The sequence below is a fragment of the Vulpes vulpes genome, chromosome 11 (assembly GCF_048418805.1).
Source record: "Vulpes vulpes isolate BD-2025 chromosome 11, VulVul3, whole genome shotgun sequence".
In the NCBI taxonomy this organism is placed as follows: Eukaryota; Metazoa; Chordata; class Mammalia; order Carnivora; family Canidae; genus Vulpes; species Vulpes vulpes.
Window position 1 is genome coordinate 59418926 of NC_132790.1, and position 285885 is coordinate 59704810.

General features: G+C 45.8%; 6 protein-coding genes, 1 long non-coding RNA gene and 2 pseudogenes across 20 annotated transcripts; 3 read left to right on the forward strand and 6 right to left on the reverse strand.

The window, feature by feature from the left end:
- Positions 1-40646: 40646 nt before the first annotated feature.
- WDR48 (WD repeat domain 48) lies at positions 40647-89943 on the forward strand. 2 transcript variants are annotated; one of them, XM_026000984.2, is made up of 19 exons: positions 40647-41170; positions 55948-56088; positions 58277-58355; positions 59628-59710; positions 59826-59955; positions 61870-61958; positions 62344-62445; positions 67386-67610; positions 69575-69649; positions 71157-71259; positions 72368-72465; positions 76506-76613; positions 77141-77237; positions 79337-79432; positions 81670-81775; positions 82714-82801; positions 85181-85257; positions 87108-87300; positions 87933-89943. In XM_026000984.2, the coding sequence occupies exons 1-19, from the start codon at positions 41123-41125 to the stop codon at positions 88026-88028; spliced, it is 2034 nt and encodes a 677-aa protein (XP_025856769.1). In that variant the 5' UTR covers positions 40647-41122; the 3' UTR covers positions 88029-89943. The 2 variants fall into 2 exon arrangements, with proteins under 2 accessions (XP_025856769.1, XP_072582602.1); XM_072726501.1 differs by lacking the exon at positions 40647-41170 and adding an exon at positions 55352-55598.
- LOC112921676 (U6 spliceosomal RNA) lies at positions 85442-85540 on the forward strand (annotated as a pseudogene).
- On the reverse strand, positions 89944-100267 carry GORASP1 (golgi reassembly stacking protein 1). 2 transcript variants are annotated; one of them, XM_072726506.1, is made up of 9 exons: positions 100138-100267; positions 96561-96641; positions 95803-96006; positions 94513-94599; positions 94242-94372; positions 93801-93993; positions 92880-93027; positions 92251-92400; positions 89944-92002 (listed from the first exon to the last, which is right to left on the reverse strand). In XM_072726506.1, the coding sequence occupies exons 1-9, from the start codon at positions 100198-100200 to the stop codon at positions 91749-91751; spliced, it is 1311 nt and encodes a 436-aa protein (XP_072582607.1). In that variant the 5' UTR covers positions 100201-100267; the 3' UTR covers positions 89944-91748. The 2 variants fall into 2 exon arrangements, with proteins under 2 accessions (XP_072582607.1, XP_025856771.2); XM_026000986.2 differs by lacking the exon at positions 100138-100267 and adding an exon at positions 98801-99222.
- Positions 100268-100321: 54 nt separating this feature from the next.
- TTC21A (tetratricopeptide repeat domain 21A) lies at positions 100322-132194 on the forward strand. 2 transcript variants are annotated; one of them, XM_072726499.1, is made up of 29 exons: positions 100322-100514; positions 101766-101895; positions 102708-102818; positions 103402-103568; positions 104914-105036; positions 107053-107210; positions 110031-110115; positions 111423-111521; positions 112510-112702; positions 115689-115786; positions 115954-116154; positions 116865-116994; positions 118684-118841; positions 119071-119286; positions 123541-123779; positions 124549-124621; positions 124743-124853; positions 125241-125379; positions 125564-125667; positions 127101-127289; positions 128184-128294; positions 129013-129094; positions 129971-130121; positions 130345-130506; positions 130614-130806; positions 130902-131123; positions 131567-131687; positions 131806-131873; positions 132002-132194. In XM_072726499.1, exons 1-29 carry the CDS (start codon positions 100491-100493, stop codon positions 132077-132079), a joined length of 3936 nt encoding a protein of 1311 aa, XP_072582600.1. In that variant the 5' UTR covers positions 100322-100490; the 3' UTR covers positions 132080-132194. The 2 variants fall into 2 exon arrangements, with proteins under 2 accessions (XP_072582600.1, XP_072582601.1); XM_072726500.1 differs by having other exon boundaries at positions 130626-130806.
- Positions 132195-135373: 3179 nt separating this feature from the next.
- CSRNP1 (cysteine and serine rich nuclear protein 1) lies at positions 135374-148491 on the reverse strand. Of its 4 annotated transcripts, none has more exons than XM_026000981.2 (5): positions 148357-148491; positions 140821-141074; positions 138470-138729; positions 137643-137957; positions 135374-137557 (listed from the first exon to the last, which is right to left on the reverse strand). In XM_026000981.2, exons 2-5 carry the CDS (start codon positions 141065-141067, stop codon positions 136577-136579), a joined length of 1803 nt encoding a protein of 600 aa, XP_025856766.2. In that variant the 5' UTR covers positions 141068-141074; positions 148357-148491; the 3' UTR covers positions 135374-136576. The 4 variants fall into 4 exon arrangements, with proteins under 4 accessions (XP_025856766.2, XP_072582604.1, XP_072582605.1 ...); XM_072726503.1 differs by having other exon boundaries at positions 148296-148412; XM_072726504.1 differs by having other exon boundaries at positions 148258-148380.
- A 9233-nt stretch (positions 148492-157724) lies between these two features.
- LOC112921639 (uncharacterized) lies at positions 157725-163933 on the reverse strand. The gene is made up of 3 exons (XR_003235280.2): positions 163810-163933; positions 160405-160538; positions 157725-159431 (listed from the first exon to the last, which is right to left on the reverse strand). It is a non-coding gene; the product is annotated as an uncharacterized lncRNA (long non-coding RNA).
- A 5600-nt stretch (positions 163934-169533) lies between these two features.
- On the reverse strand, positions 169534-179318 carry XIRP1 (xin actin binding repeat containing 1). 6 transcript variants are annotated; one of them, XM_072726511.1, is made up of 3 exons: positions 179118-179318; positions 172354-175693; positions 169534-171950 (listed from the first exon to the last, which is right to left on the reverse strand). In XM_072726511.1, exons 2-3 carry the CDS (start codon positions 175690-175692, stop codon positions 171942-171944), a joined length of 3348 nt encoding a protein of 1115 aa, XP_072582612.1. In that variant the 5' UTR covers position 175693; positions 179118-179318; the 3' UTR covers positions 169534-171941. The 6 variants fall into 6 exon arrangements, with proteins under 6 accessions (XP_072582612.1, XP_072582611.1, XP_072582613.1 ...); XM_072726510.1 differs by having other exon boundaries at positions 172354-175696; positions 179118-179294; XM_072726512.1 differs by having other exon boundaries at positions 172354-175734; positions 179118-179268.
- An 18630-nt stretch (positions 179319-197948) lies between these two features.
- LOC112921526 (syntaxin-6 pseudogene) lies at positions 197949-201276 on the reverse strand (annotated as a pseudogene).
- A 49390-nt stretch (positions 201277-250666) lies between these two features.
- Positions 250667-267923, reverse strand: CX3CR1 (C-X3-C motif chemokine receptor 1). 3 transcript variants are annotated; one of them, XM_026000977.2, is made up of 2 exons: positions 267444-267923; positions 250667-253605 (listed from the first exon to the last, which is right to left on the reverse strand). In XM_026000977.2, exons 1-2 carry the CDS (start codon positions 267528-267530, stop codon positions 252526-252528), a joined length of 1167 nt encoding a protein of 388 aa, XP_025856762.2. In that variant the 5' UTR covers positions 267531-267923; the 3' UTR covers positions 250667-252525. The 3 variants fall into 3 exon arrangements, with proteins under 3 accessions (XP_025856762.2, XP_025856763.2, XP_072582614.1); XM_026000978.2 differs by lacking the exon at positions 267444-267923 and adding an exon at positions 266566-266657; XM_072726513.1 differs by lacking the exon at positions 267444-267923 and adding an exon at positions 266317-266645.
- Between the last annotated feature and the right edge of the window lie 17962 nt (positions 267924-285885).

Here is a 285885-nt window from a genome sequence, read left to right on the forward strand (position 1 = left end):
TGTCAAGAAAGGCCCTTCTAAGGAGGTAAAATCTCTGCTGAGCCTTCAATAAAGTATGCAAACAAGGTGAGCAAAGGATTGAGAAGGAGCATTCTAGGAAGTCAACAGTAAATGCAAAGACCTTGAGGGGGGAGTATCATCAAGGAGCAGCAAGGAAGTGAGCAAGAGAGTGGAAGGAAGTAAGGGCAGAGAGCTAGGCAGGACTTGGATCCTGAAGTGTCCCTAGGCTGCAGTGAGGCATTTGGATTTTATGATGTGGCAAAAGCCACTGGAGGGCTTGAACAGAGTGACATATTCTGATTAAAAAGAAAAAAATCTTTCTGGTTGGGTGTTGAGAACTTTCTGTGGAAGACAAATATAGAAACAGAAAGACCAGTAAGGATGCTTTCAGGCATCCATGAAGATGTGACCATGGCTTGGGTACAAATCAGGGTAGTAGAGATGAAGAAGAATGAATGGATTTGTGATATAGTTTTAAGGAAAAGTGCCTTAAAAAAACTTGTTGACTGAGGGCTCCTGGTGGCTCAGTCTAAGTGTACAACTCTTGGTTTCTGCTTAGATCATGATCTCAGGGTCATGAGATGGACCTCCACTTTGGGCTCCACACTAGGCATGGCACATGCTTAAGATTCTCTCTCTCTCCCTCTCTTTTTGCCACTCTGCACTTGTTCTCTCTCTCTCTCTCTCTCTCTCTCTCTCTTTTTCTCTCTCTCTCTTTAAAAAGAGGGGAAAAAAACTTGATGTTGGGTGTGAGGGGAAGAGAAGAATCAAGGTTTCTCTTACATTTTGAACTGAACGGACTCCACAGTTGCCATTGCTGGGATGGTGAAAACCATGGGAGAAAGAGACTTATCATTGTTTTAGCCATCTACTGCTACATAACAAATGACCCAAAATTTAGTGGCATAAATAAACTATCATTATCTCACTCTTTCTGTGGGTCAAGAATCCAGGAGTGACCAGCTGGGTGCTTCTGACTCATGCTCTCTCATGAGGCTACAGTCAAGCTGTTGGCTGGGGCCACATCACCTGAAGTCTTAGTTGGGCCTGGTGGATGTGCTTTGCAGGTGGCTCATTCACTGGCCAGCAGGTTGTGCTGGCCATTGGTAGGAAACTTCCATTACTCACTACCTGGAACTTTTCACAATCTATTTGAGTGTCCTTACAACAGGGCAGCTGCCTTACTCCAGGCAAGTGAGGTTAAGATCTCTTATTACCTAACCTCAGTAGTCATACTCTGTTATTCCCACAATACCCTGTTGGTTACACAGATCAGTCCTATTCAGTGTGAGAGGGTCATGATCCCAGGAGGCAAGACTCACAAGGGCTGTCTTTGTGGCTGGTTCCCACACTTTCCACACAGATGCCAGAACACAGTGTAGACAGAGCCAGTCAGGGTGTCAGAGGAGCCTGGCTGGAAGAAGGGATCTGGATAATGGGCAGGGTTGGAGCAGAATGGTTTAGATTCTAGAGATATAAATGAGTTAAAGGGAGTGATTCCAGATGTGTGGGATGGGCTTCAAAGGGGCCAGATGTTCTCCATTAAAGGGGGAGCTGGGCTGGAGAGACGCAAAGCCCTATTTGCCAAAAACTTTGTGGATTCCTGTTTGGGGTTCAGAATGTCTGGAGGGGCCCCCAAGAGTTAATGAATCATGGTAAGGGGAGGTGACCATATCTGTTGAAGGAAGAGAAAACCTGGATCTGAAGATATAAAAGAAATCAACCAAGGCAACTAGTCGGTTTTGAGGTGCAAGCATCCCCCCTACACACACACACACACACACACACACACACCCTTCTCTTGTTTTATAAGAGTCATTGTGACCTTATAGGGCTAGCCAAAAGCACAGACATACCTAGGACCCATATTCCTAGTTAATACCTTCTGTCACAGGTGACAGAATCTCTCCCAGTGCCTGAAACTTCTCAAGGACTCCCCAAGGAGTGTGGGTTGAGTATTGAGGAAAGTATTAATCTCACCAAGACCCTCTGAGACCCAAGAGTTAGCTACTATGGGCAAGCTGCACAGGAAGGAGAAAAGTATCCACCCCTGTGACCTGAAGGGCTATAACTTGAGTCCTGATATGGTCAACCTATGAAAACCTATCAAACTCACTCTGGGAACTGACACTTCCATGAATGTTAACTGATCAGATTTACTGAAATCTTACTTTAAAAATGCAAAGACTAGGATCTGTAAAGACCCAGGTCTGCTGTCTCAGGGAGGCCAGGTGTTCTCTTGTTCCAGGCCTGGACTTACGGAAGAGTTCTCTTAACAAAGGACCATGCCTCATGCCCATCTGGCTTCACCAGTGGCAGGACATTTCCCTACCTGTCTCCATCTCGAGCCTCCATCCACAGAAGTGCATACCTTGACTTTGCTATCCTCCTAAAGGATTTGAGCACAAATTCTGCAGCTAAGCCTCAGGATTAAGCCTGAAGGCAATAGTCAAACTGCCCTGCCTGCAGGACCAGGTACATAATTTGCAGTTCCCAGTGCAAATGGAACTGTGAGGCTCCTTGTTCATAAATTATTAAGAATATCAAAATGGTGACAGCAGAGCATTAAATCAAGTGCAAGTCTTTTCTAAGTGCAAGGCTCTGTGCAGCTGTACAAGGTTGTACACACACCAAACAAGCTCTGCCAGTTACTTCCCCTAAGTCCCACAGCTTTGATGCTTGCCATTGACGTTCATCCAGCCAGTTTCTCTATGTGCCCCTTCCAGCCCTAGGCTGAGCCACACAGGACCCTGAAAGAGAAATACTCTTTGAAGGAAACTCTATTTATTGTCCATCTCTTACTGTCTGAGCCACAGCAATTTCATCTTTCCATATCTCTGACCAGGTAAATATCCTGTGGTCTCCATCATCAAAGTTTCTGGACTATCACAACCCTCCTTCTTACAATGCTCCTCCTGTCTTGCAGCAGTGGTAGCCCAGACGCCCACAGCTGCCTTCTTGGATCACCTTCCAGTTTCTTCCTGTCTCGAGTAATTTCACACAAGCTTTTTACCTGTATCCAGGTGCACTCCATTTCTCCACCATTGCTCTCAAGGCATTCTCCCCATTTTTCCACTGTTACCAAGCTTCTGCCCAACAAACAAATTCTGCCCACAGTTTGAGAATATTCCATTCCTTTCCAATAATCCTGTTCAGAATTTTTTAGGACAGCTACATTTTAAAGACATTTTATAAGTGACAAAATATATCTGAAAGTTTATTTATTTTATAATAAATAATTTTATAAATGAGAAAACAGAAATTTGGGTGGGTTAGGGTAATTTGTCCAAGGTCACACAGCTAGTTAGTGGCAAAGCCAAGGTATGATTTCAGCACCTGCTAACTCCAAATACAATTTCTAAATTAGTTAGGCATTCGTGGGGTCATAAAAAATAAAGGAATAAGGACATAAAGGAACAAGACAATATGGTGGTTTTTAAAAACGATGGTTGCATGTTCTTTGGCTCTATTGAGAAATGGGAGTCTGTGTCCCTTCCTTTGAGTCTGGGCAGGCTTGTGACTGCTTTGATCAATAGAATGGAGTAGAAGTGATGCTAGATCAAAAATGGTCTGCCTGGTTCTCCTGAGATGCTTCCTCTGGGGAAAGCCAGCCCCCATATAAGAGCGCCAAATATCTTGAGACTGCCATACTACAGGGGCTATATTTGGTGTGGTGCTTTAATCAACAGCCCTAGCTGAGCTCCCAGGTAACAGCCAACATCAACTTCCAGCCATGTGATGAGCAACCCTGAACATCCAGCCCATTGGACCTTCAGAAGATTTTAATCCCAGCTGTCAAGTGACCCCCACCGATAAGTCTTCCCAGTTAGTGCCACAGACATAATGGAGTAGACACACTCCACACAACATCCTCATTGTTGCCCTGCCTGAATTCCCAAGCCACACAACCTATGAATATAATAAAATGGTTGTTGGAAGACCATCAGCTTTGGGGTGACTTGTTATGCAGCAGTAACTAGAACAAACATGGGTAAGCCATGCATCTGTCCACTAATGTTTAAGTTATAAATTTTAAGACTTCTAATAGCTTTCTAGAATTCCCTTAACAAGCAACAAAAAGGCGCCTCTTGTGGAGGACATGCTTAGAGAAAGCAGGGATTCCTCCCTTTTCATTCATACTCCTCACTACAGCCAGATCTGCTTTCTAGAAAGCAGACAAACTAGGGAAATCAAGTCAAGTGCCATATTAACCTCTCTGGACCTCAGTTCCTCCTCTATCAAATGAGAGATGGAGCATGATTTTCATTTGGTGGATCTTGCAGGGGGTCCAGGAAAGTAAGGGCATAAACCTGCTCTAACTCATCAGTACACTCTAAGGATAATCATAGAGGCCACCTACCAACTGTTTCCTGCCCTGCCCACTCCACAGGCCCCCTCCTTGATGCCTGGGAGATACAGCCTGACTCAGTGGAAACAACATTCCCAGCCCAAGCCATTAGCTCGAGAGCCTCACGCAGCTGCCATCCTTCCCCTCTAGTTTGCACCTTTCCAATAAAAGCATTGCCTCTTTTGATTACAGGAGAAATCTCCACTCTAATTGACTTCCAGGCATTAAAGTTTTACTGAAATGATCTCAGAAGCTCCCTGGAGACCAGAGAAGTGCCGAGCACTGCCGCCCTTAGGGCCCTGGTGCTAGGGAAGAGTTTCTAAAACTGTTTGCTCTAAATTTTGGCAGGGTACCTTCTGGGGAATATAAAGAGCAGCTCAAAACAAGAGAAGCACTCAATTTCCCTCTCACCCCAGGCTCTGGAGAAGAGGGACAGGTGGGCCAGGCTCCTTGTTGCAGTTAGTTCAATAATCTCTACAATAGACAGCAGAGGAAGGACACAGACATGGAGGCCCTGATACCTGCGTTCCCACCCTAACTCTGTTCATTCAGTGCCTCTACAGAGACACAAAAAAGAGGTGTGGTGCCTGCCTTGACAGGTCAGCAGTACATGTGCACATATGACAGATGGTAAGACAGTATGAGGCAATATAATTGGGTGCCAAATTAGGTGGCATTATTATAATTAAAAGAGGTAGGGGATCCCTGGGTGGCGCAGCGGTTTGGCGCCTGCCTTTGGCCCAGGGCGCGATCCTGGAGACCTGGGATTGAATCCCACATCAGGCTCCCGGTGCATGGAGCCTGCTTCTCCCTCTGCCTGTGTCTCTGCTCTCTCTCTCTCTCTCTCTGTGTCCCTCATTAATAAATAAATAAAATCTTAAAAAAAAAAAAAAAGAGGTAACCTGGAGGAGGGCAGAGAAGCAGGGATTAGGGATAATTGAGGAAGATTTCCTAGTAGAGAGGAAGTAAGTGCTAGACTTTTGAGAACAATAATAATAGTAAACACTTATATACTGCTTGCTTTTTGCCAAATCCTACCCCAAGCCCTTTATACACTTTATCATATTTATTCCTCATAATAACCCTTTGAGATAGACTCTGCTTTTAACCTTTTACAGATTAGAAAATCATAGAATGAAACAGTTGAGTAACAGCTAGAATCAGAGGTGGCAAATGGTAGAGTAGATATGGAGCCAGAAAGTCTGACTCAGGATCTGTGTTCTTTACTAGAACACTGTGCTGCCTTTCAAAGTACCTAATGCACCAGGTGAGGGGAAAAGGAAAGGAGGAGACTCTACAAGTGCAGAGGTGCAGAGGTGGGACTGCACTCTTTGTTCAATGACCAATGGTACTTTTTCTCTGACTCTTAGGGAGTAAAGGAATGATGTATATGACTGTATATGCTTAGCAAATATCTGGAATGATACACACACAAAAGTACCATCAGTGATTACCTCTTATAAATGGGAATGAAAAAACAACAACAAAAGAAATGGAAATGGAAGGGAGTGGAGTAAAGGGAAAGGAGCTCTTTTTATTTTATACTCTACAAATGTGAGAAAATTTTGCCTTGAATCACTTTTACGATTCAATATTGTTTGGTAAAAAATAAGCAAAGGAAAGACTCTCCTCTCCCTGACCCACCATTCCCTTAAGGGATGCAGCTTTCAAGAGGGCAAAGCAGACCAAATCAGAGCCAGTGCTTGGGCTACAAAGTATGCAAGGAAGATGAGCCTCTGCATCCTGTCCTCTGTCCAGAGTAAGCTGGGGACCCACCATCCTGCCAATCAGAAGGCCTTCAGTTCCAGAATGCTGGGCTCACCCCCACCCTCTCTTCTCTAAGAGTCCCTCACCTTTCTACTCACCACCACATGTTTGCAAAGATCACAAAGAGAGCCCCAGACTCATGTTTGGCAATTTTTTAAATTAATTGAGAACTTACAAAAACAGAAATTCCACACAAACATCTGGACTTCTTACTTCTTTTGATCCAACCAGAAGACGTTCTTATCGGGCAACTTGAAGCAGAGCTGAGGTTCTTGGCCCTTTCAACAGCCACACATGTTCAGTTTGCCTCTGTCTTCACCACTCCCTATATTATCATATTAAGGCCAAATGCCATTGATATTGCAGCTATAACTTGTTTTTCTTATAACTGGCCTGCTTCCTCAGCTACATCACCTGCCGGGTCCTGGTAAGCAGCTGAATTTTCAGTTTGTGGTTTAGATTGCAAATAGTTTCCAGTTGTTTCACAAATCTGTTCTCCCCAAGATCCTAGAGCACAGGAACAAAGTTCAACACATCCTTTGCATTCCGCACATCCTCTATCAGTGAAACTTTTCATTGAAGGCCTGATGAATTGATCCATCAAGGTTAATTACAGAGTAAAAATCTGGATTTCAATCTATCTGGGATTGGCTATGGCCAAATCATCCATGCAACTCAATGTTCAATCCTCCTCAAGAAAGCTGTGTGCTTTTATGCCTCAAAACATTAAAAGACAATACACAGCTCTCCCCTAGGCCTATAGTTTTACTAAAATATAACTGCTGACTCCTGTTATCTTCCTACATCCCTTTGGTTGATCTTTTTCCCATCGATAGTCTACTTCCCATTACCTCTCTCTCGTGCTCATGCATAAATGACTCATGTATCAACAAAAAGAGGAATCCCCTTACCTTCTATTTGACTCATTTTAAATAGTAAAAATGCCTTACAGTTATTATGTTCTGCTAATATTCTTTCACACCTTTACTCTCACTTAACTCTTACAGCAACCCCATCAGAGTTGCAGGGACACTATTTAAGAGATTAGGAAACCAATGCACAGACAGGTTAAGTGACTTGCCAAGCATCACACTGCCCAGATGGGATATGACTATAATCTGGTGCTTTTTCTTGATTTTCAAGGATAGGTAGAGTTGGTTGATTCTCAGTTAATGCTACACTTGGCCCATTCAGCCCTAAAGAATGAGTTGCAATGAAAAGAGGAAAGGAAAATTTGATTCTCCCAATGTACTTCTCTGTCACAGGTCAGCTATGACTGTTTGGGGATCTATCTGGACTTCTCTGGGGTACCCATAAGAGTAGAAGGGCCTCAAGAGGGGCCATACACCTCAGACCTGGGGCACTCCTGAGAGTCTTACTCATTGAAGAACGTAAGATCAAGGTTACACGAATCAGCAAAAAGAAAGCTCTACCAAAAATGAATCTCCAGTGCCACTCAGAGACACTGAACCAAAGCCAGGTCACCCATATTTAGGTGTCTCAAAATTATACTGTCTTAGTCATCGCAGGCTGCTATAGCAAATATCATAACTGGATAGCTTAAACAACAAATATTTCTCACAGTTCTGGAGGCTAGGAAGCCCAAGATTAAGGTGCTGACAAATTCAGTGACTAGTGAGAGCCCATTTTCTGGCTTACAGATGGCCTCCTTATTGCTATCCTCACATGATGAAGAGAGAGAGAGAGAGAGAGTGGAACATGAGCTCTGGTCTCATAAGAGCACTAATCCCATCATGAGGGTCCCACCTCATGACTTCACCTAAATCTAATTACCTCCCAAAGTCCCCACCTCCTAATATCATCATATTGAGGGTTAGGGCTTCAATATACTAAAGGGAGGGAGGGAGTGGGGATGTTAACATTCAGTCCATAAAACTGACCCTGGCTTATTTTCCTCCCTCTCAAGTTATTAGTTTCCAATCAAATACACTTATACTAAATAACTAAATAAGAGAGGGATTAAATTTGGTACAAAAATGGGCAGCCCCAGTGGCTTAGCGGTTTAGCGCCATCTTTGGCCCAGGGCGGATCCTGGAGTCCCGGGATTGAGTCCCACGTCGGGCTCCCTGCGTGGAGCCTGCTTATCCCTCTGTCTGTGTCTCTGCCTCTCTCTGCGTGTGTGTGTGTCTCTCATGAATAAATAAATAAAATCTTTAAAAATATATTGCTACAAAAAATAGATTATGCATTGATCATAAAACCAGGCCAAAAGAAGCTTTTAGTCACTGAATGAGATTTCATAAAATTACAGGGAAACATTAAAAATCCAGAAGAAATAGAGGTCTGAAAAAAATCTATACAAAGAAAGAAAAGTCCGAGTTAAATACCTCTCAGAACACCAGTAATTAAACTAATAGATTTAATAGGTAATGTCTGAGATGAAATATATTTGAAAAGTCAGAATGTCTCTCGGGATCACAAGCAGCAAAAGCAGAGTCCACTGCAGCCTCATTGTTAACATATGTAGCAGAAAGTAGGTAGATAAAGGGGCTGGTCCACAGAGAAAATATAGTCAAAAAGCATTGTCCAAAGTGGGGAGTGCCTACAGATGGGATATTTCAATTGGCTTGAGAAGTCTGTCCTTTTTGAGGATGGGTGCATCTTGCTGTCAAGCTCCATGACATCAGTCATCGATTATCCAATTAGCTCCTTTTGCGGAAATCCCAGGCTTCATGTTTAGGTGGCTTCCATGAAACATTTCCCTAAAGGGACTCTAGGAAAGTGCCATAAAGACCTAGTTCTCTAAACAGTTTTGTTGTTCATTGTAAAACAATAAATCAGCATCAGCCTGGTATGAACTTTGAACCTGACACATGTGTCAGAAGAGAATTCCCCTGAATCCTGATTGTAGGATCAGAATCCTATAATTGTAGGATTATATCTGCTCACCTATTGGTATCTACATTCATATTCACTGCCTTCTCTTCTGTAGCAAATTGCAAAAATGGCCACAAATTCTTCCCCTCCCTGAAACCATGTCATTGCAATGTAATAATGCAGCTTCTTCTATCAGGAAGTAGAATCTATTTTTGTAACTTTTGAATCTGGACTTGGCCAAATGACTGTGTTAGCTAGAAGAACATTAGTCAATGTGATGCAAATAGAGGCTCGAGAAATATTTGCACATTGGAGCTTGCCTTCTTTTGCTGAACTTGGAAATCTGAGACTACCATATGAACAAATACAAGTGAGCCTTCCAGCACAGTGGTGGCCATGTGGAAAACCGACGCACCACGGTTGACAGCCAACTGCCAGATGTATGAGCAGCACATGAGTGCCAAATGATCCAAATCACCCAACTTCTAGCCAACCCACCATTTGATACATAGCAAGCCCAGGTAAGATTAGTCAAGCCAGCCCAGACAAAAAGAACACCCCACTGATTTGCTAATCCACTAAGGTTTGGAGTAGTTTATTATACCACAAAGTGTATTAACCAATACACTCCCTATTACTTTAGAAGGACTCTCTGTGATTCTCCTAAAGCCAGCCCCTTTACTTGTACATCTGTTTCATCCCCTGTTTAGAGACATATTTTCATCATTTCTCCTTTCTCTTTTTTGCATCAAAAATGTTTCCCATTTAAAGGAATCATTCCTACCAGCTTACAAACATGCTGATATTTCCCCCATACTAAAAAATAACTCAAAACCTCTCTTGACTCCATTTCCCCTAGCAGTTTCTGCCCCAATTCCCTACTTCCTTTTGCTCAAAACCTCCTCAAAATGGTTATCTATTCTTGCTTCTCCAGTCCTTTTCTTCCTGTCCTCTCTGAATCCTATTCTAATCAGGCTTTTGCTTCTATCCTGCAACAAAAAAACTTCACATTTCAAGGTCACCACTGAAGCCCAAGTGATTAAACCCAATGACTAGTTTTCAGCCATTTAGCAACATATGACACAGTTGGCCATTCTCTCCTTTTATATATACTTTCTTGCCTTGGTTTCCAGGCCACTGTTTTCCCCTGATTCTCCTCTGGCAGCTCCTTCTCAGTCTTCAGTTTGGGATCTTCCTATCCTCTGCAACACCTTTACATGTTTGTGCCCTGGGAATCCATCCTGAGCCCCTTTTCTTCTTTACTACCCTGGTGACCTCATCTATCATTGTGGCTTTAACTATCATCTATCTATTGTAAGCAATAGATTATATTTCCAGTTTATATCTCCAGCCTATACCACCCTCCTAATCTCTAAACTTGTTTTCAACTGCCTATTTAATATTTCCACTGGGATGGCCAGTAGACATGTCAAATTCAACATATCCAAAGCTAAACTGCTAAAATTTTCTCATGCCTGAACCACAGTCTTCCCTGGAAGCTGATAAAAACTCAATCCTTCCAGTAGCTAAGAAATTTAGAATCATCTTTTGTTTCTCTCACATCACATATCCAATGTATCAGGATAAATGTTGGGTCTACCTTCAAAGCCAGCCAGTTCTGAACACTTTCTTTGCCTCTATGTTGGTTTAAGTGATGATCAGTTCCTGCTTTGGTTATTACAAGGGCCTCCTAACTGACCTCCCCACTTTCACCCTTGTCACGCAATCTAAAAAGGAAATACACTAAATATATATAAATTAGGGATGGGGGGAAAATTTTTCATAAAATCTCTTTCTGAAAAGGAGGGATTCTTTGCTCTAACAACCTCCTACTATAACAGGGGGATTCTCTGTTTTTAAAATATGGACTCTCCCTCCCATAGAATTGATTTACTTGATAAATATTTTATTTCCAGATATCACTTTTTAAGAAATGTGGCTTCAGCACTAAAGGAAGGAAGAACAGCCAATTATATCAGCAGCTGAATTTTTCACAAAGTCCAGAGAAAAGCTTCTGTGAGCCAGATCATAATCTTCATGAGTCAAGTCTGAAACAAGTGGACGCAGCTATCGCAGGGAAACCTCACTCCTCTTAGGGGAAGGAGCTGGGCCAGTGATCTGGAACCAGGTCTGCAATTTCCGCTAACCAAACATACAGCACATCTAAAATACTCTCATGCCTAGTGGGCCTTCCAGGCTCTTGCAGGGCAAAATTAAGAAGTTCCTCAGGAAACAATGTTTTTGAGGATAATTGGTCATGGATGGCAAAAGGCCACTGTAAGTGAATTCACTTAAATGGAACAGCATTTTACAGCAAATAGTAGGAGTGAGAGAAAGTGTAAATTAGAGGTTTGTTTCAAAAGGAACCAAAAATTATGATAGTAAATTTATTTTATATTTAACCACATTTTGATTACAACTGCAACTATGGACTAATTCTTGGAACAGAAGAATGAATTAAGACTTGTTTGGAAAAAAAAAAGACTTGTTTGGGACATAATTTTTTCTGAGAAAAGAAATTATAAGATAGCAAAATATGATATCCATCACTTCTCATTTGATCTTCACAGCAAGGGTTTAAAGAAAGTAAATTCTGCAAAATATTCAGTGGCTTTGTCACTTTTCTCCAGAATTACTCCAAACTTTCAAATTTCTATTCATCCCATTCTGAAGCCTCCATTATGCCATCATCACTGTTGATTTTCTCTTTTTTAATTTAACCAGATAAATTTTGCCAGACCCTCATTTCTTGGAGGCTTTATAGTAATTACTGAACCAGTCCTCCACCAACACTTCCATTATCTTAGTGAAATCCTACGTCTTTTGCAAGACTGGCAATTTTACTTTGCAGTTGTTTGACATAGTAATCATCTGAATGGTGTCAGATATGAAAACAGCTGACATTAATGTTGGGTGGGAGTAGATGTCAGAGTTAAGCCAGAGGGAGATGTGAAGGGTACTGGCTTTATAAGGATTTGTTAGTGAACATTTCATGTTGGGAGGACTTTGCTTCCCAATGTATAATTATGGGTACTCCAATAATAAACACTCTGATGATGCAGTTCCTTTGCACTCAAAACCAAGAATCTGTACTGCAGTTTCTAGGTGAAAAGACTCCACAGGGAGAAATGTGAGGAGTCCACCACGGGTAAAGGTGGTCAGTTAGAACCTAAGTGATGCTGGCTGAGAGTCTGCCTAAGGTCTCTCCAGGCTCTGGCTTTCAGACCTTGTATATTTAAGACCTATGGCTGTAGTAAACTCCTACAGCTAAAACCGTGGGGGAAAAAGACACAAATATCTGCTTTGTGAACACTGCCACCTATTGAAAGTAAGCTTCATTTCCAATTTTACTGTTGTAGACTCTACAAAGGACTCTAGGGGGCAATGCATTGCAGTCTATGCCTTACATAGATTAGTTTAGGTCTGGCAAGGCTTAAAACCCCTTCTATCTGCTGAGAGATTCTGGGTTTGTGTCTGGCTTGGTCTGGACTGGGTTGAGTCTGGCTATACAAGTCTTCAAGGCTTGCATAGTAATAGGGAAATTCACTCTTAGAATATGGCTCATTCTTTCATATCTGACTTTGCACATGTTCTTTACACCAGTGGCTCACTCAGCAAACTGTTCTCCTTCAATATCAAATTCAAATGTCCCCTCTGCAAAGACTTCTCAACTCTTCAAAAGTTGTTCTCCCTTTCCTCTGTTCTTCAAATAAGTTTTACTTAATTCTGTTACAACACTTCCACATGGAACCTGATTAAATAACCCATCTCCTCCTCTAGACTCAAGTTTTTGAGTATAGCTGTCATGATTTAATTTTATTAGCATGCATTCTGTTATCTAGCACATTGAAGACATTCACTTAACATTTATTAAATGAATGAATTTATACTGTGATCATGCCAAACAGTTCAAGGTTACATCAGCCTCCTGAACTCAGTATTTTTAAATGAGGTAAAATTTATACAACATAAAATTCAATATTTAAGTCATTTTAAAGTGTACAATCAATGGCTCTTAGTATATTCATAATGTTGCACACTAGGTATAGCCATCCTACTGGGTATGAAGTGGCTTCATACTGTGATTTTGATTTCCATTTCTTTGACTAATGTTAAAGCATTTTTTCATGTCCTTGTTGGCTATTTGTATGTTGAGGCTCAGAATATATCACCCTAAATTTTGTCATTTGGCATATTGATTATTTTGAAATTAAACTTGAGAAACAGACAATGTAAGACAGACACTCTGGCCTGCTTTTGTCCCTCTGAAAGCAGGAGATAAATCTCCCATATGATAGGTACCCTCTCTGGACCAGGAGGGTAGGAAGCATTATCACTAGAGACAGGGAATTTAGGATCAAAAAGGATGTATAAACAAACCTTGTTTTTTTCTCACCATTTTACTACCCTTGGTCCAAACCTCTTTACTAGTCAATTCTTCAGGGATCCCTGGGTGGCGCAGCAGTTTGGCGCCTGCCTTTGGCCCAGGGCGCCATCCTGGAGACCCGGGATTGAATCCCATGTCAGGCTCCCGGTGCATGGAGCCTGCTTCTCCCTCTGCCTGTGTCTCTGCCTCTCTCTCTCTCTCTCTGTGACTATCATAAATAAATAAAAAAAAATTAAAAAAAAATACTAGTCAATTCTTCAGACATATATTGTTTCTTTGTCTAAAAGGTATAAATGCTTCCTATTTTGGTCACTTCTTTGAGTCTCATATCTTTGTGGGGCTCTTTTATATACATACTAATTAAATTTGTTTTCCCCTGATAATCTTTTTTATTATAAAGGGATCTCATCCAAGAACCTAGAAATGTACAAGGAAAACTATTTTTCCTCCCCTACATGTATAGCTTCTTAGAGGAAATGTGTATTGGGTCATTTGTCCCATCATTGTTCAGATGTAAGAATCCTTTCCATGTTCTGGATATGAGGTCCTTATTAGATCCTACAACTGGTAAATATTTTCCCCATTCTGTGAGTTGCCTTTTTACTTACTTGATAGTATCCTTTGATGCACAAAAGTTTTAATTTGATGAAGTCCAATTTATCTAGTTTTTCCTTTTGTTGTTTGTGTTTTCAGTGTCATATTTAAGAAACATTATCTTACCCAAGGTCATGAAGAGTTATACCTATACTAGTTTCTAAGAGTTTTACAGTTTCAGTCCTTACATTTAGGTCCTTGATCCATTTTGAGTTAATTTTTATATATGGTGTGAGGTAGGGGGTCCAACTTCATTCTTTGGTATGTGACTATCCAGTTGTCTCAGTACCATTTCTTGAAAGGATGCTTTCCTTCCCCCAATGCTCTACCACTACATAACTAACCAAGAATTGCCAGGCATCCAGGAAGAACTTTTAACATGAAAGATGGAGACTAGCAAAATTACAGATAAAAGCAAACTGGAGGAAACAGAGATTCTCAAAGGGTAAGAAAACAGAAAAAAAATGTCATCAGTATCCTCGGAATACTAGGGAAAGATGTTGCAGGCATGGAACAAGATAAAGGCACTATTTTATTTTATTTCCAAGTTCTTATTTAAATTCCAATTAATATGCAGTGTAATATTAATTTCAGGTGTACAATCTAGTGTTCAACACTTCCATACAATATCCATTGCTCATCACAAGTGCCCTCCTTAATATCATTACCTATTTAACCCACTCCCCATACCCACCTCAACTCTGTTAACCAACAGACCAGGAGGACCATTGTTAAGAGCTAGAGTTAAGAATCTGTCTCTTGGTTTGCCTCTCTCTCTTTCTTTCCCCCTATGCTCATGTGTTTTGTTTCTTAAATTCTACATATGAGTGAAACCATCTGGTATTTCTGTTTCTTTGACCAACTTATTTCATTAAGCATAATATTCTCTAGCTCCATCCATGTCATTGCAAATGGCAAGATTTCATTCTTTTTGATGGCTGAGTCCCCTTGTATGTATATACCACATCTTCTTTATCCATTCATCAGCCAACAGACATTTGGGCTCTTTCCATAATTTAGTTATTGTAGACAATGCTGTTATAAGCCCTGGGATACATGAATCCCTTTGAATTAGTATTTTTGTATAAAGGTACTATTTTTAAATTTTTTTAAGATTTTATTTATTTATTCGAGAGAGAGAGAATAAGAGAGAGCACAAACAAAGGGCAGGGAGACAGTGAAGCAGACTCTTCACCAAGCAGGGAATCCAATGTAGGGCTCCATCCTAGGACCCTGGGATCATGACCCAAGTGAAAACAGACACTTAACTGACTAAGCCACCCCAGCACCCCAACGCATTATTTTAAAAAGGAATATTCAGAGGACTGTAATGCTATTACAAGAAATTATTTAAAATACAATGAAAGAATTGGAAAATAAAATTGAGAAAATCTCATAAAAGTAGAGCAAAAATAAATCAGACATAGAAAAAAAGGGACTAGGCATTAGAGGACAAGCCAAGAAAGCCCAACATTTGAATAATAGTTTCAGAAAGAGAAAGAAAATAGACAAAAGATTTTTAAAATATCATCAAAGCAGAAATTCAAGGAAATTTCACTGGATGGAAAGTAAAAGGGAAATTGTTTTTCCCTACTTAAAACACTTCTGTCACCAAATGTGTAGATTCCACCCCCCCCCCCTCCCCCCGGCCGCCAAGCAATTCTGACACTAAATACTTAAAGAGTTAGTGTAGACCCCATGAGCTAAGGACTCAATCCCACAAGACTTCCCCCCACTTTAGACACCAATCACAAATCATAGACTTCAGGTTATCTATCCTCCTGTCTGATTTGGTTACAAATTGTAGGTTCCTACAACTCTCTTCTCAGGTTTAATAGTTTGTTATAATGGTTCACAGAACTCAGGGAAACACTTTACTCAATATCCCAACGTATTATAAAGCATACAAATATACAGCCAGATGAAGAAGTACATAGGGCAAAGTCCATAAGGATCCCAAGCACAGGAGCTACTGTCCCCAAGGAGTTTGAGAGGCAACACCCTCTCAGCTTCACCAACCAAGAAGCTCTCCAAACCCTTCATTTAGGGTTTTTATGAAGGTCTCATTATGTAGACATGATTAATTAAATAATTGGCCGATGGAGATTAACTCAATTCCTAGCCCTTCATTCCCTCCCCTCACTCATGACATCCTCTGGAAACCAGCCCCAACCTTCAAGAGTCACTTTGTTAACATAAACTCGGGTATAGTTGAAAGAGGGTTGTTATAAATAGATTCCCCTCTCATTCCTACCATTCAAGAAATTCCAAGAGTTTTAGAAGCACTGTGCCAGGAATCAGGGATGAAGACAAAATATATAATCCTTATTATACCATAAATACATTTCCAAATTGAAAGGACCCAGGAAATGCCAGACCAGTGGGCTTACACCAAGATAAATCACTGTGAAATTTCAGAACATTTGGAAACAAAGATAAAATACTAAAACTTCCCTGAGTATAAAATACCAGGATCAGGAATCATAATGGCTTTTGATTTATCAATAGCAAAATAGGAAGCTAAAAGACTATGGATACTCAAAATAATGATGGAAAAATAATTTCCAAGTTATTATAAATTCAGCCAAATTCTCAATGAAGTATGAAGGTAGAATATTTTTTGATATGCAAGGTCTAGGAAAACGTGTTTCCCATGCATCATTTCAAGGAAAGCTAATACAGGATATACTCCACCAAAACAAGAAAGAGGAAACCTTGGGGTATATGAAACAAAGGCTTGGTTTCCTTTGGAGAGAAATGAAGGTAGGTCCCAGGATAACTGCTGAGCACTAGATATAGAGGGAAACCAGGACATATTGGAGTAGTCAGAAGGATCCAGAAACAATTTCATTTTAAAAGATTAAATTGTTAGAACACTTGTTGCATCTGAATATATTTAGACCAATAATCCTCAAAGTGAGGTCCAATAACCCTCGGGGGTCCTCAAGACACTGTCAGGGAATTTGCAGGGTCAAAATATTTTCACATGAGCATACAGTGAAATTTTCAAGTGGCTACTTAACGTACAACATACATAAAACAAATTGAATGCATAAGTAGAAATGACAAGATAGTTGTCTGCTAATAAATTCAACATTAAAGAGACTTGAAAATATGTAAAATAGTACCACCCTTCTTATTAAATTTATTTTGTTTTGGAAAATGTAGCTATGTTTCATAAAAAATATTATTTATGTTTATATGATCATATGTAGATAGATTTATTAATGCCTTTGAATCTAAATATATTTTTTCAGTTTTGATTTCTAATATGGTACATGTCAGTGGATATGACCTACATAAACAAAAACTTTTGGGATCCTCCATAATATTATAAATGAAAAGAGGTCCTGAAACCAAAAAGTTTGAGGACTGCTAATTTACACAACTAGCGTAGTGTTTGAATTGCATTAACATTATGTAGACCTAAGCAAACAAACCATAAACTCCAGAGAAAAGAAGAAATCACACAGAAAAGAAAGGTATCCATAACATCCATAGCATACTGCATGGCTCAGCTGAGAAAAGGATTTACATGTAAACTGATATTGTCTAATCAAAAGTATGACATAACTATGTTAGGGACTGGGAGTAGAACCAGGGAGCTAAAAGGAAGATAGACAAAAGAGAGCTAAATCTTGTATCTCCCACAGTAGAAAGTCAATAGATAATAACACAGTAAATTGGGGATTTTATACTTCTTTTGAGAAGGGGAAGATTATGTTATGTTGTCTTTCAACTGGAGATGGTAACATGAGAGAATCACAAGAGTGGGAATGCCAAGGTGGAGTAGGAATGATTTGAAGACAAATCACTGTTTTAGAATGACTAATATTTATAGGAAACAGTGAGGGTAGAGTCAAGAGGATGGTTTGTGGTTCTGGCTCTGCCACTGACTTACCTAACCAAGTCACTTGGTCTCAATTTCCTGTTAAATTAGAGGGCTACACTTGACAGTCACTAAGACTATAATTAAGTCTAAAAATTATTGTTATGTTCTACCAATAATTTTCTGAACAGCAAATGCAGGTAAGATTGATCTAGACAAGGAAACTGTTTTATCTTTGACATAGAAATAAAAACATTTTGGAAAAGAAAATAATATATGATTTGAGCTTCGAGATTTATAAATTAAATAATCCATAATTCTATTCTTTGAATAAAATTAGCGTTCTGGATACAGTTTCACTACATGCAAATGCCATGAGGTTTTTATCTAGGCTTCTTCTCTGCTTCATAAATTCTATTTAAGATGCTGTTTTCTCTTCCTGATTTTTATGTGACAAGAAAAAAGGAATTATGCTTTAGTAATAAGTGATGATACTCATCTCTCACTTTTTCTTATATTCATTTCTATGGTTTCTACTGCAATTATGTTTCTTTACAGAGGATGGCTAAAAATGTACCTGCCACAAGAGCTTGTAAATGCAAGGTAAATGCTTGATTAGCTGCAATTAGGGGCTCATGAAAATAAATACCAGGTGACAGTTTGCACTAGTCATCAAAGAGTATTAACAGAGTTGAGAGGGGCATTTTTTCCCCTTTTAAAAATAACCAAATGAAGAAAAGTCACCAATGATATTACCACCTAAAGAAAACCACCTTTAATAGATTGTATCATTAATAATGCCTTCCAGAGGCACCTGGGTGGCTCAGTCAGTCAAGTGTTTGACTCTTGATTTCAGCACAGATCATGATCTCAGGGTTGTAAGATCAATTGAGCCCATGCCAGGCTCCACAGTCAGCATGGAATCTGCCTGGGATTGACTTTCTCCTTCTCTCTCTGCCCCTCCCCCTGCTCGCACACTCTAAAATAAATAAATAAATAAATAAATAAATAAATAAATAAATAAATAAAATCTTTTAAAAAAATAGTGTCTTCCAATCCTTTTTCTCAGCAGATCTAGTATACAGAGTGGTCCAGAAACAGTTTTCAAAGATGTTTTAAAAGCATACACACACTGTCACATACAGAAAAGTTTGTACATGCCCGTAGCTCATCTGTGGAGGAGATATGGTCCCTGCCAGCAATGATGCCCAGAACAGGGAGGAAGAAGAAACTCCCTGGCTTCCTCCTTTCTTTTCTTTCCTGGTTCCTAGTAGTGACAAACCCAGCCAGAAGCCACTGGACATGAGGGTCTGGAAAGTGCAGTAAGCACTGGGCAAGCCCCCATTAATCAGAAAAGGGACAGGGTGAGACATAAACAAGAACCACATCAGCACAGTCCACCCCTTTTGCTACTCACCGTTCATTCCCATCTACCCATACTTAACTCTCTAATACAACTTCATGTTTTTACCTAGCAAAACTGCAGTGTAAGTCTAGTGTAATTAAGCTTTTAACTGCTGAGGTATCTATTTCAAAAGACATCCATCTTGAATAAACATTTTGCCTGTTGTATGGCACAGCTACTAGCAAAACAACCAGATAAGGAATCAAGTCACCACTACCCATGAAGTTTCACCTTTCAGAAAGCCCTTGGTAACCTAGACAATTGACCATTGAATTACTCCACTTCTCCTTTCCCACATTCTAATTCCCACTCTTAAGCTTTAAATTAGCCAATGAGGAGTGAACCCAAGAGACCCCATGTACCCCACCCTTGGACCCTGATAAAGGCAGAACCCTAGGTCCTTTCTCTCTCTCTCTCCTTCTCCCTTTACCTTCTCTTTCCCTTTACCCTTGACCTCACTATATGGCCCTCTAGGACTTGTGAGTAATAAATCCTGTTTCTCAAAGTTCTCTGAGAGTTTCTTGCTAAAATTCATCCTGAAATCATAATAAAAATCACAAGAGCTAATCCAGCCACAACACTGGCTCTGGTGGGGAAACGTTTGTGGGAGCTTGCTAAAAGTAATACAGGTCTGGACAAGTGCCTCAGGCATTCCTAGCCAATATTATCAGTATGAATAGGCTGGAATCAACACAACATAATGCCAGGCAAGAGATGTATCCTACAAATGAAGATGCTCTCACCCTCTCCTCAGCAAAAGGAAACACAATTCCATCTACCACGTGGCCCATATCAAGTCTACGATCTCCAAAGGACATTCAGCACAATGGGTCTGAGTGTGACTTTTTAAACCTGGTTGCCATTTAATTAAATTATAGCGTTAAGCACCTCCAAAACTCTTTATGCAAACTGACAGGGAAAGGAAGGAGGTGTTGAAATCACTCACAAAAATATACATGATAAGCAGCCTTAGTTTCCAATTTCATAAATGATCACAAGGCCATAACTGATATTTCTCCCTCTACCTATTTCATGTTACCCTTGACTTCATTCAGAATATTGGCTGCTTGGAATTTTTTACCTAGTGAGGGGACCCCAACCTTCATTCTTAATGGGCTTTAGTCCCTAATCATCCCGCTTTTTGGGGTTGCTATTATCCCCTTCCCCCACACTGACCTTTCCTATTGACATGAAAGTATGAAGAAGCATCTCAATGAGGGGCTTCTGGGTGGCTCAGTTGGTTAAGTGTCCAACTCTTGATCTCAGCTCAGGTCCCTTTTTTTTTTTTTTTTTTTTGAGATTTTACTTATTTATTCATGAGAGACACAGAGATAGAGGTAGAGACATAGGCAGAGGGAAAAGCCGGCTCCCTCTGGGGAGCCTGATGTGGAACTCCAGGATCACAACCTGAGCTAAAGGCAGATGCTCAACCACTGAGCCACCCAGGTGCCCCTCAGCTCAGGTCTTGATCTCATGGTTGTGAGTTCAAGCCCTGCATTGAACTCCATACTGGCTTCTTTTAAAGCCAACTTTAAAAAGAAGAAGAAGAACCATCCCAATGAATCCCAATTCCAGACATAGTCTTATCTGTCTCCACTGTGTAGAAATGCCTTCACATCAATAGACCCATTATTGTGTATGCTAGTGGAAATGTTATACTCTTGGGAATTAAGAGTTTTACATGAGAAAAGCTAAAATTACAGAAATGAGAAGCCAAACTCTTGCTAGTGTGTTATTAGTTGTGAGAAGCTCCTTCCAACCAGTGTGCTCTAGCCATGAAAGAAGATGGAACATGAATTAACAGTTAGTTAAAAAAAAAAACAGTTAGTTCAATTCATAATCTATAAAACAACACTCCAATTTGGTAAGATGCTGCCTCCCAGCTGGTACTATAACTGAGTCTTCAGCAAACCATTCTAATATTATGTAAAACCAGCTGCTTCTGGATTTTGGGACACATGATAAGACTAGTTGAATCTCTTCCTACACATACTTATGGTAAAATGAGTTCCTTGGTTAGAAGCAATGTTATGTGGGAATCCTCGATGGTAAATAGGAATGCCATATATCCATGGACAAGGGTGCTGGCAGAACCTAATGGAGAGAAATAATCCATATTCAGAAAACAATTAATGAGGACAAATTACTTTCTACTTAATAATGGAAAGGCTCCAAAGTAACTGACCTACCACCAAGTGGGGCTGGCAGTACCCTCAAGGGAATGATGCCATATGAAGGGCTCAGCACTGCTGTTGGCATATTGTATGCTCACCAGTAGCAATAGCCAGATCAGTTCTAGTGTGAAAAGGTTCATGCTGTTAAACTGAGGTATGGCCTGCATTCTTGATGTCATGGCTACTTTATTCATGAACTCCTGAGTGAACAAAAGTATGGTTCAAAAAAGAGAACTGACTGGGACACCTGGGTGGCTCAGCAGTTGAGCATCTGCCTTCAGCTCAGGGCATTATCCTGGGGTTCCAGGATCAAGTCCTATATCGGACTCCCTGCATGGAGCCTGCTTCTCCCTCTGCCTATGTCTCTGCCTAACTCTCTTTGTGTCTCTCATGGATAAATATATTAAAATCTTAAAAAAAGAGAGAAAGAAAAAAAGAGAGAGAGAGAGAGAACTAACTTCTATTGACAGAATAGTTCTCTATTCACTTCATTGTTGTGAGGCTCCCCTGATATGGATGCCTTTTGGTTGGTATTTACACTGGGTACAAATATCTTTATTCTCTCTTCCTCTTCCAAATCGAGTTTCCCAGAATAGAGCCTGAGACAGAGGTTCATACATATGTGATTTATTTTTCAAGCACTTTTCGGAGAATCTGATAAGGGAATGAAGGAAGCAGAATAGGGAAGGGAAAAGAGATAAGCAAGAATGTGGTTTCAGGCGAAGTCTAGCATCATTCTGATCCCACAGGAGTTCTGGAGGGTAAATTGTACCACAGAATGTGTGCCTTCTTGAGCAAAAAGCCTTTGCATCTCCATCTTTGTCAGTCATTGACTATGGGCTGCCAGAACAGAGAAGCAGCATAATTTCCAGGCACCTCTGGATAAGATAACCTCAGTTGTTCAAGGATAATCTTCATGAGAAAGCTGCAAGTATGAGGCACTGCCTGAGCATCCACTCAGCTCAAAGATGTGCATACAAATTAAACATTAAAAGGATCCCATTGCAGGGTGCCTGGCTGGCCAGTGGGTAAATTTCAAGGTTGTAAGGTCTAACCCTACATTGGGCATGGAGCCTACTTTAGAAAGAAAAAAGTACTCCCTTCTAGTGGTCTTTATTCCCTGTATAAATTCAGATTTCTATCTGGCATCATTTTCCTCCTGCCTGAAGGGCATCCTTTAATATTTCCTGTTGTGTGTGATGTAGTAATGATTAATTCTTTCAGCCTTGGTTAAGTCTATCTTTCACCTTATTTCATTTTCATTTTTGGAAGATATTTTTATTGGGTATAGAATTCTAGTTTGACAGCTTTTTTTCTTTTAGTACTTTTTTTTAAAGATTTTATTTATTTATTCATGCAAGAGAGAGAGAGAGAGGCAGAGAAACAGGCAGAGGGAGAAGCAGTCTCCATGCAGGGAGCCTGATGTGGGACACAATCCCAGGATCAGGCCCCAGGCTGAAGACAGCGCTAAACCGCTGAGCCACCTGGGCTGCCCAAGCACTTTAAAGATATTGTTCTGTTATCTTCTCATTTGCATTGTTTCCAACAAGAACTCTGAAGTCATTCTTACCCTTGTTCCTCCATACATAGCATGCCTTTTTTCTCTGTTTTTAAGATTCTCTCTTTTTTATTTATATATATTTTTAATTGAAGTTCGATTTGCCTACATACAGTATAACACCCAGTGCTCATCCCATCAAGTACCCTCCTCAGTGCCTGTCACACAGTCACCCCATCCCCCCACCCACCTCCCCTCCACTTCCCTTTGTTCATTTCCCAGAGTTAGGAGTCTCTCATGTTTTGTCAGCCTCTCTAGTTTTGCCCACTCATTTTCCCTCCTTTCCCCTAAAATCCCTTTCACTATCTCTTATATTCCCCATATGAGTGAAACCATATAATGATTATCCTTCTTCAATTGACTTATTTCACTCAGCATAATACCCTCCCGTTCTATCCACATTGAAGCAAATAGCGGGTATTTGTCATTTTTAATGGCTGAGTAATATTACATTGTATATATACACCAGATCTTCTTAATCCATTCATCTTTCAATGGACACTGATACCCCTTCCACAGTTTGGCTACTGTGGACATTGCTGCTATAAACATTGGGGTGCAGGTGTCCTGCCTTTTCACTGAATCTGTATCTTTGGGGTAAATCCCCAACAGTGCAATTGTTGGGTTGTAGGGCAGTTCTATTTTTAACTCTTTGAGGAACCTCCACACAGTTTTCCAGAGTGGCTGTACCAGTTCACATTCCCACCAACAGTGCAAAAGGGTTCCCCTTTCTCCACAGCCTCTCCAACATTTGTTGTTTCCTGTCTTGTTAATTTTCACCATTCTCACTGGTGTGAGGTGGTATCTCATTGTGGTTTGGATTTGTATTTCCCTGATGGCAAGTTATGCAGAGCATTTTCTCATGTGCTTGTTGGCCATGTGTAGGTCTTCTTTGTTGAAATTTCTGTTCATGTCTTTTGCCCATTTCATGATTGGATTGTTTGTTTCTTGGCTGTTGAGTTTAACAAGTTCTTTGTAAATCGTGGATACTAGCCCTTTATCTGATATGTCATTTCCAAATATCTTCTCCCATTCTGTAGGTTGTCTTTTAGTTTTGTTGACTGTTTCTTTTGCTGTGCAGAAGCTTTTTGTCTTGATTAAATCCCAATAGTTCATTTTTGCTTTTTTTCCCTTGCCTTCATAGATGTATCTTGCAAGTATCTTGCAGAAGTTCATTCTTCTGCATGTGGCTGTCCAATTTTTCCAGCACCACTTATTAAAGAGATTGTCCTTTTTCCAGTGGTTATTTTTTCCTGCTTTGTTGAATATTAGTTGACCATATTGTTGAGGGCCCATTTCTAAGTTCTCTATTCTGTTCCATTGATCTATGTGTCTGTTTTTGTGCCAGTACCACACTGTCTTGATGATCACACCTTTGTAGTGCAACTTGACACCTGGCATTGTGATGCTCCCGGCTTTGGTTTTCCTTTTCAGTATTCCCCTGGCTATTCGGGGTCTTTTCCGATTCCACACAAATCTTAAGATTACTTGTTCCAACTCTTTGAAGAAACTCCAACTCTCTCTGTTTTTTTTTTTTTAAGAAATAGTTCTTTTTTTTTTAATTTTTTTTATTTATGATAGTCACAGAGAGAGAGAGAGAGGCAGAGACACAGGCAGAGGGAGAAGCAGGCTCCATGCACCGGGAGCCCGACGTGGGATTCGATCCCGGGTCTCCAGGATCGCGCCCTGGGCCAAAGGCAGGCGCCAAACCGCTGCGCCACCCAGGGATCCCTCTCTGGTATTTTGATAGGGATTGCACTGAATATGTAAATTGCCCAGGGTAGCATTGACATTTTCACAATATTAATTCTTCCAATCCATGAGCATGGAATGTTTTCCCAACTCTTTGTGTCTTCCTCAATTTCTTTCAGAAGTGTTCTGTAGTTTTTAGGGTATAGATCCTTTACCTCTTTGGTTAGGTTTATTCCCAGGTATCTTATGTTTTTGGGTGCAATTGTAAATGGGATTGACTCCTTAATTTCTTTTTCTTCAGTCTCATTGTTAGTGTATAGAAATGCCACTGATTTCTGTGCATTGATTTTGTATCCTGCCACACTGCCGAATTGCTGTATGAGTTTTAGCAATCTTGGGGTAGAGTCTTTTGGGTTTTCTATGTACAAAGATTCTTTCTTCATCACTAATTTTAAACAATTTGATTATGATCGGTCTTTATTTTTTTTCTTAGTATTTCTTATGCTCAAGTATCTGTGAAGTTTCATATATATATATATATGAAATATATATGTATATATATGTATGTATATAAAAGGGAGATTTATAGTTTCTATCAAGTTTGGGAATTTTTCAGTTATTATTTATTTAAATGTTTTTTTTTCTGTCTTTCCCTCTTTCTCTCTGGAGATTCCAACTATACTTTTAGGCCGCCTGAAGTTGTTTTATAGTTCACTTTTTAATTTTCATCTCTGAAAGCTCTATTTGGGTGTTTTTTTACCCATCTTCCATGTCTCTACTTAACTTTTTGAACATATGTATATGATTATAACTTTTTTTTAAAGTAGACTCCATGCTCAATGTGGAGCCTATCACAGGGCTTGAATTTACAACCCTGAGATCAAGATCTGAGCTGAGATCAGGAGTCAGACACTTAACTACTGAGCCAAAAGGCTCCCCTATGGTTATAACTTTTAATATCCTTGTCTACTAATTCTTATATCTATGTCCATTCTGTGTGATTTCAACTGAATAATTTGTCTCCCCATTATGACTTATATTTCCTATTTCTTTGCATTGCCTGGCAGCTATTTATCAGATAACAGATATGGTAAAATTTACTTGTTAGGAATGGACATTTTGTCTTCCAATAAACATTCCTGAGCTTCATTTTGGGACACTATTAAGTTACTTGAAAAGGATTTGATCCTTTTGGGTCCTGTCTCTGATGATTTGTTAGGTGGGACTACGACAATGCTCATTCTAGGGCTAATTATTTCCCATTACAGAGGTAAGACTCTTCTGTGTACCTTTTCCAGTGCCCGTGAATCTTGAGTTTTCCCAGTCTGGCTGTGGAAACAGGAACTATTCTTGGCTCTGTGTGAGCACTGTGCATTGTTACCTCCCATACTTTGGTACTGCTTTCCCTGTCCTCAGGTTGTTTCTTTTTTTTTTTTTTTTTCTTTAAGATTTTATTTGTTTATTTGAGAAAGAGAGCATGAGTGGGGGAGGGGAGCAGAAGCAGATCCCACTGAGCAGGGACCCCAACATGGATCCCAGGATCCTGAGATCATGATCTGAGCTTAAGGCAGTCGCTTAACCAACTGAGGTACTCAGGTGCCCCACTCAGTTTGTTTGCTTAAGGTGTTCACTGATCAGTATTCTGCTGAATACTTGAGAGCGCTCTACAGGTCTCTGGGTTTCTCTCCATGTGCAGTTCTCTCCTCTTTGGTTGCTCATCCTAAGAATTCCAGCTTTCTTGTTCTCCTCCAGACTCTCAGCTCCTCCTCAACTCAAGGAATCTGCTGGGCATTCCCTGGGTTCTCCTGCCTGCACCAAAACTTGGAAGCTCTCTCAAGGTGGAGCTCACCTCATTTTCTGTCAGAGATCACTAATCCTTTGTTGCCTGATATTGAGTGTCTTGTAAATCCCTGCTTTATATGTTTTGTCTGGTTTTGGTTGTCCAGGGGGGAGGGTACATCTAATTCCTGTTACTCTATCTTGAGCTGAATTGGAAGTTCTATTGTTATTTTTATTAGTTCCTTACTTACACTATCCAATGTTGATTTTCTCTTTGTCTAACCTTTTGGGCAGAGTATTTAATTCATATAATGTCACTCTTACTTGTAATGATATTCCTTTTCATCACAGCTTTAACCAGAACTCATAAATTTGGCCATACAGGGTTTTTCTTATTAGTGCTTTCATTTTCTCTATAGAGAATTTTTTTAAATCCCCAAATGAGGGACACCTGGGTGGCTCAGTAGCTGAGCACCTGCCTTGGGCTCAGGTCGTATTCCTGGGTCCCCAGATCTCCCCAGATTGAGTCTCACGTTGAGCCCCCCACAGGAAGCCTGCCTCTCCCTCTACCTATGTCTCTGCTTCTCTCCCTGTGTCTCTCACGAATGAATAAATAAAATCTTTTTTAAAAAATCGCCAAATGATGGGAGTATTTATTGTTGGATATTTATACATTGTTATTATTAATTTGTAGTTTTATGATTTTTATGAATCACAACCACATTATGATTAGAGGCTATGGGGAAGGGCTATGGGGAAGCATACCCCATAGTGTTAGCAGCTGAATTCTTGAGTCAGAAAGCTGAAATTTAAATCCCTGCTCTGTTTTTCCTGGCTATATGACCTTGGGCAGACTATCCAACCTAAGGCTCAATTCATTTGTAAAATTGAGATGATAATCAAAACCTATCTCAGGTGGTTGTCCTGAAAGTTAAGATAAGATAATACATGTAAATCCTTTAGCACATCATAAGTATTCAACAAATATTAGTTAAAATTTCTATTTGGGGTAACTTACAGGGAATTTTTGTGGTCAACTTTTACTGTTCAATTGGCACTTGCAAGAAGTGAAAAAGGGTATTCTCTGTAGGTGTAAAGTTCAATACAGTAGCACATGCTCTTGATCCCAGTTCCATAACCCCTTGGCTCCCTCTGAGTTTGCCAGTTGCTGCAAGAGACAATGTGTTGACAATCCCCTCAAAAACCTATACACCTCTGCATCTCCACTTGAAAATGCCCAGCAAAGTTTGGGACTTAAAACCCTCAGAGGTGATTCTCAATCAGTGAAGAACAGGAGAAAGTAGATAAATATCCCAGGTTTGCTGTCCTTGGAGAGGTCATATCTAAGATACATTCTACATGTTCCTCAAAGAATATCCCAGAGGAACTGAGCTTCAGTTACCCACAGGTAAAACCTGCTTGTTATGCATCCTGGATAGGGTTTTCCTCCTTCCTGGCTCACTATCCCCACTGTTTTTCTTGTGCTTCCTGAGATTACCTCCTAAATAAACCATCTGCACAAGACCTCACCTCAGAATCTGTTTTCTGGAGTAACACAGACTAACACAGATATATATGTATTATATTATCCTACTAATTGTAAGGTTTACATCCGCAAGGCAGTAGTTCTCAAATCTGATTTCATATTATAATCAACTGAAGATAAATACATCAAAATTTCTAGGAATTGTCAAATAAAAAACAAATCCAGATTTAGTAAGGAGAGACTATTGGAGAGAACTAATGTAAAGGGAGTGGGAAGGACTGCTGCTGCAAGGAGAAGCTCTGACCATGAGATCTCAACAGTTAGACAAAAAGAGCTTTTCTTTCTTTATTTATTTTTGTATATTTTTTATTGGCGTTTGATTTGCCAACACATAGAATAACACTCAGTGCTCATCCTGTCCAGTGCCCCCCCTCAATGTCCATCACCCAGTCACCGCATTCCCCTGCTCACCTCCCTTTCCACCACTCCTTGTTCGTTTCCCAGAGTTAGGAGTTTCTCATGTTCTGTCACCCTCTCTGATATTTCCCACTCATTTTCTTTTCTTTAATAGGGAAGAGGAAACAAGACTAGAAGGAACTCAGTGAAGAGAAGTGGCTTGAAAGTGTGACCTAATGGGAGAGTAGATCTGAGAATGTTTTTCTCTGAGGATGCTGCAGGAATTCTCTGCTTTTAGTGCCCACAATTCTTGGTCACACCATTTGAAAGAATGAAGAATAAAGCAAAGTTTGCTAAGCAAACTTTTATTTAATTAATTTATTTATTTGAGTGAGAGAGAGAGAGAGAGCACAAGTTTTATAAAGCTCCTGGAGAGGGAGGGGACCCAAGAGGGTTGCCCCTGGAGTTTCTAAGTTTAGGGACTTTTATGAGCTTCTTTGTGGAACCATCTATCTTAAGCAATCAGGGTGTACTAAGTCATGCCAATCAGGGCTTTGGTCACATATCTGTCTACCTATTAGGCTAATGTCAACATGCTGATGGTCTTTTTTTGCTGACATCTGGGGACTTAGGTCTTAACTGCCCTTTCCCGTGATAGTGACAAATGCTTTGTGGTTAATTGCCTTATTTTAGGATGTTTTGCAGAAGTCATATCTCCAAAGGCTGCAAAACAGAATGTGAGTGTGCTCCCGTCTAATCTGTAAACAGGACGTTAGTGCTGTTTCATTTTATTTGTTCTGACTCCATATTTTCTTGTTGGGTACTTTGGTCCTGACTTCCTAACTGTCTAACTAACTCCTAACAAGGAGAGGTTGTTAAGGAGGAGTCATGCACTGGTTCAGGCTAGGGGTGGACCAAAGCTCAGGGACTTGGGAAGAGAGAATCTCAACCAAAGTTTGATTAACCAGCATTTTGTTCTGACTGGTCAATGGGAAGAAGCAGCTCAGCTAATCATTTATGAAGCCATGGATGGGGACTTAGAGAGTCTGTGCCTAGGCCTGTCATAGGTAAGGAAGGGGGCATATGTGAGTCTTACCTAAGTCATATGGGAAAAGATGGTTCTTTGCAGTAATTCTTTTCCAGAATACAAAAGAGGTTCTGTGTGTGTGAGTGTGTGTGTGCGTGTGCTTCTGAACTGTCACTGTTTTCCAGGAGTGCAGGGCTCAAGTAGAACTCAACATTGTTATGATGGAGCCTAGACAACGTAGTTTCTAAAAGTACCCACCCTCCAGATCATGTACAGACTACAATAAAAGACTTGAGAGACATATCAACTACAAAATGTGTGGACCTCAAACGAAACTGTTGTTTTTTTTTTTTTTTAATGACATTTATAAAACCATGAGAGATTTTAACACTGAATCTCTGAATAAGTTAAAGAATTGGTGTTTATTTTTCAGGTGTGGCAATGATATTATGCTTATGAATTTTTAATTAAAAAAAGTGTAATGGTAATGTGGTTATGTTTTTAAAAGATTCCTTATATTTTATTTTATTTTTTAAAGATTTTATTTATTTATTTGAGAGAGAGAGAGAGTACAAGCAGGGAGGGCAGCAGGCAGAGGGAGAAGCAGGCTCCCAGCTGAGCAGAGAGCCTCACATGGGCCTGGATCCCAGGACTCCAGGATCATGACTCAAGTCAAAGGCAGATGCCTAACCTACTGAACTGCCTGGGTATCCCATGATTCCTTATATTTTAGGGATACCCACTGGACAAAATGTTTATATATTAAAGGATATGATTTCTGGGATTGCTCCAATATAGTATGGAAAGGGGGAAAGTGGATGGAGAATTAGCTGGCCATGACTTGGTAAAACTTAAAGGTGAGTGCTGGGTCCTCTGGGTACATTAGGCCAGTCTATACTTTTGCATAGTTTTGAAATTTTTTAAAAAACCTTTTCTACAGAAGCTCTCTGATTGTTCTTAATATGCAATCCACATTGAAAACCGCTTTTCATAGCTTTAATTATTTTTTGTCTGCTCAACGATCAAAACCTGAAATAAGTTTGTTAAGGGGTCCCCTCCCCTGACTAATTACATTTCTATCCATTTCTCCTTGTATTTCCTGCAATGCTTGATTTATAGATGCCATTGCTTTATTGTTTGTTACACAGAGGTTTACGAAAGATTGCCTTAGAAAAATAATACATGCTCATGGCAAAAGTAAAGAAAAAAATCAAGCAATATATAAAGGAGTACAGTGAAAAATAGATTTCCTTCACCTCAAATTCCCAACTTCCAATCCCACCCCTGAGTGTTGGCCACAATTACCAATTTCTTCTGTCTCTGTTGAGGAACAGTCAATGTGTATGTGTATATATACATGTGCACATACTTGAAATGTCCTTTTTTAAATATAATTAGGACCCCAGGGTTTTATACTCCGTTAAACTCCTTGCATTTATCACTTAAGTCAGTTAAATCTTGTACAGAAAATAGCTACAGTAGAAACTGTGCACCTCGGCCTGCAGCCTAACTGATTCTGTTTCTGAGAGCTATTTTACAACTCTGTAAATTACAGATAACAATGCAAAGTATATTCCTGTCTATCGATATGCAAATCAATTCCGGCAGGTGCAAGGACAAGCTCCCCCCCCCCCCCCCCCCCCGTGGAAAAACCAGTTTTGCCCCCATTTTGCTCATTCATTTCAACATTCCCTTACTTCACACGAATTTGACTTCTCCTTTGAGCCAGTAATGACATCTGCCTAGTTCCTTCATTATCAGCAAAATAAAATCTGCAGCATGCTTTCATTTTATATCTGCACGAGAGCCATGATTTTACTTTTATTATTATTATTATTATCCTTTAACAGTGGTTAGCCAATTGGTTGAACACATAACTCATGGGATATGAGGAAAACTCAGCTTTATTTTTATCTCTCATTGCCCTGTATCTGTAATTGTCTGGATATATCAGTAACTCATTTAATTGTTCCAGTCATTTGCTTCAACAAGGCTTCGATAAATACACTTTAACTTGTGTTTTTAAGTCCAATATAATTACACTTGTAGGATGACTTTCTAGAAGGACTAAATCACTGTCCAAAGAAATTATACCAATTTATCCTCTCACTAAGAGTGTATAAAATGATGATTTTTCATATTCTCTGAACACAGCACATTTTCAAACCTTTAAATCTTCTCCAGTCTGGTAGGTGTAAAATGGAATCTTACTTTAATCTGTATTTCTTTCATTATGAATTGGATTGGCATATTTTCATACAACCGTAAGCCATCAATTCTCTTTCTCTGTAAGTTACCAATTTATGTCCTTTGCCCATTTTTTTCTATTGTTCTGATATTGTTCATATTAACTTGTAAGCTCTCTTTGGATATTAAGGAAATCGGCCCTTTGTCATGGGTATTAAAAACATCTTTTCCCACAGTACGGGGGGAGCAACTGTGAAGAGTTGGGGCCAGGCAAGAACAGCACAACTCAGTGAGTTCAGAATGAGGTACCTGCTTCTAGAAAGGCTGCATCTCTCACATCTCCTGCCCTCCAGATGTGACTGAGTCCTCACCTTCTCATTCACAGTCCCTCAGCAATAAAGATCTAATTGAAGTGCAAGAAAAAGGGTGTATTGAAAAGTCACCATGGAAACTGCCCCTCCCACAGCATTTACCATTCAAAGGCTTCTACAGGCATTCATGTACAACAAATTAGCAAAGAAAGATTTCCAGACTCACAACCCTAAATTTGAATGCAGTTTGAAGGTGCTTAGAGGCATGAAGAATGCCTGTGGTTTGGTAAACAGGGAAATTACTAGGAAAGGAATTGTCCTTAGTTCCAGCTTCTGTGGAGGATAATTTGTTAAGATGTCAGGCTGTATTTTGGTTTTGCTGCAATTTTCCTTCCTCCCCTACCTTCTACTGATGGTTGTCAGTCCACAGTGCCTAGTGGGCCTTATGCCTAAAGACTACCTCTGGTCTTGCCTTTAGTGGAAGTCCGGGCTAACTGAAAAGGTTAAACTAGGTGGGAAAGGGTGTGCAGAGGAAAAATACATTCTCTTTGGAGGGCAGATAAGTCAACAAAATCAGGAGGAGAGGTTCCACCAAGAGTGACGACCTATGGCCACTGCTGAAAGCAGCCAGGGTGGTGACTGTAAGGGGAGCAAAATTTGACACTTCAAAATGTGTCTCTTTGGCAAGTGGATTATTTTAGGCTGATTAATTACTTTTAAGAAACCAAACGCTCAGGAAGAAGCTTTGACCTTCCCCTTGACTGCCTATAAGAATTTAGACAGAGGACCTGCTTGCTTCAGGAAGGGAGTAATCACCATAAACTACAGTATAATATGAACTAGGGGTGTAGACAGGGAGCAAGGTAGCAAAGTCTGTTTGTGTAAATTCCTCTTTATGTCCCTTTGTGTCTGGATGGCCCAGCAGACATCTGCTTACCAAACCTTTATCTTTTTCATCTTCCTGTGAATTATCTTCCTTCCTCTTGAAGTCCCAGATCCCTACCCCCTTCTCCTTAGCTCTGGATAAGCCTCAATTGCCTGGCTGCCTGGGGGGTCTCATATTCTTATGGAGTCTACTATGTATGTACCTAAATTTAATTTTTTCCTGTTAATCTGCCTCATGTCCATTGAACTCTTAGGCCAGCCAAAAGAACTGCGAAGGGTAAAGGAAAATTTTTCCTCCTAACAGTGACAGAACCTAATCAATGATGGCTGGCGACCTTAGGGAGGCAGGGACTGAGGCACTGGGATTTCTTTTTTTTTTTTTTTTTTTTTTAAATCAGTCCACTGATATCCAGTGGAGATGGTAGGATAAACAGCTTGCAACTTATTAACTTTCAACATCATCTTATACTTTTTCTTGCTTTTTTTTTTTTTTTTTTTTTTTTTTATGATAGTCACAGAGAGAGAGAGAGGCAGAGACACAGGCAGAGGGAGAAGCGGGCCCCATGCACCGGGAGCCCGACGTGGGATTCGATCCCGGGTCTCCAGGATCGCGCCCTGGGCCAAAGGCAGGCGCCAAACCGCTGCGCCACCCAGGGATCCCGGCACTGGGATTTCTAACTGAAACAAAAAATCCCAGTCCCAGTACAGGAAAACATCAAGGGCCTGGTCACTTTCAAAGGACACTATGCATCTCAGCCATAACCACTGTGGCCTGGGACTATTTGGTGTCTTCTGATATCTATGGGTGACTTACAGTGGATCAGGGTGGCTAGGAAGGTACAGGCAATGACTGAGGTAGACTCTGCCATCATTTTGGCTGGAAGCTCAAAATTATATTTAATATAATTTTAATAATCTCATATGATATGTTTACATATTAGCATTTGTAGAGTAAGATTCATACTCAATGTACTTTTTAGGACTAGCATTTTGGGAAGCTTCAGCCAGTCAGCTACTGCACAAAAGGCCCACCACCAAAAAAAAAGTACATTTGTGATGTAGCTTTAATTTTTTCCTTCCACTTAGTAAATGCTTATAAATGCATAACTTTTGCTATATTTTCTTTTATTTTCACAATCAATTATGGCTTTTTATGGGAGCAAATAGACTTCCTGAAAAGACATTTTGATTATGACATTTTAGCAGTAGGAAATCCATTTTGAGGTTTGATTTTGTCATCATAGAGCCAATGAGGTCCAAAGTCAGGGATAGTCTGAATGGTCCTCTACTGCCCTCCAGAGGGAAGCTGGATAGAGGTGGAAACATCTCTGGAATCAAAGAGACTGGTGTATATTTCTAACATTGGCATGTAAAAAATATAGACCCAAAGAAATAAAAAAAAAAACCAACGGCTGTTTTTCTCCCAGTGTGTTCAGAAATAAGTGAACCGTTGAATGATGAGTCATTTAGTACCACGCCTTCCAAGGCCACATTTAAACCCGAGGAGTTACTGACAAGACATAAAATAGCTCACAACTTTTGACATAAACATCTTAAGCATTCTGAGTCTCTATATTTACTTATATACAATTGATTTACTTATACATACTTATGTAGCTATGATGTTGTAGCCTATTATATATCAAACATCCTTCTTAATAGAGAATCATTAAAGAGTTATAGGAAAATGTATGTGGCTTATCAATTTCTTCATGTTTCTGATTGATATCATGGCAGATTTACATTAACAAGTTTATTTTTAGCACATCTATGTGAGGCTTAAAATTGGATACTTTTAAAAAAATTTTTAAGGAATTTTTTTTTATTATTATTGAGATGTCTGGGTATCTCAGCGGTTGAGCACCTGCCTTTGGCCCAGGGCCTGATCCCAGAGTCCCATGATCGAGGCCCACATCAGGCTCCCTGCATGGAGCCTGCTTCTCTCTCTCTGCCTATGTCTCTGCCTCTCTCTCTCTCTCTATGTCTCTCATGAATAAATAAATAAAATCTTTTTTTAAAAAAAGGATTTTTAAAAATTTATTTGAGAGAGTGCAAGCTAGAGAGCACAAGCAGGGGAGGTGGCAGAGAGAGAGGGAGAAGCTGGCACCCTGCTTAGCATGGAGTATGTAGAGCTCAATCCCAAGACCCTGAGATCGTGACCTGAGCCAAAGACAGTTGCTCAACTGACTGAGCCACCCAGGGGCTTTTAAAATTCATCTTTCAAATATCCAAATTAATGTGTAAAGTACTAGCAGATGGTAGTAGTTGCAAACCAAGACTCTATAGGGTTTCATGTTTGTAAATGAATTTTCAAAACGTATTAATTCCTCTTAAACAATTAATACAAAAAACATGACAGCATTTGCGTCTCCCCCTGGTGATGGCAAATCTGGGGTATGGTACAAAGACATACCTGGTTACCTTTACTTTGTTCAATAATTGGACTGATCATAGAGCCAGAAAAAAATGGATTTAAGCATGAGGACCAGCTGTAAAAAGGCCTCATCATTTCACAGATCTTTTTCCAGGCTTTTGAGAACAAGAGAGGAGGCAAGAACAAAAGATATGAAATTTCAAGTTGGTTTGAAAACTTTAAAAAATGAAAGAGCCTACATTACATAAAATTTCTGAGACAATCTACCCTAGGAAAATATAGCACTTTGGCAATGTTTCCTGAGCAAGGTGATGATTAAAAATGATACATAAAATATATTGAATATTTCTTACACCAGGTATGTATGGTATATACATAAGATTATCTCACCTTCATAAAAACCACATGAGATAGGTACCCTTGTTACTCCATTGTACAAATAAAGAAACTGCATATGAATAACTGACAGGATCAACCTCAAGAGAAAGATTAAAAAGGAACATATCTGGTTTAATTGGAAGTAGAAGCCTTCTAGAACCCTAATTTACTTTTTAAATTTATTGCATTTTTATTTAATATGTGTGCGGATTTTTTTTTTTCCAGGATTCTAAAGTTCTTATGTTATCTAGGACCTTAGGCAGAGGTCTCAAAATCTGAGAACAATATAATAGGGGTCAAGCCTTCTTACATTTTGAATAAAAATGCCAATCTGCCCATGCAGGAAGTACTAAGATTGGTGAAGGAGTTCTGTCAGGATAAGCCTCCTTGCAGTTACATCAGAGAAGACAAAAAATGAAATAGTGACGCAGAGGCTAGGGTAAAAATATATTTGCAATTATGAAGATGCTGTGACATATTCCCTTCTTAAGGAGGAGGGAGGGTGTATCAGTTGTCTATTACTGCATAACAAATTATCCCACCAGGAAGGTACCTAAAACAATAAATACTATCTCACACAGTTTCTGTAGATCAGGAATTTGGGAGCAGTTTAGCTGAACATGCTGGCTCAGATTTCTCATAGAGCTGCAGTTCAAGATGTCATCTGATCAAGCTGAGGTCACATGCCTACACTCTTGCTGTAAGAAGGCTAGAAAAAGTGAGTAACCGTCTTTCTCACTTTCTGTAAGCAGTGCTCATCACCACCGAGATACACGGTGGGTGTATCCCCAAACACATTAAGAGAACTTAAATGGTGGAGAGCAAAAAATAAAACCACAAAAGTGTCTAACTCAAAGTCATCCCTTTGGCTGCCCAACACTGATACAACCACTGCTTTCAATGCTTACACTTCCAAAAAAGTTCCTACTTAAAATATTGCAAATATCCTTCATATAGTCAAAGATACACTCATTCTATCACCCTCCAAGAAAGTTACCACATCCATCTGTCCATTTCTAAGTCCAGAACCTTTAGTTGATATCCAGTCCTTTGCAATTTGTAGGCTAAATAATGAACTTTACCAACAATAGCACACCCTACATACAATAGTGAAATAGAGGGCAAGAAAATAAAAATTAAGACACATAAAAATGTACACGATACTCTTCAAGAAAGGAAGCACAAGATACCAGCTCTCATTTCCTCCCCTGACCATGAGGACTTCACCACCCTTCATGACTTCTTTCTCCACCAGCCATTCTGTGTTCCTTTTACCTTCAGCCAGTAACTTCATTGCTAAGGAATCTGTGTATCTGATAGAACTATGTGTTTAAAGGTATAAAGCGCAAACCTCTTTCTGCTTGATGATAGGGTGAATCACTCCAGCCAATACCATAACTTTGTACTTCTTTTCCTCTCTTAGTCTCTCCAAGTGACACAAGACACACAAAATGGTTAGATGCCAGTCTCACCCCCAAATCAATGGAACCGTTTCTCAACCTTTATTAGAAGAATTCCTTTCTTTTCTTTCTTTTTTTAAAGATTTTATTTATTCATGAGAGACAGACAGAGAAGAGAGAGAGAGGCAGGGACACAGGCAGAGGGAGAAGCAGGCTCCACGCGGGGAGCCTGACGTGGGATTCGATCCTGGGTCTCCAGGATCACGCTGGAGCTGGGCTGAAGGCAGTGCTAAACCTCTGAGCCACTGGGGCTGCTCCTAGAAGAATTCCTTTCTTTGGTAACAAACTTCTAAACCAACAAAACCCAGAATCTCAGAGACTGGCAGTTTAAAAAAAAAAAGTCCTTTAATATCCCTTTGTTCCTAAATCCATTAATTTTGCATATGGAAGCCTGATAGTTTTAAAACATATCCACAAACTCTTTAACACTTCTCCCATTAAGAAAAGGAGTCTCCTTTGATATAACCAGCCTTAATGACTAAGTCCTAATGAACTGAATGTGGTTTTGAACTGACACTACAGGATTTCCATTGTTGGTTTAGAAAGGCATTATAGTTTCCATCCTGATTTCTCTGGGGATGTTTTGCCCTTGGAATCCAGCTACTATGTTGTGAGGAACCAAATAGCACTGTGGAAAGGCTACAAGTAGGTGTTCAGCATCAGTCCCCAGACATATAAAAGAGTGAAACTGTAGATGATTTTAGCCCCCAACTTTTTGGCTGTCCTAGCTGGCATCAAGTGGAAAGTGGAACAGAGATAAACCATCCTGAGTCCTGCACAAGTTATGGATTTGTAAGCAAAGTAAATATTGTAGTTGTTTTAAATCACTAAGTTTTGAGGTAGTTATACAGCAATAGACAGCAAAGACATGAAAGAAAAGTCCCAAATATTGGACACTAGTTCAAAGCCAATGCTGCAAGAAGGGTTATATCCCAGAAGGCATCATAACTAAGTCTTCAATAAGACATATGCTTCTTGGTGATAAACAGTACAATTAGACCAATGAATTCTATGGGCAATAGCCCATTGCATTACTTCTTTCATTACAGATGAGTTCTTGGTCAGAAGCTATATGGTGTCAGACACAATGACTGTGTATAAAACAGTCAATAAATCCCCAGCACAGCAAGCAGGGAAGCAAATCTAAATCTAGAGTAAACATATTTCAGAGAGGACAAATAATTATTCTCTCTGAATAGTTGGGTGGGAACCAAAGGAATTGACTTGCCTCCATGTGATTGGCTGGTTCTCCTGGAGCAGGGGGTATCTCACCAATTCAGAATTGGTCATTATTGCTGGCAACCTCAACACTCAACAGTGGTTTAGTGATCATAGGCATAGTTCCAATCCTGCTATCAATTCCATTTCATTCATAATTCCACTGAGCAAGCACTGAGCCTGGAAAAGGAGGCTCAGTTTCCTCTCAGAGCAGTTCATTTCATCCATAGGATTTATAAGATTCATTCTGCTAGGTCCATCAGCATATTCCCTTCCAAATATTCCTTGTCATCAGTTTTCCAATCTTGCTCTTTCCAATGTCCTTGACCACCTGGCCAAACAATTAGCCTTGCAACATGAATTATTACCCAAGGCCAACTCTCCTTTCAGGCAAAGTGAACTTCAAGACACACAAGGCTACACATTAAAAGGACTTCATGACTTCAGTGTTCTTCAGGTCCAAAGTGGGACCCAAACAACCTCACAATCTATTTCTGGCAGGTACCACCATATTGTGCAGAGCAACAAACCTGAACAATAATGCCTGGCTCATCATGGGCACTCAATAGTCATTTGTTGAATCATTCTTTTACAATGCAAATCAAAACTGGAATTTAAATAAACATTAGGAAGAAAAAAATGCTATCATTCCCCTCCCCCTCCTGTTTAAATTCCTTCCCTCTCCTGTTTAATTTCCTTCACCAGTGTGGCTCAGTGGTTGAGTGCCCGCCTTTGGATCAGGTCTTGATCCCCGAGTCCTGGGATTGAGTCCCACATCAGGCTCCCCATGGGGAGCCTGCTTCTCCCTCTGCCTCTGTCTCTGCCTCTCTCTACATGTCTCTCATGAATAAATAAATAAAGATCTTTTAAAAAAAAATTCCTTCAACAGCTTCCTATTGCTCTAACAGACCCTGCTGGGTGTGGCCTCTGCCTCTTCCTTCCCCTTGTTCTCTGAACTCTAAGCATTGGTCTTTAATTCTTGGAATGTTCCATGCTCCCTCCTGCCACAAGACCTTTGCCCAGACTGTTCCCTCTCCTTGCCAAATTAACTCCATCCTCAGATCTGGACTCAAGGATTCTTTCCTGTCTTATAACCATTTTTCTTCACTGTACTTAATTCCATATTCACTTATGGGTTTAATTAATTCCTGTCTTACTCTGGGACTCTAAGTACTATGATTATGTGCACTCACCACTGGATCCCCAGCACCTAATATATTGCCTGGCACTTAATAGATGCTAAATAGTATTTTATTGAATGAATACATGAATAAATGAATGAATGTGTCTGTAAGAAAATGTAGTATACGTAATTTATCTACAAGTTATCACTGCCAATTTTGCTTAAAGCTTTCTGCTATCAGTTCCTACTCCTCTAATTTACAATTCTTTATTAATTTAAAAAGGCATTTGTCTGGCTCTATACTAGCACAATACAGTGGAAATATGTGAGCTACATATATATCTTCAAATACACCATCAACCACATTATAAAAAGTTAAAAGAAATATCTTACTATTTTATTTGACCAGTATTTCCAAGACATCATTTCAAAGTGAGATTAGTATAAAAATTATTAATATTTTTACATTCTTTTCTTTATCCTTTCTTTGAAATTTGGTATTTTAATTTCATCATATCTGTTTGAACTCGCTATATATATATATATATATATATATATATTAAGATTTTGTTTATTCATTGGAGACACAGAGAGAGAGGCAGAGACACATGCAGAAGGAGAAGCAGGCTCCTCACCTGGAGCCTGATGAGGGACTCCATCCTGGGACCTGGGATCATGCCCTGAGCTAAAGGCAGATGCTCAACCCCTGAGCTACCCAGGTGCCTGTATTTCTTTCTTTTTAAAAATATTTTGTTTATTTGAAAGAGAATGAGAGGGAACACAAGCAGGGGGAGTGGCAGAGGCAGGCTCCCCACTGAGCAGGGAGCCTGATGTGGGACTCCATCCCAGGATCCTGGGATCATGACCTGAGCCCAAGGCAGAGGCTCAACTGACTGAGCCACCCAGGTGCCTCAGACCCAGATATATTCCAAGTGCTCAGTAGCCACAGGTGCCTAGTTGATGCTGTACATGACAGTGCAGTTCTATAGAATTCACTTTCACAAGGAGTCTGACCGTCCTTGGCACCTATAATTAGTGCCAGGAAAGCATCCTGAAGTCGAATTTTCATCCAGATCTAACTGTTCCAGTATAAGAGGTGATTTAAACCAGGTATTAGCCCCCAACTCCTCCAGGATTCATTAACTTAGAAACTTGTCTCTAGAAACAATTTTAATGTTCATCTCCCGATCACATCCTTTTATCTCGTATTTAAATAGAAACTTTGCATCTTCTGCAGGTATTGGGCCACCTTCTTTGCAAACCCTTCTATTTCTCCTTTAAAGCCAATTTATCAATTTCTCCGTTTTTAGGAATTTCATGGCAAATCTGTATGTTCCCTGGGCTGCCCAGGAAAGTTGGGGCGGGGTTGAGGGGTGTCTAAGTCTCCCACGTGCAGCATCCAGTTTTTGTGTGCGTGTGTTTTTTTTTTTAATATTTTATTTATTTATTCATGAGAAAGAGACAGGCAGAGGGAGAAGCAGGCTCCATGCAGGGAGCCCGACGTGGGACTGGATCCCCGGCCTCCAGGATCGCGCCCTGGGCGGAACGAAGGCAGGCGCTAAACCGCTGGGCCGCGCAGGGACCCCCGGCATCCTGCTTGGACCTCTGGAGGAGGCACCCCAGAGAGCAGCACGACCCATGGTTTAAGACCACAGAGCTGAAGTCGAACTGCTCCTTCGGTTTCGAAAGCGGCTGTCTCTCCGCCAGCCCTATACACCGCAACGGCTTTTAGGTGCTTCTCCCTCACCAGAGAGCCACCGGCCAGAGCCACAAACAGCATTAACTACCCGAGAGCGAGCAGCTCGACCTCGGTTTCACCACCTGCCCTTGCCTAAAGGGGAAGGGGAGGGACATCCGCCCGGTGGGAGACGCTTCCGGAAGTGACGTAGGAGTGTCAACATGCAAGATGGCGGCCCATCACCGGCAGAACACGGCAGGGCGGAGGAAAGTGCAGGTATGGGAGTCCCGCTCCTCGATCCCCCGGACGCGGCCTGCCGCCCGGCGCCCACCTCCAGCTAACAGATGCCTCGAGCCGGGGTCGGCTAGGGTAGCGGCGCGGGGCCAGCGGGACGGGGCGCGGCCGGCGGCGAGGGGTGGGGCCGCGGCGCTAACGGCTTGAGGAAGGGGCGGGGGGCGCCTGGCTGGGCCCTCCGGGGCCCTGTCCCGGGACCCTAGGGTGAGCGGTTCCGAGGTCGGGCTTGACCGACCCTAGCTCTCTCGCAGGCTTGAGTTTGCGGGATCTGGGTGGACTCGTTTCCCGCCCACCTGCCTCCTCCTTCCCTTGCTTTTCTCCCTGTCCGCGTCTGAGCGGAGGCCTGCGGACACTTCCCTGGCGGGCCGGCGCGACGCCTGTGCGGGGGCGTGGCGGGGCAGCGGGGCGCAGAGGGCCCTGCGGGGTTTCTGCGGAGGATGCGGCACGTGGGAGCCCTCCGCTTCCCCCCCCCCCCGCCCAAGCTTTGTCCCTTTGAGATGGAAGCGACGTGGGAGTGTGCTGGTATTAGTGGGGAAATTATTTTTATTAATTTTTTTCATCTTCTTTGTGCATCCTCGATTCTTTCTTTTCAGTTTCTAAAGACTTATTATCCAAGGGTAAAGAGTTATCTAACCCTTCTGTGTGTTCTTTCTTTATGCCTTCGTGAATCCACCTTTATTTGGGATACCATCAAGAGTTAGTGCTGCCTATTATTTTCAGCGGTGCAAGGAGTAAAAGCCCTATTACAGCTGTTTGCCTGCAAGTATATTGTATATAGGAGTCAGTGACTGTGCATCTGTTCATTAAGCGTTTACTGAGCACTTAGTTTAGTCACGAAGGTATGCAAAAAATTGTGACAGTATAGGAATAAAGATCTCTTTATGAAACACAGCATTATATGTAGTTCTACAGGTGGAAATAGTTTGTTGAGTAGGTAAACAGGACAAAGTGATGCTTCAGTCAGGTAACCCCAGCAATGGCTGTAGGCCACTGTCTTCTGGGCAGTTCACTCACTTGTTTTATTGATATCATTGATCACTACAATGTCCCAGGCATTCACTAGGTATCTCTGAATTGAGTGAAATTAATAAGAATCTAAAATAGCTTACTCTGTTAGGTGATTTTTAAGTACATCAGTAACAGAATCCCAGCATCCAAGCCAGTGGGTGAGAATATGTGCTGTGCACTAAAATGTAAATCAAAATTGTCTTAATTGTATTCTAGACACTAGAATGGTACACTCCTTGGGTAGTAAGGAGAGTTAATCAGGCATTCAGTTTCTTGCATTTAAATTTAAAAGGCCATATAAAAGTATAAGATGAGGAAATGTAAATTCACCACAGTGTGTATGGAAAAATTGAGTTTTTTAATAGCTGAATGTGAGCCATTCATTACATGTTGAATGAGGGAAATAATTCCATTCTTTCCTGGTCAGAGTACAAAACTAGTTTGGGGTTCAGCACTTAGTACGTTGTTCTTGATAGGTCTAACAATCAGATTGGTGAAGTAACAATTTCCTATGAAGAGTGTCAAAAGAACTAAGATTAGCCTCTGAAGAGATTCAGTAAATCAGGCAGCCCCATTGGCGCAGCCGTTTAGCGCCGCCTGCGGCTCAGGGTGTGATCCTGGAGTCCCGGGATCGAGTCCCACATCAGGCTCCCTGCATGGAGCCTGCTTCTCCCTCTGCCTGTGTCTCTGCCTCTGTGTGTGTGTGTGTGTGTGTGTGTGTGTGTGTGTGTGTCTTATGAATAAATAAATAAAATCTTAAAAAAAAAAAAAAAAGATTCAGTAAATCTTGTTAGCTGCTTTCAGAATTTGTCCCCAAGGTATAGGACCAACCTGAGAAGCTACGGAGATTGATTGTATCTCAGTGTGAGAGAGAACTTAAAAAAAAAAAAATATATATATATATATATATATAATTAGACTTCAGTTTGCCAACATACAGCATAACACCCAGTGCTCATCACCCAGTTACCCCAAGCTCCCACCCACTTCCCCTTCCACTGCCCCTTGTTCATTTCCCAGAGTTAGGTGTCTCATGTTTTGTCACCCTCACTGATAGTTTCACTCATTTTCTCTCCTTTCCCTTTATTCCCTTTCACTAATTTTTACATTCCCCAAATGAATGAGAACTTTTGTTTGTATCTCAGTGTGAAAGAGAACTTTTGTTATGGAAGTGTTTTTCAAACTAATGCACAAGTTAGTGCAAAAAACTCCACAAACAATACAAAGGTAAATAATAATTGTCCTCTACTCTTCAAAGATTGCTACTGTAGATGATGTGATATATAATCCTAGACCAGTTTTTTGTTTTGTTTTGTTTTGTTTTTTGTTTTTTGTTTTACTCTGAGCACTGTTGGCATGTTGGGCTGCATGATTCTTTAGGGGGGTGGGGAGAGTCTTATGCATTATAAGTTGTTTTTCATCATCCTGGCTTCTGTCTACTAGATATTAGCATATCCCCAGTGTTGACCAAAAATAACTAGATACTTCTCAAATGTTTGCTAGGGGGTAAAATTGCCCTTGGTTGAAAACCAATGTTCTATACCTTTTGTGCATGTGTACCAACTTACGTGATTTTTTTTTCTTTTTTACGCTACACAAAGTCATAGTATATATTGTTCAGTATCTTGCTGTTTGTCAAAATTTTAAATACACATTCCCATTGACCAAACAATTCCTCATCTAAAAAATTGTTTTAGAGAAGTGCGTATGAGGGGCCCCTGGGTGGCTCAGTCGGTTAAATGTCTGCCTTCGGCTCAGAGGCTCAGAGGCTCTGGTCTTGTGATTCCAGGGGAGGGTCCTGGGATCGGTTGCGCTATGTGTCATGCTCCTGTCATTGCACTCCCTGCTTAGTGGAAAGTCTCCCTGTGCCTGTCCCTCAGCTTGTGTGTCTGTCTCTCCCTCTCTCTTACGTGCATGCACACCCTCTCTATTAAATAAAATTTAAAATTTTTAAAGTGCATATGCGTATATCTTTCTCTAGTTCAGGAGTGTTTATTTTAGGATTTCTGTCACTGTGAAAAAAAAAAAATCTCAATGTCCATCAATAGTCACTTGGCAGATAAATTAAGTACACTTATGTAGTGGATTAATTTGCAGTTGTTAAAAAGATAAGCTTGATCTGTATTATTAAAAAGGAAAGGTGTCCAGAAGTCAAAAAACAAGTCAACATAACATAGTCCCATTTTCACAAAGGAAATAATGTGTCTTTAAAAAGTCTGGAAGGCTATTTATTAGCAGTGATTATTTCTATGTATTAGATTATGTGATTATGGGTAAGGCAAAAAATGGGATATATTTTATTTTAAAATATATGTAAACTTTTATATTTTTGAGCTTTTTACAACATTCTTTGTTTTTATAAATAAAATCTTAACATTTTGGAAAAACTATATATATGGCTACATAAATATATTTTGCCTGTTGGCAATCAGTGTCTTGTACCAAAAGGCAGTAGCCCTGAGCCTCATTATTTAAATTGTAGGCCAAAAAGAACCCTTGAGACTTATAATATTTATAAATAACCAGTGGAGAGGGGTCCAGATATACTGCTTATTAATTATAGACATAATGAAGAATGAACACATGTCCTACCGTCTAAGCAGCCTGGAAGTGAGTATGAAGGGAAGGAGTGGATTTATGATTGGCAGAAATATGATGAGACATTCAAATGTGTGAATTCAGATATGTGCTATAGATTTTTTTTCCTGATAATCAAGGTGTCAAAACAAATCATTTCACTCTTTGGTGATCCCTTACTGTTATGGTTTTCCAGCAACCAAAGTCTGTTGGCTGGCTCATTCTCTTTCTCTCTTTCCCTTTCTCTCCTTCCTCCTTCTCTGTCCTTCTCCCTTTCTCTCTTTCCATCTTTCCTTCAACAACGGCCTCTTCCCTCACTTGCTACAGAATTCTGGGTATGAGGTTGTCACTGCTATTCTGGTATAGGAGCAACAACCATGCCCTAGTACCCACTGATGTTTCAATCATACACATACTAGGCCTTCTGTAATGAGATTCTTTTCCTTGGAAATGACCCCAAATCCAACTTACCAGGCTCACATAATAAAAAGCATGGCATTGGCTCAGGTAAATGAAAAGTCAAAGAGGTTGTGCTGGTTTCATGCAAATCCTGAACCAGCAGGTTTACTGTGACTCTAATCCAAGAAGTGTTATAAAGTCAGCTTTACTATTGGGCTGCTTATGAGTTATCTTCTATTCCCAAACTCCCAGCTCTAGGCTTTCCCTCTGTCTGTCCCATTCCAGTCTTCATGTCCTTTCATGCAGTATTCAAGGCTACAGTCTCATAAGTAGCTCTTGTACATTTTCTTCTAGGATTTGCTTGCGTTGAGGAAAATATTGGGAGCAGAAATGGGGGATGGAGAGGTAACCAGCAAAAGTCTCTTCTATCAGTACTTACCTTCTTTCTTTGCCAAATATTTAGTTATTCCTATTCAGAGTTCAGTATGGGTCCTTATTTCTGATTTAGAATCCCAGTTCTGGGTTGGTAGTTTAATCTTTGAGACTTTTTTTTAAAGGAAGTAGAATGATGCCAAATCCTGGCTTCTCAAATTAGCTGTATGTCCAAAATGAGTTACTTTTTATGTAGGATGGGTAGTAAAAAATTTATACCAATGTGATGGCATCCGTTGGAACAGAGGTTAGTAAACTGCCTCTAAGGAGTCACATGGTAAGTATTTTAGGCTTTGCAGGCCACGATACTTTGTCATAACCACTCAATTCTGTGATTACAACGTGAAAGCAGCCATACACCATACCTAAATGAATAGGTGTGGCTGTGTTCCAATAAAACTTTGTTTACAAAAATAGGCTTTGGCCTGGATTAGGACCATGGGTGGTTTTTTTTACTAACCCCACCCCACCCCAGACTAGGAGTAGTCACACTAGAAGATGTTCTGTTTTTATCTGCAAGATTGTTTTTTAGAATACTTCTTAAAATCAGCACTCTTGTGGGACACCTGGGTGGCTCAGTGGCAGAGCATCTACCTTTAGCTCAGGCCATAATCCTGGGGTCTTGGGATCGAGTCCTGCATCGGGATCCCTACAGGGAGCCTGCTTCTCCCTCTGCCTCTCTCTCTGTGTCTCTCATGAATAAATAAATAAAATATTTTTAAAAAACCACTCTTGAAATTAGGTACAAGTAGAAAGTAATGGTTCATAAGATTGAACAGGGAAAACTGATGTGAGAATTACTAATATTTGGCCAATTTGTCTTGGCCACATTTAGCCTGATTTAGCCTGATAGCTGGAAATAGGCTTACACAGAAGAGCTATATGATTCCACTTCCACTTAAAGAATGTTATAGAACAGACAAAACTAATCTATGGTGAAAAAAGTCAGATCTAGATTGCCTAGGAATGGGGTGTAGAGGTTGGGATGCAGAGGAGGGAACTTTCTAGGGTAGTAATAATGTTCTTTGTGTCTTGGTAGAGGTATATATGTACTTTAAGATTTCTACATTTCATTGTATGTAAATTTTACCTTAAAGGAGCCATAGTAAATAATAAACTAGATAATGATATACATGTTGAAGTACTTAGGGGGAAGTGGTATTGATGATGTGCAAGTTACTTTGAAAGGCATTGAAAATAACAGATCAAATGGTTGGATGGGTATGGGATAAAGCGAATATCAACTGTGTCAATTGTAGAATAGATGTGGATATATGGACATTTGGTGTGTAATTCTTTCAGCTTTTGTATGTGTTCAAAATTTTCATAGTATAATGTTGGCGGAAAATAAGCTTTAAAGGTTTAAAAAAAATGGTTAGTGATAAGCAGTAGAAGAAGAGAGAAGTGAAATTTTACTTGTGGTGGTCAGAGAAGGCCATGCTGAGAAGCTGACTTTAGAGTAAGGATCTGAAGGAAATGAGATTGCCATCTGGAAGAGCATTCCAGTGAGAATATCAGATGCAAAAGTCCTGATTGGGAATGTATCTGCCTTATTTGTGGAACGCTAATGATGCATCGTGATTGGTGTGGAGTGTGGGAAGAGGAACGGGAGATGAAATCAGAGAGGTAACTGTAGGCCAGATCTTTTAGAGCACTACAGGTCATAGGAAAGGCTTTGGCTTTTGCTGTTGAGTGAGATGGGAAGCAGTTGGTGAATTTGGAGCAGAGGAATATATATGATATATATATATGTTTTAATAGGACCAGCCTGGCTGCTGTATTTAGAACAGACTGAAGGTGAGGGAGGGTAGAGCCAGGGGGACCAGTAGCTATTTAAGAAATCCAGATGCTGTGGGATAGTGCTGCACACAGGGTGGTGAGAAGTAGTTACATTTTGGAAGACTAGACTTACTGACAGGATATGAGATGAAACAAACTGAAATAACAATGGGCACCAAGGTTTTTGACCTAAGAGACTTAGAAGAATGGAGTTGCCATTAACAGTCCTCAGTGAGGGAGACTACAGGAAAAGCTAGTTTGGAGAGGACTGTCAGGAGTTTGGTTTGGGCAATGCACAATTAAGATGCCTGTTAGACATCCTAGTGGAGGTGAGTCAGCATGCACTGGGGAAGAGGGGAGGGCCTGGGGAAAAAGCCGAGTGCCTCCATTGTGAGTCTGAAAGGCTTCGAAGTATCCTTTCTTTTTGTAAAGAGATCGTGAATTTTGTACTTATTCCACGATATATCCATCATGGATATATTTGTTTTCATATAAAAAAGTGTTACTGTTAGGTAGAATTACACACACACCCCCAAAGGAAATGCCCATGTCCTAATCCCTGGAATTTGTGAATATGTTATATTGCATGATAAAAAGGACTTGCAGATATAATTAAGGTTATAGACCTTAAAGAAAGGATTATCCTGGATTATCGCAGTAGGCCCAATTTCATCCTGTGAACCCTTAAAAAACAGAATGTTCTCCTAGTGGATGCAAAAGTCAGATTTGAGGCACTAGAGGGACCCCTCTAAGGGGGGGCACAGAGATAGTATGAGAAGAACTGCAGGCAGCCTCTGGGAGTAAGGATGGACCCCTGGCTGATAGCTGGCAAGGAAACAGGACCTTCAGGCCTACAACTTGAATGAGTTTGGAGGTCAACTCTCCTAGAGCTTCTGGGAAGGAACTCAGACCCGTCAACACTTGTGAGCAGAGGACCCACCCAAACTCATCCTGGACTTATGACCTTCAGAACTGTGAAATAATAAATGAGAGTTGTTTAAAGCCACTAAGTTTGTGGTAATTTATTATGTCGGCAACAGAAAATTAATCTGATTATCATGAAATTAAAATAATCAAGGATAGTTTTTCTTCTGATTGCTTATGCCCTCTGGCACATTACCAGTAACTCTAGGGGTATTTTAGCTTGTAATACAGAGACAGATCACATAGAGATCATGGATCATCCCTACTATCTGATTTCTTTATTTTGGGTCCCAGATGGAGAAATTAATCAAACAGTGCTTACTAAGCCAGCTACAAATACTTAAGAATGTAACCTGACTGTATACTTGCTGTTGGGGCACCCCCGTATTCCTGTCAGTCCCTTTATGTGTCTCTTCCAAAATGCATAGCTCCTACTGAAGGTCTGGCTTCCTGCACCTTGCAGAGTTCTTAAAGGTGCCCTCTGCTCTTTCCTTCCCCCTACCTTTCTAAGGCAAGTCAAAAGGGTCCTGTAGGAGTCTTCATCTTCTCTGCCTTTGCCTGTACTCTTGACTGTCTAAATGAGGTTTTTCTAGGATTTTGCTCACTCATTCATTATTTCTATCTTCAGCACTTTGTTTTTCTTTCACTTACTTCCATTTCTTCTGCCTGCAAAGCTTACCTGTATATTGGAAGGGAAAAGCAAACTTCACTTAACTTGCTATGACTTCTCTTATATTCTTTTTCCACTAGAATGAAAGCTCCAGGGGCATTTGGGTGGCTTAGTTGGTTAAGCGTCTGCCTTCAGCTCAAGTAATGATCTTGGGGTCTTGGATCGAGCCCTGTGTTGGGCTCTGTGGTTAGCAGGGGAGTCTGCTTCTCCTTCTCCCTCTGCACCTACTCATGTGCTCTCTTCCTCACTCTCTCTCAAATAAATTAATAAAATCTAAAAAAGAAAAAAAATTGGCTGTAGATAAAAGAAAAATAGGATGCGGTTCTTTCAACAAATATTGGGGAAGCACCCACAGGCTCAATTTTAAACACTGAGGAGTTTGTGCTTGAGCACAAAAGTCCTCCTAGAGCTTTCATTCTTTTTTCTTTTCTTTTCTCTTGCTTTCTTTTTCTTTTTCGCAGCAAGGAGGAAGAGCAGAGGGAAAGGCAGACTCCCCTTTGAGCAGGGAGCCTGACACACCCCCTTTTTTTTTCTTTAACAAGTTTTTAGGGGCACCTGGGTGGCTCAGTTGGTTAAGCATCCAACTCTTTTTTTTTTTTTATAAATTTTTTATTGGCGTTCAATTTGCCAACATATAGAATAACACCCAGTGCTTATCCCGTCAAGTGCCCACTTCAGTGCCCATCACCCAGTCACCCCCACCCCCCGCCCACCTCCCCTTCCACCACCCCTAGTTCGTTTCCCAGAGTTAGGAGTCTTTCGTGTTCTGTCTCCCTTTCTGATATTTCCCACTCATTTTTTCTCCTTTCCCCTTTATTCCCTTTCACTATTGTTTATATATTCCCCAAATGAATGAGACCATATAATGTTTGTCCTTCTCCAATGGACTTATTTCACTCAGCATAATACCCTACAGGTCCATTCACGTGGAAGCAAATGGTGGGTATTTGTCGTTTCTAATGGCTGAGTAATATTCCATTGTATACATAAACCACATCTTCTTTATCCATTCATCTTTCGATGGACACCGAGTAAGCATCCAACTCTCGATTTCAGCTCAGGTCACAATCTCAGGGTCATGAGATCAAGTCTCTCATTCGGCTCCATGTTTGGCATGGAACCTGCTTGGGATTCTTTCTCTTTCTTCCTCTCCCTTTGCTCTCCCCGTCCCTTGTGTGCACTCTCTCTCTCTCAAATAAATAATAAATTTTGTTAAAGATTTTATTTATCTATTTGAAAGCGAGAACATGAGCAAGGGAAGGGCAGAGGGAGAGGGAGAAGCAGACTCCCCACTGAGCGGGGATCCCAACGTGGGGCTCAATCCCAGGATTATGACCTGAGCCAAAAGCAGACATCTAACAGACTGAGCCACCCAGGCATTCCAAACAATAAGTTTTTAATGTGACATGTCTTAGAACGTATCAGCATATACAGTTCATCTTCATTCTTTTCTTTTCTTTTTTTTTCCTTTTTTTTTCTTTTTTTTTTTTCATCTTCATTCTTTAATGACCACCTAGAATGGATAATTTAGTCATTTCCTTTTTGAAGATACCGTTACTATTTTGTCCATATCATGCTAAAATTTACTAAAAAAAATTAATAGTTAAAAAAATAGTAAAGGTCTTACAAAAGTAAACAAAACAATAAAGATCCGTAATATAGAATACATAAAAGGTGAAAGATCAGTTTCACATCTGACTGATGGGGCTTTAAAAAGGAGCAGAGAAACAGAGGTCATTATTAATGACTTGATGCAAGAAAGTTTTCCAGAGCTGAAGTGCCACAAGCTTCTAGATCGAAAGGGCTTTCTTATGCATAGCAAAGTTAATGATAAATGGACCAATAAATAAATAAAGCAGCAAGAAATAGAGAAGATTCTAAAGATTTGGGAGTGAGGAGGAGGGTGGGCATGTGGCAGTACAGGAAAGAAGGAAAATGAGATTAGAATGGAATGAAAACAGCATTAAATTCAGTGACAACACTGGGTGCTGGATTAGAAGTCAAAGCAATGCCTTTAGAAGCGGAGGGGTTTTTCCTACGTGGACTTCTTCACTCAGCCAAATCAAGTGTAAAAGTAAAGACTTTTTTAGGCTTGCGAGGCCTAAGTCACCTCCTGTGTACCTTTTCCTGTGTTAGTTTCTTAAGGTCCTGGGAATGTGCTTCAGCAAAACTGAGGAGTGAACACACAAAGGAGAGGTTGGAAATCAGGAAACAATAGCTATAACCCAGCCCAGAAAAGCAGTAAAGGGAAGCATCAAAGGTGATAACTGTGGTAGCAGACAGAGAGGGCAGCCCGCCTGGACCAGAGTGAAAAGATGTCTGTTTCTGAGGAAAGACTTCTGGGCAAATGAGGTAGTCCGGGGTCTTGGTAGAATATCTCATGTGGTGCTGCAATTAAGGGGAGTTAAAGTAGAGGAAAGCATTGAAGAAGGAAAGAAAGGGAGAATACCAGGGAAAACAAAAAGCTCTCTAAGAAAAGAAATGTAGAGACACATGGGTGGCTCAGTGGTTGAGTGCCTGCCTTTCTTTGGTCCAGGGCATGATCCTAGCGTCCAGAGATTGAGTCCCACACGGGGCTCCCTGCATGGAACCTGCTTCTCCCTCTGCCTGTGTCTCTGCCTCTCTATCTCTGAGTCTCTCATGAATAAATAAAATCTTAAAAAAAATTTTTTTTTAAAGACAGGAAATGTATTCATAATATAGTTCTTGTCAGTTGACAGCAATTGCAATGTCAAACAGTGTAGTGCTGGTGATTTATTGACCCCAAAATTGTGATACATCTGTATCAGAAGAGTAGAGGGAGGAGTTAGTCCAGAGCTAGATCCCAGTCTACCATAGCCCGAGTAAATAGATACTGTCTAAAATGTATAAACCAGAAGGTTGTAGGATAAGCACAATATTTTGAGAAATGCAGTAACTCTTCAGAAACAACCAGGAGCTAAAATTAGTTACCCCTAGGAATTAAGACTGGGTACGGGGAGTCTTACCCAGACAATAGGGAGATAGTTTTTCATTAGAGTGCCTGCCTTTGGCCCAGGGCATGATCCTTTCAGTACTACAGTATTTGATCTTCTGAATACAGGCAAGAATTACTTAGAAATTAAATTATAAATTCAAAAAACTAACATGTATCCATTGTAAAACATCCATACCATATAAAAAAGGCACAAGTGAGTGACAGTCACCATAATTCCATCACTATGGAATAACTACTGGTAGTTTTATAGACGTATATACTTCCAAACATGTATTATTTTAAAACATACATTTAATGTTCTGCAACATTTTTACAATAACTATTATACACTACTCTATTGGACCATACATATTTCTCTTAAAAAAAAACACACATCATGGCTTTCTTCCCGTATTGGTCAGTCTAGATCTACATCAACGTTTTTAAAGATTAAATAGCATTCTCATTTATAAGATGTGTGCCAAAATTCACAACTAGAATACTTCTAATTCTTTACCATTTTTAATCATAGATCTGTAGTAGATACCCTTGAAGAGGTAGGCGTGAATTTGTTTTGCTAAGAATTACTTTCCACCTGGGATGAGGACCTGACAATCGTGTTGTTATTCTCTGATCTTTCCCATTGGACCAATCAGATAATCTCCCAGAAATTTGAACATTAAGATTTCTACGTGCAACATAGTTTCCACTTAGAAAGGTACTGAGAGAAGTAGACAAGGGGCCTTAGAGTCCCAGAGAAAAAGAGATTGAGAGAGATTGAAATTGACATTGAAGCCTTCTTGGCTCCTGCTGGCTCTCCAGTGTCTGATTCATGCAGCAATATTTATTAAGTGTCTTTTCCATGCCAGACACTATAATGAGGTACAGTGGTAGAAGGAACAAGGCAGACAAGTTCCTTACTCTCTTGAAGCTTTTATTCTAAGGGAAAAGATATAGCAAAAAAAGAGAAATACAGAGTGTGGTAAGAACCATGGAAGAAATAAATAGGGTAAGTAATGGTGGAAGGAGATCGGAGGATGCCTTTCAGAAGAGGTGACTTCTCTGCTAAGACCTAAAGGGGCAAGATGAGCCAGACAAGGTAAAAGCCAGGGGGAGGTATTCCTGTGGGGATCATAGAGGTGGGGGATGTTCTTGGCACAAGGAACAGTAAATTCAGAAGCCCTGAATAGGTAGGAAAAAACTTGATGTATTTGAGGAACAGAACTGAGTTTGGGGTGATCCTCATGAAAGAAGCTGGGGGGGGGGGGCGGTTAGTTTGAGGTGAGTGTAAAGATGCAGGGTAGATCCAAAGCACGTGAGGAATTTGGGCTTTAATGAAGTGAAAAACATTTAGAAGGCTTCAGAGAATTGCCACGAAAATATTTTTTAAATGTCTCTTATGAGTCATGACCATCTTTCCTGCCCTTGGGTTCTGATAGATATCCTTATATCTTTATGTTGAATTCTCTCTCTCTCTCTTTTTTTAATTTAAGCTGGTTTCAATATAAATATCTCCCATAGTTACCCATACCCAAAAGACTAGGCCAAAAACAACAGTCTTGTCTTTGTGCATGGAACCCTGGGCCTTTTCATGTTTTTATATATGTGTTTGTTAGCCATTTTCTTTTCTTCATAAAAAATTTCCTCTTTGTGATCTTTATTCCTCTGTTAGGCTTTGACTTTTTCTTACTGTTTTGTAAGGACTCTGCATGTTCTCAAGAGTAAATTTTTATCTTTCATATTTATTTCACTATTTTCCCAGTTAGATATTTACCTTTTAACCTTGTTCATCTTATTTTTTGACATTCAGATTTTTTTCCCTGAATAACAGCTTTATTGAGATAAAATTTACATGAGTTCACCCATTTAAAGTATATGATTCAGTGCTTTTTAGTAAACACAGTGTTGTACATTGACCACAGTTTCGGAACCTTTTGTTACTCTGGGAGGAAGCATCACACCCATTGGTATTCACCCCCATTTTCCTCTCTTCCTAGCCCCTGGCAACTGATTTACTTTCTCTCTCTGTAGATTTACCTTTTCTGGACTCTTCATGTTAATAGATTCATAAAATAGGTGGCCTTTTTTAACTGGTCTCTTTAACTTACCATCATGTTCTTAAGGTTCTGTCAATGTTGAAGCCTGTGCCAGTACTTCACTGCCTTTCATAGCTGAATAATATTCCATTGCACAGATATACCGTATCTTATTTATCTCTTCATCAGTTGGTGGGCATTTGAGTTGTTTTCACTTTTTGGCTGTTGTGAATAATGCCGCTGTGAGCAGTTGTGTACATTTGGAAGATTTTGAGTTGTGTTTGCCCAGAGCAGCATTGGTCTTTTTCTTTGAAAAGATTACCCTGTTTCTTGTCACATTAGTGGAAACCTCTCTATGTAGAGGTTATACATATTTGCTTGTCTTTTTTAAAAAGTATTTTTATGATTGAATTGTTAAATTCCAATCTTTATTTCATATGCAAATTCATTTTGGTTTAAGATTTGGAGAAAGGATATAATTTTTCCCAGTAGAATCACTAGATGCTCCTAGATAATTTATTAAAGAGGTTATCGTGGGATCCCTGGGTGGCACAGCGGTTTGGCGCCTGCCTTTGGCCCAGGGCACGATCCTGGAGACCCGGGATCAAATCCCATGTCGGGCTCCTGGTGCATGGAGCCTGCTTCTCCCTCTGCCTATGTCTCTGCCTCTCCCTCTGTGTGACTATCATAAATAAATAAAAATTTTTTAAAAATTAAAAAAAAAAGAAAATTAAAAAAAAAGAGTTTATCGTGCCCCCATTGATTTGAAACACTACATTTGTATCAAAATTAAAACTTTGTAATAGGAAAATATGTTCCCAAATCTTGTTTTATTCTATTGATCCTTTTTCTATGTTCCTGTTGTGGTATTCCATTGTAATTCTAGTAGCTTCACCTTTTAAGATCTTTAAAGAAAATCCTTTCATTTTTAAAAATGATTAGGTATTCATCCAGAGATACTGTACTCTGTATTTTTCAACTTCTAGAAAGAAATCTGATAGGATTCTACCAAAGTTGGGTTAAATTCACAAATTTAAGGAGACAATTATTAATTTTGAATCTTCCTCTGCTACAGTATGGCATGTCTCCTTTATTCAGGTGGTTCTTTTATGTACCTTGGTTATGTATCTTCCTTGTAAAATGTGCTTCTAGGTATTTATTCTTGTTCCTATTGTGAGTCCCAAACCCTCCCACCCCCATCAGTTTTTTAACTAGATATTTAATTGGATTAGAAACGTTTTGCTTTTGGCTGCCTTTTTCTTATTTGTAATTGCTTTTGGTTAATTCTCTAGGGTTTTCACATGGAGCACACAGGCTGGGGAGCACTCTGAAGGAAATGTTGAGCATATTATAGGAGCACAAAACTTCATTTTGTTTGACAGGTCAAATGAGGCCTTTTTGAGGAAGCATCATCTAAATACATGTAGAGATTTGCCACAAGTGGGAGGAAGAGCTTCTGCACAGAGGGGCCAGCACCTATGATGATCTGGAGGCACAGTATGCAAAAATCTCTAGCAAGTGTGCAAAGATCAGTGGCAAAAGTGAGGAAGGCACTTGAGGCCAGTCAAGGAGTTCAGATCAAATCATGAATCTGAGAGAGTAAACAGCTGAAAAGGCTTTTGAGCAGAGGTGAGACACATTCCAATTTACATTTTTAAAAGATTCCCCAGCTGCTTTGTGGAAAATAGGTTCAAGACGGATAAGAGTAGGGAGGAGTCTGGTTAGGAAGCAGTTGCAATAAGTTAGCTTTATACCTGCTTATCCTGGCCTAGGCTATCCCATTAATGTCATTCTTCTCCATTTCTCAGCATTTCAGTCTCTACGGAATAAACTAACATTTTTGTTTGTTTTTGTTGAAAAACTTGAAAAACAAGTTTTATATTGGAAAACATGGGATTTTGAAGTTCAGATGGGCTACTAGGTAAGCTATTGCATGTCTTACAACTTCATAAAAAGCAAATCTGGACCTATTTATCAGGTTTCCTATGTTATTCGAGATGAAGTGGAGAAGTACAATCGAAATGGAGTCAATGCCCTGCAACTGGATCCAGCACTGAACAGACTTTTCACGGCCGGTCGAGACTCAATCATAAGAATATGGAGTGTCAATCAGCACAAGGTAAGGCAGGAATTGAGTTTTACATTTTAAATCTATACTCAGTAAATTTTAGTCTAATATGGCACCTTTCACAGTTTCAGGTTTAATCTCTGAGCAGTGAATTATTTTACACTGTAACCAGAATCCTGTAAGCCTCTGAGAAAAACACCCCTGGGAGGGTATTCAAAACCACTTTAGCTAAACTCCATAAACTGGGTGTTTGATAAGCACTCTCTGCTACAAAGGAACAAAGAGATTTGTCTGGTAGGAGGATTACTTTCAGCAATTTATTTTTCTGTCTTAAGTATGTTCCCCAAAAGGTTCTTGGCAACCCTTTTTAGTGCTTTAAAAAAAAAAAAGATTGAATATGCTTTTTTACATTTGTAATTAATCTGGAACAAACATTTGATTTCTTTATTTAAAAGTGATTAGGGTGCCCAAAAAATCCATAGGGCCTTATTAGATAATATAAGGTTGATACAAAAAATATAAAGACAACATGCTCACTTCTTCAGGAGATTCAAAGTCTGTTTTTTTAAACAGAGAAAGGACTTAAATCTGTGTAAAAATAAATCCTCAATCAAATGGAAAGGAAGCCTTTTTGTATTTTGTTCGGATGCCTGTATCTTGAATGACATAGGAAGGAAGATTCAGGAAAGGAGAAAGCATTTATTGCGCTCCTAGCTATATACCAGACACTCTTAGCACTTTCCTATCCAATGTGGTTTTAATTCTCACAACAACTCTTCAAGCCAGCTGTTATGATTCACTTTCATAGATGGGAAGACAGACTCAGAGAAACCCATGGTTAAATAGCTGGCAAGTGACAGAGAATTATATCCCAGTCTCACTTCAGAACGCTGGTGTTTGACCTTGTAGTTTTAAAAGTCTGTGTCTCTCTAGCAAGCTCTGCAAGTCTGACGTCCTGTCTGAAAAAGAGCCACTACTCTACACAGTTGCTGGATAATGTTTCTTCAAATGGGCTTTGGTTCCAGGGGACTTTAAATTTTTTAACCAATGGAAATAATGGTGGCCCAGTATCAAAAACATGGGAACTAAGAATACTATGGCTTTGAAATACTTTTTGGATCTCACATTTGAATCGCATTATCACCTTTCTGGGAATTGACAGTATTTCAAATAAATTAAGGAAATTGCTCACAAGAACTTAAGCCTGAAAGAATCTAGAAAGCTACCTATCCTGCCCTTAGACATCTTTTTTCAGTCTTCATTTCATGACAAGACTGAGTAGCATCATTTCTCACGTAACTTATAGAGAGCTGTTCTCTTCACCCTTGAAGAGTCTTGAACTTGCCTGTGTTAGGTGTAGGATGTAACTAAATGCTCTTCTTTAAAAGGCCTCTCCTGGTAATTAAGCCAAGAGAGGAATGGAAGAATCTCAAGTTACTGAATTGATAAGGTGGCATGGGTTGTGCCTCTTTAACCTTGAGCTTCCAGTTCTTCCCTGAAGGACTATCGATATTATGAGGAAAGCATTTAATTCAAAAGGTAATAGACCTTAGGAAGTTAAGAGCAAAAATGTTCATCTCCCTCTGCAGTCAGGCTCAGCTCCTCACTACTGTCATCAGCAAAGTCTTCATTTCTGGGCCTGCTGTCTGCTGTGAGCCTTCACCATCACCCTGATCCAAATCCCTCCAGCCTGCAGATCTGCTCACATCCTGTCCTTCCTAAGAAATTCCTGCCTGCAGCACACTGTGTCATATGCAGTACCTTGCCCATATCTTGTTGCCTTCACTAACTTAAGAAATAAAAATTAAGCATTTGTCCTAGAAACCTAGGCTTTCATCAGTAATAAAACTCCTGAAACAAAATGTCTGTTCACGTCTGTTATATGGAAGCAACAAATGTTTGATGAAATTCTACTCTGGGGGCGCCTGGGTGGGTCAGTTGGTCAAGCATCAGACTTTTGATTTGGGCTCAGGTCCTAATCTCAGGGTTGTGAGCTCAGGCCCCACGTTAAGCTCTGTTCTGTGTGTGGAGCCTCTGTTCTGTGTGTGGAGCCTGTTTAAGATTCTCTCCCTCTGCCCCTCCCCACCCACTCATTGTGCACGTGATCATGTGTACACTTTCTCTCTCTCTCTCAGATACGTTGTCACATTAATTGAAGAATGTAAACATATCTATAATTTGTAATATATTCCATCCTGTAATGTAAACTAATAACATTCTTACAATTTTTCAATTTTAGCAAGATCCATATATAGCATCTATGGAACACCATACTGATTGGGTAAACGACATTGTACTTTGTTGTAATGGGAAAACATGTAAGTACCTCTTTGTATTATTGAGCATCTGGAAGTTTTTCATTCAATTTGATAAGCTTTTCATTTTTTATGTACTTTTTTTATTGAGTCTGACATACATACAGAAAAGCACACACACCTTGAGAACACAGATCAGTAAACTTTTATAAAGTAAACACTCATATCTAGATACAGATTACCAGAAGCCCTCTTGGATTATCCTTTCAGTCACTCCCTCAAGCACCAAGATAACTCTTTCCTAAACACTATAGATTAGTTTTGCCTGCATTCAAACTATATATAAATAGATTCATAACAATATGTATTCTTTTAGCCTTATTAATGTCAGATAAGTTGCTCCTTCAACTGGAGCATTAAAAAAAGTTTGCCCTGCCTACTTAAAAAAATATTTGAGGGGTACCTGGGTGGCTCAGTTGGTTAGGCATCTGCCTTCATCTCGGGTCATGATCTCAGGGTCCTGGAATGGAGCCTGCATTGGGCTCCCTGCTCAGCAGAGAGTCTGTTTTCCCCTCTGCCCTTCCCCCTACTTGTCCTCTCTCTCAAATAAATAAAAATAAAAGCTTAAAAATAAATAAATGAAAAAATGTTTGAGGCAAAATACAATAGGTTCTAGGAAGAGCATTTAAATATGTATGTGTGAATATCAGGAAGGGAGACAGAACATAAAGACTCCTAACTCGGGGAAACGAACTAGGGGTGGTGGAAGGGGAGGAGGGCGGGTGTTGGAGGGGAATGGGTGACGGGCACTGAGGTGGACACTTGATGGGATGAGCACTGGGTGTTTTTCTGTATGTTGGTAAATTGAACGCCAATAAAAATTAATTAAAAAAATAAATAAATATATATATATGTGTGTGTGTATGTCTGTGTGTGAACATTAATAGATACTTGAATTGGGGCACAGCCTGGGTGGCTCAGCGGTTTAGCGCCCCCTTCAGCCCAGGGCCTGATCCTGGAGACCCGGGATGGAGTCCCACATCGGGCTCCCTACATGAAGCCTGCTTCTCCCTCTGCCTGTGTCTCTGCCTCTCTCTCTCTCTCTCTCTCTCTCTCTCTCATTAATAATAAATAAATAAAAATAAAATCTAAAAAATATATATACTTGAATAAACGTTAAGAATTTTATAAATAAACAAAAAAAGGAATTTTATAAATATTCCAACATATGTGTGTCTATGAACATTAGTTTGAAAGTATGTTGCATTGTTCTAAGTCTTTAAGATGGTAAAAAGTCTTACTACTCGGGGTTTGTTTATTCTTTGCCTCTTCTAGTAATATCTGCTTCTTCTGACACAACAGTGAAAGTGTGGAATGCACATAAGGGATTTTGCATGTCAACACTAAGGACACATAAGGTAAAACAACAAACGTAATTTTCCGTGTCTCTAGTGTAATACCGAGATCTCGCTACTTTATGTTGCTCATTTTCTTACTGATCTAGTAGATCATTGTATGTATGTTCTGTTACAGGATTATGTCAAGGCCTTAGCATATGCCAAGGATAAAGAACTGGTAGCTTCGGCTGGATTGGACAGACAAATATTCCTTTGGGATGTGAATACTTTAACAGCATTGACTGCCTCAAATAACACTGTCACAAGTAAGGTGTTCGAAAAAAATTTTTTTAAAGTGATTCAAGTTGACATAAATAAAGAATGGCTTATGAAACATCTTTGATAGGTTTATATCAAGACAGTGATTCATATTTTGAGAGTGCTTCTACCTGCAGCGTTCTAGCCCCCAAGAGTGTGGTTGAACAACAAGGAGCTAGTTCCTCACAGCAGTCTAAAAATGGTAACTTCTCCAGGTGTAACCTGGTTATTTTTGTACATGTGCATGTCTTAGCTCCTGGCTAAAGTGTAAGTTCCTACAGGGCAGAGGAATCGGTCTCTTATCACCATTTTGTACCTCCCACAGCATTGCCTGGCCCCTGGCCCAAAGCTATAATCTCAGCAGACACTGTTGATAAAGGTGCTGATTAATTGACAAAGTAGGCAGTCTCTGACTCTTAAAAGTGTTACTATGTCTTATGAGCCCTTGAGTTGACGGCCAGGATGGAACATACCCAAAGGAAAGAAAGAAAAGGCCTCCAATACCAGTTTTATGGGACCCTTTCAGACCCACTCTAAACAATCCATCCAATTTCAAAAGAGTTCAGAGAGGTTGGGTTCCTCCAGAGGCAATCCAGAGACATTCACAGCAGGGTAAGACCACAGGTGTCTCATCAACTAAGAGATCTTAGATTACCAGGTCAGACCCAAACAAGTCTAGATTTGAAACTCAGCCTCACAGTTGGCTTAACCTACTAGGGTCCTCTAGGCCTCAGTAGCAGAAGGGAATCTTAGGAGCACATTTTTGGCTAAACCTGGCCTAGGAAGTCTGTGTTCAAGATCTGAACTATCTAGATCCCTACATATAGGTCCAATTTGTCATGACTGTGGAATTCTCACAATGACAAAGCTAAAACAGTCAATATAACCTAGGATATGCCAGGAAGGGCGCATTAGGACACTGGTGTTTATAATTTCTTGAATATTGTTCTTCCTTTTTCCTCAGGAAGTATACAAAGCTCTGAACACTACTCTCTCCTTGTTCTTGATATTTCACTGTGTATTATTGTAGTGATTCAGCAGCTGGTCCCTGCTGGGGGCTGTCATGACACATCACTTAGTTCTCTCTAGATGTAGTATCTGCCTCAAAGAGACACTAACAAGAGGGAACAAAGCAAAAGAAGTCAGAATTGTCCCAAGGCTTAGGGTTACAGATTCTACAACAGATCTATCTTGCTTAGAATTGTTTAGAGAGATTATCACCACAGGTTGATAGCTAACTTTTATTGAGTACTTCCTATAGTTGTTTTCTAAATATATGTATTAACTCCTTTACTCATAACTTCTCAGTATTTTTGTTTCTATTCTTTATTGAAAATTAGGATCATACTGTATAGACAATTTCATATGCAACTTTTTTCACCACAGTGAAACTAAGCTCTGAATCAAAGAGCATGAACATGATTCTTGCTACCTATTGCCTAATGTCCTTCCAAGAATTGTACCAAATAAGTTGTAATTATCCCACAATGTATGAGAGTACCATTGTACTGTTTTTTGAGAATTATTACCTCATTGAAAATCTGATTGGTAGGTGAAAATAATTTTGTTTTGTTTTGATTTGTGTTTTCTTGAAAATGATGAATTTGGATATATTTTTTGTATTTATTGGCATACGTATATCTTTAAAAGTACATTATTTATGTGGATAGTTTTTAAAGGATAGTGCAATTCAATTTAGCAAATATTTATTGAGCACTTGTGTATGCTCAAATCTAGATAAGATGTAAATTTTGATAACGGTGTTGTTGAGAATGACCTCCATCATAGCTAGATTTCTTTTCCTTAGAGCACTCACAAAGATAAGATTTTCTAAACCAAATAATTAAACTTACAATTTTTGCTGACTCTCTGCCAAACAGCTGATGATTTTGTTAACATTTAGCTTCGTTTATCCTTAATAGCTTCTTCTTTAAGTGGGAACAAAGATTCTATTTATAGCCTGGCAATGAATCAACTGGGAACAATCATTGTATCAGGGTCTACTGAGAAGGTAAGGGGGAGCCTAACGGGTATATTTTAACACTGAAACACAAAGATACCAAAATAATTTGATCTGAGTAATTACTAAATATACAAACTGGTTTTGCCTGGAGGGTGCTAAGGGAAAAGTTTTATTTGAAGAAAGAAGAATATAACTATATAATTTCTGTCATGTGTGGTGATGAGGGCGGGGTAGCTGGGTGGGGGAGGCCTCTTTGTGTTTTGACATTTAAAAGGCTTCCTCCTACTTAAAAAGATTGGGGGCCTCAGACAGTGTCATTCGCAGAACAATATTTCCTTCTCAGACTGTAATGGTTGTCATTTGACTTCTCAATCATTTATTGAAATTTGTTCGTGTATATACTGTTTGTGTAATATTTTGTTAAAATGCACAGGTTTTAAGGGTATGGGATCCAAGAACATGTGCAAAACTAATGAAGCTGAAAGGACACACAGACAATGTCAAAGCACTGCTGTTGAACAGAGATGGTACACAGGTACGCACTTGCAGTGTGGACGTTTACCTAATGATCTTGTCCAAAATTCGATCCACCAGAAACTTCCCCACTTTGTTGCCTAGGTTGATTTAAACCCAAAGCCACATATATTATAGATTGTGGTCTACTCTTAAATCCTTAAAATACTCCATTGTATATAATAGTTATCCACCTTTTAAAATTACTCTGTTTGCATCACTTTTATTTTTTTTCTTTTCTTTTTTTCCATTTGTTTTTAATGAAGTTCGATTTGCCAACATATAGTATAACACCCAGGGCTCATCCCATCACGTGCCCTCCTCAGTGCCCATCATCAGTTACCCCAATCCCCCACCTACCTCCCCTTGCGCAACCCTTTGAGCATCACTTTTATTTATTTATTTATTTATTTATTTTTAAAGATTATTTATTTATTTATTCATTAGAATACACAGAGAGGAGCGAGAGAGAGGCAGAGACACAGGCAGAGGGAGAAGCAGGCTCGATGCAGGGAGCCCGACGCGGGACTCGATCCCGGGTCCCAGGATCACGCCCTGGGCCGAAGGCGGCACTAAACCGCTGAGCCATCCGGGCTGCCCCTGAGCATCACTTTTAAATAAAGGTCAAACAGAAAATGCCCTCAGAATAATTCTAATGCCAACGCATATATGCAGTTTTGATGTGTATAGAATAAAAATAATTTAACATTTTACTTTGTGTAAAGCAGAAGGATGTTTTGGTATTGAAGTCTTTCTACTAGTGAATGTATTAAGGGGAAATTTCCTGATGATGAGTCTGTCTGACTTTGGTGCAAATCCTGTCATTTGACTATGTAGATACAGTCTGTAAGTTGAGTCATCTAACAAAATATTTAAGAGTCAGCATTTCAAAGAAAAATATTTCAGTAATGTTAAAACGTGTACTGGTACTCTGGTACTTTGTTGGTATATAATTCAATTTGTTCTGTAGCGGTAGGAAAATGATCTTGTGTCAATATAGATAATAGAAACAAAAACCGAGGACCATTTTCCCCTATGGCCTACCTCTATATCCATGCTTCCTCCAGCCATGTTTTGTTATGGGCAAGGGAGAAGCCCAGAGCTAACTGGAACTGACTGTGAGCAGGTTGGGAAAGAGAATAGGGAAGTGATGTGATGAGAGGTGCCATCACTACCGTGGAAATTACATCATAGAAACTGTCTCACACGGGAATTAAAGAAACCTTTGTCTCCAGAGGTGAGAGGAAGGTTTGGAAAACCAGCCAAAACTAGGAAATCATCTTCAGAACCAGGCAAAGAGAGGCTTGAAGATGCCAGTAGAGGTCTTTGGAAATGCGGAAGGATCTTGATGTTAATGTACTGTGTGGCCTTGAGAAGAGGACTTCTTGTTACTAGTCAGTCCTTAGTTTGCTCATCTGCAAAGTAGGGACCATAATATTTAGTTTGTATAGTTGGTAAGAAGATTAGAAGTAGTAAGTATATTCTTGTCTGAGGCTGTGGCATTTTCTATGCTCTTGAGATCCTTTCCAGCACCATTTTCATGGGAGTCTAAGAAGTCCAGTTCAGTCACCTCCTCACTGTTTGGCGGTGTGGCTGCTGGGCTACACTTGAAATGGCCGCCCCTGCCTGTTCCATGGACTTTGTTCAGGATTTGACTGTGTCATATGGTCTTCATGGGACTGCTCTAAAATAGAGAACTGTGGACAAGATGATTTTCAGAAGGAGGCTATGGGCTTGGCAAACTTTCTAAAACTCCTCTTGTTTCTAGACTCCTTGCCTTGTTTCCTATATATATATAGTCATGATGTGCTTTTACAAAACTAAGATAATCTAAATAGCATGTATGGTTACAGATGTACTTCATATGAAGTCAGCTCCACTTACTGTAAGCAGACCCCTTGAAAGGCTATTCTTGGGCTGTAGAGCACATAATTAGGCAGGTAGCATCCTCCTCTGGTTCCTCCTCCATCCATTATCCTTATTGGCAGCTAGAGGCTAACTGTAAATTTAACCACCAATACACAGCATACTTGCATTAGGGAATTGAACAACAAAACAGCAATAATAACTACTTGGTTTGGGTCAAAGGAAGAAAAAAGAAACCTTTACATACTGATTCTCAAAATCTTGTAGCATATGAGAGAAATAATTAATAGTTGCTGGACCAGAGTATGTACTGTATCCCTCAGAGTTGCCCTGCAAGCTTCTAATAATGTCGGATTTCTGATGACATTGGAAGTCAGGGACTTGTGATAAGATATGTATAATAGACCAGTGAATCCCATGGACATCTCCTTCCTTTGTTGTATTGTTATTTAGCAAATCTTACTGTTTGAGATCTGTTGCCACTGCAGTTGTTTTGATTGGTGCCAACATTTCCGGGACAAGCCATATGACATTTCGTCCTTTGTACTTGCTCAGGCAATTGCTTGAGGAACTGGGATAATCTGTTGTTTTGGTTGAGCCAGTGACATCCTTGTGTGTCCCTCACAGGGTTTTCCTGTAACTGAAGTCCTGCTGAACCTAGCTTAAAGTCTAGGGGTATAGGGCACCTGGGTGGCTCGGCCAGTTAAGCGTCTGCCTTCAGCTCAGGTCATGATCTCAGGGTCCTAGGATTAAGCCCTTCATCAAGCTCTCTGCTCAGCAGGAAGCCTACTTCTCTCTCTCCCTCTTCCTGCCGTTTCCCCTGCTTAGGCGTGTGCACACACTCTCTCTCTGTCAAATAAATAAAATCTTTATTAAAAAAAAATAGTCTAGGGGTCTTTAAGCATCGGGTTACTCCTTGCCCCAACTTACCTTGCCCTCTTGGCTCCTGTGTATTGGCAGTCACAATTGTGTATAAGTGACCATCCCAGAAACATTTATGTTGGTCATAGCAGCCAAGCCTCAATACACTGTCCCCTCTCATTTCTTTTATTTTTTTTTAAGATGTTATTTTATTATTTATTCATGAGAGACACACAGAGAGAGAGAGAGAGAGAGAGAGAGAGAGAGGCAGAGACACAGGCAGAGGGAGAAGCAGGCTCCATGCAGGGAGCCCGACATGGGACTCGATCCCAGGTTTCCAGGATCAGGCCCTGGGCTGAAGGCAGCGCTAAACCCTGAGCCACCCGGGCTGCCCTCCCCTCTCATTTCTATTGGCAAAAGCACAACAACCTGATCAGGACTGTAGACTCTGTGCCCTGAGTCTTGTGTAGCAGAACCATTCAGGGCCTTCTGTGCTAGTTCTAAGAATTACCTCCTAATGATAGCGTCTTCACATTTATCCAGTGGAAGGGTGGAGGTAGTGGGAAATGTTTGATGATTACTCTAGGTCCTACAGGGTAGTAGGCACTAGATTTCCTATTAAATAGGTACATCCTTCAACTGTACTACCAAATGCTGCAAAGAAGTTTACCAGCATTGTACTTTAAAAGTAATTATTGTCTACTTCAGGGCCTGCTTTTTAGCAGATTTAGAATACAATTATGATCAGAGATTATTTTGTTCAGTATCAGAGTTGATACAGCTCTGTGTCCTCTTATCTGCTTTCAGCTTATGCTTTTGGGTTTGGGACTTCCCTGCTGCAACTTGCCCAAGCTATGAGGACTTCCATCCCATCACCTTAGCTTTCCTTATCCTAAATTTGTCAGACCTTACTCCTGTAGATTCATGGCCTAGAATCTGAGGGATCAAGGATATGCTAACAGCTTTGCCACCTCAGAGTAGCAGCTCTTCCTGGAAGTGGGAGCCCCTCCTTGCCCTCTCTCCATCAGATTGCAGGGGTCCTTCCACAGACATGTTGGAGGGCTGCTTGTAACTTACTGCTTGTAACTTACTCCAGGCAGTTCTTTGTTGCTTAGGCTCTTGGTTGCCTTGTAAACCAGTTAGAAGAGGGTAATAAAACACTGATGCTCCTGGCAACTTACAGGGGGTGTCTCCTAGTGGTTGTTCGTTTAATTAAACACGTCCAGAGTTCTAAAGGCCCCTTCCAGTCACACGTCATACCAGTAAATCTTAATATTCTTGAAGACCTCATCTATTGAAACACTTCGCAAATCTCCAAGCCCACAACTAACTTCTCTTCTTTGAAGCGCTTTGCCTACTTAATTTCATACACCAGCAGTTACTTCTTCTTGAGGCCATTTTTTCCCCAGAGAAGTAAGTTTTTATTCTCTTCTGCAAGTCACCACGGTAACTGGCAGTGAACACCAGGCATGCTGAGTGTGAATGTGGGGTGGCTGATTTAGCCTCTTTCTCTTGGACTCATAGTGTGCTCAGCCCTAATTTGAGTGCCAGCAACTTCTGTGTAGTTGTGTCAGCTCCTGAGCCTTTAGAAAGTGTCAGAATCACTAATGTTAACTCTAAATGCTGATGGTCCACATTTTATATTAATAGATGTTGAACTTGAGGCTCAGATGGGAAGTATCCAAGGTCACAAATAGGGAGTGGTAAGCCTGGGACTAGATGTTCCTGCTGCCTCCTCTATTTGTAGAATCTCAGGGACCTGGGAGGCCATCAGGAATCCATTGCCATGCGGAGGGGATGAGACACAGGTATGACCCAGGCCTTTAAAAGGCTTGTGGCCTATTGCAAAGCTTGTTGACCTTAGCATACCAGAATGACCTGGAGAGCCTATCACAACACGGATTGCTGGGGCCCACCAGAATTTCTGCCTCCTTAGGTTGAGAATCTGCATTTTTACAAGTTCCCAGGGGAAGCTGATTCTACATGTGGCCAGGTGGAGAGGACAAAGGCAGTTTTGCTCAGACGTTTCCCCTGCTTGAGCATACACTGTTGCCTTTGGTCATTTCAGCCTGTAGTGCATGCTTTTCAGAAGTCTTTATCTGAGGTAGAAATGCAGGTTGTTAGAGGTGTGTGTTTGACAGTGTAGAGTCAGGAGAGGCACCAAGGGCAGAGCACAGCAAAGCAGGAACTTTCTGGCCAGAACTTTCTCTCACTTTAACTTTTCTCTGCTTTCAGTGCCTTTCCGGCAGTTCTGATGGGACAATTCGCCTTTGGTCCCTTGGCCAGCAGAGATGTATAGCAACATACCGAGTCCATGATGAAGGTGTCTGGGCTCTGCAAGTCAATGACGCCTTCACGCATGTGTATTCTGGAGGCAGGGACAGGAAGATTTATTGTACAGACCTTAGAAACCCTGACATTCGGGTACTAATTTGTGAAGAAAAAGCACCAGTTCTCAAGGTATGTCCTGTATTTGTTTTGTGGTTAAAACTGTTATGTGTACCAGCCAAATCCAGCAAAATCTGTATTAAAACAGGAATCAGTTGTGGAGTTATAAATAAAAGAACATATTTAGATTTTTATTAGTCACCTGTAGAAGAAATTGTGACTTCTTGGGTACCTCAGAGACCAGTAGCTGTCCCACTAGCAAATCCTAGTGCGATTGCCCCACATTGCTCCTGAACTCACCTGGCTTTCCTAACCTGTCTTTTATGAAGGAATATGATAAGTTCAGGTATCTGTAAGCAGACAACACTCAACTTGAGTTGAGCAGAGCAAAGCACGAGTGTATCCACTGCTTCAAGAGGGAGGATGTGGAAGAGTGATTCAAAGAAGAGAGAACCAAGCTAGCTCATACTCCAAAGGGTTCCTATCTCAGAGTAGTCCCAATTGCTAAATCAGCATCTACTGTGTAGGGTGAAAGGGTACTTGAAAAGCCGTCCATACTGACACCTGCTGAAAGTGAACCCTGGACTGCAAATTGGCATATTGTCATATGACAAGATGTTCGGCCTCCCTGATAATCACAAAATTACACATTCAAACCATAGTGAAAAGAATTTCGAGATTTAAAATGAAGGCATGAAGATAGCACTACATCCTTCTCACAAAAATCATTCAAAAACAAGGAAAGCATGAAATAAAACTGCAAATACCCGAAAAATTAAGTGACATCTGAAACCCAAACCACAGTAGAAGAGGAAGAGCTGAAAAAAAAAGAATAGAAGTCAAATGAAACAGTTGAGGGGATGCTTGTGGCATGCGAGCACACACATCCTGTCTGAGTACAGCTCTTTTTTTTCCTTTTATTTTTTTTTCTTTTTTTCCTTTTAAAGATTTTATTTATTTTCGAGAGAAAGCAAATGAGACAGAGGTAGAGCATGAGCAGGGGGAGGGGCAGAGAGAGAGGGAGAAGCAGACTCCCCGCTGAGCAGAGAAGCTCGATCTTGGGACCCTAAAACCGTGACCTGAGCCCAAGGCAGACACTTAACTGACTGAGCCACCCAGGTGCCCCTGAATACAGCTCTTTAAAATAGGTGGCACATCGCAGAGGACAAAACCAATAGTCCTAGGGGAGTGAGGGATTTAAGGCTGAAATCAGAGCCTGTGTGCAGGAAGCAGGCTGCAAGGAGCAGACAGCAGGGAGGAGAAACACTGCAGTGTGAGTCCTGTAGCTTCCAGAATCTCTTGGCTATGGAGGAAAAGGTTCAAAAAAACTTAGTGGTGACATAACTGTGCATTACAAGAAATGTCACTTTGAACTGAAGAGGATTCCTACTTGCTAGGAGTCCAGCCTGTCCCATGACTCCAGCCTTCAGTTTCCTGGCACAGGAAGAATAGTGGATAACTGACCGTAGAGTGATTTCCTGTGCGTGCTGTATAAATGGGTATGGATATGTATTCCTATACGTGTACTATTTTAAAACTACAGAAGGCACATAGTAAACTGTTCACAGGTGTACTGTTCTTAGGTGAGGGAGGTGAATTATGTGGATACTTTGCACTTTTTGCTATGTTAGAATTTTTTTTATTACAAATATTTTCAAAGAGAAAAAGACATTTCCTTGTTATTAAAAAAGAACATAAAAACAAAAGAGTAACAAGAACAAAATTATGGTAAGTCATCCTTTTGACTGTACTCATTTAGATTCCCTAACTAATTAATTTAAAATCACACTGGAAACTTTCAGCCACTGTTTTTGGTGCGAAGTCACCCCTATTACACTTTTATAAGGCCGTGCTTCCTTTAGCAAAGAGAGTCCCTCATTATCCTATGCAACCCTAGCCTTTAGCACATACTCTAGTACAGTCAGCACACAAACACTGAATGAAGATATTGTTGTCTAATAATAATATATAGCTAGTCCTGGCAGCTCAGGAGAGTCAGCATTCCACAAAGCAGTGTTTTTGTGCTTTGTTTTCAGATGGAGCTTGATAGATCAGCTGATCCCCCTCCTGCAATTTGGGTTGCCACGACTAAGTCTACAGTAAATAAATGGGTAAGCAAACCACCGTGTCCCTGGCAAAGGTTTGTAAACATGTAGTTTGTTATCACAGACCTGCCACATACCAGTAGCAAATGTCAGGATGAACCTGACACTCAGCATGCTTTTGAACGGTGTCAAAAATCTGAAAGCCTATGTGAATGAACATAAGGATTGTACTAAAATTAAGATAGTAGTCAGGAGCCAAGATAGACATTTGGTGTCTTTAGAATAAGCAGTGTTGTATGATAATACCAATAAATACTGGCAAAATGTCTGACCTCACAAAACTGCATTTGAAAACAAGTAGCCCAGGTACAGGTTTCTCCTGCTATTGGAAAGTTCACTTTATGCCACTTCACTTCTGCAGAGGACCTATATTACCATTTTCTCTAACCAAAAGAAATCAGAAGAGAATTTTTGCCTTTATGAACTGGTGATTGCTTCTTTGTCTTTACACCATCTCAGCTTTCGAAAGGCTTCATATGAACACTTTACTTTTGTTTTTGTTTTTAAGATTTATTTATTTATTCTTTTCATGAGAAACACAGAGAGAGGCAGAGACACAGGCAGAGGGAGCAAAAGCAGGCTCCATGCAGGGATCCCAATGTGGGACTTGATCCCAGGCCTCTGGGATCATATCCTGAGCCGAAGGCAGACGCTCAACCACTGAGTCACCCAGGCGTCCCAACACTTTACTTTTGGATAGCAGGGAATACTTGTACCAACATGACTGGTACACTTGTTAAGATTCTGTTTTGTTTTGTTTTTTAAGATTTTATTTATTCATGAGAGACACAGAGAGAGAGAGAGAGAGAGAGAGAGAGGGGGGCAGAGAGAGGCAGAGACACAGGTGGAGGGAGAAGCAGGCTCCCTGCAGGGAGCCCGATGTGGGACTCCATCCCGGGACTCCAGGATCATGCCCTGAGCTGAAGGCAGACGCTTAACCGCTGAGCCACCCAGGCGTCCCAGGGTTCTGTTTTCCAAGTGTTAAAAGAAAGTAGAAAATTGTGCTTTTAGATTCATTTCCTTTCTCCTCATAGCATGAAGAACAGGGACAGAAATAGAGGGTAAGCAGAGAGAAGTCATCAAAAGTGCTATTAATTCTTAAATGTTAATTAAGGAAGATTGAAGTTTTGTTGCTTGCCAGACTATATGTGGATAACAAAAGGGAGAGTGTTTCCATTTGTTTCTATTTATACACCAAATGGGCTTTATTGGTACTTGTAAAAAACATTTTAAGTCTTGTCTAAATTTCATTTTGCCAATTTGAGATCAACATAGCTTTACCTGGAAGAGTGCCTACTTTTCCCTCCAAAAAGACAGTAATAATATTCCCCTCTTAACACTTGTTTTGTTTTTTAAAATCATGGTAGACAATTGTACTTTATGACTGAATATTTTGTGGTTGATGTTATTATTTTGGTTTTTCTCATTTGTTGTTTTTCTTGCTGCTTTAAACAGATCAGCAGGGATCTGTTTAAAGCACAAAATGATTAAAAAATTAATTTTGTTCCTTTAGACCTTGAAGGGAATTCATAATTTTAGAGCCTCTGGAGATTATGACAATGACTGTACAAATCCTATAACACCACTTTGTACGCAGCCTGACCAGGTTATTAAAGGTGAGTAAGGAAGGTAGAAGGTATTATACCTCTTACCAAGGCTAATTATAGTTACTAAGGGATTGTCAAAAATAAAGGAGATGACTTTCCTTTAAATGTAATTCTGATGTCAACAGAAGACAAGTATATTGGTTTATTTCTAATAGAAGAAAAGTATTTTTAAAATGCGATTTAGTCAAACACTATATGGTCTCATTCATTTGGGGAATATAAAAATTAGTGAAAGGGAATTAGGGAAAGGAGAGAAAATGAGTGAAAATATCAGTGAGAGTGACAAAACATGAGAGACACCTAACTCTGGTAAATGAACAAGGGGTAGTGGAAGGGGAGGTGGGGGGGGTTGGGGTGACTGGGTGATGGACACTGAGGGGGACACTTGGCGGGATGAGCACTGGGTGTTATGCTATATGTTGGCAAATTGAACTCCAATAAAAAAATTTTTTTTTAAAAATGTGATTTAGTAACTTTAAAAAGTGGACTTTCTTTGTCCAGCATCAGATTAGTCATGGTCTTGGTTGAGCCAAGAACCACTTTGTAAAATATAGAGAGAGTTGAATGTTGTCTTTTGGCACAAGGCAGAGAAAGTCATATCTGGTCCCTGACCAGACCTTCCACTTCCAGCTAGAGCACTGCTGGAAGTAGCAATTCTTAATTGAATGCTCGAGTGTAGAGTAGAATACTGACCAGTGCATTCATCTGCAGCTCCATCCATGTCCATGCTGTTACCTTTAGAATCAAATGTCCATGCAGGAGGCAAAAGTTAGAGATGGAACTGATTCAGAGATTTCCTGTCATCATTTGAACTTTTCCCAATGGGTAAAACTGTTCATCCTTAACAATTTTCCACTAGCAGGCCTTCGAAGGAGGGAGTTTTTTCATCTATAATCTGTTTTTTAAACCAGACAGTTTTTCTTTGGTTGGCCTTAAACTGCCTTAGATATAATTATATGTACATATATTACTACGTGTGTATCTTTTGACTCACCTTCATTCTGGTGGGTGAAAGGATTTCTGTTGTCACATGCCAGTTAGTAGTTACTGCCATATGGTGAATTTAAATAGAGAATAGTTTTGCTAATTTTGTGTTGTTGGTTTTTTTTTCCTTTAGGGGGTGCGAGTATTATTCAGTGCCACATTCTTAATGATAAGAGACATATATTAACCAAAGATACCAATAATAATGTGGCATATTGGGATGTATTGAAGGTGAGTATCTTTTTGTATTAAATATAAGTTATTGGATCATGTATCCCATTTATTTTTTATTATAAAATACATATGAAATAACCAGAGTAATAAGTATGTAAATTAAGATCTGATTGCATTAATACTTTAATTTCGGGGTGGATTTTTTTTTTTTTTTACAAATATTAGATAAGGCCATAGTTTATCTTTTTAAATACCTAAAATTTGGAACCATTTCCTCTGTGTTAAATGCTGCCTTACCTTACAGTAAATATATCACCGTTCCTCATCCTTGACACTATTGATATTCTGAGCCAAATAAGTCTTTGTTGAGGGGGACAGGGTAGATTGGGATCTGTCTTGTGCATTATAGGATGTTAAGCATCATCCCTAGCCTCTACTCACTAGGTACCAGTAACCGTCTTCCCTTCCACCCCCAAGTTAAGTTTTGATAACCAAAAATCTCTCTAGACATTGCCAGATGTTTAGCGGAAGGAAGGAAGAAGGAGGATACAAAATTACCCTGATTGAGAACCCCTAGATTACACAAAATAAGTTTAGCCGTTGCTCAGGATTTATAGACATCACTGTAAGCATCAGTTACAACTCTGGGTCATGTTAAGATGGTTCCCTGGGGGATAGTTAGATGTATTAAACCATTCAGCCACATTCTAAATAGCACTAAAGAATTTATAGGCAAATCAAAAGGTTTGCTTTTCTTGGTGGTGGTGGTGGTATATTTGTTCAACACATATTTCCTGGACTGAATGAATATCATGTACAGAGAACTGTGTTGAGAGTCATAGATGACAGAATGTCTGTACTGTGATCCCCTCTGGGAGGGACAAAGGTTAGGGGAATGGGAACACCTTACAGATAAAAACAGATGGATTACAAGGGTAGTTTTTGGACAAGGGCAGTTACTTACAGCTAGAGAAATCAAGTGAGCTTCGTGGTGGAGAAATCATTTAAGAAGGGTCTTATAGAACTCCAGCAGATGACTATTAGTAGGGCATTTTAAGGAAGAGGGTGTGAGTGACAGACACAGGAGGGAAGATAATGCTCATTCAGTGACTTTGAGCTTTGTGTAATTGGAGACTAGAGTGAATGTAGGGGGACACTGGGTGCAAGGGTGAAAGGTGCCATTCAAGTCATTTCCCAGAGAGTCTTGAATTCAGGCCACACAGTTGGGCTTCTTTGCTATTCCCTAAAGAATCTTAATCTTAGATCTTATTGGAGCAGGAAAAGTCCCATGCCCAGAGTGACAGTGGTCTGTGTGAGGGGAAGAAGCTGGAAGGCCATGTCTTCAGCATAATGACTTAAGGATCTAAAGGAAGAGGCAGATGTTGGATACATTATAAGAAAGAATTGAAAAGCTCTGGTGTTTTGGTTACACTCCTGGTTAGAAGAAATGTCTATATCTAAAGAATAAGACCAACAGCTTCTTTCTGAGAAGAAGAGACTGTCTCTGAATAGAAACCTTGGCCTAGAGGCACCTGGGTAGCTCAGTTGGTTGAGCTATTGAGTGTCTGCCTTCTGCTAGGGTCATAATCCTGGGGTTGAGTCCCATGTCGGGTTCTTCTTGGCTGGAAGCCTGCTTATTCCTCTGCGTGCCACTCCCTCTACTCCTGCTGGGGTGCATGTTCTCTCTCTCTCTCTCTCTCTCTCTCAAATAAATAAAATCTTTAAAGAAACGAAAAAAGGCCACCTGGATGGCTCAGCGGTTGAGCGTCTGCCTTTGGTTCAGGGCGTGATCCCTGTCCTGGAATCGAGTCCCACATCGGGCTCCCTGTGAGGAGCCTGCTTTGCTTCTCCCTCTGTCTGTGTCTCTGCCTCTCTTTCTGTCTCTCTCATGAATAAATAAAATCTTAAAAAAAGTAAATAAAAGAAAAGAAACGAAAAAAGAAACTTTGACCTGAATAACACTTTCCCTCTCAGTGGGGCAGGTGTACAAGAAGTCATATAATGAAGCAGTTGCCTGGTGAGCATGGTTGGCAGAACAAGAGGCTTTATTAGTTGAGTGGAAAATTAAATTACAGCAGACTCCAAAAGTCCAGTTGGTTTTTATTATGATAGAGATACACTTCTCATGGGACTAAAGACTCATGTTTGTTTCAGAGAGGGGTCCTGTGGAGACTGGGAGGAACCAGAGCAGCCCTGAGGACCTTGTCAGCAGGAACTTTGCTACTCCACCACTGCGTAGCCCTAGTTCTGCCCTATGTCTGGGCTTCATGCTGCCCAGCACCTGATGCTCTCCAGAACATAACAATCTAATTGGGCCAGGCTACTCTTTCAGGGTGGGCTGAATGGCTTGGGGGTCTGATATCCTCTCTTGGGCGAATTAGCCAAAGCCTTGGTAGAGTCCTGCTGTCTGAATGGGAGGCAGCTCTTAGATGGGGCACTGACATGGTCTGTTCCATAATTGACTTTTTTGTGTCCCTAACAGCTTTTAGTACCTAGACACTAGACCCTGGAGTGTCAAGATCAAGTGATTGGGCATAATGGACATGACATTAAACAGAAGTAGGGAGTCAGGAGTATTTAGGAGCATAGGCTCAGAGTAAGATAGAGTTACATTCTGATCTTGGCTCTGCTAGCGACTAGCCAAGTGATCTCCAGAACATGCTGAACCTCTCTAAGCCCCTGTCTTTATTCCTAAAATGTGGGTGGCACCTATTGGTAAGGTTAAGGAGACATTCGAGAAGTATTTATCATAGTGGCTGACATATAATAGTTAAGAGACTGTTATACTAATGCAGGTGAGAGATCAAGTATTCATCTGGACTAGGATGGAGAAAAAACCAGAATGATGAGAAAGATATTTAGGCCTATGGTTAAGAGGGAGCTTGAATAAAAGGAAGTATAAAAGAAAGCAGCAGAGTGAGTCCCAGGTTCCTGGGTCAGATAGTTTGATAAGTGATGGCAGGGGGCGGGGGGGGTGGTGGATGTAAGAGGAAAAATGGGTAGTTTGGAGAAGGGGACATGCTGAGAAAGACAATGAGTTTGAGTTTATGTAAATGTCTAGGTAGGTATGATGTCATGCACCAGTAAATGAGATGGGCTGGAGAGACTGGCTCCACAGTCAGCAGCTCATTGATTATAACTGAAGTGATGGGAGCATCAGAGTTTGCAAGGGATACATCTATACTCAAGAGAGAAGAAACCAGCCATCACCCTTTTAGGAACTGTTAGAAAAGAGGTGGATAATAAAAAGGGGTTGGAAAACCAAGAGCCAATGGTGGCTCAAGACCTAAGCAAGCATTTCCAGAAAGGGCTTGTAACCACAAGTTGGCACTGGCCTGCAGAGGAGAGTTCACGTCTGATTTGGAATGTAACGTACCTGGGGTTTAACCAGTAGGGAGGATAGTGTTCAGGACAGTCTTAAGGGAGTCCTAAGAGAAAAAGCCAGATAGAGTAGTGATTGGGAGGTAGGGAAGCAGTCTTTGAATGAAACTTGACTCTCAGGAGGTGGGCAGGAAGAGGCAGTAGTGAGAAAGGATATAGGGATGGGAGGATGAAGCAAAGGTCTTGTTTTGGTGTTTGGGTATTTTTGAGGTGGGAGGAATTGGAGTGTGTTCCACTACTCATGGGGAGAAGCCAGGAGAGACATGAGAGGGTAGATGGTGGCACCAGGTCCCCAAGAAGTGAGGGGGTCCAGAGCAGAACAATGAGGGGCACTTTTTTCCTTCTCCAGGAAGAGTGGTAACACAGAGTTCAGGGGATTTTGTCAAGGCTTCTCCTGTTGAGGAGTCCTGGGCTGAGGCAAAGTGAGGGAATTGGCAAGGCCAAAGATTTGCTGCGATGTTGTGGGGAACTGACTTTGGAAACCCCAGAGACCCCAGGTAGCAAGCAGCAGTGTTGCAGTTGGAGATTGTATGTTTATGGTAGAAATATTAGCAAGGATTTGAGAGGCCTAAGTGGATGTCAGTGTCATCCAAGATGTTTTTAGACTCCATTTTATTTAGACACAGATGTGAAAATGTAAAATTTTGAATACCTGAGTCAGAATCAGTTCACCACTTGTTATTGATAATTATCATACTTTCTTTATTACTGTATAGGCTTGTAAAGTTGAAGATTTGGGCAAAGTGGATTTTGAAGATGAAATTAAGAAAAGATTTAAGATGGTATATGTGCCAAATTGGTTCTCAGTAGACTTAAAAACAGGGGTAAGTTAGCACCTGATATTTATACAATTTGGAATAGTTGAAAGATTCTAATACAGTTCAAAATTAAGTATTACTAGTTATAGAGTCCTATGTTTTTAATTGTGAAAGCAGTACATTTTTCATCTTAATACTTGTAAAATGAATTTTAAAATGCATTTTGGGGGCACCTGGGTGGCTCAGTGGTTGAGCATCTCTTTGGCTCAGGTCATGATCCCAGGGTCCCGGGATTGAGTCCCATATCAGGTTCCCCACAGGGAGTCTACTTTTCTCTCTGCCTATGTCTCTGCCTTTCTCTTTGTATCTTTCATGAATGAATGAATGAATGAATGAATGAATGAATGAATGAATTTTTTTAAATGCCTTTTGGTATCCCAGTAAATTAAATTGTAGTTGCAGTGAATCATTTTGGGTCTGAATCTGCAGCTTAGCACTTTAATGAAATAGTACAGATAAATAGGGCCTTAAAGACTTATTTGGAGAATGTATTGAAATTAAGGAACGCCACTAACAGTTTTTTCTTTTGACAGATGTTGACTATTACTTTGGATGAGAGTGATTGTTTTGCTGCTTGGGTTTCTGCAAAAGATGCTGGCTTCAGCAGCCCTGATGGGTCAGATCCAAAATGTGAGTTTATGTGTCTTCTCTTCCCTTCCTCCTTCCAAAAATGAAGGATCGAGTCCCACATTGGCCCCCCTGCATGGGGCCTGCTTCTCCTCCCTCTGTCTGTGTCTTTGCCTCTCTCTCTGTGTGTCTCTCATGAATAAATAAAATCTTTAAAAAAAACAAAAATGGGGGGGGGGGGTCTTGATTTTTCTCACAATCTGTGGTTTAGCTTTAATAAACACACAATACACTTTCTGCCCTTAAGCCTTTCTGGAAATCTGTTAGGAAAACTGAAGCTAAGAAACAGTTCTGTTTTATTTTTTTTAAAGGAGATATAATTGACATAACATTATGTTAGTTTCACATGTACAACATGATTTAATATTTGTATATACTGCAAAATGATTAACTGCAAAAGTCCAGTTAATATTCGTCACCACGGTACATAGTTACACAGTTTTTTCCCTTGTGATGAGAACTTTTAAGATCTACTCTCTTAGCAACTTTCAAATATGCAGTACGGTATTATTAACTATAGTCACCATGCTGTACATTATATCATATTTGTTTAATGGAAGTTACTTATTTGTTATAACTGGAAGTTTGTACCTTTTGACTCCCTCCATTTCCCTATCCCTTGCCTCTGGCAATCAGCAATCTGTTCTCTGTATCTTTGAATTTGGTTTTTGGGTTTTGGTTTTGGTTTAAGATTCTATGTATAAGTGAGATCATACAGTATTTATCTTTCTCTGTCTCACTTCTTCCACACAGCCCTCAAGGTCTACCTAAGTTATCACAGATGGCAGGATTTTGTTCTTTTTTATAGGTGAATAGGATTCCATTGTACATACATATATTTTTTCTTTATCCATTCATCCATTGATAAATATTGATTGTTTCCATATCTTGGCTATCGTAAATACAGCTTCAGTGAACATGGGGGTGCATATATCTTTTCAAGTTAGTGTTTTCATTTTCTTTGGGTAAGTACCCAGAAGTAGAATTGCTAGATAATATAGCAGTTCTGTTTTTAATTTTTTGAGGAGCCTGCATACTTCGTTTCCACAATGGTTATGCCTGTTTACATTCCCACCAATAGTGCACAAAGGTTCCCTTTTCTCCACATTTTCATGAACACTTGTTATTTTTTGTCTTTTTTGATAATAGCCATTCTAACATGTGTGAAGTGATAGCTTGTGGTTTTGATTTGCATTTCCCTGATAACTAGTGATGGTGAGCATTTTTTCATGTACTTTTTGGCCATCTATATCTTATTTGGAAGAATATCTATTCAGATCTTCTGCCCTTTTTTTTTTTCTGAAGATTTTATTTTTTAATAGTATACTCAACGGGGCTCAAACTAACAATCTCAAAATCAGAAGTTGCACATTCCTTTGAGCCAGCCGGGTGCCCTTTCTGCCTATTTTTTATTTTATTTTATTTTATTTATTTTTTCTGCCTATTTTTTAATTGGATTGCTTGTATTTTTCCTGTTGAGCTGTATGAAGTTCTTATATATTTTGGATATTAACCCCTTATTGCCTTTTCATTTTATTGATGTTTCCTTTGCTGTGCAGAAGCTTTTTAGTTTGATGTAGTCCTACTAACTTACTTTGCTTTTGTTGTTTTTGCTTTTGGTGTCAGATACAAACAATCATCACCAAACTCAGGAAGCTTGCTGCCAATGTTTTCTTCTAGGAGTTTTACGGTTTCAGGTCTGACATTCAAGTCGTTAATCAGTTTTGAGTTAATTTTTGTGTATTGTGAGAAGAAACTCCTATAGTTTTAGGGGCTCTATATGGAAATAGTTCCTTAAAGAATGTAATTCCTGTTTTTGTTTGTTCATTTTTAAATAATAGCTATATCTAAACAACCAGATAGAATATGTTTGTTCCATATTATCACTGCTTTAGACCTTCTAAGATTAAAAAAATTCTGAGATACATTTTAATAGACGTGGCAAAATCTTTCAAGTCTTGCTTTTGAACATCGTTGGCACTGGGTTAAGAATTTAATATCAGGACATGTGGAAACATAACTTTTATTCCTTTCTCTCTGTTTTTAGGCTAAGACTAATAACTCTTTTCCATGTCTTTTCATTTTAATTAACTCTTTTGCAGTGAACTTAGGAGGACTTTTACTCCAGGCACTCCTAGAATATTGGCCTAGAACACATGTGAATCCAATCGATGAAGAAGAAAATGAAGTAAACCATGGTTCGTATTTATATATCAGGATGATTGCTTTAAAATTACTTAGAAGTTTAAGATACTTGGGAGTGTTTATTGTTTCAAGATCATTTAAGAAACATTTAAGAAGCATTCGCTAAGTCATGACATAATAAATAGTTGTGTGTATGCTCAGTTTATCACCCTCCTTCCCACATATCAAAGAACATCCAGTCTGTACTGAGATTCCAAGAGCATTTTCAATCAGTGAAGCTGTTCAAGAGGGATTAAAAAAAAAAAAAAACCTACATACTCAAATGACCTTTGCCCTTAAAAGCAAGCAGCTTAGCAGCCTTCTTCCAAAGATATTTTTAAGAGTAGCTGTGGCCCTGCTAGACTTATCTCCAGAGCTAGCTAATGACCTACAGTGAAAGCCATTTCTGTCCTTACCTAGTTATAGTTCATGTTGGCCTAAAAAATAGACACTACCAAGTCTGAAGATTTACGTGATTTTGGCTCTAAACATTTCAAAAAGTCTAATTCCAACTCAGAAGTGTCAGGATAAGTGAATAGGTATGTGTAAGAATTAATGTCACTGAGGACAGTGAAAAGCTGTGTGTGCCACAGGCAGTGACAGTAACTTTCTCTGGGCAGCAGAGAACATGTTGTGAATTTGTAAGTTTGGTTCAGTTTGATTGAAGAAAGGGGAAAAAACTTAAAAATTTCACAGCTCATATGTTACCTACAGATGGTTGAAGAGTCCTTGAGTCCCACCTACTAAGGGCTTACTCTGCTGAATATTCTCTGAATTCTCTGAAGATTCTGCTGAAGATTGCCCAGTTCTGGTGGTCAACAGTGATGAGGACCTCTGGCCAGAGACTTCGTTCTGGCTGACTGATTCATCTGTAATGATTTTTGGAGTTTAAATCTCTTGTACAAGGATGGCATGCTTCTCTGCAAGCCATTCTTCTGAGTCCCTGTCAGAGAGGCCACTGACCCCCAGCTATGGTGGCTTTTCTTTTATGTCACCTGGCCCACTCCCCTCCCCATCAGAATTGTACAGTAGACTCTGAGCCAGAGAAACTCAATGGAAAGGTCTTTCCATAGAGGCTTGAAAAGGCTAAGTTTTGGTATGGGCTCTGCCATTTATCAGCTGTGTAGCTGTGGGCATGTCATTTCCAGTTCTTGGCTCATCCTTCTCTGTCTGCATCATGACAGACAGGATGCCCTCAGAGACCCAAGTAGACGATAAAGGTCAAAAACCAGTAGTATAGTCAGCATCCCCTGGCATCCAGGCTTTGGTTGTTGGAGTAAGGGAAAAGTTACAGGAAATTCCAGATTATCCTTAAAATCAAACTGCCATAGTAAAGACAGAACAGGACCCACCCACCTCCTAGCCAGATGGCTGTGTGGTAATCTGCTGTACCAGCACCATAATCATGGACTGTCGAGAGTTGTGTATATTCTACTCACTGGGCAGCTCGGGTGCTCAGAGGCCTGTGGTGTTATACGCGGGGTCAATAGAAATACATGGGTATGGACTATATCCATTAGGGAATAACATTCCGGTAGGGCTGGGAGCTCCTCAGAGAAGCAGATAGAATATTATGAGGTCAGAGTGAAGTGTTGGTTGTTGCTACAAGAGAGGGTCTGAAAGTGCTATAGGGTCAGAGAGTGAGATTGCTTCCATATTCACTAGGGATGCCTATGAACAAGGTGGCACTGGAGTGGGACTCAACCGTACTTGGTCAAAAGATTATAAAGAAAGAGTGAAATGAAATCTGCAGAGAATAATAAAAAAGAGATTTTCAGTTCATTGAGGATTTTATTTTTCACCAGTACCTCTGCCATTAGTTATGGCTTCATTAAGCGTAAACTTTTTTCTGGCCCAAGAAAATTTTTCTGAGCTTGGTGTTCACACACACACACACACACACACACACACACATTTATAAACATTCATAAACAGGCTGTCCTAGACTTTGCTATGGCTGAAGTAGATGGTTCTCTTTTTGTTTCAAATCTCAAATATTAATCTCTTCTATTAAACTGCTCTAAAATTATGCAGTCATTTCCCATAAAGTACACCACAAGTTGCTTTACTTCTTATTCTGTGTAGAAATTTAACTTTGATTTGTTTTTTTACCATTATTTGACTGGCTGATTTATCAGACTTTTAAGTTTTAAAAAGTTTGCAGTATTCGAAGCCTGTGGAAACAAAATATCTAGAATCCGTGTTTTTAGCACTAGTTCTAAATACTGACACAATCTGCATCTTTTCCTAGTAAATGGGGAGCAGGAGAACCGGGTACAGAAGGGAAATGGATATTTTCAAGTGCCCCCCCATACCCCGGTGATCTTTGGTGAAGCTGGAGGACGCACGCTGTTCAGGTATGGATAAAGAAGGCTAGAGACCCTGCCTAAGAAATCATCCCATTTGCTGAGAAATACTGATCCAAACATGGTAACTTGCTCTAGGGATGTGAGGGATTTGGAAGCTTTTCCATCTCCATGAGATATTTATGTGTCTGGTGCTATTAGACCACATTCTAATTGAGAGCTGAGCCTCTCGTGTTAAAATTAGGTCGATACTTTGCTTTAAGGCAGCTTCTCTGGTGGTTTCTACAGGAAGCTGTCACTTTCTCTCACTTAGCCAATGTAACTGCTAGGGTCAAGGAATCACCAGAAGTCCCTGCTCCTAGAACAACATCAGAGTAGATAACTTCCCTCAGGCTGGGCCATATATGCTCAACGGAACCTAAGGTGCCCAACCTTAGGTGTGAGGCCATCCTTTGTGAGGCCCTGCCAGGAAGCTGGCCTAGAGCTTCAGCTAGGTTGCCAGCAAGGCCCTGGTGGAATCACAGGGGAGAGCTCACTAGAGGCTTCTGTAGAGCCAGAAAAAAAAAAAAAAAAAAAAAATTGCTTGTCTTGCCCTTAAGCTCAGAATTCTCTTCCTTTATGGTGGTTTCCTGAGAGTGTGATGACTAAAACTGACCCCTATGATGTGTGGAGGCCAGTACCATGCACTGTAGCCCTGGCAGGGGATGTTTCTTTAATGCTTTGCCTACAGTCAGTGTTCCTGTCGTCACCTGAGGACTCAGAGAAGCAGCTCTAGTATATATGTGGCCTCAGAATGTGGGGGCCTGAGTGTTAGACCCTGCTCCCCCTCTTAGGCAGTGAGTCATTCTGCCTGGGTGCACTTTATTTTCTCAGCTGTCAAGTGGGGGTTATCCCAAATGAACTCTAGGGCCCCTCCCTGTAATGTTTGCTGACAGTGGTTTGTCATTTGTGCTTCTTGTGTCACTGACTACCTGACGGGTTATGTTTAGGCTGCTCTGCCGAGACTCCGGGGGTGAGACTGAGTCGATGCTTCTTAATGAGACGGTGCCACAATGGGTAATTGACATCACTGTGGATGTAAGTGTCCTCCACTGCTGCTCTGCCCTTTTGTTCTGTCCAAATCACGAAGGAAATTAAGAGCAGCTTTAGACTGTACAGTCTTACTTAGTAAAAACTAGGCTGCCAAGTGGAGTCCTCCTCTGCTTCCCTGCCATCCCAAGGTTGCAGAAGTAGTACTGGTAATTAGTTATGAATCTGTTTATATCTTTGTTGGATTTAGTTAAACACGTAACATGTGCTTATTAAAGAAAATAATAAATGAATAAAGTGAAACTCCCATCACTTTCCCAGTCATTCCTCTCTTCCACTCATTCCTGTCCTTCTCCCTGGCGGGGATAACTAGTCCTAGTTCAGGGCATAATCTTCAGGGCTTTTTTCTGTGTGTTCATAAGCAGATATTATTAGGGTTTGTGTGCATATACCTATGTGTGTATACATACACAGTTCATTATTTTGCACAAGATCTATTCTACATACTGTTCTGCAACTTGGTTTAGTTTTGTTTTTCATTTAAAAATATATCTTGGACATCTTTTTATGTCTGTACATATGGGTCATTCCTCTTTAATGACTACATAGTATGTCTTTGTATAAATGTACCATAATTTATTTAATTGGTCTCCTATTGATGTACATTAAGGTTGTTTCCAATGTTTTCTATTACAAACAATGCTTCAGTGAACATCCTTGTACATGTATATTCGTGTGCTTTTTAGGATAAATTCCTAGAAGTGGAATTGCTGGATCAAAGGGTATGCATGTTGTAAATTTTGATAGATACTACCAAGTTGCTTCCAACAAAAGCTATAGCAGCATTTCCTCTCACCAACACTGTATGAGTGCCCATTTCTTCTACACTCTCACTGATGCTAAGTACTTTGAAACTTTACTAAAAGATGACAAAAATCTTATTTTAATGTGGGGTGTTGTTTTTTCATGTGTAGTGAGGTTAAGCATCTTTTCACATTGGCCATTTGTATTTCTTCTATGAGTTGCCTTGTATTCTGTTCTTCACTCATTTTTCTTTTGGGTAATTTATGTTTCTTACTGATTTGTAGGATTTTATCATATTGAATATTAACCCTTTAACTATTATCTGTGTCTCTCAATTGAAGTTTTACTTGGTTCATGGCTGGTGTCTTTTTCCAAGCAAAAAGTTTGAATTTTTATGTAATCAGGATGTTTTATGGCTCTGAGTTTCATGTCTTACTTGGGTATTTCCTGATCCAAAGTATCAAAAATGTATTCTTCTCTAGTACATCTGTGATCATTGTGTATGTCTAGATCTGTAATCTATTAGAATTTATTCTGTTTGGTGTGAAGTAGGATGCTGACTTTTCCAAATAGATAGCCAACGTGCCAAAACAAGTTTTTGGAATAATCTGTCCTTTTCCTACTAATTTGAAATGCTGTCTTTATCATACACTAAATTTCTATATACACATGGGTCTGTTTCTAGACTGTCTTATGTGCTGTTGACCTGTTTTATATATTTCTAAAGCCATATGAAAGAGATTTAATCTCTAGAACTTTGAGAAAATTTGTTTTCTGTCCCTGATAGACCTCCAAGAACTTAAAGCCAGTGTGACACCTGATGGATATTCTGTGCTCCTCTCTCTAAGTCCGAGTTCCCCATAAAACCACTACTTCCTTTGAGTGTGAAAGTCACCTGGGATGCATTGCTGACTTTAGGCCTGTGGCTTATTCCTGAGAGGAGACATCCAGACAGGTTATGACATGGAGACTCGGAAGGAACTAATACCCAGAGAAAAGATGACCAGTTAATTTTATCCTTCATCTAAGGATGTGGTTTACTTCATGGTAGACATCTTCTTGGTGGTTGGCTGAAGTTTCCACTCTTGCTTAAAACCTCAGACCTGATGGCAGAGGGGAAATAAAGTAGGAGGACCTGAGTGGCCTTTTCGACTGGATGATGGGCCTCACCAGCATAGAGTATATGGTTTTGCTCAAAGGTGAATGTTGCAGGTTTTTCTCAAGACACTGAACTTTTTTGTTTGGGCCCTTAGGTATCAGCTTCAATGTTTTAATGTAGAATTGAGATTTTTATTTCTACAGCTTTAAGAGTTAGAATAAAATTTGTTTTCCTTTCATATCTTGAACTGTTATTTGAGAAGAGCCATCCTGCAGCTTCATATTGCCACTGGCATATCATTTGTCTCACATATCTTTTATTACAAAACTACACATGATACTTTTCTGATATATTTCATTACAGCTGACTTGGATAATTTGATAGCTTACTATAAATCTCCTAGAAAGTCAGTTTTAATTGTAAAATAACTATTAACTTGCAAATCATGTTTTTCTATTGACATCATTTTCCTTCATCAGCTAATAGCAATGATCATACCTTTCTTTTTACTTTTAATATTTCAGAAAAATATGCCCAAATTCAACAAAATTCCTTTCTACCTCCAACCTCATGCATCTTCAGGAGCAAAAACTCTAAAAAAGTAAGTAGTTGTTGTGTCATGTGATGCCTTGATCTGATTATTACCAGAGCTTTCTTATTCTTTATGATTGCTTCTATAGTAAAAGAGATTAAAAGCTAGTTTTGTAATATTGAAAGTACCATTTACCAGGGACCTCCTGTGGTAGGACACAGATGTTCAAAAAAGTTAAGACTGTTTCTTTCTCCTGCTCACTTCGGCAGCACATATACTAAAATTGGAACAATACAGAGAAGATTAGCATGGCCCCTGTGCAAGGATGACATGACATTAGTTTCTGTCTCTTGCTACAGCATACTTTAGGACACAATCTGTGTATAAGAACTGCTTCTATGGATACTTAGGGAATGGTGATATTAGAGGAAAGAAATGAATTGTGGGCTAGAGCTTTCCAGAAAGGCTTCTTTAAAGACCTGGAATTTGAGCTGGCCATGTAGGGATGAATGGAATTTCCAGAGAGAGGTATTCCAGGTCCAGGAAATGGTTTGATTGGGGATGTGGAAGTGGTAGCATGCACAAGATCCTGAAAATGTGCAAGGACTGGTGCTATAGCAGAGGTTGCAAGGGTTGCCAGAAGTGGAAAAGGAAATTCGAGGGGTCCTAGATATATTTTCGAGCAAGTCAAATCACCCTCTGTTAGGGAAATTTCCAAACATACAAAAAAGAGATGAGCATGAACCCTCCCACCCATCATCCTATCAAACAGCTCCACAGAGTTATCGACACATGGCTTAACCCATGCTTCATCTCTACCTCTACCTCGCCTCCCTCCCACCCACCTACATACACACAGATACACACACCCTGGATTATTTTAAAGCAAGTCCTAGATAGTACTTCAACTAGATTAATAACTGAAGTTTAAAATGGCTTTCAGAGTTTGAACCTGAGCTACTTAGGTTGGCCTTTTTTTTTTTTTTTTTTTTTTAAGATTTTATTTATTTATTCATGAGAGACAGAGAGAGAGAGAGAGAGGCAGAGACACAAGCAAAGGGAGAAGCAGGCTCCATGCAGGGAGCTTTACATGGGACTCGATACTGGGTCTCCAGGATCACACCTGGCACTATGGGGCTGGGCTGAAGGCAGCGCTAAACCACTGAGCCACCTGGGCTGCCTGGGTTGGCCATTTATAACTGACGTCAGTGATGCAGAAGTAGGTTTGGGGGTGAGGAAGTTGATGAATCTAGTTTGGGACACGTCAATAGAGTTTGAGGTGCCTGTGGGATGTCCATCTGGAGATACCCAGCCAGCTATTGAGCTTGTGGCCTAGAGTTCAGGCAGGAGGTCTTGGTTGTAGTGCTGAGAGCTGCAGGAAAAATGCGCACCGAGGGCATTGGAACCTGATAAACACTGAGGGCTGCCTTCCCTCCCAGGAACATTTAGTTTGCCCATGCTGTAGGAACGTCTTTAAGGGAATAAAACCCAGGAGGCTGTTTTTGATGTGTATGTAAATTTTAAGAACATGTATTTAATCTCACACATAATCTGTGTCTTAGGGAAATCCTGGAAATGTGCTGGCAATTCTAAGACTAGATTAAGGCAATGACTAAAAACATTTCTTGGTTTATGTTTCTGTGCTTTAATCTTTATCAAATGTGAACACCAGGGGGCACCTGGGTGGCTCAGTGCGTGATCCTGGGGTCCTGGGATCAAGTCCTGCTTTGGGCTACCCTGGGGAGCCTGCTTCTCCCTCTGCCTATGTCTCTGCCTCTCTCTCTGGGTCTCTCATGAATAAATAAAATCTTAAAAAAAAGAAAAAAGAAAAACAAACCACACAAATATGAACACCAAAGAATATGTAAGAGACAATATCCAGTGATTTCCTGATGGCACAGTCTGCCCTTGCTTTTTAGAGATAGACTCTCTGCTAGTGACATGCTCCAAGTCCGGAAAGTAATGGAACATGTTTATGAAAAAATCATCAACTTGGATAACGAGTCGCAAACCACCAGCTCTTCTAATAATGAAAAACCAGGCGAACAGGAAAAAGAAGAAGATATTGCTGTGTTGGCAGAAGAGAAAATTGAACTTTTGTGCCAGGACCAGGTAAATGCACTTGAGGACCATAGCCCCATAGTGCCAGTGCTTAGAAAGTTACATGTGGTGTGATTATGGTTCCCACATCTATTACCTGTAGGGGTGCTTCTGCTTTTGGGGAGGGCTCTAAGGAATACTGGGTCTCTCCCACCTATTGGTGAGGCCCCTTCTGGAGGGACTCCGCAGCCCACCCTAAAGTTTCTATTTACCCCAGGGAGATTCTTGGGAAAAGGACATGGATATTTAAATACACACACAGATGGTGGATATACTGGTGGCTTTTCTTTTACCCTGATAAGAAAAAGACACATGATCGCCTTGATTGCAGAGCAGTATCTGCTGTGTGGAAGTGGAGGTGGATGGAGCAGTGGGGGAGCAGTTTTAAATAAAGGTGCACTTAAGGCATTTCCTCAGAGGAATGGCTGAGGTTGGGATTTCTGGCCTAGCTGCACAAGTCACATGTCTCTCAGCACCCGGGTTCATGTCTGCCTGCATGGGAGCTGTGTTGGCAAGAGCAGGCACCAGGTGTGGGCAAGGGGAGGACAAGTTGGATCACCAGTGTCCCTGATTTCACAGTAAAGGTCTTGGATATTACAAAGTAGAGGCTTTGACATTTTTATTCTTTATCTTTTGCTGTTCAGGTTTTGGATCCAAACATGGACCTCCGAACAGTGAAGCACTTCATATGGAAGAGTGGTGGCGACCTCACCCTCCATTACCGACAGAAATCCACGTGAAGTGTGGGCGAGTGCTCCTGGGTATTCGTTTATTGACCTTCCTCTGTGGCCCCAAGAGTAGTCCTAGGAAGCCCACCGAGCCCCAATGGGAGCAAGACTTCTAATGGCTGATTTGGTATGGACCGAGATTCTCTTTCAGTTGAAGTGACTAATTGAGATGTAAAATAGAAACCAGTCTCCATGTGTAGATTAAGCTGTCCCCAGGGAGGCAGAGAGTGCGAGCAGAAGACCCCCCCCCCCCAAGGCGGACATGTCTTGTGAGATGTACAGAGAACAGACGACAGGCCAACACAGACTGGGTTTCTTCCTTTTCTTTCAAAGGACCTTATCTTTGTTAGCACTTGTTAGAGACACATAGGTAGAGCCACATCTGTCACTGTGTTTCAACTTCAAACCCACACGCTCTGGAGCTTTTCTAAAAGAGTACATTCCATTCATGCAGCACCTATGAAGGCTTTTTCCAAGTCGGTCATGAAAAACAGACAAGTTGTTCTCACATTTAAGACAGTTGTTTTTAATAGGAATATGCTGTTGTACAATTCAAAACCCAGCCCATTTCGTAATAAATTATCCTTGTTGGGCTTGTTTTAATATTGCATCTCAGATGCATTCTTTTAGGAAAACGTGTAGAAATTCTGGGAGCCGGACTGTAGCACTTGGACCGCCAGATGGGAGTATGCCCAGCAGCGCCCAGGGATGCTGCACCCCCCAGTGCTCCCAGCTGTGTGGCCACCACAGGCAGGTGCAGTGCTTTCCCTGCTCCACTCTGTCCCGGTTTGTGTATGGGCCGAGCCAGGGGACACCACAGGCTTTTGCTCTGGGTGAGCAGTGGGACACCATCAAAACTCAAGACCATGAGGACATGCAAGCTTCATTTAAATGCTACCTAAAATGTACGGTGTCCGAGAACAAGCATATCCTAGTGGGTTAATTTGATATTCACATCCAGAAATATACATACTTCTTTCTCCAGAGTTTTATATGCAGGTTTTTGCCGTGGTACCTGTATCCAGAGTTCTTTTCATTGTTCTTTGTAACAATCTAAAGCTTTCATAGAATCATTTGAGTCTTGTACAGAATATAACTTATTGGGGATAAACACTTCAACTTTTGGCAGAAAAAAAATACTTTGGGTTCTCCCCAAGGTCATTTGTATTCAGAACAGAACAGTGGTCCAGCCCCGTAAAACCACGTAAGACAAGCCTCCTGTATGAAGCCAGAAGCACAAGTGCCTTCAGAGGGCAGTTTATTCCAGTCCATTTGCCTCTCCAGCTTAGTGTGTGTGGTCCGTCTCCACACAGCAGGGACTGGGGAAGGGGGTGGGAGGAAGGTGTTGTCTTTTCTACATCTTCACAGGTTCAGCTGGAGGCAGCTGATGGGCCTGGGTCCAGACTTACTGAGATATTCTTACCCGCACAACCATAGAGACAGGGTTCCCTCACTGCTGGTCAGCCTCCTTTGGAAAGTGGACTGGTCACTTTGAAGAAGTGAGCAAAGACACGCCACGTTTCCAATGAGTCTTTCTCCCTTACACAGAGAGTAGCCGGCTTCTTTTTTATCAATTCTTTCTATCTGTTGAATACAACAGTGTGCCTTTGGTGCACATTTTTTAGCAATAGTTATGAATCAATGGTAAAACAAACCCCCAACTCACTTATCAGCCCTCCACTGGGTTTGCAGGAGGGGCCCTTGGGCTAACAGAATGGGTTTTGCTGGGCCATTTCGTCCCGTTTGCCAAGCCATGAGGGGCATCTATGCTCCCTTCCTGTCACAGATCTGACCCTCAGCATGCTTTTACTTTTTTTTTTTCCTTCCAGTCAAACCAGTAAGTTTCCAGAGAATTTGAGTCTGCAATGCCAAAAGGGTAAAAATCTGTATTTCACAGTTGTATAAAATAAAGGCTTTAGTTACAATATTTCAGTGTAGTACACATTTATTTCTTAATCACTTGTCATTTTCCTTCATAGCAGGTTACAGAGAAACTTCTGGTTCCATGTTTATTCTGGCAATAATTAGTCAGTACCCATTGTATCCCCCTGTGTAGGGTAGGGAGTGTGTAAAAGGAGGGAAGGAAGAGCCAGCATCCTAGGGCGAGGGGGACCTTGGGCCAGGCTGCCAGGCTGCAGTTCACGAAGCTGGCCTCAGGCTAGTCCTGTGGAGGTTCTCTTCTACTTCCTGGATTCCTCCAGGCAGATACTGGGCTCCCAGACAATTCAAGAAACAAGCTCCAGCCCTGGTTTCAGACACAGTGGCTCCCTGTTCTGCAGGCGTATCAGCTGTTCTGGTAGGCTCAACAAGGGCTGTCTTTAAAAGCAGTGGCAGTGCTAGAAATCTTTAGTGTTTGCTTATTGGGAGCCCTCCCTGCATATACTTGGTCTGTGCCCCCCAGAGCAGACAGTCCTTGTCCTATGGGCCTAACAACTCTGAATGCCCTGTTAAGTGCACACGTTACAGATCAAGCAGCAGAGGCGGAACTTTTAACTGGGTAGCAACTAGAAGACCAGGCCAGAGGCAGCTTTCATGGCAACCAGCATGTGGGAAGGTGAGGGGAGGCGGAGCCGTTCCTGCATGGAGCCCTCCTCTTCCTTCATAAACCAGGTAGGGCCGAAGACCTGGCCTGGTCTCAGCCTCTCGGGGCACCTGTGGTGGAGGGAACAGCCTCCTCCCATACTGTGGGAAAGACTAGAATGGCTTCTAGTCCCAGGCCCTTCATTCCCCCTTTGGGTGGGAACTATGTATAAAGAGATCCAGTCAGGACCAGCTTTGAGAGTCTACTCAGGATGGTGAATTTAAATTTGCCATTTTTATTCACCACTGGGACTGACCAGATGCCCTTTATGTTTAGAAGAGATGGCTGTCTTAAGTTTGGGAGCCAACAGAAGTCACCACTAGGGATATGGGGTCCTGTGGGGTGTAGGCCCTGGGGAAGAACATTGTAGTCCAAGAACAAGTGAGTCTTTGCTGAAGAGCCTACATTTCCAGCCCGTCTCTCCAGAGATGTGGACAAGCTTACTGCTTCTCTCCAGCTGGGATGGTGCAGGTCAGCCTGAGCCAACTGTGGAGTGTAGCACAGAGATGAGAGCACATGACAGGACAGTCACGGGGGTTTCAGGGGTCCCCAGGGCAGGGGGTTGCCTTCCAGCACACACACAGCTAGCTGAGCTGTACGACGTTCAAGGCAAGCCCTACGAAATGTCAGGCAAACACTCCAACCTACTCCCTGCTCCTCCGCTCCATGTGCACACCTGACCCTGTGTGGACCCTGCTGTCTCCAGGGCGGCCAGAGTGACCACAGCAGGAGCACTGGACTTCAAGCTATGCGGCCAAAAGATGCCCTTCCTCCAGGCCTACGCCGCCTCCTACCCCCTGAAGCTCTCTGCACCACCCAAGCAGCAGAATCCTTTCCTCTCCTACCCCAGCTCCTGCAAAACTTCATCTGGGCACTGCTCCCAGCCCCCCACTGCCCCAAGATTCCCCAAAGCCAGGACCATCAGGCAGAATTAATGCTGGGAGGTCATTCTTGGACACCAGGAGGGTCTAGGTGGACACACAAGCCCTCCCCTACAGAAGTCCCTGCACATCCGGGGAGCCACTGCCTAGGAAGCTGTACGTGCTGGGCCGGGATCAGGGAGGGACTGGGCTGCATAGTGTAGCCTAAGCTGCTAACCCACATCTAGGCCTCATGAGATGCCATCAGGGGCCTCAACACAGCCTACGGTGTTATTCGGGGGTGGAGAGCTGGTCCTGGCTGGCTGCCCCCTTAGCCTCTGCCCCGAAATCTGGACTCTCTGTGCTTGCCGGCTCCTCCTCAGCCTGTGCTTCGAGCAGCTCAGCAGACAGCCCATCTTCCGGTGAGGCTGCAAAGGTGAGGCTGTCAGGAAGGGTTAGCTGAGGTAGGTGGTCTGGCTGGGCCTGGATGCCTGGGCTGTCCGGGAAGGAGACCTCAAACTCTGATCCAGACCATGTGGCCTCACCTGAAACATACAGGGGGTTGCTGAGGAGGCCTGCAGAACCCCAGGCCACCCTGGCCTGAGGCAACCACCACTAACCCCCCACTGCCACCCCAGGTCCTGATGGGGAACGGGAGCTCTAGTGTCCGGATACTTTGACATGGCTGTATTTCACCGAAATACCAGCCTCCCACCCGGCTGAGAAATTCAGGGCAGCCTTGCCAATAATCCAGGGTCTTCCTGGAAAGCTTCTACAGGTGAGGGCCACTCACCACCACGCTCGTGAGAACCACTGCTGGAGACGTCCTCAGGCCCGGAGGCTGAGAGAGCTGTGGAGGTCAGCTCTGTGGAAGAGGGCAGACTGGGCCAGACACTGGCATTGCTGCTGTCCAAGAGAGAGATACCCGACACGTCCAGGAAGCCTAGGGGAAGGGTGCACGTCTTCACCAGCACAAAACCCTCACTGCTGGAAGGCCGGTACCCTGGGCTCACTGAGCCCCGTTCCTGGGACACCTGGCCTGGCCTCAAACTGTAATCTCAGCCTGTGGGGATGCCTCCGCCAACCCCAAAGAGGTCCCCACTGCCTGCTGCTGAGGAAAGAAAGGTGTCTGGGGTTGGGCCTCATGGCAATAACACAGTGGCAGAGGGCCCATACCCTGTTCTGTTCCCACTATGCTGCATCACCTCAGGCAGGCCACTTCTCTTCTGTGGACTCCAGTCCTCAGATCTGCACAGTGGACTGGCTCCTCTGTAGCCATCTGGGCCATACAAGCTAGGAGGGGTCAGCAGGGCTGAGGAAGGTGTTGGGACTGCCACTGAAGCCTTCCCCTAAACCCAGGGCCCACCTCAGCACCAGCATGGCAGGCTCCTCAGCCTCCTCTCCAGAGCCCACTCTCACTACCTGGGTCCATGACGCGCTGCACTGGAGGTGGAGGCTGAAGAGTCTCCATGGGACATGGAAGTCCCCCAAGGTCTGGAGCGCCGAGGCTGGGACTCCCAGGCTCAGAAAGCTGTCCCTCCATGGAGGAGCCGGGCGCCTGCAGCAGGGCCTAGGGGGCCCGGGGAGAAGGAGGGAACAGTGCAGGGGCAGCCGGGACAGAGTCCGACCTAACCCCTGGCCCACGCTTGCCATGGAAGTACCGCGCTGCCCGAAGGAGCACACAGCCTTGGTGGTCTGCCCCTTCCCCTCCAGGGAATCATGGGCCCCTCCAGCAGTACTGACAAGGAGGGAGAACGCTTCCTGCTCTGCTGAGGAGCCCCAGGGGCCCCCTTGGCTGGGCCCCTCCAATGACCCAGAAGAGATGGCCTTCCCCAAACTCCAGCATGCCTGGGGAGCAATCGTCGCATGCCTCCTAGTCCAGACCCCAGGCCAGTGTGTCATGGCACTCAGGTGACTTTTTCAATAGGCAGGAAGGCAGGTCTGGCATTCCCCTATAGAGCTGGCCCACCAGCCCAGCAGGGGCTCTAGATGCCCAGCCTCTGGCCCAGTGTTACCACAGACTCACCGAGGCACAGTACAAGGCTCTGCCCACCCACGCCTCAGTTTCCTACTCATGAAAGGAAAATGACAACTAGTGCCTTGTCATCACCCTCACCTCCATGCCCAAGTGGCAGGGGAACTAAAGTGGGCTTCACTGTCCTGGGGCGGGGGGGTGGGCAACCACCTACTTCCATTGGGTCCCAGAAACAAGAAAGGCCTCCCAAGGGCGCTGCAAATGGGCCCCTGGTGACAGCGACCTCGAGTCCTCTCCCCAGGTGGCAGGCCCCTTTGCCCATATGCAGTTCCCCCTCTTCTCCCCACTGGCAGATGCTGCCCACATACCTCCATGTAGTCACCCTGCCCGGAGCCTCTTTCTGGGCCAGGAGGGGCAGGAGAGTCCTGGGGTGTGGGTCTGGCTGGTGGGATATCAGGTGGCAGGACATCAGGTGGCGGGGTACCAGGTGGCTTCTTGTGGTGGCTGGAAGGCTGGGTTGGGATCCGGTGCAGATAACCGTAGCCGATACCACACCCCAGACTGCCAAATTCCAGAAACATTCAATCCAGGGGGTTGTCCCACAGCCCTTCCGAGGCCTGCCAACCCCACCCAGTACTGGAAGTGAGGGGAGGAAAGGGTGCCTCCTGGACCAGTGGTCAACCTCAGGATCCCTGGACCCAGAGCCCAGCCTCCACCCCCACCGTGGGACTCTGGGGGTCCATGTCCAGTGGCCAGGTCCAGCCAGAGTCCCGGGCCCCCACCCTGCAGCCCTCCGACTGAGGAAGTACCTGCCCTCTCCACCCCAGGCTGCGTTGGGAGTTACAGTCACCTCCCGGCAGGAGTCAGACTCGGAGTTGTAAACCATCAGCTTCAAGGGCTTCCCCTCGTGGGACTCGATGAGTGTAAAGAAGTCCTCGGACTACAACAAAGCCAGCGCCTGAGTCCCGCTCCCAGCACTGGAATTGGATGCCTCAACACAACGAGGCCCTCCTCAAGGACAGCAACCATCTCCACACCCTACCCAGGGGGCCTGGGGAGGGCAAATCAAAGGTTGCTCACCTCCTGGAGGATCTGATCTGAGCCAACCACATAGTCTGTGTAGGGGCGCAGGCCAGCCAGTGAGGCAGGTGAAGAGGGTTCCACGTCCTGCAGAAAGAATCACCAACTACCTATCTTGCTCCTCCAGGTGGGGAGGCAAGGGTGGGTGGCGGGGAGGATGGAGGAGGCTGCCTCTCCAGGTATTGAGTAGGGAGGGCGCTTGTCATCTGTCTCCAGGCCAGGACCTCCTACTCTGCTCCTTCACCTCCAGACCTCCCCCAGGTGCAGGGCCTGCCCAGCAGAGGGCAGCACCACGGCACTGCTCACATCCCTGAGCTCTGGAATCTGACGGGTTAGACGTCTAGCTGGAGTCCTGGACTCCACCAACCTCTACCTGGCTAGGGACAAATACTTAACCCCGTAGTGTCTGTTTCACGATTAGAAGTAGGATATGCAGTACTTCCTCATAGGGTTGCCGAGATTACAAATAGAACATAGGTGAAGAATGAAAATCACACGGTGGCCCACAGTAAGCGCCCAACTGCAGTGCCGTTACTGCTGCAGGTATGTGGCTGAAGACCCCTGCGTAGGGGCTGGACGTGGGGGCAACGAGCAGAACTGGGTACTAGGAACGCTTCCTCCTTTGGGAAACTACCAATCCCAAACTCCCTGAGAAACGTCAAGGGATTTGAATCATCACCCCCACTGCACTCATGGACAAACTGAGGTAGGCTGAGAGGTTGAGAAGTCTCCTATGAGAAGTCAGTGAGCAAGAGAGGCTAGAAATCAGGTCAGTCCATTCCCGGCTCAGAGCACCCTCCTTCCACCAAGCTTTGGGACCAAGCATTCAAGATTGTGGGCACCATCAATTAATGTACATCTCGTGTGTGTGTGTGTGAACAGACACTAATGGCAACACTTGTGCAACTCAGTCACTTGAGATTCATGAAGACCCAGCCCCCAGGCACTAGCCCAAGGCCCAGAAGGGCTCTCAGGGGACCCACCGGAAAAGACTCAATACTGGTCTACTATAGAGTATTCCAGAAAAGACACAATTTCTAAAGACTAGCAGCAGCAGCCTTCTGGCAGTACAAGCACCCCTCCAGCAGATGCTATCCTACCTCCCAAAACAAGAAACCAAGGTTTAGAGGGTGAGAAGATGCCCAAAGTCACCTGGCTAACAAGCAGGGTACACGGTTCAGGTGATGATGGGCGGCCTTCAGGACCTCCCAGTTCCTCCCACACCCTACTCTTACCCCCTGCCTCCTGCCTCCCCCCTGCTCAGGCACCACCTCCCCAGCGCCCACTCACCAGCACATGCCACACGTGCTCGCTTGCCCTGCGGAAGCTGCAGAAGCGCACGCTGGCTCCCAGCAGGCCCTGGCCACCCCACATGTTGCTGGGTACCACCTCCACCTCGCGCAGCTTCATGGTCTTCATATTGAACACCTCCAGCTTCACGGGCTTCTCCACATTGGCCTTCAGCAGAGCCTTCAGTGTGTCATTCTCCTTGTTCTGTGGGGGCAGCGGGGCTGACTCCAAGGCTCCCCACCCACACCCCGGGTTGGGGCCCCTCAGGCAAGTCTGGGTCTGAGAGACGAGCCAGGGCCTCAGTGGCCGGCTGTCCCAGCAGGGTCTGGTGTGGGCATGGGCCAGGGTAGGGGTCTGGGCCTGTGGCCACTGCAACCCCTACCATCCCTAAGCCCCACTAACCCCGCCTCCCTCAGCCCCCTGGAAATATGACAAAGAGCCTCCTTGGTCCAGAGCACTGTGGGGCTGCCCCTCACTGAAATGCCCCTTGGCCACCTTGATACCTCTCATGCCCTGAGAGGCAGGCCCCTTAAACCTGGTGGCTGGCTCCAAGAGTCCCCTCACTGCCCAGATACCTCAGAAAGGTCAGGAGCAGGGCAGGGCCCCAATCAGGCTGAGCACAGGCCTAAGAGAGATGAGCTAGGCCTCCCTCCAGAAGGAGAGGGACGGAGGAGCAGGGTGGGCCTGCTGTGGGACAGGAGACACAGACAGACACACACACACACAAGCAAGGCAGACATAGCATGGGGGAGCCTCACCAGCCTCGAGTGCCCGATGGTGACGATGAAATCAAAGTAGGGCTCCAGGCCCGCTTGCTGGGCTGGCGAGTTCTCCTGCACCTGTCTCACAGAGGAGGCCACAGTCACTGCACCAACCTCATGACACCCCGAGAGACCCCCAGCCCCCGATTCCAAAGACCAGCCATCACCACTTCCCGTGTCCCAGCAAGGACGCGGGCACTATACTGACTGCCCTAGGCAGGTCACACGTGGCCACTGTCAAGGTAATTCCATCCTCTCTTGCTACCTTCCTGGGCACAGACATTCCTCTGTAGGAAACGGCTCTTGTCTGATCATGCTTCCTGAGCTGCCTCAGAGGAGGAGAGCCCAGGGCAGCCCCGGGGGCTTCTAGTAGGCCACACAGGCACAGGGGAGCATAGGCCTGTGGGGAGAAGCTCGGGGCGTGGGGAAGCCAGAAGGTTTACCAGAAAGGGTTAGATGTGGGCAGGAAGGGAGGGCCCCAGAACAGAAGGAACCAGGGCTGCGCTCAGAAAGACAGAGAGGGTAGGCAGTCTGTGGCCAGATCCCAAGGGGCCCCAGAGCCTGTGGTAACAGATCCAAGCTCAGCCGGGCGGGCGTGGGAGCTGAGGAGTGTGGCTAAGGGCAGCAGCCCTACCGGCAGGGACGAGCCTGAGCAGGGAGCCTGTGACAGGGAGCCTCACAGGGAGCAGGGCCGAATCCCTGCCTCACAGCCTGGTGTCCACTCCCAGCCCGAGTGCCTCCTGCCCAAATCCAGGAACTCCCTGCCATCTCCAAAAACACAGCAACCAGGCCTCCCAGCTGGGGTGGAAATCCATCTCAAAGGCCCCATTTACAGAGCCTCACTCAAACAATGCAGTCTTTATCCCCAGCCAGACCCTGCGGTGGGCCCCACACCCTCAGGCCTTTGGCTGTGAGCACTTGATATCCTGCGGGTCAGGCCTCAGCCCAGAGGACACAGGGCTCACGTGGCCTCAGGTTCTGGATGCTTCCACATTAGGAAGGCCCTGCGGCTTCTGCCGCCCACCACCCACCTGCCTGTAGTCTTGGGAGTCCCCAAGCCGAAGGAGAGCTCCCCTGCTCAGAGCCCCGGGACCAAGGCAGACTCGCCCCTGGAATTAGGACTCCCTTCTGGCCATGTCACCGCCAACTGAGCCCCTGCTTGCCACCCCCGGAAGCTGCCGTGGCTTCCAATGACAGTGAGCCCAGAAACTGACTTCAGCCCAACTGGCCTGCGACAGGGGAGCTCTGAGCCCTGCCACATCCCTTCAGGGGACAGCTGGAACAAGGTGTTTTCTTGAAAGCCATAGGACAGTTACTCAGGGACAGCCTGCTCAGTACCACTTCCATATCACTAGGCCTCCCTCTGGGAGGGTCCCTGCTCCTGAGGCCGATGCCACCCAGCCAGCGGTCAGCTGCCCTCTGTCATTATGGAGGCCCAGAGGCTCAGGCCTCCAATCCCCCAGCCCTCTCCCCACCCTCTGCCATGACCTGTCCTCTCTGGCTGTACCCCAGTGCCCTTGCCCTGGGCCTTGCCATCACCCACTATGGCTCTAGCACAGAAATAACCTATGTGGCTGCCACCGCCCCCCACTGCCTCCCCCAACAAGTGCTGCCCACTGTCCAGCTCTCTCCTGGGGGCTCCCATCACCCCTACTCCCACAGCCCCACAATGCCTGCTGCTTTCATAACACTTTCCGCTGTGCTCCCCCATCAGGGAAGCTAATGTAATTAAAGTGACAACAGCTGACACTTGCTGAGGATTGGCTCGGTGCCAGGGGACTGCGCCACCTGCCCTACCCTGCATTTAACCCTTGTACTAATACTTAGGAGGAGGAGTACTCCATTAGTCAGAAATCTGACCTCAGGAAGTCCAACCCAGAGCCTGGTCTGTTCCGCTGCCCTGTAACGACCATCTCCTGGGGAACCTCCACGCCTCTAATCTCGGGGAGGGCAGGGACCTCTGCAGTGCCTGGTGCACAGTGAGAACGCCAGTATTTACAGAGGCAGCACACGTGTTCTTCAGTGTTTAAAAAAAAATGCGGGGGGGGGGGGGGGGTGTCTCTGGGTGGCTCAGCGGTTGAGCGCCTGCCTTTGGCCCAGGGCGTGATGCTGGAGACCCGGGATCCAGTCCCACGTCCGGCTCCCTGCGTGGAGCCTGCGTCTCCTGTGTCTGCCTGTGTCTCTGTGTCTCTCATGAATAAATAGATAAAATCTCAAAAAAAAAAAAAAATGGGTACCTGGGTGGCTCAGCAGTTGAGCATCTGCCTTCGGCTCAGGTTGTGATCCCGGGGTCCTGGGATCGAGTCCCACACCGGGCTCCCCACAGAGAACCTGCTTCTCCCTCTGCCTATGTCTCTGCCCCTCTTGGTGTCTCTCATGAATAAATAAATAAAAGCCTTAAAAGATTTTAGTAGGTAATGTCAACTTCCACGAAAATGTCCCGAGGGCCCCACACAGTCTGGCCTGTGCCCCTTGCGGGCCACCCGTGACTGCACAGCCGCCTCCTCTCCGGCTCTTCCTCCACCAGCAGCGCCACCCGCCTCCGCGCCCGCCTCCGCTGGGAAGGCTCTGCCCCACGGTGCCGGCGCGGCCCCCTCCTTTCCCGGAGGGGTCCGGGGCCACCACAGCGGCCGCCCGGCAGCGCGCCCCGCCCCGCCCCGCCCCGCCCCCCGCGCCGTCTTCCGCGCGTCCCGCCTCTCCCGGCCCGAGCACCGCGAGCGCCTCGAGCACCACGCGTCCCGCGCACGGCTCCGTCTCGGGCGCCCACAGCGCCTGCGCCTGCGCCTGCGCCTGCCAGGGCGGCGCTCGCAAGCCCCTGCCGCCGTGGAGGAGGGACCTGCGACCCTGGCCTCTCGCCAGGCCCCCGAGTCCTCCGCTTTCCGTCATCCTGCGGGAGCCCCTCCCGACTGCGCGCGCCGCGCGCCCCGCGCCCCGCGCCCGCCCTTTCTGCCGGAGCTCCCCGGGCGCCCCCCCGAGAGCGCCCCGCCCTCGGCCCCGAGGCCGGCCTGGTCCTTCCCCGCAGCGCTCCCGTCCCGCGGCGGGAACGGAGCTCGACAGCCCTCAGCAGCGCGGCGCCCGCCCCACCGCCGGCCGCACCCTCGGCGCCGCGCGGCGCAGGACCCCCGCTCCGGCCCGCGCACTTCGGCCGGTCGCCCCGTGCCCCCGCGGCACCCTCCGGCTCCGCCCCCCGGCCGGGGCGCACGGCTCCTCGGGCCCCACCGCGGCGGGGCTGGGTCTCGGCCTCGCACGCTGTCCCCCGGACCCCGCAAGGAGGCGAGCGCACGGACGGCCCAAGTGCAGCCGGAGTCCGGGCCGGCCGCGGGCGCTCCTCGCCGCCAGTGCCAGCCCGGGGGCGGCCCGACCGGACCCGAAGCGCTCGGGCTTCCCGCGTGGCTGCCACTCGGGGCCGGGCCGGCCGGGGCGGGGGCGGGGGCGGCAGGGAGCCGCGGCGCACGGACGAGGCCGAGACCCCGCCGCCGCCGCCGCCGCCCCCGCCCCGGAGCCGGCGGTCAGGCCAACCCTCGGGGCAGCGCGGGCGCCCGCCAGGGTCGCCGGCGCCGCGGGGCTGACTCACCCCGTGCAGGTGGAAGCCCTCGGCGCCGCCCGGGGACTGCTCGGCGCTGGCGCCCAGGCCCATGGCGGCGGCGCCCGGGTCCCGTACGGCTGCGCCCTCCCTCCCCGCGGCCGGACCCGGCGCCACCAGCGCGCACTCGCCCTCTCGGCGCTCGACTGCCAGCGCCTTGTCACGTGGGCGCCCGCCTCGCGCTCCGCCGACTCTGACGCTCCTAGCAACCGGCCCGGCCCTCCGTGTCCAAGGACGCGCGCCTCCAACTTCCGGCCGGGAGAGGCGTGCCCAGGACCCCGACTCGGGAATCCAGCTTCGCGCCGCCGCAGCCGACCCCGCCTCGGAGCCGCGGGCGCCCGGAGATGAGCAACGATGACTCCCTTATGGTGCGTGGCCCGAGCGTGGCCCGGCGGCTCCCTCCGGGCCTCCCCGCCCCGAGACCCCGCGCCCCGCGCCTCTCCTGGGACCTCTTCGACCGCTCCTGCTGTCCCCTTTACCCGCCTTCCGCTGTCCCGGGCCGGCCGCTAATGAAGGGCCTGGCCCCCTCTGGCCTCTCGGTTCCTGGCGAGCGAATCTTTCTCCTCTCGTGTTCTTCGTGCACCCTGAGCTCCAGTTCTGCGTCCGCACCTAGTCCCGTCCTCGAGCTCCCCTAAACCAACGTATCCAAAACCCATCTCTGTCATTTTGCCGTCATCTCCCCTTCCCCTGCCTCTGCCTCTGCCTCTTCCGAGTCCCCCACCTCGATAGACCACACCACTGTTTGATCCTACAGCCTTCACTCTTCCCCGTTCCCATCTCGGGTCCTGTCTATCAGCGGGAAATGTCCCCTGACAGCACCCGCTGCGTTGCATCTCCTAGCCCAGGATCAACACCATCTCTCTGCAGGCACCTGAAACAGCATCCCCCATACACACACCCCAAACAGTTCTCTGCTTCAGCTCTCTGTTCACCAGCAGTCCCCTTACCAGCACCAGCAGCAGAACCACCACCACCACCACCACACACACACCTGAACACATCCCTCCTCTGACTTAAAACCGTTCCAACTTAAAACCATTCCTGTTACGCTGAGGATGATGTCTGGGCTCTTTCATATGGCCCACAAGACTGACAAGCCAACCACATCTCTCCCCAAGCCCAGCACCCACAAACCTTAGGGGAAGTGAGACCTCACTCTGAAATCTCAGCCCCTAATACTGCATGACCTTTGTCAAGCCATAGTCTCCCTCGGTTTCAGATTCTTTAACTGTGAAGGATATGGAGAGAATAATACATAAGATAGTGGGTGTATCAAGGTCTTTACCTTGATACAGTTGCCAACAAGTGTTTAACACACAGCAACTTACAACTCTAACTAGTGGTGTACCTGTTATTATTGGTGCTCTCTCTTTTCCCTCATTCCCTTCCTAAGACAAAGCCTCAGTTGAATTCTCCATCACTTTTGAACCCTCCAAGTTGCTTCTCAGGGAACTGCATGGAGCTACTCTTGGGGCTGATGAAGAGCAAAATGAAGCCTGAATGTTCTCTTTCCCTCCTTCCTTCTGCAGAATGGAGGAAGAGTAGGGAGTCAGGGAGAAAGTGGTTCAGAACCGAAAGAAGGGACTGGGGCTATTGCAACTATGTCTTCCTCTCCACAGGCTGAGATCATTTACTACAGCCAGGAAAAGTACTTCCGCCATGTGCAGCGGGCCGCGGCCTTGGGCCTGGAAAAATTCAGCAATGACCCTGTCCTGCAGTTCTTTAAAACCTATGGGATCCTCAGGGAAGGTAAGGACTTGCCAGGGTCGGCCTCATGGCCTCCGGCACTTGCCTAGCCCCAGCAACTCTGCCTTTACCTGGATGCCTGCTTATACCCCAGCCGTGTTGCCATGGAAAGAGTCTTACACCCAGGTTAATCCCCCAGATGGCTGTGTAATACATTATCTAGTTGACTTTTAAGACATCAGAGAGCTTACCACCCTTGCTCTGCACCTGAGTTTCCCTATCTGGAAAGTGAGTGGGTGGGGAGACATGACTGAATGATTATTGGACGAATGCCAGGCTTGGAAACTGAGAGCTGGTAGTGCAGGAAAAGGAGGGAGTGGTAGGTATGGGTCAAGACAGGTATGGTACAGGAGCAGGGGGAGGGGTGAGCCTCATGCAGGTGCTGACTCGCTGACATTCAGAAGGTAGTGCTGGGCTGAGGGCTGGCTGAGCTGCCCATGGCCAACCACAGTGGACATGGAGGGATAAGTATAATCTGTAGCTCTTGAGCAGCTAGCTGGGAATACCCTGATGGCCTTTCTCAGAACTGACCCCCAGCCCCAAATCCTGGCCTCACATCCTGCAAGTACTCAAAGGTATATCTGAGCTCCAAGCCCTCCAGCACCTGGCAGCATGAGCAGTGGTGTCAGCAGCCCCTTCAGGGAACTTGGGTCATTAGAAATGTTTTGGACCAGTTAACCCAATGATTCTGGGTGAAGTCAGGTAGTGCCAAGCCTTGGGTCAGCTCTGACAAGGGCTCCCCTGTGTTGGCCATAGACCTCCTGCCCTCTGGGCCTGGAGCCCAAGAGCATAACCAGGTGGGCTCTTCTTTGCAGGGCACATACAGGATGCCATCAGTAACCTGGAGAGCATCCGGAATCATCCAGATGTGTCCTTGTGCTCCATCGTGGCCCTCATTTATGCTCACAAGCTCTGTGAAACCATTGGTGAGTGCAGCCATGCCCAACAAGGCCTAGTGCCCTGGGGGAAGACAACCCCACTGCAGAGATGCAGCACCCTCAAGGGCTGCCACGGGAGGTGGGTGCACTGGTGACCGCACAGGCTGGTAGCCAGGGAGGAGTGGCTTCTATTCCCTCCCCTTGGGGTCCTCAAGGAAGGCCTGTGCCCAGATCCAGCTGCGTGGGAGCCACTGGTAAAGAGCATGACAACGGGAGAGGTCCTCTCCTTCCAAATCCTAGGAGTTGGGGAGACATCCTGCTTCCTTCGCCAAGACCTTGTGGAAACAAATCAAGCTGATATAAATAATTCCACACTCTAAACAACTATCTCCCTTCTCGGGATGGATTGTGGGCCTGAGGTGGGGGATTTGGCAAACTGCTGGGTACCGGGGGGAAAAGATAACCCTCAGACAGCAAACCCAAGTCTAGGCAGCAGCAGCTTCTGTGGTTTCCAGGCCCCCAGGCTGACAGTAGTCTGCCACGTGTTGAAGGTTGGGCCCTCAATGCATCCTGCAGGCCCAGGCGGCCCTCCTCACTCTGACTCGCCCTCTTCCCCCTCTCGGATTCCCAGACCAAGAAGCCATTCAGGAGCTTGAGAGCAGCCTGAAGGAAATCCTCAAGACCGCCAGTGCAACGGCCCTGTACTATGCCGGCCTCTTCCTCTGGCTCATAGGCCACTATGACAAGGCCATAGAGTACATCGACTGCAACTTGAAGCTCTCCAGCAACTCCAGAGAGGTACCTGCTGTGGGCATCAGGAGGACAACAGCTGCAGAAAGCAGTGTCCAAACACATCCCCACTGGTCCTTTTGAACCAGTTAACTGGGAGCTCCTGCGGAGCACCCTGGGACTGGGAGAGGTCCGCACCTGGGCACTGACACCATCCCAGAGCTCCCAGGAGCCCCCACCCACGTTGTGTCAGGGTTTAGCCAAGTGCACACTGGCATGTGTCCAGAGTCCAATCTGCAGACAGCTGTTCTGTGGCCTGTACTATATTTTTTTTAAATCTTGAATTAGTTGCCAACATTTAGAAAGCAAAAGATCTTTACCTAAAAGCCCAGATTTCCTGGCTCTTTGGGAAAATAAGAGGAATTGGCTGCACTGGACCTACCCTCCCTCTTAGCAATGGTCTGCTGGATATCCGTGGTGGCGCATACAGTAGATCTCACATGTGGTAGGTCGGGACTCATGGTAGAGTTTGAAGCCTCAGTCTAGGTTCAGTGTAGTCACCACTTCAGCAGGGGTGATCTCCCTCCCCAAGGGGGTGAAAATTGGTACCCCAAGGAGGGAGTGAAAAAGAAATCTTACTGTTGATGTATAAAACACAGAGTTACACACTGCATAAACAAATATTATATGTGTGATATTAAAAAGTCTTGGAGGGAGAGGAAAGGATTAGGGAAAAGGTCTGAAAAGGCTCCTTAGGATGGGAGCGATGGGAAAGAGTTGAGAAACACCAGTTTAGGGCATGAGGGATGCTTCAGGGCAATGTTATCCAAGTGCCTCTCTGACCTCACCTTGCAGGTCTGGCCACCTGTCTGCCAGCAGAGGCTAGATGAAGACTGGAGCAGAGTCGGAGAGGCCCTAGAGCTCAGAAGGGCTCCTGTTAACCCCCTAGAAGGCATTCCCACCTCCCCTTACTGGGCTAAGGTGTGGAGGGAGCAGGAGTGGCCATGCACAGTGGCCTATGGTGGCCTCCTGACCCCACTGTAAAGTAAATAGGCAATGACAAGACAGGTGAGAGTGGTCAGTAGAGGTAGCAGAGCCCCAGGGGTCCCAGGGAGGGGTTTGGAATATCATGGAAGGTCTTCGACAGGAGGGTCCTCCTAGGTTGAATTTTAGAGACTAGTGGTAGTTAATCAGGTGAAAGGTTTTGGTTGGGAGGGCTGTGCCAGGACAGGAGCAATCAGAGTGAATTCCTGGTGGTGAGAGGGAGCAGGGCTGCCCTGGGGTTTGCGAATAGTTGTGCCTGGCAGGGTCTCGGGGTGCAGCGTGACAGGGATGGGACATGAGGCGGGAGAGCAGGTTGGGTCAAGGCTCTGTGAGACCAATGACTTTATCTTCCATCTTGTTCTGATCCCAGGGCCTTGTGCTCCGAGGCTGGTTGGACCTCACCTCAGACAAGCCCCATATCGTGAAGAAATCCACCAAGTTCCTGGAACAAGGAATTCAGGATGCGAAAGATGTGCTGGGGCTGATGGGAAAGGTGGGCAGTGGCAGGGAGAGGGGAGGGGAGGAGGATCCCCACCTGGACCACTGGAGCCAAAGACCCACCAGGTGACTTTGGGCTAGACCCTCTGTCTCCAGGGCCTCACCTGGCTGATGAGGAGCAGGCCCCACACACACATACACACACAGAGGATCAGAGTCACACAACAGCTCAGGGCCCACTCGGTTCTCACAGTCTGACTTGCCCTGTCTGAGTGCCTGTCTTGTTCTGCATGGGGTCATCTCAGGGGATGTCCTTTTTTCTCTATCATGCTTTCTCTTCTCACCTGCTCGGTTCAGTGGGCCGTAAAAGAAGGGAGATATGTGATTTGTGTTTTTTTTATCTCAATTTAAATGAAGTCCCTTTTTTCTCATGTGCCTCCACTGAATCCATCTATGAAAGAAAAGCTGACCCTCTCATTCTCTCCTCTTATATATCTTCTTAGAAAATGAATATGTACTCATTAAGAAAAAAAAAAGGCTGAAAAAGTCGAAAGACGAATTAAAATGACACCCTTCACCCTCCCACTCCAAACAACTCATGTGGACATTTTAGGGTCTTTCAGGCTTTTTCCAGTGTGTGCGATTCAGAGTGTGCGTTCACTTGGCTTTCTGCAGGTTTACCAGGGGGCACCCTTGGGACCAGCATCTGTGGGGAGAGGGACAGAAGCAGGACCTGTGGGGGGAGAAGTTGCGCTGTGATGCAGCCATAGCAAAGGTCTCAGCCAACTCAGAGTTCTAGAGTTTGGGTGGCCCCTCACCGACCACAGGCTGGATGAGGGCTGCCCCTGGGACTGGACGTGACCTGGCACGAGGCAGCCTCCTTTAGCCATGGGCAGCCCCAGGGCTAGGCTCCCCGGAGAGCTACTGCTGCTCCTGGTCCTGAAGGGGATCCCACTGAGTGCCCTCCGCTGGGCGGGAGATATTGTGGTCATTTAATAGGAGCATAGAGTTGTCATGATAGGGCATCTTATCATTTGACTTCCTTTTCTTCATGTAAGATTTTGTCATAAGTAACTGTCATTTTGAACCATGCCATCAAGCCCATCCCCTGTTGTATGGGCCTAATATCATTTGCCAAGCCAGTCCTCTACTGTTTGGACACTGAGATTGTTCCCAGTTTACACTTAGAAAGAGTGCTGCTGTGAACACGCATATGCATAAATCTTTACCTGGTACAATCCTCGTCTTGCTTTGTTTTAAAGATTTTATTTATTTATTCATGAGAGACACAGAGAGAGAGGCAGAGACATAGGTAGAGGGAGAAGCAGGCTCCCTACAGGGATCCCGATGTGGGACTTGATCCCAGGACCCTGGGATCACGACCTGAGCCAAAGGCAGATGCTCAACCACTGAGCCACCCAGGTGCCTCTTCCTCTTGTTTTTATTAAGTCTCTTGAGGGCAGGTTGCCAAAGGTCTAACATACGCTCTGGTTTTCAGAGTCATGTTTCAAGTCCTTTAGTAGCATTGCTCTTTGCCCCTCAAGCACCTGGGCCATGACTCACTCACTCAATCACTCACTCACGCACTCAGACCTGGTGGTTGGCACTGGCCTGCAGAGGCCAGAACTCCAGCCCCATGATCCTCGATGGAGAAAAAGTGCCACTTCAGCCCCCAATCCAGAGTGTTCCCTGAAAGCCCTAACTGACCCAGGGCCCCAGGGAGCAATTTTCATTGATAAGGTTCAAGACAGTGAATGGAAAAGGAAAAGTAGAAGTGGAAGGTGCCCAGCAGCCTGAGGTCTCCCTCTAGGGGTGGCCTGCACGTGGTCTTGCTGTATCCCACACCTGCCAGGGTGCCCCTGGAGCCCTGGCCTCACCTGTCCAAGAAGCCAGGACTGGTGTGGACTTTGATTTGTCACTCTGAGTGATGGTGACTCCTTCCCCAGGGGCTTCAAGGGATTCCCACAGCACACATATGTCAGGCTCTGCTCCTGTTCTGGTCGAGACCCTGACACCCCTGGACCTCCCTCTGTGGGCACTGATGGAGGCTCTTCTGTTGGGCTTTCAACAGGCAACATACTTAATGATGCAGCAGAACTACTCAGGGGCCCTGGAAGTGGTGAACCAGATCACCGTCACCTCAGGGAGCTTCCTGCCTGCCCTGATCCTGAAGATGCAGCTGTTCTTGGCACGGCAGGACTGGGAGCAGACAGTAGAAATGGGACACAGGTGAGAGGCAGGTGTCCACCGGCACCACTACACCACACCGCTGCTTCTTCCCTTTCTTTGCGAGCCGAGGGTGCTAACATGTTCCCATCTTACAAGCTGGGGACATGGGAGACACTGTGTGTTTGATGCAACAAGACATAAAAGTAAATATTGGCAACAGAGGAGGTACAGAGAGTGATGCGATCACATGGGGAGGAGGCCAGGAGGACATGGCCCCTGATAGACAAAGAAATAGGCCTATCTAGAGCTATAAGCATGTTATTTAGGAGAAAGAGACAGAGGAGCGACCCAAGGAACCCAAAGCAACCAGGATTACAGGCTGACAAGCAGTTGCCTCTAAAGAGCGGGGTTAGAGGGGCATAAAGGAACTATTGCATTATTTAATTGTTTTAAATTATGGGTATGATACACCATAATAAAAACTTCAGGGAAAAAGGTCATCGGTGACTGAGAAGACTTCTAGCCAGACAGCAAGAGCCGGGGAGCTCCTGGGGCTGTGGAAGCCAGACACCAAGTGCAGGTGACCTTGGAGCATTGTCACTGTCTCTAGAAATAAAGACCACTTGGAGGGAGGGATGTCAGATGGAAGGTTTTTTGAGGATGGAATTTTCTAGATAACTGAAGCTTATCTCCTTAAACTAATGCTTTCACTAGTTTTATTAAGTAATTTTAAAATGTGTGCTACTAACTTTCTCCCTAAAAAGAGTTAACAGACTACTTTTTTTCTGAGTGACCACGAGTATTCACTACGAATCATGACTAAGTTGTGGTAGTATACAGCACAGTTCAGAAACAAAACAAAACACAAACAGACCTCTTCCCTGTGGAGGGATGGCAATTCCTCTGATGATCATCACTGGAATTTGAGTCCCAGAGAGAGGCACCCAGGAGCAAATGAACGTAACTGGGATCTGCTCAGTGCACTGGGGCCCCCCCACATGTGGTGCCTGTGCAGGCCTCGCTTCTCTGTCTCAGAGTTGACACCTGGCCAGTGTCCTTGGCAGGAACTGGGTGAAAAGCTTGCTTTGGAGGCTTGGCCTTCGGCCAGCGGGATCCTGGGAGCACCTGGCTGACAGCCACAACTGCGGTGTGCGTGGCCTCCCTCGCCCAAGGCCCTGCTGCCCTGCCTGCAGGGAACAGTGTTTAGTGCCAACGGGCTGAGTCCCACACCCGATGCCTGCCCTTATGGAGGTTTTTGCAGCTAGTGGCATTCACAGAACTTCCTCTGTTGTTTTTTATTTTTAAAAACTTAAAACTCCTAACCTTGAGATCAGGAGTCCAGAGGCCCTACCAACTGAGCCAGCCAGGCACCTCGCCCCTATTATTTTTTAAATCTGTGCCCCTCTAGGTGTGTTTCTTGTTCCATCCCTAATATTATTTATTTCTCCCTTTAAATTTCCTTCATCAACATCAAAGTAATTTGTTTCATTGACTAGTCTTTTTAAAAACCCCACTTTGAGTTTTGTTGATGGTCTCTATCGTATCTGTTTGCTACTGTGTTAATGTCTGCTCTTTGTGATTTCCTGCCAACTCCTTCCTGTGGGGCTATCCTGCTCTTGTTTTCTAACTCTTGAGTGGGATGCCTGGCTCATCTATTCTCAATTTTCTTTTAGAATATATGTGTTTAGATTTGTGCGTGTCCCTCAAGGTACTATTTTAGCAGTATCTACACATTTGGATGTGATATTTTCAGTATCATTTGGTTCTAAGAATTTTCTAATATCCATTTTGATTCTTCTTTAGTCCATAGGTTATTTCAAAAAAAAAATTTTTTTTTTAATTTCCAAATGTATTTGTTTCCCTGTACCTACAGAATCAGCATAAAGGATTAGAACTGTTTGAATGTTGACTGCCTAACCAATCATATTGGGATTTTGTGTCTTAATTAGAGTAACCCTCTATGAAGTGCAGGGCCATCCCTAACCAGGCTGAAAAATAGGAAGTTTCCCATAAAGAAACAGAATATTGAAAACCCCAAAGTATGTATGACCGGAAACTATGTCTTCACAATGACACATGTTGGAAAGCAAGGTTCCCTTTCCATCTTATAGCTGCAGATGACCCATCAAGGACCTCTCCACCACCCTGGGACCATGGGGCCATGATCAAGTCTATGTTAGTTGGCATATGAATAGGCTTCTGTCACAGATTGCCCCAGATGCATGGACTTAAATAACATGAAAGGTTATTCCTCTATCAGATAAGAGACTGGGAGGTTGTCCAGGACTGGCATAGCAGCTTAACTCTGTTAGGATCCCAGGACCCTTCTGTCTTACTGTGCTATATTCCTAGGACTTTGATTACATGGTCCATGTTTCAGCCAGCAGAAAGGAGTAAGAGAAGAAAGAAGAGATGTGCTGTAAGGAAACAGCTGGATATCACTGGGGCACTTGCACTCACATCCTGTTGGCCAGAACTTAACCACAGGGCCACTTGAGCTGCAGGGGAAGGCTGGGAGATGTGGTCTTTATGCTGGGTAGCTGTGTGCCCAGCCAGATCAGGAGTTCCATTTTTTTTTTTTTAAAGATTTATTTATTTATTTATTCAGAGAGAGAGAGAGAGAGAGGCAGAGACACAGGCAGAGGAAGAAGCAGGCTCCATGCAGGAAGCCTGACATGGAACTCGATCCCAAGTCTCCAGGATCACACCCCAGGCTGCAGGCGGCACTAAACCGCTGTGCCACCGGGGCTGCCCAGGAGTTCCATTATTAAAAGGAGAAAGGGAGACAGGATATTAGGAGACAATCAGAAGTGGCTGCAGTGCCATGCTAGCCTGGTCTATGCATACTCACAATTCATGTGGCTCCTCTTCCTTTTTCAGAATCCTAGAAAAAGACGAAGGTAATATCGATGCCTGCCAAATCCTAGCAGTGCATGAGCTTGCAAGAGAAGGAAATATGACTACAGTAAGTTCTTCAAGACTCAGGAGTTGGGCCATTTTTTAAGGAGTGGCTGGAATTGCTCAGGTATTGGCCAGGTAGAGCCTAGCCTCAGACTTGCTCCTAAGCCCTGTAGTTTTTCCAAAGAAACCCAAACCTGTCCTCAAACACAGAAACATCTGGAATTCCTTATGAAGACTTCAATGCCCAGACAGGTCTTTATTTTCCAGAATAGTTTGTGTTTTCAGCCACAACATTGCCTTTTGAAAAAATGCACTGCCTCTGTGAAGAGTGGCAGATGAGGAGTCTGTAAGGGTTTCACGATGCAAAGAGGAAGCTTTTGGTTCCTTCTGCCCAGCTCTGAGACTATGGGTTTGGTGGGGGCAGGGGTGAGATGAGGGGGACAGTCCATATTTGAGAGGAACCCTCAGCAAGGGGCCCAGGCCATCTCTGGGTAGGAACTGGACTGGAGGGCCTGTCCTCAGCACCCTGGGTGGGCCTTCCTAGGGCCTGGCCTGAGGTTTAGCCCCAGGGCAGAGTTAGCATTGATACCTCTCCTTCACCCCCCACCCTAACCCCTAGGATTTATGCTTCTCCCCAGCCCTGGATGCTCAGTGCTGATTTGCTTGCATCTACTGAGCAGAGTAGGCCTGCCCCATCCAGGGTTTCCCTTCTGGCACTTCTTTGCAGCCAGGAACTAAGAACTCCTCACTCTTAGTGGGTAATGGGGCAGAGGAGTCCATGGGAAAGAACGCAGGCTTTGGAGTCAGACTTACTGAATGTCCCCAGGCAAATCACCTAACCTTTCTGACCCTTTGTCTACTGGAAAATTCAGATAGTTGTACTGACTTACAGGGCCATAGGGAGGATTCTTTGGAGTGACAGAGAGGCACCAATGTGGTGACTCATGTCAACATGGAGCAGAGGCTCAGGTCCAGGGCCCCGCTATGACCATCTGCTCCTGAGCCAGCCCAGCAGGTGTGCTGCCAGCCTGGGGGGGCATGTGTGGGCACCATGACAGCTGGCTTCTGGCTGGGGGTGGGGGTGGGGGTAGGGGTCGGAAAGGGCAGCTTCTCTTCACAAATCCATAGACAGAGAGGCAGTGCCAGCTCTTGGGTGAACAGTGTTCCTGAAAGCTCCACCTGTGGGGCTTAAAATAAGGCTGGTGCCTGGGATCTCCCCATCCCACTTGGATCCGAATCTCTGGGGCTGGCTTCTGAGTGTAGATATTTTAAGATCTCCCAGGGGATGATAATGTGCAGCAGGGTTGCAAACCTCTGCCCAATTCCCATTTTTGTATATTGCTTTTGACATTGTCTGTTTTGTCCCTGCAGGCTGCCAATCATGTTAGAAATCTGATTAAAGCACTGGAGACAAGAGAGCCCCAAAATCCAAGCCTCCATCTTAAAAAAATTCTTGTGGTTAGCAGGCTGGTAAGAAGGTTCTTCCCAGGTCTCTTATATGCTTCTTAAGCCCTATGCCCCCCTTTTGGAAGCTTCCTGGGTACCCTGTCCTCCCCTCCCTGGCTCAAACTTGGCCTCTCAGACTGGTGGCCCATACCCAGCAGCCCCTGTCTGCCTCTGGCCAATAACTATCACATAGGCTCTGTGCTGCTTAGAGACCCAAATGCTGCTTGGAGATGCTGTAAAAGATCAGAGTAATTGAGTCTAGAAGTGCTTTTAGAGTAGGAGGCCCCTAATTGGGGGTAGAGGGCAGCATATGGCTATCACACAGCAGAGCAATGCCCAGCTCTGGCTCAGGGTGCAGGGGCACCCAACTGCTATAATCTCCCTGTGGAAGTGACCTGGAAGGGTGGGCCTGCCTGGACCTCTCTGACATCAGGCAGGAGCAAACAGACCAACTTGCCAAATAATCTGTCTCTGCCAGACCGTTCAGCCCCAAAGCAAGATTTACTAGAAGGAATTGCTGCAAAAAACTAGGGTAGCTCTGGGGCCTTAGGAACCAGAACCGTGGAGTCAAATGCCATTGGGATGCAATCTCTCCCTCAGAAACACATACCCGTGTCTGATGCTCTCTGCTTGTTCTGCACATCTGGCAGGGGATGTGGCTGCTCACAGCCTTTGGGCCCACTTCCCATCAGCAGGAGACAAACAGCTTCTCTCCACCAGCTTCAGTTTTTGAAAAACTTATTGGTCATTTGGACCAATTATTGTGGCCAAACAGGAGATGGGTCCTTTGGAGGGCCCTGTGTCTGGAGGCAGGTTCCTCAGATGGGGTTAGTGTGAGGTTCTTTGGCAGCCGGGCAACTGCAGAGACCCGACTATGGGTCACAGGCATCCCTTAGGCTCTCCTGAGCAGCACCCAACAGGCCTACCAAAGTGTCCCCTGTTTCTGGTGTAGCCTTGTTGAGACAGGTTGGACTGACTGGTTTCCCTGTTTCCATGTGCCCGTTCCTTGCAGTGTGGGAGGAACCAGGCGGTTCTACAGCTAGTGTGCAGCTTCATCGAGCGCACATTCATGGCCACATCCTCCTATGCCCATGTGGCCACAGAGCTGGGCTACCTCTTCATCCTGCAGGACCAAGTGAAGGAGGCATCTTTGTGGTACTCGGAGGCCATGAAATTGGACGTGAACAGTGTGGCTGCCTTGACAGGTCCATGCAGGTTGGGCAGGGTGGGGAGTGGGAGGCGCAGGAAGGCAGGTAGCAGGGTAGCCTCCATGGATCCAGAAGAGAGGGAAGCATTCTTCCTAGAGGCTGTGTGAGTGTGGGCATACACTGTATGATGGGGCGCCTTTCCACAACATATAAATGGAAACCTATACGCCAACATAGGTAGAGAAGCAACAGCTAAAGAAATGAGTAGACCCGTTTTCTCCCAGAAAGCTCCAGGAAAAACAAAGGTTGAAAAGAGAAAAAAAACAAAAACAAAACAAAACCAAGCTCAGTGTCAATGGAGGCTGGGAGCAAAACATGCCATGGGGCAGTCAGCGAAATAATGGTTGGATTATTGACAACCAGAGAATGGAATCAAGGAGGCCCTTAAGGAGGGGTGGGGCCGGAGGGAGCAGAACCAAGCCCCTGATGCTTCCCACTGCCACCAGGGACAGGAAGGACAAAAAGACTTGCTGCTTCCCAGGCAATCCACATCCCGTAAGACATTCCCCCACCTGGCTCAGTCCTTCCCCACTTCCACAGTCAGGGGAGACCCCTAGCCCGTCAGCCAGAAGGGAAAGCCATTGGCCAGAATGCCCTTCCCACACACCAGCCCAGGCCAGCCCTCTCAGGTGTGTCCTGGAGTTCCTCCCGTTTTTTTTTGTTTTTTTTGTTTTTTCTTTAAGATTTTATTTATTTATTCATGAGAGACACAGAGAGAAGCAGAGACTTAGGCAGAGGGAGAAGCAGGCTCTCTGTGGGGAGCCTGATATGGGACTCGATCCCAGGACTCCAGGATCATGCCCTGGGCAGAAGGCAGATGCTCAACTGCTGAGCCACCCTGGCGTCCCTGGAGTGCCCCTCTTATCTGACCTGCCTGGGAAAATCAGTGACCTTAACAATTTGGGAAATCTGCCCTAGCTGCTAATATTCATCAGTCTAGTCCGTTAGTAAATCTGCAAATAGTTTGAAAGAGGGGCCAGGTAGAGCAGCAAAGCCATGGCCCTCTGAGGAGAAAAGGTAAAGCTGTATACAGGAACCCTTCCCCTCCCCCACTAAAACCCCTCCAGTGTTTGCAAGGGCCCTGAGGTCAGTCAATAAGTAAAGAACAGGCTACTGTGAAAAAGGTTCTAGGGAACAAAAAAGCTACTGAAAATTAAAAATGTGATTGCAAAGTAAAATATTCCACAGAGGAGCCAAATAGTGGGATGGATATAAGTGAAAACCAAGATGGTAATTAGAAGACAATCAGGAATAAATACACTGAAATGACCAGGAAATATCTTTAAAGGATGAATAATAAGAATAGATGGATTTGTCTTCCCAAATTCAAAACACATTACGAAACAACAGTAGTAATGTCAGCTTGAAGCCAACATGGAATAAAGAAGCCCATCACTGGCATGGAAACAGGTCTTTCGAAGGTGACATTTCAAACCAATATTGTGGTAGGTTTCAATAATTCGTGGTTGGACATCTGACTATCTGGTATGAAAAAAGTAAAGGGAAGTTCCCATCTCACACCGTACTCAATACTCCAAGGACACCTGGCTAGCTCAGTTGATAGAGCACATGACTCTGGATCTTGAGGTTGTGAGTTCAAACTCCATGTTGGGAGGAGGTGGGTAAAGAGTAGTTTAAAAATAAATTCCAGGGGCATCTGGGTGGCTCAGTGGTTGAGCATCTGCCTTTAGCCCAGGGCGTGATCCCAGAGTCCTGGGATCGAGTCCCGCATTGGGCTCCTTGCATGGAGCCTGCTTCTCCCTCTGCCTGTGTCTCTGCCTCTCTCTGTGTCTCTCATGAATAAATAAATTAAATCTTAAAAAAAAAAATAAATTCCAGATGAATTAAATACTTAAAACAAAAAATTCAATCAGACTTGGGCTTCCTGAGGGAAACTAAGAAATCGGAAAGGAAAATGTCTTACCTATTGGACTACGTAAAAACTTAAAACTAATAGATGGCAAAAGACACTGAAAAATGCTGAAGAGGTAGGGTGCCTGGGTGGCTCAGTGGTTGAGCATCTGCCTTCAGCTCAGGGCATGATCCTGGGGTCCTGGGACGGAGTGCTGCATCAGGCTCCCCAGAGGGAGCCTACTTCTTCTGCCTGTGTCTCTGCCTCTGTCTCTCTCTCTCTCTCTGTGTCTCTCATGAATAAATAAATAAAATCTTAAAAAAAAATACTAAAAAGATAAAATGGCAAACTAATGGAAAAATTTTGCTACAAAGGGTTAATAATCCTAATATATAAAAAAGAAAACAACCATAAAAGAAAAACAGGCTAAAGCTGTGTGCAGGAGATTCATAGCAGAAAAGAAAAAGGCCATTCAATATATGGAAAAAAAAATGTTCCTTTTCCCTAGCAATAAAAAAGAGTGAATTAAAATGAGTTACCATTCATTTTTTAGTCTGGCGAGGTTGTGGGGAAAGGCCACTTTCAAGTTCTTGGCAGTAATATTAATTGAAACATTTCTGGAGGACAAGTGGCCTTATCTATCACCATTTTAGTTATACACGCCCTTTGACCCATCAACTCAACTTCAGGAATTAGAACACGGAAATATGTTTACCCTGGCACTGCAACATTTAAACATCAAGAGCAAACCAAATGTGAGATGAGGTGCCCTTCAGTGGGGCAGTCATCAAATACAATGTCCCATCCACAGTGGAATATTCTGTTGTCATTAAAGAGAACCAGGTGGATGTGTATAAACTGATCTGTATACCTTAGATGTGTACACATCGCCAACGAATGAATGATTAGGAAGGGACCGCAAGTTGTTAATAGTGGCTACCTCTGGAGAGAGACACATGTAAAACCGAGCAGGAGCTAGGTATGGCTGTCCATCTTGCCTCCTGTTTTGAATTCCTAACCATGAGCATGTATCATCCTTCCTTCCATCGTCTCATCTGTGCTCCTTGGCTTGTTGACCTGCTGGCTCTGTGTCAGAGCCAGCTGTCCATGCTTGTTTTCTCCCATTCCCAGGGATCATCTGGTGCCAGATCCTGGACGGTCACCTGGAGGAGGCTCAGCAGCAGCTGGAGTTCCTGAAGGAGGTGCAGCAGTCCCTTGGGAAGTCTGAGGTCAGAGCTCTTGAGGCGAATGGCTTGCTCCAGGATCGTGTCCCTTCTCTCCTCCCACCCAGTTTCCAAAATCCAGTAACCAGCATGGCTTAGACTCCTGCTTCGCCCCCCACACCCACCACCCAGCTGGCGGTGTTGGTGCCAAGACCTGGACCTGCCTCCCACAGGTGCTGGTTTTCCTCCAGGCCCTCTTGGCATCCAGGAAGCACAAGGAGGGGCAGGAGGTCACTGCCCTCCTGAAGGAGGCTGCAGAGCTGCACTTCTCCAGCATGCAGGGCCTCCCCCTGGGCTGTGAGTACTTTGAAAAACTGGACCCCCTCTTCCTGGTATGCATCGCCAAGGAGTACTTGTTCTTCTGCCCCAAGCAGGTGAGAGCACATCCTAGCCCCATGGTCTGGACAGAGGCAGGGACCCCACCTGGCTGGCCACCAGGCTGCTCTGCTCCCCTGTGGTTGGGGAACCCTTTATTCTTCAAACTTGCAGGTACAGCATGCAAATCACTAGAGAGTCAAATCTTTCCAATGCAGATTCTGATTCTTTTGTTGGGGAGGTGGGGAAGGGGAACATCTGGAACAAGTTCCCAGATGATGCTGGTGCTGCTGGCCCCACTGACCACACTTCGAGGAGCAGGGCACTGGCCCATGCCCTTGCCTTTATCCTGGAGAATAATCAGGCTCCTTTTTTTCCAGATGTCTTCTAGGGAGTATATTACTCTTTCCTTGTTTGTCTGCTTTACTTGTTTGCCTGTTTTCACAGCCAGTCAAGATCCCCCTATGGGCAAGGGTCATATCTCACACACCTGAAATATGCCCCCAGTGCAGAGGAATGAGTCACTCTACAAATATTAAGTTCACGGCCGTGCGCCTGACACCATGTTAGGTACTGGGGGGTACAAGGGTGAGCAAAGCCAAGGCCCCATTCTCTGGAGCCTACACTCTAGCACTTGATGGCTCAGAGTGGATGATAATAAACATGTGGAATAAAGTAAAATTCCTTCACTGAAACAGTGTTTTCTAAGAGCTTTAGGAGTCTGTCTGCAATGGGACAAACCATACAGCCAGGCCCCATGTTCCTACAGCCCCGGTCGCCAGGCCAGATCGTGTCTCAGCTTCTCAAACAAGTCACTGTGATCCTGAATCCTGTAGTCAAAGCAGCGCCAGCCCTGATCGACCCCCTGTATGTGATGGCTCAGGTCAAGTACCTCTCAGGTGAGCCTGTTCATCTGAATACACGGCCCCGGGCTAGCATCCACAGGCCGCCTGCCTGGGATGTCTCACAGGCATACATACACACCCATCTCTGGCCTACACTCCCCTGAAACCGGTCTGACCTCCCTCCTCAGCAGGGGTCTCTCCCACCTGGCCTGCTGCTGTTGGCTTCCATGCTCTGAGCCAGGTCACAGTCTCTGAACTTCCATTATACACAGGGGTCATGCAGACACTGGGATCGACTAGTCCTCTAAACAAGCAGAGATTCCCTCATGAGGTTTGCATTCTAGTAAGTGGAAATAGTTAACATATCAAATAAGCACATTGTGTTGCTTGCTAAGACACAATAATGCCATGGAGAAAACTAAAGCAGGGGAAGGGATGGGATGGCAGTGTTGCAGTTTTTAAAAGAGGGCCTCATGGGGAGGATAGACGCTGTAGCTTTCAGCTTTCAGAGCCTCAGGATAGCCTGAGCAATATCCTTCTAGCTTCTTCCATCTCAAGGCTCAGGTCCTAGAGAAAGAGAGAAAGTGGGAGAAATCTCCGTGGGAGCCTTATTGTCCTCTCTGAGTGCTTTCCCCCTATGGTCTTGTACTCCCATCCATCTGGAAGACAGGCCAATCTCTGGTGTGCTGGGGGCTTCCGAAGAATCCCAAATGCCGCGGCATGCATCTAGCCTCTGGCACTGCCTTGTGTGGGTCACACTGTGCAGAGACCTCCCCCATCTTCATCCTTACCCACAGTTTCCAGAGCTCCTGGGTACAAGGCAAGGGCAGGAGCACTCCCCCAGGGGTGCTAGCACCTGCCAGCAAGCAAGTCTAGGGCCAAAGCCAGGTCTCCAGCTGCTTAGGTTGCCATAGTGACATCTTCACATTTCTGCAGCACACAAGGAGGAGCAGGGAGTTTGGGATCCAGAAACAGGTGCTCCCCGCTCGCCAGCTTACGGACTCTGAGCAGGAGCTGTCAAAAGGCCTGAATGCAGAGTAAGAAGGACTCTTCTACCAGCTCAGTGTTCCCCAGCCTTGGGCTGCCACCAGCCTGGCTGCAGGAAGACTCCTTATCCCCATATTGCCAAGGCGTTCAGAGCTCAGCCTCAGGAACCAATGGCCCTGGATTTAAATGCTAACTTTGTCCCTTGTAAGCTGAGTGCCTTAACATCACTGGGTTCTAGTCCTACAATTAAAAGACACAGATAATACTGCCAACCTTGTAGGGCTGGGCAAATATTAAACCAGCCTTTCTAAAAGTGCTTTGTATGTACTGGGCCTAGAGCAGGTGCTTCATAAGTCAGGGCTATTATAGTTGCTATTATTGTTAGGTTTTGTTCTGCTATGAGGTGTGGGAATCAAGACTTAAGTGTTCCCCCGAGCTTCCAAATAGAGCAGTGATGTGACTTAGCCATCTCCCTGAGGGTTACAGAGAGAAAGGAAGGGTTACACCATGGTTTGAGTTTCCTGGCTTTTGTCTGCATCAAGGCAAAAACTGGAGTTCTAATTTTAAGAAGAGACCTCTGGAAAAAAAAAAAAAAAAAAGAAGAGACCTCTGAGTGAAACAGAACAGACTCAGGTAAAATGGCTGACTTGGGTATTTCCCGGTAACTGGACATATAAACTTCATTCTGCCTTTATGTACTGGGTCCTGGGAGTTCCCAGGGATCCCTGGATGTAGAGGCCTGTTTATCATTTCTAGGAGAGTTAGAGAATGCCCAGAGTACCCTGCAGCGTTGCCTGGAGCTGGACCCCACCTCCGTGGATGCCCACCTCCTCATGTCCCACATCTACCTGGCGCAGGGCAATTTTGCCATGTGTTCCCACTGCTTAGAGCTGGGCGTCAGCCACAACTTCCAGGTGGGGGTCCTCTTTGCCCAGTCGCCCACTCAGTACCTTGAAGCTCAGCTAGCTGCAGCCCCTACTTGCCGCTGGGAGAGTAGCCCCAGGAACTCCCTCCATCCCTCAGACCCTTCTGCTGGCCAAAGGCAAATGTAGGCTCAGTGGGCTTCTGTAGCTTCCTCCAGTCTGGGTGTGGTGAGTAGCAGCAGAGTGCACTGGAGTCCCGTGCTGCACTGTGCTCCTCTAGGTGCGAGACCACCCCATGTACCACTTCATCAAGGCCAGGGCCCTCAACAAGTCTGGAGACCATCCAGAAGCCATAAAGACACTGAAAATGATCATAAAACTACCAACTCGGAAGATGGAAGAAGGCAAGAAGTTCCGTGGGCCCTCTGTACAGCCCAGCGAGCGGGTATCCATCTTACTGGAACTGGTGGATGCCCTCCGGATGAATGGGGAGCTGGTAAGAAATTCCATGCTCTCTTCCCTTGGGATTGGGGCATTTGGAGGTCCAGGGTAATCACACCAGGCTCTTTGAATTCTGGGTGATGTTTGTTTGTGCTATTATTTGAGCTGTTATTCATCTGGGAGCACATCTTCCCCCTGCCTAAAGCTTCAGTGGCTCCCACTGCCTTCAAGATAAAGTCCAAACCCTACTGAGTCCTGCGTGATCTGTCCCCTGCCTACCTCACTGTCCCCAGGAGGATTTCATAAAGGCAGAGCCCAGAGACCCATCAGGGGAGCCACAGGTGGTTGTGCAGAGTGGGCACTGCACAGCTCCAATGGACGGTATCATCACACCACAATCTTTACGTATTGTGTCCCTTGGAGGGGCTATACAGTTTGCTCAACTGTATGAGGCAGCCCTGGGGCCTTGGAAGGTCTGTCAAGGCAAAGACAGAAGCTGCTGTAAAAGAACAGTGGAGAGCACAGAGGCAGGGGTAAGGCAGGGGTGGGGGCGGAGCTGGCCCCACATGCTCCCTTCTATCCTCACTGTCCTCACTCACTCACCTGCTCACCAGAAAGGGGTTTGTCAGCATAGCTCCAGGACCATCTCTGTGATCCAGCAGTCCTGGGGCATCTGGCTGCCTGTGATGATCCTGCCATGGAGAAGGAACAGCCCATGAGGTCCTTTCTCCTTAAAGTTAAAAATTGCCTTCTGGGCAAAGATGGGAATGTGGAAGCCTGCTTGTTGTACTTTCCTCCTTTAAATCTGCCAAGAGGAACACAAGAACTAAAAGTGGAGAAGGAATCTCCATCTATAACAAAATTAGGGAAGAGCCACATCCCAGAATAGTTGATTCAGTTGGCCATTTATTCAGCTGGTGATTGAGGGCCAGCTACATGCCAGGCGCCATGTGGCAGCAGGGGTAGGGGGGTGTAGAGGAGAGCAACCAGCAAGGTCCCTGTCTTTCAGAACTTACCATGGGGGGAGGGGAGGAAGCTGGGTGCTGTGAGTGGAGGCCTGATTCCTGCATTTGCTTGAAATTTCTGAACTGGAGATGTGGTCAAGCCAGGAAAGGGTATTCCACTTTTGGAAGGGCAGAGCCAATGAACAAGAACTCTGCTAAAATGCCTCCTTGCTTCTCTCTGTCTGGACTCCTTTCTAGGAGACATTGCCAGAGGAAAGTAAGGAGGGAAATAACTGGAAAATCAATTCTGCCCCTTGCTTTGCTAGGATAACAGATCTGCAAACTGTGGCCTTACCTGTGAGCCAGGGGTTCCACCCCAACCCCAGCTTCTCACAAAGTCTACCCCAAAAGGGAAGACCCACAGAAAGCCCAGGGGAAACATGCTTCTAGTACAGCTGTGCTCCATACGCCCTCTCCCTCCCCAGCCTAGTTCCTGAGTAAAGGAAATGAAAATCTCACTTGAGAATGAGTGGTGATCAGAAGGAGTCCAACAAGGTGGTGGGAAGGAGGGAAGCGAGGGAGGAGGGAAGGAAGGACAGGAAGGAATGAAGGAAGGTAGGAAGGAAAGGCAGAAGGGAAGGAGAGAAGAAACAAAATCCAAAGACAACTTTGGGAGAAAGAGTACTATACAAAATAGAAGAAGTAATCAAAACAAAACAACTTTCTGGGCAGCCCCCGTGGCGCAGCGGTTTAGTGCTGCCTGCAGCCCGGGGTGTGATCCTGGAGACCCGGGATCGAGTCCCACATCGGGCTCCCTGCATGGAGCCTGCTTCTCCCTCTGCCTGCTTCTCTGCCTGCGTCTCTATGAATAAATAAATAAAATCTTTAAAAAATGTATTAAAAAAAAAACAAAACAAAACAACTTTTCTGCACTCAAAATAAAAAGAACACAGAATCTTGTAAAACCAGCTCAAAGCAGAGCACCAGAGATCCACAAAGCAGTTCAGCTAGGAATTAAAGAAATTAAGCACAGAAAGCAGTGATTCCCTTAGTCCCATAATTAAAAATAAAAAGTGGCTGAACCCTCACTGAGGCTCTCTGATGGAGGAAAAGGTTGAGAAAGTCATTGAAGTGATTTGAGAGGATGACGGATAAGAAAGGGAGAGACAGCAGATAGCCAGCAGAGCAAAATCAGTGTTCCTGCAGGAGAGAAGAAATGGAACAGAGGACATGTCAGAGACACACCAAGAGAACTATTCCTTTGGGGAAGAACAAATCAGTGACATGCAAAGGCACTCTGTGCTGGAGAAATAGCAGTAAAATATTAAGACTGAGAAATTCCTAATAGTAATATCCTAATTAAGTTATGGGGATCAAGGATTCATAATGTCATTGAAAGTTCCAACAAGCATCTGAGTAAGCAGGATATTAGCTGCTGTGAGAAAGAAAATAACATTGGCCTCAGACTTTTACTCAACAATACTAAATTCAGGAAGACAACAACAGTATTTATACGATGTTGATGGGGGAGGGATGTCTCCCAGGGTATCTTTCATATATGAAAGCAATAAAGGATACCCTAGGGACACCTGGGTGGCTCAGTGATTAAGCTTCTCCCTGCATGGAGACTGCTTCTCCCTCTAAGTCTCTGCCTCTCTCTCTGTGTTTCTCATGAATAAATAAAATCTTAAAAAATAAATAAAGGATACTCCAAAAAATTGAATAACTCCAGAATTATGATGTTAATTAAGCTTTTTTTTTAAGGTTTTATTTATTTGAGAGAGAGAGAGCACAAGCAGGGGGGAGAGGCAGAGGGAGAGGGAGAAGCAGACTCTCCGCTGAGGAGGGGGCCCAATGTGGGGCTCTATCCCAGGACCCCAGGATCATGACCTGAGTTGAAGGCAGATGCTTAAGCAACTGGCTGCCCAGGCACCCCTAAACTTTTTTGAAAACCTACTTGTCGATATAATCCAGACAACCAAAACACAAAATAAAGTTTTTATAAGTGGGAAAAAAATTTAAGCTCTAAAAGGACACAGAACTAACCTAAATAAATATAAATATAATTATATTGAAATAATTATAGTCGTTTCAACTCAAAGCCAGCATAATTGCTAAGTTCTTCAAATAAAAAGTATTATTAAAGTCAAAATAAAAATAGTATCCCATAAAAAATTCAGGGAGGAGGCTGTGAAGGGAAGGTGGGGTTACTATAAGCAGCCAATTTTTTCCATCTTTATAGAGTGAAAAAAAATTTTTACCAAAAATGTTTCTTGATAGATGATTCTTGCTAGAACTTAGACGATTTCCACCACATTAATCAAGAGTTAAGAAAGCAGGACCACACATAAGGGCAGAAATAAAGCCAAACACAGCAGCATATACAAATGAAAACAACAAGAAAAAAATGGAAAAACAAGTCGGCAGAAAACCCGAGAATCTGTATTAATAAAATTGTAAATGAAATAATGTGCCTATTACATAAAAGAATAAGAGTGACTTAAACCAACAACAAAAGGAACCCCTACTGTCTAGGTTTCAAACACCAAAGGACCCAGAATGAAAGTAAAAAGATGATACAAACATACCAAGCAAACAAAGCAGAGGTTGAGGAAGAAACATTTGGTAAGGCTGGATCCAAGTCAAAAAAACACCAAAATGGGGAAAGAGAATAACTTTGTTAAAATAATCTAGGGTACAAATATAATGAAAAAAATAATCCAAATAGACTTTTATGTGCCAAATACTGTAATATTAACCTTCAGGGTACCTGGGTGGCTCAGTCGGTTAAATGCCTGCCTTCGGCTCAGGTCATGATCTCAAGCCTCAGCTCAGTGCCAGCTTCTTCCTCCCTCTGCCCCGCCCCTTGTTCCTGGACAAGCACATGCACGCACATGCGTGTGCACTCGCTCTCTCAAATAAATAAAATCTTTAAATAGATAAATAAGCATATCTTTGATCAAAAGCAGGAAAGTACAAGGAGATGTGTCCATAGGTCTCCAACAGGAAGGAATCACCAACAGACATTGAGATGCTAAGGAATAGGCCAGTTCTTGCTGTTGAGGGTTTCTGTACCCCCAGCTATCTGGGTACCTGTCCCTCCTCCGCCCCCCTCCCAGGAACAGTGGTTGTGGGCATTGAAGGGCTCTCCTTTCTGCCATTGGAGCCTCTCCGCAGGTGAATGTGAGCCATCCTATCCTTGGCTTCCATGTAGCAGGACTACTTCTGGCTGTGTGTGTGTTCCATTTCTCTCTGGGGGCAGAAGTGGGAAAAGGGATCACTTTAAGTCCCCTCCAAGAGGTTCCAAGGGTCGTCAGGCCACCTGTTGTGACAGCTAACAGGTCTTTTGGGTTCCTGTGTCCTAGCACGAGGCCACCAAGGTCATGCAGGATGCCATCAATGAGTTCAGTGGCACACCAGAGGAGATCCGCATCACCATTGCCAACGTGGACTTGGCCCTGAGCAAGGGGAACGTGGACATGGCACTGAGCATGCTGAGGAACATCACACCCAAGCAGCCCTGGTACACGGAAGCCAAGGAGAAGATGGCCAATATCTACCTGCAGACCCGCAAAGACACCCGGCTCTACATCAGCTGCTACCGGTAAGCCCCAGGCGGTGACCCCCTGACAGCTCCATTTCCAGCAGTGTTTTAGGGAGTATTTCCTCCCTGAAGGTTGTGTTTTTTCCACCTGGACCTCCAGGCCACATCCTCCAACTGTGTATGTGATAAGTTAATCAGGCCAGCTCATTGCTGAGTTCTGAAGACAGAGAACTGAATCTGTCCTGCTTGCCTGTCCTGTGTGGCCTCTCATTTGCACTCCTGCCCTGGCCCCTGAATCTGCCTCTCCTTGAAGAAATGTCTAGTGCCTTGATGTGGCCAATGTGAGGAGCAGGATGCTGAAGAGCTGGGATTAGAAGCCCTGTCTTTACGATTTGACATCGAGGCCTCAAAAATATCTTCCCAGCCCCTCCCTCAAACAAACTCTGTCTAGGCAATCCCAGTGGGATGCAGTGCTGGTGGGCCAGGGTGAAGGAGGCGAAGCCAAGAGCAGTGGGAAACCAATAGAGTGGAGTGACGTGGTCAGATTGGAGTTTTAGAAAAAGCAGGATGCCTGCGTATGCAGAGAAGTCTACAGTGTTAGAAGTGGAGGCCAGAGGGAAGGGCAGAAGCTCTGGCATGCTCCAGAAAACAGATGAGCGCCTAGACTAAGGTAGCTAGCCCAGTGCCTCATGCACAGTGGGATTCCAATAACTATTGAGTGATAAAGGAATGAATGGATGAATGAATTAGTGGGAAAGAAGAGAAGGATATGGGTTCAGAAACATGAAGGATGCATAGGTCTGAGCTAAGTTTTTGGTTACTTTTGCAGGGAGCTCTGTGAACATCTGCCTGGTCCCCACACCAGCCTGCTACTGGGTGATGCTTTCATGAACATTCAGGAGGTGAGTGAAAGCTTCATGGCCTTGCCAAGCAGCCCCTCAATCTCATGTCTCCAGTGGGAGCAGAGAGAGAGAGAGAGAGAGAGAGAGAGAGAGAGAAACCTCTGGACACTTTCCCCACCAGCCTGAGAAGGCCCTGGAAGTTTATGACGAGGCCTATAGAAAGAACCCACATGATGCTTCCCTGGTCAGCAGGATTGGGCAAGCCTATGTGAAGACCCACCAGTACACCAAGGTCAGGCAAGGTTGGGATGGGGTGGGGGGGGGGGCAGCCTAGCAGGGAAGAGAGGAGGGTGTGTGGGTGAGAGGGTCTGGATGGGAGCTGCATTTCCACCCTAGCTCCCTGCTGAATGAGGTACCAAGGAGAGAATTCTGAAGCCACTCACCTCCACCCCCCCCACCCCCTCAGCCCTACCCTTGCCACACACACACACACACACACACATACACACACACACCTGCTCAGCTTGAGCTCCCTGCCAGCTGGGAGGGCCTTTTCATCTCAGGCTTCTGTGTCCTGGAGGGACACGCAGGTGTGGTGGCCGGCCGCTGTGGGGAACACAGCATGAGGCCCTTCCAAGGTAGAACCAGACCCAATGCCACATTTCTTGTTCACCTAAAGGCAATTAATTATTATGAGGCTGCCCAGAAGATCAGTGGGCAGGACTTTCTGTGCTGTAGTCTGGCTGAATTGCTCCTGAAGTTAAAGAAGTTCAACAAGGCAGAAAAAGTTTTGAAACAGGCACTGGAACATGACTCTGGTGAGGTCACGTCCTAAAGTCACTTCCCCAGCATACTGGCCCCCGTCCCCACACCTGCACTCTCTTCTCCTGCAGAATGATAGAATGATGCAGGGGTCCTGAGCCCAGGCCCCTCCCTCCCTCGCCCATCCCCAGCTTCCCAGGGGCTCCAGAACACTGATTTATTTGAGTTTCCATTTTGCAGTCAAAGACATCCCATCCATGATGAACGATGTCAAGTACTTGCTCTTGCTGGCAAAGGTTTATAAGAGTCATAAAAAAGAAGATGTGATGGAAACTTTGAACAAGGTAATTGACAAGAGACAACAGACTCCAGCTCTTTATCTGCCATTTCCTGACGGGAGCTATAAAAGGGAGGGCGAGGGATCCCTGGGTGGCGCAGCGGTTTAGCGCCTGCCTTTGGCCCAGGGCGCCATCCTGGAGACCCGGGATCGAATCCCATGTCGGGCTCCCGGTGCATGGAGCCTGCTTCTCCCTCTGCCTGTGTCTCTGCATCTCTCTCTCTCTCTGTGTGACTATCGTAAATAAATAAAAATTAAAAAAATAAATAAATAAAAGGGAGGGCGAGGACTGCAGGTCTGGAAGGCTCCAGGGCTGGCACTCAAAAGAGGACCTGGGTTACCTCAGACCTCTGCCTTCCATTTATTCCTGCACTGCGCTCTTCTTTGATGATCCACCAAAGTGCCCTAAGGCTGCCTGGCTGGGCTAGGCTGGAGAAGGCAGGGCATAAGAAGGTGCCCTTGTCCACAAGGATGCTGTGGTGACAATACTGGATAAAGCCAGTAGCTCCCGAGCATTGGATGCTCTACGGTAGTGCTGTATTAGGCTTTTTGCTTTCTTATTAATTCTCACCGTAGCCATCTGAGGGAAGCACTGTGACATTTCTATTTCACAGATAAGGCTCCAGGAGGTTAAAAAATGTGCCCAAAGTCACACTCTTAGTAAGTGGCGGAGCTGAGATTTGAACCAGGTCTGACCTGCTCTGGCCGAAGAAGCTCTTTCCCCATTAAGCTGCCTCGATGGGGCACTTCCTGGCCATTCTTACCCATACCTTCCTTGTTCTTTCTAGCAAGGGTGTGGCCTGCCACTTGTTCGGGGCAGGGGGGGGGGTGGTGCGGGCATTCCTCAGTAATAGCAGGAAAGCCCACTGTCTGACTGCTCGAGATGATTTATTCCTTTGGTTTCCACTGGATTCCCATTCAGAAAGCCCAAAACTTAACCGTGGCATCATCAATTCCTCTTGTTCCCGTGCTCCCTGGTTACTCACTTGATCATTTTATGCTGTGGAAAATATGTGCGGAGGCTGCCTCAAACTCCCAGTGGGGCAGTATTCAGAACAAATGCATCTCTTAAAATCCAGCCTGCTCTGAGCACCTACTGTGTGCATGTTCTACCTTTAGGACCGCCAGAGCAAATTAGACACGGTAAGTATCAGGGCATGATGGAAAAAGGGAAACAAGTACAGTACAATAGGGTTTTTGTTTGGGTGCCTTTGTTTCTACTCCTGCCCCAGAGGCAGAGCCAGCTTGCCTCTTGGGTACATAGCAGTGGCCTGGCCTGTCTGGAGTGACCCAGATTGGTTCAAGGGCACTTGAGATGCCCTTTCTGATAATCTGCTGACCCGGCCATGGGTCCAAAAAGTAGAGATTTTTTGTCAATTGGCCTGAGGCCTAGCACATTGGGCTCTGAGTTTCTGATCCCGAGTTTATTGGTTTCCCAAGGCCATGGACCTCCAGTCTCGGATACTGAAGCGTGTTCCACTGGAGCAGCCAGAGATGATCCCCTCCCAGAAGCAACTGGCAGCCTCCATCTGTGTCCAATTTGGGGAGTACTATCTGGCAGAGAAGCAGTTTGCCAAGGCAGTGCAGTCCTACAAGGATGCCCTCGTCTACTCGCCCATTGACAATAAGGTGGGGTCCTCCGAGCCAGAGCCTTACAGAGTCCCCTGACAAGGGCAGAGGCCAGGTCCTTCCCTGTACCTCACTGAGGAGCTGCAGATGTAGGGCCCTAGGACCCCCGGTGTGGGGAGCCTGCTCCAGCTGACCCCCGGGCCCTCAGCCATCACAGCCCTTGGACAAGGCTGGAAAGCTTCACTTGCAAAAGTGACTTGTGGGAGGTGGAGTGGGGAAGACGCTGCCGAAAGTCATGTCAGTTTGGCATTTTCAGGGCCCCTGTGAGGTGGGGCCACAGAGCTGTGACTGCCAGGCGACAGTCTCCCCAAGGAGATTTAGAGTCGTAAGGGTGGCATGACCCAGATGAGGCGATGGTGGCTGGAGCCTACACTAGGAGAGCGCAAGAAGAGCTTAGTGGCAGAGCCATTCATTCATTCAATTCATTCATTCAACATGCACTCACTTAACAGATGTCTCATATGTGCCAGGCACAGTGCTAGGCCTCAGAGACCGTGGGCCAAGACCTGCCCTTGCCCCTAGACTGCCTCAGGCAGGGGGACAGATGAGCACATTTGTGATTCCAGTTCTCCATGCTCCATGCCCACATGTGGGCCTGCCCACTGTGGGAACTCAGAATATAGGTACCTGCCCCAGAGTCTGGGGCTCAGAAGTTGGCCCAGAGGAGGTTAGGTCAGAGCCAAACCGAAGGGTAAGTGCGAGTGACCCAGACCCCAAGCTTCAGAGGTTAGTTAGTAAAACACATGGTATGATTGTAATATTGGTGGGGGAAAGGGGCTGGCTAGAGACATATTCTGAAGGAAGAACTAATAGAAATAGATTATGAAAGAGTGAGACAGCAATCTGAGTTTTCCCACCATGTTCACTGGTTGATTATATCTGGTCTTGTCTCAGGTGGTGCTGGAGCTGGCGAAGCTCTACATGCTCCAGGGGCACCTGGACTTGTGTGAGCAGCACTGTGCCATCATCCTGCAGACTGAGGAGAACCACGAGTCTGCCTCAGTGGTATGGGGCCACAGAACCTTCTCCCTGCCTTCCCCAGGTCCCCAGAATCACACAGGCGCTGCTTTCCCACCCCCTAACTCAGATGCCTGGCTGACCCACCCCCAGGGCAGGGGCTGCCAGGTGGAGGGGACTGAGCACTGGGCCTGCTGCCCTCCACATGGGAGGGGTGGGCTGGCAGCAGGGGGCAACATCCCAGCCTCCTGAGCCAACCCAAGGAGAGGCTATGAGGTTGATTCACTCCAGAGGAAACCACACCCACACTTGGTGAAGGCAAGGGTGGGACAGGTTCCTGGGTTTAAAGAAGTGTGTGGCAAAAACCCTCTCCTGTCTGGCTTCTCTCCTCCATAACACCCAGACAACTGCCAGGGCCACTCCACAGAAGGGGGGGGGGGGGGCCTCATTCTGCCTCCACTGCCTGTGGCTGGCAGTTCTCAAACATGGGTGGAGAGGCTGCCTCTGATGGCTGTCAAAGGGTCCCACTGGGGTCTACCCCTGGGCTTATCTTCTCGCTTCTGTCCTCACCCCAGCCCTGCCCCAACCCCAGGCAGGTTCTACCCTCTGGGCTCCTCCTGTGGCTGTTTCTCCCAGTGCCCAGAGAGGCTACCCTGGAAGTCCTTTCCTACTTTTCCCTACTTATCTGCATCCTCACCCCCCCCTCCCCACCATGCCCATGTGAACTGCTGTCCGGAACTCTGGAGCACTGTGTGTTTTCTGATAGATGATGGCTGAACTGATGTTTAGAAAACAGAACTACGAAGCTGCCGTCAATCTCTACCAGCAAGTCCTGGAGAAAGCGCCAGGTAACTGCCTGCATGAAGACTGCCCACTGAGATGGCCTGCTTCAGTACCCCGCCCTGCAAGGGCTGCTCTCCCCAAGGATGGGCCCCCTCCCCTCCTTCCTGACTGGGCAGAGGAAGCCCCTTCCTCTCTGATTGTTCCCGGAGAGGCAGGAAACTGATAAAGCCCCGATGGAACATGCTGGCCCTTCCCAAGTCTGAGGGGCCAGTTCCTGGTCTCAGGCCGGGCAGCGCTTGGCACTGAACCCAGGAGAGCCTGTCTGTCCCCACATCACAGCCCCTGGACTGGGCGTGGCCTGCTTCTGAGGTCACATCACCCGGAGGTGGCTGGAAATTCTCCCTGATAGGGAGCTATATTCCCCCTCACTGCAGTATCAAACTACCCCTACTACCTGCTGGGGGCAGGGGCCACACCCAAGGCTCAGTAGAGCCCCTGCAGGCCCCCAGCCAGCTCTGCAGAGGCCCACCGACTGCACGTGTCAGGAGTGCAGGTCCTGGAGCCAGACTCCACCTAACTCTTGCCCTTCTACTTACCAGCTGTGTAACCTTTGGCAGATCACTTCTTTATGTCTTAGTTTCCTCATCTGTGAAATGGGAAAAACAAGCACCTTGTTATGTAGTTAATATCTAGGTCAAAGCACTTCATGCTAGGTTACTCTGTGAGTGTTAGCTGCTATTATTACTGATTTTCAGTATGATTATTGTTATCCTCTCAACTCTGGAGACCAGTGGAGACATTGAAGCTACTGGGATGTCCCCTTTCAGTCCCAAAGCTCTGTGTCTGCTGGTTCCCTGGCTTCTCCCTGCCAGCCCACGGCACCCAACTGGACGTAGCTGTAGGCTATTCACAGCCTGGAGATTTTTGCTCTCTTATTTTAGACAATTTTTTGATATTGAATAAACTAATTGATCTGCTGTGGAGAAGTGGCAGACTTGAAGATGCCCCTGCCTTCTTTGACTTGGCCAAGAGGATGTCCAGCCGCGTTCCTTTAGAGCCAGGCTTCAACTACTGCAGAGGCATCTACTGCTGGTGAGTCGGGGGGCAGGTGGGGGGTGTTGGGCAGTTCCGCAATGGCCCCGGGCTGGTGGGGGTGGGTGGGAGGGTGTGGTCCTTCTTAACAGAAACGCTGGGTTTCCACAGAAATTCAGCTCGCAGATCAGGGAGGCAGGGGAGCAGCCCTGCGGCGTGTCCCTGCTCTCCCAGGGCCTCAGTTTCCCTCCCTGGTGCTTGGTATGTCTCTGCTCCACTACAGGCACATAGGGCAACCCAACGACGCACTGAAGTTCCTAAACAAAGCGCGCAAGGACAGCACTTGGGGCCAGAGTGCCACCTACTACATGGTGCAGATCTGTCTGAACCCGGACAACCAGGTCGTGGGCGGAGAGGTTTTTGAGAACCTGGTGGCTGAGAGCAAGTAGGCCCCGGCGGGTGTCGGGGGTGGGAGGGCGGGGCAGGGGCAGCACCCAGGGAAAGGGGGGGCAGGCCACCTGCGGGCCCGTCCCTTCCGACCGACGCCCGCAGCTGCACCCACAGGAGGGACTCGGAGCAGCACGGGGTGCGCACGGCCGAGAAGCTGCTGCGGGAGTCCTACCCGCACTCGGCCGCGGGCCAGACCCAGCTGCGGCTGCTGCAGAGCCTCTGCCTGCTGGCCACCCGGGACAAGGCCAACGTGGAGGCGGCGCTGCACACCTTCGTCCAGATGGCGCAGGCCGAGGTGGGCGCGGCGGGCGGGCGGGGGGGGGGGGGGGCTGGGGGGGGCGAGGCGGGGCCGGGGCACGCGCCCACGCCCGCTTCCCCGCTTCGGCGCAGGACAGCGTCTCCGCCCTGCTGGCCGTGGCGCAGGCCTACGTGCTGCTGAATCAGGCCCCCAAGGCGCGCATGCAGCTCAAGCGTCTGGCCAAGGCCCCGTGGGCGCTGGCCAAGGCCGAGGACCTGGAGAAGGGCTGGCTCCTGCTGGCTGACATTTACTGCCAGGGCGGCAAATTCGACCTGGCTTCGGAGCTGCTGCGGAGCTGCCTGCGATACAACAAGGCAGGGGCCCCACCGCGGCCGTGGGGGAGGCGGGGATGCCAGGAGCGCCCTAGGCGTCAGGGCAGAGGAAATGCGGGTTGGAACCCAATGAGAAGAGGCGGGACAGAAGGGGGCCCAGACAAGCTGGGGCCCAGTGGAAATGGGGGGGGGGGGGGGGGCAAGGCAAGAGGAGGCGCACAGGGCCCGGCAGACTTGAGAGGGGAATATGAGATGGGAGAGAGAGATAGGAAGGGTTCAAGAAGTCAAGGAGCCTGGGGGTCAGACCTGGAAAGGGGTCATGCAGGGGGTCAGGGTAGCCGGGAGGGGGTGCACGGTTGACCCCTCGCAAAGGTGGGAGATGCTGCTGGATTCCCTGAGAGGTTTGGGTTAATGCGGTTCATCACCCTCCTTTGCCCCCCACGGGTTCTCCCCTGTGCTGGGACCGGGTGTGACTTTCCCTGCAGTCCTGCTGCAAGGCCTATGAGTACATGGGCTTCATCATGGAGAAGGAGCAGTCCTACAAAGACGCAGCCACCAACTACGAACTGGCCTGGAAGTACAGTCATCATGCCAACCCCGCTATTGGTAAGGCAACCGGCCAAGGTGCACGTGGGAGAGGAGGGTGCTGGGCAGGAGGACCAGCACCCTGGCTCTTGGGCCATTAGGGTACCACTGTCTGTGTGCCCTGTGCTCCCCTTGACAGGCTTCAAGCTCGCTTTCAACTACTTGAAGGACAAGAGATTTGTGGAGGCCATTGAAGTCTGCCACAATGTAAGCCATTATAAGGCACTGTGAGACACTGGGGGGTGGGGGGTGGACCTTGGTGCAGTGGCCTGGTCCTGGTACTGAGACAGGCACCCCTGGCCTGATGCTGCACACTCTTCCTTTCTCCATTGCAGGTCCTCAGAGAGCATCCTAACTACCCCAAAATCAGAGAAGAAATTTTGGAAAAGGCCCGAGGGTCTCTGAGGCCATAGCTGTGGTCAGTGGGAGTCAGGGCAGGTGGAAGCCATCAACCTACGCAGGTTTCATGGAAGGGTCAGGAAGTGGGTCAGTGGAAAAGAGATTCAAAAAATGACATATTCTTACCCATTTCTGTAATGTGTGTGGTTTATTTGAATCGCGCCTCATCTCGTCTAAGGGGCATCCCAAAGCTTTGTTTTTAAGGCACAAGAAGCAATTTGCTCTGAGAAAGAAGTTAGCAATTGGCCTTGCCTATGCTGGGCTCAGAGCACCTTCTTTTGGGCTGCATTTTTATTCCAAGCTCTGCAAGGGAGCAGAGGGGAACTAAGAGATGGCCCTTAAAAATTTCCTACAGCTATTTTAATATTGTTATGTCAGTTTATAAATGCCTCTCCTCTCTCTTTTTTTTTTTTTTTTTAAAGATTTTATTTATTCAGAGACAGAGACACAGGCAGAGGGAGAAGCAGGCTCCATACAGGAAGCCCGCCCGGGTCTCCAGGATCACACCCCAGGCTGCATTAAATCGCTATGCCACCGGGGCTGCTCTCCCTCCCCTCTCCTATCTGGTCTCTAGACTCCCAGAGCTCAAGAAGCAGCTGCTCCTCCCTCCCTACTCCCTGCCCACACCATCCTGCTGGGCTGTGGCACAGAGAGGAGGACCAGCTCAAAAGGTCCTCACTGAGGCTCTGGGTGAGGGAGACCACCATCCTGCAGGTTGTGAGGGCCATTGGCTCACTGTCCATACATTTTGTTGCCTCCCCAAGTCCTCAGCTGGCCTCTGCTGGTCCTCACTGGTTTGGGACACAATCGATTACCCATGCCTGGTACAGGAAAATACGGCCCAAGAAAAAATAGTTCCCTCTTCAGATTTCATAAAAGACACTGACAAATTTATCCTCCAGAAGCCCTTTCAGCACCTTGGGGGATGAAAGCAGTAGTCCCTAATTAGATGAATTATGTCACTTGTAACTGGGGAGAGGGTGACGAAGGCCACTCTTGCTGCAGCTCCCAACACCTATCTCCTTGTTTTTCACGATGGCAATAATGGGCCAGTCTGGCCTTAGAGGAAGGAACTCAGGAGTATAAATTTCCCAAGACCTTCTGCTCTTCGGGCTGTGTCCCCCTCTGTAGCAGGAAATTAGACTCGATCTGCATGTTCCCAAACCATGATACAAATCCCGGTTGATGATAGAGAGCAAATATTTTAAAGTTTAATAACTAGGTGTTTAAATATCATCTTTAAATAAAAGTAACTAGCATGATGACCTCATGAATTCATGAGTGCTGTTACTCAGAATGGTTCTAATTTTTAAGCATATTGATAAAATTGATATAAAGCGAAATACTATGAGTGGAATGCAGCTATAGCAAAATTTTCAAGAGACGTGGTCCAGTGACTAGTTTGGAAACTGAACAGGTAGAGGATGCTTTTAGAACAGACAGAATTGGGGCACCTGGAGGCTCAGTGGTTGTCTGCCTTCGGCTCCGGGTGTGATCCCAGGGTCCTGGGATTGAGTCCCACATCAGGCTCCCTGCAGGAGCCTGCTTCTCCCTCTGCCTCATAAATAAATAAAACCAAAAAAAAAAAAAAAATTGTCCTTAGTGATAGCTGAGCCTTGTTTTTATAACATCCTGTTGATCATATGCATGGCCTCTTGGTCTGAGTCAATAATCTGGAATGCTTTCTCCGGGTGACTACCACCGAAAGGTGGTAATATGGGAAACCAGTCCCTTTACTAGCATCTGCTTTACAATCTGGTTTCTTGGGGCGGGTTGTTGAGAGACAGGTTTGTCTGTATGGAGAATGATGCTGTAAAGGATTGTACATTAATCACATTTTTATTGGTGTAAAACTTAAATTGTCTTCATTTATCTAAAAAGAAAAAAAAAAAAAAGCCAGGAAGTGATACTGTTGCCTTAGAAGGGAAGCCAGCAGGTTCGGTCCAGCCACAGGCTGTCCATGGGTTAGGAGCCAATGGGGGCTTCCAGCCAGGGAACTGGAGCCTCCAGGGGCTGCTGCCCAGAATCCCAGGCTAATCAAAGCAGGGCCTCAGAGCCCTTGGAGAGACCCAGAGTTTGAATCATGCTTGCTGAAGCAATCTCTGCAAGAGGCTTCCCAGGGACCAGCAAGAGGGGAGACAGGACAACTGAATGTACCAGGACACTCCACCCTGAGAAGCCTAAGGCTGTCCCTGGCTAAGCTGGTTACAGGAACAGGCTGCCCACCATAGGTCAGGCTCCACGCTATGGGTCCTCTCATGGCCAGGTGGCCATGTCCATGCATGTCCAGAGGCAAGAGACAGACACCCAAAGAGTGTCAGAACTGATAAAGAATAAAATGTAGAAGTAGAGGCAGAAATATGAAAACAAAACGAAGTTACAAACATGCATGCGAGGCTTACACACCCCAGGCACTCGTATGTGCGAACTAAACGAGCTTATGAGGCGAGCAGCATTATTATTTGCACAGTACTGAGGACATAAAGACACAGTAGTAGTAGACAGGAAGTGATTTGCCTAAGTCACCTCTGCTGCGTAGTAGAAGAGCTGGGATTTGAACCTGGCACTCTGAGTCCATACTCTTACCCAGTAAGCCACTGAGATGAAATAAGGGGAGCCCAGCACAGAGCAAAAGGCCCAGCATTAGAGTGAGAAAGAGACTCAAATCTGGTCTTGTTTGGTCCTCACTTCCAGCACTTAGAAATCATTATTCCTAAGGGAGAAAGGACCTTGCTCCTCAGGCCCTGGCTGGGACTCCCCAGGGCAGGGTGTGGCTTGCTCCTCTGGCCTGCGGGCCACAAGGCTGCCAGGGACAGGTCGGACGGGTCTGGCTGGCCCAGATGGAGGAGGTCCTACAGCTCTGGTCCCCAGGGCCCTCAGCTGCTCAGCCCCACACAAGGCCTCCACCAGCCACATCCTGGTGCCTGCCCCTGACTGGGGGGACCCTGCCCTCAGGGTCAGGCCCCACCCAGCTCAGTGTCACCAAGTCGGGAATAGCCTAAGCAGATAGCCCTGTCTCCGGAGACTGCCCTGCTGCTCCCCACCATCCCAGGTGACCACTGGAGACGGGTTCCGGGAGAGGGAAACCGGCTCCACCTGGGGTGCCAACCTCCCAGCTGGCTTCCTGTCTCCAATGTGACCAGGCTGCATGGAAGGAGGCCCACTGTGCTGTGTCCCCCACTCCTACCCCAACATAGCCTCAATGTCCACACTGCCCCACAGGGCCTATCCCCACTCCCTCCTTGCTACCTCCTGAAGGTGTACCCCCCACCCCGATCTCCCAACTCCTCAAAGTGCAGGCCGCACTGTTAAAAATAGAGCCTCTTTATTGGTACCTGTAAGCTCACATACAAGGTGTTCCCACAAGCACACAGGCTGGCAAGGCCTCCTGGGCAAGAAGGTAGGCCCAGAGCCTGGGCTTCTTGGCACAGACATAGAGAAAAATGAATAAATTATAGTTCTAACACTCAAGGACGATACAGAAATAAGGATGCAAAACTCAACCCCAGCAAATGAAGGGCATAGGAGCTGCAAAGGGGCTACCCCTCACCCAGCCAACTGACCTTAGAGCATGGGCAGGTGGCCCAGGCAGGCAGGCAGTGCCCAGAAAGCCCTGAGATAGTAGTCAGGGGCATGCTGCGGGCCCCGAGGTTAGCCCCTTGCCCTCTCTGGGCCTCCTGCTTCCCTTCTACATTACTGGCCCAGGTAAAGGCTATGGCCTTCAGGGAGGAAGATGAGGAGGCAGAGGACAGGAAGCAGGGGGGGCTGTGTGGGGCAGAAGCAGGTTTTGGTCACGGTTGGGCAGTCTGGCCCAGCCCCCTACCGCGATGCTGTCCTCAGCCACCCACCAAGAGCCAGGCATCTGCCCCAGGAGACATAGGGCCCAGGTTCACACCTGCTTTATACCAAAGCCCAGGCAGGGCAGGGTTGTGGGACTACAAGGCAAAAGGGCCTTACAGGGGACTGTGCCCCACCCTGACCCCAGCACGGCCCCCCATCCAGAGGGGAGAAGCCTGTGCCATCTAGTCTCCAAATAAATTATGGAAATAAATTATATAGTCTTCACAGTCCAGAAAATACAGCCACCTGGGTGGGTCTGGGGCTCAGGGTAGCAGGAGAAGCCATTAGAAGTGGCTGATCTCAGCCTTGTATTGTTCGGGCTAAGGAACATCACACAAGACCAAAAAGGGGCCTGCAAAGCTCCAGAGGAGCCCTGTTTCCTCCTGTTCCTGGCACACACCGTGGAAGTGGAAGTAGAGACTGTATGGGCTTTGGGGGGTGGGGGTGGGGGGCCGAGTGGCTGAAAAGGAAAGCCCCCTCCCCGCCCTCTCTTCAGCACAGAAAGTTACAAAAATAAATAAATCAATCCAGAGTGTTGCACAAAAATCAGGAGTGCCCACATGGATGAGCCAGCCAAAGGGAAACCCTTAACATACAGACCTCAGGGAGTCCCCATTATTACTACAAGGCAGCTCTTGGGGCTCTCGGGACCACGGGAGGTACCCTTGTCCTCACACAGGCACTGGCCCCACCAGAGGCGCGGGGGCAGTATCCTCAAACAGCTGGCTGTCCACGAAGGGAGTCAGGGCCTCGGCAGCTGCGTCAGGCAGGCCCATGATGGACTCCAGGAAGCAAGCGCCAGCGTCCCCTGGTGGAGAAAAGGCAGGCAAGGGGAAGCAGGGTGCCTCGAGGTTTTCCAGGCTGTCAGACACCTTCCGGGAGGTGTAGTGAGGCCCCAGACTATAGTCCGGCAGGGCCTGGAGCAGCTCGAAGGAGTCACAGGAAGACAAGCTGAGGTCCACAGAGTCGCTCTGGCCAGCGTCCGAGCTGGGCAGCACCGAGGTGCCAGGGAGGCTGCCTTCTCCCAACCCCACAAGGCCCCCGTTTAGGAAGAAGCTGGCATCCAGGTTGGCATTTTCATCCAGGATGCCCGACGTGAGACTAGAGCTGGAATAGCTGTGGGTCCAGCCTGCCAGGCCACCAGGGTCACCAGTACCAAAGATATCAGCGGGGTGGAAGCAGCTGAGGTTGTCGAGGCCCCCCACCCCCCCTTCCTCTTCCTCCTCCTCCTCTCCTCCTAGGTCAGAGTCACTGAGACTCAGGACCCGGGCCAGGCTGTCATCATCCACGTCAGGCTGGAAGCCAGGGCCAGGCAGGCCTGGGTGCGTGGTGCTGCTGGGGGCCTCACTTATACCCGAAGCTGTGGACGAGTCGGTCATGTCGCTGCTACAGCTGTTCTCGCCCAGCTCACTGCTCACAGGGGGCTTGGCCAGAGGAAAAGCAGGAGCCAGGGCCTGCTCAGCGGGGCTGGCTGGGCTGCCCGGGGCAGGAGCCTCCAGCTCCCCCAGGCTCTCAGCCCCCTGCTCCAGCTGCAGGCGGGTGAGTGTGTGCAGGAAGTGAGTCTGCACCCGGGCCTGATTGAATTCCACGCGGCCCTTGGGGTTCTCGCAGCCCTCCCTGCAGCAGCCGCAAGGGAACGCAGTGTGGTCCATCTGCAGAGAGAGAGCAGAGTGAGAACAGGGATCCCACGGAGCCTGGAGGAGCCCTGGAGTTCCAGCTCCCCTTCCCGGCCCACACCTGGCACTTGATGCCTGCCAGACTGCAGCTGCAGGTCTCAGGGTCACAGACCCGATCACAGCGACAGCCGCAGTCCTCCCGGGACTGGCGCAGGGCCTGCAGCTCCCGCCTCTCCTCGCGATCGATCCTCCGCACACCAGCAGCCCGCAGCAGAGCCCGTCGCCGCCGGGCCGGGTAGGGCTGTAGGAAGGTCATCTCCTCCAATCGGCCACCTGCCACGGCCACAGCCAGGTCCTCTTCTACAGAGGCATCATCAATGGCGTCCACTGTGAGTGGCAGGCTGGCCTCTGTCTCGGGTACCCCAGACTCCGCGAACTGTGTGCATGGGAGAGAGGAGGGACGTGAGGGTCTTGGCCCCCACAACCATTAGTCACTTGACAAATGCTCCCCGCATGCTTACTCTGGGTTGGGCACCACGGATACCACGTGAACCCTCAGGCCAGGAACACCGCCCTCAGGGCATCTGTAAAGATATCTCCTGTTCCTGCCATTCCCTGGTTTGTGCACACACCCCCCCCCCCCCCACAGCCCGCCCAACACACTGACCCCTGATGTCCCATCAATTCCACATCCCCCTGCAGTGTGGTCAGATAACATCAGGCACCACGCCCTCAGCCCCCACAGCAAACGCAGGCCCTTCCACATCCCACTCTATCTGCAGATAATCCAGGCAACAGGCCCTGATGGAGCAATACTGGCTCCAGGGGCCTCTTTCCCTAAATGCGTAGATAGTGAGCTAACTGGCCCCCACCCCAAAGCTCCGCCCCTCCAGGCTAGGCCTTCAGAAGCTGGCCCAAGGCACAGGCTCTGCAGAGGGGTCTCCCTACCTTCCACCGTAGAGCCTCCAACTTCTCCTCCTTCAAGCGTAGGCGCAGCTTCTCACGCCGTGCCCGGGCTTGCTCCTGTGTAAATTCAGCCAAGGAGAAGCGGCGGCAGGCAGTGTGGCGGGGGGCCATACCCAGAGTGCAGCCACCTCGGCTGGGCACGCTGGTGAAGCCTTGGCACCGGGGAAAGTAGAAGACAGTGATGCCATCGAAGGCTACGCGGCCTGGACGCTTCCGGGGAGCCCTCTTCAGGATGGACAGGGCTGGAAGGCAGGGAGGGAAGGGGCAGGGCATTAGTTCTCCATGAGGGACTGCATAACCTCCAGGAAGATGACGCTCAATTGCCTCTCCTCACACTTCCCGCTCTGACCTCCCACCACAGAAAAAGAAATGGATCTGAATTTAAGAGCTAGCCTGGCTGAGATTAGAGCCAGAATGGTAAATTTGAATGCCATTCCTAGGTCAACACAGGCTTACCATTGTTTACCTATCCAAATGACAGCATCTGTGGGATTAAACATCTTTCCCATCTTTACTGGCCATTTATAGGTTCCTTATGCAGTTTTCTATAGTTTTTTTTTATTGATTTGTAGGAGCTCTTTATATATGATATTAAAGACACTGATCATCTAATATTTTATCTTTGAAATATTTTAGTCTTTTATTTTTGTTCGAGGCATTTTACCAAATAACTTCTAAGGCCATGAAATTTAAAATATATTGATTTTTTCCTTTATAGATTCTTGCACTTTGTGACAGGCTTAGAAGGCTGTTATTTGGAACTGCCTTTCTAAGTTATGAACTGCATACTGATTAGTAAGCTATGCATTTGGTATATATATTTTTAAAGATTTTATTCATGAGAGACAGAGAGAGATAGGCAGAGACACAGGCAGAGGGAGAAGCAGGCTCCAAAGCAGGGAGCCTGATGTGGGACTCGATCCAGATCCGGGGACTCCAGGATCACGCCCTGGGCTAAAGGCAGGTGCTAAACCGTTGAGCCACCCAGGGATCCCCACATTTGGTATATTCTATACAAATAATGGTATACTATTACTTTTTATTGGGTTGAACCGTAAGTAGTTACCATAAAACAAATGAATATTGGCAATTGCATATATTTCAATTTAATATTTTGCCTGTCCTGATCCAATACATAGAATTCTTATTCTCACTGCAAACTGAACTGGGTAGCACTTACTAAGCAATGTTAACTATTAGTGGTGACAGCATCTTTATCTTGTTCCTTAGTTGGATGGCTTCCAATATTTCCTCATCAATTAAAATGCCAACTTTGGGGTTGAGATACATATTTTTCATCACTTAGGATAGAATTTACTTATCTCTATTTTACCAAGAGTCTTATCTAGAAGGAACATTATATTTTATCAAATGTTGTGCTTGAGCGTCTGTCTTCAGCTCAGGTCGTGATCCCGGGGTCCTGGGATCGAGTCCCACATCAGGTTCCCCACAGGGAGCCTGCTTCTCCCTCTGCCAATGTCTCTGCCTCTCAATCTGTGTCTCGCATGAATAAATAAAGAAAATCTTAAAAACAAAATTTTTCAGCATCTACAGTGGTTCTCATATTTTTCCTCCTCTGACATAGTCATTGGGTAGACTTTACGATTGGATTTTATAAATATTAAACCATTCTCATTTTGCCAAGATAAACCCACAGTTTAGTCAACATACTGTCAGGTCCTGTGTGCTAAAAATCGTACTTTTTTTCTATGGATGATACACAGATATACTACATAAACAAGACACCATAGCCAGGGTATTAAAATGTCATGGCAGGGGTAATTAGGAAAAATATGTCTAACAAAGGCTCCATGGGGTTGGGGGCAGCGATAATGGAAAACAAAGTTGAAGAATACTGCTTTAGGGCTGTCTTGGTTATTTTGAAATCAGAGTGACGCCAGCTTGAAAAATAACTGGGGAAGAAACTTTTCCACTATGTTCAGGCAAAGCCAAACAGCATTTTGACAGGAGAGGGACTGGCTGGACAGGCCCCACAGTGCAGAAGTGTGGGGCGTGGGACTCCAGTGGTTCAATTGGCAGGACAAGGTGTGCAAGCTAGAGAAACGAAACTGGAACATAAGGGAGGAGCTGGAGCCAGAGGGCCCCAGGGCCACCCTGGGGAGCTAGGCAGGGAGTCCTGAGGTCAAAGGTGAATCTAGCTGGGCCCACGTGCCTCTGGGCAGAGGGCATTCCCGAGTGACCCCTGTGTTACAGGAAGTGGCCAAGGTGGGGACACGACCTCCAGAGGCCAGAATAGCTTCGTCAGGGGCCTCCCAATTTCATCTTCAGGAAGGAAGAAGGGGTGTGGTGGCTCCCAGGGGAGGGGGACTCACGCGTGAAACTTCGGAAGCCACAGAAGTCACGGGCAGGCAAGGGCAAGTGATCCCAGGGGCCCTCCTCATCCGAGTCCCAGGCCAGGGAGACTGAAGAGCTGGGAGAGCAGGAGCAAGAACGGCGGCCCGGGGAAGACAAAGAGGAGGAGGAGGAGCAGAGCGAGGAGGAGTCCTCATCCAGCTGGTCAAACTTCCTCTTCAGTGGCCCAGTCATGGTGGTGCCGGGGGTACTCTGGGGTCTGGGCATTGGCAGCCTGGAATGGAAAGGAGAAAGCTCTGAGCGGCAGGCCTGAGGGCAGGCGGTGGGTGCTTGGCCGCGGTCAACTCCCCCCTGGCCCTCCCAGGAGTCCTGGGCCCCCTCGGCTCTCTGTGTGCAGGGGGCACAGCTCCAGGAGGCTTCTTGCCACCGGCAGAGCACTGAGGCCCAGACCCTCATCCTGGCGCTTGCCGACTCCCACCACCTCTGCGCAAGAGCCTTCCCAGGACACCACCAGGAACCTTCCCCACCACCTCCCACGGCCCACCTCCACACGCGCATACACCAGGCCAACAGATGGACTGACAGACCTCGGCCTGGCCTCGCTCATTCCCCGACAGGAATCCTGGGGGCTGACTCACTGGCTGGGTGATTCACACGGCTTGCATCTGTGTGCCTTTGTGTGTGTGAGGCCGTCTGCCACAGCCTGCACAGCCATGTACGGAGGCTCTGCTTCCTCCTCCTCCTCCTCCACCACCAACCCGCAGCACACCCACAGACACACCAGCCTGCGCGCGCACGCACGCGCACACACACACACACAGTCTGTCTGTCTGTCTCTCTCTCTCTCCCCTCCTGTCTCTCTGGGGCCAGGTTGACCAGGGTACTCTGGGAAACAGGCTGGCTTTGACACTGGCCCTGATTCCCAGACACAGGACTTTCCGGAGCCCCTCCTCTCCTGTGACAGAGCCACTCAGACTTTCCCTCAGAAACTCCCGCCCCACAGAAGTCCCCTGCCTCCAGGCCTGGCTGGGCTTCATGTTTCTCTGACAACTCCTGTTTGATCTTAAAAATTCTACATCTCCAATATCTAACCCTGTTTGTTTGAATTAACTTCCTATGGAAATTATTTTTCTCCCCCTTGAAAAACAAACAAAAAACCAACAACTCTTAGTGAAACTGATCGGTCAAGAGGATGTCCTGCTATCTCCTGTCACAGAGCTTACTGTGCCTCCCTTTTGGGGGGCTGAAAGCCTCCTACAACCCGGATGGCCTCGGCCAGGAGGAGTGGACTTTGCATTGCACCCTAGCTTGCCCCCCCACCCCCGCCGGGCCTCAACTATCCCTGGGAATCCCCAAAGGATTAAGGATGCAGTTCTAAGGGCTGACCTACCTTGTACCTCGGTGTCCAGCAGGGCCCAGGCCCAGGCCCCAGGAGGTCACCAGGAGGAAGGGGAAACGGTGTGGAGGCCCCAGGGCTGGGAAGCCCCTCCCCCACTGTCATCACAGGAAACGAGAACAGGAAAAACCAACCAAAAGGCTGCAGAACTCCCCTACTCAGGTGTCCCTCCTAAACACCCCTTCCCCCCTTGCCAAGCCTACTAGCAAGTCTCTAGATCCCAGACCTAAAGGGTGTGCGGTCAGCAGACTTACTGGATAAAAGTCTCCAGAAGCACAAAGCACGGCCTCTTCCCAGACAAGAGAGAAGCAAGAGAAACTCCCCTCCTTGCTAACCTTCACACTGGGGCCGGGAAGAGAATGCACAGGTGCTTCCGGGGGCTTCTCAGCGGGTAGTTTCTCAGGCTTGGCACCCGCACCCCCCACAAACCACAAACAAAAACAACCCAGCTCCCAGCTGACCTGCAGGCTCTCCCAGGAGAGGGGGGAACTCATGCCCCAGAGCCAAGCACACACATACACACACATGCAGACCCACAGAGACACACAGTAACATCCGTGGGCAAACCACACCCACTTACCCTGCTCCTACCAACCCCGCAGGGAGACCTCATCCTTTTCCAACTCCAGATGCTGTCTACAGGGTGGTGGATGCGGAATCACAAGCCCAAACCCCAATCCCCACTTTTTATCTCTGCCTGGCCGTCCCTTAGAAACATAAAATTCCAGAGGCCCCAAATCGAACCCCTTGTCTCTGTTCCCCACCAACCCCCCCCCACCGTGCCATCTGTTCCTCTTCCTGTGTTCCCTATCTTAGTAACGGCACTGCCACCCACCCAGTTACTCAAGCCAGAAACCTGCAGCCATTGTCAATCCCCTCCCTCTCCCTCCAGCCACATCCAGGCCCCCCAGTCCTGCAAGTACATGCCAGCCCACTTAATGCACACAAGGCTAGGCACAGACACAGTGGGCACTGGGGAGGCCATCAGCACACTGTGAAGAACCTTGGTTCCAGAACCAGACTGCCTGCCTTTGCATTGCACCCTAGCTTGGCTATGGCTGGACTGTTTGAGCCTGGTCAAGGTCCTTATTAAGCTCCCTGTGTCTCTGATTCTAGGTCTTAGAACTTCATAGGGTTGGGGGGGTGTACGTAAATCAATACATGTCAAGTTCTTAGCGCAGTGCTAAGTGCTGAGTGAACATGTCATTCTACGCTGGGAGCTCTTCTGAAGGAGCTCCCGGATACAACAACATGTGAATCTCAATGATGTCCCGTGGAATGAAAGAAGCCAGACACAAGAATACATAAGTGAATGAAGTTCAAGGAAAGGCAAACCCATTCAGGGATGACACAAGTCAGAATTGGCGGGGGTGGGGTGGGGAGGGTGTTGATATACACTGTGGACAATGATGGTGAGAGGTGGGGGGCACTTCGGGTCGGGTGGGTTTCTTGAAAAGCTCTCTGGTGATCTGGCTGGTGGTTTCATGAATGTCTAAAACTGAAAATTCATCTAACTGCACACCTAAGATTCACATGCTTTATGTATTTTATATATGTCTCCTTCAGTTTTCAATCTATTATCCTTATGTCTCTGTCCCCACCACTACTGTCCACACTCCCTGCTTCTGCTCCTGCCATCCCCCTGCAGTCACAGTGATCTTCCTAAACCACATCTCTGCCTGCCACCCCCGTGCTTAGGAAAGCCGGCCCTTAGGATCAAGCCTAGAATTCCACGAGAGGCTGAAGCAGGCCTGGCTGCTGCCTCCCCATTCTCCCCTCACTATATTCCAGCTGAACTTGCAGTTCCCCTAATTGCTATGACCTGCCGGCCTCCTGGCCTTTGCACAAGCTGGAACCCAGCCTACTCTCCCTTAACAGTCACTTCCAAGAGGGCCTCCCTGAAACCCCCACTCCTCACTCCTGACTCCATGCCTCTCTGGGCTCCCAGGGATTCCCCTACCGGGGCCCTTCTCTCAAGGTCTTGCTGTGGCCTCACTGCCTGGCCAACTCAGTACCCTTGCCTAGAACAGAATCTGGCACAGGGAAGGCACCTCAATACCAGCAGAGGTGGACCTCTGGAGGTGACTGCTCAGTGTGATCTCCTGATCCTGTCAATTAAAGCCTCCACCAGAGGGTTTAAGCCACAGGAGGGGCGACTCTGAGAGTAGAAGCCCAGACTGCAGGCAGGTGCCAACATAGGCATCTCAGGAGGCTCCCTGTTCCCCAGAAGTAAACAAATAGATACCAAGGAAGAAGATTTAAGCCAGACACCCTGGCTCTGCCTCGGGCATGTCTACAGAACGGAAACTGAAGGTGAAGTCATTATATGCTCCAAGGCTGCAGACAGGAAAACAGGGACCCCAAGAAAGCGACAGCCATGCTACAGATTCTAGTGATGAACCCCTAGCAGGGTCTGCAGACCTAGGATGTAATGAGGACCCAATCTCTTCGCCAACACCCCTCTGGGGTAGAGGGAGAAGGAGCAGCCCTTGGATCTGGCGCTTCCCTGTACCACCTGGGAATCCAGAGGCCGACAGAGGCAGAGGCAGAAGATGAGAAAAAGACTCAGCCAGAGACAAGGACAGGCCAAGTCAGAAGAAGGAATGAAAGATAGTGAAAGAGTCCAAGAAAAGTGTCAGACAGTGAGTCAGAGGAGGGGGGAGGGGCCCTGAACAGCTACCCAGGAATAAGGATCCCAACCGTGGCTCTGCTCCCAGGGCCATCACCGGCCGTCTCCTAGGGTCCTGGAGGAAGGAAACGCAATTCCCAGGAGATGGCTCAGACAGAAATACCACACCCCCTGAGAAGCCCCAGAGACAGGCCCCAGCCCGAATCAAAGAGAGCCAGGCTTCTTCCGGGATCTGCCTGGGATGGGGGTGGGGGTGGGGGTGGGTGCCTGAGAATCAGGCCACCCTCCTGTCATTGCACAGAGGAGCTGACAGCTTAGGATGAGGGGGTGACACTTCCCCACTCTTCTACCCACAACTATCTACACACAGGCCACGCTGTGAATCCTGGGAAGGCCATCTCACCCTGGGCACCAGGAAAATGGATCATCTTTGGGGGTCAGGGGCCTATCTCAAGGCCTCTGGGAAGTCACCTCTTCCAGTAGCTCAGCAACCCCAATGCCCCAGCACCCCCACCTGGGCTGATACTGGGGAGAGGGCACCTTCAGCTGCCTGCAGTCTCCTCGGGGGATCTGAAGAATGTGTCCTTTAACCTCAGAGCCCCAGGCCTTGGTCAGGCCAGCTCCCCCCAACACCTGGAGTCATGTGGCCCCAGACCCTCAGGAACTACTTCCTGGGAGGAAAGGACACCTCTGAGTACCCCTGGCCCCCACTGGGATTGGCTAGCAAAACAACCTGGGGAGCACAAAGAGGGCAGACAGGAAGCCTTAGTACACCCCATCCCCCCATCCCTCTGAAAGTGATCCCAGGGGAGGGCAGTTCCTCAGCCTTGGCCTCCAGGGCCTGGCACTGGGTAGGTGCCAAATGTTTGCTGGCTACAGGAGGCCAACTGCTCCTGCAGAAGGGAAATTGCACCTGACAGCCACTGCTTCCTCCACCTAAGCAAAGCCCTCCCTCTTCATTCTCATTCATTCATTCATCCATTCATTTATTCATTCAACAAAGACGGAGCTCCTGTGACATGCCAAGCACTGTCAGGCGCTTGGGCACACAGGGAGCAAGACCCACACTAGGACCGCACTCTTGCAGCTTTTGAATTTAACGGCAAGGAGCGTGCAGGGATGGTGGTCAGGGGGAGGGGCAGGAGGGGGAAGGCGGAGGGTAAAAGCAGTCTCCAGGGGGGAGGGAGGTGGGAAGAGTTCAGAGGGGCACGGCGAGCAGGGAGAGCCAGCAAGGGGCGGGGGAGGGGCATCCTGGGGCAGGTTCGGGAGCCAGGGCGGCGGAGCAGGCTTTAGCCTGAGGCCACTGGAAGCCACCGACGGGTTTAAGTGGGGAGTGACAACACCAGATTTGCATTTTAAAAAGGTGGCTCAGGCTCCGGCCTAGGGGGGTGTGACGAGGTGGCCCCGAGCCAGGGCTAGGTGAGGACGAGGGGAATAGACTCGGCGACCTCCGGACGTGGAGACGGAGAAGGCGGGGATGGCGAGGGTCCGGGGGTGAGCGGAGGCGGCCGGCGCCGGGGACCGTGAGGCCTCGGAGCCGAGGGGGGGCGGGCCGGGCCGGCGGAGTGGCTGCGCGTGCGGCTGTGCGGGGCGCGGAGGGACCAAGCGCGTGACGGCGGCTGCGGGGGGCGGCGAGGGCGCGTGCCGTGGAGGGCCCCGCGGGGGAGGCCGCGCACCGCGAGGAGGGGGCCGGGCGGGCCGGCCGCGCGTGGGAGGGCGCCTACGTGTGCCCGCGGGCGTCCGGCGGGGCCGCGCCCGTGACTCACGGCGGCGGCCTCTGCGCGCGACGGCGACCGACTCACAGGTGAGCGCTCGGCGCGGCCCCTCCGCCCGCCGCCCGCCGCCCGCCGCCGGGGCCCGTGACTCACGAGCCTCGCTCCGGCTCGCGCGCCCCTCGGCTCCCCGCCGGCCCCGCCGGCCCCGCCGGCCCGCAGCGGGGCGGGGGGCGGGGAGCGCGGGGAGGAAGGCGACGAGTGTCACCTGCTCCGGCCCAGCGAGGAACTTCTGAAAAGTTCTCGGCAACTGGGTCAGAGGGAAACTCCAGGGGCCGCGCGCACCCCGACACCCGCGCCCGCCTCGGCGCTGCCACCGCGCCCGGCCCGGCCTCCCGGGGTCCCGGCGGCGGCGCGGGGGAGGGAGCGGAAAACCTGCCCCCCGCCCCCCGCCCCCCTCCCCCCTCCCCGGACGCCGGCCCGGCGCGGGCCTCCCCGCCTCCCGCCCCCGGCGCCGGCCCCGGGCGGCGGGGGGCAGCCGGCAGGGCGCGGGGGCGCAGCCCGCCCCGCCCCGCCCCCGCGGGCGCCCCCTCCCCTCCCCTCCCCTCCCCGGGGTGCCGGCCCGCCAGGCCCGTCGCCCCGGCGCGCTCACCTGCGATCCGGGCGCTCCGCGGGCACCGACGCCCCCGCGTCCCGGCAGGGGACGCCCCCGCGCCGCGACCCCGTGCGCGCTCGGCCGGCAGCCGTCGGCCCCGCAGCCCCGGCTCTGCGCGTCCGGCAGCGGCGGCGGCGGCGGGAGACTGGCTGCGCCCGGCCCCGCCCGCCGCTCCGCCCTCCTCGTCAGTGGAAAACTCCGGGGCTCGCCGCGCTGACGCACGCCCGGCCTCCCGCCAGGCCGCCCGGCAGCCCCGCCCCGGAGGCGCCGCCTCCCCCGCCGCCAGCCCGGCCCGGCCCGGCCCGGCGCGGCGCGGCGGCGGCGGCGGCGGCGGCGGCGCGGAGCGGGGCCTGGCCGCGGACTCTGACCCCCGCGGGCGCCGGCACCGCCCCGCCCCGCCCCCCGCCCGGCTCCGGCGGTGGCCGACGCTCCCGGCCGGCAGAGCGGGGTCGCGAACATCCCCACCTCGCCCCACCGCCCCCATTCGCAGATGGGTAGCCTGAGGCCCCGGGCGGCGCGGCGTCCGGAAGCCCACCCGGCGACGGGGGCAGGGCCGCGGCCGTCTCCAGGCTTTCCCCCCCACCCCGGCCCCCGCCCCCGCCCGAGCCAGCTGCTATCATCCAATCTAAACGTCCTTCCTCTGCGCCCTCCTTACCCCCCCCCCCCCATCTGCCAGAAAAGTAAACTACGGCTGGAGAGAAACCTGAGCAGGGAGGGGAGAGAGGTAGCGGGGAGGGGGTGGAGGTCATCAGGGGTCTGACCTTCACCTCTGCTACGGACCAGACACCCTGCAAAAGCCCTGAGCTGGGGATTCCTGGAAACAGTCTCCCCCAACCACCCCCACTCCATCCCTTCTTTAAAAAAAAAAAAAAGGTTTCTTCCGAGCCAGACCCTGGCCACTTAAAATGGCCCACTGCCTTCTCTGCTCCCGCCAAGGCCTTTCCTGACTAGGGGCCAACTTTCCCTGCATTATTGCGCGGGGGAAAGTGTGTGCATGCTCCGGCAGCGAGCCCTGGCCTGGAGACCATCCCCTGCCCTTCTTCCCAACCTCAGACCAGACCTTACCCCCCTCGCGTCTCCCTTGAGCGTTTCTACCTTCACACCTTTGCTACACAGCGCTCCTCTCGCCCGGAATGCCTGTGTGCCTTCTAGAACGCTGCTTACCGGGATCTCACAGCCTGGAAGGTCTCAGCTTGCACTGCCTCCTCCAGGGAGCCTTCGTGGGAGCTTGACCCTCCCCCTCCCAGTCCTGCTCCCGCTGCATTCTGGGTTTTTCTCTGACTGTCCTAGATGAATGCTGTCACCGACTAGCCCAACCCTCAGGATTCCTTTCTACCTTCCTTCAGGTGGGGGGTGGGGGTGACCTCTCCTGCCTGGGTGGCTCTGGGGTGGAGATGTCGGTGAGGGCCTTTCTTGAGCCACAGGTGCTTGTGTAGAGTGGGCCAGAAGGGGTGGGCTTGCCCTTTACCTTTCCAGGGAAGAAAAATGGAAGGAAAGCAGGTCGGAGGAAGCTATAGCTCTTGTCCTTTGCGTTTGTATTGAGTGTGCGTGCCCTGGGGAACTGTAGAGGTAGGTGTCTGGACAGCTGAAGAAAAGCTTCCAGTGACTTCCCAGTGTCCTCAAGGCTCAACTCTGTGGGGCCTACAAAGCCCCAGTAATCTGGCCCTTGCTCACCTTGGCAGCCTCACCCCTCTCTCTCTGTGCTCCCATCCCCCACTCCCCTGCTCCTCCATTTAAGTGTCTGTAATAGCTATACACGTCTTTTTATTTACGCACTGTACATGTAATATTGGTACAGCTGCACGTAGTTTGAATTTACATGTGAGGTATTCTGTTCTAAATCTCATTAAGTTTCTGCCAGCATTCTCTCTGCCCTCCCACCCACACCTCTTGATAACCACTCCAGTCCTGTTTGCTGGCCATCAGTTTTGGGGCTGTGGCCTCCTCATCCTGATTCAGACCTCCCAAGATGCTCATGTCCAGCCAGTACCTACATTGCACTCAGTTGTGTGGTTTACTTGTGCATTTCTTTGTGTTGTCTGGGGGTAATGGGAGGGCAGGGGCTGTGTCTGACTCTCTTCAGTGCTCAGTAAGAACCTGTTGAATACATTTGGTGTACCTGGTAAATGGGTACAGGGAGCTGAGCTGGGGCTCTAGGTGTGTGCAGGACTGGAAGTGGAAATGGAAGGCTCATCAGCACACAGTGGTACATTGAAGCCGCAGGTGTGGCTAAAACAGCCCAGAAGGAGTTTAAAGGCTCCAGAGCTGGGTTATCAGTCATTAGATGCGACTCAGCCCTTAAGGCTATGATGGCAGGTGGCCACCCACCCACCACCACCCCCTCAGACACTCAGCCCTGTCCTCCTCCTGGCTTCTGCTGGCTGCAGACCTTTTTGGTTCCAAGGAATCCTTTCTTTTCTTCTGCTGCTGCCTCCTTCCTGCCTCTAAATCCTCTGATCAGGTCCCCAGGAGAAAGGGGTTTCTATGACCTACAGTGGAGTGGAGTTCTAGTCCTCTCTCTCTCTCTCTCTGGACTTCAGTCTTGCAACTTGTAATATGGAGGCATTGGACCAGAGAACCCCACCAGCTTCAACATTCCTTGAGTTACTTTCTAGAAGATGCTGCCTGCTGATCATCTGGGCAGAGCTGAGCTGAGCCCTGGAGTTAATGGGGAGTCTCAGGCTGCCCAGGTTTGCATCCTGCTGGGCAGTGTACTGGAGAAACTGGACAAGACAGAGACCAGGGCAGGGAGTTGGCAAGGGCTGGAGTGGGGGCTTAGAGCAGGGAGACCAATGGGTCATAGGGTTTGAGGGGCAGGAAGGGAAGGAGAGAATAAGAAAATATAGGAGAAAAAAAATAATCAAATAAGTGATGTGTTTTCTCCAGTAAAGTGTCTCCCTGTCCTGGGATGGGCTCACCAGATGTTCCCCAGATGTTGTTGGTGATGGGAAACATCTCCCTCTGGGATCCCAACTAAGCTCTTCCTGTTCATGGGGAAATGAAGGGTCTGTTCCAAGGCAAGGAGGGTGGGGTCTGGAGCAACATCCATTTGTGACTGTGGCACATACATAGGCAGGAACACACCCACACATCCTCAGGGAATTTCTGAATACTTACAAGAGTGCAGAAAATTTCTCAAACATTCAGCATCCCTGGACCACCCATTTTAGGTAAATAAAACAATTATTACTAGTTTTAAATAAATATTTTTCAAACTTAAAAAGGAATGATCCCATCAGAAAAACTAAAATTAAAGAGGATAATGTCAAATGTGGGAAAACTGAGAATTAACCAAATCTATCATGCATTTTCCGTTGATGAATTGATGTAATCACTTTGGAATCACGTGGCTGTGCTTAGTAAGACTGAATATAGGTAAGCTCTATGATCATCTACTTCTATTTCTCAGTGCTTTCCCAAGAGGGAAACAAAGTGCTTGTGCCCACCAGAAGCCACTTACAAAAATTGTATAGCATCTTTATCCCTGATAACTTAGAATTGGAAACAACTCAGATGTCCAACAGATTAATGGAAACAAACTGATTTATCTTGCGGTGGAATGTTACATAACAATAAAAAAGAACAAATGCTTGCCCCATGCCACCACAGGGTGAATCTTTAAAACATTATATTGACTAAAAGAGGGCAAGCTCAAAAGAGCAGTAACTGTAATTCCATTTATTTATATGAAGTTTAAGCAGTGGAACTAAACCATGAGAGAGAGCATTACCTTCGGGGGTTTTGACGGGGAAAGGCATAAGAGAGCCTTCTGGGATGCTGGAGATGTTCTCTATATGGATCGGGGCAGTGGTTAGACAGATACACACATATGTAAAACTTCAAGTTCTGCGCTTCAGATTTGTATACCTTGCTGTAAGTTTCACGTTGATAAAAGGAGGAGAGAGGGAGGGAGTGGCAATCAGGGAACAAGGATGCCGTTGTTCTCTGCCTTCCACCAGGAAGTCAGCCTGACCAGTGAGGGATACCTGGTGCTCACAGGTCATGTACAACTAGTTAGATTCCTTAGATGGGTAAGAATTTTATTCCAGCCCTGATCCTTAGGTGCAGGGAGCCTCCTGTTATTTTGCACCTGCGAGTTTTACAGTTTTCGGTCTTGTGTTCAGGTCGTCAATCTGTTTAGAGTTAGTTTTTATATATGGTGTCAGGTCAGAGTCTAACTTCACCCTTTTGCATGTGAATATCCAGTTTTCTCAGCACCATATTTTGAAAGACGTTATTTTTCAACATCAAATCAAAGCAGCTGAGTCCACCAGAGAACTTCTACCTCACTCGTTGGGGATGCTCTCCAGTATGCTACCCCAATCCCACCAACTCCAAGGCTTGACTGAGGAATGGGGGGGCACCTCAGGGATGGCCTGGCTCTCTGATTTTCAGTCCATGTTGTCTGCTCGTAGCTAATGTGCTCCTCGCCAAAGCCTACGGATTCACAGAGAGTAGCTGCCATCTCAGAAACAGCTGAGTTGGGGTGGGGGTGGAAGGAGTCTTTAGTGAGGCTGGGAATGGGAATTAAGCTGCCCAAAGGTTCCTCTCTGAGCAGCCCTCTCCACCACCTCCTCCTCTCCCCAGTCCTGGGCTGGGGAGTCCTGCTCAACTCCACCTTGCCTCATCCTCCTCCTCTCAAAGGAACTCACCCCTTTAGGCCCCAATCCTGCCACCCACTCTAGCCCCCACAACAAACTAAAGGGATGGCTCTCAGACCAGCAGCCTCAGCATCACCCGAGAACTTGTTAGAAATGCAGATTCTTGGGTCTCCCCAGACCCACTAAGTTAGGAACTCTGGCAGTGGGGCCAAGCAACCTGTCTTTCACCAGCCTTCGAGTGGATTTGGATTCACAAAGGGGCTTGGGACCCACGGAGCTAAGGTCTTGGGAAGCAAAACCCAAGAAAGGGGACTGTCTTCAAGTACAAGTCTTGAACACTCTTGTTTGTCCAAACTGGAAGACTTTTGAATGGAGATCTGTGGATTAAAAATCTGAGCAGTGAGTTCTGGGTCAAAGGATTTTGACAGATATTGCCAAATTACCCTCCCCAAAAGTTGCCCCAATTTCACTCTCCAGGGTATCCCAATGAGCCTCTTTCCCAACACTCTCCTTGGTGCTGGATGTGATCAAACATACTAATCTCTGCCCTTCTGATACAAGAAACGGAGAAGATGCCTTAGTTTTTTCACTGGCATTTCTCTAGGTATGAGTAAAGTGGAGACTTTTACAAGCCACTTACATTTCTCTCTAAATTGCTGGTTTATATTCTTTACATATTTCATATAGGGTTAAATCTTTGAGGATTAAGGATATGAGCCCTTCTCTCTGTCACTCATGATGCATTCATTCTGGCTTTGTTTTCTACCTTGGTTTATAGTATGTTTTACCATACAGAAGTTTTAAATTTTTACATAGTCAAATTTCTTAAGTATTTAGGGACCCTGGGTTTTATGTGCTCCATTCCCTATCAGAATGTTATAAATTCACCTATTCTTTTCTCCAGAGTTTTATGGTCTATTTTTAATATGTAAATCCTTTATCCATTTGGAATTTATTTTGACTTCAGGAATGGAATAGCATTCCCACTTTATTTTTTACCAAAATGATTAATTTTTCAGCCACTTTTTTCTTCTAATTTAAATGTCACCTTACTCAAACAGATAAAATATCTGGTTTTTTATTCTGGTCCACTGGCTTCTCTTTTTCATCACTGGGTACCAAATTGCTTTACAAATTATAATTTCATAATGTGTTCTGATATGTCTAGCCCTACCGTGTTACTCTTCTCTTGCAGGACATTACTGGCTCATATTTATTTGCCCTTTTGAGCTTCATGTCACTTTTTTGGATAAGTTCCCCACCTGACAAACAAACAAACAAACAAACAAACAAACAAAAATACAGTGAATATTTTAATTAAAATCACATTGACCAAAAAAAATCATATTGAATTAATAGATTAATGAAGCACTGACATTTTTACAATATTGTGTTCTTTCTATTCAAAAGCACAGGATAGAAGTTTCCCTAATTTTAGTATTATCTATGTAAAGACCCCTAGATGTCTTTAAAATATCTTATCTTTGTTATTGTAATTGCAATTTCTTCCTATTATATTTTCTGATAAGTTGTATTTTTTTTTATGTAAAGGATGTTTTGCATATTAATCTTGGAAACTGCCATTACCCCGAATTCTCTTCTCGTCTCTAATAGTTGTGTAATTTTCAGTCATACATAATTTTGCTAGTCTGTTACAGTTTTGTTTGTTTTAATAAAGGATGGAGATGGGATATTTGTCAAATGTCTTCTCGGCATCTATTGAGATATAGTTCTCCTTTGATCTATTAATATGTTCTATTAGAGATTTTCTAATTTTTTAAAAATTTTATTTATTTATTCATGAGAGACACAGAGAGAGAGAGAGTGGCAGAGACACAGGCAGAGGGAGAAGCAGGCTCCATGCAGGGAGCCCGATGTGGAACTCCATCCCGGGACTCCAGGATCATACCCTGGGCTGAAAGCGACGCTGCCTGAGATTTTCTAATATTACTGAACCATTTGCTTTACTAGGATGAACTTACTTGGATATGATGGATGATTCTTTTGAGATATTGTTATTTGTATTTGCTGGTATTTTGAGGTTTTTTTTGTTTGTTTGTTTGTTTGTTTGTTTGGGTTTTTTTTTTTTTTGGCCTCTCAAGTTCAATCACATTTAATTACTATTCAGATTCTCCACATTCCTTCTTACCATTTGTTTTCTTGATAAGTCATGAGCTGATAATGTCGATTAAACTGTCTTCTTGTGCTCGATCGAGTTTCTACCTGTATTATCTGTATATTGTTACTCTGAACTGTTATATCTTATTCTTGATTTTGAAGCATAGAGATTTTTAAAAAATATTTCACTTATTTATTCATGAGAGACACAGAGAGAGGCAGAGACACAGGCAGAGGGAGAAGCAGACTCCCTGCAGAGAGCCCAATGCAGGACTCGATCCCGGAACCCTGGGATCAGGACCTGAGCCAAAGGCAGATGTTCAACCACTGAGCCACCCAGGCATCCCTGAAGCTATTATAAAAGTGCATAGTGGTTTCTAAAAACTAGATTCTTTTTTTTAAATATTTTATCTTATTTATTCATAGAGACAGAGACACAGGCAGAGGGAGAAGCAGGCACCATACAGAGAGCCTGATGTGGGACTCGATCCCCAGTCTCCAGGATCACCCCCTGGGCTGCTGGCGGCACTAAACCGCTGCGCCACCAGGGCTGCCCTAAAAACTAGATTCTTAATGTCAGTCCTGCTCTCTCTCCTGTTCGGCTTCCTTGTGTCTCATTTAACATTTTCATTTTCCATTTAACCCTGACTGATGATATTTTCTTGTATAACTTGGTTTACATTATCTTCTTAAGTTTTCTAAGTTATTTTGGTAAAGATACATCTCTTCCATACAACATACAATAGGAGATTGTTTTACAATTCAACGTGAGAGTCTTTTTTTCTATCGTAAGGATGGGTTTATTCTATTTACATTTGTTGATATAACTAATAGATTAGTCTTAATTCTGTCATCTTATCTCTGTTATGTTTTCCATTTTAATGCTTCCTCTGTTTTCTGTTTTACCATGTGTATTTCTTGGTCTTCTTTGATATGCATGTATGTGCGCACATGTGTTTGTATTTTTGTCTGATGATTTGAAAGTTTATAGTCTGTTTCTAATTTTTCTAGTGGTTGCCTTTGTATTGATTGATTTCTCTGCCAAGAGAAGAAAATTCTTCAAATGTAGGGAAGGAGTCATCTTCTCAAAGGCTGAGCCTTTGACAGCCCACTTCTGTCTTCAAATCCTTGATACCTTAGCCTCAACATGAAAAATGGCTCTAGTCCCACCCTGAAGCCAAAGGTTCAGGGTAATCAAAATATTGAACCTGCTGCTCAAACTAGCCATGGATAGCCAAGAGCTGCCAGGGCCACAAAAGGATGCTGTATGTCGTGTCTTATTTCAGAGCCTCATGTGAATCTCTCCCCACTAGCCAGCATGCTTAGTTCAACAGTGTCTTGTACTCGCTGTCCATTTCTCTGCACAGTATTTGAAGAGACATAGTCAGAGAGGCCATGAATTGAGTGCATTGACTCTTCTTGCTGCTTGTTTTCACACATATCGAGATCAGGAGCCAGATTGTTGCCTGACAGCTGGTCTTTGTGAATACCGTGGTGTGTGGTTTGTACTCTGATGCAAGTTGTGTGCGCGTGTTTTCTTTTAAAGCTATGGATGGATGCTGGTAGGTCAGTCAGCATACCAACAGATAAAGGCACACTCAGAGTAGGATGATTTGGGGAAGGCTTGTTTACAAGGACTATTTACAAACATGTAGGTGTAGGAGCACCTCGGGGGATGTTGCAATAGCTGGACGGTACCACAGAGCTGTTAGCATCAACAGGCCTGAAGGGAAAGGGCATGGTCACCAGAAAGAAGAGAACTGAGCACAGGAGGCTGGCTACCTTGGGAGGCCCAGCAGCCCCCACTGAAGAACTCATCCAACACAGGGTGATTCACAGGCAGGGAACCAAGGGACCGAATGCCCATTTTCACTCTTTTCTATCTCCTTTTCCTGCTAGGGTCCCCATAGCTAACCCCACCTGGAAGCCAGAAGCTCATTCATCTGATCTTGCAAGGGAATTTCATGATAAATAGAACAAAGAGTCATCAGGTACATTTCCCTCATGTTTTTCTGAAAATATGTGGAGAGCTGACACATCTGGGGTACACCCATTAGGAATGCTTTCAACTACCAGTACTAGAGAATCCAAATTACAGTGGCTTTAAACATACAGGGGTTTACTTCTTTCTGTACTGTAACAGAGAGGCTGGAAGTAGGCAGCCACTGACATTCAGTAATGCCAGTGCTGATGTCTCTAGAATTCTCTCAGCCTTTACCTTGTGCTGGTTGCTTCATATTTGTAAGATGGCAGCCCATCACCAGACATCATGACCATGGTTAAGTTAGGAAGAGGGAGAAGAAGGGTACCAGCATGTATACCCATTTTATTAAAAACAAAAACAAAAGCTTTCATAGATGTACCCTCAGCAGACTTCCCATCATACTTCATTGGCCAGAATTGGTTTTGTGGTCTCTTAAAGCAGCCAGGAAGACTGGGAAAGTGGGAAATGAGCTGGTTATGATTGATTTAGACTACTTGTAATTAACTGCCTGAGACTGGAGACGTTGGTGCATGGATCAAAATCAGGAATCTGTTATCAAGAAAGAAGGGATGGAATAAATTCGGGATCGACAATGAACAAGGCCACAAGTGGTTTTATTCAACAATAAAGCAATTGTCTGCCAGCACTCACTCAGGATAGAAATTGCTCTTTCACACTATGTGCTATTGATTTTATGTGACATCCGAAAGTGTTATTTGATCAAGTAATTTTGCCAAAAGCTTGCTCTGCTTTTCCCCAGTAGCCTATGACTCAATTTACAAGCCACAGTTTGAACTGTGTGTTGGTTTTCACTGTAAGTTAGACAACTTTAATGGTGCTTCTCTGGTTTTGATCTTTTCTCTGTCTTTAGTGGCAAGATGCATCATTATCACACAGACATGATTATTTCACCCATATTCTGGAAGGATTAGATGGGTGTTCTGACTTAGCTTGCAGGGCCTGATGTGAAGATGATGCAAAAGTCTCAGTGGGCCTCATGCCATTATTTAACAAAGTTTCATAATAGATGATGCCTCAGGGACTAGAGGAAATGCATTACCAGCTAAAAAATCCTATTTTCAGATATCCATTCTCACATCTCTTACTAATTCGTGCTTTTTTTTCTATTTGTGTAAAATCATCTCCTTCTACATACTCATCCATCCTGGTATATATGATTGCATTTGATATAGCACACTTTTGTTACTATTTCCAATACAGCTTTTTTGCTTTAATGAACGTCTTTGGAACTACTGTTCCGTCTTTATGATTTGGGGCCACACTACCATACAATAGTGACAATAAAATGGGAATATAACATGTAAACAATAACATGAACATGGTTGAAAATATCTTACTTAGCAAGTTGAACTACAGTTAATGGCATTCTCTTTACTACATATGAGCTTGAACTAAACTAGCCACATAAGTTCTTGTAGCCCAGATGCACCTACAAAACCATGATAATTATTGCAAAGTAATGGATTTTTATGGAAATCATCATTTATCTCACATTTTTAAAAAAGATTTATTTATTCGCAAAAAAAGGTAGTTTTATTAAAACATGGGGACAGGACCTGTTCGCAGAAAGAGCTGCACCAAGATTTATTTATTTATCTGAGGGGGGAGCAGAGGGAGAGGGAGAGAATCTCAAGCAGACTTCACATTGAGTGTGGAGCCCTACGTGGGGCTTGATTCCCATGACCATGAGGTCATGAGCCCAAGTCAAGAGTCAGATGCTCAACCGACTGAGCAACCCAGACACCCCACTTATCTCATTGTGAAATGTAAAAGAACAAAATTGCTGTGTCTTGTTGTACTACTTGTGTCTTTTTTTTTTTTTTAATTTTTATTTATTTATGATAGTCACACAGAGAGAGAGAGAGAGAGGCAGAGACACAGGCAGAGGGAGAAGCAGGCTCCATGCACCGGGAGCCCGATGTGGGATTCGATCCCAGGTCTCCAGGATCGCGCCCTGGGCCAAAGGCAGGCGCTAAACCGCTGCGCCACCCAGGGATCCCTATTTGTGTCTTGTACTCACAATTCCCACATACGCTGATGGCTTCTCACTGAAAACACATGCGACACTCAACTTGGGGTGTTTCTCTTGTCACAGGACCATGCTCAACTGGCAAACAGGGCAGGCTAGAAGTGCCAGGGAGCTAATACCCCAGATGTGGACCTTAAACTGAGTGGGCTAGAGTGGGGCTCTCTGAGCCATGTTGCTGACAGCCGCAAACACTTGTCAATGCACCCTGTGTTGATTTCCTTCCCTGTCTCCCCTTCTCTCCATTAGTACTTAATGGGATCACCTCCCAAGTGAAACACTTTTACTCAAATATTTGTCTCAGGGTCCACTTCTTCTTTTTTTAAAAGATTTTATTTATTTATTCATGAGACACCCACAGAGAGAGGCAGAGACATTAGGTAGAAGGAGAAACAGGCTCCCTTTGGGGAGCCCGATGCAGAACTGGATCCCAAGACCCCTCAATCACACCCTGAGCTAAAGGCAGATGCTTAACCGTTGAGCCACCCAGGTGCCTTTCAGGGTCCACTTCTGGGGGAAATGAGCCCAAGATAGTATTTTTTTTTCTGAAATTCCCTGCTGGCCATGAGATTCATGAACACACTTTAGGAAAGTCTTTTCTAGATGACTCTGCTGATTTTACAAATGCCTGAGGTCCAGAGCCAGTGGTCATTCTATGGTCACAGGCAGCCCAGTTCCCTGTGATGGAATCAGTGCAGGAGGCGGCCCCAATATGTTCAGGGGCTGTATTGAAGGATCTGACCAGAACTCCTGACCCAGATGACACAGGGACCTTGAGGAATAAGGGATGGGGGTGGATGATGGGCTGGCCTGACTGCTCTGCACTTCCACATTACCCTGAGCCCCTCCCAGCTTATTGTCCAGCCTCCTGGTTTCTGCCCCTACCATTTAAATGAAGGTTTTTCTGGGTCTTTCTTTCCTGAAGAAGTCCTCCCCAAGCATCCCATACACACACACATGCTTCTCTCTTTGATCCTAGTTCCATGGATCTCCAAGATACTGTGAGATGGATTCATGTCCATAGCAGAAGAGGAGAGATTTCTTTCTGCTTTTTTCCCCATTTGCTATGAGAGAAGCTTGCGACCCTGTCAACTATTTCCAGAAGAAGAAATTGGGTTCTAGCTCAGCTTTCTAAATAATATGATCATCTATTCCAAATACCCAACCCACAGACCTTTTCTTACTTCAGTCGACAGACTGGGACACCTAACACCAAGACAGAAATGCTATCATGAGCCCATGATCTGACTCCCAGACAGTTATTTGCCATTCCATCTTCACAGCAGGCTTGTGAGAAAGTTTGCTTAAGCCACAAACTTACCGTTGTGGTCACCCACAACCCCAGGATGAATAAAGGCTCTCGGGGTCACGGTCCCACTGGTAAAACCACCTGCCCTCCTGGCTGTGCCCTGCCCAGGTCTCTCACCTTGGTTTCTATGAGACCAACAGGGGTGTCATTCAGTAGAGCACAAATGTCCAGGGCCAGCTCCTGCAAGAAGAAATTCACTTCTATAATATTTACTGAACTCTGCAGCAAACAGGGCCCTAGGTTCACTTGGGGAGCAGTGAGGGAGAAGGATCTTAATGAATCAATGGATCCCTGCCCTCCTGGAGAGAGCTAAGAAGTGGGATAATTCACTTATGAGAAGCTATAGTATCCTAAAGGTCACAATAATAACAGTTGTGATGGTTTAAAAACATGTCTATAAATTCTTTCACACTCTTCTTATCAAAAGAGGGAATCTAATTCCTCTCCCCTGAAGTTTGGACCAGCCTTGGTGACTTGCTTCTCATGAATACAACGTGGAAGAAGTGATAACTGTGTGATTTCCAAGGTAAATATAGCTATTGCCTGGCTGTTTCCTGGGACACTCACCCTTGAAACTCAGCCACTGGATTACTAGGAAGCCTGGGTTACAGGAAGAAGCCATATATAGGTGTTCTGATCAAGCCCCAGCTAAGGGCCCCTGACAGCCAGCCTTAAATGCCACATATATGAGTGGACATGGCTTCAGATGATCCCAGCCTTTGTGCCTATCCAGTTATGGGCTTTTACTAAGTCCTGACCATATTATAGATTCATGAGCAAAATAAGTGCATATTAAGCCACTGAATTTTGAGGGTAGTTTGTTATGCAGCCAAAGATACCCGGAACCCGTACTAAAGTGTACTGTGTATTTACCAGAAGCTAAACATTGTGCTAAACACATTACAGAATGTATTTATTTGCATTTAATTCTCCAGACAATCCTATTAGGTAGATACTATGGGATCTCCATATTCTGGAGAAGTGAAGCTCAGAGTGATCATGTGACTCCTCTGAATCACTGAACTTGTAAGTGGCAGAAACAAGATCTGAGGCAGTAGTGTTCTGGTAAATGTTTAACAATCAGTTGGGGGTGGGGGTGGGGGAAATCATGATTTGCAGTGTTTGCCAATTTCCACAGTGTAAATTCTCCTACCTTGGTTGACTTCAAACTACTGGCACTGCAAGAGAAGTTGGGAAGAGATGGGCACACTCCAGGCAGCTCTCCAGGAGCTTGTGCCAGCTCTGGTATACCACTAAGTGGAGGCCGCCAACGTCAGGAACCAAGTTCTGAGATGACAGAGATTGTAGTGAACGATGGTTAGTAGAGTCTTCTTGAAATGTAGGTAGTGCTGTGGACAAGTCCTTTTGGGCATTCATGCGTGCTGTTTACCAACCTGTGCCAGACACTCCTGTAGTCACTGATTAGTAGTGGCATGTAACACACACAAGGTCTCTCCTCCTACAGAAATTTCTTTTCAGCAGGACAGAGACAAAGAGACTCAAAGGCATAGGGCATATTGAGAAGTTTGTTATTCTAGGAGTGGGAAATGGAGAGGGAAGTGGAACCCAGATTAGCATGTCACAGCCAGTCCCCAGGATGGGGGAGAGAGGCTGGTGGCTCTTTTGGCCTCTTTCTTGGGGAAACCCCAAGTCAGAAAAGTCTCAAGTCTATCAGACTGGGAGTACCCCTTCCCAGCCCAAGGAGGGGACATGGGCTTCCCAATGCGACTTCCAGTGGTTCAGAGAAGTTTCCTGAAGTTGGCCTGAGGCTCCTCAGGCTGGGTCCCTGTCCTCAGGATCCGCCATGGGGATAAGAATCAGCGCATGATCCTGAAGTAATATCCACTTGAAGCTGATTCTTTTTTTTTTTTTTTTTTTTTTTTTATGATAGGCACACAGTGAGAGAGAGGGAGAGGCAGAGACATAGGCAGAGGGAGAAGCAGGCCCCATGCACCGGGAGCCCGACGTGGGATTCGATCCTGGGTCTCCAGAATCGCGCCCTGGGTCAAAGGCAGGCGCCAAACCGCTGCGCCACCCAGGGATCCCTTGAAGCTGATTCTTAATCGGAAAACAGACACACACACACACACACACACACACACACACGCACACACGCACGTGCACGCGCTTCTATTCCAAAGGATTCTGTGCTCTGCAGGGAAGAAATACCTTGTCCAAGCACAGCTTCAGCAGAGAGAGAATTATGAGCAATCACTGTCTTCCAAGATGACTACATCCAAGCTTATGCGATTTCTTCCAAGGAAGGGGATTTATTTATTTTTTTAATATACAAGATTGAAAATACTTAAAGCATGACATGTACAATTACTAAAAAGTTACTAAAATGTGAAGGATTAAGTTTTCCTGAAGTCTTGGATTGTGTAAAGCAGGGGGGTAGGGCAAGTCACGGAGGGGATTACAGTGCAAACAGAACATAGTTCGAACCAGATTTCCGAGGTCAGTGCTCCTAAAGGCACTGGCTGGACTGACACAGGGAGATTCTTCCAGCAACACTCCTCAGCCCTGCCTCTCCCAGGATCCCGTCCATTTGCTTCAAGTCCCAGTGCTACCCCAAGACTGTCTTCCAGTTATTATTAGGGAAAACTACGGATCTGCTCTTTCTGTAAAATTATATCTCTCTTGCCATGGGAGACTTTTTTTTTTTAAGATTTTATTTACTTATTTTATTTGTGAGAGAGAGAGAGAGAGAGAGAGAGAGAGAGAGAGAGAGAGAGAGAAAGGCCGAGACATAGGGGGAGAGGCAGGCTCCCTGCAGGGAGCCCACTGAGGGTCTCAATACCAGGACCCAGGGATCATGCCTTGAGCTGAAGGCAGATGTTCAATCACTGAGCCACCCAGGCATCCATCATGGAAGACTCTTAAGAAAAACAACAACTATTTTTTCTTCCCTTTGATAAAATTCATACATGTACTTTGTTAAAAATATCCCAAATGGAAGAAAATAAAAAATTGAGTCTCATTCTCTCTGCTTATCCTAGGTCTCTGCTAGAAGCATATTAACAGGGCTTTTTCTTTTTGCCTTTTTCTAGAAGCAATGTATGTACATTATTCATACCCTGCCCCCACAGACATATATATCGCTCATCCTGCTTGACCTAAAGGGGTATATATATCCCAGCCCTCCTGCTCTTTCCCTCCCTCCCTCTTTCCGACTAGACACACTGTTGTCACTAGGCCTTGAGCATGGCTCTCCTTGTTCTCCTGTCTCAATCAATGCAGCTTTGGAGGACCCTCTCCTGGTTCTATTTTATCTCTCATTCCCTAAATATCAGAGGGCTCCAGGGCAGCGACCCTGGCGTCTTTTCTACCTGTGCTCACCTCCTAAGCAGCCTCTTCTCCTGCCGTGGCCTTGCAGAGCACCCTACTACTGACCCCTGTGCTGGGTTCTTCCATTCCTCCATTTGCTGGCCCAGACCAGTTCTCCACCCTCCTCCCAGCTCTGCACTGGGGGAGCTGAGCTGTCTGGCTTTCCATGGGCTTTGACCGCTGGCCAACACAGACATGAGTTCAGAGGGAGGTGAGAGAGGTCAGGATATATGTTTTCCATGTAGGGTTGCCAGGGACTAGCTACACTCCTCCACCAAAGCTCTCTACTCCGGTCAGTGTGCAACATCCAAACTTGTGTCTCAAAAGCAAGTCCCCTTCCCTGGAGGAAACCACACAAGTTTAGATACTGCCTGCTTCACTTCACTCTCTCTGTCCCCAGGTGCCAGCAACTCTCCCCTTTCCCCCATTAGAACTAAAGATGGTTAAGTCCCCATTGCTACTGGTCCAGGGGTCCTACTTTGTCCTGTTGGTTTCTCTACACCCTGCTACCCTTGTGTAAAAGGCTCTTTTATTAATCCCTCCTCAAATTTCTCAATCCAAGTGCATCAGCTGTTTCCCTCTGGAAACATCTCTGCTACAAATTCCAAATAACTCTGAGATCTCTATCACCCCTGAACTCCTGACCCACATAAGTAGTTCAGACTACTGATCCCTCACCCTGTTCACTAAAAGCCTGGCTCCTCCCCGTCCTCCCCATCCTGGTAAAGGACAACTTCAGGCTTGTAGGGCCGGTACTCTTGATTCTCTCCCAGTCACGTTCTGGTCTATCAACAAACAGTGCTGCCACGAGCCACCTCGGGAATTTATCCTTGCAGTCTTGTCTGCAGGACAAATCCCTAGGCCCGCAACCGTCAGGTTCAAGGGTAGGTGCCTTTAAAGTTCTGTTGGGGGCAGCCCCGGTGGCACAGTGGTTTAGCAACGCCTGCAGCTCAGGGCGTGATCCTGGGGACCCGGGATCGAGTCCCACGTCAGGCTCCCTGGATGGAGCCTGCTTCTCCCTCTGCCTGTGTCTCTGCCTCTCTCTCTCTAGCTGCGTGTCTATGAATAAATAAATAAAAAATCTTAAAAAAAAAAAAAAAGTTCTGTTGGTGTTGGGAAGCTGTTCTCCGACCTGGAAGGCCCAGCCTCGCCCAGCCCGCCTGCCCCTCCCCCTCCCCCCCACAGTGGGGGTCGCTCCCGTTTCCCCACCCATTCCCATATCAGGCAGTACCAGGCTCTTTGATCCCGGTGAACACGGCTCGGCCCACGGGCCGTGGGAGAAGTGGAGCCCTTTGTCCGGGGACCGCCCTGCCCTCGGGGTCGGCTGGGGCCTCGCGTGGGCCCGAGCCCCGCCCACCGCGCCCGGCTCGCGCTGCCTCGCGTGGGGCACTTCCCTGCCTGCCCCCAGGCTGGATTCCTGGAACCAGGCTCGGTGACCTCACGCGGTGACTTCACATCCGGGACCTTCTGGGAATTCTCAGCGGCACTTTTTCGTCCGAAACCTCACGGGGGGGGGGGGGGGGGGGGTGGGTACGGCGGAAGGAGGAGTGAGCAGCTTTTGGGGAAGAAGAGAGGGGACCGCAGGGGCAGCTTCCTGCTTCCGCCGGGGCCGGCCGAGCCCCCCGAGGTCCCGCCCCACGCGCGCAGCCGCCCCGGGTTCCCGAGGGCTCCCAGCTTGAGCCTCGGCCTGAATTTTCCTGGGAAGTTAGGTGGGGTGGACTGATCTGCAGGCACGAACAGCTCGGTGAGGACAGGGAGGAACTGACCCTAAAGGTTCCCGTCGAGTTTTCCAAACTCCCAAACTGCATAGGGTTGAGAGAGGCCAGAGAAGGACACTCTTGATGGCTTTTGCTTCCTTGAAGAGGGTGCCCCGGAGCGGAGTCCTCCTCCATAAAAGAAGTATTTAAAAATAGATTTTATGACTGTGGTGGTATAAAGACTAATATGGCAATGTTAAGTGTTAAGACAGTTTCTTCCGCAGGCCTGGGTGGCTCAGTTGGTTGGGCCTCTGCCTTCGGCTCAGGGCATCAGCCTGGAAGTCCCTAGGTCAAGTCCGCATCAGGCTCCCCACGCTTCTCCCTTTGTCTCTCATGAATAAATAAAATCTCTTAAAAAAAAGTTTTTTTTCTACTTAAAAATTCCCTTTTTTTCCCTTTCTGATTGTAGAAGATGTTAAAACATTTTCATGGGCCCTTAAAAGTATTGTGGGCTCCAGGCCCCCTGGCTGCTGTGACCAGTGAGTAAGCTGGCTCTGGGCAAAACCAAGGTGACACACCCTGGATAGACTTATTAGGAGGTTGGGGGTGGGGGTGGATGGAGAAAGGCTATAAACACAGGTAGCAGCTTTACCGGAAGAGCCCTGAATGACCTTAAGGAATGTGAATTTTGTGGTTAGAGCTGGTGAAGAATCCCTGCAGGGCTGGGCTGGAGGGCTGACAGTTTGGAGGGGTCACCGGAGGTGGGGAGGACATCGGGATGTTTGTTGCTGCAACAGGACATCCCAAGTCCCAGAGCGCCGGTGGAGATGGAACTGTGGGGAAAGGCAGAGAGAGATTTGGAAAGTGGGCTGAGTGATGTGAGGAGGTGGATCAAGAAGAGAAGTCTGGGCTAATTCTCAGGGAAAAGGGAGAAAACAAAGAGAAGAAACTGTATGGGGCTTCAGGACTGTGGGAAGATCAGATGGAAAGTTCTTCCCCAATAACAAAGCAGGGAAAATGTGCATACCATAACAGGCTTGTGGGTGGCTTCAGAGTCAGTCGCCTATTGCCCAGATCTCCGCAGTAGCTTCTACTAGGCATTCCAACCCCCACCCCCCTCTCTGCTGCCCCAGGCACCTCTCCAAAGCTCTATTTCCATTGGGTCACTTTCCTTCTCCCTGTGGTCCACAGGACTAACTGCAGTCCTCTCTAGGGCATTTCCAGAGTCAGATTGGGTTTTCAACAGCCTTTACAGTAGAATACTGTGCCAGAACTTCATTTGGCTTTCCCAATCTCCAATAACTCCCCCTTCCCGCCAAAGAAACAAACAACTGTACTTGACTCCCATCTTCCAATGCAAACACTGGGCTTCCTCCAGAGCAGACCGGCTAAAATCAAGGACTGGAGGAGGAAATACGCTTATGGGGAGAAGAGCTGGGCTCCAAAGCCTCCTGGAAAGAAAAACCTTCCTTCATTCACTCTAAAACATGGGTCAGGCACCTACTAAGTGCTCTTGTACCATTCTAGCACTCACAGGGGATGTATCAATAAACGAATGAGAAATGATTTGTCATGGAGGTGATATTCCAGTGGGGGAAGATTCCATGTGGATGGACATGGCACCCTCCAAAAATGGCCACATGTTCTTCTAGATATTTGCCTCCTTTCATTAAAAGGTAGTGTCTCATACCCCTTGCATTCAGTTGAGGCAGACTTGTGACTCATTTGTAACCAACAAAATGCAGCAGAAGTGATTTTGTGTGATTTCCAAGGCTGGGTGAGACAAGGCAGTGTAGATTCTGCCTTGTTGGGACATGTGCCTTTGGATCCTTGAGATGAAATGTAGGAAATCCAACTACCCTGAGACTGCCATGCCATGGGGAAGCCCAGGCCACATGTAGAGGCTGTGCACATGTGCTCTGGCTGACATCCCAGCCAAGAGCCAGCATCAACTGCCAGACACGAGTGGATGAGCTTTCAGATGTTTCCAGACACTAGCTGTTAAATTACCTCAACCTTCAAGTCTTCCCAGCTGAGGCGAGGCCCCATACATTATGGTACAGAGACAAGCCATTTCCACTGTGTTCTGTCCAAATTCATGACCCACAGAATTAATGACTATTATAAAATGGTTGTTGTTTAAACCACTAAGTTTGAGGTGATTTGCTATACAGGAATAGTAGTGAGAACACTGACAATAAGCAAATGCGTGAGCAAGATAATTTCATATCGTGAGGTCTTCATAAAAACCTGAAATAACATGATAACTTGTTGGAGGGCCTCTTGATGGGGGCAGGTGTGTGTGTGTGTGTGTGTGTGTGTGTGCAATAGGAAGGGGAAGGATGGCTCAAGAAAGCCTTTTTGGAGAGACATTTAAACGGGATCTGAGTGATCAGGAGCCCAGCCACTGAAGATCTGAAGGAAGAGACTTCCAAGCAGCGGGTACAGCAAGTGCAAAGGCCCTGAGGCAGGAATCGGTTTGGTAAAGATTCTGTGAGAATCAAGGCATGTAACTAGGGAGATGTGTGTGAGGAAGAGAGTAGGGGCAAAAAAGTCGGGAGGGGAAGGCAGAGACAAATCATTCTGGTCTTGAAGGCAGAGAAGAGTTAGATTTCAGACTGAGCGAGCTGGGAAGCCACTGGAGGATATTTACAGGGGAACAACTTGATCTAGTAAACTCTCAGAAGATCTGGCTGCCAGGTGAACTGCAGATTGTTAGGACGGACCGGGGGCGGCGAGGAAGACCACTTGGGAGGCTGTGGCAGCGGCCCAGGAGACAGGGAATGGGCGGAGGTCCGAGGCAGCGTGCTGGCGGCGGAGACGGGGGCCGGTGGACAGCGCAGGACGCAGCAGCAGCAGCAGCAGCAGCAGCAGCAGCCACGGGGAGTGACGGAAAGGGAGGAGGCGCCCTGCCCGGCAGGTCGGCCCCGGGTGGGGCCGCGACTGGGGTGAGGCCCGGAACCCGCACCCGCCCGGGCCGCGGAGGGAGGCTCCGAGCTAGGGCCGGCCAGGACGGCGCGGACCGGCGTCCAGCGTCTGCCGCGCGGAGCCGGCCCCTGGCTGCGCGCCCGCCCGGCGTTTCCGGGCAACGGCTGCAGCCGCCCGAACGCCCCGAACCCCGCGGCCCGGGTGACGTCACCGTCCCCTTGGAGACGGCGGGTGGGAACGCGGCCCGCCCCGCCCCGCCCGCGGCCCGCCCCTCCCGGCCCCGCCCACTCCGGGCGGGAGGTGGAGCCTGGGCCGGGCGGCAGGTGCGGCGGCAGGTGTGCGCGGCACGCGGCGAGGCCTCGCCCAGCGGCTGCTGCTCCCCTTGGTGCACGCTGCCGCCGGCGTGCTCACCACCCGTCACCTACCTCTTGCCCCTCGGTTGCCACCTCCAGTCGTCGGGACCGGCTCCGGTGTCCCCAGGCTTACCTCCTCAGACATGCTTCCCCTTGACCACACAACCTAAAGCAACGGCCAGTCCTCTTCTCATGGACTGACCTGGTTTTGATTTCCTTCACAGGGTCGCCCCCTTCTAAAATTGCCTGCTTTAATACATTGTCTTCTCTCTTTAAACCCAAGTTCCCTGAAGTCAGGGATAAATTCCGCCTTGTTCATCTCTATCCTCAGCCTCCTAAATGGAACCTGGCATGAAGCACGTGCTCAGTAAATGTTAGTCGGACGAATTACTGAATTCACTAATCATTTCTTTCATCCGTGCGTTCATTTATTTGACATTTACACAGTGCCTTCTAGGCACTTTTGATAAGCACCAGTGATACTTAGATGAACAAGACAGGAACTCCACCTGGAGGTGAGAAGGATATATTAAAACTAATAGTTACCGATAATACTAAGAAATTAACATGGTTGAGTTCCAGATGCTAGACAGAGAGCTCCAAGCACTCTGCACATAATAATTCGTTTCATCTTCCCAAGAGTAGGCACTGTAATTGTGCCCATTGTATAGATGAGAACGAGAACAGTCGTGCTGTAAGCTGCTGGGCCCTTAATTGAGTGAGATCACACAGAGGGCAGAGGAGGGAGGGCAAGTGGCCAGGGGCCCAGAGAGATGTTAGATATTAGCCCCCAGGGGTTAGATTTGGTATCTTAATTGCTCCCACACACCACTGTCTTCCACAGGGAGCCAGCTATTTCCGGTTCAGAGTCCTGCTTCCCCAGGGGAGTTCACGTATGAGAAGAGCAGGCAATGAGGGCCTGGGACATGGTATACAGAAGGCTGATTCTGGGGCTGGCACTAGGATAGGAGCTTACCTGTTCAACTGAAGCAGACTGTGGACAAGCTCCCACATAAAACTGTGGGGGGGCAGGATGGAGGAGGAGATAGGCAGATGGAGGGGTATCCAGGAAATTGAGGAGCTACACTTATTGCCCTCGTTGGATTTTTGCATGTGATCTTCTCTTTGCCTAGCACATGGCTCCCCTTGATTTTCACAAAACTAGGTCTTTGTCATTCAGATCTCAGGGGAGGTTTATCAGAGAGGTTTGCTTTGGTCATATCCTCTAAGGCAATCACCTGTCATTGTCACATCACCGTATTTTAACACTCTCCTGCCCTAGAGTGGAAGATTGGCCTAGTCAGGCGCATTACCCTTACCATCTGGTGTTTCCTGTTTATTCATGGTCTCTCTGTCTCCTTTTTCTAGAAGGTCAGTTCCCTGAAATCATGACCCCATACGCCCTCACCTCTGTGTCCCTGCTGCCTAGAACAGGCCTAGCATGCAGCAGGCACTCAGTGCCTTTTGAAAGAGTGTAAAGGGCCCTGCACTAAATCATTCTGGCTTTGCCGGCCAAGCTCCATCCACTCCCCTTCTCAGAAGCTCTTGCTCTGCACACAGCACCTGGCCTGAGCAGGAGAGAGGGCCCAGCCATCTTAGCCACTGAAGTTCTCCTGGGTTGAGACCCTCCCTCCTTCCCAGGCCTGACTGGGCTACTCTCTCACTCTGGAGCAGGATTCTGGTCAGATTTCACTCCAGGATGATGTCACAACCTCCAGGCGGAGAGACCAGAGGTTGAGGGGCAGCTGTGCATGAGTGGGCTGGGGAAGGCAGGAAAAGGGAGCCAGAAGAGCAGAGGGATGTGCAGGGCCTCTTTGTTTCCCAGCCAAGGTGGTAAAAGAAGGGGTGGCTTTTTCAGAGTTTTGCAACACTGCTATTGCCAGGAAAAGGGGGAATCTGGAGGTTGTGGGTATCTTTTCTCCCACAGTGGGAACCTAGACTCTAGAACAGATGTGCAAACTGTCACACACACACAGATGACAGACTAAAACTTGGGTTTATTCAGACTGTATCCTTTCCATTTGGGGTGCAGAGTGTAGGGCAGTATGGGTGGAGAGGCAGTATCTTTGGCTTTAGGGACATTTGCTGATTGCCGAGCTTTTCTGTGTGACCTTTGGGCTGCCAGGATGACCCGCTAAATGATGGAGTTAGCGATGAAGGGGCTTCTAGAGCCGTCGGACCAACCTCGAAGAGAGAGACTGATCCCGTGGTCCAGTTGTCCCTGTCCTCTCCAAGAATTAAGGAGCAGATGGCTGAGAACATTTTGACTCATAATAGAAAAAACAAAGCTGAGAGGGGAGGATCACTCAGGGGGCTCCTTCTTAGGGTCGACCTGTGGGCCAAGCCTGTGTGAGGAACATGCGTGTCTGTACATATTCCATCCTCCAAGCAGCAACCAGCACCCGCGCTACTCCCAGGCCCGTGCTACTTGGCGGAGCTCTTCCCAACCTTTCTTCCCCACCTTTTGCAACAACTGAGCCTACTGATGGAACTGAGGAGAGGGAACCTGCCCGTACGTCCAGGAAGATGCCCTTTCTTCTTGGTCCTTGCTTCATGTGCACAGGAGGATGCGCCCACCTCGGTCCCAGGGCCCTGCAGGGTGATGCTGCGGTGCCAGTGGGAGGTTGTGGGAGGCTGTGGTGGAGGCAGAGGAGCTCACTGGGCCCCCGGCTGGGAGTAGCCACAGGGGGCATGCACTGTCTCAGCTTCTGCCAGTGCGCCGCTGAGCCTGGCTGGGCTGCGCAGGAACTGCCGGAGCAGGGGTGAAGCGTGGAGCTCGAGGTGGGGGCCTGGGCCCTTGGTCATCTCTGCCTGCTCCGTGACCGTGGTAGAGGACAGGAGGACCGGGCTCCTGCACTGGTCCACCCCTTCACACTGCTGGGTAACCGTTCCTGTGGCTTCATAGCACCGGGAGCCATCTAGCCCAGTCTGCAGCTCCAGAACGTTCTTCTGCTGCCCTGTGGGCAGAGGGCTGGCTAAGGCGGGGGCAGGCTCAGGCTGCCAAGGGCACTGGGTGACTTCCTTCTTTCCAGCATTGTCCTGGAGCCCTTTCTGGTGGAGTCCAGCCTGTGCCAGGTGCGTGCTTTTCACGGAGACCTCAAAGATGCCCCTGGGGCTGGGAGCCTCTGGAAGCTTCCTTACGGCTGACTCAATGGAGATGAAGGTTGGGGAACAAGATGGATCTCTGTTGGAAGGCAAGGCTCCAGGGAGGCTTGAGTCTTCTCTCAATGTCTCTGGCCTCCTGGGGGAAGGGATGACTGAGGCTGCCTGACCCCCGGCCTCTGTGTGATTTCTGACCTTGGCCTGACTCTGGACCTCAGTCTGGCTTGCAACTTGGGTTTGGTTCTTGACTGCAGTTTGCCCTCTGACCCCCTGGCCGGAGCAGTGAGGTCTGGCTTTACTCCCATCTGTGTCACTGCTCTTGCAGGCACTGTGGTCCTTCGATGGTCCTTGGGAATGGCCGCTGGTGTCAGTCTCCGGCTGGAGGCTGGACATGGAGCTGAGCGCCTTGTGCACAGCCTCCTCAATGTCCAGCAACCTGGCTAGTGTCTGTTGCTTCAGCAGGGCCACCTCTGTGCTGACCTTTGTCAGCTCCCCAAAGGCCTGCACCACAGAGGCCTTGGGTTTGTGGGGGGCCGCAGAAGCCGGGCGGGCCACTCCCAGCTGAGGGACAGTTTCAAAGAGCTTCCTCAGTGCCCGCACATCCACACTGCTTGTGGCCTCCCTCTCTAGGGCTTGCACCTGGCTCAGCAGGCCCTGGAGCTCTTGCTGGCTTCCCTGCAGAATCTCAGTGTTCTCAGGGGCCCCTTGCTGGGAACTGGCTGTGGGCCTCTCTCTTGGGGGATGGGGACCCTCCTGTGGTGCGGGGGGGTGGCTGCTGAGAGCTGAGAACTTGGGGGACTTAGGGCTCTGGTCATGGCATCTGGCAGCCTGGCTCTCGATAGGTCTGGAAGCCATGGTGCTGGGGCCGTGTTGGGGGCTGGGCTGGTTCTGTTCACTGGGGCCTCCAGACCGAGACATGCATCCCTGGCCTGCGGTGGTGGGAATGTTGGCTGGCTGAAGGGTGGTTGCGTCTCTCTCACCTGGCTTGTGTTCTCCTTGCCCTGACTCTTTGCAGGAGCTGGGAGATAGAGCTGAGGGCGTGGGCAGCCTCTGAGGAGGGCAGATCTGGCTTAGGTGGGCAGGTTTGGGAGGCAGCGGAGGCTTCTTCCTTGGGGGCATTTTTGGCTCCAGTATTGGGGTCCTTGTCTGTGCTTCCCCAGGCGTCCGCTGGCTGGCAGGGCTGCTGTGGGAGGGGAGAAGCTTGGAGTCCTGCCGGATAGAGTCCTCATCAAGGCGGATAGAGTCCTCATCAAGGCGGGATTGGGCTGGGAAGTCAGGTCCCGTCACAGCAGCTGGGAGAAGAGGAGGAGGGGGAACAGAGGCATTACGGGAGTGCAGAATGGCACCCGCAGGCAGAGGCCCAGAGGCCGGAGAGGGGTGGGCTAAAGAGGCAACCTTCAGGGTGGTCTCTGCAGCTTTGAGCCCTCCTGGGCCATCTCTTGCCATTGCCTTCTCTGGAGGTCCTGAGGCCGTCTGTGTGCCGCCCCCAGGCTCCTCCCGCCCAGGCCCCAGAGTCCGGCCTGGGCCTTCCTGGAGTGGGCTGGGAGCCTGCACTGAGAGGGGCTCTCTTTCAGAAGGCTGGACACCCCCAGGTGGCTCAAAGGTCCTCACAGGGTGAGCAGTGTAGATGCCATCCTGAATAGTCACCCACCCCCCAGGCAGCCCTCTGGATGGTGCTTTCTGTTCCCCACTGACCTTTCTGGGGGCTGCCGGGATCCTGGGGTTGCCTCCAGCCATAGGCCTAGTGTGGCTCTGAGCAGCCACAGTGGCCACAACCGATGCTGGCCGAGGTGGCTCCAGGGGTGCCGAGGTGGCTCCAGGGTTAATGCCTTGCTTGTGTTTATTCAGAACTTGCTGGTGCAGGCTTTGGGCCTCGGCAGTGGCCATCCGCAGATCTTGCATGGCAGCCTGGAGGTCCAGGGCCCCAGGCCCCAGGGGGGTAGTAGTGGTTTCTTCGGACTTTCCCCAAGCTGCCATCCCTTTCTGCCCAGTGTGACTATCTTCTTGCTTTTTCTCCCCAGCTAGAGACACTGGCTTTTCCATGGTCTGTGGGAGGTGGGAGGTGCCCCCCGGGCCTCTGAGATGCCCCAGCCCCATACTAGGGTCCAGGGGGGGAACATGGATGATGTTCTCAGTTGGGGGCAGCTTCGGGGCCCCCTCGCTGGCTAGCACTGGACTTGGATCGGCTGGTGGCTCCCATCTCAGACTATGCAGGCCACTCAGGTCTCCCTTGTCTATGCAGCTGGCCAGCAGCTGCACGCTGCCCCTCTCAGGGGCCCTGCTGTTCGGCTGGGGTTGCAGGGAGTAGGCAGTCAGCGAGACCAGGCCCTGCTCTGTCTCCTGCATCACCAGCCCAGTCCTTGCTACTGAGGTCCCCAGGCCACAGGCCAGCAGCTGTTGGAACTCAGAGTCTGTGTCTTCAACATTCCCGCTGCTGCCTGGAGCTGGCAGCCTCAGTGGCTTAAGGCGGAGCTGGCCCGCTGGGTCCTCCTGAACCAGCAGCCCCTGCTGGTCCACATCTGGCCTGCGCAGCACTTGGCGGACGATCCTGGGAAGCTCGCCAGACACCAGCTCCTCCTTCCGGACGCGGGGCCCCCCCTCCCCCGGGCCTGGGAGCACATACTTAGCCAGGCAGAGCTCCCCCGGGCCTCGGACCTCCATGAGGATGCCCCCGTGGTGCAAGAGGCCAGGCAGAGTGTGCAGGGTCCGCAGGGTCCCCTCAGCCTCCGTCTCCTGCCTCTCGGGCACCCTGCCTGTGGGCTGCTCTTCTGGGAGGTTGCCCCCTCGGATGCTTTCAGCTGCCAGGGAGCCCATAGGGCAATTCTCAAAGAGCCAGGTGAACTTGTGCACGGAGCCCACAGAGATGGGCTCGGGGAGGACCCTGGGCCCCTGCTCTTCCCTCTTGCCTGCCTCCAGGGCCTGGAAAACCTCCTTCTGCCGAGATACCTGACCTGAAGGGATCTCTACTCGGCTGCAGTATCGCACAGGCCCTCTTCCGCAGGGACGGCCTGAGGCCTGCAGAGGCTCAGTTTCAAAGACATGTCTGTCTGTCTGTCTTTCCCCAGCCTGGATCTGGCTAACCTGTAGGTGCTGCTCCCTGGAGCCCTCTGGCCTCTCCAGGGGTTGGGGCGCAAACATCCAGGTGCAGGACCGGGGCTCGGCCTTAGCTGTGGGCTCTGTGACCTCTGGTCCCTGCTTCTCTGCCAACTCACTCATGGGGCATGTCTCAAACAACCACCGGATGGTCTGCACGTCACCTTTCGGGAGTGCCTCAGGCTGGGAACCTGCCTGACTCTTTCCTTCTTCTTCCTGGCGTTCCTGCCGTTCCCGCTGGTGGATCACCTCCAGTGGCTGAGTCTCAAAGAGCCACCGGGCAGTGCCTACGTCTCCGGCCACCACTTCCTGCCGGGTGATGCCCCGTACCACATCCACGGTACTGGGGCTTCGGCCCAGTTGATCCAGAGGCTGTGTCTCAAACATCCATCTGTAGCCCTGCACATCGCCTCCAACTATCTGCTCTCTGCTGACAGAGGTCAGGGCATGGAGGTGGCCTTTGCCATCCTGCATGGCATATACTGGGGACCCTACGTCCTGGGACTGCCCAGTAGAATCAGTTCCTTCTGCTCTGTTCATACTCCTATGCGCTGAAGGCTCACCCTGCCCGATGCTGTCAAGGGGAAGGGTCTCGAAAAGGTTCTTGAAGGCCTTCACATCCCCCTTCACCCCATCCCTCTGGGCGGCACTCTGAGAGTGGGGTGCTGCTGAGGAGCCATCTCTGGATATATGCTCAGACATGAGCCCCTCATGGTCCCGGGGACCCACTCGCTGCAGGTGACCCACTTGGACCTTGTCTCTAGGTGTGTCCAGGGGCTTCATCTCAAATAACCACAGGGTAGAACGGACATCACCAGGGACTACTTCCTCTTTGGGTGGGTGCTGTGCTCCAGACTCCTCTTCCCCCTTGAGAGTATCTAGGGCTCGGGTCTCAAACAAATGCCGCTGCTGCTGAACATCTGGACCAGGAGGGATAAGGTCTGGGGATGGCTGGAAGTCTTTCTCATCCACCAAGATCTCCCGAATGGCGTCCAATGGCTGTGTCTCAAAGATCCAGCGAGTTGCACTGACGTCGGGCCGGGCCCCCTCCTCCAGGGAGATCCCCCGGATCACCCGCACCTGGCTGGGGTCCCTGTTGATAGCATCCAGAGGTTGGGTTTCAAATAGCCAGCGGGCAGACCTCACTGCATTGCTTTGGATTTCTTCCCGGCATGCAGCCTTGACCTCGTGGATGGCACCCTCTGCATCCTGGATGGCACACAGTGGCTCTGTTTGGAACAGCTTCACTGTCTTCTTCACATCGCCCTTCAGCTCCTGGATCTCCGAGCGCAGCTCCAAGGGGCTCTGCTCCTGGATGGAGGGGCGGGAGCCCAGGCGGTCCAGGGGCCGCGTCTCAAAGAGCATCCTGGTACCCTGGACATCGCCGCTGGCTTCGGGCTCCTTCACCGCCACCTCCAGTGCCTCGGCCTGGCCAGTCAGCTCATCCAGCGGCTTTGTCTCAAACAGCTGGCGGGCTGCACGAACGTCGCCTCCGGATGGTGGAGGTCCGGCTGGCTCCTGCTCTATGCTGTTGGCAAAGGAGCCTTCCTCAAACTTGCGGGAGGTAGCCTGGACATTGCCACCGGGCACGGGCTCCCTGGCAGGCGGCCTCTCACGGTCCCCAATGGCATCGAGCCGCCAGTTCTCAAAGATCCAGCGCATACACTGGACGTCACCCTCAGTGGGCTCCTCGGAATCCAGGACGTCAGCCAGGTCTTCAGCCACGGCCTCGGCCAGATTCTTGCGGAGCTCAGGGTGGATGTGCCTGTAGAGGCGGCGGAGCTCGCTGGCTTGTCTCTGCTGGTGGAACTTGGAGAAGGACTCCTTGGGCGGTGGCAGTGGCAGATCGTCCAGGGCTGGGGGGGGCGGGAGGGGCAGGTCCTCTGCAGCGGCCGTCGGGAGGGTCGGCATGGGGGCTGCCTGCGTCTGGGCTTTGGCCATCCTTCTGAGGAGAAGGGGCAGAGATGAGGATGGTGCTGGTAGCTGGGAGAAATGACAGGGGGCCAGGCCCGGGGGCAGAGTGGTCCTGTGGTGACCTGTGTTTAGAGACTCCCTCCCTCTCCAGACCTCACCTGGGTATCACTCTGCCACCTGCATGGTTGATATGTGAAAAGTCTTGAACTTAGGGCATATGGAGCCATCCATTAAAGTGGCTCCTGCATCCCCAGAATTACCTGGTTGCTAGAGAGCAAGCAGCGTACTGCTGGCCATGCAACTCTGTCCTTTAGCCCTACAGGGGGTGTCCAAACCTCCAAGAGGCAAGCTGGACATGCTCCATCCTCACCTTTGTTTACTAAAGTCAGTTTCTCCTAGTGAACCCCCCGGACGGAATCCTGACTTATGGGGTTCCAGCACCAGGAGAGGCAGGTCCCTAAACTGGTGACGATTTCCCATGGAGAAGAAATTCCCTCTCTTAACACCAGAGGGCGAACTTGCCACTTTGCCAGGAGACCTGTCAGGCCTTTAACCTCTTGCCTCTCAACTCCTCTCCATCCCTTCTGGTCAGGGGGAGCTTTAGCAGGGGCCACAGCCTATGCCAGTAGAAGCAACCGAGGCTCTGTGAGGGGCAGTTGTTTGCCAGCCATCTCACGGTTCTGCAGAGCCAGATTCTGAATCCCGGATAGGAGTTTTCTGTGCCATACCCCAAGATTCAGAAAGTGGGAGCCAGGGAGATCTCAAGGACCTTCTAGTCCAACCATTCACAATTAAAGACAAGGAAACCGAAGTATAAAAGGATTCAGATCTGGGCAGGTGAGGGACAGGCTGTGCTGGCTCTAGTTCCTAGACCCTACCGGGGGCCTTGCTTGCAAGAAATACAAGGGAAGGGGGCGTGAAGCTTTCTTACTGGCTGTGGTGCCCCTCTGTTCCCCAGCAGCCACCCCTAGCAGAGTGTGAGGGTGACACCCACAGGGAGGGAAGGCAGTGGACAGAGACCTTACTGCAGAGCCTGCCTTGCCCTTGCTCATGGAGAATCTTCCCCAGTAAAGGCGACCAGTCCCAAACTCCTATGCTTCTCTTTCTCCCTCTTCATGTCAATCAGCTTCCATCAAGGCACTGCTTCTCCTCAGCTCCCCCACCCCTCCATGGCCTCTCACCCCTCAAGCCCTTCTCTGGTCTCTGTCCTCTCTGTGTCTTATCTGTCTTGTGACAGGTGTACTGACAGTCCCCAGAGGACAGTAGGGAAGGAATGGGAAGCATGTCCCCCCTCTCGCTGCCCCTGACCCACTGCTCTGCTCCACACTCATGCTAAATATAGCTGAGGTCCTGGCCTCGGCCCAGCAGCCCAGGGCTCAGCAGGGAGGCCCAGGCCCAGTCACTGGGACCTGGGCTCCTTCACCCAGCTCATCTCCTTCTCTGTCCTGGGCTCCCTGATCCTGCCCCCTGCCTCCCGAGCTGGTATCAGGTGCCTGGCCTGCAGGACGACCAGAGCTGGGGCCTGGTGGTGGGGGGAGGTTTAGGGACACGGGGAACAGGTGGGGGGCAGAACTTCCTCCTCTTCCACCTCAGAAGTGGGGTGAATTGAGACCTGTTTGCCACCCCCTTCCTATGTTTTATTTAAGATTTATTTATCAATATCAGAAAGAGAGTGTGTGAGAACGAGCAGGAGCAGGGGCAGAGGGAGAGAGAGAAAATCCTGCAGCAGACTCCCCGCTGAGCACAGAGCCAGACTCGGGGCTGGATCCCAGGACCCTGAGATCATTACCTGAGCGAAATCAAGAGTCAGCTCCTTAACTGACTGAGCTCCCAGGAGCCCCTGCCACCCCCCTTCTGAGATAGCCATCCAGTCTGCACACCAGACACCAGAGCCCTGAAGAGGGAAAACTAAAACCTGTAGCCCAAGTCTCCTCACATGGTCTGGGGGGTTCTTTTCCTCTCTGGGCTCTGAAGGGAACAAAGTTAAAGCATGCCTCCCTGTCCTGTCACAACCATGTGGCCCGAGCAGATGGCATGTGTAGGCCACAGCTCCACCCCACCCACTGACCCCAGGAATCTCCACTATCCCTGCTATCGTCACAAAGTATTAGAATCATGGAGCCCCGGGAAAGTTGGAACTATACACCCTCAGAGGTCAAGGAACCTAACCCCCTCATTGTTTAGACAGGGGAACTAAGACCCAGAGACAGGAAAGGAGCTGTTCCAGGGCACTCTGTAAGGTTGTAGCAAGACCCAAAGGTTTTCTGACGCCTGGCCCTCCCGCCCTTGCCCCTGCCTGGCCTGAAACTCCTTAGGGCTTCAGTTTCTAAAGGGCAAGGACGGAGATGGGGTGTGGGCGGAATTGGAACTGGGACAACCAGACTTAGGGTCAGGCTTGAACCCCAAGAAGTGTGCCAGAACTCGGCCTCTGAGGGCTGAGCTGGCCTCTCAGGGTGACCCCAGGTCTGCTTCTCCTCCTCCACAGGTCTCTACATCTGGGAAGGCTCAGACCTGGTCTCCTACCTTGGGGCTCCAGATTTGCCCCAAGAGCTTTCTTACTGGGCAAGACTGTGGCCTGGGGCAAAGTCTGCCTTCTACTCCAGGCCTGCGGCCATGATAGGTGGGGAGCTGGGCTCAGGCCAGCCCTGGGGAGATATTCCTAGTGCCAAGATATGCCAAGACTTTCGCTTATAACAGCTGGGCATGGGGTTTGTCCTAGCAATGCCAAGTTGGGCCTACACCCTAACCTCCAGCCCCATTCCCTCCCACCTCTCTTGTGTTCCTCTTTCTTTCTTTCTTTCTTTCTTTCTTTCTTTCTTTCTTTCTTTCTTTCTTTCTTTCTTTTCTTCTTTCTTCTTTCTCTCTTTTTAAAAAGATTTTATTTAATTATTCATGAGAGACACACGGAGAGAGGCAGAGACACGGGCAGAGGGAGAAGCAGGCTCTCTGTGGGGAGCCCAATGCGGGACTCAAACCCAGGGCCCAGGAATCACAACAAGGCAGATACTCAACCTTTGAGCCACTCAGATCCCCTGTGTCCCTCTTTCTTCTGGGGATTGGGCCTGCCTAGGGCTTCCCTGAGAGGATGCCCTGAAGCCTGAAGAACTCTGTACCTGAATTTTAAAAATGGCAATCCCAGGCCACCTACTCTTGAAAGCCTTTCTGAATGATGCCAGACTGGTCAGAACCTGTCTCTTCTGTGGGACTCAGGCCTGTGGCAGCCACTCTGAAAGCTCCCACAGAGCTCATGCTAAGGCTCCTTTAACTTTTTTAACTTACTCACGGGATCTTGGTATCAGGGACCCCTCTACTCACCTACATCCAGTTGCGACCCCCTTCCTCCACCCAGAGCTGATCCTGCTACACACCACCCTGAGAGGCATCCACATTGCCCATGGGGGGATCCCAGCCCACAGAGCCAGCCTGCTCTGGAAAGCCAGCCTGCTACTCACCTGGAGGTCCCACTTGGCGGAGGGGTGCTCTTTATCTGTGGCAGGTGTGATTTAATGGTCTGTCTTTCCTCTCGGACTTCTTGTTCAGGGTTTGTCTTGCTCTGCTGGCCTCGTTAGACGCCTTCTTGCTGCCCTGGCTCGGGTCTCTGTCGTCTGCCAGCCCTAGCAGCTGCCTTTATCTTGCTGGCGAGGGGGTGGGCCAGGTGGGGGCAGGGGGACGGGAGGCTAAGTTCAGAGTATGAAGTGGCTCAGTTATTTTTAGGGCTTGTGGAAGTTCCCCTTCCATCCCAGGGAATCAGTTACATGTCCCTTCTGCTGTGAGGGGAAGAGGAGTGGGGACAGCTTCATTCAAGTCTCATCTGGGGATTGGGGTCAGTGACTCAGCCATGGTGTGGGGTGTAGGTGTCCCAGACTATTATGAGGGAGTGAATCAAGATCTGACACCTGGATACCCTACCCCCTTATCCCACCCCCCCACCCCCCACTCTGGACTGGCCTCTGACTATTCCCGACATGTGCGTCCACTGTGCCAGGGGACTGGAGGCCCCCAGAGGGCAGGCCTGGGCCCTCTCCTCTGCTCCTGGCCTGGACAAGGGTAAGCCCAGCTCTCCTCCCCCATCCCCTCTCTTGTCCTTCCTGTTCATGTACCATAGCACTGGTCTATGTAGTCCAGAGTGCAACTGGATTGCGGGAAAGACATCTGAATTTCTAGGCCTCAGCTCTTCATCGACTTATCAAAGAATTCCACGGAATGATCCTGTGGTTTTCATGGCAGATTATCTGGGTTCTTGTTTACTTTTGGACTCTCCTCTCTGACTCAGGGCCCAGACCTTCTGGGAATGGAGGGGAAGGGAGGGGTGGCCTGCCACGAGCTGACTGTGGGGTTATTTCTGATCCTGGAGTCATCAGCATCCCAGTCACAGATGACTGCGGGGGTTCATGCCTCCCCCTTCTTGGCTTCCCTGAACCCAAGGTGCTTAGCAGAGTCCAGAGATCCTGGCACCCTGACCAGGAAGGGTGAGGGGCATCAGGGAGCATCCAGTGCGCTCATGAAGGAGGTGTTTCACCCAGGCTCTGGGTCCAAGGCCATACAGGTGCATTCTGTTACCTGGCACAACAGGGTCTTCTTCTGACAGCCTGGCAGTGATACTAGGCACTACCCGCTTTTTCCACTGAGTCAGCATGAGTCATGCTGCACTAACGTGGGGCCAGAGAGAGGGGCATCTGGGGACCCCTTCTCCCGCATCCATTCTCTCTTTTGGCTTCCCTTGTGCTTTTCTACCTGCCTGCCTGCTCCCCAGACTTTTCCTGATCATCTGGTTTGTTCTTAGCCAGTACAACTGTCCTTTTCAATAGTCACCACTAGCCACAGATGACTATATTTACTATAATAAATTCATTCATTGAAATTGAGTTCCTCTCGGGCATCTGGGTGGCTCAGTGTTTTCAGTGTCTGCCTTTGGTAGTGCTCCTGGGGTCCTGGGATCAAGTCCTACATCAGATTCCTGTGCATGGAGGCTGCTTCTCCCTCTGCCTGTGTTTCTGCCTCTCTCTTTGTCTCTTGTGAATAAATGAATAAAATCTTTATTTATTTTTTATTATTTTTGTTATTTTTATGAATAAAATCTTTAAAAAAAATTCACACCAGCCACCTTTTGAGTGCTCCATAGAGACGTGCCTAGTAACTACCATGCTGGACACATTCTTGTGGAAAGTTCTGTTGCACTGCTACTGCTATCAACACCAAAAATCTCACAACAAAGGTTATTTCTCTCTCTGCCTTGGCTGTCAGGAAGCTCTGAGCTGCATTCATAGTCTAGCCAGCAGGCTTTGCAGGCTGTATCCTGTGCAATGACGGTGACCAACTGCTGCCTGTCTCTGAGGGGTTCCCAGAATAAAGGACTTTCAGTTTTAAAGCTGGAAAACTCAAAGAAAACCAGAATAAGTTAGTCATCCTATGTGTAATGATCCAACAGTGCCACATCACGAGAATGTCGATTACAAGACATGATTTATCAGAGTATTTTTTTTTAAAGATTTTAATTTATTTGAGAGACAGAGATCATGAGCAAGGTGAGGGGCAGAAGGAGAGGGAGAGGGAGAAGCAAACTCCCCACTGAGTGTGGAGCCAGATCCCAGGACCCCAAGATCTTGACCTGAGCTCAAGGCAGACACTTAATGAACTGTACCACCCAGGCGCCCCATCAGAGTATCTTTGGTGGAGACATTGCACATCTTTTTTTTTCAGCTCCCTCGAAACATCTTGGAAATGAGGCTGGGAATACATAAATCCGCCGAGGTTGAATGGCTGTGCTGATTAATCAATCTTTGTCTAAAGGCAGAAGGACGTTAGGGGAGGGGTGGTGGTTTCCAGGGCCGCCAGTCCCTCCTTCTGGAGCCCACACCTCCTCCGTCTTGAGGGCGCCTTCCTCTGTCAGCTCCTCCCTCCAAGTGGGGCTCCGCCAAAGTTGGGGATTGGTTAGAAGTTCCTAGTCTCCCTGCAGAGCTGGCACGCGATGGCAGAGCTCAGTCAGTAGCTGGAGGCAGATTCACCGGAAGTTTCAGGAAAGACACAGGGTCTAGGGATGATTATGGGCCAGTCTGCCTGAGTGTGAATCCCACCTGTGACACACACTAGCTGTGTGACCTTGGCAAGTTCCTTACCCCTCTATTCTTCAAATTTCCTCATCTATAAGATGGGCATAATAATTGTGCATGCCTCAAAGGGTTGCTGTGAAGAACATACCTCTCTCTCTCTCACACATACACACACACACACACACACACACACACACACACACACGGTGAGTTTAGAGCTGTGCCTGGCACACTAGAAGCTCAATAAATGACTAAGCTCATTAAGTTTTTCCTGGATTCCTGCCACCCCCAGCTTCTCCAGGTCCCAGATCCCAGTCTGTCCTCTTGGTCTGAAAGCAAGTGCCCTTCAAGGCTCTGGCTGGCAGTCCTGACTTCCCTCTAGCTGGGAAGCAGACACAGGTGCCAAGGGACAGCTCTGAGCAGCCAGGCTGGGTCTGTCCCAGGCCTGCAGGAGACAGATCTGCTCCGCCTCTTGATAAAACCCTCTGAACCCAGAATAGGGATTTTCTACTCTGGGGTCAGCTCTGAGGGTGGGCACTCTGGAGGGCAGAGCCTCCTCCCTCCTGCAAGAGGAATGCGGCTACCACGTGAGAGGCAGCAGAGCGTGGTTCTGAGAGCATGGGATCTGGTGTCAGTCTGCTGGGATCAGATCACCAGCCTGTCTCTATTTGTATGACCTCTGAAGGTCTTTCAGTTCTCTGCTCCCTAGCGACCTAGCTTGGGATCCTCCAAGAGTCGACCCCCAAGAGGAGCATTTGGGAGCAAGTGACTTAACTGGGAGGGAGGAAGGTAATGAGGCGGGTATAGAAGTGAACTGGGGGCAGGAGGAAGGCAGGTTACTCCTGTGGACAAGCTGAGGCCTGATCCCACCGGGGGAGCCTCTGGGAGCTGGTGTAGATACATGTGTCACCAGGACAAGGAGCCTGGGGTACTCCTCCAGCCATCCTCACCCTGGCTGCTTGAGGGATGATCTGGGAAGCCCCAGCTCTCCTATACTTCCGGCCTGCCCCTCAGACAAGAGATACAGGGGTTTGAGGTGGGAAGCTGTGACAGAGACTGTCCACTGAAGTGGAGTGAAGAGGGTATGGAGGAGAGGTGCAGGGACCAGTCTGTGTATGTCCATTTTACAGGCGAGGAAATGAAGGCTCTGAGAAGTGACAGGCTCAGCAAGGACCAGAGCTCAGGTTTCCTGCCCCCAGGGGTCAGGGTGGTCTGGCCCCTGGGAATGCTCTGTGAGGACGGATGTGATGGCAATGAGACAGACCTGGGTCTCACACGGCCACCACCAAGATGCCCAGCCCTGCCTGATAGAATAGCTGAAGCCTGAAGGTGGCTGCCCCTTAATCCTTGGGCTTGGAGAACTGTTGTTGGTCCTGCATAGATTCTGGGGACCCCAGAACACCTGTGGCCAGGGAGGGGAGCAGTTGGCAGCCTCCTGAGACAGGGGCCCTGCCCTTTGACCCTGTTAGCATACTGCTGGAGAATTTCCCCTCCTCCTTTCCTTCCCCAGTCCTTACTGATCCCTCACTGGGAGCCACACCCTATGCTGGCTGATTCCCAGGACTTGGCAGCCTGTAAAGCCTGCCCCGGGAGCCCATAGTTCAGTAGGAGATGGACCTGGTGAGGACAGAGGTACCCGCTTGGTGCTGAGGCTCCCTGGGGCAGGAGAAGCAAATTCCAAGTCGGGGCACCCAGGGTGATTTCAAGGAGGAGGTAGCCTGTGATCTGAGTCCTCCAAAGAGGTACTTGATGACAGGAGATGATGGGCATCAGGAACTGAACTGTGTCCCCCTCAAATTCATATGCTGAAGCCTTAACTCCCAGACCTCAGAATGTAACTGTATTTGGAGAGAGGGCCTTTAAAGTAATAATTAAGGTAAAATGAGGCTAAAAGGGTAGGGTCCTAACCCAACTGGACTGATGTCCCTTATAAGAAGAGAAAGAGACACTGGAAATGGCTGTGCAAAGAGGAAAGGCCACGTGAGGACACAGGGAGAAAAACCTCAGGAGGAAGCAAACTGGCCAGCACCTTGATTGGACTTCTAACCTTCAGAACAGTGAGAAAATTAATTTCTGGGATCCCTGGGTCGCTCAGTGGTTGAGCATCTGCCTTTGGCTCAGGGTGTCATCCCAGGGTCCTGGGATTGAGTCCCGCGTCGGGCTTCCTGTGGGAGCCTGCTTCTCTCTCTGCCTGTGTCTCTGCCTCTCTGTGTGTGTCTCATGAATAAATGAATAAAATCTTTAAAAAAGAATGATGGTCCCCCTAGATTCCTGCTCCCTGGTGATTCATCAAACACTACTTCGGCACTGCTGGGAAGGGATTTTGCATGTGCGATTAAAGTCCCGAGTCAGCTGATTTTACAATAAAGAGATTATCTGGGTGGGCCTGACCCAATCAGGGAAGGCTCTTAGAAGTGGAGAGCTTTCTTCTGCGGGTGGCAGGAGAGGACGTCGCTGAGACTGCAGGCATGGGGGGATTTGACACACCTTCCCTGACTTGAAGATAGAGGGAGCATGTGAGCAGCAATGTGGTGCCTTAGGGAACGGAGAGAGCCTCCAGGGGGACAGCAAGGAAATGGGGACCTGTGTCTTAACAATTGCAGGAACTGGATTCTGGCAGCATCTTGCATGAACTTGGAAGAGGAGTTTTCTTCGGGGTCCAGATGAGGCTCAGCTTCATTCCAGCCTGATTCCCTGAGCAGAGCCCAGAGCCCCTCCCTGCCATGCCAGACTTCTGGATTAGCTGCAGAACTGTGAGCTAATAAAGTTTGTGGCATTTTGCCTCACAGGAATAGAAACCTAACAGAGTGGAACCCGGAGCAGCGGAGGGCGGGCGGGAGGCCACGCCTGCCCACTTGTAACCCGCAGCCAGCCAGCCTGGAGCTCGGCCTAAGCAGTCTCCCCTGTGCGGCGGGCTGGGGGTCTCAGGCAGCTATGTGCGGCACCCTGAGGTCACCAGAGAGCCTCCGAGCATCTCAGACTCCAGAAATCCTGGTTAGGGGCAGTCAGACAAGGCAGAGCCCAGTCTTTCATCCTCCTATTTCACACATGGGGAGCCAGAGGCTTGAGCAGAGCCGGGACCCTGTGGAGTAGTGAAGGAGCTGGTTTAGGAGGCCCTCCCCTGAAGCCCCAGCTCCTCACTTGCCAGCTCACATCTTGGACAGGTCGTATCAGCTCTCCAAGCCTCTGTTTCCCTGTCTGGACAGTAGGGGTGGGCTAAGAGGGAAGGGCTTCTGGGCAGAGGGAAGAGAGTGGGCATCGATGCAGGTGGGGATGGGGTGACACATGCTGTGTGACTTGAGTGCACGGTGGGTGACGGAATGGGGAGTGGACTTGCGCAGTGGGCATGGGGCCAAGTTGTGAGTGCCAGGCAAAGAGTTTGGGCCCTATTCCGAACGGTTTATTTCAGGAGCAGTCTGGGTCATAGAAGACAGGTGATAAGAGCCGGTCCCAGCAGCCTAAGTCCCAAGTGATGAAGATTGGTGGTTGCAGAGAGGAGGGATAGAAGGGCTGAGGGCCAGAGTCTGCGGGGTTCTCAGGAGGTAGAACAGACGAAACGTGAAAGAGCTTACAGGTGCCTGAGTGCCTGCTGAGCTGTCTGAGGTGGCAGACTGTCCAGTGTACTTGACTGTGAGGAGGGGCGGTCCCCAGCTGTCCCTGGGGTGAGGCGGAGGGCAGGGGGGCTGGCAGATGGGGTGACAGGCTGACTTTGAACAAGATGAGGGTAAGGTGGCAGAGCCAGTCTTCAGGGCCCAGATAATGGTATTTGGACCTCTGGACCTCTGGACAGGGGACAGACACCGGGCAGCCTTTTGTGGGCAAGGGGGGTGCAGCAGCCAGGAGAGGTGCTCTCCCAGAGCTCTGCCAGGAAGGGCAGGCTCAGGGACAGATGGGGGAGATGGTGGACTGCAGCAGAGTAGCAGAAGAGATGCAGAGCTCCAAAGGCAGGTGGGCAAGTGGAAGGTTGGAAATAGCTGGCATGACCCCTAGTGCCCAGCAGGTGGCAGCACGTCCTCGAGTGACACTTCACCTCTACAGACCCGAGACTGCATTTAATTAATTTATTATTTTTAAAAACGACTTTATTTATTTATTCATGAGAGACACAGAGAAGCAGAGACATAGGCAGAGGGAGAAGCAGGCTCCCTGCGGGGATCCTGATGCAGGACTCGATCCCAGGACTCAGGATGACAACCTGAGCTGAAGGCAGATGCTCAACCACTGAGCCACCCAGGTGTCCCCAAGACTACATCTTATCATCTCATTTATTTATTCTGCAAGAATGCTTTGCACTGCTACTATGTGCTGGGCTCTAGTCTAAGCACTGGAGATTTTATATATAGATCTCTCTCTCTCTGTCTCTCTCTTTCTAGCTATATATATCCGCACGGAGCCTACATTTTGGTTAGAGGCAGATAGAACACGCAAGTGAATTATCATCATAACTGCCAATTCACCCTCTAGACTTCAAAGTTTTATCTTCTTTGAGTTACAGGGGAACCTTTCTAGAAAATTCCATACATCCCTTCCCCCTTGAGCCAAACAAGACCTTGTTTGTTCATGGGACAGACTGAATGCATTTTCCAAAGATGGCCACTCCAGTATGTCCTATTCCATCCCATGTCCCTTATAATGCAACTCTGACACTCCTTCAGTTGGTAGAAAGGAGTCTATATTTCATCCTCTTGCATCCAGGCAGAGTTGGGACTAGTGGAAGGGCACTTTATGACTTCTGAGGTTGGGCCATAGAAGGCAACACAGCTTCCACCTGCTTCTCTGGGGACATTGGAACCCAGTCGCTACACTGTGTGGAAGCCCAAGCAGCTTATAGAGAGATTACATGGAGATGAGCTGAGGCCCCCAGCCCACGGCACTGGCTGAGTTTCTAGCCAACAGCCAACATCAATTGCCAGCCACAAGAGCAAGCCATCTTACAAGTGGGTATTCCAGTCCCCAGGTGAGTCGTTCCAGCTGACGCCTTGCTTAGCAGAGAGGAACTATCTCTGATTGCAGAAATGTGGACAAAATGATTGTTATTGTTTTTTTTTAAGGTTTTATTTATTTATTTATGAGAGACACAGAGAGAGGCAGAGACATAGGCAGAGAGAGAAGCAGGCTCCCTTGAAGAGCCAGATGTGGGACTTGATCCCGGGACCCCGGGATCACGACCTGAGCCAAAGGCAGATACTCAACCACTGAGCCACCCAGGTGCCCCATGAGTGTAACTGTTTAAGCCACTTAAAATTTGAGGTAGTTCGTCATGCAGGAATAGATAGATACAATTCATGAAATTAATAGTTACGAGAGCCTACTCTCCGTCGGGCTCTTTGCTAGGAGCTGGGGATACAGGGTCAACAGGACAGGCTCGGTCTGTGCTGTCATGGCATTTACTGTCCAGCTGGGAAAACAGAGTGTGATCAAAGCACTATAATTCTGGGAAAAATTAGAGAGGGAGACGGACCATGGGAGACTCCTAACTCTGGGAAACAAAGGGTTTCAGAAGGGGAGGTGGGCGGGGGGATGGGGTAACTGGGTGACAGGCACTAGGAGGGCACTTGATGGGATGAGCACTAGGTGTTATACTGTATGTTGGCAAATTGAATTTAAATTAAGAAAAAGTAAAATAAATAAATGAATAAAAAAGCACTATAATTTACTGGCTGAACTTGAAGCGCGACAAGTTTCCCTGGCTCCAGGCACCTCACCTTTCCACCTTACCTCCAAGTATGGAGATATCTTATCTCCAGGGCGGCTGGACTGTGAGCATCCCCAGTCACACCACCTCCAGACCCCCTGCTGCAGCCCAGGCCACCATTTCCTACCTTTCATTCCCAGCAAGGCTTCCCATTGCTCTGGGGATGAGATCAAAGTCTGCCAGGGCTCCCAGGGCTCTGAGCGAAGCAGCCCCATCTGTGTCCCTAACCCTGCGTCACAGCACCCTCTCCTTCACTCCCTGTCCTGTCCTCAGATGCACAAAGCTCTCTCCCACTTGAGGATCTTAGCACCTGCTCTTCTCTCTGCCGAGCTGCTGGGGACACATCAGCCTCCTCCCCTCCCCTAACATTTGCACCAGCAGCATGAATACAAATGGACTCTGGCCTCACCCGTCTTTTCCTCCTGTCCCTGTTCTGTTCTGCACTGTGAGGGGACCATGTATATGTGAGGATGCCCCAGGCTGCAGGTCCACGTGAAATCCATAAACTCCCCTCCCCATGGCCACTCCCAGGCCTTGAGAAGTGGGCCCTGGTAGAGCAAGCCTGTTGTCAGATGGATGGATCTAGAAAGGAGACTAGGATGTCTGAATAGAAAATACTCTCCCAGGTAGAGAGAGACCTCTTCAAAGTCCTTGCCCAGGGGGGCTGCCTGGAGCCCAATGGGAACTCCAAAGAGAGAATATTTGTTGGAGTAAACCTCTAGTCCAGTGGCTAAATGGGAATTATTAGGAGTGAGCTGGGAGGTCCATCTACCATATCAGTAATAGGGGGATGGGGTTTGGGAAGGGGTCCTCAAAGAACCTTCAAAACACCCCATGATAGAAAGAACCAGCCTTGAACATCTGCCAAGCTCAGGAATCAATTCTTTAGGAAAGTACCAGTCCTGTGATCTCTCTCCTGCCCTTTCCCTCTCTCCCTGCCCTGTCCCCTGAACTTGGACTCTGGAAGGTAAGAACACAACAGGCAAGCTGGGCAGGCGGGAGAGGTGAACAAGGTGGGATGATGGGAAGCTGCCCTGGTTCAGCTTGGAAACTCGGTTGGGAAGGAGGGTATAGCCAGTTACCTCACTCTTTCCCCTCTGGACGTGGTTCCCTTTACCCCTTACCCATCCACTGTAGCTCCAGACTCAGGGTGTAGGAAGGAGAGGGAGGAGAGACACAGGGCAGGAAAAATGTTGGTGGTGCCCTCTGGAACGGTCCTATGCCCAAACATTGGCTCTTCCTCATTTGGACTGCCCTGTGGGTATGCTACAGATGCCACCCATGGGAAGGCCATTCCCTAAACAGGGTGACATGACCCCAAGACGCCTGCTTACGCCATCTCCCCACCTGCATACGCATCTCTTGAGTGTGCTGCAGGACACCTTCAGCCCTCTTCCCTCCTACTCTCCACTCAGCCCAGGGGCCAGGCTCCCCAGGGGTGCTCTTAAAGGTCCCTATCAGACCCGAAGTGGGAGCAGGACAACACTTTCCTTCAAGAAACCCTCTTTTCAGGGGCAGCTGGGTGGCTTAGTGGTGAGCATCTGCCTTTAGCTCAGGTCATGATCCTGGGATCGAGTCCCACATCAGGCTCCCCGCAGGAAGCCTGCTTCTCCCTCTGCCTATGTCTCTGCCTCTCTCTGTGTCTCTCATGAATAAATAAAATCTTTTTTGAAAAAACATATTAAAAGAAAACCTCTTTCCAGTTTCACTTCTAGTCTGAAACTTCTGCCTGCTGGCACGTGTTGGACTAAAGGTCAAAAACCAATTTAGTGGCCAACTTTCTGTAAGTCTTGTGCTTTGTTTCACACGGCAAGGGGTGGGGGGTTGGGGGTGGGGTGGCTCCTGGGTACATTTTTCTTACCCAGGAAGCTTTGACTAAAATCTCTGAGATAGGAAATGCCCTTTGAAAAGGTCTCATTACATGAATGGTTTTGCACCTGGAGGGGTTAGTAGCATCAGGGACGATTTTAAGCTCAAAACATCTGAATGCACAGCAGCCACAGAAAAACCTCATCTAAGCTTCTTTGGCAGATGAAAGCAGGACCTCCTGAAAAATCCAGTTGCCATAAATCCTCCCTCTCTGGGAGGTTTACAGCAAGAAAGGAGACTAACCATTATCAACAGGACAAGTAATTGCTTAAGTAAACTTTATCTAAAACTATGTAAACTAGTAAACTATGGAAGCATTTATTCCATAGAAGTTCTTTCTCCTTACCAAGAGGGCTTATAAACCTCTGTCTCTGGATATCTGGGGAGCCAATACACAAAAGGGTCCCTGGTAAAGCTTTGGCTTCTTCCCTCTTACTGTTTCTGCTGTTGGTTAATTCACAGACCCCCAGTACTGAACCTAACTCAGTAGAAGAAAATTTTTTTATCCCAACACATTCTCCTCTTGACAGCAAGAGTATGAATAGCCTTCTAAGATTTTCTAGCTGGTACTGGATTTTATCTTCTTGCTCTGCCAGTGTTACTGCACAGCAGAGTTCACTCGTTCTCTCACTTTCATGCATGCTAATCAGATTAGAAGAAGAGATGGGAGAAAGAACATATGAGAGATTATACTGCTAAATGTATTATTCATTTATAGAAACCATTGTCCCTCCAGTTTAGCCACAAATAAGGAAGGGGAATATTTCTGGGGAACAGAAATATAGAATAGAAGGAATGCTTTCTCAGGTCTAAAGCGATCATGGCCAGGAGAGTGGATGAATTATGTTTGTTTTTATTCAGTCTGGTCTAATTGTTCTTGAGTGGAATATAGAATGTCACCAGGTGGCTGATTACAAAGTGGGTAAAAAAAAAGAAAATCAATAGCTTGTCTATTAGTGTGGGCTGCCATAATAAAATACCAGGGACCGGGCGGCTTAAACAACAGGAATTTATTTCTCACAGTTCTGGAGACTGGGAAATCCAAGGTCAAGATTTGTTTTTTTGGTGAGAGCCTCTTCCTAGCTTGCAGATGCCAACCTTCTTGCTGCGTCCTCTCAGGGCAGTGGAGGGGAGGGGTGCAAGGAGAGCTTCTTCTTACAGAGACACTAACCCTGTCAATTAGGCCCCACCCTCATGACCTCATCTAACCCTAATTACCTTCCAAAGGCCACCTCTGCAAATACCATCACATTGGGGGTTTGGACTTCCACATACAAATTTGGGGTTAGAGACACAAATACTCAGTTCATACCTTTCTCTCAAAGACTAACCAGTTAAGAAGTACTGTAAATAAATACAACACAAATGGGGCACCAGGGTTGTTCAGTTGGGCGTCTGTCTGCCTTTGGCTCAGGTCATGATCTCAGGGTCCTAGGATCCCACTCCCTGTTGAGTGGGGAGTCTGCTTGTTCCTCTCCTTCTGCCCCTCCCCCCACTCTTGTGCACACATGTGCTGTCTCTCAAATAAAATCTTTAAAAACAATAAAAATGGGGCATCTGGGTGGCTCAGTGGTTGAGCGTCTGCCTTTGGTTCAGGTCATGATCCCGGGGTCCTGGGATGGAGCCCCGCATTGGGCTCCCTGCTCAGTGGGGAAACTGCTTCTTCCTCTCCCTCTCCTTCTGCTGTTTCCCCTGCTTGTGCTCACGCTCTCTCTCTGTCAAAATAAATAAATAAATAAATAAATAAATAAATAGTCTTAAAAAAAAGAAAAATAAATAAAACACAAAACAATTGTATTACAATGTGTCATTTTTGTTTCTCTTTCTGCCTATCACATTTTATTACTATCCTGCTTATAGCCTTCCAATGGCATAAAATATAATCCACATGCGATTGGCCCTACATTCTCCAACATGAGCTAACCAGGCTGCCTCTGGCTCACCATGCTCTGTCGTATTAGCCTTCTTTTTATCCATTTACTCAATATTTGCTGAATATTTACTATGGACTACACAATATTCTAGATCACAGATCACGAACTATGCTCATAGGCCAAATTGTAAGGCTGCTTGTTTTGATAAATAAGGTTTTATTGGAATAGAACCATACCTGTTTGTTTAAATATTGTCTATGGCTGCTCTCATGCCTCAACGGCAGGGCTGAACAGAGATCATATGGCCCATGAAACCTAAAGTATTTACTGTTTAATCCTTTACAGAAAAAAGTTTGCTAACGTCTCTTCAGTTCAGTGCTGATATATATTGCAAGTCTCCAATTTGAGTCACATATATAATTTTATTTTATTTTATTTTTAAAGATTTTATTTATTTGAGAGAGAGAGATAGAGCAGGAGCCAAGGAGGAAAGAGAGAAGTAGACTCCCCACTGAGCAGGGAGCCTGATGTGACTCAATCCTGGGACCCTAAGATCATGACCTGTGCTGAAGGCAGACTTAACTGACTGAGCCACCCAGGCACCCTGCCATATATGTAATTTTAATTTTCTAACAGCCACATTTAAAGAAGTTTATAAAAAAAGAAACAGTTGAAACATATTTCAATAATATATTTTATACAACCCAGTATGTCCCAAATATCATTTCAACATATAACCAATATTATAAATTATTAATGAGATATTTTGCATTTTTTAAAATATGAAGTCTTTAAAATTCAGTGTCTATTTCACCCTTATTGCATGTGTCAATTTGGGATAGCCACTATTCTGGTGCTCACTAGCCACAAGTGGCTGGTGGCTCTGGTATTGGTATTGGATGGTGCAGTTCTAGAAGCAGGTGATGCAGGGATTAATAAAGAAGAGAAAATTTCCTGCTCTCATGAGGCTTGCATTCTTAATGGAGAGAAGAAACAATAAACAAAAGCATAAACAGATAAAAATAAGAGATAACAGATTTTATTATTTAAAAGCTTTTTAAAAAAAGATTTGCTTGGGGATGCTTGGGTGGCTCAGCAGTTGAGCGTCTGCCTTCGGCTCAGGGCGTCATCCTGGGGTCCTGGGATCGAGTCCCACATTGGGGTCCCTGCATGGAGCCTGCTTCTCCCTCTGCCTGTGTCTCTGTCTCTCTCTCTCTCTCTGTGTCTCTCATGAATAAATAAATAAAATCTTTAAAAAAAGATTTATTTATTTACTTATTTGACAGAGAGAGAGATTGAGAGCACAAGCAGGGAGAACAACAGAAGGAGAGGGAGAAGGAGGGGAAGAAGCAGACTCCCCACTTAACAAGTAGCCCAATGTGAGGCTCGATCCCAGGACCTTGAGATCATGACCTAAGCCGAAGGCAGACAATTAAATGACTGAGCCCCCCAGGCGCCCCTATAAAATAGATTTTAGGCTTGATGATGGGTAATAAGTGGTGGTGTGAATGTTGGGGCAAGAGTTGTGTGTTTAACCCAGGGAAGACCACACAAAGAAATCACTTACTGGTCTCTGTAAGTAAGATATATAGTGAGGATTAACCTCACCCAGAGAGAGGTCTGGGAGGTGTATCCAGGCCCCCACAATGTCCTGCCTGTAGAAATGTCTCTCTTTGCCTGGGGACTTTGGCCACAAGGCAATCTAACAATGTGACTTAGGACAGGGGCTGTGGGCCATGCTGTCAGATGAAATGGAGACCACAGTCTTCATCCACACCCGGCAGGGACTGGGGATGAAAGGTCGATCACCTGTGCAGTGCAGTGAGTGACCGAGCTCCCATAAGTACCCTGGACACTGAAGACTTGGGGGGACTTTCCTACTGGTCTCATCACTTACTTTCTGCACACCATCATATTCTGTGGCTGGTAGGAGATAATGCCATTGTCTGTGGTTCCACAGAAGAGGACAGCCTGAAGCTTCATGATTGGACTCTGCCCTATGCACCCCTTCTCTTAGTTAACCTTATCTGTATCCTTTCCTTGTAATAAACCGTAACTATAACAGTGTTCAGTGAATTTTTCTAGCAAATTATCCAAGCTGAGGGTGGTTTTTTTTTTTTTTTTTTTTTTTACAGATTCTTTTTTTATTCGGAGTTCAATTTGCCAACATATAGCATAACACCCAGTGCTCATCCCATCAAGTGCCCCCCTCAGTGCCCGTCACCCAGTCACCCCTACCCCCCGCCCACCTCCCTTTCCACCACCCCTTGTTTGTTTCCTGAGGGTGGTTTTAGGAAGACTTCTGGACTTGTAGTTTGTGTCAGAAATCATGTGGTCTCTTGTGGGTACTGATTTCCATAACAAATAACCTTGCCCAAAATAATCAGCAAGACCAAAAGCCAGGGGAGTTCAGTAGTTTGGACAAGTTTAAAAATGTTAAGCTTGAGGATCCCATTAGTTGTCTCGACATCACCGGCTGACTGAGGGTGACAGGGTCAGTGATAATTCTGAGATGTTTGCAAGACTTTTGTTAAGGCTCGTATGATTTGCCTGCTGAACTGGTGTCTTGGTTACTGGAGATTGCAGAAGGTGTGAAAAATTGACATGATTGGAACCATTTTGGAATAGAGCCAGAGTGGCCCTTACAGAGAGACCGCCTCTCCTGTCTGTTTAAACTGGGCCAAAATCTTTGGACTGGGCAAAGCAGCAACTGTTTCACAAGCAAATGTTTGAGAAGTCAACAGGACAACAGTCATCCTGATCATGAACCTGGGTCATGGACTTTCTGAACGCAGAATAGCTAACTAAGGCAGGCCAGGGATGGTCTCGTTCGCTAACACTGATAGAATTGACCATGACTGTGTGTTAGCGGCTCAGCCCCTTGACAATTTCATTTTCTCTTATCCAACTCTTCGCTCCATGTCCTCTTTCTCATCCAAACCCCTGGTTTCATCCCACAGGTACAGCACTTTTCTGATTATCACTGGAGTCTCTGCTTCCCAAACTGCAATTTTTTAATCCCAAATAAGTATTTCCTCTGACTTTGGTTCTTTGCTTTCATGTTGACAAAGGTATGTCCCAAGTGGGAAACACATCTTGAACACATTTTTTGCCACTGGGAGGGCAGGGCAGGGGAAGGCTTCAACACATCGGGAAAACATTCAGATAGTAACGAGGACTGTTTGCTAGTTCTATACTAGGACTATTGCTAACCTATACTGAGTGTGAGATGAATGAAGTCTGGTCACAGATGTTCAGAGGGCCCAGAGGGAGAAGTTCCGAGGCCTCTGGGGACAAACATAGTTCATCCAGGATCGTGGACCTGACAGGCCAGACATTACTGGTAGATCGGTTTTGCAATTTTATGGAAGTCTCCCTACCAAATTCATAATTTGAGTCATTAGATGCACTCTAGTGGGCGAATGAATGCAAAAACCGAAAAATGTTTTGGTTCTTCCCTTGTCTGCTAGGGAGCTGGGAAGAACTAAGCAGCTGTCTTGGTTTTCCCAGTCTTGATTGTTTGTCTAATTTACAGCCATTGTTTACCTATCTTAATTTCTCTGGTTCAGGAGCAGATCATTGCCATGTTACAAGGACAAACCAAGATGGCAAAAGTCTGGCAAAGAGGGGTCATTTTTCTACAGAAGCAGAATGGATGTCATGCAAATGTGTCACAATTTTTAGAATTTGTAGCTGCTGCTTTTGTATAGAAGTCATCTGGGGCATTTTCCTGATGCTCAGGTTCAGTCCTTTCAGTGTGAATCTCAGTTGTGAGGATAGCAATTTCAGAAAGGGAATAGCAGGAAGAAGATCATTTACTTATTGCCCATTTTTAATTGGAGTCCCAGAGGATGTGAGAAAATCTCCTTTGTTTCTAGTACATCTCCAAATTATGAATGACCCCAAAGGCATATGGTTGTCAGTATAAATATTAACAGTTTGTCCTTCTGGTAGCTGGCACACTTGGGTCAAGGCATGGAGCTCTGCTCATTGGGTTGGTAGAGCTCGCAGGAGCTCTCCCCTTCTGAGTAGGTCATGCTGGGTAGTCACAGCACAAACAGCAGAGCAATTCCCTTTTTCATTTCTACAGCAATGAACGAGATTCGATGAGGATTCATTTAAGGGGTGTCTTGTAAATCAGGACTTACTGTTAAAATTGGACGTTACTCCCTCAGTCATGAGGCTCACCATTAGGTAAAGGTAGTAATGTTGCAACATTTAAGTAGATTAGGAAATAAAAGCAGAGGGATCTCATAGGAAGTTACTTGCAGAGAAATGTTGAGTGCATCAACTTCTTAACGTTGAAGAAGACTTTGGACAATGTGTGAAGTTTGCAAATAAATGTCATCTTCTAAGGTTAAATCTGCTGAGCTTGCACTAACTCGTAGCTGAGGCTGTAGCCTTAAGACAACTAGGATACACAGGCAACGAATCAAGTATGCTGTAAAGGTCTTTGTCTATTACTGCTTTCTTGCCTGAGCATTCCCAAAGCTTGATTATCCCTTTCGTGGACAAATAAAGTAAAAGATTTTGAATACTTAGGTAGCTTTAAAGCAGGCAGTTCTTACAGAGTTTATTTTAGTCTTATAAAAGCCTGCTCATGTTTATCTTCTCAACGAAGGGATTCAGGGACGGAAATTTTAGGTAGGCCAGAGTACAGAAGTTGATAGAGAAAAATCAGAAACCCACAGTCTACAACGTCCAGCCAGGCCTAGGAATCTACAAAGCTGTGGTTTTGTTGTAGGTCTAGAAAATTCCTGGATTACTTGGATTCTTTTTAGAGACAGCTGGCTTAGACTCTGACCTAGGTAACGAATAATATCTAGAAATAATTGTGATTTTTCCTCAGAGACTTTGCATCCTTTTCAGCTAACTGTTGCAGCAAATACATGGACGCCTCTTTGGCAAAGGACCACAGCAAGAAGGTATCTACATATCGTAAATGGGTGGATTTCTTAGAGAACAGGAGTACTTAAATCTTGAAGTTGCAGGGATCAAGGGCAGGCCACCCTAAAATGAGCCACTTTGGCATATTGATTATTTTATTTTTTAAAGACTTTATTTAATCTATTCATGAGAGACACACTGAGAGAGGCAGAGACGTAGGCAGAGGGAGAAGCAGGCTCCCTTTGGGGGGTCTGATGTAGGACTTGATCCCAGGACCCTGGGTTCAACCACTAGCAACCCAGGTGTCCCAGTATATTGGTTATTTTAAATGAAAGTTACTTAGGAAACAACTGGTGCAAGAACACTTGGAGCCTCCTCTGTTCCCTCCAAACAAGAAACAAATCTCTTGGATAAAAAATACCATCTTTGTACTAAGAAATACAAAGACATCCTTATCACCAGAGACAAGAACTTTAAAGTTGTGAAAACTGTAGAAGCAAATCGTTACTTTTCCCCTAATTTATTACCTCAACTGTTGCTTAAAATTCCCTCCTAATTAAAGCAGCCAAACACCTGCTTTCTTTATCCTGTAAATTCCTCACAAATTTATTGCCTCTTTGTCTAAAATGTATGAACACTGCCTACCTTGGTCATTTCTTTGGGCCTCAATTTCATCATTGGGCCTCCTTGAGCATGTAATAAAATCTTGCATTTTTTTCTCTTGCTAATCTGTCTCCTGTAAATTCAATTAGTTCAGCTGGGAGATCTTAGAGGGTACAGGAAGACTTTTTCCTTCCCTACAAAGTACTTGGGAGAAATAAGAATGGGCTTCAGTGAATGCTTGAGGCATGATTGTCCAGTTGTATTGTTGGTTGTTCCAAGCAAAGTAACAAAAGCTTGATTGGGTGACAGGTGCACGGAGGATTAATCAGATTAAAATAGCCCACCAAGGGGATCCCTGGGTGGCGCAGCGGTTTGGCGCCTGCCTTTGGCCCAGGGCGCGATCCTGGAGACCCGGGATCAAATCCCACATTGGGCTCCCGGTGCATGGAGCCTGCTTCTCCCTCTGCCTGTGTCTCTGCCTCTCTCTCTCTCTCTCTCTCTCTCTGTGACTATCATAAATAAATAAAAATTAAAAAAAATAGCCCACCAATAAGCCCATAAAACCCCCTAGATCTAAATGCCAAATCAGCAACCCTTTTGGGTTCCCTCCCTCTTTGGGGACTTTGTACTATCACTCAATAAACTTTACTATCACTTAATAAACTGCTCTGCTGCCCACCACCCTTTGTCTACCTCTTCATCCTTTGAAGTAGCATGACCGAGAACCATGGGCACTGAAGGAAAAGAAATCCTGTAACAGTAGAACTTCTAACAATAGGGACCTTGGGTGCAGAATAACTGGGAAATGGGAAATAACTGTCTTATTAATTGATCTTAAGTCCTGGACACACGGTTATCCTTGTGCATTGGATTTATGATCCAGCAAGATCAGGAATGTTGCAGGGACAGGTACAGGGAATGACAAGCCCCTGGGCGATTAGGCCTTCTCTGGATGTGAGGCTTTGTGTGGCCTCAGGTCTGAATTGATGTAGGGGGAGGTTTGGTTATATCTATCTGAATCTGTATAGGTTCTGCACTTTTTATTCTTCCAACGTCAGCAGTAGAAGTAGGCCACAGCGGTTCCTGAGTGGTGCAATCAGTTAAGCATCTGACTACTGGCTTCAGCTCAGGTCATGATCTCAGGATCATGGGATGTAGCCCTGCATCCAGCTCCATGCTGAACACAGAGCCTGCTTGAGATTCTCTCTCTCTACCTCTGACCCTTCCACTTGTGCTGTCTCTGTCTCTGTCTCTGAAATAAATCTCTAAAAAAAGAAGTAGCCCACAGGTTTTTAGGCACCTCAATTAAATTAGTGGAATGTTTTTGAATTCTTCTTCTGTGTCAAGGGCAGACTGTAAGGAACATAGAAGATCAGGTTAAACTTGATCAGGAATTCTAATATGAGGTCTTCATTGGAGGCAAAATATAATAGTCCTTTTATATTTTATTTTTTTAAAGATTTATTTATTTATTAGAGAGATTGAGAGAGGGTACACACACAAAGTGAGCAGGGAGGGGAGGGGCAGGGGGAGAGGGAAAGAGACTCTGTGCTGAGAGAGGAACCCCAAGCGGGCCTCAATTACACAATCCTGAGATCGCCACCTGAGCTGAAATCAAGAGTTGAACACTTACCCAAAAGAGCCACCCAGGTGCCCAACATATGCCCTTTTAATTTAGACAGAAAATCTCTGCCTGGGGACTGGGGCTGTATCATATAGTAAGTGTTTTTCAGGAAAAGGTCCCAGAGCCATTTGTACTGATGGTGATGATTCTCTCTGGACTTTGTTAGATGACTGTACCGTGGAAACTTCCTCTTTACTCTGAGGGATTTGTTGTTTTATGAGGGTGGGGTTCAAAGGAGAAAGCATCTCTCAACTAGAATTTGACAAGGTATCCCATTAATTTTTATTTTAGTTTCCCCTAGGCTATTTAGGAGAATTATTGGCAATAATTTACTGGAGAACCCCTTAGAGCCCATCAACTGTGGTGGGGCCCCTATGGGGTCCCTCCTTTGAAGGTAGACATGAGGACATTTGAGAATTCACATAGGACCTTTGAGGACAATCTCTTTTCCAGAGTCTCAGTGTCTTATACCTGAGGCATTACTCTTTGGACCAGCGTTTTTCTGATAATGGAGCCCTAGGAGAGTGCAGTGGGAGAGGTGTTATTTTGAGTTTGTGGCCTTGAAGATGTTATAGCCATGAAGCCATTAGCTTGATGGATTTTTGTGATCTTGCTCAGGGTCCTTTCAAATTGCTCATCTATGGTCACAGTTCAATCAGGCAGTGGCCTCCTGCCTTATTTTCAACTACTGATTTCAGGAGATGGTCCATTTACAGAAAGGGCAGGCTGGGTGACCTGATTTATTGTATGGAACCCCACATGCCATAGAAAAAGGCCTTCCAAAAGGGCTCTAAAACCTGCCACAGATTTATCTTTATTTTGTCTGCATGTTTGTTTTACACACCAATCAGTGCAAGCAGTTAAGACTCTAGCAATGGCCTATAAAAAAATTCTGCCAGCCACTTCTGGTTGAGGATCTCTAATTCATCACTCGAATTCATTTGCTTTCTGAATCCACCTGGGCTTCCCAAGGACCTGCCAACAAGTGCACAAGCTGATAGAGATCTGGCAGCCCAGAGTCACAGGCCTGGGTGGCGACTCCACACTCTTCAAAAACTTTTGAGTTTCCTCTATAGGTGTAGGAAATTCAGTAACTTTGTTTTGGTTTGAAAGATTATTTATTCATGAGAGACACAGAGAGGCAGAGACACAGGCAGAGGGAGAAGCAGGCTCCATGCAGGGAGCCCGATGTGGGACTTGATCCCGGGACTCCAGGATCACACCCTGAGCCAAAGGCAGATGCTTAACCACTGAGCCATCTGGGCACCCCTGCAATTCTGTAACTTTGAATGAGGATACCTGGGAGGGTTTGTCTAGGGGTGTTTGAGTGGCTGAGTCAGTTAATTTCTGACTCTTAATTTCAGCTCAGGTCATGATCCAACCCAGCGTGGGGCTCCCCATTCAGCAGGGAGTCTGCTTGAGTGTTTCTCTCCCTCTCCCTCTGCCTCTCCCTCTGTGCCCGCTCACATGCTCTCCCTCTCTCTCTAAAATGAATAAATAAATCTTAAAGGGTAACTGTTTAGTAGCCTCTTCAGGGGAGAAAGGCAGTTCAGACAGAGAACTTAGTAAAATGTGAGCACTCAGGTGAAAAGAGATTGCAGGGAAGTGGTAGGAATCACATTGGCTATCCTCACTTTGCATTTTTGGTACTTATTGCCTTTTTTTTATAATAATAAATTTATTTTTTATTGGTGTTCAATTTGCCAACATACAGAATAACACCCAGTGCTCATCCCATCAAGTGCCCCCCTCAGTGCCCGTCACCCAGTCACCCCCACCCTCCGCCTTCCTCCCCTTCCACCGCCCTAGTTTGTTTCCCAGAGTTAGGAGTCTTCCATGTTCTGTCTCCCTTTCTGATATTTCCTACCCATTTCTTCTCCCTTCCCTTGCCTTTTTACTCTTTCATTAGCCTTTTGTGATGAGTCTTTTAGTGAGGCTATTTTGGAATCTTGAAGCCTTTAGGAAGTTTCTGCATATCAATTAAAGTAGGTATTCTATTTTGTTTATTCAGCTTGGAATCCCTTGTGCATCTCTCAAGTGCCAGTTTCTTAAGTGAGCAGTCTTGTTTAAGTGGAATGTTGCTCATAATGGCCCTTGCAGTGCTACATCACTTTTAGTAAAATTTTGCCATTCTTCCAAAATGGAAGTTTTTTTTTTTAATTGAAATTAAATTTACACTTTTAAAAGTTAAGTTAAAGTTTAAGATGCAGAGCAAGAAGTTCTGTTTGATGGAGCAGAGGAGTCATGGGATGATAAAATGAAGTCAGTTTATGGCCTACCCTCTTCGATGCCCAAATCTCCAGGGAGTTTACAGAACCCTGTCTGTCTGAGGTTCCCATTCTCAGCAACACTCCAGGAATCCGCTCAAGGAATCTATATACAGCCTGTTCCTCCAGCTCCCCTCTAATGCGCTGGGACTTCAGCACCCCTGTGCTGCCAGAGACCCGCTCCAACTGCTCATCCTGCTGTTCCAGACCCACTGTTGCTGTGCCTGCTGCTCCTCAGTGAAATGGGAGCTGGCCAACTGGAGCTCAGAGTTGAGGCATCTGTATTTCTCTGTTGTTCCAGCTCAAGTTCGGGCCACCACTGTCCCCTAGCAGTGCCTGTCTAGTTTTTCTTCAGCTAATGCTTGCACAGATGAAGTTCACATCTGATCCTTCATGTCCCTGACAACTGGCCGAGTACTTGGATAAAGGTTTTTCTTATACTCAATTCAGTCACGTTGAGGTTGAATTTTCGAGAATTTGCTTCAACCATGCTGATGATCTCAAGGTCCTCTTGATTCCACTCCATGCTCGAGAGGTTGTTTCTCAGCTTGATGGCGGTCCAACTGATTTCTTGCCTCCTAGCTGTGGAGGGGTGCTGGAAGAGCTCTGTCCATTTCTCAAATAATCCCTGAGCAGTGTGGACTGCCTTCTGTACCTCTCCTTTCACCATAAAGTAGGGGTCTTCCGTAGACACAGGGTCCCAGCTTCTAGCTGCCTCATGCCTGCTCTGTGCACAGGGCATCTGTGGCCTCTGATCCTCTTTCTGCTGACCTCACCAGCCTTCCCCAGCCACTGCCTCCTCAGCCTGGGGATCCCAGAGCAGCTGGTGTGCACAGGCCTGGCTGAGCGTATGGGTACACGGGGCCACCGTGGGTCCAGCACTCTGTCACCCTGCAGATGGTCCCCTACTCCGATGCTGGCCCCCTCGCCTGCCTCCCACCCTGCCAGGACTATGGTAAGCACAGGTGCCAGAAGATGGCATGCTCAGTTCTTTAGATACAAAGAATCCCATTGAAACAAATTTTATTCACCTGAGGCCTCCTGCTGAACCCAGTTGGTTTTGTTTTGTTTTTTGTTTTTGTTTTTTTTTATGATAGTCACAGAGAGAGAGAGAGAGAGGCAGAGACACAGGCAGAGGGAGAAGCAGGCTCCATGCACCGGGAGCCCGATGTGGGATTCGATCCCGGGTCTCCAGGATCGCGCCCTGGGCCAAAGGCAGGCGCCAAACCGCTGCGCCACCCAGGGATCCCCCCAGTTGGGTTTTTAAACTGGACCCAGACAACTCCAGCCATAACCACGAACGATTCCTAACATGGCAAAGGTTGAGATTTCCCACTGAGAAACCTGGGAATTGCGATCCGAAGGGCTATGAGCCTGGCTCCAGTCAGAACCGCCTGGCAGCTCACTTGGCTCTGGGAGGAACCTGCTGCCAGCTCAATCTGACCTGCCCTGGGGAGGAGAGCCAATTAGATGGGGAGCTCGGTGCAGGGCACAGAACTCAGGACTGAGAGCCAAATGGCCCTTAGAAATGGCAAGAAAGACCGTGAACTCAAAAGGCCTCGAGGGATACCATGCCTGTGTTTCTCACTGACCCCCAACCGCCCCCAGAAGTCTGCCTCACATCTTGTCACTGTATCAAGTCTGTTGAAGAACAAAAATCTGGCGTCACCTGGAGCTCAAGTTGCTGCAAGAGGGTCTTGAAGATAGTCACCAACGAAAAGCTATGAGGGCAGAATTCCAGGAATGTATTTCATTTAGGCAGCCATAAAAGCTTTGAGATTAAAGCAAAATAAAACCAGTCACCACTACTAAGAAGATAAACATTGTGAATGATGGAAATGTTGACAGACTGAATACAGCTGTTGTAGGAACGTGCACATTTCTCAACAGCTGATTCCTCAGCCGTGTCATGAGAATGTAGATGGCTCAGTTGTGATACACTGGTGATACATCAAATATCCCCAAAGACAATAAATTAAATGTTTTATGCAGTTTTATGTTTAAAAACTTTGTTAATGTACAGGCATTGGCACATTTAAAAAAATATTTATTTGAGGCAGGGAGGAGCAGAGGATGAGGAAGAGGAGAGAATCTCAAGCAGATTCCCCATGAGCTCAGAGCCCAGCTTGGGGCTCCATTCCCATGACCCTGACATCATGACCTGATATGAAATCAAGAGTCAGAAACTTAACCAACTGAGCCACCCGTGTGCCCCAGCATTGGCCCATTTTTATTTATTTATTTAGGAAAATGAAACCTTTTCTTTTTTTTCTTTTTTTTTTATTGGAGTTCAGTTCGCCAACATACAGCATAACACTCAGTGCTCATCCCGCCAAGTGCCCCCCTCATTGCCCATCACCCAGTCACCCCAAACCCCCACCCACTCCCCTTCCACTACCCCTTGTTCATTTCCCAGAGTTAGGTGTTTCTCATGTTTTGTCACCCTCACTGATATTTTCACTCATTTTCTCTCCTTTCCCTTTATTCCCTTTCACTAATTCTTATATTCCCCAAATGAATGAGACAATATAATGTTTGTCCTTCTCCGATTGACTTACTTCACTCAGCATAATACCCTCCAGTTCCATCCACGTTGAAGCAAATGGTGGGTATTTGTCATTTCTAATGGCTGAGCAATATTCCATTGGATACATAGACCACATCTTCTTTATCCATTCATCTTTCGATGGACACCGAGGCTCCTTCCACAGTTTGACTACTGTGGACATTGCTGCTAGAAACATTGGGGTGCAGGTGTCCTGCCATTTCACTGCATCTGTATCTTTGGGGTAAATCCCCAACAGTGCAATTGCTGGGTCGTAGGGCAGGTCTATTTTTAACTCTTTGAGGAACCTCCACACAGTTTTCCAGAGTGGCTGCACCAGTTCACATTCCCACCAGCAGTGCAAGAGGGTTCCCTTTTCTCCACATCCTCTCCAACATTTGTTGTTTCCTGCCTTGTTAATTTTCCCCATTCTCACTGGTGTGAGGTGGTATCTCATTGTGGTTTTGATTTGTATTTCCCTGATGGCAAGTGATACGGAGCATTTCCTCATGTGCTTGTTGGCCATGTCTATGTCTTCCTCTGTGAGATTTCTGTCCATGTCTTTTGCCCATTTCATGATTGGATTGTTTGTTTCTTTGCTGTTGATTTTAAGAAGTTCTTTATAGATCTTGGATACTAGCCCTTTATCTGATAGGTCATTTACAAATATCTTCTCCCATTCTGTAGGTTGTCTTTTAGTTTTGTTGACTATTTCTTTTGCTGTGTAGAAGCTTATTATCTTGATGAAGTCCCAATAATTCATTTTTGCTTTTGTTTCTCTTGCTTTCATGGATGTATCTTGCAAGAAGTTGCTGTGGCCAAGTTCAAAAAGGGTGTTACCTGTGTTCTTCTCTAGGATTTTGATGGAATCCTGTCTCACATTTAGATCTTTCATCCATTTTGAGTTTATCTTTGTGTATGGTGTAAGAGAATGGTCTAGTTTCACTCTTCTGCATGTGGATGTCCAACTTTCCCAGCACCATTTATTGAAGAGACTGTCTTTTTTCCAGTGGATAGTCTTTCCTGCTTTGTCGAATATTAGTTGACCATAAAGTTGAGGGTCCACTTCTATATTCCTCAGCATCTTAAAAGCCATCTACAAAAAACCCACAGCAAATATCATTCTCAATGGGGAAAAAACTGTGAGCCTTTCCCCTAAGATCAGGAACACGACAGGGATGTCTACTCTCACCACTGCTATTCAACATAGTACTAGAAGTCCTAACCTCAGCAATCAGGCAACAATCAAATTGGCAAAAAAGAAGTCACACTCTCCCTCTTCGCAGATGACATGATGCTGTACATAGAAAACCCAAAAGCCTCCACCCCAGGATTGCTAGAACTCATACAGCAATTCAGCAGTGTGGCAGGATGCAAAATCAATGCCCAGACATCAGTGGCATTTCTATGCACTAACAATGAGACTGAAGAAAGAGAAATTAAGGAGTCAATCCCATTTATAATTGCACCCCAAAGCATAAGATACCTAGAAATAAACCTAACCAAAGAGGTAAAGGATCTATACCCTAAAAACTACAGAACACTTCTGAAAGAAATTGAGGAAGACACAAAGAGATGGAAAAATATTCCATGCTCATGGATTGGAAGAATTAATATTGTGAAAATGTCAATGTTACCCAGGGCAATTTACAAGTTTAATGCAATCCCTATCAAAATACCATGGACTTTCTTCAGAGAGTTGGAACAAATCATCTTAAGATTTGTGTGGAATCAGAAAAGACCCCGAATAGCCAGGGGAATATTAAAAAAGAAAACCATAGCTGGGGGCATCACAATGCCAGATTTCAGGTTGTACTACAAAGCTGTGGTCATCAAGACAGTGTGGTACTGGCACAAAAGCAGACACATAGATCAATGGAACAGAATAGAGCATTGGCACATTTTTAAATCAAATTGCATACACAGAGCTTTTTATAATCTAGGAAAGTAGAATGCCAGGAGTCAACAAAATGTGATAAACTTAAAGCATTAAAACAGAAGGCACTTCACAAAATCTATTCACTATAGCAGCTGATATATCCTCATTTATATCCTTCACTTTATAAGTGGCAGTGAATATGTACCTGGATTGGAGACCACACAGAAATATGGAATTTCGTGGCCGCAAAAAATCTAAGACAAACAAGTAATGAGCCCTTGGCCAATGTTTTTTTGTTTTTGATGACCTTAAGTCTACTTTGACTTTTCTCTCCTAAGAGGAAAAAAACCAGAAGGATTCAGAACTGGAAGAAAAAGTGAAAGCCCGGAATGTAATTACTTGAGGGTGGGGGGGGATTGGTGGGTATTAACTCACTCCCCACCCCACCACCCACTCCCGCCCCGGAAAAAAAAAAACCCCACAAAAATTCAGCTGAGTTACCTTGAGACCTAATTGGCCTTATTCAACAATTTGTGAATACAGTAGACTCCTAATCATAGGACAGACTAATTTAAGACACCTAATAGACAGGCTCTCCAAGGAGCTGTACAAAATGGGGCACCTGGGTAGCTCAGTCAGTTAAGCGTCTGCCTTTGACTCAGGTCATGATTCCAGGGTCCTTGCTCAGTGGAGAGCCTGCTTCTTCCTCTCCTTCTGCCCCTCTCCCCTGCTCCTGTCTGTGTGTGTGTGTGTTTGCATGCTCTCTCTCTCTGTCAAATAAATAAATATCTTTAAAAAAACAAAATGCAAAAAATGGAAGGCTTTTATAGGAAGGAGGGTAGAACAAGGAGATTATTAGCAAAAGAAAAAAAAAAAGGATTATTTCAAGCATGGTTACCTTCTCTTGGGGGAAGTTTGGGGTCTTATCAGGCAGATGACCTCATTCATGCTGACCAGGAAATGCCAGACTGATTGGTTTAAAATTCCACTCCTGGGAGAGGTTGAAACTACAATTAAGTCTTGATTTGCTACCCTGGGGGCAAATGACTACCTTGGGCCTATTATTTCTTTTGTTTTTAACAGTTGTTAAGAGTGATAAATGCACAAGGTAGACATTCAAATCTAAGGAAAGGTATGCAAACAGGAGTAACTAAAAGTAAACCTCTCCTAGAATTTCCCTTCATTGCTCTCCTGAGAGGGAGGGATTCCTTATTTCTTACCCTTTTCTGCCTCTGTTTATTCCCTTATTTTGTTGGGATACATCCCAATACTGTGGAAAGTGTGTTTACACTACTCGCCAGTTCTATTAGTAATGGAGCTGGGTCTAGACCTCTAGAATTTTGAAGGCTTGGTGTTTGGCTTCTAGCCTCCTGGGTTGCTGATAACGGTCTGATACTCCTTTCTTTGCAGGTGACATTTACTGCTGTTACAATATATAATCTATCTATCATCTATCTATCTATCATCTATCTATCTATCATCTATCTATCTATCTATCTATCTATCTATCTATCTATCTATCTATCATCTATCTACCAGAGGCTGTTTAGATTGAGTTTGAATACCTCGTTCTGAGGCCTGACCACTTGTGTCTAGTTGCGGGTCTTCTTCCATTTAGTCTATGCAGCACTTGGAGGGTCTTTCCAACAAGATTGTATCTCAGTCACCAACATGAATTAACCTAGCCCTTCGTTTCAACCGTGAATAGGCAATGACTAACCACCAGACGTCTCTGCAAAATCAACAACAAAATTGATGAAGGACCAAGATGAACAAACAGAAAAAAAAAAAAAAAACCCAAAATAATTCAGGGAACTGAAAGTTTTAAATTGCTGACTGGTCTCTAAGTTCGTGCCTACCAAAACCTCAAGTGACCCAGCGTGCTATTCAGTAACTCACTCCCTTCCTCCTATAAACAATGTTTGTATATCTCTATCTCTCTTTTCTGACCTCCAGTATGGCCTCCTCCATCCTCACCCACAGCAGACCACCTTGATTTCCCTGAGAATTAGAAGAGTTAGAAGAGAATTCGCATGAGCTCCCAACACCATATCTACCCAACTACCTTACCACGAAGTCATTGTCCCTGCTCTTAGAGCAGCCCAGCTCCTTCCCCTATGCCCTAGATCCCATCCTTTCTCTCCATCCTAGGGATGTGGCTTCACCTCTGCCTCCCCTCTGTCCTGTATCATCTCCCCCTCTCTACTGTATCATTCCCATCAGCATGCAAACAGGCAGGTATTTTCATGTCTTGAAACACAACAAACAATCCTCTGCCTTTCCCCTCCAGGGACTGCCTTTCTCTCATCCTCCCTTTGCAGGTGAACTTGAAAAACTTGTCTAAACCAGTTGCCTCTGATTCTTCATCTCCATTCTGTCTTAATCAAAGATTTTGCCCTCACCATTTTGCCAAGATAAATCTTGTCAAGATCAACAATGATCTCCTTATAACTAAATCCAATGCTTGATTCTCAGATCCCATCTTAAGTCAGATGCAGGCAATCACTCCTCTTTGAACACTGTCATCACTTGGCTTCAAGCCCTCACATTCCCCTGGTTGACTTCCAATCTTACTGGCAACTCCTCTTCACTCTCCATAGCTCGTTCACCCTCCACTGTCCACCCTCTTAATGCTGGAGTCTCTAAGACTAAGTTCTTGAACGCTTATCTACACTCTTCATGAACTTCTTTTTGAAGACCATCTATATATAATATCTACAGCCCCAACTTGTCTCCTCTGATCTCAAGACTTCGTGAATATAACTGCCTATTCCATATCTCCTTTTGGATGTCAAAAGGCATCACATGTTTAATAGGTTCAACATTGAGCTCCTCATCTCAACTTCCCTCTTCCCAAATGACTCCTCCCATAGTCCTTGGTTCTGTTACAGAAAACAGTAATGAGCTTTCCTAGCATTCTACCTAAGAACATGAGAAGCCTCTCTTTTTCTCATATGACACATCTCATGCATTATACATTATATAATATACTCATTTTATATCCAGAATATGACACCTTGTAGTCACCTATGCCATACAACAATCATTTCACACCTGGACCTTCTGTAATAACATCCTTACTAGAATGACCACTTCTTTCCAGTTTGCCTGATTTTCTCATTCCAAGTTCAGTCTCAGGAAACCCCCTCAGACCCACAGCAAACTAGGATAATTTTTCATCCTACTTCTACCTGAGCTCTGCTTCTTCCATGGCGTCCTTACAGTCTATTCTCAATGGAGATAGATAGGCTGATTTTTATGAAAAACAAATTTAATCATGTCACTTCTCTACTCAAACCCTTCATTGGCTCCCCATGGCACTCAGAGAGGAAGCTGTTGCTTTCAGTGGCCTCTGAGACTGCAGGATCTACAGACTTGAAAGCACGAAGATGGAGAGTTCCTTTATGATCAGGCTGATATCGAGGTACTTGTGGCATGTGCAATTGGCAGTGTCCAGAACTAGAGGGAGAATTGAGAACATATTCTTTTTTTTTTTTTTAATTTTTTATTTATTTATGATAGTCACAGAGAGAGAGAGAGAGGCAGAGACACAGGCGGAGGGAGAAGCAGGCTCCATGCACCGGGAGCCCGACGTGGGATTCGATCCCGGGTCTCCAGGATCGCGCCCTGGGCCAAAGGCAGGCGCCAAACCGCTGCGCCACCCAGGTATCCCGAGAACATATTCTATTTGTAAAACAAAAACAGATGGTTATGGAAAAAGTGACAAGTGGGAATTCCAGGAAATTAGATATATTTGTTAAACTGGAAAAAAAAATAAAATGGAAAAAAATAGTAGATAGGACTGAAAAGTAGATAGGACTGAAAGACAAAATTATATAATCTGTATTTAGGGATACTAATGATAAATAAATGTCATATACATGTAATTTGTTTATATAGTATCTCAAGTACAAAATGAAAACCACATAAATCTATATCTTTGTAACATGATGCCCTAAACTCCCAGAATCTTCAGTGTGATCCTTCCTAAATATGACCCTCAAGATCAGAAAATCCGAAATCAGCATTGATATAACACTGACATCCTATCCAAAGACCATTCAAATTTCACCAACTATTCAATGATGTCTCTTTCCTGTTTGGTTCGTGCTTTTCACCTAATAATCACGTTTTTTGTCTCCTTTAATTTAGAACAGTTCTTTAGTCTCTCCCTGTCCTTACAACCTTAAAAGTTTTGAAGAGTATAGACCTTTCATTCTGTAGGATGTAGCTTGGCCTGGTTTCCTCAGGACAGGACTCAGACATGCATTCTTGGGAGGAATATAATGAAGGGATGCTCTTCCCACTACATCACATAAGGAAGCTCTTGATATTGACCTATTCGACTACTGGTGATGTTAATCCTGATCACTTGGTAAATTTGTTGTCCGCTAGGTTTTTCCATGTTATGTCATCATTTTTCTCTTTGAACTTGATAAGTATTTTGTGAAAAGGTACTCTGAAACTATGTCAGTATTCTCATCTCATTAAACTTCCATTTATTTGACTTAGTATCCATTGATGATTCTTGCCTGAATTAATCACCACCATTGTGCTAGTTGTTAGTTTTTCTCTCTCATTCATGATTTTATTTATTTAAGTACTTTCTCTTTTCTTTTTGATAAATCTGGCTAGGGTTTATCAATTTTACTAATTTTTTCAAAGAAGCATTTCCCGATTTCATTGATCTGTTCTATTGTTTTTTAGTTTCTATATCATTTATTTCTGCTCTAATCTTTTTTATTTCCTTCCTTCTGATGGCTTCAAGCTTCATTTATTGTTCTTTTTTAGCTCCTTTACATATAGGCTAAGTCATTTGAGATTTATCTTTCTTCTTGAGATAGGCCTATATTGCTATATACCAGCCTCTTAGGACAGCTTTTGCTGCATCTCAAAGGTTTTGGACCATTGTGTTTTCATTTTCACTTGTTTCCATGTATTGAAAAAAATTTCTTCTTTGATTTCCTTTTTTTTTTTTTTTAAGATTTTATTTATTTATTCATGAGAGGCAGAGAGAGAGGCAGAGACATAGGCAGAGGGAGAAGCAGGCTCCTCTAGGTGACCCCAATGAGGGGCTCAGTCCCAGCACTCTAGGATCATGACCTGAGCCAAAGGCAGATGCTCAACCACTGAGCCACCCAGGCATCCCTCTTCTTTGATTTCCTGGTGGACCCATTCATTGTTTAGTAGCATGTTGTTTAACCTCCATGTGTTTGTGGTGTTTCCAGATTTTTCTTGTGGTTGACTTCAAGTTTAATAGTGTTGTGGTCAGAAAATATACATAGTATGATCTCAATCTTTTTGTATTTGTTGAGGCCTGATTTGTAACCTAGTATGTGATCTATTCTGGAGAATTCCCATGTACACTTGAAAAGAATGTGTATTCTGCTGCTTTAGGATGGAATGCTCTGAATATATCTCTTTAAGTCCATTTGGCCCAGTGTGTCATTGAAAGCCATTGTTTCCTTATTGATTTTCTGTTTGATGATCTGTGCATTGATATAACTGGGATATTAAACTCCCCTACTATTATTGTATTATTATCAATGAACTCAAACAAACATCATGTTTGTTATTAGTTGTTTTATATATTTGGGTACTCCCATGTTGGAGGCATAAATACTTACAATTTTTAGGTCTTTTTGTTGGATAGACCCCTTAATTATCATATAGGGTCCTTCTTAATCCCTTGTTACAGTCTGGCTTAAAGTCTAGTTTGTCTGGCAGAAGAATGTCTACTCCAGCTTTGTTTTGACATCCTTTTGCATAATAAATATTTCTCATCCTCTCACTTATTTTTTTATAAGGATTTTATTTATTTATTCATGGGAGACACAGAGACGGAGGCAGAGGGAGAAGCAGGCTCTTCACAGGGAGCCCGATGCAGGACTCAATCCCCAGACCGAGATGACACCCTGAGTTGAAGGCAGATGCTCAACTGCTGAGCCATCCAGGCGTCCCACTCCGTCCCCTCTCTTTCAATCTGTGGGTGTCTTTAGGTCCAAAATGAGTCTTTTGTAGGCAGTATAGAAATGAGTGTTGTTTGGGAATACGCATTTTTAAAATTCTCTTCTTTAACATTATTTTTTAATCCCTCTGGAATTTTTTCTTTACATATGAGGCAGGAATCCTATCTTTTCCCAAGGATAGCAATCAATTATATTGTTGAAGAGTTTGTCCTTTCCTCCGCTTTAATTACAATTTCTTTGGCTGTAGTTTGTGTAAGGGACTCATATCAAGAATGGGAGGATAGTTCATGACTCATGTTGGTGCTAGAACAGGAAAGTTGGGAACTGAGGATCCTCTACATCTTTCAAAAGCTAAGTAGTTTGTCATCTTTCATGGACCATAGGACTTACTCATCATGCTTCTCTCTGCCTCCTCCTTCTTGTAAACAGCTTCCTCTGCTTGCACATGTGCCCTATAGCTTCCAACCTCTGTCTGATTTGACCACTGGACTGCACACCATTATTGACTATAGGGGCTCTACAATGCCCGTGTCTTGAAAGGAATAACCTACTTGGCTCCATCCAGGCTATCGATTGGCTCATCTTTCAGTGGTCTACCTCTGGTTTGATCACCTTTGGTCAGGGCAGGAAGCAAAGTTAGAATAGTTCCTGGGGAAACCCCTACAAAGCTATACATAAGATAAAGCAGTTTCTTTAAGAAGGCTGAGTCATATGGAGAATACCGAACATGTCTACTAATTCTATAGTCATACATTAAGTTCTCATGAGGCAGGTTTAAAAAAAATTAATTTGTAGGGGCACTTGGGTAGCACAGATGGTTAAGAGTCCAACTCTTGGTTTCAGCTCAGGTCGTGATCTCAGGGTCCTGGGATCCAGCACCGAATAAGGCTCTGTGCTCAGCATGGAGTCTGCTTAAGAATTTCTCTCCCCTCTTTCTCTTCACCTTCCCCCGTCAAATAAATAAATAAAATCTTTTTTCAAAAATCAATTTATACATTTTAAGAAGTTAGGATATTTGGTAAAGGTTCTATGAATCTGACAATTAAGGATTAGTTTAGGTTCATGGGTCATTATTGAGAAACACTGATTTAAGTCCTCCACTTTAACTTCTCAGATGAGTAAACTGAGGCCCAAAGAGGATGATGGATTTGTCCTGGTCCACATGGCCTGTCAGTAGTAGACCTGGCATGTGAACCAGGGTTAGCAGTACAGTGAGGCAAAAGCAAAGCACCCAGGATATGCAATTTAATGAGGCCATCACTCTCAGAGTCATGCTAGTGTTAGAGTGCCTTCCTGGCCTCACCTTAGGCCCCCAGGCCTATTAGAAGGCTAGAGTCCTGCCTACCAGGAGGGACAGATCAATCACATCTGAGTTGAAGGGCTTATGTGAGGGGGACTTATGGAGAATTTTCCTGCATTACTATCTTCAGGGAGAAGTTCCTGAGAGACTGGTTCAGCTGGTTTTCCCAAAGTGAAGGATCTGATCATTTGAGATAATTTGAGATGGCTTCTTCAGTGATGGAGAAGCCTGAAATATTCTCTATACCCAGAGTATTGAGGGCCCCTCTGTGCACAGAGTTCCTTTCCTGGGCTATCTTTAGCTGGTTGCTGAGGGTTGCAGCATTTCTGAGACCTGGTGATGGATACTTCTCTTTTCTCCCTTTCATAAAAATAGGTCTTCCAGTCCAACCAGTCTTGTAGGATCTGTTCTTGCAGAATTGGAACATGTAGGGTTTGGGTTTCTCTTGTCTTCTGTCTGGTATCTGCTTCCTTTGTGCAGAACTGCTTACTAAGAATTTTACCACAGGAGGATTTTAAGAAATTTAGTGCTGGCTTTGTTTTTGGTCAAGGTGAAAAATCTTCAAGATGATCAGTAAGACAAAGAGGAAATAAGAGAAAAACCAAAGAGAAATGCCCTGAACCACTTTGTGACTCTTCTGCTCCCATCTACTCCTGCCTGCTCCTGCCTTTTCCCATGCACAATCTTTTCCCACCTGGACTTTTACTTTTCTCTCATCCTGATTTGGTGTATTCTCAACATGGCAGCCAGAGGCATTTGTCAAAATATGAATCTGGCAAGAAAATGAACTAAAAGGAATTCAGATTGAAAAGGAAATGAGGGGATCCCTGGGTGGCACAGCGGTTTGGCGCCTGCCTTTGGCCCAGGGCGCGATCCTGGAGACCTGGGATCGAATCCCACATCGGGCTCCCGGTGCATGGAGCCTGCTTCTCCCTCTGCCTGTGTCTCTGCCTCTCTCTCTCTCTCTTTCTGTGACTATCATAAATAAATAAAAAAATTAAAAAAAAAAAGATTGAAAAGGAAATGAAACTATCTCTATTTGTGGATGACATGATCTTATATTCTGAAAAATCCGAAGATATACACTAAAAAAACTATTAGAACTAATTAATGAGCTGACTGAAATGATAAGATACCAGTTATAAAATCAGTTGCATTTCTATATACTTGTAATAAGCAATCCAAAAATGAAATTAAGAAAACAATTTCATTTATAGAGCAATCACAAGAATAAAACACTTAGGAATAGATTTAACAAAGGAAATGCAAAACATATTCTGAAAACTACAAAAGTTGAAAGAAATTAAAGAAAATCTACATAAATGGAAACATCTCATGCTCATAATTTAAAAGACTGAATATTAGTAAGATGGCAGTTCTCCAAATTCATCTATAGATTCAATGCCATCCCCTATCAAAATCCCAACAGGTTTCTTTGTAGAAATTGACAATTGATCCTAAAATTCATGTGGGAATTCAAGAGACCTAAAATAGCCAACACAATCTTGAAAAAAGAAGAAAAAGTTGGAGGACCCACACTTCCCAATTTCAAAACTACAAAGAAATAACAATCAAGACAGTGTGGTACTAGTGTAAGGATATATACATATATATGGAATAGAAGTGGGAATTCAGAAATAAATACACACATCTATGGTTCATTAATTAAGGATATCAAGATCATTCAATGAGGCAAATGAATAGTTCTTTCAACAAATGGTGTTGGGACAACCTGGTAGCTATGTGCCAAAGAATGAAGCTGGACCCCCTACCTTGCACAATGCACAGAAATCAAATCAAAATGAATTAAAGAGTTAAATGTAAAAGCCCAAATTCTTTGTATTTTTTTTCATAGCCTCGATAAGACAAGGCCTCAAAAAATTGGTTTAAGACTGATTTAAGGGCAGTTGGGTGGCTCAGTTGGTTAAGTGACCCACTTCGACTCAGGTCATGATCTCAGGGTCCTAGGATTGAACCCTGCATCAGGTCCTATATTGGGCTTCATACTCAGCAGGGAATCTGACCCCTTCCCTTCCGAACGCTTGTGCTCTCTCTATGTCTCTCAAAGATTTTATTTATTCATGAGAGACACACAGAGAGGCAGAGACATAGGCAGAGGGAGAGGCAGGCTCCCTGCAGGGAGCCTGATATGGGACTCGATCCCTAGATCCGTGATCAAGCCCTGAGCCAAAGGCAGATGCTCAACCGCTGAGCCACCTAGGCATCCCTTGGCAACATATTCTTTGCTATGACACCAAGGCATAAGCAACAAAAGAAAAAGATAAATTGCACTTCATCAAAATTAAAAATTTTGTGTTTCAATGGATACCGTCAAGAAAGCAAAAAGGCAACCCACAGAATGGGAGGAAATATTTGGCAATCTAGGATATATGAAGAATACTTGCAACTCAATAAAAAGACAAATAACCCAATTAAAAAATACATGAAAGATCTGAATAGACATTTCTCCGAAGAAAAATAAATGGCCACTAAGCGCATGAAAAAATGCTTAACGTCATCAGTCATCAGGAAAATGTAAATCAAAACCACAGTGCTGTAACATTTTCACACCTACTATGACAATTAGTATAAAAATAAGATGAGTGTTAGCAACAATGTGAAGAAAGAACCCTCATACTTTGCTGGTGGGTGTGTAAAACGCAGCCACTTTAGGAAACAGTTTGGCATTTTCATAAAAAGTTAAACATAGTTACCAGTTGACCTAAGAGTTTCACTCCTAGGTATACACCAAACAGAAATGAAAACATAAGCCCAAACAAAAATAAAAGCTTGTATATGAATGTTCAAAGCGCCATTATTTATAATAGCCAAAAGGTAGGAACAACCCTGAACTCTATTAACAGAGGAATAGATAAACAAGATCTAGTATATACAGACAATGGAATATTATTTGGTCATACAAAGGAACGAAGTACTGAAATGTGCCCCAGCATGGATAAATCTTGAAAATACGATGCTAAGTGAAGGAAGCCAGTCATACAAGAGCACATATTATACAATCCCATTTATACAAAATGTCCAGAGTAAGTAAGTATATATAGAGACAGAAAGTAGGTTGGTGATTACTATGGTCTGGGGTGAGGAGGTGACATCCAAAGGGAAGGAGTTGCTTTTTGGAGTGATGAAGATATTCTAAAATTGACCTTGATGATGGCTACATAACCCTGTGAATATACTATAACGCAGTGAACTGTGTATTTTACTGAATGAATTATATGGTATATAAATTATATCTCATTAAAGCCATCCATGCCTGCAGCCATATCTATATATCTATGATCACATCCTGCCTCTGCCGAGCACCCTCCAGGGCTCCCATGTCACTCAGTCAGTGTCAAAGCCCTTACAATGACCAACAAGCTCCACCAGGATCTGACACCCCACTACTTCACTGCTCTCATCTCTTGCCCTTCTGCTCCCTTTGCTGTTCCTCTAACAAGACTGTTTTCTCCCAGATGAACTGCAAAGCTCATTCCCTGCCTTCCTACAGATCTCTGCTCAAATGCCACCTTCTTGATCATTCGATTAAAAATCACTGTTCTTATCCCATTGCCTTGCTCTATTTATCATTTCTATAGCACTTACCATCTTCCTAGCAGGGATGATATACAAAATATTTAACAACCCACACTATAGGTATAGAAATATAGAGTGTGGAATAAGGTATAGATCCTACAGACCCCTGCTGTGCTGAGTATCAATCCTTTAGGATCTTAGGGAGATGGAGGCAGATGGTGTTCCTGGGAAGAGTCAGGGAAGCCAGGGGCACTTAGGCTTTAGGGCAGATGTACAGAAATATTTCAACTGCTCTGGCTTACAACTACATACCTGATGAATAACAGCTCTGTTTGCATCATATCATACCCGTTTCTTATATTTATCATCAATCTCTCATGTGAGGGCCCAGGGCAGGCCACCCTAAAATGTACCACTTTGTCATATTGATCATTTTGAATTAAGAGGGATGCCTTGGTGGCTCAGTCGGTTAACCATCCAACTCTTGATTTTGGCTCAGGTGGAGATTCCAGGGTTGTGGGATTGAGCCGCAGGTTGGGCTCTGCATTCAACAGGAAGTCCGCTTGAGGATTCTTTCCCTCTCCCTCTGCCCATATCCCCACTTGCATGCACTCTCTCTCTCTCTCTTAAAACAAAAAAACAAAACAATAACAACAACAACAAAAACAAATTAAAAAAACTTCAAAATAGAGTCACTTAAATGGCAAGATAGGAAGAACACTTTGACCCCTGCTTTGTCTCTAGAAAGCAGAAAATTTATCTCCCGCATGAAAGGTACCTTGCCTTCACCAGCAGGGGGAGAGACATCCTTATCATCAGAGACAGGGAATTGAGGGCCAAAGAAGCCTATATAAACAAACCTTGTTACATTTACTAATTTATTACCCCAGCCCAAATTCTCCTTAAAATTCCTTGCTAACTGAAGCTCCCAAACATAAGTTTTCTTTGTCCTGTCAATTCCAATCTAAATTTATGTTTCTTTGTCTAAAAACTATGAAAGCTGCCTGTCATTTCTTTGGGTCTCAATTTCATGATTGGGCCTTTGTGTGCACATAATTAAACTTTGTTCTTTTTTCCTATTAATCAGTCTCATATTAATTTAATTCTTAGACCAGCTAGAAGAAGCTTGAAAGGTGGAGTAAATGAACTTGGTCAGAGCTATTTCGGTGAAACCATGTGGACAGAATTTTGATTGGAGTGCATTTAAAAGAGAATGGAAAGAGAGAAATAGGAGTCAAGAAATAGACAAGAAACCTTTTTTTTTTTTTTTTTTTTTTTTTTTTTTTTTTTTTAAGAAAGAGTTTTTCTGTGAAGGAGAACACAGGGTAATTTGGCTTTCCATATTCCTGCTAAGCTAAATTCCAGGCCCCAATGAGGTCTGTTTCTTGCTCCTAGATCCTTGGTGGCTTTGGTCTGATGGTGCCAGGACCTGCCTACCTGGCTGTCTACCTCCCTCTGCTCCCCTCCCTCTTCTTCTAGTTTTAGAAATGGGTTGTAGTAGAGAAGGGGAAATGATTTCAGGAGGTGTTTTTAGAATCAATGCTTTATAATTTTTTTCTGTCAGTTCAAGATTTTTTATTTTTATAGATTTTACTTATTTATTCATGAGAGACACATAGAGAGGCATAGACACAGGCAGAGGGAGAAGCAGGCTCCCTGTGGGGAGCTCAATGTGGGACTCGATCCCAGGACCCCGGGATCATGACCCGAGTCAAAGGCAGACACTCAACCACTGAGCCACCCAGGTGCCCAGATTTTTTATTTTTTGATTGAAGTTTTGATTTGGAGGTAATAGTAGAATAACACAGGAAGACTCCATGTACACCCAGTTTCACCAAATGGTAACATCTTACATACTTATAGAGCTTATGGAACAGTATCTCAACCAGGAGGTTGACATTGACCATCAGGAAACAAAGTATTTTTGCAACCACAATGATCCCCTCTGTTCCCATTAAGAGTAACACCCCATCCTTAACCTCTGGCAGCCACCAATCTGTTAATGCATTTCTAGAATCTTGTACTTTTGAGAATGTTATATAAATGGAATCCTATGATTACAAAGGCATGTAAACCTTTGGGATTGGCTTTTTTCCACTCAGTATAATTCTCTGCAGCTACATCCAGGTTGTTGCTTATATCAATAGCTCATTTCTTTTTATTGCTGAGTAGGACTCCATGGTATTGATATACCACAATTTTTTTTTTTAACCATTTGTCTGTTGAAGAATGTCTGGGCTATTTCCAGTTTTTGACTTTTACAAATAAAGCTGTTATAAACATTTGTGCACAGATTTTTTATGCATGTGTGAACATAAGTTTTCATTTCTCCAGGATAAATTCCTAGGAGTACGATTGTTGGGCCATATGGTAGCTGTACATTTAGTTTTTAAAGAACTTGCAAACTATTTTCTAGAGTGTCTACACCACTGGCAATGCATGGGTGATTTAGTTTCTCCACATTCTTGCCAGTATTTGATGTGTCACTGTTTTTATTTTCACTATTCTGAGAGATATATGATAGTATCTTATTGTGGTTTTAATTTGCATTATCCCAATGGTGAACCATGTAGAATGTCTTTTCGCGTATTCATTTGTCATCTGTACATATTCTTTTTTTTTTAAGGATTTTATTTATTCATGAGAGACACAGATATAGACATAGGCAGAGGTAGAGGCAGAGGGAGAAGCAGGCTCCCTGTAAGGAGCCTGATGCGGGACTCGATCTCAGGACCCTGGGATGACACCCTGAGCCAAAGGCAGATGCTCAACCACTGAGTCACCCAGGGATCCCTTCTGTATATCTTCTTTAGTGAAATGTCCTTCACGTGGCTTTCCCACTTTCTGATTGGATTGTTTGCATTTTTTACCATTAATCTTGAGAGCTGAAAAAATATATTATTGCTCTTAGTCTCTTGTTGGCTGTGTAGTTTGCAAAGATTTTTCTCCCACCATATATCTTGCCATTTGCTGACACGAGCAGGGGTGGGGCCAGTGTTTTCTGTGGTGTGGTGCTAAAGTAGAATGGTTATCATTTAAAGGTTTCTGTCTTGCTGGGCTACTCCTTTCCTGGTCCTTAGATTAGACAGAGAAGCCTTTTCTTGGTGGTTTTGTTTTTGTTTTCACCTGTGTCCATTAGTTTGAGTTTTCAGCTCTTGGTGAGGATATAGGAGGCAAAAACAAAGCTAGGGAATAACCATGTCCTCCCTTGGGTCCTTAGGGTTCTAGACAGTCTGCTCTATTCCCTCATTATTCAGAGAGTTTCTTGTATTTGTCTTATATGCAATGTCCAGGTTTTTTTTTTTTATTGTACCTAGCATAAAGAATAGATGAGTGTGTATCTATTCCAGCTTCCCAGAAATGGAAGAGTTTTAGGAGAAGCTTTTAAAAATCTTTTTGAGATGTGAAATAATGCAAGCACATCTGCATGCATGGGAATGATAGGGAAAACATGAATGACACGGGGGATGAAGAGAGAGTTGCTGATAAGATATCTTGGAGGAAGAGAGAAGCATGTTTGGCCTTAATACACAAGATTTGGCCTTAAATAGGAGAATGGACAGTTCATCTAGTAATGGATGTGAAGGCAGAGAACATGGGCACAAATGCAGTTAAATAAGTGTGCTGAAGAACGATAAAAGAAGGTGAAAGGAGGAAGTGTGGTGGTGAAGAATGCTGCCTTAGGTGGACCATTTCTCTGAGCGGATAACTACTGATCACATGCATGAAGCCAGGGAATGGTTCAGGTAAAATCTGGAAGACGAGTGGTCCAGGCAGAGGCACCACCAGTCAGAAGTGTGTTTGTCATGTTCCAGAAGCAGTAAGAAAACCTCTTACAGCATTCCCAGACCTAATCTACCTTCCTTGTGGACCGCTTGGCTCATCTCTGTTATTTATATGGGTGATTCCCTGTTGCCATACTTTTCTTTCAGCTCTCTAAAGTCCGCCCCACCAGGATGTGGACCGCATCTGTTTTGTCTTTGTAACCTCAGCACTGGCTGCCACACTTGAAACAGAGGAGGCACTTCGAAACATTCTTTCAGTGAACAACCACTGAAAAAGTTGCTCTAGAAGGTGACTAGGTAGGGACAATGGAGAGATCATGGATTTGTAGTACACAGATTTGTGTTGCAGTGCTGGCTTGAGCCAGGAAATAGCCAGGTGTGTGTGGATGAGCTGCTTTTCCATCTCCGCCCAGAGAACACATGCACGTGCAAGGACCATGGGTTTTTATTCATTGTTATTCCAGATCCCCAGCAATAGAATGGAAGCCATATAGAGTGGTGATTGTCTCTTGGTCTAATGTATCCTCATCTTCCTGCTTTGATCTTCGTGATTACCTGTGGATGGTCTCTTGACTGGTGCAGATGGTCCCGCACAGATCACCTCACCTTTTTTTCACTCTCCCACCTTCTCCCTACCTTCCAATGTCCTTTCAATCCTCTCCCCAAAGTACCTTCTTCTCTTGAATCATGATGCTTCTTCTTATCTTGAGTCATGATGCTTCCTAAAAATCACAAGCCTTCAGACTCTTTTTCCTTTTTTGGAAATTGACACAGCCTTTGACAGGACTCATCATAGCTTCTCCCCTCTCTCCCTAGACCTTTGGGAGGTGGGGTAGGGGTAGGGAGAAGCAAGGAGAAGGGAGGATTTTCTGCATTTTATCTTTTTATCTTTAAACTTTGGACATCCGTTACTACTTGGATTGATCTGTCACAACTCCTCAAAAAGATTCATATGTGGAGTGCCTGGCTGACTCAGTCAGTAGAGCATGTGACTCTTGATGTCAGGGTTGTGAATTTGAGCCCCGTGTTGGGTATGAAGCCTACTTTTTAAAAAAAATCAGGTGGAAAAATTCATATATGGTGGATAATGCACTAAGGCTAGCTTAATTTTAAACTGTCTCCTGTGGCCACTTTCATCTTCTTCCCTCTGTTCATTCTCCTTGATGTTGCCCCATGGAGGACCCTTTCCCCCAACTCTGTTTTCCCCATCCCTGCCCATAGGAGAGATTAAGCACTGTCCATTGTGCACAGGCTATTCCCTTGGATTCAGAGCTTCGTGTTACTTTCCCTTCCCAACTTCCAGTTGGCCTTTGATTTAGCTCTAGGTTCAGCTCCTAAAGGCCAGCATCTCTTACCCTCCTGCTCTTCTTCCCAGAGAGGCTGGAGGCTCTCCTGCGCTGTGCTGACTCTGGTGTAACCGACACCACACCAGACATAAGGTTGTTTATCATGCTGGTTTTCCCCCGTAGATGGTGAACTCACTGAAGGCAGAGTCTTTCACTGGCCCTGCCTCCAGGCTTCAGTCAAACTGTGTGGGAGATAAATGAATGATTACATAAAATAAGTGCTTTTTCCACCCCATCCAGGGAGGTTCACAGGTTGAGCCGAGAACTCTGATGTAGTATTTGGAGAATGGGCAGAGCACTGTCTGCAAAGGAGGTGTGGGGGGTGGATTCAGGGGTTGGAGGGGATATCTGTGTAATCAGAGTTTTTTTCTGTCTCTCTCTATGCAAGAAGGTAACCCATGTAGACAAGTGATGGGCATGTGCAGACCACAGAACGTGTGCTGAAGAGAAATGAGCAAAAGTAAGTGGGAAAACTGCTGACTTTAGAAGGCACTGAGAGCTGACTCAGTGATAATTCAGGACACTGCTCTCTGCCTTGAACAGTCTGAGTTAACATTTTTTTGAGGCGGGTGCCAGGGTAGCTCAGTTGAGAGGCCAACTCTTGATTTTGGCTCGGGTCATGATCTCAGGGTCATGGGATGCCCTGGATCAGACTCCTCACTCAGTGGGAAGTTTGTTTAAGATCCCCTCTCTGGGGCACCTGGGTGGCTCAGTCGCTGAGTGTCTGCCTTTGGCTCAGGTCTTGATCCCGGGGTCCTGGGATCGAGTCCCACATCAGGCTCCCTGCAGGGAGCCTGCTTCTCCTTCTGCCTGTGTCTCTGACTCTCTCCGTGTCTCTCATGAATAAATAAATAAAATCCTTAAAAAAAAAAAAGATCCCCTTTCCCCTCTCCCTCTAACCCTTACCCCCACCTCATGCTGGTGTGCACTCTCTCTCTCTCTCAAATAAATAAATAAATCTTAAAAAAAAAAAAGGAGGGGGAGAGGCTGAAGGAGGGAGTAGTTCTATTTCCTGCCAAAAGCTGTGTGCCTCCTGAGATCCTAGCAACAAGTGGGTGTCTCCTTCAGCTGAGAAGTGAGAAGAACACACCCCATGGTGGGGGGCACTCCAGGGTTGCTGTATGCCCTTCTGCTTCTGGGTGTGGCTGGCTGGGTGAGGCATCCTTGCATCTAGATGTAAAGACTCCTAGGCTGGGAGGACTTGAGCTGCTGCCTAACTGACGGTTACAGATGTTCCTTTCAGGGTTTTTTCTTCAATATTTTAATCAATTAGGTTAATTAATTAATTAGTTAATTAATTAGACAGAGAGAGAGAGAGAGAGAGAACAAGGGTGAGTGGCAGGCAGAGAGAGAGGGAGAAGCAGACTCCCTGATGAGCAGGGACCCCAATTCGGAGCTTGATCCCAGGACTCTGGAACCTGAGCAGAAGGCAGATTCTTAAATGACTGAGCCACTCAGGCATCCCTCAGATGTGCCATTTGGACAAGGTTCCACAACTTAGGGAAAAAGGCATCAATTGTGGTCAATAAATTAGAGAAACTGGATATTTCAAGATGTTCTCAATAGGCAACTACAGGGGAACAGACTTGAGGGATTTTTTAAAAAAGATTTTATTTATTTATTCATGATAGACATAGAGAGAGAAAGAGGCAGAGACACAGGCAGAGGGAGAAGCAGGCTCCACGCCGAGAGCCCGACACGGCACCCGAGCCGGGACTCCAGGACCGCGCCCTGGGCCAAAGGCAGGCGCCAAACCACTGAGCCACCCAGGGATCCCACTTGAGGGATTTAAAAAATATATATATTTTATTGGGACACCTGGGTGGCTCAGTGGTTGAGCGTCTGCCTTCGGCTCAAGGCCTGATCCTGGGAGCTGGGATCGAGTCCCACATTGGGCTCCCTGTGAGGAACCTGCTTCTCCCTCTGACTGTGTCTCTGCCTCTCTCTCTGCATCTCTCATGAATAAATAAATAAAACCTTTTTTTTAAAAAAGGAAAAATATCTTTAAAAACAATTTTATTTGCTTATTTGAGAGAGAGAGTGTGTGCAAGAGCTCAAGCAGGGTGGGAGTGGTGGAGAGGAGTAGAGAGTGAGAAGCAGACTCCCTGCTGAATAGGGAGCCTGACGTGGGGGCTCAAAGTGGGGCTAAATGCGGGGTTCGATCCCAGGACCTGGGGATCAGGACCTGAGTCAAAGCAGATGCCTAACCAATTGAGACACTCAGGTACCCCGTAGACTTAAAAACACTGCTCATCCCCAAGAGGAAAGCAAGAATTGGATAAGAAGTAGGGCCAGTGGACACCAAATGGTGATGGAATTAAAGACCTGTGATTAGGAATGTTGGCAAGTGGAGGAGAAAGTAGAGTCGGCCCTTGAGAAGAGTGAGGAAGTAGCTGAAACATTCACAGATCCTGGGAGGAGAGTGGAAAGTAAGGATTTGCTTATAAAATTCCATAACCATTTTCAGGGGTTAAGGAAGAGTGTGAGATCTTTTGTAATTTTTCCTGTCTCGAAACAGGAACCAGATAACACGAGGTGCCTTTTTGTGCTTTCAGCAAAATTGAGGAAGAAGATAATGGAGTTAACATGTGACAGATCATTAGAAATCATTTTGAGGAGGTGGGCTGAATGCTGCTATGAGGTTTTTTTTTTTTTTTTTACATGTTCTTAATATTTAAACCGGTAGACTTTGAATATAGCAGATTACCCTCTGAATGTGGGTGGACCTCATCCTTGAGCTGAATCAGGTCCACCCACATTCAATCAGTCTAAGGCCTTAAGAGAGAATACTAAGATTCTCTGAGGAAAAAAGAATTTTGTCTTCAGACTGTCCTGCAGATTTCAGACAGGCCAGTTGCTATAATCACGTTAAAATAAATGTCTCTCTCATATAAACCAATAGGATATATGTATTATGTATAATCATGTATAATACATATATTCTATCGATCCTGTTTCTCTGGAGAACTCTACTACAAGTCTCAAGCTAAAGCATGTTTTCACATAACATAATTTATGTCATTTGATGTTCATAACATTCTATCACAAGTTAAGTATTGTTGAGACAAGACCAAGGTGTGAGTAGAAGTGGGTATCTTTACATCTCCCATTCTTCCATCCCATCCTTCTCTGTCAAGCTGTCCTTGTTTTTTTTATTTTTTATTTTTATTTTTTAAAATTTTATTTATTTATGATAGTCAGAGAGAGAGAGAGAGAGAGAGAGAGAGAGAGGAGAGAGGCAGAGATACAGGCAGAGGGAGAAGCAGGCTCCATGCACCGGGAGCCCGACATGGGATTCGATCCCGGGTCTCCAGGATCGCACCCTGGGCCAAAGGCAGGTGCTAAACCGCTGCGCCACCCAGGGATACCTCTCCTTGTTTTTTTTTAAGATTTTATTTATTCATGAGAGACACACAGAGAGAGGTAGAGACATAGGCAGAGGGAGAAGCGGGCTCCCAACATCCCTGCAGGGAACCTGATGCGGGAGTCGATCCCAGGACCCCAGGATCACGACCTGAGCCAAAGGCAGGTGCTCAACCACTGAGCCATCCAGATGTCCCTGGGATGTTGCTGTTTATCTCCCTCCAAGTAACAGTCATCCTGAGACCAGCAGGGAGACAGCTGAACTGGACAATGGCAGTGTCCTAAGCAGGCAGATCTCCTCTAGGTGGGGCATGATGGCAGCTTGGACAGAGGTGCTTTGAGGCAGAGGTGGTTGGGAAAGTCCGAGTCTTTGAAACAGCTATCTCAGGGTGAGATTCTATTCCACGTTCTTCATTGCCTAACTCTTTAGGTTGCAAGCAATGAAAACCCCAATCATATTGAAGTACATAAAAAAGGGAATTTACTTGTTTATGTAATTAAAAGACCAAAAATTTGGGTGTGATGGGATACAGGTTCTTAAGCTATGTCATCAGGACTTGATCTCTCTTTCACCATGTTTTAGTTCTGCTTTTCTTTGTGTGGGCCTCATTATTTAGCAGATTTTTCTGAAATGGTAACAAGAGACTGATGAACATGTTTTTTTTCCATCCCACCAGCTGAGGATTCGCAGCAGAGAGAGAGAACAACTGCTTCCCAGTGGTTCCCACAAATGTTCTGAAATGGACTCTCATTGGCCCATCTTGTAACAGGTGCTTACCCATGACCAATCTCTGTGGTCAGAGGGGTGGAATATGATGGGTTTCTCATTGGGTTCCATCCAAGCTCTGGACAGCCTAGAGTATATCAAAATCCTTCCTGATTTTCTGACATAAAATAATTTACAAAGGAATTAATTAGTAGATTTATCTACTGAAAATTAAAAGTATTTGGATGTCAACATCCATGATAAACAGAAAATTAAACAAAAGTATTTGCTAAATTCACAGTTAATAGTCTTATTAAGGTCTGAAAGTACAGAGTACACACATTGATAAAAAAAAACACTGCCTCTGTGAGAAAAAATGGGCAATTGGCAGCACCACTAAGACATCCCACAAATACCCCCAAATCAGATTGCAAAATGGACCCTCCTCATTCGTATCAGTTACAATGAAACAAAAACAAGCAAGTAACAAAAAATGTTACTCACGCTATGTTAAACTATAATTGTAAAGACCAGAGGTACATGGTTTCAGATATTGTTTGATCAGAGCTCTAGTTTTATTTCGCTGGGATTTCCTCTGTCTTCGTTTTTTCGCATGTCCGACTTCTTCCTCAGGCTGGCTGCCCTCATGGTGACAAAAAGGCTGCAGCAGCTTCAAGTTTCATAGAGTCACATCACACTCTCTGGACTGAGAGAGAGAGAGAGAATTCCAAACAAAACACTTGATTGGATCGTCCTTAAACCTATCCTGGGACAAGGAAATGCCACAAGCCCATTTCATTGGAAAAAGATGAGATTATCCTGTTTCATGTAAGTCCATCAGAGACCACTCCAGAAGCTGGGTGAAGTCAAACCCACCAAACTTCATGGTTGTTATAAAAATGAGGCAAGGGAGGGATAATTGCTGGGAGATAGCTATAAAGTCCGCAATATCATCATTGTCTCCAAATGGCTCTTCTTTTATGTTGCCTCTCTCTCTGCATTGCAGCCAGAGTTATCTTAGTAAATCTTGCATAATCATCTTGCTTAAAACTTAATTGTCTCACGCCACTTTTATGATACACAGTCCTATTCCTTTCCTATGACTTACAAAATCCTCCAAGAATTAGCTGTTTGGCCTCAAGGCTTGCCTTCTAAGTCTGTTTAGGCTTCTTCCTTGCCCCAATTTCCCCCTTTTCTCATCCTTCCCATCTATTTTTCCAGGCACACTGATCTTTTTTCTTTCTTTTATCCTTCTTTCTCTTTTCTTTCCTCCAGAAATTTATGCATACTGTTTCTTTTACCTGGAGGACTCTTCCTTCATGTCTTCACTTAAGAAAATTTATTTTTACCTCTTAATTCTCAGGTGAGGTGTCCTCTTCCCCTGGGCAGACTATGCTGATCTTTTCTACTCCAAGGCTAGGTTAGATGTCTCTGCTCACCTATGTCATCTATCTGCCCTCCTCTAGCTCACATATGTCATCTATCTGCCCTCCTCTAGCTTGTCAGTTCTGTGATGACAAGTTTGTCTTGTTCACTACTACCCCCAGTTTCTTCCACTGTTCTTTGACACATAGAGCATGTACAATAAATATTTGTTGAATAAATAAATGAAATAACAAAGAAGAAAATATAATAGTTGGGGTGATGAGTGGTTCAGTTGGTTAAGTATCTGACTCTTGATTTTGGCTCAGGTCATGATCTCAGGGTGGTGAGGTCGAGTCTGGTGTTGGGGTCCGTGCTGGGCATGGAGCCTGCTTAAGATTCTCTCTTTCCCTCTCCCTCTGCCCTTCCCCCCAATCTGTCTCCAAAACAAAGCAAAACAATACCCAAAGAAAAAAAAGAAAACGTAATAGTTAATAAACCTATGTAAAATATTTACCTTTGGACAGTAGCCTTAAGGACAATTTTTTATAGCTTTCTATAATTTTCCAAATCTTCTTCCATAAGTCTTTAGTACCTATATTATAAACAGTGCAGAAAAAGGTAAGTTCTTCCAAACATTGATTGGAGAATTGATTTCAGGTAACCTCTCCCATTGTTCCTGGCCTTGACCCTGGGAATCCCACAGGGTATATCTGTGCCTTTTGGCACAGAGACATCCATGTTGTCAGTTGTAGGTCTTGAGGAGAAAAACACACAAAAAGGAACAAGAGTGGTTCTCCTCCTTTTTTTTCTCACTCAGACATCCCTGGGCTGATTGGAAAGGAGAACAAACACATTTTTTAAAAAATCTTTTTAAAATTGTGAAACATACCCTATAGGCAGAACAGTTTATGAAGACAGAGTTGAGTTTATAGAAAGACAATAAAAGGAGTGCCCATATAGTCATTACCCAGGCTAAGAGATGAAACATTAGCTTATGTTGCAATCTCCTTTATATGCTCCTCAATTGTGTTCTTTCCTCCTCTGGTCCCAGAGGTAATGACATCCTGTATTTTATACCAATCGTTCCCTGCCTTGACTTTACTGATTTATTTATTTATTTATTTATTTATTTATTTATTTATTTACCACTTAGTATTGTGTCTTCAAACAAGGTTTATTGTAAATATTGGCATTTTGGCTAATGTTTTATTATCATATTTTAAACTACTATATTTTTTATACCTGTTATGTTTCTTGTTCTCTTTTCTTTGGCTTTTTCTAGATTGAGTGTTTTAATTACTCAATTTTCCCCTCTTTACTAATTTGGAGCCCAATTACATATATGGTAGACAATTTGATAAGATTATATATGTTGCTGAAGCTCTCTCATTACTCCTCATTATTTCCCCCTCCTTTCTCAAATTGGATAATTTCTATTGATTTGCCTTCAAAGTCACTGGCTTTTTCTTCTGATGGACTCCATTCTGCTGCTAATTTTATCAAATACATTTTTTGAATTTAGGTATTATAATTTTCACTTTTAGAATATCCTTATCTCTGTTTTTATAGTTTCTATTTCTCTGTTAATATTCTTTATCTGTTCAGTCAGTAAAACCAAATTTTCCTTTAATACTTTGAACATAATTTTTCTATCCAAATCTTGAAATATGTTTTTTCTAGGCTAGAATTAGTTGATGGTTATTTTCCCTTAGAACATTAAAGCTCTATTCATGCATTTATTCTTTTAACAAAGATTTGTTGTGTTTGTTCAATACTGGGATAAATAAAATACGGCTTCTCCCTTCAGGTGGGCATAGTCTGGGCTGTGTAAGAAAATTATTGAAAAGTAGTATAATAAGTACAAAAATGGAGTCATGAAAAGGTGTATTAGTGGCACAGATGATCAATCTGTCCATCAAGGAAGATTTCATGGACAGAGGTAATACTGAGTTGAATCTTTTAATATAAATATGAGTTTACTAGGTAGATAAGAATTGGGGACAATTTTGAGCATACAGAATGGCATGTGAAAAGGTGCAAAAGCTTGAAGCAGCATGCTACACAGCTTAAAACTGTACAACATATTAGTCTTTCAGATGAGGCGGAAGAGTAGGTTTCATCTCTCTTGCACTCCCCTTCTTTAAGCTGCTCCATAGAACTGAGTCTCATTTACCAACCAGTGTTTCAAGATGATCCTAGTTTCCTTGTTTTATTAAATCTCTCTTTCATATTTTCAGTCTTGTCTTTGTAACATGCGTTTTGGTTAAGTTCTTAAGCTCTATCCTCTAGTTTTCTAATTCTCTCTTCAGCTGTATTTATTCTACTGCTAACCCTGTCCTTTGAATTTTTAGTTTTAATTATTATAATTTTTATTTCTAGGAGATCTATTTGGTTTTATCCAAAACTACTTTTTCTTTAACTCAGATTTTCAGGTTTGAAACATTAAATATATATTATTTTCTCATTTTGATAGCTTCAATATCTGAATTTGTTTGGAACTGATTCTTCTGTCAACTTTTTTTTCTGCTAGCCATTATTCACGGTGACTTTTTTTTCCTTGTGTGTTTCATTTGTTTATTTGTTTTTACTTTTCTTGGAAATCTGTGGACATTCTTTCAGAGTGAGGATAGGAGATTTTCCTCCAGAGATTTGAGTTTGCTTTGACCTTGCAATAGAGTAACTATCTTTCCAAAATCACTTTACATCAGGTTGTTATCTGAGGTTTTGCTGGCCAGTGGGAAAGAGTAAATTTGGGCTTTAAATTCATGTGAAATAATGGTATGTGGTTAAAAAATTATCAGGGAGATAGTTCCTCTCTCTGTTCCATGCCAAGGTTCAAGACTTTCACTTTCCTGGGTTAGGAATGTAGGCGGGTCTGTATTAGGTCACTGTTTTACAATGGATGCTGTCCTTTGGGGATCCAGCTTTAGGGCCATTGTCCTGTTAGACACTCTTGGGCAAGTCATGAGTTTCTCTCCTGTCTCTGCTCCTTGGCTAGAGAGTCAAGTCATACTCAAAAAGTCATACTCAATTTCACAAAGTTTTATAAACGCTATAAGACTAAAGCTGGGATCAGGGCTCTATTCACATATACTAAATTAGTCCCTGTATGAATATTTCTTTTTTCAGATCATGTATGCCTTCAAGAAGGTGTGTTTTCTATTTTATTCAACATTTTTTTTGTTTTGGCTATGAGAGAAAGGAAATACAAATATGGAATGGGGGAGCCATAATGTTGACTTGAAATCAGTATCAATATGGACTCTTGATTTTACAAGAAGATATGTATGCATGTACATTTGTGTGTGTGTGTATGTCTATCCTAGCTCTGTCCATTGAAAGAGCCTAGAAATAATAATATCCAGTAACACATAGGATACCTAGCCCCCAGATTTTGGTTTCTAAATGCCATTCCTCACTAAAATAACTAAGAGTACTTGAAAAAAGTGACTAATTCAATGTCAGAGGAAGTGAAAGGACATTTGGAGGACTATTTGTGCCAGAAAGCAGTTACTCAAATACTGATGGAGACATGTGGAAATGACATAGGACCTAGGCTGCTGGGGCTCCCACTGGTCAAATCTGGGACAATTTGAGCCTCAGAAAAGAATAACAATGAGAATGTATCATAATACACTGAATAAAACCTCCCATGAGTCCACAGTAATGCTCTGGATGGGGAGATGGAGGAATGAAAGTTTGGGAGAAAGGCACCTTTTATAGAAGAATACATGTCACAGATTAAGTTCCCAAGACTGGTGAATGGAGACTTGTATACAGAAAGTTCACTGGGGAAGTTTTCTATGATCAATACTCTGGGATACTTCAGAAAACAAGACTGGGCGGATCGTGGAGGTAAACTGTGATGTCACCATAGCTGAGCAATAGCTATTTTCAATAGGGAGTTCTGAAGTTGGGATGACTCATCAGAGTTGTCCTAAGTTGGGAGAAGGGGCCCTGCAACTGTATTCCCTCCCACTACATTCTTAGAGATGAGGATCATCCTCAAGGAGCAGCAATAACCTTGGGGAAGGCAGTTTCATTCCACAGAGGGTGATTCTTGGGGAAGGTCTCAGCTGAGAGCTCTCAGCAAACAATACTGGGCAGCTGGAGGAGTGAGCATCCATCCTGAAGGGGGAACTGGGAAAGCACACTACCACATCCACTGCAATGCCAGATAATAAATATGAAGAAATGATAGAATTCGAAAATTACAATTTTGCAAATTTTAATGCATTCACTGATCTATACCAAGATTATCAATGTCTGGACCATCAATACTAAACGGATTTGGTGAAAAGTTTTGGGGGAACAAAATGTTCATGTGGTTCTGAAATTTCTCACTTTTTAATTAAGTTTTAATTGTAAAGAAAGAAAAAGTACCTTTACAATGGAGACATCTGACAGATACCACTTGAACTCAGAGATTAAACTTAATCTCACAAATAAGGGGGCAAACTGACCTTAGGTGCTTCTTGGTGTGATGTAAAGAAAAGCCCACAGCTTCATGTGTCTCGAAATTTTGCCTACCATTCTAACCTTACCTTTTTTTAAATTGTTATTTATTTATTTGGGAGAGAGAGAGAGAGCACGAATGCGAGGAGGAGCCAAGGGAGAGGGAGAAGCAGACTGCTGAGTAGCAAGCCTGCCCAGGATCTGAGCCAAAGACAGATGCTTAATTGACTGAGCCATCCAGGTGCCCCCATTCTAACCATATCTAATGATAAAGAGACAATCAGACAAACCTAGTACGTGGGACATTCTATAAGACAGCAGCAGACCTGGACTCATCAAAAATGTCGATGTCTTTATGTACAAAAAAGATGGGAGGAATGCCTTAGATGAGGATTTGACAAACTATAATTCATAGGTCACATCTTGAGATATATCCATACCCATTTGCTTACATATGATCCATGGTTCCTTTTGTGCTATACAAGCAGAGTTGAACGGTTGAAACAGACACCTATCTGGCCCTTCACCAAAAAGTTGAACAGAAATCTCACAGAAGAAGACATAGACATGGCCAACAAGCACATGAGAAAATGCTCTGCATCACTGGCCATCAGAGAAATACAAATCAAAACCACAATGAGATACCACCTCACACCAGTGAGAATGGAGAAAAACAACAAATGTTGAAGAGGAGAAAGGGGAACCCTCTTGACTGTTGGTGGGAATGTGAACTGGTGCAGCCACTCTGGAAAACTGTATGGAGGTTCCTCAAAGAGTTAAAAATAGATCTGCCCTACGACCCAGCAATTGCATTGTTGGGGATTTACCCCAAAGATACAGATGCAATGAAACGCCGGGACACCTGCACCCCGATGTTTCTAGCAGCAATGTCCACAATAGCCAAACTGTGGAAGGAGCCTCGGTGTCCATCGAAAGATGAATGGATAAAGAAGATGTGGTTTATGTATACAATGGAATATTACTCAGCCATTAGAAATGACAAATACCCACCATTTGCTTCAACCTGGATGGAACTGGAGGGTATTATGCTGAGCGAAATAAGTCAGTTGGAGAAGGACAAACATTATATGGTCTCATTCATTTGGGGAATATAAATAATAGTGAAAGGGAATAAAGGGGAAAGGAGAATAAATAAGTGGGAAATATCAGAAAGGGAGACAGGACATGGAAGACTCGTAACTCTGGGAAAGGAACTAGGGGTTAGTGGAAGGGGAGGTGGGCGGGGGGTGGGGGTGACTGGGTGACTGGCACTGAGGGGGGCACTGGAGGCGATGAGCACTGGGTGTTATTCTATATGTTGGCAAATTGAACACCAATAAAAAATAAATTTATTATTAAAAAAAAAGTTTGCCAACTCTTGCCTTAGACTAACAATGACTAGAAACATGACAGTCAATCACAAGTATAAGGCCTCGATTGGACTCTGGATTTTTAAAAAAGCTGTAAAAGAAAATTGGAGAAAATTTGAGTATGAACTATATTATTATATTATATGTTAAATTATATTATTGAATCAATGTTAGATTTCTTGGGTGTGATAATGGTTTTGTGGTTATGTGGGAGGAGTCCTTCCTCTTTGAAGATATATGCTGACATAGTTAGGAGTTCAATATCAGGATGCCTGTAAGTTACTTTTCAGCCAAAGAAGAATCTGTGTGTGTGTGTGTGTGTGTGTGTGTATGTGTGTCTATAAAGAAAGATCAAACAAATGTAGTAGATTAGTGAATCCAGATAAAGGTTATATGATGTTTGTTAAAATTTTGTTTGACTTTTTAGCTTTGAACTTTTTTCAAAAAGTTTGTGTGTGTGTGTGTGTGTGGGGGGTGTAGTGAAAGAAATCTTAAAAAAAAAAAACTTTCCTAATCTTAATTCTCAATCTGGATAAATATTCCAGAAGTCAGTTTTCAGGCTGCTTAAAATGATTCATTTAATTTTTTCAAAATCTAAACATGAAAAAATTTGAAGCAAATTTCTCCAGAGTCCTGACATTCTCTTCCTATTCTCATATATAGAATGATGATAGCTGTTTGAGAGGAGGGGAGCTGGGTGCTTTCAGCCTGGGGGAGGCCCAGACGCTGTGAATCAGTGGGCTAAAGGGAAGGCCACCATAATGTAAGAATATCTGGTTACAGGGCAGTAACTAGAGAGAGCAGGTGGCCTCTCCTTTCAGTTCCTAGTGGTTAGTTTTGAACTTTAAAGAATGGGAAATTTCCGAATTAACAACAGCTCCATGGAAAAAATGTGGTTGAGTGGTAACGTGGTGTCCTGGGTTCAAATCCCAGCTTGGCCACTTTCTGCTAGTAGGGTGTGTCGAATAAAGACAACCATCAGTGCCTGAGCTAATATTCAGGGGATATTTGCTGTGTGCCAGGGTATGTTAGAACTTCACAAATACTCATTTAATTCTTACAGCACTAGGAGGTGAGCTGTTGTTGTCATTCTCACTTTACAGAGGAAGAAACTGAATCCAAAATTGTTAAAAACTGGCCCGTCTCCTGCATAGTGGATGAAAGAGCTGGGGTTGGCATCAAGCCATGTCCCTCTGGAGCTCCCACTTGTCACCATGACACCATACAGCCTTTCAGATATGGCTGTTAGGGAGAAGAATCACGGTAAACACCAACCAGCTGATGGTTTGGCTTTGACGAGGGGCCAGTCTATGTGCATGACCTTTAACACTCCCAGGTAAAGCATGCACTAGAGTGACCATAGAGCTCATCTTTGTGATTGGGCCATTCCAGAGGAGGTCTCTGCAAGGACGATTTTTAAAAAAATTTTTTTAAAATTTTTATTTATTTATGATAGTCAGAGAGAGAGAGAGAGAGAGAGAGAGAGGCAGAGACACAGGCAGAGGGAGAAGCAGGCTCCATGCACCGGGAGCCCGACGTAGGATTCAATCCCGGGTCTCCAGGATCGCGCCCTGGGCCAAAGGCAGGCGCCAAACCGCTGCGCCACCCAGGGATCCCTGCAAGGACGATTTTTAAGGGAACCAACCCCAATCCACAAAATGGGAGATCCTTTATATGGAATGATGTAAAAGTTTACCAAATTCAGTTCTGGGTGGCAGGTGGGTTAGCTAGCAAATTCTAGAAAGCCAGGCTTGCCACTGGGGATATGTGCCTGAACATCCTCCTCATGGAACTCTAGACACTTACTCTTCTTTGCTGCACGCTCCCTCCTCTTCACTGGTAGCAGAAGAGAGCACCCAGGGCAGCCCCAGTGGCGCAGCGGTTTAGCGCCGCCTGCAGCTCGGGGCATGATCCTGGAGACCTGGGATCGAGTCCCACGTCAGGCTCCCTGCATGGAGTCCGCTTCTCCCTCTGCCTGTGTCTCTGCCTCTCTCTCTGTGTGTGTCTCTATGAATAAATAAATAAAATCTTAAAGAAGAGAGCGCCCAGGGTGGATTTCCTGTCAGCTTAGCCAGAGAGGCTCCCTCATGCGGGTTGGGGCAGGAACCAGTCACAGATACTCCCAGGGAATGAGAGTGAGCTCAGGGAAAGATCATGCACTTGACCTCATCAACTTGAAGCTTTACCCCAAACTTCCTTATTTCTTTTCTCTTGTAGGTACATGGTAGTGTGCCCGAGTTGGAGGGACTGAGCTCTCAGACTTTGGGGCCTGCCCTATGGTTGGATAATGATCAGACCAGGGGGCTGCAGATAGCCTTGGCATGGTTACCTAGCTTGGTGCCTCTGTGTGGCGCGCGCACACACACACACACACGCGCGCACACACACACACACACACACACACACATGATAGTTCCTTAATGTGGGTCAGTTTATCCTGGGATGCTGGTATTTCCCTGGATGGCATCATGCCACCCTTTTGGGTGTGTGTAATCTCCAGACTACCCTACCCTGGCGAGGTTCCTTGAAGGGAGGAGATCAGCTCATCTTACACCTCTCCTGTCCCATCAAGCACAGAGGTGGCCCTGCTGGAATAGCCTCTTTTAGTCCTCTCTTCCTAGAGCCTTGGGTTCATTCCTAGATAAGTCGAGACTTCTTCTGTCCATTGTTAGAAAGACACTATTCAGATTTTGCACATAGCTGCGCAGGCAAAAACAGGATTTCTAATGCTGAGGATTGGAGAGGAGTTTTGCAACTCACAATCCAAAGGAGAAGTGTGGGTTTCCTCAGCTTCCCCCCACTATGGAGATTAATGTCATTGCACTGGTGACCAACAGGCAGTGGGGCAGTAAAATAGATATGCATCATGCCAGGAGGAGCATGAGGACGCCAAAGGCTTCCAGCTTCCCTCCCTCCTCAGCTGAGGGGCTGGTGGGCCAGGCTTCCTTGAGGGAAATCGGCCAGCTGAGAGACCCGGGAGCACATCGTGCAAGCAGCAAGTGTGGCCACAGCTCTGGAGGCAGCCTTCGGCTTGGGCCACACCTCGCTAAATGTCCTACACAGGAAGGAGGAGGCACGTGGGGGCAGACTGTGAGAGCCTCCCTCCTCTCACTAGGCGCTTCCAAACCCTTCCCATCATTCCTCACCCAATGCCCCTCTGTGGCCTGCCTTTCTGACTGGGGATTGTGGCTGGAGGCTGGATGTGGGAAGGGACTTTAAAGAGAGAAAGGGAAGGAAGAAGAGAGGGGAAAAAGAATAAAAACTGAGAGCCATTGAAGTCAGAGGAGCAGGGAGAGTGGGCCCAGAGGGATGGAAGATGGGGACATCTGTTGAGACCTGATCCAGCTCCACACTAAGCACTCCTACCACAACTAAGCAAATCCTTAAATTCTCCTGACAGAGGGATGTGAGAAGGCAACCCCAGACTTGCCTCAGGCCTCCAACTATGGGGGTGTAATGGACTGCTGTGCCCGAGGTGGCACCCTATCCAGTGATGAGTGTGGTGGGAACATCAGGATGGGTCCATCCCCACTCCTCTGGCAGTGACTTTGGCTCCATGACACCCGTGGCCTTGCCCAAACTGTCTTCCCTCTGTCCAGCCCGGGACACATCTACATAATGGTCTGAAGGCCGTCTTAATTCCCCAGGCCTCGCCACTTCCCCTCATGTCCCTGTGTGTCTCATCTTTTCCCAGCCCGGCTTTGCCTCTCCAATGACCCGAAGTAGCAGAAACCCTAACACTAGGTACTAGTGTTATGTTTATTTGACATCTGGGAAAACCAGGGCACAGAGAGATACAATGAATTGCTTCAAGTTTTGCAGCCAATATGTGGCCACACTGAGACTTGAACCCACCTGCTTACCTGCCATCCACTCTCAGTACCCTTTCAGACATGGGGCAACAGTCTGAGACAAGTTCAGAGGTGAACCCACTGCCACATGGCTATTGTGGCTCAGATGCCCCAGAGTACATAGGAGGCAACCTTCGGTGGTCTGGGGCCCTGAGCTCCCCTGCGTGGGGATGACATCTCCCTGTGCCTTTCAGGAGTCACAGGGGGTAGCTCAGAGGTGTCAGGGACAAGTCTGTGCTCTTTGATGGCATCCCTCATGTTTTCCCAGACATCGGCCTTCCCCCACCTGGCATCCATGTCTCCTGGGGAGCTGTGTGTACACCTTGGAGGCTCCAAGCAGCTTCAGGCTTGCTGGTTTCCACATGGATCTGGGGAAATGGTCTTGCCCCTCGAAGGATCTGGCAAGGTCCCATGAAGGCCTGGGGCCACATGCCTCCTGCTCCTCCTTCTCCCTTAGCATTGCCAGGCCCAAGTACCTCAACACAGAAGCAGCTCCCTGAGCTACACGCCAGTCACCCCAAAAAGACAGCATCCTGCTGACTAGGGAACAGCTCATGTCTGGCTTCTGAGAGGGACTCAGGTAGCACATCCTGCCTCAACTGAGATTCAACCTTCATCTGCCTTGGTGTATGAAAGCCCTGCTCTTCCTTGAATCGGTGGTGGAAGGACCTGGAAGACAGGGAAGTAACAGAAGCCAGGATATAAAATGATGAGTGGATATGGGGAGGAGAGAAGGTGCATCTCCAAAGATGTCAGGTCCCCACCAGGAGCAGGTCCTTTGGTTGGCAGCAGGCCAGGGTGATGTTCATTTGGCTTGCCTGGACTATGAGGGCTGCTGGGTGGGTTTGCCCACGTCAACACGACCCTCTGAGCTCCCAGGATCACTGCTCTTTCAAACATCCCTGACCTTCTCAGCTGGCTCAGGGCTCCTCTCAGTGGTCCTCTGGGTTCTCCTGGGGCTGCTTCTTCCTCTTCGGCAGACAGAAAATCCACACTTCCAGGTTATAAAGCCACTGCTACTGCCCTGTACCAACTTGTCCCTTTTTTGGCCCAAGGAAGGAGTGTGTGTGTGCATGCACGTGTGTGTGCATGTGCACATATGTGTGTATGCGTGTGCACACCTGTGTGTGGTACCCAGGGCTCTGTCTCTTCCCCATTCACTCCTGGCTGCACAACCCCCCCACCCCCAGAAAGGAAGACTGCCAGCATCAGAATGGTGACAGCAGGATGAAGACCACCAGTCAGTGCTGGTGGGCTTTTTGCAGAGATGACAGAAAAAGGGCGCCCAGCAAGGCAAGCCCCATGACCTCTCTCAGACGGTGGCCTCTGACTGCAGTTGCCTGGCAGGTAGATGAGGATGCTGTGAGGGACAGCAGAGAGGTGCTGTGTGGCAGAGGGTTCTGGGGTGTGGGATTGCAGTGAGCAGGCCGCTCTGAGGCCTGGCTGGGGAGGTGAAAAAGGGCAGGACCGGAAGGGAGGGGTCCCTTTAGTCCCCTGTGTCCTGTGTCAGTGTGGTCGCTCCTCCTGTGCTGTGACCACACTTAGCATACCAGCCTCTTTCTCACCAGGCTGAACATTTTCCCACCTCGTTGGTTTCTAAGTCTGCCACCACAGCACCCACATTACCTAACCCCTCTGCCTACAGCCTTTCTCTTCTGACCTTGGGCGGCCTGAGGCCCTGCCACGCCAGGGGGGTGGGGGCATACACTACCCTCCCTTTTTCTCATTCCTTCTTTCCAGATCCATTCATATCTACCCCATTTGGAACGTGTGCCAGGCCCTATAGAGCAGGAAAAGTCAGGGGATTTTCACCTAATATTTTTCTGGTGACTTTTCAGACACCTAAATTCCTTAGGCAGTGGTAAAGAGGGAAGTTCCCACTGTTCTTTCCTTCTAGACACTAAGACAATCTCTTGGGCAGGAGGAGGGGGCTGGGAACCCATAGATGTTGGTCCCAGAGAGCAAGGCCCTGCCCCTGCCTCCTGCAGAGCCCTGGACAGGCTGCAGGGCTCTCAATCATCCATGAGACTCCAGGGGTGAAGGGGATCTGTGCCTTGCTTCCCGGGCAGAGTCCTCAATAGGAACAGGCTCCCAGACAGGGAATGGATCTAGGCAGACAGGGCCATAACCAGCAGAAGCCATGCTGGATTGTGGCGTGAATTCTGGACCTACGGTGTGGCACAGACAAGTGAGGACAGAAGCTGTCCAGGAGGCCAAGGCAAACCAGAAGGGGGAGCCAGGCCACTTGCATGGCTCAGTGGCTGGCATGTAGGGGAAGGTGGCAGTCTGGTGTGCACATGCATAGAGAGAGAGGGGATGACGGGAAGGGTAGCTACCAGATAGGATTGCATGGAGCTGTAAGCTGCAGAAAATCCAATGCATGGCGGTGTGAACAGTGGGAGGTTCTGTGACTTCTGCATTTGCGCAGCCCAAGTGGATACAGTGCTGTAGTAACGCCACTCAGGCCACCAGCACCTTACCCCTTCCTTCTTTATCATCCTTTTACTAGGAAAAAAGAAGGAGCCAGTTGTGGTTTTTGATTTAGGAAATAAATTTAGTTCATGCAAATGATCCATCCTTAGAAAATGAATCATAATTATAGAAGTGCATTCTTCTTTAGTTATATTTAAATATAGCTCACAAATATCAGTGTGCTAACTAACTATAGCTACTTCTGAAACTTGAAGTTGCCTCCTACTCAGCCAAATGGCAAGATTTTATCAGTGGAAACTTAGTCACTATTCCCCCCACCAACCTAGCTTTATTGAGATATAATTTACACACATTTAGGGTATACATCCTGGGGGTGCCTTGGTGGCTCAGGGGGTTAAACATCTGCCTTAGGTCATGATCCCAGGGTCCTGGTCATTGGGGTCCTTGCTCAGTGAGGAGTCTGCTACTCCCTCTTCCTCTGCCATGCTCCCCTCTTTGTTCTCTCCCTCTCTTTTTCTCAAATAAATAGATAAAATCTTTATATTGAAAAAAAAGGAATGTACAGCCTTATGATTTGACACACATATATATTGCAAAATGATTACCACAATAAGTTTAGTTAATACATCCATCACCGCACATAATTATCTTTCTTTGTGTTTGGTGAGAAACATTTAAAATCTCCTGTCTTGGCAAAGTCCAGGTATTGTTAACTATGGCCAGCCATAGTGCAATTAGAGCCTCAGGACTTACTAGTCTTATAGCTAGAAGTTTGTACTCTTTCACCAACATCTCACCATTCGTGCACCCCCTCCAGCTCCTAGCAACCCCCATTCTACACTGTTTATACGAGTTTGGCTTTTTTAAACTTCACGAATAAGTGAGATCATACAATACTGGTCTGTGTGTGTGTCTGATTTGTTTCTTTTTTTTTTTTTTAAGATTTTATTTACTTATTTGAGATAGAGAGAGAATGGAGGAGGGCCAGAGGGAGAGGAAGAAGCAGACTCTCTGCTGAGTAGGGAGTCTGATGCAGGGCTCGATCCCAGGACCCTGGGATCATGACCTGAGCTGATGGCAGATGCCCAATCGACTGAGCCACCCAGGCACCCTTGATTTGTTTCATTAAACCTAACGACCTCAGGTTTTATTCATATCATCCCAAATGTTAGGAATTCCTTCTTTTTTATGATTGAATAATATTCCATTTAATATGTATATATATATATCACATCTTTTTTTTATCCATCCATCCATCCATGTATCACTTAGGTTGTTTCCATATCTTGAGTAATGCTGCAGTGAACATGGAGGTGCAGATATCTGTTTAAGATAGTGATTTTATTTCCTTTTTATTTCCTTCCGGTAAATATCCAGAAGTGGGATTTCTGGGTCATATCATAGTTCTTTAAAAAAATTTTTTTTGTTGAATCTCCATACTGTTTTCCACAGTGGCTGCATCAGTCTCTTCTCTTATCTTTTGATACTAGCTGTTCAAACAGGTATGGTATGGTAACTCTTCGTGGTTTTGATTTGCATTTCCCCAATGATGAGTGATGTTGAGCATCCTTTCATGTTATCTGTTGGTCATCCATATATCTTCTTTGGAAAAAAGCCTATTCAGGTCCTTTGTCCATTTTCTGACTGGATAATCAGTATTTTTTTTTTTTTGGCTCCATTAATTTTACCCCAGTAAATCTTTACTACTTTATTAACAACTTGCACATTCTATATTTTTTAGAGATTTATTTATTTATTTAATTACGAAAGACGCAGAGAGAGAGGTAGAGACATAGGCAGAGGAAGAAGCAGGATCTCTGCAAGGAGCCTGACATGGGACTTGATTGTGGGCCCTGGGATCATGCCCTGAGCCGAAGGCAGACACTCAACCACTGAGGCACCCAGGCATCTTTCTTGCACATCCTAAATAGCAGCTGCTGAATGTACCCAGCATATGTTGGTAAGCACAGAAGTCATGTATTTCCAAGGCCCACTCACACTAACTACAGAGCAGAATAATATCTTTTGCTTTTCACCCTTCATATTCTGGTAAGCAAAACCGTGTTCATGAAAATGAATGTAAAATCCATGGTGGTCCCAATCTGAATATGCATCTCAAGCACTTCAAGATATCACATAGGTTACTCAGGATACCTGTGTATATAGATGTCAAGCCTACATATCCTTGCCTCCACTCTGCTCTTGAAGAGGGAAGAGAACTTACAAGCCCGTGGGAATGTTCCTAAACACTGGAATTAAGGCCAGTGGGCTTGAGATAAGGGAAGCTAGACTGTGCCCTCCAGGGCAGCAGACAGAGGAAAAGAGATGTGAGCCTGTGTTAGCCCCTCCTAGACCCTGTGCCAGGTGCTTGCACTGTAATCTCTCATTTTCTCCTCTGAATATAGGCATCAACATCCCATTGTTCTGATGGCTAAACTAAGGCCCAAGGCAATTAACTAAACTTCAAAGATCAACACTGTCAGGGCAAGGATGCTTAACCTTCAAGTCCAGGCTGATGGGGAGGGGTAAGGATAGATCTTTTTTTTTTTTTTTTTTTTCAATTTTTTTTTAAAATTAATTTTTATTGGTGTTCAATTTACCAACATACAGAAAAACACCCAGTGCTCATCCCGTCAAGTGTCCACCTCAGTGCCCGTCACCCATTCCCCTCCAACACCCGCCCTCCTCCCCCCTTCCACCACCCCTAGTTCGTTTCCCCGAGTTAGGAGTCTTTATGTTCTGTCTCCCTTCCTGATATTTCCCAACATTTCTTCTCCCTTCCTTTATATTCCCTTTCACTATTATTTATATTCCCCAAATGAATGAGAACATACACTGCTTGTCCTTCTCCGATTGACTTATTTCACTCAGCATAATACCCTCCAGTTCCATCCACGTTGAAGCAAATGGTGGGTATTTGTCGTTTCTAATCGCTGAGTAATATTCCATTGTATACATAAACCACATCTTCTTTATCCATTCATCTTTCGATGGACACCGAGACTCCTTCCACAGTTTGGCTATTGTGGCCATTGCTGATAGAAACATCGGGGTGCAGGTGTCCCGACGTTTCGTTGCATCTGAATCTTTGGGGTAAATCCCCAACAGTGCAATTGCTGGGTCGTAGGGCAGGTCTATTTTTAACTCTTTGAGGAACCTCCACACAGTTTTCCAGAGTGGCTGCACCAGTTCACATTCCCACCAACAGTGTAAGAGGGTTCCCTTTTCTCCGCATCCTCTCCAACATTTGTGGTTTCCTGCCTTGTTAATTTTCCCCATTCTCACTGGTGTGAGGTGGTATCTCATTGTGGTTTTGATTTGTATTTCCCTGATGGCAAGTGATGCAGAGCATTTTCTCATGTGCATGTTGGCCATGTCCATGTCTTCCTCTGTGAGATTTCTCTTCATGTCTTTTGCCCATTTCATGATTGGATTGTTTGTTTCTTTGGTGTTGAGTTTAATAAGTTCTTTATAGATTTTGGAAACTAGCCCTTTATCTGATATGTCGTTTGCAAATATCCTCTCCCATTCTGTAGGTTGTCTTTTAGTTTTTTTGACTGTATCCTTTGCTGTGCAAAAGCTTCTTATCTTGATGAAGTCCCAATAGTTCATTTTTGCTTTTGTTTCTTTTGCCTTTGTGGATGTATCTTGCAAGAAGTTACTGTGGCCGAGTTCAAAAAGGGTGTTGCCTGTGTTCTCCTCTAGGATTTTGATGGACTCTTGTCTCACATTTAGATCTCTCATCCATTTTGAGTTTATCTTTGTGTATGGTGAAAGAGAGTGGTCCAGTTTCATTCTTCTGCATGTGGATGTCCAATTTTCCCAACACCATTTATTGAAGAGACTGTCTTTCTTCCAATGGATAGTCTTTCCTCCTTTATCGAATATTAGATGACCATACATTTCAGGGTCCACTTCTGGGTTCTCTATTCTGTTCCATTGATCTATGTGTCTATTTTTGTGCCAGTACCACACTGTCTTGATGACCACAGCTTTGTAGTACAACCTGAAATCTGGCATTGTGATGCCCCCAGCTATGGTTTTCTTTTTTAAAATTCCCCTGGCTATTCGGGGTCTTTTCTGATTCCACACAAATCTTAAAATAATTTGTTCTAACTCTCTGAAGAAAGTCCATGGTATTTTGATAGGGATTGCATTAAACGTGTAAATTGCCCTGGGTAACATTGACATTTTCACAATATTAATTCTGCCAATCCATGAGCATGGAATATTTTTCCATCTCTTTGTGTCTTCCTCAATTTCTTTCAGAAGTGTTCTATAGTTTTTAGGGTATAGATCCTTCACCTCCTTGGTAAGGTTTATTCCTAGGTATCTTATGCTTTTGGGTGCAATTGTAAATGGGATTGACTCCTTAATTTCTCTTTCTTCAGTCTCATTGTTAGTGTATAGAAATGCCATTGATTTCTGGGCATTGATTTTGTATCCTGCCACGCTACCAAATTGCTGTATGAGTTCTAGCAATCTTGGGGTGGAGGCTTTTGGGTTTTCTATGTAGAGTATCATGTCATCGGCGAAGAGGGAGAGTTTGACTTCTTCTTTGCCAATTTGAATGCCTTTAATGTCTTTTTGTTGTCTGATTGCTGAGGCGAGGACTTCCAGAACTATGTTGAACAGCAGTGGTGAGAGTGGACATCCCTGTCTTGTTCCTGATCTTAGGGGAAAGGCTCCCAGTGCTTCCCCATTGAGAATGATATTTGCTGTGGGCTTTTCGTAAATGGCTTTTAAGATGTCGAGGAAAGTTCCCTCTATCCCAACACTCTGAAGTGTTTTGATCAGGAATGGATGCTGTATTTTGTCAAATGCTTTCTCTGCATCCAATGAGAGGATCATATGGTTCTTGGTTTTTCTCTTGCTGATATGATGAATCACATTGATGGTTTTACGAGTGTTGAACCAGCCTTGTGTAAGGATAGATCTTAATGGACATGACAGTAGCAAGATGGCCCAGGGCTCCTTCTGGTCTCACTAAAGGCTCTGTGGAGGAGAGATGCTAGACCCAGGAGCTAGCACATCTGTAGTATTTGGAAAGAGGAGGGAATCTGTGGGGCAGATATTCCTTTCCCCTAGGAGTGGCCAAAGTTTGTCAGTGTGAGTGGAAGAGAAATTCCTGAAAGACTAAAGTTGATTACCTGGGCTCCTTATATCTCCTAGGGTTGCTCTGGCATTATATTTAGGATCCGTACACAATGCTTTCATTGTCCTCTTTGGCCAGTAAAGGTACAGAAGATTTCAGACATAGTCTTAATTCTTCACTGTTGCAATTGCACTATCCCTAGGCCGTGCATTTTCAAAAATCCTTCCTTCTGTAAGGTTCTGCTGCCATCTTATTGGTTCATGCCTCTTCAAGTAAAATACCTGGATGCCTTTAGGGGTGACAAACCAAGTGTGATAAATACTCCAAAGAACTGGCATTAGCATCCTGTGCCCATTATTCCCCAGCCTGTGTGTATCCGCCCATGTTTTGAGTAACAATGAATTAGTGCAGTCATTTCTGCTACCTCTGATTAACTTACGTCAATAAATACAAAAACCATGTTGTAGCTAAGAGTCATTTTTTTTACTTTCAGATTTGAATAGCATCTGGCTAGCAGCCTTTGGGACAGCCCCTTGTAATATTTCATTAAAATGCTAATGAATGCATAGGACAAGCTGAAAATGCCAGGTAACACCAAAGACTAAGACTAAACACAACCTTAATAGAATAGGGGAAGAATCTGCATTATCTATAAAGCAGGATAATTTGCAAAGAGAAACCACTATGACTTTTGCCTTATGAAACAGAAAAATAGTAAATGACATCAGGAAACAATATTTGCAACATATATGACAGACTAAAGATGATTCTATTTCTTCTATAACAAGCTCTTAAAAATCAATTTTATGGACAACTGCATATAGAAGAATGAAACTGGACCACTTTCTTACACCATACAAATAAACTCAAAATGGATGAAAGACCTAAAGGTGAGACAGGAAAATCCATCAAAATCTTAGGTGGAAGGGGAGGAGGGCGGGGGGTGGGGGGGAATGGGTGACGGGCACTGAGGGGGACACTTGACGGGATGAGCACTGGGTGTTTTTCTGTATGTTGGTAAATTGAACACCAATAAAAATTAATTTATTAAAAAAATCCTAGAGGAGAACACAGGCAGTAACCTCTTTGACCTCAGCCACAGCAACTTCTTGCTAGACACATCTCCAAAGGCAAGGGAAACAAAAGCAAAAGTGAATTATTGAGACTCCATCAGGATAAAATGCTTTTGCACAGCAAAGGAAACAATCAACAAAATTACAAGGCAACCTATGAAATGGGAGGAGATATTCACAAATGACATATCAGATAAAGGGCTAGTATCTAGAATCTATGAAGAACTTCCTAAACTCAACACCCAAAAAAACAAAAAATGCAGTCAAGAAATGGGCAGAAGACATGAATAGATATTTCTCCAAAGAAGACATACAAATGGCCAACAGACACATGAAAAAATGGTCAATATTACTTAGCACTAGGGAAATACAAATCAAAACCACAATGAGATACCACCTCATAGTGGTCAGAATGACTAAAATTAACAAAACAGGAAACACCAGATGTTGGCAAGGCTGTAAAGAAAGGGGAACCCTCTTACACTGTTGGTGGGAATGCAAACTGATGGAGCCACTCTGGAAAACTGTATGAAGTTTCCTCAAAAAGCTAAAAATAGAGGTGCCCTACAACCCAGCAATTTCACTACTAGGTATTTATCCAAAGGATACAAATGTAGTAATCCGAGGGGGCACATTCACCCCAGTGTTTCTAGCAGCAATACCCACAGTAGCCAAACTATGGAAAGAGCCCAGATATCCATCAACAGATGAATGGATAAAGAAGATGCGGTGTATATACAATGGAATATTACTCAGCCATTGAAAAGAATGAAATCTTGCCATTTATAATGACACGGATGAAACTAGAGGGTATTATGCTAAGTGAAGTAAGTCAGAGAAAGACAAATACCGTATGATTTCACTCATATGAGCAATTTAAGAAACAAAACAGATGAAAACAGGGGAAGGGAAGGAAAAATAAAATAAGATAAAAACAGAGAGAGAGATAAGACATAAGAGATCCTTAACCCTAGGAAACAAACTGAAGATTACTAGAGGGGAGGTGGGGAGGGGATGGGGTAACTGGGTGATGGGCATTAGGGAGGGCACTTGAAGTAATGAGCACTGAGTTTTGTATGCAATGGCTGAGTCACTAATTTCTACCCCTGAGACTAATAATACACTATGTATGTTAACTAAATTTTATTTAAATTTTTAAAAATTTAAAAAATCAATTTTAAAATGTCAAACATACCAAAAAATGTGCAAAAGCAACCAAGAAGCAATTCACACAAAAATATACATTAATTCTCTCAGTAAATGTTTGTTGAGTTCCTACTATGTGTTAGGCACCATTTGAGGCACTGTGTAGCTGGTCCTTCAATGCTGATGTGGAAGATAAATCAGGAGTAGGCAAATATCTAATATAATGTCAGGTAGAGATAAGAGTAAGAGTAAGAAAACCAATAAAGCTAGGAATGAGGGTGGTGGTGGGGTCTATGTTTTAGATGGGGAGATTTGTGAAGGCCTATCTGTAGCACTGGAGGTGACACTGAAGCAGAGGCTGAGTGAAACTAGGTGGTAAGCCATGCACAGATCTGGTAAAAAGAGACTCCACCTGCCCCCCCCCCCCCCCCCAGAAAGAGATTCCCAGCTGAGAAAGGGGCAAATACAAATGGCCTTGATAGAGAAGAGCTCAGCCTGTTTCAGGAAGAGCTCAGGAGCCTGTGTACCTAAACAAAGTGTGGAAGGAAAGTCTTGGGATATCAGACTGGAAAGGAGGTTAGAGCTGGATCATGCAGGGCTCCTAGATCTGCTAGCAGGAGCCCAAGATATAGGGTGTCCATAATCCATTGTGGTTTGGTTATCTAATAAATTCACTTCCATGTAAGGTATAAACAATTTGTGAAGTGCATCTGGGAGAGAATTTGCTAGAGATTTAAATAAAGTTGCATGTGCCTCGTTTTTTCCTTTCTTTCATTTTGCAGGTAACAAGCTCCTCATTACACTGAGACGGCTATAGCCAAGTGTATCCAAAACGATGGTGGGTGCATTAAAAGTAGACTTCCCTGCAACCAACTGTGCTAAATACTGATTAGATTTTTTCTTCTGTTGCCTTTAGCAGATTGTCTCTATTTTGTATAGAAGTGAATTTTTTATACACTCAAATTGTACAAGGACTCCCTGGATGCCCTGTTCATCCCTACTTCTCTAAGATACTTCCCACCTTCAACCCCAGAGAAAATGTTGCTACCACCTTCTGTTCCTTGATTTTGTTGGAGTTTTTTTTCCCTAAATTTTTATTGTGGTAAAATATACATTAAATTTACTATTTTAGCCATTTAAAAATTTTTTAAAAAATATTTTATTTATTCATGAGAGACAGAGAGAGAGAGAGAGGCAGAGACATAGGCAGAGGGAGAAGCAGGCTCCCCATGGGGAGCCTGATGCAGGACTTGATCCTGGGACCCAGGACACAGGGATCACGCCCTGAGCCAAAGGCAGACACTCAACTGCTGAGCCACCCAGGTGCCCTATCTTAGCCATTTTTAAGCGCACAGTTCAGTGGTATTAAGTACATTCAGTGTTGTGCAGCCGTTACCACCATCCACTTCCAGAACTCTTTCATCCTATGAAACTGAAACTCTAATCCTGTGATATAATAACTCCTTATTCCCTCTTCCCCGAGATCCTTAAAGACTCAGATGGCCTCTCCTGCATCCCCTAAACCCAAGCACTAAGCAATCTCTTAAAACAACTTAAAATAACTTCTTTTGTGACGTTAGTGTTCACTTTAAAAAATCCCGTCTCTTTTTTCTTTTCTCTCTCCTAGATAGCAGCCTTACTACCTCCTCTGAGGAACAGAAGTCTTTTCTCTCTCTCTCTCTGGCTCTTAAGTCAGCAGCAACTATTTTATAAAATAACAAAAGCCTATAATGTCCAGATCCCAAAGCTTGGGAGGTAGAGGTGGTGTCAGGGAGTGGGGCTTTTAGAGTGTTACTGTATGGCATCATCATTCTGAAAAGCAATTTTGTAGTAGCTAGCAAAAGACACACAGATGCTTCAATTCGTTGACCCAGTAATTCCTCTTAGACAATCAAAGATATGCACAAATATTTATGCTCAGCACAATGTTCTACATAATAGTGAAAACCAGGTGTTGCCTCTATGTCTACTGGTAGGGACTTGGCTAAAGTCTATATGCAATCATTAAAAATCATGTTTGAGTTTAATACATGGAAAAATGTTTATGCTATAATGTTAAATGAAAAATACAAGATAAACTATATGTATGTTATGATCTCAAATCTTTTCTTAAATTTGTATCTGCAAAGAATAACTGTAGAGAACCACCTCAGTGTTAAACAATTCTCAAGGAGATGGAATATTGTGCAATTTTAATTTATTATGTATTTAAAATTTATTTTTGGTTTCCACGTAAATCAATGAGGAAATATGGAGTAAAAGAGTAATTTTCCAACTGAGCATGTTTTGTGGTTTCTAGTGCTGTGTAGGGTGTGCCTGTGGAGGAACTGTGGCTGTTGCCTAATGACTTGTCTATTCATCAGAAATGGAAACATGGCACCCGTATCCTTGAGAAAACGAGTTGGCCTTTCTATGGGTGGAGGGTGTCTTGAAGAGAAACTGGTATTTCTAAATTTGTTAAGAACTACTTTTGTCAGTTGCTCTCAGATGATACCACTTTGGGGTAGCCCACCATGGGGTTGCCACTTAGTTAAGCAGACAGTATTACTATTAAGTCATGTTGAAACCGAGTGGTGCCTGTGGGCCAGGGGAGTGGAGAAGAAAATTAACTTCTGAATTGGGACAGACTAATTTTGAGGGCAGTAGTGAGACATCAATATGGGGCCAGGTGATACCCAAGATGGACCTCTCAGTCAAGTTGTCATGTTCCCATGTGTAGTTGTCGGCCCTGTGGGGCCAGAGGTAAATTCTCTGGGTGCTCAGGGACAGACTGGCAAAGAGAGATAAGGGAAAGCCCACCAGACCTTATATACATTGCAGATGCAGTGGGTTATAAGGTTAGTAGTTCTTCCTACCAATCCAAAGAGTGTATTCTCCAGCTTTCTTGGTGGCAGCATCCTTGGGAAGATGACTTCTCCCTCAGATGGTCATTTGATGGGCACAGAATAAGCCTAAAGTGGGTAGGGTTATTTGGAAGAGGCTGGACACTCCTCCCAGGGTGTGGCCATCTCTGGACAGTGGCCCTTCTTGGCTAACGCTCTTCCTACCACCCGAAATCCTGTTGATAGATTTGCCTCTGGGAATCCTGGTATCCTTTGCTGATGAGTGTCTGTTCACCATCTTCATTAGAGATATTGATGTCACAGAATAGCTGTCGCCAAAAGCTGCCCCATTCAGGCTGCATCTATCATTGTGAGTGGATTGACTCAACATTGTAGAGGGCCAACCTCTCCTCCCGGCCTACGTCATCCACCTGCAGATCTTCCTTCTGGGTTTTTTCCATGTTCACCTGTGTTCTCTGCTCTTAGAGGCAGGGTTGGTCTGCATTTATTTCCAGCTTTACTGAGATATAATTGATATACAGCATTGTGTAAGTTAAAAGTGTACAGCGTGGTGATTTGATGTATGTGTATGTTACAAAATGATTACCACAATAAGGTTAGCTTAGACATTTATCACCTCACATAGTCAAACTTTTGTGTGTGTGATCAGAATTTTTAAAATCTCCTCTCTTAGCAACTTTTGCATATGCAATACAGTAGTGTTAACTACAGTTATCATAGGTTTGGTCTCTATTTTTATCAAGATGAGGAAAATATCAGTAGACTGAGAGTCAAGGAATCGACCTCTTTCATTAATTCTCTGTGTGATCATGGAGCAGCCTCTGGCCCTCTCTGGGTTTCCTGTCCCTCACCGGCACCTACAATTCTGTGATTCTGGAACTAAGAAGAGTAAGAAGGCAAGGACAACATAGCATGAGCTTCTTCACTGCAAAAGGTTCAATCTAAGAAGAAGGAGGAGGAAAAAAACAAAAATAGTCACCACCATTTATTCGCACTTGCTTTGCCAGGTACTGTGAGCACTGTGAGGGCAATCTTACTAAATCCTCACAATAATCCTGAGAGGTTGAGGATTTTTCAAATGAGGAAAGTGAGCCTCAGAGATGTCAAGTAACTTGCCTAAGGTCACAGAGTTAATATGTTGAGACTTCATCACAGATCTCAGTCTGCCATCGGAGTCCCTCTGCTTTTGAAAAGCCCAGAACTCAGAAGCAGTAGTGGGTCTGATCCAGCTGTGCTCTCAGGGCCAACTGTCTTTTTCAAATGTGCCTTCCTTTGTTAAGACACAGACATCATTGCTATTTAGGGCTTTTCAATGAACTTCCCTGTTTTCTTCCTATTCTGTCTTACTCAGCAAAATGAATGCATGAATGTTTTTATGATACAAATTTAATTTCCATTTAGAAATGAAAGTATTTGCCTCTCTACTTTAATTTCCCAAGCCAAAAGAATTTTTCTGTCTTTTTTTGGGAGTCCACAAATAAGTTAAAATTTAATTAAATGTTTTATAATTCAACAGTTGCCAAGAGTTTCAAGTGATAATGGCGCAAACTTGTGGATAGCCTGAGGAGAATGCCCCACCTCTGTTAGTTGTTTGAGCCAACTTTCCAGAAGATTCTCCCCACCCACTCTACTCCTAATGCCTTTCAATATTCATATGCATTTCTCACATCTTAAGATCCCTATGCCCTCACATACCTCCTTTACTTATGCCATTCACTGAAGCCAGAGTGACATCCCTTTCTCTGCCTGGAGAGCTCCTTACCCTTAAAGACTCCGGTCTGACTACTCGTGTGACCAATTAATATAAAGTATATTTATTTGTTTACTTCTCTGTTCTGCAGGTGAATGTTAAATCAATGAGGGCAGAGGCCTGGTCTCTCTCATCTTTGGAACCACTCTGGATCTGAGCCCACATAATGCATATAATATATGCTCAATAACGATTTTGCAATCATTTTGTGTGTATGCATCCATAGCCAAACATTTCCATGCCCTTTGACCCAGTTATTCCTATGATGAGGAATTTATCCAGAGGATATCATTGAAGAGGAGAAAGAGAATTACACAGATAGAAGTGCCGTAAAATATGTATTTGCTAAATAGTGGAACAAGCATAATGGTGAGTAAATTATAGTACACGATCTTGATAGAACATGATTCATTCTCATTGATTAAACCAACATATTGACTGCCAAGGAGATGTCAGAAATACAGCAATGAGTCAGATGCCTTCAATAAGTACACAACCTGGCACATCCTTCGAGAGGGATCATTACAAAACTATACAGAAACAGAGAACTATTTGTGGCCTAACATTAAGAGAAAAATAGCAGATTACAAAACAATCTGTACATGATGCTTTCAAATCTAAACAGTGTGAAAGTGTGAACATGTTCTGGGTGGGCAAATGAAGGTATTGCATGGTTAGGTTATAGATGACATTCTCTTTAGCATTATTACAATTGTTTTTCAAGCTCTAAAGTATTAGACCAACCCAAATGTTTACTGAAAAGGCGGTGAGGGAAAGCTGCTCCTGGGACCCTGGCTCTCCAGGTTGGGCAGGGCCCATAAATGATGGGGCAGGGGCTCTCCAGATGAGCAGGGCCTGCCATGAAGCAATTGGAAAGGCATATTCAAAGAAACTGGAGGGCTTGGTCAGGGAAGTCTATCAATCTATATTTGTAGGAGTGTCCATTGAGTGCCACTGTAGGAACCAGCCTTCTCTGTATTTGAGCTACATCAAAGAGCAGAGTCAAGGCTCTGTCAACACTGCTCCTTTAGCACTGTGCCAGGTGGGTGGAAAGCCAAAGTCTGGGAACCAGATAAGAGAGTTGAGACCTGCAAGAGTTGGTAGTTGGTTCCTCATGCTGGAAAGGATATTCCCTATATGAAAAGTACCATTGTCTCCATCCTACAGATAAGGAAGCTGAAGCTGGGCTGGACCCAAGCTACCCAGCAGGCAAGTGATGAGCTGGAATTGGAAACCATCCTGGCTCAGTCTGGGCCAGGGTTCTTTCTATATGTCTCCCTGGGCCCGATGATGCATAAGGCTGGATGGAAGAGACCTGGATGGCTGAGAGGCTGGATATTTGGGGAATGGAAAGAAATGGGGAACCTGTTGGTGTGATTCACCAACAGGAGGGTGGTATGATGGAGGGTCTCATATTTGAAGCAGTAGGCACTGGGTGACCATTGTAGGTTTGGGGTATGATAGAAAAGAGTTTAAGGAAGAGGAGGCTGGTAGCATGTGCTGGCTGGTGTGATCAGTGAGGAGACTGGGCCAGACATGGTAAGGTTGGTGGGCATCTCTTGTTCTGGCAGGTCAAAACAATACCTGCCCCTTGAGTTTCTTAGAGATATGTCTTCCTGCATCTCTAACCATGAGATTGGAATGGAAGTTGCCATCTTATCTACTGTCTCTCTGTGGATACAGCCTGGTCCAGGGATGGACATCTGATTCAAATCTGGCCAATGAGAGCCCTTCCCTGGGAATTTTAACCTTGGGACCAGTCTCTTACTATTAGCTAAGCTGAGTCTGGGAGCTCTGTCACCACTCAGAGATTTGAGAGCCTCAGAGAGAGGAAATTCTAGCTGAACACAAGTTCTAGTTTCTACTTTGAGGGCTTAGCCACTCTCTTGCTCATACCACCATGTGAATAATACTCCCCACCTCCTCTTTAGCTAAGCTGGTCTGAGTTTAATCTTTGTCATTTGCAAACAAAAAGCTCTAATATTTGCTGTTAGGGACATGCCTACTCTTTATCAGTCAAATTTTGGGCAGAATTCTAAAAAATGCTTTAGGGTTGTTTTTGGGCATTCGGTTCATTATCTCTTATATATAAGAAACAAAAAAGGTCTGTCCTCACTATTCAGTGTCAGGCTCAGGAACTCTGGGCTCTCTGTGGGAACAAGGCTTTGGTATCTATCTCTTCAGAGAAGGATGGACCCATCTCCATCACTGGTGTGGTGAGTAAAATTGCTGCTTAGTATGCTTTCCCGCCTGCTTGTTTGTGATTCAGTCCGGGAGAAACTGACATGGACAGGATGCCCACACAGGACAGCCAGACATTTCCTATACAAGTGGTAAAGATATCTCCTGAACTTCTCTCCAGCAAATGCATAGATAAAGGGATTGAGGCAACAGTGGGTAAATGCAATTGTCTCAGTCACACTGAGGGCCAACCTTAGATCCCTCTTCATGTCACAATTGGGAAAGAAGTCATAGAGATTAAGTGTCTCTAAGAAAATCATGATGTTGTAGGGTGTCCAGAAGAGGAAAAACACGATGACCACCAGAAATATCAGTTTGATGGCTTTGGCTTTCTTGTGGTTCTTACAGGAAAACAGTGTCCGCATGATTCTGAAGTAACAGTAACTCATAATGAGCAGGGGGAGCAGGAAGCCAAGCAAATTCGCTTCCACATTGCGGAGCACAGGCCAGAGTTCCTGCAGGACCTCAGGGTAGTCACCAAGGCATTCATTTGCTTTTTGTTTCGTGAACATGAACTGAGGCGTTGCCACCAAGATTGCTGCTGCCCAGACACCGAGGCTGATGGTGACGCCATGCTGCACAGTCCGGTTGTTCATGGAGTTGGCTGCCAGGACAATGGCCAGGTACCTATCAATGCTGATCACAGTGATGAAGAATATACCTCCAAAAAAGCCAATGAAGAAGAATGCGGTCGTGAGTTTGCACACAGCATTGTGAAAGCCTTGTTCACTCATCAGGTAGTGAGTCCAGAAGGGTAAGGTGGCCACAAAGAGCAGATCAGATAAAGCCAGGTTCAGGAGGTAAATGTCGGTGATACTCTTGGGCTTCTGGCTGTTGGTGAGGGCAAACACCACCAGCAAATTTCCCAGCAGCCCAAAGGCAAAGACAAGGGAGTAGAGTATGGACAGGAGGACAGTCCCAATGGCCACAATGTCTCCCAAATCACAGGCTTCAGCAGACTCATCGTACTCAAAGTATTCTAAAATCGATTCAGGGGAGTAGGTGGGCATGGTGAAAGCCTGGATCAGAAAGGAAAACAAATAGCAACATTAGTTCTCAGAGAAACAAAGTTGGGATTCTATTTGGTCCCACACATAAGCAGGCTGGAAGAAACAAATATTGATTGCATGTCTGACCAATATATGTCCCAATGTCACGCATGTCATCTTGCTTAATCCCCACACCAGACTCTTTTTTTAAAATTTTTAAAATTAAATTAAATTAAATTAAATTAAATTAAATTAAATTAATTTTTTTATTGGAGTTAAATTTGCCAACATATAGCATAACACTCAGTGCTCATCCCATCAAGTGCCCCCCTCAGTGCCCATCACCCAGTCACCCCCACCTCCCGCCCACCTCCCCTTCCACCACCCCTAGTTCATTTCCCAGAGTTAGGAGTCTCTCATGTTCTGTCTCCCTTTCTGATATTTCCCACTCATTTTTTCTCCTTTCCCTTTATTCCCTTTCACTATTATTTATATTCCTCAAATGAATGAGACCATATAATGTTTGTCCTTCTCCAATTGACTTATTTCGCTCAGCATAATACCCTCCAGTTCCATCCACGTCGAAGCAAATGGTGGGTATTTGTCGTTTCTAATGGCTGAGTAATATTCCATTGTATACATAGACCACAGCTTCTTTATCCATTCATCTTTCAGTGGACACCGAGGCTCCTTCCACAGTTTGGCTATTGTGGACATTGCTGCTAGAAACATCGGGGTGCAGGTGTCCCGGCATTTCACTGCATCTGTATCAGTGCAATTGCTGGGTCGTAGGGCAGGTCTATTTTTAACTCTCTGAGGAACCTCCACACAGTTTTCCACAGTGGCTGCACCAGTTCACATTCCCACCAACAGTGTAAGAGGGTTCCCCTTTCTCCACATTCCTCTCCAACATTTGTTGTTTCTTGCCTTGTTAATGTTCCCCATTCTCACTGGTGTGAGGTGGTATCTCATTGTGGTTTTGATTTGTATTTCCCTGATGGCAAGTGATGCGGAGCATTTTCTCATGTGCTTGTTGGCCATGTCTATGTCTTCCTCTGTGAGATTTCTCTTCATGTCTTTTGCCCATTTCATGATTGGATTGTTTGTTTCTTTGCTGTTGAGTTTAATAAGTTCTTTATAGATCTTGGAAACTAGCCCTTTATCTGATGTGTCATTTGCAAATATCTTCTCCCATTCTGTAGGTTGTCTTTTAGTTTTGTTGACTGTTTCTTTTGCTGTGCAAAAGCTTCTCATCTTGATGAAGTCCTAATAGTTCATTTTTGCTTTTGTTTCTCTTGCCTTCATGGATGTATCTTGCAAGAAGCTGCTGTGGCCAAGTTCAAAAAGGGTAGAATTTTGATGGAATCTTGTCTCACATTTATTTATTTATTTTTTTAAATTTTTATTTATTTATGATAGTCACACACAGAGAGAGAGAGAGGCAGAGACACAGGCAGAGGGAGAAGCAGACTCCATGCACCGGGAGCCCGACGTGGGATTCGATCCCGGGTCTCCAGGATCGCGCCCTGGGCCAAAGGCAGGCGCCAAACCGCTGCGCCACCCAGGGATCCCTTGTCTCACATTTAGATCTTTCATCCATTTTGAGTTTATCTTTGTGTATGGCCCACACCAGACTCTTGATGGAGTCTGTAACAGATTCCTCTGACAGAAGAGGAAATCAGGTCTCTGAGAGGTTCAAGGATTTGCCCAGGGCTATGCAGTGAATGCCTCAGCTAGCATTTGAATCTAGAGCTTTTGAAACTTGGGACAGATCATTTCTTCTTTGATTTTCAAATATCTATCCAAAAGATTGACTAGTGTGTGGGTAGCGGGTGATAGACTGTGGGCGTAGAGAAGAGGGAGTAGGATGGTAGGGGTGCAACCATAATTCACATGTCTAGTCCAAACTTCCTGAAGCAATTCTCTATCTCCTTCCTTATTCCCACCTCCTCTACCCTTTGAGACTGAAGAGAGAGGTCTTACACACTCTTCAGACACAGAGCCCTGAGCAGACCTGTACCCAGAAGCCCCTCATCTTTGTTTTTGAGAGCCTTTTCTCTTCCTCTTGGAACCAACAGGTCCTTCTCACCCTTAAGGGGTAAGATACAGAGTCAAACACTTTAGAGTGACCACCTTGTCTCAGTTTGCCCAGGACTTTTCTGGGTTTAGTGCCAAAGTTGGAAACACCTCAGTTCTAAGCAGACAGCCATTCCACAGGTCCAAGTGAAGAGGAGTGTTGCCATTGCCATCAGAGGGCCTCTGCTTTCATGAAAGGACTGATCAATCCTGTATGGGGGATCGTGCTCAGTTAGACTGCTGTGCTCGGCCCAGGTAGCTAATTCACCCCATACTTATCAGCCATGCATTCACTGTGGCTTGTCCTTCCCCACGATTCATAAGAGTTTTGTTCCTTTAGAACAAAAACCAAAGGGGAAGACATTACTGCACAGGTTGAGAAGCAACATTTGTCCCCTTCTCCCCTGATCTTCCCAGCCAGGAGTCGCTTGTCATTCACTCCAGGAACTGTAGGGGTGACCCTTTCACTCTGGCCACTGAGAACCCCCAAGCATATTGAGAGCAAACCTCCTGGTTGTCATTGTCTCCCTCCCTACCACAACTGAAAACAAAGTTCACACCTTTTTAACCAAGGGAGTTTCCACACCCCACTGCATCCTTTTCATGCTGGTTTTACCAAATGAGGGCCCACCCTCCCAGCCAAGGCTTTGCTTCTCTCTTCCCAATCTTGGCTTTGTGTTCTCGTCCATCTCTGCATCTTCCTCTGCATCTCAGATTCTTCCAGGAAGAGGTGGGTTAAGCCTTTCCAACCTGGGCCATCTCAGGCTGGGATGGAGTTCTCAACTCCCAGGGAAATAGTACGCTTTCTTGGCTTTAAGCTGCAATGCCCTTTTCTCAGGATAGACCTCTGGCTGCGATCTTAATCAACAATATTTAAGTTTAACTACATAAAATGGCTGATGAGCTACCCTTTTTGAGCTATACCAATGTCCATTTCAAATGGCTCAAGCTGAGAGAGGGGGAGACAGGGAAATTCCTACTCAGTGCAGGTAGCTTTTGGCAGCAGCACATTTTCCCAGAAGCACAGCTGTGTGAGAGTGGAAATAGTCAAGCCCAAGGTGGTCAGTCATAAGTTAGGAAAGCTAGAGCTACCACCTTCTCCCTTTCCTCCTAGTGAAAGGAGCTGGTACAGTTGGCCTTGAGAGAAGGCCAAGGAAGAGAAAGATTGTGTGGTATTTCTTTTTTTTCTTTTTTTTATATATAAATTTATTTTTTATTGGTGTTCAATTTGCCAACATATAGAATAACACCCAGTGCTCATCCCGTCAAGTGCCCACCTCAGTGCCCGTCACCCAGTCATCCCCACCCCTTGCCCACCTCCCCTTCCACCACCCCTAGTTGTGTGGTATTTCTTAGTGCCTGTGTGCAGTCCTGCAGCCTAGGAACTTTATACTGATGGATTGACTTGATTTTGCCAAATCTGCATGACGTAGATTTAATTTCCGCTCTTGGCACTGTGCCTTATACACAGGGACCACCTCTAAATCTTCCAGCAGGTGTCTCTGGGTCATAGCGGAGGGAGAACAGGTAGTGGGCAGACTCAGGCTCTCCTGTGGCTGAATCTCATGTCTGTTTCTCTGGCCAAGTGACCTCGGGTGAACTTGGAACCTCTGGCTCTGACATTCCTCATCTGCAAGACTGCGTGCGACTCATTCTCAAGTCTGCCCACAGTGCTGTTCTGAGGAGAGGACCTGGCAAGGTGTGTTTCATACAACAGGCACTTAATAAATGTATGTGGTGAGGAAGCAGAAGCACTTTGGAACTTTGCAATCATCCAGGTTGCCTGCAAATTCTTGTGCTGTTTACTTCCACCCTAGGCATTGTGGAAATTTGGTCTGTAAAGTCTGTTTCATTTTTTCCCCTGAAATAAAAAATAGTTTCCTTTCAGATTTTTGCTGGGGGAGGGAGAAGTAGGGAGTAAAGCAAATCTTTACTGAGTTTTTACTCAAGTGTCAGGCTCATTGCTAAACACATATTACCTATTTTGGGGAAAAAATTCATTAATTGACTTGAAATTTTAAAAATAAAAATAATACGAGTTATGTGAGAAATTAAATAAGTAAGCAGACAGTCTAATATGATAACCAGCACATAGTACATGCTCAATACATGGTAGTTAACACATAACAGGATACTTATCTCTACTTTAAGGGCAAGTAGATGCACTGAGAGAGGGTGAGTCACTTGCTCCAAGCCACACAGCTGGTGTGTGACAGGGCTGCTGTTTGAGCCCATTTGTGGCCAGTCTGTCTGCCCTGCCCAAGACTAGGAGTTCCTGAGAGAGGAACAGGGTCCACTTCAGCTCTGTAGACCAGTGTTCAGCAGAGGGAGGAACCTGGCACCAAGCAAATGCCACAGTAATATTTGAAGAAGGATAAACACTGTCTCCTAGACTTTCATTCCAAATTGCTCTGTGAGAGTAGTAGTGACAATGGCCTTTCAATTTTCCAGTTCTTAGAGCTGCCCACAGGGCACACCAATGTCCTTTCTGATCCCAGGCCAGGGGCCTTTGCTTGAACCCTGGGTTATTTGTGAATGCCTAGTGTGTTGAATGAAGGAATGAGTGTGTGAGTGAATGAATGAATGAAAGGCATAGAGAAGCGAGGGAAGTGCCACTTTTGTCACATTGCAGAGCTCCTGGAGATAAGTCCAGACCCACCAGCTCTCCAGGCTAAGAATTCACAGCTGCCCATGTCAGCACACTCTTCCGTGCCAGGGTCAGGACCTGGCTCTGCCTCACCTCATGGCTCAGGGGTGGCCCAGGGTTCTATGCAGTTGGGAAAGGCAGCTGCAGTCTGAGCCCTTGGGCCAGTTTGAACCCAGCTTTGCTGGTTGAGGAGCCCAGAGCATGCGAGGGTGCCATTTACATCAGAAACCTGACATCAAGGAAGAATGTCACTGTATTATCCCCGTTGAATTTCACAGCCTTATCAGGGGAGGGACCTTTATAGGAAGGGTGGGCCTGAGCTCAGTGGTCTTCTTATTATTTCCAGATCCTCTGAGATGTCCCACGATTGACAGCCAAAGATGAGGCCTCTTGGCAGCAGATGGGAGTAGGGCCTGTCCTCAAGGGTGGCCTTCAGGGCAGGTTGAAGGGCCACCAGGGATCTTATTGGCTAGACACTGGCTTTCTGGGCCTCTGAGGAATCCAAGGAGATAAGCCTTCTTTGGAGGGCCTACTCAGCCAAGTCTCCTAGCTGGGGGTGCGGGAGGAAAGATGCGATGCGTGCCCGACTCGCTGAGGGCTGTGGCCAGCAAGAACACAAATCCCTCCAGGCTGTTCCCAGGTGTCCTCAACCTCTCTTCCCATAAATCAAGGTTTACTAAATAACGGTGAACCGCAAGACTTTGAGCTGAACCCAGAAGCAGAGCTTTGAATGCACATGTGTTTCATACTCAAGTAGAAATGAACCCTCCCTTTATCAACTTGCTCGCCTCCATCTCCGATCCGGCACTGCTTCCTCTGGCCCATTTCCTTTTCTCAAGCCTGCTCATTTATTTTTCAACTTTTTTTGGTCATCATTTACCCATTGTTTCCAATCAGCTTCCCTGTTCTCCACTTCCCTTTTCATTTAAGTGGCCCAAGTCCACTTTCCTCTTCTGTCTCACATCCCCTTCGGGTTGCTTCCCCGTCTTTTGGCTTCACATCCTGCTTACTGTCTGCTAGATCCGGTGTCTTCCTTTTGTTTGATGTTTGTTTGTTTTCCCTCCTTGCTCTTGGCTTATAGCTTTTTAGAACTCTGAGTGAAGAGCGAGCGGGTTGGAGGTTCTGTTGGTTTCTGATGTCAAGAAAATTGTGGTTTGATGTTTTTCCTTTGAACGGAAGGAAATTAGAGCCTAGTAAAGATTTCTCGAGTCCTGACCCCAGCGTTCTCCATGGGGATGCCACCGGGCCGAGACCATTCCAGAGTCTGGAGCTACCCTCAGAAAGCCCAGCGTGGAAGGAGAGGAGGCCTCCTGAGTGCCACGCTCTGTACACAAGATCCTACTTAATTCTCTGAACAACCTCACATGAGAATGGTTGCCCTTTCTGTGCAAATGAACCAATGGCAGCTCTGAGAGATCTGGAAACTCATCCAAGGAGCAATAGAGCCAGGATTTCAGCCCACATGTGCCTCTCTACACAGCCACCAGTCTTTCCCTCTTGGAGGGCAACTCTGCAGCTTATCGCACATCACTTCTCTAGATCTAGAACTGAGAAATAGTAGACACAGCGCCCCCCTGGAAAGAAAGTGATCCGTGATGCAAGCCTGCACACTTTTCTGGGGTTTCTCTCCTCTGGACCAGAATCTGCCAGGCTGACTCTGAGGGGAAAGGCAGGCAGTCAGGAGATGAAGAAGGTGGGGATATTCACCTCTCTAGCCATGACTAGGGGGTCCTCACTGCCAGACCCCCAGAATCTAGCTCTCATCAATTGCTGGTGAAGAAATCTGGAATCCTTTCCTCTGGAGAAGAAGAGGCTGAAGGCTGTAAGGTCTCTGATTTCCTGCCTTCAAATATACGGTGACCACGGTACACTTATGCTGAGCACTGAATAATGTATGGAATTATTGAATCACTATATGGTACACCTGAAACTCATATAACACTGTATGTTAACAATACTGGAATTAAAATTAAAAGTTAATAAAAAAAATATAGTGATGCTTTCCTGAGCCTGTGCTTCACAGGGGCCCACACAGCCCATGGATGACCGGAGAGCTCATTTTGGCTCTGCCTCAATTTCATCATATGTGAAATGAAAGCATCGACCAGACCATCCCTAAGGGCCCAGCCAGCTCTCGCAAACTTAATTTTTCGACGATAACCAAACAGAAGGAAGGACACCTGGGTGGCTCAGTAGTTGAACATCTGTCTTCGGCTCAGGTTGTGATCCCTGGGTCCTGAGATCAAGTGCCGCATCGACCTCACCACGAGGAGCCTGCTTCTCCCTCTGCCTGTGTCTCTGCCTCTCTCTGTGTGTCTCATGAATAAATAAATAAAATCTTTTTTTTTTTTTTTTTTTTTTAAAGAACCAAACAGAAGGAAATAGTCTTCAGGCACACCATGAGTCCTGCATCAGTGAATGCACGGCTTGGTGTCAGCTCAGCAGCCCACCCAGCAAACATGAAGCTTCTAGGCTCAAAGCCTGCCAGCATTTGGGTGGGGTTCTGTTTGGAGACAGAGAGCTGGATCAGTTGATTTTGGTCCTGACAAGTCTTGAGCCTCACCTTGTCCTAGATAGGAAGCTTTTGGGTCTGGTCCCAAGCCCACACCCCTGGTTGTTTGGATACCCGAGTTTTACCAGGTTCTGATGTTTTTCCCATTTGCAAGGACAGCTAATTTTCTAAGAGACACCCTGTGGGATGCAGGGAGAGGTAAGGATGAGAAGGCAAAAGAGGAGCAGATAGAGGGGTCTCACATTGCATGCTAAAGAGCTGTAATGGCACATTTTGCATCTTGCAGCCCCCCAACCCTGTGCAAGTAAACTGAATGGCTCTCTCTACATCAGTGAGCAGCCGACCTGACACAACACGGCTTCACCCACCCACCAGCGTTTGGACCGGCCAAACCAGCAGCCCAACAGTCCCGACGCTGCTCAGTGAGCTGGTCCTTCACAGAGCCGCCCGCTGTTCTAGGTTTGACGCGCTTCCCTCTTGTTTCCTCTTCCAAGTACACTATGCTATTTGGTTATCTCTGCCAAACTGTGAAGTTCTGGAAGGAAATGCTTTAGGACTTTTCTCCAGTAATTGGGAGAGATGGGTTTTAAATTAATTATTAATTAAGCTGCTTTCTGTTATGTATCTTAACCATATGCTTCTGCAAGGATGAATACAAATAGTAAATAAGAGGGTTACTTCTCTGGTTGAAAATAAGGGAAGAGACTCTACTTTGCCTCTTCCCTCCCTCCTTCCTGGGGCACTTGCTTTAGAAAACTTGTCACTGGAAGAACTTTCTCCTCTCTCAACTATGGGTATGTGTCTTTTCGAAAATGTGATCACCCCTTTTGTCAGCTTTATGACCCAGGAATCTTTCTCAAGGACCTGGGGGCCCTCTCTTTGAAAAGCAAACATAAAGAATTAGGGCTCCTGGAGCACCTGGGTGGCTCTGTTGGTTAGAAGTCTGCCTTGGGCTCAGGTCCTGATCTCAGGGTTCTGGGTTCGAGCCCCAAATAGGGCTTTCTGCTCAGGGGAGAATCTGCATCTCCCTCTCCCGTCCTCCTGCTTGTGTTCTCTCTCTCAAATAAATACAATCCTAAAAAAAAGAAAAAAGAATTAGCGCCCTTGTCACCCAGTTTCTTTGGAACGGTGGGAGCCTAACTTGGGTGGGTGCCTTGCTCCAAGTTGCAAAAATACCTCCCATCATAGAGATATGAGTTTATTTCTTCTCTGGATGAAGCCAGTCAGCTAACACAGATGGTCACCCCAGTTACCATGGTAAAGTTAGGATGACTATGTATGACTGTCGAGTTCTCTTGCTTGAGAACTAGGTATGTGTCTCTCACATTACAGAGTGTATCAGTTTGGCTCTATAAAAGGGTAAGAATTTTTTTACTCCATCTTTGCAGTCTCTTAGCAGATTGCCCAAGATGTGTATTGCATTCTTGTTTCATGCCTAGTTAATAATAAAAATGTTTCCCTTCTCTATTATCTCTGTGAGAGGTTTTTCTGGGTTAGAGATCTTATTTTTAATTTTATTTCCCCAACCCAAGGCACTGTGTTCAATTTGATGGAGGTAAAAATGGCTAAGATACCATCTCAAAATTGCTGTTAACGTTTAGTAACAGAATACATGAAAAGTTAGGGAAAACCCAAGGGTTGGATTACTTATGCTGAGTCTTAAACTTGGGGGATCTTCCAGGTAGTCAGAAATGGAGGTGGGAAGTGGGGATGGGGGCACTGAAGCCCAAGACACTAAGGGTCTGAACCCAGGGATGTTTCCCGGAGTCAAGGCTCAGCACAGAGAGTATGAGGGAATATATCAGAAACAGATGGAAGTGAGGATGGTGCAGTGTGGTTAGAAGGGGCCAGTATGCTCCTGGAGCCTTCATGGGAGTCGAGTTTAGATTGAGTGGAGGGTTCAGGAAAAGATGCAGAGAAAGCAAGGGCCGAGAAGGCAGAAGAAAGGTAAACAGAGTCCTCAAGTTCCACACTAAGGAACTGTAGGAGAATTATAGGACTTTGTAAGAGGGGGGAAGTTACTGGATGCCCTATCTTACACACCCTTCAGGGCTACCTCTCCCTTTCATTGCCTGGCCAATATACAGCTCTATAAGTTTGGGAGACTGATAGCAATGCAATAATCGTGCTTGCAGAGATAGAAACTGTAGCTAGTGGAGATGTGCTTGATAACTGTCCGGTGGTTAGGGACTAATTTTGCATTTATCTATACATTCCTCCCAGAGTTTCTGGAAGTATCTCATTCATGCTATTGCTGTGGCTGGTGTCTGCTCATTGCAGAGCTGAATAGGCAGGCACTGTATGAGCGTTCTGTGGTGATCTATCCCACTATTGATTCACACCTGGGTGGCTTTCAGCGTGGGGCCTCTATGGACAATACTGCCATGAGCATTTGTGTGCGTGCATCTATATCTCCAACAGCATGGATGCATATTAAAAATGCAGACCCCAAAGCAACCTACTGTGTGAATCCATGCATATGAAGGTCAAAAACAGGCAATGATAATGTATGTAGTTAGGGATGCACATCTAGGTGGTAAAACTCTAAGGATGAGCAAGGAAGCGGTGACTTCTGGAGGGAGGGGTGGCAGTTAGGAAGGGATATAAGGGAGACTGCTGGGGGCCAGCCTGGGTCTCTCCTGCTGCCTGGCTGGTGGTTGGGTGGGAGGTTGATTTATAAGCTGTTAACCTGCACAGTGCTCTTTGAGTGTGCTGTATTTCACAATGAGCATAGGTTTAAGGAAAAGGACAAAGAGGGCCTGCAAAAAAATTTTTTTTATATTTAAAGAGAGGTGCCTGGGTGGCTCAGTGGGTTGAGTGCCTGACTTGATTTTGGCTCTTGTCATGATCTCAGAGTCGTGAAATCCTGAGGCTCTGCACTTGGTATGGAGTCTGCTTAAGATTCTCTCTCTTTCTCTCTCTTAAATAAATAAATAAATAAATAAATAAATAAATAAATAAATAAAATATTTTTAAAAATATATTTATAGAGATATGATATAGATTTTCTTCCCTACAAAAATGCATTACTCAGAATAGTGGTTCTTTGGCCAAATCAGAAGAGGAGGTAGTTGAAGCCTGTCTGTGGCTGCAGAACCATGAGAATTGCAGCCCCCGAATGCACTGCCCCAAATGCAGCCAGTGCATTCTGAGCCCCATGGAGGGCGAGCAAGATCAGGACTCAGCTGGAAGCCTCAATTTTGGCGGCACTCCTGGGCAGAGTTGGTGATGCAAGCCCTTGGAATCCCTAGACTGTGCTGCGGGGAATCAGAGCAGGTTCCCTGAAATGTCAGCGGAGTCCTGGCCTTTGCTGCCATGGCTCCACCTCCTGGCAACTGTGATCCGTTGTGGGATAGTGGAGTTCCCTTCCCTGGCTAGCTCATCTGCTGCGGGTGCTGACTCTGGACATCTTCAAGAGGGAAATATTTGACCCTGAGTAAAACAGGGGGTAGCTGAGGACCCTGTTCCAGGTGAGAGGCTGGGCTGGAGGGGGTGGTGGTGGTGGTAGCTGAATGTCCCAGACCCTGAGAAGGAAGGTCTTTGAGGCCAGAGTTTCTGCAGTGCTGAGACCTTCCACAGCCTGGCCAGGGTGGGAATGAGGTGTCTCCTGGAAGAGGGTGGTTTGGGGAATGGAAGCTGTTTCTGATCTGGGTGGACTCTCGCATACCCCTTCTCACAACCTCATTTGAATGTGATTAAGGGTCTTAAGGTACACAAACCTTCTGATCTTCAGGTTCCCACGATGACAACACATATTATTTATTGAGCACCAAATATGGGCCAGACGATGGGGTCAGAACTTTATATACCTTGCCCTTAATACAGATTTTCAACTGATACCCATCACTGGGCTTGAGAGATTATCAATTCATGGCTCGTATTCATTTTAAAGCAGGACTTGAATGAGGCTTAGCAAGGTCAAGTGCAGAGCCAGGGCTTCATTCCAAAGCCAAGCTGCCTCCCCCACCCACTGTGAAGCAGAGAGAGTAACAGTTGTAGAGCTTGGCTAAGGTATGGCTGGCCTGTGGCTGACACAGCGGGGCTTCCTTCTGGGGGGTGTGGGCCAAGAGCCACATCCTGCTCTGCATCCCTGTGTGAAAATGAAGCCAAGCCAAGAGGCAGGCAAAGGCTGTAAATCTGTATCTGCGCACGTACACACAGGGACACACACACACACACACACACAGACACACACACGCACACAGTGGTGCCCAAGGCTCAACAGCCCGGTTGCCACCTGCCTCCTCTTAGAGAGCCCAGTCCCCTCCCAGAGCAGACCTGGAAGGCCCACAGAAGCTTCACCAGGAAGCTAGCTAACTTGCTTGCTTTCCTGCTTGCTTTCTTCTCTCTTTTTTCCCTCCCTTTGAGAAAAGGGAAAGAGAGGGTTTGCTCAATGGGGAGGGAGAGAGACAAGCAGACTGTGCTGAGCTCGGAGGTGACATGGGGCTCTGTCTCTCAATCCTAAGATCATGACCTGCGCTGAAATCAAGAGTCTGAGAGCCAACTGACTGAGCCACCCAGGGGCTCCACCAGAAAGCTTTCTTGTCTGTTTCTCACACAATCCAGTCTTCTTGTCTCCTTTAAAGTTCAACTTTTGTCTACTTCAAGTTTTCTATCTGAAGTATTTGAAAAGGAAAATGAACATTTTTGGGAGAGGGAAAATCCTAAAACTCCCTGGTCTTTCTCTGAGCTCAACTGAGAACCTGCAGAACAGAGACTGCAGAATCTGTGAGGCCAAGATGGCCAGATAAAGGTCAAGCGAGGAGAAATGACAGGCCCAGTCAGTCCTCGCTTGAGGCCTCTATGTAGTTCCTCTTCTCTTGCACCATGTGTGCGACTGCTCAGAATACCTGAGACTGTTTCCCACAACACAAACCTTCTGAGCCTGTGTCCTCACAATGGTTGTAACATCATATATTAACATCCAACATTGAACTTGTGTCAGGGATTTGTTCGTTAAAATAATTGTCATTGTAAGCGCAATAAGTGCTCTTTATAAAAAATGTAGATGGCACCGAAGAAGCATGGAAAGAAAACGAAAAAACAACAGAAGCAAACTATTTACCACCCAACTTCCCAGAATCGACCATAGATGGCTAGCTTTCCACCTTTCCCCATCCAATTGCTATGCATGTTTTATATTGGTATTAAGTATAGTTATTTTATATTTAAGATGCAGGTGCTATACTAAACATTTTTTATTATAAAGTTTTCAAACATACGTAAAAGCAGAGAGAACTGGCGCATACCACACAGCTTCAATTGGCAACTCATGGTCATTATTTCATCTATTCCCCACTTCAAGCCCTAACACATTACTTCAAAATAAATCCAGGTGTCAGAGCATTTCACCCATAAACAAGTAAGTGTGAGTCTCTAAAAGAATAAGAACTTTTTGTAAACAAAATAATGACTTCAATAGTATTTCTCACTTTAAAAAGTTAATAATTCTTCCCTATCATCCAGATGCAATTTTAGACGATGCTTCTTTCAGGTAATTACCTACCCACGAGCATTTCTCCGTGCCCCTAACATGTAATTACCAACACTTCTCATCATATTCCGCGTCAAGTGCCTCGTGGATGGTCTGACCACCATCCCTCAAGCCCCTTGGACATTAGGCTGCAACAGCTTTGGGAAAACAGTCCCTCTTGTTAGCATGTAAGTCGAACCAGCGTTGGTGCCCACTGTGACCTCTGACCATTGTGCCCCGCCCCGAAGAGCCCACAGGTGCTGGCAAGTTCTCTGCTCCTACCTGGACCGAGCCTGGGAAGGGAACCTCTGATGTGTCAATCGGCCACCCTGTCCCACTGTCTCTGTCACAGACCATTTCCCTTTCCTTCCCTCTGAGGGCATCTTTATTTGCAAAGTTAGCCAATAGTATTGGGTTTCCTGTGAGGTAGACTATGTTTAGATGTTGCCACAGGCAAGCCCAGAAGCTCAGGCTAGTAGCCAGTTGGTGGCAGAGGGTCTGAATTCACAAACCTGGAAGACAGGAGCCTGGGAGCAGACCCAGCGGGAAGGGGGGGCGGGCAAATAACCTTGCAGGGAGGGCAAGGAACAGTGCAGGTCTCAGGAGCCACTAACACTCACTGAACCTCAGTTTTCCTGCCTGTAAAAGGGGAGCCCACGATACTCCCCGGGCTGCATTGGGGCACAAATTAAATGAACTAGAGCTTCTCCCTTCTCAGTGCGGTCCCGGGCACCGGGAGCCTACTAGTAATGCGGCACCTCGGGCCCACCACTGAATGAGTCTCTGCATTTTGATGAAACTCTTAGGAGGTTGCTATGTGCATGGATTTTAAGATCCATCAGCACAGAGAGCACCTAGTGAGTACCTGACACCTGGTAGGTGCTTCTGAATTATTTGCCCTTCACCTCCCTCCTCCAAGGCTTTTAGTGGCTCCCTATTACACTCTGGTCAAGCCTAAGGTACATTTCCGCCGGGCACCCACAAACTGGTGCAGGCTCGTTACCCAATGTCTCTCACAGCCCTTGCTGCTCCAGCTGGATGGGGAGCAGCTGGGTCCTACTGTTCCTGGCCATGTTCCTGCTCCCTACCCTGGCCAGCCCCATCCTCCTCTGCAGCTCCAACCTCAACCACCATGGCCTCACTGCCTCCCCACCACTTACCTGCCTGGCCCACCTACAGGGCAAAAAATACTTCTGATCGCTCCCTCTTCTGGGGCCTACCCAGGATCGAGTACCCCCGGCACACATTTATTAAAGGGTCAGTGGCTCCTCCGAGGCCTTCCGGGCTCCTCGATGCCTGCCCTGCAGCCTGCGCCCAGCGCCGCTGTGGTTCTCACAGCTGCATCTTCCTGCGGGCAGGGCTGGACTGCGTGATCCCCACCTGGCTTTCTCAGTCCTGGAGGCCAGGACAGGGCTGTGGGTGGGACTGCAGTGCCCCAGGCTGGGTGACCTGCTGGCGTTTGAGGAAGTCTGCGGCCAGTTTCCCTTCCTCGTTTCCCTCTGGCCAGGAGACTGCAGCACCTCAACCCCCATGCCTGCCCTTCCTCATCGTCACCCACAGCCACCTGTCACAGAGCCCACCCAGCAGGACAGCTGCTTCAGCCTCCCTTTGCCTGCCTAGGACTCCCCTCCTGCTTCTCTGAGTGCTCCTCTCTGGGATCCTGCCAAGACTCTCTCTCTTCCAGTTACACAATCTTCTTGGGCAACCTCATCCATGTTATTGTCTTCCTAGGGAACCTTGCTCACTGCCCTGTTACACTCATCAGCTGTCCTATCTTCGCAGACTTCCTGTAATCCCCTCCATGTCAGTGACCACCTCTATGATCTGATTCCACATCCTTGTCTCCAGCCAGGGCCCAAAGAGTCTCCAATGCCCATCTGTGTCCTTCACACCTCTTGCCATTTACCCCATTGACCATTCTCCATCCGGAAGCCAGAGAGGTCTTTCCAAAATGCAAACTGCCAGCCTGACCCCTCCAGGGGTTCTCCTACCTGGGAGTTTCAGTCCCAAGCTGGAAAGCATGGTGTTGGCATGATCCCACCCCTCTGGACTCCCATCCTTCTGTCACCATCCGCCCCACCCCCCAGCAAATGGGGCATGTTTGTGCCAGTTCCCTGGCCTCCCAAGTCTTACAGAATGATGTGCATGGTTGGCCCAGATCAATGCTTGCACACGAAGGAGGTTGTGTGACGAGAGAGGAACCCCGAGCTTGAGGAACAGGCTATTTTATAGTAAGCTGTGAGCAAGCCTGCTCAACGGCCCAAGGGAGACATTACCTCATCCCTTGGGCTGCAAACATCACCCTGAGAAGCAGGCCAAGGGAAGTGCAGCTGAGGCTTTGCATTCTCAGCGCCCTCTGATTGATGGTAGAGCTCAGCAGCCTTCCCCCTTGGGCCACACTTCCATGGACTTGGAAAAGGCACCTCAGGTTCTGCCCTGGGGACTTTCTCCTCTCTGGACCCCTGCTCATCCCTCCCCAGGGCTCCCATTCTCTGCTGCCTGGGGCCAGTCTTCATCTCGCACTTTCACAGCCTCTCTGGTTTTGACCCTTTGTCTGAGCTGTTCCTTGTGATGGGTAACAGAAAATGTTAGCACTAAATATGCCACTTGGGTGTACCCATTATTTTGAGCTATAAGCCCTCAAGAAATATCAAGTATTTCTGAACTCTTCCTCTCTATCTAAAGACAGTCTCCCAAAGGAGTTCAGGTATCCTAGAGGCCCCCCGTCCCCCACCCGCCCGGGAGTTTCAACAAGCAGGGAGCATTGAGGCTTGTCAAAAGGAAAGAAACTAGAAGTCCTCACCACACCCGAACACACTTGGCCACAAACCAACATACCTCCCATCTGTTCTTCCAAGGGCCTGTTCATTTATTCTCTTCTGAGAAGAACACACACCCCTGCCCTTTCCCTACTAAACTGGTATTTATGTCTGAATTTTTTTTTTAATTTTTATTTATTTATGATAGTCACAGAGAGAGAGAGAGGCAGAGACACAGGCAGAGGGAGAAGCAGGCTCCATGCACCGGGAGCCTGATGTGGGATTCGATCCCGGGTCTCCAGGATCACGCCCTGGGCCAAAGGCAGGCGCCAAACCGCTGCGCCACCCAGGGATCCCCTGTCTGAATTCTTTTTTTTTTTTTAAAAAGATTTTATTTACTTACTCATGAGAGACACAGAGAGAGAGGCAGAGACATAGGCAGAGGAAGTAGGCTCCCTGCCGATGCAGGACTCAATTCCAGGGCCCTGGGATTACGCCCTGAGCCAAAGGCAGATGCTGAACCACGGAGCCACCCAGGTGCCCCTTAAGCCTGAATTGTAGGCCACCGTGAGGAGGAGGCACTCATTTTTCCCTGCGTATCTCCCATGTATATATGACACATACATGTTAATAACCTTTTCTGTGTTTCTTTTGGTAACCTGTCTCTTATCTCAGGAGCTTCAACCTAGAACTCAGAAGGATAATTATTTTTCCTCCCCAACAGTTTCTGGTGACCCAGACGGGACCTCTGAGATGCCTTACAGATGGGATTCTGGGAAAACAGACAAAAGTCAGTGAAGGATAAGAATTATTTGTCCTCCCACACTTGCTTGTAAGTCCTTATCAGCCTCGTTTTCTCTTGCAGTTGAGACAGTAACTGCCTACAGTAGCCTAGTTTCTGTCGGGTGGAGGGATAAGTGGTGCTGGGCGGACTTGAAGGCAAGAGCCATGGTGGAGAGACAGTGAGGGGGGCGGGAACAGCCTGGCAGTGATGGGCACAGACGCACAAGCAGGCGAGGACTGGAGACTTGGTTCAAATAAAGCTTTGTGGGAGAGACACAGCAAAGGGAAATGAGGATATGATTGATTATGCCTTGCATGCCAGTCCACGGTATTCCCACTTTATGCTACAGGCTGGGGGAGTGCTTTCGGGATAACCACAGCAAACCTTTACATAGCATGGCAGATGTGCCAGTCAGTGTGCTAAGTCCTCTGTGCAGGTGAACTCATGTAACCAGTGACCCCAGAAGCACCTGTAACACTTACAGGAGGACACAGAGGGGAGGAGAGGTTATGTGACTTGTTTAAGGCCACACAGCTCATATGTGGCAGAGCCAGGATTTGAATTTAGCCTTTAGGTTTCCTGGTCTATGCCCCGCATTCTCTGGGGTAGGGTGGGGGTAACGATGGATTCTTATGCTTTGTGTCTACTGTGCAGATATACACATGGTACATAAACAGATAGTGTATCTATGTTTTAAAAACATCATGAGAGGTGATTAAAAATATGATGTCTAAAAAGACCTATGTGGGGGATGATAATGGAAAAAAGTTAAGAGCAGTTGTCTCTGCTCTTAATCAGACCATGGAGCTGTATCTTGTGCTTCAAGCCTGGGGTTAGGGAGTAACGGGACGAAAGTGATATCCTCAGAAAAATAAACCAATGGTTGAGTGGACGTGAGGGAAAGCTGGGAGAGCAGATGGGAAGGAACAGATGCATGTCCGGTGCTTCTCCACGCCAGGCACTGGGCTAGGTATATTACCTATAAGGTAATATTTATATTACCTATAAGGTAATATTTTCCTTTTGATCTTCACCTTCACATTTTCAGGTGGTGAGATGGAGACAGGAGGAACAGGTCCTCGGCCACTAGCTGGAAAAGAGCCAGGGGAGGACTCGAACTTCCTGATTCTGAACGCAGGCAGGCAGAAGGCCGTGGACGGAGTAGATAGCAGGAGAGAGAGGGTGATTTGGCTAACGGAGAATGCAGAGCATTGGTGAAAGATTGAGTCTATTTAGGATTGGGCTTATTTAGATTGGGCCAGGGGTTGTTTTGCTGCCATCAAGTCAGTACCTTTATACCAGAAGTTTTCAGAAGCGGAAGGAGGTACTTCGTTCCTCTTCTCCCGCAAAGACCAGATGTAGAAAATTGGGAAGTTAGAAAGGAGTAAGAGTAGACAAAATAAATTATATTTACTTGTTCCCTCTGCTTAATGTTTACATTTTAACACCACTGGTTAATTGCCACCAATTTCTTGGGCTTGTTTTCATAATTTCTGCTCTGTTTTCATAGTCTCCTGCTCGGGGACTAAAAGCACTCCTCTTTGGTACAAAGGTAACAGGACCTGGCAAAGAGCTCCAGGAGCATTTTGGATGAAATATTTTTAGGCATCATTAAACTATTTTCTTGGAAACATTTAAAAAGTTCCACTCTTCTCCCTCCAAACATGGTGCGTGTTCCCAATCATGTAGAACCTACTAATGGAGAATAATGGAAAATGAACAAATGAATGCCAGCTTGAGTTATAACCATATTTCCATTTTAGCCCTTTAAAGTACACGAAGAATTCAAATTAATTCCTAGAATGTCTTTATATTGCTTTCCGATGTTCTGGAGGGTCTGCTTTAGGAAAAAAAAAGAAAATACAATAGCTGTCTTTCACAAGCAATGCCCTTAAAGCAGTTTTCTTTATTGCTGCTATAGAGATGATATAGTGCTCAATACCACGGGGCAATAAAGCAGAGCCCCTGGGTTCCTATCATTGACCAGCTATTGAAAATAAGCTGTTGGGGCACTTGGGTGGCTTAGTCGGTTAAGCGTCTGCCTTTGGCTCAAGTCATGATCTTGGGGTCCTGGGATCAAGCCTCACATAGGGATCCCTGTTCAGCAGAGAGCCTGCTTCTCCCTGTCCCTCTGCACCCTGCTCCTGCTCCTGCTCTCTCTCACACACATAAATAAATAAACTATTAAAAAAAGAATTTATTAGGTCAGCCAGTCCATGTATATGCTCACCTATAGGGTAAACTTAACATGTGGCATCAGTGACTCTAGTCGTGGCAGACAAACTCCTAATCCAGGAGGATCCTCTTTATTTCAAACACTATCATTCACAACATAACAAAAACTTCATATTGAAGTATAAATATCGGGGAGCAAATCCACTGGTAGCCTTGCACTAGTTTGCACAACTGCATCAGTTCCCCTTGACCTGAAGAAACTAATACCAGGTTGTTATGGGATCATATTGTGCTTTGGGGACTGGAGTGGATACTATTTAATATAAGACTGTAATTGGACAACAAAACAGAAGGTGAGATTTGGCATGCAGTGCAGCCAAATTAGCTCCTGATGAACTTCCTCAGTTGGATAGATTTGAACCACAATTTAAGGCACCTCAGGTGTACTTTTTAATCCTTCAGGACCAATAATGTCACTTAAAGTGACCTGACACTTGTTTTAAAAGTACATGATAAGATACAAAGATAGCAAAGGCTGTGAAAGAAATATTTGACCATCTAATTTCTCAGCATGCAGAGAATCTGAAATTAGCAGTCATTTGGCAGCATTTGTCATTGCAAACTTGGAGAGTATGAAGTTGTAGCTGTGACCACAGGTAAATACGGGCAAATCAGATTACAGAGTTTCTGCAGTCATCTTGTTGTTACAGTGCCGTGCTTTCTTCTTTGGTACTTTTATAGACTTTTCTTTTATAGAAAAAATTGTTTTTCTTATAATAGATCAACTTGTATTTTATTCAGAGCCAGCTTCTGATTTCAGTTCTGAAACAGAATATCAATATTTATTTCTGTTTGAACCAGCTGCCCAAAGAATCAGTTCTGAGTAAATCCCAGTTACATTTCGATCCACAATCCGCCGTTTGAAGGTAATGAAGGGTTGGGCTCCCATGGGGCTGTAGAGAACATTTATCTGACTGTTTGCTATTATGTAGACATGTTGATAGGTCCTCAAGTGACAGTTGGCAAGAGGGTGGCCAGGGAACCATGCTGAATCATTTTACTCAGTTGGTACACTTCTTGGTGCTGAAACCTACAGTAACACTTCAGCACAAAACGAGCCACATGCTGGGGACACCTGAGTGGCTCAGTCCACTGAGCATCTGCCTTCAGCTCAGGTCACGATCCCTGGGTCCTGGAATCAAGCCCCTGGTTGGGGTTCCTGCTCAGCAGGTTGCCTGCTTCTCCCTCTCCCACTCCCCTTGCGTGTGCTATCTCTCTCTCAAATAAATAAAATCTTTAAAAAGGGAGAGAGAGAGAGAGAGAGAGAGCAAGCGCCACAAGCTGATGCCAGGCTTACTTCAAAGTCTTCAACATCCTATTTGGTGACTAGACCTCAGGCTGTTTCAGTACCGTGAGTACTTTCACTTCCAACAAATTTGAAATAGTCTCAAATCCGAATTGGCCACAAGGAGGTGTATCTTTCAATATTTTGAGTGGCTTTAATGGATAATTTACTTAGAACCCCTTTTGCAAAAACGTTTTGGATTAATGATCAAGATTTTGTAAACTGACAATGTCAAGTCAATTTAACCTGCTTGCAAAAGAGGCTGAAGAGATGTATTTCCCTGAAGCCAGTACATGTTCTGCGGCTTAAGTGTACGTCTGGTTGGATAAAGAAGCCAACATTGGCTTGAAATAATATATCCAAGCCACAAAACTATAATTCCTAGGTTATGACATTTCTCCATATGGGGCATTTAAAACACAGATTGGGTAACATTTTGTCATATTGTAAAACTCGTGTGTGTGTGTGTGTGATGATTAGTGTGCTTTTTTAAATAAATGAAATCCATCTGTGATTCATATGTGAAAATGTGTCTGTCCAAGAAAGAGAAATCCTTGTATGATCTCACTTATCTGTGGAATCTAAAAATAACAAAATATCTGCCAATCAGCAGACTCAGCTCAGCCTCATGGAGGACTTCTATCTGCAGGACCCTTCCCAGTTCACTGGTTTCATTCAAAGCTCATGGTTTTGTGCACTAAAGCATCTACAGCAGGTGCATGTCCCAGGAAGGGATGGTCTGTGCAGGTGACATTGCCAGGTGACACTGCAGGTGACACTGAGCAGGTGACTTTGGATTACTTTTTTTTTTTTTAAGATTTATTTATTTATTTATTTATGATAGACACACACACAGAGAGAGAGGCAGAGACACAGACAGAGGGAGAAGCAGATTACTATTTTATAGAGAACCTGCAGACCTACTGCTATTTGGAGTCACGTTGTGCAGGTTCCAAGGCTGACCCTGCCACTCTCAAGCTGTGTGGTTGAGTTATTTCTCTGAGTCTAACTTGCCCTACTGTGAAAATCAGGATGATAATATCATTAGCAACAACACATGTCAAGTGCTTCACATGGTGCCCAGAACGTGGTGGGCCTTTAGGAAATGATCAACGATCATTCAAAGCAAGAAGGTCCCGGGATCCCTGGGTGGCTCAGTGGTTTGGCACCTGCCTTTGGCCCAGGGCGCGATCCTGGAGACCAGGGATCGAGTCCCACGTCGGGCTCCCGGTGCATGGAGCCTGCTTCTCCCTCTGCCTATGTCTCTGCCTCTCTCTCTCTCTCTCTGTGACTATCATAAATAAATAAAAATTTAAAACAAAACAAAACAAAACAAAAAAACAAAAAACAAAGCAAGAAGGTCCCAAAGGAGGTAATGAGTACTAGAAATCTGCACACTTGGGACACATGGAGAAAGGGATAAACTTCCTAATAGGTCTCGGTGGATGCCTGCTCAACCGCTGAGCCACCCAGGTGCCCCTCCCTCTCTTATATGAGGGAATCCCACCCGGTACAGCCCAGGGAATGGGAACAGTGCACAGGCCAGCCACAACTTGCACGTGCAGCTCAGACCAGGTTTGCAAAGATGCCCACAGGCACCCGCCCCCTTCCAAGTGAGGTTAGAGGAGTAACTTGGGGCTGCTTGGGTAGGTTGGTGGGTGGGCCAGGAGTCCACCCAGGTCAGAAATTTCCTTACCTACAGTGTTTGGCTGTTTCTCCTGAGCTGACAGAGAGCAGACAGATACCTTCCAGGCATGCTCAGGGTGGGCAACCACAGTTCCTAAAGGCCTTCCCTTCTGGCTCTGGGAGAGCAGCCAGGCCTGGCAGAACCCCGGAGTGGCTGCGGTTGCGGTGGGTGGAAGCGTGTTCTAAATGGAAGTCTTGGCGCTCCCTCTAGTGGTTCTCACGTGAACTGCGGGTCGGAGACCGCTGGGGGCAGCAAGGAGTGTCATGCGGGCAGGGACTGTGTCCACTGCTGTAAGCAGTACCAACATGGTCAACTCTTGGCAGGGATTTGTCATTGACTCCTGGCACACTTAAGGGATAAGTGGTTCTTTGCCAGGCACCCACTCTGTGGTAGGCACTGTGCTACTTTGTCATGGCAGCCCCTGGAAGGAGCTCTGTCACAATTAAGTTATGGCATGGAACACCAGCTTGGGAGAGAAAGTCACCTGCCCAAGATCACCGTGGGGTGAGGGCATGAGCAGGACTAGAATCCAGGCCTGGCAGGTTCCTATACCTGTGCTTTCCACCTCATCAAGGGTCTGTGGTCATCCCATCAGGCTCAGCTCTACTCTTTTCTTTGGGAGATCCCATGGTTGCCAAGGTAGGCAGTATCCAAGCCCTGAAATTTCAGAGGATTTGTGCTTATCTTGGTGACGCACAGCAGAGCCAAAGGGAGAAGACCACAACGTCCAGATGGCTGGTGGGTGCAGGCAAAGGGGAGCAGAATTTGCCAACCCTGTCTCTTTGGCAGAAGGATTATTTTAGGCTGATTAGTTTTAAGAAACTGCAAACACTGGAGAACCTCTAAAAACCAGATAGAAGTTACTCCTTTGTGAGAGACGTTGACATTTCTAAGGGAAATTTTGACTTATAAGTGCATCTCCCTCACTGTACCGGGAAGAGGGGGATGACTCTAAATCTCTAGAACTCTTCTCAGTGGAGAAGTAAGGACTTAAATCTGCATAACAAGCTTACCCTTGTTTACTGTGCTTTTTCTGGTAAGTTTCCCAAACTCATCTCCCACCCTCAACATCGTCTTTTGTCCTTAGCTGAAGATGGTATTTAAGTTGATGGTTTCTGCCATTTCAGGGAGTTACTCAGCTGTCCTGGGTCTCTCCCATGTATACAAGAGGTATACGCGTTATTAAACTTTTGTTTGTTTCTCTCTTGTTAATCTATCTCATATCAATTTAATTTTTAGACCAGCCAAAGAACCTAGAAGGGAAGAGGGATGAAATTTTCTCCCCTACATAGGCAATGAGTTGTTGGTGATGTAATTTGAAGTTTGGGTCCAAGAGTGAACGGTCAAGAAAGAATTCCTGAGATGTTTTTGTTGCCAAAAGGTGTTTTTATTATAGCACAGGGACAGGACCCGGGGGCAAAAAAAGCTGCCCTTGTGATTGTGAGGAGTGACTGATTATATACTTTTAAGGTTGTGGAGGGTAGAGAAAGAGAGATAATGTAAGTTTCTAAGGAATTTCTGTATGTTGAAAGCAGGTCCTACAGGACCTTGGAGGTCTGGCTATTGTCAAGATAAGGTTACTTAGCCTGTGGCAAAACATCAACATTGAGGCAGCCACGGGTTCCTTGAGGAATGTCTCAAGTATTTATCAGTGGGCTGTAGTTTGTGAGATGATTTAATCTAAGCTACATTTTTCTCGCCTTTGTTCTCCTTATCATTTTCCCCCCCGGAATAATTTTGACCCTTAAATCTTTAAGGTTGCTAACGATGGAAGGTCTTCTTTTCTAATTTCTTCCTGCCTGAATAGGGGTATCGCGATGTCCCTACCTGTAGGTCAATATTGGTCAGTTGGGAAACTTACATATAGAAGTTACCAAAGACAGAGGCAGCTGAATCCAAGGTAGATAACATCTATGAACCTGCTTGAGTAGAAAGAACCATCTGTTGGCTTGAAGTTATGGCAGTGAAGGTGTTTTGGCACCTGGCAGGGAGACACCGGAAAAGACAACAAAATAAGGTTAATATTATTATAAGAAAAAGAAGCCCAATAAAAAATACTTTTGATAGTTGACCAAAATTCTCCTCTAGTCCTTCACTGTCATTTGAAGAGAAATTTGAGGTCCTCCACAGGTTCACAGGAATAAGGTGCATTAGTTGGCACACTGGATTTCTGTGAGGAAGATACAGGTTTAATTGTTGATATATGAGTCCATGAAGAATGTCCTTCTAGTTTTATGACCCTGGGAGTACAACATATGACCCAATAGAGGCCCTTGCCTTTTGGAGTTAAATCCCCTGTTGTATTAGACTTAATCCTTTAAATAAACTATATCTCCTGGGCTTATATGGGGTGGGTTGCTAGTAACTGTCAGATCAGGTTTAGGGAGGATGTGGTCTGAGTATTCATTAGCTAGATATTTGAAGAAACCAGAAGAACTCAGAATGTAGTCTAGTTTATGAAAAATAGTATTACAATCTACTATGTGGCACTTGGGTGGCTCAGTGGTTGAGCGTCTGACTTTGGCTCAGGTGTTGATCCTGGGGTCCTGGTATTGAGTCCCGAGTCAGGCTCTCCACGAGGAGAGCCTTCCTCTGCCTATGTCTCTGCCTCTCTGTGTGTTTCTCATAAATAAATAAATTTTTAAAATATTTTTTTAAATAAAATCTACTGTCTACAAAGATGTGTTATTGAAACATTTTCTCTCTATAATCACCCTCATTTTTATCGAAGATAGCCAAATCAAGACTAATTCATTTGGAAAAGAAAAAAAAAAGCCAATTTTAACAAACTTGGCCTAAGGATTTACATAAGCTCAACAAGAATAGTAGTTGATCACATAGACTTTTAAAATCTGCTTTGTTGGAACATTTATGAGAAATCTCAAAGGAGCTTTTAGTAGCCTCTCTAGGCCAGAAGCCAAGCCAAATGCCATCAGACATGCCTGCAATATCTGTAGATTTGGGTAAATCCCTCTTCTTGAGGTCCCCCAAATATCCTGAGGTTCTGTACCTGCCAGGAAGTGAGATTCTTTACTCACCAGGTAAGGCTGCTGGGAATTCTGTAAACAAGGTATCAGGCCAACATTTCCAAGGGGCTCTATTGGCTTCATGATTCATAAAGTCAGCCTTAGTTCCTTAAACCTATATACTCCTATACATGCATATCTCTCAAATATGACATCCTAATCAAAAGCCTTGGCAAATAACCAATGTTTCCAATGGTATCCTGTTACAGGGAAAACAGTTTCTTATTGAACATGCAAATGATTATAATTGCCACGGAAGAAAGAATATTCTCTGAGAGTTTCTAAGTCTCGGAGGGTTCAGGTAGAGAGAAAAGTTAAATTCAAATTTTTTCACAAAGAAATATTTTGTCGCATTTATGTAAATCATGGATATCTTAAGAAAAAGCTTCCTTAATCTGGAAGAGCAAACATTAGAGAACCAGCAATATTTCAAACAAGAATCACACAAATTACAACTTCTTCAGTTCATTTAGTCCCATGTTACTAATTCTTGTTCAATTTGAGTGAAGCTTTTTAGTTAGTTCTGGGAATTCTTACCTGTTTTAGTTTTATGATATTAGAGATATCAAATACCTGTATTTATCAAAAACCCTTTTTATGAATCTCCTTGAAGATGCAACATGTTTCATAGGAAAATAAGAACAATAATTATAAATGACAAAAGACTAAAAAACGGACATGGTTAAAGATCTGATGAGAGTTTATTATAATATAGCTGACAAGAAAATCTGGTTATTTCTGTGACACCTAACACTTCAATAATCGGAATATGGAGTGATGGCCTTGTATCAGAATATAACATACCAAATAAACAAGCTTAATTAGTCAGAGACTTCATTTACAATTTAAATCTTGGGACAGTTTGTTAAAAAATCCTCCTCGAGTTATAAAGCACATGCCTAAATAGTATTACAGATCACAACAAAACTTAAAACTTAATTGTTTATTTAACCAAAGTGGCAATAAATTATTCCAAAGGCAAATGTGTAGAGTTATACAGTTGTTAGCAAAACTTAGCTCCTTTAATATTGAGAAGTTTTAGCTTTAAGTAATCAAAGACTGGATAAAGACAAAACAAAAATTTTGGTTTTCCAGGCAGTCAAAAGAGAAAAAACCATTTTGTTTACATTTTCTTATCAAGAACAGACCAACAATCTAAGAAAACTTTGTCTTTTATTTTTTGAGAGAAAAGCAGAATTTCAATCTTATACCAGTGTGTTTTTAAAATCCATTCATTTCTTAGTCTGTCCTGACCACATATAGAATTCCTTTCCAAAGATTTTCCTTCATAGACCTTCTATAACCTTTTTTATTCAGAGATGCTTGCCTTATTTTCATCAGTCTTAATTACATTAAGCAGAACTTTAACCCTTAGAAGACTTAATCTCCAGTGGAAACTAAGTAGTAACTGATTATGAACTATTACACCAGAATTCTTTTTTGAGATGGCAAATTTATGAATACATTTCATACTTTAAAGACACGTTTCTCCATAGAACAACCTTTTAATAAAGCACAAAGCATGTTTATCAATAGACCCAAGTATTCTCAGCTTCTCTGCAATAAGAAGCCACAAGCACAAACCTATATTCAGTAATCAATGCTTTAGTATTTTGTCTCATTTGGAAAAGACCTACGTGTCCAGTGAATTCAAACTAATTTATCATCCAAACAAAACTTTAAAGTTTTAAGTTACCAAAGACTTTGAAAGCTATCTTAACAAGTATCCATGAAAACTTTGAGACAGACAAAATTAACATCATTTTAAGGCATCTTTTTGCTAACAAATTGCAATAGAGATCATGAGCTTATTTGACCTTCAACAAACTTTAGTAGAATAAAAGTTTTATATTTCATGCTGACAACCCTAAAGACATGTCTATCTTAATTAAACCAACAAATTCAATTAGTTTAAAGACCAAATACGGTCCACCTGGGTCTATTTAAATGTCAATCAATTTGTTCCCCATTACCAATTTTTACCTGGGGTACTGGTGGGGAGGTCTGAAGTGGGCAGTCCAGAGGGGCTTTCTTTGCTTGCTTGATAGCGAGGGTAGGAGGAGCAGGAGTCAATGCTGCTAGAGGCACTCAGGATGGTATAGGAGCCAGTTATGCAGCTGCACCCAAAGTGGTACAGAAACAGGAGGAGGTGGGGGGAGTGTGGAGGGCAGAAGAGGTGAGGCATTGCCAGCAAGGCTGGAGGTGGATAAAAGCCCAGAGGGCAGAGAAAGAGGATTCTTGATCCTAAAGCTCATCAGCTTGAACAGATGAAAAGACAGGTTTTCTTTCTATCAACAAGTCGAAATAGGTTGTCCATATCAGGCTAGAGAAGGTAGGAAACTTCCTTGAAACAAAAGGAGTTTCAGCAGCTGCTTGGGAATCTTTCTTAAAGTCTCTGTCCCAAGATAGACCAACCGGAGACACTTGGTTCCAGTTATCATAGCCATTAACCTGGGAAGTGAATGAGGGGAAGACCACAGGTATAGTTAGAGTAATCTGGGTCTATTAGGAGGAACTGAGAGAGAGACAGTCAGTGTCCCCTTTGACAGGGATGGCCTGTATTTCCTCCAGCCACATGGATTTACTTCCAAGAAGCCTATTTACACAATCACCATCCGGTATATTAGGATGGAGTTTTCTAGCCTGGTTAGTGGCCAAACACATTCTGCATAAGGCCCTTAGGTCAGGGCCCTGATTTAGGGCTATAAAGACTTGAACATAGGGCACCTCAGTACATTTGCACTGTTACTGCAGAAGACATCTAATGGATAGATGATATTGAAGCTTAATGTCCCATTAATGGGCTATTTTTTCTCATTTCCTAAGTTGTATTGAACACATGCAGTGTTAGAGAAGACTAGTCCTTTCTTAAATCTTTTCTGCAACCTGAATTGTTTCCAGTCGGTTAAAAGTCCTTGGGAACTGAAAAAGAAACATAGAAGATCCATTACCAAGAAAATCTGCCCCCGCACCCCACCATCTCCCAGGTGGCATCCCACACAGGGTATGTCAGAGGTTCCTAGTGCCAAAGTAACCAGCAGCATCCCTCTAAGGAGCTGCTATGAACATGAACACCATTTTGCCTGGTAGGAGGATTACTGGCATTTCCCTACTTTCTCATTTCATCCTAGGCTACAAATGGGTGCTGGTGAATGGGTTGAAATGCTGTGTCACGCCATGAAGAACCCACTATTTTTAAGCCATGCAAAACACTAAAAAAGTTTTACAAGAGGGAATTATCCAATTTTGTAATTTAAATAGTTAGTAGGGGATATTGATGGAAAATAGTAAAGACAGAAATCCACCATGATATAAGCCACATTCTCACACATTTAGTCTTTTTTTTATTTTTATTTTTACATTTAGTCTTTTTAACCAACTCCCCTAGAAAATGGTCCCTGGTGGGGCTTTAATTCAATTGGGTACTGGTTTTGGCTGGCTCTGTGTGGATATCCCGAGGCCAGATGTGGCTAGACCAGAGATGTGAAGGGAATCACATTAAACCAATGAAGAGGAAATCTCACATAGGAGTCTTAAGACTGGCAGCCATCCTAGTGACTTAGGTGACTGTCCTGTACCTAAGAAAGATAACTTTGTGTGAGAATAAGAACAAAAAGAGAGCATCAAATTTCTGGGTCTTATTACCATTCTGGCCAGCGTACTAGCTTCTAACCAAAAGGCAATCTTTCTCTTCCGTATAGAATAACCACAGGATAGAGAATTGCAGCTTGAACAACTGACATGAAAGTCTTCTAGTATGATCACACTCCTTGAGTTGCCCCTGAAATGAAAGTAAATGTGGAGCAAGAGAAAGTAATCACCAAGTTTGCACCATGGCTTGGAATCCAAATGAGATGCCTCAGACCCCATGCTGACTACCAAAATGATGTGATTTAAAGAGTGGGTCAGAGAGCAGCAAATAGTCATGAAAGAATTTTTGAGACATTTTTGGTGCAAAAAGGTGTTTTTATCATAGCACAGGGACAGGACCCGTGGGCAGAAAGAGCTGCATCTGTGAGTGTGAGGAGTGACTGATCATATACTGTTAAGTTTGTAGAGCAGGAGAGGGAAGAGATAAGTTTCTAAGGAAATTCTGTATGCTGAAAGCAGAGTCTACAGGACCTTGGAGGTCTGGTTATTGTCAAGATAAGGTTACATAGTCTGTAGCAAAACATCAGCATTAAGGCAGCCATGGGTTCCTTGAGGAATGTCACACTCTGCATGTCTCAAGTATTTATCAGTGGGTTGCAGTTTGTAAGGAATTTTAATTTAAGCTACATTTTTCTTGCCTTCATTCTCATTAATGGGGTTCAGGGCAGGCCACCAGAACAAGCCACTTTGGTGTATTGATTATCTTGAATTAAAGTTACTTGAGAAATAGCTAGTACAGGAAGGACATATTTTGTCCCCCTGTAGGCAGGAAATACGTTTTCTATGTGAAAGTCTCCCTCCCTGCACCAGGAAGTAGAAAAACATTCTTATCACCAGAGTCAGGGAATTCAGGGCCAAGAAGGCTATGTAAATACTCTGCTTTGTCTTTTCACTAGTTAATACCCAAAACTAAGTTTCTTCATCTTGTCTGTTCTTCATAAATTTTTTGTTTCTTTGTCTAAAACCTGCCTGCTTTGGTCCGTCCTTTGAGTCTCATATTCTTAGGGGCCCTCGTATAGACTTAATGAAATATTTTTTCTCTTGTCAATCTGCATTAATTTAATTATTAGACCAGCCAAAGAACTAAGGGAAGTAGAGGAAAATTTTCTCCCCAACAGAGCACAGAGGCACGTGGCACCGAACCTCAAGCATGGGGCGGTTCCAACCAGATGGAAGAGTGGAGCGGGTAGCAGTTGTGCTCAGAAGGCAGGTAGCAAGGTCAGATAAACTATAAATCAGTAGCCCAGTAGATGTCACCTCTCCTGTCCAGGCTGAGGAAATTGGGGGGGGGGGGCCACAACGTATTCTGAGGCACCCACCCTCACTTTTCCCTCTCCCAGGTGGATTGAACTGGCAAGGAGAGTTTTCAGGTGCATAGACTGACGGGGCTGGCAGAGAAGTCTGACAAGCAGGAGCGTGAATAAGAGCAGAGCAATCCTAGCCTCAGAAGGGAGTAGCCTGAGTTGGAAGCACTTCTGTGAGAGAGGGCTGAGGAGGCACTCTGGGGAGGTTGGTGAGAACAACTAAGTGACCCCCTCACCACTCTCCTCACACCAGAAAGCCCTACGCAGGCAGACGTGAATGTGTGCATGTCTTGTGACCTGGTGGGCACACACCACTAGACCTGCTTTGCTAGGCTTCTGCCTCAAACAGAAGCACACAGAGATGATACTGACATTGACTCATCAAGTTTGCCAAAGACAGTGAAAATGGTAAATTGCAAGAGTAGACGAAGGATCTGTTGAAGACTGAGGGAGGCAGAGTTTAGAGGAGGGGAGATATGGAAGCTAAACGCTCAGAGGGGTCCGGTGGGGAAGAGAAGCATGAGGCCATGAGGTCCACATGCAGGTTGTCCAGTGTCTCAGGGAATATTCACAGGGCCTGTGTGTTCTGGGCAGGGCAAGGCAGCCAGACAAGAGGGCCAAAAATTGAGCCTGTACTGTATGGATTTTTTGCTGGAGGCCCAGGTAGAAAAACTGCTTGAACTATCTTGGAAATCCCTTTAATTTGGTTTTACATGTAGGACTCCCATTCCAAAGTAGGCTTCAGAGGTGCTACACTGTGGGTGGTGAGGCCACAAAGGAATTCCCACTCAGGGGACATCTGAGCTGGAAGTACAGTCAGGAAGAGCTTCAGAAATTCCCCTCCCCAGCAGACAGCAGACACACATGTAATTGCTCATTCCACTCCTGTCGTTATTAGTACCTGTTATTTTCCTTATCCTTTACTCTCTCAGGGTAATTTTTTCTAAATTACAGGTATTCAGGACACACAGGCTGATACTGGATCTCAGTGGATAGCTTCATGTGGAGTGTCACTATGAGCAAATGGCTCAGTGTATTTCTCTTCACAGTAAATGAGACCATACATGGTTTGGCAGTGGTTGCTGACAGCTGTTTAAAAAGTGCTTTTCAGTCATTCTTTCCACCCTCCCTACAATTGTGTATGAGAAGCAGGTGCTGGCTGGCTGGATGCTGAGCCCACATGCTGTGCCTCTGTTTCCCATTCTTCACAATGAGCAGTGACCATGTCCTCCTATCGGACCTCTCCAGTTCTATATAATGTCCTTGCCATTCTTTGCCAGTTCTTTTTTTTTTTCAGATTTTATTTATTTATTCATGAAAGACACACACACAGAGAAACAGAGACATAGGCAGAGGCAGAAGCAGACTCCCTGTGGGGAGTCCGATGCGGGACTTGATCTGAGGATCCTGGGATCACAACCTGAACTGAAGGCAGACGCTTAACCACTGAGCCACCCAGGTGCCCCTCTTTGCCAGTTCTAATAAATTTATTAAGTTCTCTTGTAGATACACTACATGGAACCCTAAGCTGGAGCTGGGGTGAGGGTTGCAGAAATTTGAATCCCGGAGCTTTAGTTTGCAGCTTCCCAGAGACACAGCTATGTCATACTCTAAAAGTGATGGAAGATTGGGGGCCAAAGTAAAAACAAAAATTGAGAGAGAAAAATTAAAGGAGAAAAGAAGCAATTTCCAGATATTATAGGCAGCAAGAATGTCTAGAGTCATGCTTTTGGTATAGAATACCTAAGACACTAGATAATTATTTGAAAACATATTTTAAAATAAATGAGTGAGGGATCCCTGGGTGGCGCAGCAGTTTAGTGCCTGCCTTTGGCCCAGGGCACGATCCTGGAGACCGGGGATCGAATCCCATGTCGGGCTCCCGGTGCATGGAGCTTGCTTCTGTCTCTGCCTCTCTCTCTCTCTCTCTCTCTCTCTCTCTGTGTGACTATCATAAATAAATAAAAATTAAAAAAAATTAAAAATAAATAAATAAAATAAATGAGTGAGATAACAGAAAGATAAGGGAAATCCTCTGAGCCCAGAATGTAAATCAGGAGAGATAAGGGCAGCTGTAACCTACACAGCCCTGGGCCCCTGCGGTCCCTCAGGGCCAGGAGCCTGGTCTTGGAGGATCATACCCCTGCAACGAGGAGGATGGAGACAAAGTCTGGGCTGGGAAGGCTGGGACTTTTGTTTGAGGCCCATACAAAGCTGGTATCCCCAAGGGGCAGTCCCCTCAATTTGTCTTAGCCTCTTCCCTAGAAGGCAGAGACTGAGGCAGAGCCTATGTGGTAATGCCATATTGGAGTACGAGATTCAAGAGAACAGAGTGAAGGAAAAGGGAAGTGCACTGGGAGATTAAAAACAACAACAACAACAAAAACAAATACAAAGCAGTGCAATGATTGAGCTGCCACAGTTTCATGAATAAGTACAGCTGGTCACCTGCTCCTCTGCTAAAGACCCACAGAACTACCATTTATTTCTTAGAATAGTCGGCTGCAGGGAAAAAGGGCAAGCAATTTTATCCTTTGCTTTTTCTCTTTTCCTATGTTTCTTTGGTCAGCATGTCCTCTGTGAGACATTCACTCCCTTGTACTTCTTGCTTATATAAACTGGGCTTTCTGGAGAGCTGCTGAGAAAGCCAAGAGGGTCCATGGGTACAGGAAGAACAGACCTAGAACCAGAGCTGCCGTGTCTCCTGGTGCTGTGGGCATGATGCAGGCTGCCCAAAAGCCTTGCTCTCACCTCTGAGGAGGCTGAAACAGGCAGTACTAGGAACTGAGGTTAGGGAGGTGGAGGCCTACACTTCACAATGGTGGTGAGTGCATGAGCCACCACTGGGGTGCTCTGGCTGAGAAGCAGCAG

Coding starts and splice junctions, on each gene's coding strand:
- WDR48 (XM_026000984.2), top strand. CDS start 41,123: ATGGCGGCCCATCACCGGCAGAACACGGCAGGGCGGAGGAAAGTGCAG. Junction 61,959..62,343: donor TATCAGGGTCTACTGAGAAG/GTAAGGGGGAGC, acceptor TAAAATGCACAG/GTTTTAAGGGTATGGGATCC. Junction 81,776..82,713: donor GGAGGACGCACGCTGTTCAG/GTATGGATAAAG, acceptor GGTTATGTTTAG/GCTGCTCTGCCGAGACTCCG.
- GORASP1 (XM_072726506.1), bottom strand. CDS start 100,200: ATGGGCCTGGGCGCCAGCGCCGAGCAGTCCCCGGGCGGCGCCGAGGGC. Junction 94,600..95,802: donor AGCACGTGTGGCATGTGCTG/GTGAGTGGGCGC, acceptor TTCTTTCTGCAG/GACGTGGAACCCTCTTCACC. Junction 92,003..92,250: donor TGGTTCTCACGAGCGTGGTG/GTGAGTGGCCCT, acceptor TGTATGTTTCAG/GTGAGGCCACATGGTCTGGA.
- TTC21A (XM_072726499.1), top strand. CDS start 100,491: ATGAGCAACGATGACTCCCTTATG. Junction 128,295..129,012: donor ACCACGAGTCTGCCTCAGTG/GTATGGGGCCAC, acceptor GTTTTCTGATAG/ATGATGGCTGAACTGATGTT. Junction 131,688..131,805: donor TCATGCCAACCCCGCTATTG/GTAAGGCAACCG, acceptor TCCCCTTGACAG/GCTTCAAGCTCGCTTTCAAC.
- CSRNP1 (XM_026000981.2), bottom strand. CDS start 141,067: ATGCCCAGACCCCAGAGTACCCCCGGCACCACCATGACTGGGCCACTG. Junction 137,958..138,469: donor TGGAGGCTCTACGGTGGAAG/GTAGGGAGACCC, acceptor CCATGCACACAG/TTCGCGGAGTCTGGGGTACC. Junction 137,558..137,642: donor TGGCAGGCATCAAGTGCCAG/GTGTGGGCCGGG, acceptor CTCTCTCTGCAG/ATGGACCACACTGCGTTCCC.
- XIRP1 (XM_072726507.1), bottom strand. CDS start 175,692: ATGGCCAAAGCCCAGACGCAGGCAGCCCCCATGCCGACCCTCCCGACG.
- CX3CR1 (XM_026000977.2), bottom strand. CDS start 267,530: ATGTGTGCCGGGGGTACTCGATCCTGGGTAGGCCCCAGAAGAGGGAGC. Junction 253,606..267,443: donor CCTGTAGGTGGGCCAGGCAG/GTAAGTGGTGGG, acceptor TTTCTGATCCAG/GCTTTCACCATGCCCACCTA.